Source organism: Pelobates fuscus, chromosome 10 (assembly GCF_036172605.1).
Source record: "Pelobates fuscus isolate aPelFus1 chromosome 10, aPelFus1.pri, whole genome shotgun sequence".
Classification (NCBI taxonomy): domain Eukaryota; kingdom Metazoa; phylum Chordata; class Amphibia; order Anura; family Pelobatidae; genus Pelobates; species Pelobates fuscus.
Window position 1 is genome coordinate 128,314,789 of NC_086326.1, and position 288,358 is coordinate 128,603,146.

At 43.0% G+C, this 288,358-nt stretch overlaps 3 protein-coding genes across 4 annotated transcripts in view; 1 reads left to right on the forward strand and 2 right to left on the reverse strand.

Moving 5' to 3' along the window:
* The first annotated feature begins 8,317 nt into the window (after positions 1-8,317).
* C10H10orf53 (chromosome 10 C10orf53 homolog) lies at positions 8,318-45,119 on the forward strand. Its single transcript, XM_063434646.1, has 3 exons — positions 8,318-8,438; positions 43,273-43,392; positions 44,940-45,119. The coding sequence occupies exons 1-3, from the start codon at positions 8,342-8,344 to the stop codon at positions 45,002-45,004; spliced, it is 282 nt and encodes a 93-aa protein (XP_063290716.1). The 5' UTR covers positions 8,318-8,341; the 3' UTR covers positions 45,005-45,119.
* A 9,493-nt stretch (positions 45,120-54,612) lies between these two features.
* OGDHL (oxoglutarate dehydrogenase L) lies at positions 54,613-233,583 on the reverse strand. 2 transcript variants are annotated; one of them, XM_063435251.1, is made up of 23 exons: positions 233,544-233,583; positions 187,027-187,262; positions 157,758-157,949; positions 155,029-155,131; positions 149,626-149,741; positions 145,926-146,080; positions 145,653-145,799; positions 136,911-137,001; positions 135,736-135,915; positions 135,519-135,647; positions 134,002-134,181; positions 133,016-133,168; positions 112,589-112,691; positions 112,357-112,485; positions 110,453-110,603; positions 90,797-90,924; positions 66,156-66,334; positions 64,489-64,560; positions 62,860-62,985; positions 62,692-62,764; positions 61,799-61,962; positions 56,619-56,773; positions 54,613-55,048 (listed from the first exon to the last, which is right to left on the reverse strand). In XM_063435251.1, the coding sequence occupies exons 2-23, from the start codon at positions 187,231-187,233 to the stop codon at positions 54,925-54,927; spliced, it is 3,057 nt and encodes a 1,018-aa protein (XP_063291321.1). In that variant the 5' UTR covers positions 187,234-187,262; positions 233,544-233,583; the 3' UTR covers positions 54,613-54,924. The 2 variants fall into 2 exon arrangements, with proteins under 2 accessions (XP_063291321.1, XP_063291320.1); XM_063435250.1 differs by lacking the exon at positions 233,544-233,583 and adding an exon at positions 198,685-198,774.
* A 38,481-nt stretch (positions 233,584-272,064) lies between these two features.
* The window catches only part of PARG (poly(ADP-ribose) glycohydrolase), a 119,005-nt gene continuing 102,711 nt past the window's right edge, over positions 272,065-288,358 (reverse strand). The window contains exons 17-18 of the mRNA XM_063435255.1: positions 274,026-274,154; positions 272,065-272,764 (exon numbers count right to left, since the gene is read on the reverse strand). Coding sequence (XP_063291325.1) covers positions 272,652-272,764; positions 274,026-274,154 — 242 coding nt within the window. The 3' untranslated portion in view covers positions 272,065-272,651. The remainder of the gene's footprint in view (positions 272,765-274,025; positions 274,155-288,358) is intronic.

Genomic DNA, 288,358 nt, shown 5'->3' on the forward strand with positions numbered 1-288,358 from the left:
TCCTTCCATTCTGCCTTCGGAGGCTTCTTCCCAAGGGGTACCGTCGGTTGATGTTCATGTTGCCAATTTAAGGAAGTTGTGGGACCAGACTCGACAAATTCTTCTGCACAATTCTATGCTGGTTAAAAAACACGCTGACAAACGTAGAAGGGCAGCACCGGTGTTTGTTCCAGGCGATAGAGTATGGTTAAGTACTAGAAACATTCGGTTAAAAGTGCCTTCCATGAAGTTCGCTCCTCGGTATATTGGACCTTACAGGGTGTTGACTCAAATTAACCCAGTTGCGTATCGTCTAGCTTTGCCTACTACCTTACGCATTCCTAACTCGTTTCATGTTTCGTTGCTGAAACCACTAATATGTAACAGATTCTCCTCCACGATCGCCCCTCCTCGCTCTGTTCAGGTGGAGGGTCAGGAGGAGTATGAGGTCAATTCCATCGTCGATTCTCGAATCTCCCGGGGGAAAGTACAATATCTGGTCGATTGGAGAGGATATGGTCCTGAGGAGAGAAGTTGGGTACCTCAGGAGGATGTTCATGCTCCCCGTCTCCGCAGGGCATTTCACTCTCGCTTCCCTTCTCGTCCTGGTTCCTTCCGCCCGGTGGGCGTATCGGAGAGGGGGGTACTGTCAGGGTACCTGAGGTCTCTACCTCCGAGAGAGGTAGAGACTTAGTCGTTCATCCATCCGGACGGCCTGTTTTCCCTCTTCCTCGCGGTCCATCCGGTCATGCAAAGCCGGCCGCGAGGGAGTGACTCCCTTTTATAGCATGACGCCCGGAAGTCGACGTCAGGACGTCAAACCGGAACGACCTGTCACTCAATTGGTTCAGGACCAATCAGGACTCGTCGGAGGTGTGTCTACTTATCTGAACAGGGCATTTAACAGTGCTTCTTTCGTTAGCTCATTGCCCTGTCGTGGTTCTAGCTTGTTCTAGTCACTCAGTGCTCGTGTTTTCTAGTTATCCCTTTTGGTTTTGACCCGGCTTGTTTGCTCTACTCTGCTTATCTCTGTTACCCTTGATTCGGCTTGTCTCTCGCTTACCTGTCTTCTGTTACCCTCGACCTCGGCTTGCCTTTGACCATTCTCTACTGTACTACTTACGTTAGTCCGGCCATTCTAAGGTCCAGTATACGTATCTGGCTACTGTTTGTACTCTGCGTGTTGGATCTCTGTCCCGATCCTGACAGGTAGTCAACCAAAGGCCAGATTTGCAATTACCCATGAGGTCACCAAAGTCATTGCCTTGTAGCAGTAGGCAGTAAGGGGCCGCACTGCTGGTAGAAAGTGTGTGGTCTGCACCACTGATGGGTGCAGATCACCTTAAAGCGGCACTGTCATGCCGAACTTACCTTTCCTCAATCTCTTCCTCTTCTCCCCCTCTCTCAGGATCTGTTCTCCATTTCTTCCTGTCTTCTTTAGTTTTCTTTAAAATCATAAGACAAATTAGGGACTCTTTGCCTTATGGAGGATTCCTCCGCTTGACCAGCTCTGACCAGCGGAGGAGCAAAGTGTGCTTCATTTCCGCTGGTCAGAGCAATTTTCCCATAATTCTTACCTTTCCTCCCTGTTCCCGCGATGCTTCCAGCCATTTTAGAAACTGCCGAATTGCGTTCTAATTGCGTTCTAACTGAATGAGAACAGTATGTTCGTTTATTTTAGAATGCAATTCGGCACTTTGTTCGGATCGCAATTTCATTCTAATGAATGAAACTCCGATCCTATTCATTGCCGCGGCTGCATCTTGCTGCCGCTTAGTAGATAACTCCCTAATTCCAACGATATCAGGGAGCTATTTACTAAAAGGCTGAAAGACCTAAATTGGTCTTTCAGCCACATTTACTAATACTAAGTAAAGTTTACTTAGTATTAGTAAATAATATGCCCCTACTAACTATACCGCGAGTAGGGGCATGGCTAGTAAGCAGTGAGCAGCCTGTGGCTGCTCACTGTAAAAAAACAAAAAAAACTAATAACCTCCCCCCCCCTGCGCGGCTGGTGGGGGCCCCAGGGGCGTATTAGCCGCGAGGCAAACAAGGCATTTGCCTTGGGCGGCATTTTCCAGGGGGCGGCAAAAAAAGCCGCCCCCAAATGCCCAAGGCAAACGTCTTGTTAGCCTTGCGGCTAACAGACATGCCGGCGGGTGCTAGGCTGGGCGGGCGGCATTGGCGGGCGGGCGGCTGGCGAGGAAGCACTTCCTCTGAGCTGTATGCTCAGCTCCCTCGTGCGCCGCAGAGTGAGGCTGGGAACCGGAATATGACGTCATATTCCGTTTCCCAGCCTCACTCTGCGACGCGTGAGGGAGCTGAGCATACAGCTCAGGGGAAGTGCTCCCTTGCCAGCCGCCCGCCTGCCCGCCCGCCAATGCCGCCTCTGGACCACCAGGGAGGAAGAGAACCCCCCCCCCAGCAGCCACTGGACCACCAGGGAGGAAGAGAACCCCCCCGCCCCAGCATTTCCAAAGGTAAGGAGGCTGGGGGGGTTACATTTAAAAAAACAAATATGTGTTAAATATGTGAGTGTGTGTGTATGTCTGTTAGTGTGTGTCTGTTAGTGTGTGTGTCTGTTAGTGTGTGTATGTCTGTTAGTGTGTGTCTGTTAGTGTGTGTGTCTGTTAGTGTGTGTGTATGTTAGTGTGTGTGTATGTCTGTTAGTGTGTGTGTGTGTGTGTGTCTGTTAGTGTGTGTGTGTGTGTCTGTTAGTTTGTGTGTCTGTTAGTGTGTGTATGTCTGTTAGTGTGTGTGTGTGTCTGTTAGTGTGTGTGTGTCTGCTAGTGTGTATGTATGTCTGTTAGTGTGTGTGTGTGTGTCTGTTAGTGTGTGTGTGTGTGTCTGTTAGTGTGTGTGTGTGTGTGTGTCTGTTAGTGTGTGTATGTATGTCTGTTAGTGTGTGTGTGTGTGTCAGTGTGTGTGTGTATGTTAGTGTGTATGTGTCTGTTAGTGTGTGTCTGTTAGTATGTATGTCTGTTACTGTGTGTGTGTGTGTGTGTGTGTGTGTGTGTGTGTGTGTCTGTTAGTGTGTGTGTGTGTGTGTGTCTGTTAGTGTGTGTGTGTGTGTTAGTGTGTGTGTGTCTGTTAGTGTGTGTGTGTGTGTGTGTCTGTTAGCGTGTGTGTTTCTGTTAGCTAGTGTATGCATATCTGTCAGCGAATGTGTGTGTGTGTGTATTTAGAAGGCGGGGGAAGGGTTGGGTGGGGGAGGCGCGGGTGGGAGGGGGGTGCCTGAGTTTTGTCCTGCCTAGGGCAGCACAAAACCAGGATACACCACTGGGGGGCCCCTAAATAACAATAAGGGGGGGGGACGAGCTACTGTCCTCCCCCCCTGGCCCCCACCCCTGAGCGGTGGGTGGGGGCCCTAAATAAAGATAGGGGGGACCTACTGTCCTCCCCCCAGCCCCCACCCCTGAGCGGTGGGTGGGGGCCCTAAAAAACATTAAGGGGGGACCTACTGTCCTCTCCCCCTGGCCCCCACCCAGGGCCGGCCTTAGGCATTTGGGCGCCCTGTGCGAAAAATCTTCACAGCGCCCCCCCTTCCCATCTCCCCCTCCCCCACTCCTTCCCCCTTCCCACACACCCTGTCACACACACACACAGGCAGACAGCCATACACACACACACACAAACACACTCAGGCAGTCATACACAGACAGCCACACACAAACACACACACAAACACAGACATAGAATGTGACGGCAGATAAGAACCATTCGGCCCATCTAGTCTGCCCAGACAGTAACACATAGGCAGTCACACACACAAACACACACACAGGCAGACAGCCACACACACACAAACACACACACACAGGCAGACAGCCACACACACAGGCTGGCAGTCACACACAGACAGCCACACACAAACACACAGAGGCAAACAGCCAAACACACAGAGGCAAACAGCCACATACACACACACACACACAGACACACAGACAGTCACACACACAGACAAACAGTCAAACACACAGACAAACAGTCAAACACACACTGGCAGACAGCCACACACACACACACACACGCAGACAGTCACACACACACACACATGCAGACAGTCACACACACACAGGCAGACAGCCACACACACACACACTCACTAACAGACACACACACTCACAGGCAAACACACTAACAGAAACACACTAACAGAAACACACTAACAGAAACACACTAACAGACACACACACTAACAGACACACACACTAACAGTCACAGACACACACTAACAGACACACACTAACAGTCACACACACTAACAGTCACAGACACACACTAACAGTCACAGACACACACTAACAGACACACACACTAACAGTCACAGACACACACTAACAGACACATACACTAACAGTCACAGACACACACTAACAGACACACACACTAACAGTCACAGACACACACTAACAGACACACACACACTCACCCACATTAACACATTTTTTTAATTTTATTTAAACACCCCCCCCCCCCCGCCCCAGCCTCCTTACCTTTGGGAATGCTGGGGGGGTCTCTTCCTCCCTGGTGGTCCAATGGCTGCTGGGCGAGCGGCACTGGCTGGCCGGCGGCTGGCGAGGGAGCACTTCCTCTGAGCTGTCTGCTCAGCTCCCTCGCGCGCCTCAGAGTGAGACTGGGAGCCGGAATATGACGTCATATTCCGGCTCCCAGTCTCACTCTGCGGCGCGCGAGGGAGCTGAGCGGACAGCTCAGAGGAAATGCTCCCTCGCCAGCCGCCCACCAGCGCCGCCCGACCGCCCAGCAGGTCTTGTTAGCCGCAAGGCTAACAAGACATTTGCCTTGGGCATTTGGGGGCGGCTTTTTTTGCCGCCCCCTGGAAAATGCCGCCCAAGGCAAATGCCTTGTTTGCCTCGCGGCTAAAATGTCCCTGCCGTGTGAGCTATGCGGCCGCAGGGCGCCCCCTGCTCCATGGCGCCCTGTGCGGCCGCACAGCTCGCACACCCCTAAGGCTGGCCCTGCCCCCACCCCTGAGCAGTGGGTGGGGGCCCTAAATAAAGATGGGGGGACCGTCTGTCCTCACCCCGGCCCTCACCCCTGAGCGGTGGGTGGGGGCCCTAAATAAAGAGGGGGGGAACCTCTGTTCATCAGGATAACTGGTCTGGCTTACTTACCTATGTCAAATTTCCTAGGAACTCCACTCAACATGTGTCATCTGAACATAGTCCCTTTCTAGTTATTTTATTTTAGGTTCGACGGGTATGATGGCTTTTTATTTGGCCTTTTTTGGGGCTGAAAAATAAAGATTTTAGAAAAAAGTAGACGTCAAATGGTAAGTTTAATATTTTTTTTTTACAGGTTAGTTATTTTATTCCCCCCTCACTATTTTTAGGGTGAGGGGGTTAGGTAGGGGATAGTTTGATTTGGGTGTGGGGGGCTAGGGGCTTGGGACCCCTAGTCACCTTGATTGGGGGGGGGGGATTTTCATTTAGGGCCCCCTAAATGATTTCTGACCTGGGGTCCAGCCGGTGCTGCTCCTTGACACCTCAGAATGCTACTAAAGTGCTCTGGTGTGGTCTTAGTGCCCTGACCCCACTCAGCACAGTGCGAGCACATCTAAGCCTGCACTTACATTGCAGATGGTGATGACATCGTTCTGGAGTCCCAAGATGTGGGACATCAGGGAACCAACCCAAAACATTTTTAACATGTTCTATTTAACATGTTTATAAATGATCTTGAAAAAAGCATTGAAAGTCATGTTTCAGTGTTTGCAGATGACACAAAACTATGTAAAGTCATAGAATGTGAGCAAGATATTACTTTGCTGCAGAGGGATTTAGATAGACTGGGGGACTGGGCACTCAAATTATTATTATTTATTATTTTTATTATTTATAAAATATTTTATAAATAATAAAATAGCAGATGAAATTTAATGTAGAAAAATGCAAAGCTATGCACTTCAGTGTAAAGAATGCAGAAGCAACTTATACCCTTAATGGAAGCGAATTAGGGATAACAATACACGAGAAGGACTTGGGAATTGTTATAGACAACAAACTATGCAACAATGTGCAATGTCAATCAGCAGTGGCTAAGGCCAGTAAGGTATTGTCATGCATGAAAAGGGTATTAATTCTCGGAATGAAAATATAATTTTGTCTCTTTATAAATCACTGGTAAGACCACATCTTGAATATGCCGTGCAATTTTGGGCACCTGTTCTCAAGAATGATATTATGACTCTAGAAAAAGTGCAGAGGCGGGCTACAAAATTAATAAAAGGAATGGAACATTTTAGCTATGAAGAAAGGTTAACAAATGTAAACTTCTTTAGTTTAGAAAAATGTCGCCTTAGAGGGGATATGATAACATTATACAAATATATCCGGGGCCAATACAAACCATTGTGTGGAAGTCTATTCACAAACAGGGCTATACATAGGACACGGGGTCATGCGTTTAGACTGGAAGAAAGAAGATTTAGTCTAAGGCAAAGGAAAGGTTTTTTTTAATGTCAGAACAATAAGGATATGGAATTATCTGCCTGAATCCAAAATGCCAGCAAGTTCAGCCTTGTTAGGCATCATCAGTGAGGTATAGCTGATATCTCTCAGGCACCGTGAGCAAGGGGTCCATGTCTGGATTATTCTTTAAACTAATAGAGAGCATCTCTTGCGTCCCGTTTTTTGCTCCCCATAAGTTAAAAGGGTAATCCAGACGTGGACCCCTTGCTCACGGTGCCTAGAGAGATATCAGCTATACCTCACTTATGATGCCTAACAAGGCTGAAACGATTGTCTGGGGTTGCTGTGTCTCTCTTGCAGAGGGTACTTGCTGGCATTTCGGATCTGGACTGCCGGTATGGGTGGGACCAGTCTGATATGCTTCAAATATGTTCTCTCTGTAATGGCATAAAATGAGCTAAAACCAGCTTGAAAACTGAGCGGTGACCCACCGAAGGGCAGGCTATTTCAGATTCTGCCTGTAACGGATCACCTGGCACCCCGACTGCTCCTAGCGCTTCCTGAGGACTCCAAGCACTGCAGCAGACACCACAACCACCGAACCGGAGAAGCATACGAATGCTCTCAAGCATATGAATGCTGTAAACAGCTGAACAGGAAAAGCATACAATCAGCTTACACTCCTGGCAATCAGCATACAATCCAATTCCCCCAATAACGAGACGACACTTCGTTTTGAGAGTCAAGCAGAACTGACTATACTGGCACATACATCCTCTTTTATTCACAAGCCACAAACATAGTACTGCCCACAGGATTTTGAAATACAACCAATCAATCCGTACAATACACACAGACACTCCCACACAAAATCCTCCCCTCTGCCTGTGATATGATTACTGAACACAATGGTTAATATAATTATCACAGGCAAAACATGCAATAACCCCATAAAAATCAGATCCGGGGGATCTGGGTGAACCACATATCCAAAATTCACCCCGATCCGTTCAGTAGTTTGGAAGATACGGTTTAATGCAGATTCCGCAGAACATATACAGACTATATGAAAAATAATTACTGTATAATGTGTCCCCTGTTGTATAGTTTAAAACTACTGCACGATGTCTTTGTGTGCCAAATACCGGCGAGATGGCACCGTGTAGAAAAGTCCAAACAGTGTCTGTGAGTTAAAATGGCCGCCATCCATTGTTCTCACCATGTGCCTCTGATACATGAAATGGTGGCCACCCAGTAACTCCACAGTATGTCCCCAGGTGGTTCTTAAAGGGCCAGCAGCCGCATAATACAATACAATATGCCCAAATCAGTTCCTAGAAGGGCAATACATCCCTGGGCCATAGTCGCAGGGCAGGAGGCTGGCAAACAGGCCCCTCCAAAAACCAGTGGCGAGGTCACTTTCGCCACACTGCCCATTCTCGGTATTCTCTTGAACCCCGTTTTTTGCTCTCGTTATTTATAAACATTTAATTTTGTTGCAGTCTGTGCAGTGGAAATTGTCCACATTACACAATAAATATAAGAAGTGAGCAACAAGCATGGCATATTATGCTTTGCACAATTATTACTGCTATTATTAATGATCAGCCCACACTCATCCATCTCAGTCATTCTGGTTATAAGGCAGCATTTAGTTCCCATATAGCTGGCTGTATCCTCCATTATGAATATCTCCGTGTCTGTCCCAGTTCACACCATATATTCCTGTATTCCGGCCATTTATCTTTATTTGGTGACGGTGCGCGGCCACGTGCTTGTAAACCATGATTTCTAACTGGTGGAGTGTGTGCTGCGCATGCGCGGTGCTGCCGGAGCATCACGTCACAGACCGACCCAGCACGGGTTGCCATGGTGACCGCGCTGCCCGGTTGCCATGGCGAGCAGGGTGTAAACACATTGCAGCCAGCATGCCGGAGAAGGCCCTGGTCACGGTGAGGTTCGGTCCGTACGCCAGCAGCTCGGGCGTGGTGGATCACCGGATATCCCGGCTGCAGGGGCTGCGAGGTAATGGGACCCTACTGTCTGAGCATGGCTGGCTGCAACTCCCATAGCTCTCGGGCAGGACCGGCTGAGTGTTGTGGGAGTTGCAGTCCCAGGCTCTGTAGATCCAGCATGGTTTGTGGGGAATCAGATCTCTGCAATGAGCTGGTGGACAATACCTGGAAACCAGCACTGTATAGAATTCACATCATCTGACCAAGAATTACGTCATTGATTCTTATTTAGAACTCACGGATTGTCTATGGGAGCATTTAATTCCCAAAGCTGAGAGATATATGGTGGAAGTGTTAGAATCCTATTGGTGCTGTGTGTGTCGTGCAGTGGTTATGGTGGCAGTATGACCCTGGCGCTCAGTACCTGCTGGTTGTGCCGCTTGCATTTCTGCTGCCATCAGGAAGTGTCAGAGAGAGCGGAGAAATATGTCATTGTTTTCCTTTATTATTGCAAGCAATCATTCATGTCATAGAGAGTTTCGCTTTATCAAGATTCATTCATCTGGGACATCACAAGTGAAGTGTGTGTATATCTGTGTGTCAGATACATATATACACACTGGCGCATACAAACACAGATATACACACCTTGACACACACCGCACATGCAAACACAGATACACACATCTTGACACACACATACACACAGATACACACTGTGTGTCAAGGTGTGTGTATCTGTGTGCCACGATCTGCCAGTGTGTGTATCAGATTCATACACACTGGCACATAGAACACAGATACACACACCTTGATACACAGACACATACAAACACAGACTTTGAAACATAGACGAACACACCTTGACACACAGATAGATGGTAGATACATACATACACACACACACACACAGATACACACTGTGTATCTGTGTCAGTGTGTGTATCTGTGTGCCACTATCTGCCAGTGTGTGTAACTGTGTGTCAGATATACAACTGGCACATACAAGCACAGATATACACACCTTGACACACACCGGCACATTTAAAAAAAAAAAAAAAAAAACAGCGCAATTGAATTATTTTTTTCCGAGGAGGGGGTTCCATGATGTTGATACACTATGTCAAAGGGTTCCACGGGAAAAATGAATTGGGAACCCCTTGCTTAGGATATTCGTTTATGTAAGGAGACAAGAGGGAGATACGAAAACTAAATTAAAATAACCATAAAGCGTTTCACCATATGTGGCTTCTTCCATTTGAAGAAGCCACATATGGTGAAACGCGTTATGGTTAGTTTAATTGTGTATTTTAAGCAATAAAAGTCTTTTGGTCACCCATGCTGTACCAATTTTCTTTTTATTGTATTTTAAATGCACTATTTTATTTTACTCTTCCTGGCATTTTTATCTGTTCCTGTACTCCAAGAAATCCGAGGTGGGGATCATTCCACCAACGCTTTATCAATAGAGCAGTGTTTCCTGCTCTAGACTTGTGAGTGTAATTTTATTTATTATATATCTTATTTTATCATATTGAGAGCACTATTGTTGTCCTTTTATCCTATTTTGGAGCCCTGGATACCCAGTCTGTATTGAAGGACGTAGCTCTCCTGCATATCCCATAAGCGGGGATTATACCGCTGCCCTCCACTCCTGAGCTGGTCATAGCTCTTGCAAATGTGAGTGCACTACTTACTTTTTCATTCAGTTTATCTCTGGATCTCAACATATTGCACTATTGCCTGTTTTCATATCTCCCTCTTGTCTCCTTACATATACGAGATCCGGAGCATGCCGTGGTAACCATGGCAACACTCCTTGCTCACGAGAGTAGGAGCTGCAGACTGAGCTCCCGGGTTCTCCCTCCCTCCCCTGCCGGCTCCCAGCACGGTGCCTTCTGACCGGGGAGGGAGATCTCTGATCTCCCATCCGGTCCTTGAAGGCACATTGCAGGGCTGGTGCTTGGACAGTGCCAGCCTTGCATTAGCCGGCATGGGAGAGCCTCGGAGGTGGGGGGGAGGAGGGCAATTGCCCCGTTGCCCCCTCCCCTGGATCCGCCAGTGGTCAGGTCAACATACTCCATGTAGATAAGTGATAGAGAACAGCTCTCACCATGAACATAACAAGAGGGTGTATACATGTAAGCGACTTTAAAGGGACTCTATAGTCACCATATAAAAGCAAGAAAGACAGGTTCCCCAGCCTTCCTTCTTGCTTTTATATGAACTTTCATTGATTAAAAAAAAAATTTTCGGTGTTTTTATATTAAAAACTTACCTCCGTTCCAGCGCCGAGCTCCCCGCTAGGCCGCGCCCCCTTTTTCGTCAAAATGACGAAATCGCGGGGCCCAATGGGACGGCTTCACGCTGGACCAATCGCGTTCTTCATAGAGCGGCATTGAATGCCGCCCTATGAAGAACCTGAGCGCTTTACCGCGCATGTGCGCGGAATGCGCGTTCGCGAGCTGAGCTGTCTGACTGACAGCTCAGCTCGCTTTCTAAAATTGTCAATAAGGGGGGGGGGGCTACTGTCCCCCCCCCGGCCCCCACCCCTGAGCGGCGGGTGGGGGCCCTACAATTATCAATAAGGGGGGGACCTACTGTCCCCCCCCCGGCCCCCACCCCTGAGCGGCGGGTGGGGGCCCTACAATTATCAATAAGGGGGGGACCTACTGTCCCCCCCCCGGCCCCCACCCCTGTGCGGCGGGTGGGGGCCCTAAAATTATCAATGAGGGGGGGACCTACTGTCCCCCCCCGGCCCCCACCCCTGAGCGGTGGGTGGGGGCCCTAAAATTATCGATAAGGGGGGGACCTACTGCCCCCCCCGGCCCCCACCCCTGAGCGGCGGGTGGGGGCCCTAAAATTATCAATGAGGAGGGGACCTACTGTCCCCCCCCCGGCCCCCACCCCTGAGCGGTGGGTGGGGGCCCTAAAATTATCGATAAGGGGGGGACCTACTGTCCCCCCCGGCCCCCACCCCTGTGCGGCGGGTGGGGGCCCTAAAATTATCAATAAGGGGGGGACCTACTGTCCCCCCCCGGCCCCCACCCCTGTGCGGCGGGTGGGGGCCCTAAAATGATCAATAAGGGGGGGACCTATTGTCCCCCCCCCGGCCCCCACCCCTGAGCGGTGGGTGGGGGCCCTAAAATTATCAATAAGGGGGGACCTACTGTCCCCCCCGGCCCCCACCCCTGAGCGGTGGGTGGGGGCCCTAAATACAAAGGGGGGGGGGACCCTAGTTAACCCTCCCCCCCCCCCAAAAAAAATAATTATCTCCCTACCTACCCCCCTCACCCTAAAAATAATGAGGGGGGACCATTAACTAAAAACCTGTAAAAAAGAAAAAATGAGATAAAATCAACTTACCATTCGATGTTTTCTTTCTTCTAAAATCTTCTTTCTTCAGCCCCAAAAAAGGCCAAATAAAAATCCATAATAACCGACGCAATTAAAAAAAAAAAAAAAAAAAAAACGAGCGCAAAAAAAAATAATCCATCTTCACCCATGGAGGGCTCCGCGCAGACTGAGCTCCGCAGGGCGGGGGAAGGCTTATAAAGCCTTGCCCCGCCCTGCAATTAGGCTAAGAACACTCTGATTGGTGGGTTTGAGCCAATCAGAGTGCTCTTTGTCATTTTACAAGCGTGGGAAAGTTCTTTGGAATTTTCCCACGCTTGTAAAATGACACAGAGCACTGTGATTGGATGGGTTGAAATCCATCCAATCACAGTGCTCTGTGTCATTTTACAAGCGTGGGAAAGTTCTTTGGAATTTTCCCACGCTTGTAAAATGACACAGAGCACTGTGATTGGATGGGTTTCAAGCCATCCAATCACAGTGCTCTGTGTCATTTTACAAGCGTGGGAAAGTTCTTTGGAATTTTCCCACGCTTGTAAAATGACACAGAGCACTGTGATTGGATGGGTTTCAAGCCATCCAATCACAGTGCTCTGTGTCATTTTACAAGCGTGGGAAAGTTCTTTGGAATTTTCCCACGCTTGTAAAATGACACAGAGCACTGTGATTGGATGGGTTTCAAGCCATCCAATCACAGTGCTCTGTGTCATTTTACAAGCGTGGGAAAATTCCAAAGAACTTTCCCACGCTTGTAAAATGACACAGAGCACTGTGATTGGATGGCTTGAAATCCATCCAATCACAGTGCTCTGTGTCATTTTACAAGCGTGGGAAAATTCCAAAGAACTTTCCCACGCTTGTAAAATGACAAAGAGCACTCTGATTGGTTTAAACCCACCAATCAGAGTGTTCTTAGCCTAATTGCAGGGCGGGGCAAGGCTTTATAAGCCTTCCCCACCCTGCGGAGCTCAGTCTGCGCGGAGCCCTCCATGGGTGAAGATGGATTATTTTTTTTGCGCTCGGTTTTTTTTTTTAATTGCGTCGGTTATTATGGATTTTTATTTGGCCTTTTTTGGGCTGAAGAAAGAAGATTTTAGAAGAAAGAAAACATCGAATGGTAAGTTTTTTTTATCTCTTTTTTTTTTTTTTACAGGTTTTTAGTTAATGTTCCCCCCTCATTATTTTTAGGGTGAGGGGGGTAGGTAGGGAGATAATTTTTTTTTTTTGGGGGGGGGGGAGGGTTAACTAGGGTCCCCCCCCCCCTTTGTATTTAGGGCCCCCACCCACCGCTCAGGGGTGGGGGCCGGGGGGGACAGTAGGTCCCCCCTTATTGATAATTTTAGGGCCCCCACCCACCGCTCAGGGGTGGGGGCCGGGGGGGGACAATAGGTCCCCCCCCTTATTGATCATTTTAGGGCCCCCACCCGCCGCACAGGGGTGGGGGCCGGGGGGGGGACAGTAGGTCCCCCCCTTATTGATAATTTTAGGGCCCCCACCCGCCGCACAGGGGTGGGGGCCGGGGGGGGACAGTAGGTCCCCCCCCTTATCGATAATTTTAGGGCCCCCACCCACCGCTCAGAGGTGGGGGCCGGGGGGGGACAATAGGTCCCCCCCTTATTGATAATTTTAGGGCCCCCACCCGCCGCACAGGGGTGGGGGCCGGGGGGGACAGTAGGTCCCCCCCCCCCTTTGTATTTAGGGCCCCCACCCGCCGCACAGGGGTGGGGGCCGGGGGGGGACAGTAGGTCCCCCACCTTATCGATAATTTTAGGGCCTCCACCCGCCGCACAGGGGTGGGGGCCGGGGGGGGGGACAGTAGGTCCCCCCCCTTATCGATAATTTTAGGGCCCCCACCCACCGCTCAGGGGTGGGGGCCGGGGGGGGACAATAGGTCCCCCCCTTATTGATAATTTTAGGGCCCCCACCCGCCGCACAGGGGTGGGGGCCGGGGGGGGACAGTAGGTCCCCCCCCTTATTGATAATTTTAGGGGCCCCACCCGCCGCACAGCGGTGGGGGCCGGGGGGGGGGGAGGAGAGTAGGTCTCCCCCCCCCCCCTTCAACCACTATTGTGGACCGTAAGCGTCCCTGTGGGTTCGGGCTTCAGCTGTCAGCTGAAGCTGAAGCTGTCAGCTGAAGCCACGCCCACAGCAGTGCTGACAGGCTATCAGCACACAAAGCGCGTTCACAGTGCTTTGTGTGCTGATAGCCCGTCTGATGCATTCACCCAGAATGCATCGGACGAGAGGCCTTTTTAGGGCCTCTGAACTCGGAAGTCCCTCTGGTGGCCGTCTGATTGACTGCAACAAGAGGTGTTCCAAGCTTCCAATGTAAACACTGCATTTTCTCAGAAAATACAGTGCTTACAAGAAAAAGGCTCCGGGTAGCTGTAGCACTCTCCTGAACAACCTCATTAAGCTGAAGTTGTTCAGGTGACTATAGTGTCCCTTTAAGCGACAACCGGGAAACTAAAAAAGGAAGACAGTTTAACACTCAACATAAATTGCAAATTCACTTTATTTTGCACTCACACGGCAGCAATATTTCAACCCTATAACAATGTCTTCATCAAGCTTGATAAAATTCCCGTCATAGGATTGAAAGATTGCTGCTTATTGAGTGCACAGTACGGAATTTAGAATTTATGCGAAGTGCTGGACAGCCTTCCTTTACTGTTCAACATACTCTGTCAGTGTTATTCACTGAAGTGAGAATGTCAGGGAATTCACAGTAAATTCCAAATTGAGAATAATAAAAGCCGAAATGAAAGCAGAGCTAACTGGGAGAATTTTTCTGGCTCAGCTATATATATATATATTTTTTTTACCTTAAATTAGAATTCACTGTGAATTATCTGACGTTCTCACTTTATTGAATAACCCTCTGTCACCGCTGCTGAAAAACTAATGATTTGCAAGAACCCAGGTACAGATTAGGAAAAAAAGATAAACTTTATTTCTGGATCTTTAAGCTGACATATCCTGAAAAATAAAGACAAACAGGTTGTGCCTAGTGGTTTACCAAGGAAATTATATATAAATATATATATATATATATATATATATATATATATATATATAAACAGTGGTCTGGAACTGCACTCACGGTCTTTTAAATTGAAAAAAGTTTCTTTATTTCATCAAATACAAAAATCAACGTTTCGGTCCACACAAGGACCTTCCTCAGGATAGACTGTCATCCTATTTGATGAAATAAAGAAACTTTTTTCAATTTAAAAGACCGTGAGTGCAGTTCCAGACCACTGTTTATACTATCATCCCCAGAAGACGGGCACCCGGCAAGTAATAGTCAAGTTTTGACTTTAAATTCTATTTGAGCTTGAGTGCAAGGAATTTTTGTATTTTTTTTATATATATATATATATATATATATATAATTCCAAATTAAATCTTGATGGTATCTAATATTTATAGAGTAGATGATTAAAATTGCAATCAAAGGTATGAAGATATGAAATGATAGTAAAGACAAAGAAAAACCCAATAGCGTAATATTGTATGACTAGGGGGAAAATTTAAGAAAGTTGAAAATACACTCACACGTGTGAAGCTATCTCCTAGCGCTCATGCATCAGTGTGTGACAATACAATCCTTGTTAAGGATATATAATGGATGATCTAGCAGGCCTCTTATTTAGGTGGGCGTACGGCCAGTGACAGCTTGATATGCGTGTCTCGCAGGTGGTATATAAAAAGAGACAAAAACAGGGGACACCAGTTGTATAATTCAATTGAGGCCAAAAATTCAATTTGAAAATAAATTAAATTTACACTAACAAACAAAAAGCTTCAAAATCAACTCTTAGTGATAGCTTTGAAGCAGTATAATCCCTGCTCAAGGATATAGCTGTAAATATTTCTTCTCGGAAATCCACACTGTGGTATATATAATGCAGATACAGAAATTGAGAAAATAATTTTAACCCCTTAAGGACACGACCTGTGTGACATGTCATGATTCCCTTTTATTCCAGAAGTTTGGTCCTTAAGGGGTTAATAAAAAGAATTAAAGAAATGTTCTAGGCAAATGCATGCTCTATAGCAGCGTTTCCCAATTTGTGTTCCTAGGGTTCCAAGAGAACAAAACTGGGGCTCTGACACAATTTGCCCATCGGTGGCCCATACACATAGGTCCACCCAATGGGTATCACTGAAAAGGGGCTCGGTCAGGCACCGTGGCCATTTAAGAGCATGACTGGGCCCCTGTAGTATAGAATGGTGGGAGAAGGTGACAACCGGTTGACCTCACAAACCAGCCTCAGCCAGCAGCACTCCAAGCAGGCCACCCTCCTACAGACAATAGGCATGCTAACAGGAGAGTGGCTGCAAATCTAAACATTATGACCTGTGTGTATCTGTCATTGTGTGTGTATGCGCCAGTGTGTACCTGTATGAGTGTGTATCAAGGTGTATATATGTGCCAGTGTGTGTTGTGCCAGTGTGTGTATGTACCACTGTGTGTATCTGTACATCAATGTCTGTTTCTGTGTGTGTGTGTGTGTGTGTGTGTGTCAGTCCCTTTAACCCCTTAGTGACCAGACCATTTTTCAATTTTCTTTCCGTTAAGGACCAGGGCTGTTTTTACATTTCTGCGGTGTTTGTGTTTAGCTGTAATTTTCCTCTTACTCATTTACTGTACCCACACATATTATATACTGTGTTTCTCTACATTAAATAGTCTTTCTAAAGATACCATTATTTTAATCATATCATATAATTTACTATAAAAAAGATAAAATATGATGAAAAAACACACTATTTCTGACTTTGACCCCCAAAATCTGTTACGCATCTACAACTGCCAAAACACACTCGTGCTAAATAGTTTCTAAATTTTGTCCTGAGTTTAGAAATACCCAATGTTAACATGTTCTTAGCTTTTTTTGTGTGCAAGTTATAGGGCAATAAGTACAAGTAGGACATTGCTGTTTCAAAATATATATTTTAAAAATGTATCAATGGTGACATTGTCACACTGTTATCTGTCATAATTCTCTGAATCACACTTTACATGTACATATATTTTTTAAAGTAGACAACCCAGGATATTCAATATGGGGTATGCCCAGTTTTTTTAAGTAGCCACTTAGTCACAAACACTGGCCAAAGTTAGCATTTATATTTATTTGTGTGCTAATATTGCAAAAAACAATTAACAGTGTTTGTCTCTTCCCTCCCTCAGTCCTCTGTGTGATCAGCCCCTCCATGTGTCTCATTATCTCCCATCCACTCCATGTGTCTCATTAACCACCCAAGTCCTCCATGCGTCTCATTACCCCAGCCCCTCCATGTGTCTGATTATTCCCCTAGCCCCTCCATGTGTCTAATTATCCCCCAGTCCCTCCATGTGTCTTATTACTCCCCTAGCCCCTCCATGTGTCTGATTACTCCCCTAGCCCCTCCATGTGTCTGATTACTTCCTTAGCCCCTCCATGTGCCTAATTGCCCCCTCAGCTCACCTCTATGTTGTAGCGTGTAGAAGGAAACAAGTTCTTCTACTGCAGTCCATGCTCGGCCATGCTACATACAGAGACTGGCCGAAGGGGAGAGCTGTGCTGTGCATCCCCTCCAGCTGGTCTCCCAGGCATTGCGACCGCTTGGCCGGTGAGCCCTAGACAGCCGCCTTGCCTTTGCTAAACTGTTTGCCCCCTTATCCCACCATGCTCTGTTGCTCCCGGGTGGGATAGTGACACCCTTCCAACCTCTACAGAAGCCACAACTGTTACATTCATTGGCTAAGAGTGTCAGCTGGCCACTACATTCTTTGCAATGAAAGTTGTATAGAATTGACATTAGACAGCCTGGTACTTAGAAGAGCTAAATAAACTCTGTATGTGCAGCGTTTTCATAGCTTAGGCCTTAGGGGAATCCTGAGATGGCCTCTGACTCAAGAATGATTCTATCTCAGCATGTTTAATAGGGTGTGTCTGGCAATTTTTTTTCCCATGTTTCCGACTGTGATATCTATAAAGTTGTACAATAGGTGAGTGGACAAGAAATACAAAGCGATATTGTCCTCTGTAGCCAGGTACAGGCTTTGTAAACAGAGGGAGTGAGACTGGGGGGGCAGAGGTTTTTCTTATAATTAGCAAAACTAATGAGGAAGAAATATATAAATAGATATAAAATCAAATGTGTTTTTGAGAAACATAAAAACGTTATAAAAGATATAGAGAAATCTGCAATGTGACTGTGGCAATTTCAGCACTTGGCTATAATTTATACAATTTTAAGTTGTCCTAAATGTCATTGTTTTTTAGTATTCCACATTACATTACTTTTAATAGATTTAGAGGACCACTATAGTAACCAGAACAACTACAGCTTATTGTATTTGTTCTGGTGAGTATAATCATTCCCTTCAGGCTTTTTGCAATAAACACTTTTTTTTTTTACAGAGAAAAGGCAGTGTTTACATTGCAGCCTAGGGATACCTCCACCGGCCGCTCCTCAGATGGCTACTAGAGGTGCTTCCTGGGGCAGTGCTTCACAGTGTGCAGCACTGACATTCAGTGTCTCCACTCTCTGCTTGGATCACTGAACTTTCTTCATAGAGATGCATTGATTTAATGCATTTCTATGAGGAGATACTAATTGGCCAGCGTGGCGTTTGGCTTGTGCTGGCTCTGCCTCTGATTTGCCTCCTTGACAAACTCAGCCAATCCAATGCTTTCCTATGGGGAAGCATTATGATTGGTTTTGAATAACACCTCTGATGATGTCAGCCAAGTAGGCAGATCAGGGGCAGAGCCAGCAGCAGACTGGAATAAAATAAGATTTTACTATATTTAGCGGACATTTTATTTATTTAGGGGACCAGGGGAGCTTGATGGTGTTTTATATGTTTGTGCTCCTGACCCAATAGAGTTCCTATAAGCACTGCATTTATCTAGTGTGTTTTCAGACTTTAATTCCACTAAATACATACATAACTTATATCCAATATAGACCCTGTTTGAGTGCAGGATGTGAATGCGTCGGTTCCACCTGTAATTGCAGGAGAAATCAGACACTGCAGGGATTTAATTACAAGCAGATAAGCTTCCCAGGGTATATCTCAAAGGGGATGTCCTAATTTTTATTTATTTATATAGTTGGAATCATAAATGGTAAACACTGATTCTTAGAAGGATCTCTTTATTGTTAATCACAATGAAACTGTAAGCAATGATTGAACTTTCACTGTAAAATACATAACATTAACTGGCACGTTGAGTATTCAATAATTTATTAGGTATAACTACATTTACATTCTGTTTGTTTCATAATTGGTTGAGAATGCAAAACAGATCATGTCAGTTTTTTTTTCGTTTTTTTTTTTTTACTTTTTCTTTTCCTTTTTCAACAATCATATTGGGGGAGATTTACAATAGTTTAGTTAGCAAAATGATATCTTGATCTTGCCAACAGGGCTGCTGTGCCCACTTTGGATAATTCACAATATCCAGTGTCAACTCAATGAAACTCCATCATCATTGAAAAATATTTGTCTGCACACTACACTTCCAGCTCTGCATAATTAGTGGAGGCCTGGTGCGACCGGTGGACCCCAGATCTTTTCTAAAACAGTTTGATTAATTACAATGGGGGCGGATGCACCAGGACACTTCTGGCACACTAACCACTATGGCCTACTGTAGTGGTTATGGTTCTTGGGCTGTTCCTTTAAGCTGATGCATTAAAAGTTTTACAGGCATTACCATTTGTGTTAAACACCTGAAGAAAGCCAGATAAGGAAAATATATATGCAAAGTTATAAACAATATTAAAGTGGCCCTGTCATTGGCCCATCACTCCAGCTTCACTTTTGTCGCAGACTGTTGAATACAGCCGCGTCAGCATCACTTGACTTGCAGACCTCTTTGGCTTGCCATTCCAGCATTGTTCGGACATCTTTATAGATGTTGGTCACATCATTTCTGGTACGCACTTATCCGCACCACTCTTTTTACATAAATCTTGCATTTTTTTGCATTTTAGGAATGACGCAGACCGATGAAACATTACCTAGGGCTAGATAATATCTCCGGTCTAGCCATGCTTTGCTCTGTTGTGGTTTCCATTGTAGTTAATCCGAGAGCGTTAATATTCTGAATGTTTCTCTGGTTATTGACTTTGGCTTGTTCATTACTACTCTTCCTTCCCTAATCTTTGACCATGGCTAGTATCACAGTTGCTGTTACCGTCGATACTCCTTGAATCCGGCCAGCTTTTGAGTGTTCTCTGTCCTGCTTTGCAGCACATTCCCGCTTTCACCTAGCTTTAAACCCAGCCGTTTCGAAAGACTAGTAATAAGCTTCTGCCTGTTCTATATCTCTGCCTTATTTAAAGCAGATCTGTCAATTTCGGGGGTGTTTGCATATTTCGATTCCCCTCCCAAAAAACAGACATATCCGTTATGTGTCTAGTGGCCGCGGTTGGCGGCTGCCACCATCTTCATGCTCCTGGTGCTTCAGGTGAGACTGCGGGATCCTACATAGCTACATCCTGAATCCCACAAAATTTGACGGCGATGCTCTGCCTATTGTCAGCTTTTGTCAACCTCAGGCTTTACTATAATACAACGTTGTCTTATGATTGCATTGGAATTTCAATGGAAACCAGCTCAGTCTTAATCAGTATTTCATAAAGATAATATCTTTATGAAATACTGAAAAGTCATAAATCCCCTGTAAGTTTTTCCTAAATTCTGCATGTTAGGGCACAGGACTCTACTACAATTATTATAAATGGTGGATATATATTGTTTTATTATTAATTTAAATAAATATTTTATTCAGATATTTTGTACCAACGTGGGGCTTACTTATGCTTTAAAGGGACACTCCAGTGCCAGGAAAACAAATCGGTTTCCTGGCACTGCAGGTCCCCTCTCCCTCACACCCCCCCATCTAGTAGACAGCCACTAGAGGTGGAGTTAACCCTGCAATGTAATTATTGCAGTTTATGAAAATTGCAATATTTACAGTTGCAGGGTTAAGGGTAGTGGGATTTGGCACCCAGACCACTCCAATGGGCAGAAGTGGTCTGGATGCCTAGAGTGTCCCTTTAATCTTTATGTGAATTCTTATGGCCCAGAACCAAACCTTGTAAAGCTTAGTTAGTCCATCATATATTTTTTATTAACAATACTTAAGATGCCTCTGAACAATATTTTTATGTGTTTCAGAGCATTTAGTAGAAATACAGATGATATATTTTACTTTTTTTAAAAGTAAGTAACATTTCAGCAACAATCTGCAGTTACATTCACACATATTTTTAATCTTGTTTTAAGCTTGACTTAACATATTTAGACATGTGAAATTGAAAACCATAAGGCCACAATTATGTTTTAATCTATTTGATTCACTTTCATATGTGATAACTAAATACACTCTACCTTTTCAGCAATTTTGTGTTTGTTTGTTTGTTTGTTTGTTTTTATCAAGCACAGCAGCACGATTAGTGTTTTACCTAATATATTTATTTTTATTTTTATCTGCTCTTTATGGGAGTAAATAAATGTGGTGATCTAATGGAACCGTGGCTATTGAAAGTGAATTTTGAACCCAAAGTAGCAAGCCATAAATGATGGTCACTTTGCTCAAGTTGACCCACAAGTTAAAGATTCTAAAAGGCTTTTTTTTCTGTCAGGACATTACATCAGTTTCTTTTTAACCTGTCAAACTTTTGTTAGAAACGTATGGCAAATTACCATTGTTAATTAGACAGCCCGCTGAGCCACGGTCTGCACTGTTTATCTCGGAAGTGACATTAAAATTCTGCAATCATATTTTTCACAGTTTGCAGTAGCTATGAAGAGATTATTAAGTGATGAGGAGTGGACACATGCCAATATTAGGAAGGGGCAATACGGGGGAACGTAATTAGGCAAATTAGAGAGGCATATTTTTGTAAGTTTCTAAACGGATACTGTTGTGATCATCAATACTAAATTCTGTAAACAGTACACATGTTCTCTTTTTGTACCTTTAGTAATTTGTTTAGTTCTTTTGGGTACATTTGTAAATCTTTATTTATTACAATATTTATAGTTTAATTATAATCAATGCAATGTAAGAATAATAATATATTATATTATCACCATTTAAGACCATATTTGCGTTGCATGAAAACATCATTAATCAGAGAATATTTTTGCCTTCTTGATACAGTATAGAAAGCAATCAGACCCATGATAAATAATTTGACCGAATTGTTGCTGAACACAATTGCAAAGAATAGATACATTTATTGTAGATTGTTTCTTTTATGGATTACCTGATCAACAATCATTATATATGAAGAGCAGTGTTTGTTAAAGGGACAGTTAATGTAGTGGTCTTGGTGCATGTTTTAAACCTGTATTGTAAAACTTTGCCACTCTGCAGGAATGGCCGTGTTAACATTGCAGGGTTAAAATGCCTCTAGGGCTATTACTCTGACAGCCACCAGAAGTGGGGACTCACAGGGACCATCTGATTGGCACAGCACGACATTTTACTGCAGACTCATACTAGCATCCCAGTGATTTCCAATGGAAAATATTGGATGGGCTGAGATCATTAATCTGGGCCATGGAGGCGGGACAAGCGGCAGAGAGGGCACAGCGGCATGGGTGTTTGGCTGCTGAAAGTTCACCGCAGGGTCTTATAAACCCTTACACTGCTATGGACTTATGCACTGACACATTTCTGCCTTCCTTGTCTCTGTGTAACATCAGCTGCTGGGAATATTCAAAGAAGTCACACCAGTTCAGATGGATTATCAATAAGCATTCAAAGGTGTAATGAGGTGAGGTCAAAGGTGTACATCGTATATATAAAATTACATTAGTCTATTGCGCATGTGTACATGAAAACAATGACTTACCTGAGAAAGTGTTATCTACAAGGTTAAAGCAAAAGTAACATTTCATGAATGTGCTGCAAAAATCTGCAGACAGAAGCAGGAGTAAATAATTTAGCTTTTAACCCCTGCAGACGTGGAAGGACCTAACTAGGGCAAAGGTTTTAACCCTTTATTTAATTTTTATCTATAACAATTCCCCTCTTCTGATGCCTCAGGTGAGAGTTCTAGGAAAGGTATATCCAGGTATACTAGTTATACCTGTGGGACTTTAATTAGATCTTCACTTCAATTCCCTTGCCATCTTACATCAAAGTCCAGATATCTGTGGGTTACAGGATAATATGAGTTATTAAATCTATGTCTCATTTTGCAATACATCCATAGGTTAAAATATGTATGTGTGTGTGTGTGTGTATATATATATATATATATCTATATTTATATTTTTATATATATATATATATATATATATATACACAGTATCTCACAAAAGTGAGTACACCCGTCACATTATTGTAAATATTTTATTGTATATTTTCATGTGACAACACTGAAGAAATGACACTCTGCTACAATGTAAAGTAGTAAGTGTACAGCCTGTATAACAGTGTAAATTTGCTTTCTCTTCAAAATAACTCACACAACCATTAATGTCTAAACCGTTGGCAACAAAAATGAGTACACCCCTAAGTGGAAATGTCCAAATTCTTCCCAAAGTGTCAATATTTTATAAGGCCACCATTATTATCCAGCACTGCCTTAACCCTCATGGGCATGTAGTTCACCAGAGCTTCACAGGTTGCCACTGGAGTTCTCTTCACTCCTCCGTGACAAAATCACGGAGCTGCTGGATGTTAGAGACCTTGCACTCCCCACCTTCCGTTTGAGGATTCTCCACAGATGCTCAATAGGGTTTAGGTCTGGAGACATGCTTGGCCAGTCCATCACCTTTACCTTCCGCTTCTGTAGCAAGGCTGTGGTTGTCTTGGAGGTGTGTTTGGAGTTGTTATTATTATTATTATTATTATTATTATTATTATTATGATATTTATAGAGCGCCGTCAAATTCCGCAGCGTCCAATGGGTGGACGAACAGACATGTAGTTGTAACCATACAAGTTGGACACACAGGAACAGAGGGGTTGAGGGCCCTGCTCAATGAGCTTACATGCTAGAGGGAGTGGGGTAAAATGACACAAAAAGATAAGGATAGTATTAAACTAGTGACAGTTGCAGAAGAGGAATCAGTTGGGAGCTATTTACAGTTTAATTGATACACTTTTATGAAGAAGTGGGTTTTTAACGATTTTTTTGAAGGAGTGGAGACTGGGTAAGCATCTAACGGAGGAGGGAAGCGAGTTCCATAGGAACACTGCAGCCCTCGAGAAATCTTGAAGGCGAGCATCAGAGGTGGGAGTATGGACAGAAGATAGACGTAAGTCTTCAGCAGATCGTAAGGGCCTGGACGGGACATACTTGTGTATAAGGTAGGATAGATAGGTGGGAGCAGCATTATGTAGAGATTTGAAAGCAAGAACCAGAATTTTAAATTGAGCTCTATATTATATAGGAAGCCAATGTAGGGACTGACAGAAGGGTGAGGCATGGGAGGTGCGGGCGGACAGGAAGATGAGCCTCGCTGCTGCAATTATTATGGACTGTAACGGCGCAAGTTGGGAGCACGTAAGACCACTGAGAAGCAGATTACAGTAGTCAAGGCGAGAAAGTACAGTGGAATGGACCAACACCTTAGTCGCATCTGGCGTTAAGTAGGGGCAGATGCGCGCAATGTTTTTGAGATGGAAATGACAGGATTTGGCGATATCATGTTGGAATACTGCCCTGCGGCCCAGTCTCTGCTTCAGTATGTCCCAGTACATGTTGGCATTTATTGTTCCCTCAAGGAAGTGTAGCTCCCCAGTGCCGGAGGCACTCATGCAGGCCCAGACCATGACACTCCCACCACCATGCTTGACTGTAGGCAAGACACACTTGTCTTTGTACTCCTCACCTGGTTGACGCCACAAATGCTTGACACCATCTAAACCAAATAAGTTTATTTTGGTCTCATCGGACCACAGGACATGGTTCCAATACTCCATGTCCTTAGTCTGCTTGTCTTCAGCAAACTGTTTGTGGGCTTTCTTGTGCATCATCTTTAGAAGAGGCTTCCTTCTGCGACGACAGCCATGCAGACCAATTTGATGCAGGGTGCGGCGTATGGTCTGAGCACTGACAGGCTGACCCTCCACCCCTTCAACCTCTGCAGCAATGCTGGCAGCAGTTATAAGTCTATTTCCCAAAGACAGCCTCTGGATATGACGCTGAGCACGTGCACTCCACTTCTTTGGTTGACCATGGCGAGGCCTGTTCTGAGGAACCTTTCCTGTAAAACCGCTGTATGGTCTTGCTGCAGCTCAGTTTCAGGGTCTTGGCAATCTTCTTATAGCATAGGCCATCTTTATGTAGAGCAACAATTCTTTTCATTCAGATCATCAGAGAGTTCTTTGCCATGAGGTACCATGTTGAACTTTCAGTGACCAGTATGAGAGAGTGTGAGACCGATAAACCAAATTTAACACACCTGCTCCCCATTCACACCTGAGACCTTGTAACACTAACGAGTCACATGACACCGGGGAGGGTAAATGACTAATTGGGCCCAATTTGGACATGTCCACTTAGGGCTGTACTCACTTTTGTTGCCAACGGTTTAGACATTAATGGCTGTACACTTATTACTTTACATTGTAGCAGAGTGTCATTTCTTCAGTGTTGTCACATCAAAAGATATAATAAAATATTTACAAAAATGTGAGGGGTGTACTCACTTTTGTGAGATACTGTATATAGGTCTGTATGTCTTGGGGAATATAATCACTAAGCATTGCATAGGTAAAACAATTCATTTTCCATCAATGGGAGAAAAGGTCCCTGAAGAAGTCTCTACAGACGAAACGCGTTGGACTGAGTATTTATACTACTTCATTTTATTTTATTATTGTATTTATATTTATTTGCTATTTGCTTCAGCACTTTATATGGTACGATCAGCGGATATACCATCTGCATCATTGATCCATCTTTCCACCTTGGTCCACTTGTCAGTGGAGATATGCTTGCTGATTGTTACCTGAATGTAAGTGCAATCAGTGAAATAAATTTTTGATAATTTTATACAGTACTACTCTATGTATATCTTTCTTTTCTGCCCATTTTGAGGATCTTACATTTGGAGAAAATGTATCGTTTATTCCACACATTGATTCGCTACAGGCACCCTTAAAGGGAGATAAGCGCAGAACGGCTATACCTTTTGTAAGTTCTCTACCTCCTGGATACTTTACTTCTTGTCCATTCATGCTTCACCATATTATTATATTTATGTTTTAGATCTGTTCAAAGATCCCGTCCTGTTTTAAGGTTGTATTCTTTATTGATGTGCTATCCCTCCCCTTTAGCTTATATTGCTTGTATAGCCATATCTGCTATTTTCTGCTTCAGTATTGGGAGAAAAGGTAAACTTGTATTATACTTCTGACAGTGGGCTCCAAACACCTAAACAATCATTAGAACACAATAGCATTAGGAATACACATTTGTATTCCTAACGCTATAGTGTTCCTTTAATGTCAGATCCCATGTAATATCCTGTCAATACATTACAACGCCTGTTACACAATATGCATAGGGGGAAAAAAGAGTATTCGGCAAATTCATATAAACTACATAGGATTTGTAATACTACAGATGAAGATCTAGTTGTTGCCAGTATAGGGCAGGAGTAACACTGTCAAGTGTTTTTAAAACATATTCAATTTAATATCCAAATGAGTTATATATATATATGTATTGGTTTTAAAAATCGCAGCAATTTTAGTTATTCACAAGTCGATGTAGGGATTATTTTAGCATACCTGTATTACTATAAGGTCCTATATTTATATTTACTATGTTTATAAACATAAGACAAAGTAGGGACTATTTTGTATGTCTGATGTATTTTTTTCTGCATTTGGCAATCTTGACAAAGTGTGGAGCTTAAAGTGTGCTTCATCCTTTGTTAGCTTTACAAAAGAAATGGAGCTTGCATTTAAAGTTGTGTCCCCCAATCCACCATCAGCTGTTGTGCCGTGGCCTCTGAGATTTGAAACACCTCTTCATTGGACATGAGGACTGCTGACTCCTCCTCCACTGCCCCCACCACTATTAGTAGTATCCAGCCTCAGGATTGTGGGATTAGCAGCTTATCCATTAAGTCCACCTCCCTGGAGGCAATTGCATATTTCTTAGCCTTTTGAGGCTGCGATAACTTCTGCTGCTGCTTCCACTGGAACAGCAGCTCATACTAGCACAGCTAGTTCAAGCATTACAGCTTCTTTGTTTTGGAGCAAGGGATCAGTGAAACCAATGTACTTGTTGCTATTGCCTGTGTTACCCCTGTTTCTTGTCTCCACAAAGCAATCAAGGTAGAGCACAACAGAGCTGTTTTATCAGTTCCACTCTTTACTGAAGAGCTAGAGCAGAGTACCCAAGTTGTGCCTGCAAAGCTTGGTCTTGGTGCTGGTGGCAAAGGCGTGCGCACGGGGTGTGCCGGGTGTGCCTGGGCACACCCTAATCACACCTCCGTGCTGCACTACCTTTGGGCAGACTAACATGTCGGGTCCTCGGTCTATGACCGAGGACCCGACACAGGAGGGGGCCGGCGGCGTGCACACAATGCCGCCGGGTGAGAGGCCCCTCCTGTCCGTCTGCCCTGATCCTCAGTCTGCAGCTCCGCCGGGAGTGAGCTGCAGACTGAAGTATCTCGCGATCTCCAGCCTGTCAGAGCGTTGCCACGGCAACGCTCTGCCTGGAGATCGCGAGAATCACCATGTGGTCTGCAGCTCACTCCCGGCGGAGCTGCAGACTGAAGAGAGAGGGCGCCCAGGGAAGGTATTTAAACCCCCCTCTGCCCCCTGTCACTCACTGCCCCCCCACCCTGCCTCTGCACCCATACCCCCCTAACCCCTGTCCCTAGCCCTCTAACCCCTGTCACTCACTGCCCCCCACCCCCCCTAACCCCTGTCCCTACCCCTCTAACCCCTGCCACTACCCCTCTAACCCCTGTCCCTAACCCCTGTCACTACCCCAACCCCTGTCACTATCCCCCTAACCCCTGTCACTACCCCCTCTAACCCCTGTCACTACCCCTCTAACCCCTTTCACTACCCCTAACCCCTTTCACTACCTCCCTAACCCCTGTCACTACCCCTCTACCTCCCTAACCCCTGTCACTACCCCCCTAACCCCTGTCACTACCCCTCTAACCCCCTAACCCCTGTCACTACCCCCTAACCCCTGTCACTAACCCCCTAACCCCTGTCACTACCCCCCTAACCCCTGTCACTACCCCCCTAACCCCCGTCACTACCCCCTAACCCCGTCACTACCCCCTCTAACCCCTGTCACTACCCCCCTTAACCCCTGTCACTACCCCCCTAACCCCTGTCACTACCCCCCCAACCCCTGTCACTACCCCTCTAACCCCCTTACCCCTGTCACTACCCCCTAACCCCTGTCACTACCCCCCTAACTCCTGTCACTACCCCCTAACTCCTGTCACTACCCCCTAACTCCTGTCACTACCCCCTAACTCCTGTCACTACCCCCAACTCCTGTCACTACCCCCTAACCCCTGTCACTTTCCCTCTACCCCCCTAACCCATGTCACTGCCTCTCCACCCCCAACCCCTGTCACTGCCCCTCTACCCCCCTAACTCCTGTCTCTACCCCCCAACCCCTGTCACTACCCCTCTACCCCAACCCCGTTCACTGCCCCTCTACCCCCTAACCCCTGTCACTACCCCAACCCCTGTCACTACCCCTCTACCCCCCAACCCCTGTCACACCACTCTACCCCCCTAACCCCGTCACTACCCCCTCTAACCCCTGTCACTACCCCCCTAACCCCTGTCACTACCCCCCAACCCCTGTCACTACCCCTCTAACCCCCTAACCCCTGTCACTACCCCCTAACCCCTGTCACTACCCCCCTAACTCCTGTCACTACCCCCTAACTCCTGTCACTACCCCCTAACTCCTGTCACTACCCCCTAACTCCTGTCACTACCCCCTAACTCCTGTCACTACCCCCTAACTCCTGTCACTATCCCCTAACTCCTGTCACTACCCCCTAACTCTTGTCACTACCCCCTAACTCCTGTCACTACCCCCTAACTCCTGTCACTATCCCCTAACTCCTGTCACTACCCCCTAACCCCTGTCACTTTCCCTCTACCCCCCTAACCCATGTCACTGCCTCTCCACCCCCAACCCCTGTCACTGCCCCTCTACCCCCCTAACTCCTGTCTCTACCCCCCCAACCCCTGTCACTACCCCTCTACCCCAACCCCGTTCACTGCCCCTCTACCCCCTAACCCCTGTCACTACCCCCAACCCCTGTCACTACCCCTCTACCCCCCAACCCCTGTCACACCACTCTACCCCCCTAACCCCTGTCACTGCCCCTTTACCCCCCTAACCCATGTCACTGCCTCTCCAACCCCCTTAACCCCTGTTACTGCCCATCCACTCCCCCACCCCCTGTCACTGCCCCTCTATCCCCAACCCCGTCATTACCCCTCTATCCCCAACCCCTGTCATTACCCCTCTATCCCCCTAACCCGTCACTACCCCTCTACCACCCCTAACCCCTGTTACTACCCCCTAACCCCTGTCACTAACCGTCTACCCCCGCTACCTCCTGTCACTGCCCCTCCACCCCCCCACCTCCTGTCCCTCTACCCCCCCAACCCCTGTTGCTGCCCCTCCACCCTCCTAACCCCTGTCGCCCACACAGTGCACCCCTCACAATCATACACACTGTACCCCACACACACTGAATCCCTCACAATTACACAAACTGTACCCCTTACAATTACATACACTGTACCCCTCACAATCACACACACTGCACCCTTCACAATTACACCACACTGTACCCCTCGCAATCACACACACTGCACCCCTTACTCGCTGCACCGCTCACAATCACACACACTGCACAGCTCAGCTCACAATCACACATACACTGCACCTACGTATACTTGTATTTGTGTGTGTGTATGTATATATATATATATATATATATATATATATATATATGTGTGTGTGTGTGTGTGTGTGTGTGTGTGTATAAAAATACATATACACGCGGCGTGTGTGTTTGTGCTTTAGGGTGCACATCCTAATGCAACAGGCTGCGCACGCCTATGGCTGGTGGTAAGAAATCTAGTGATGATGTTATCACACTTAACCCCCCCTCCCCACACTCACCATTTGTCTAATTCAGGGCTAGACAAATCCTGTCTGGTGGAGGCAAGGATGCTGCACGCGAGGGAGCAGTAATCTTACTGCAGTTCCTCTCTGCTCCCTCACATGCTGTTTAGTGATGCCGGGATCCACAATATGATGTCACTCTGGCCCCGGCATCATTACAGACAGACACATTTATTTTTTAATCCAGATATATAATAATCTAATAATGTCAGTTTGGCATTGCAAATAGTTGCTGTTTTGCCGGGCATTATTGTCATTGTTTTTGCATGTCAGTACTGTCATATTACCCTTTTTTCCCTGCTTTTCTGGCTGGCTAGATGGCCCTCCTCTTCATTAACAAATTTCAGCCGAAGCGAACAGCAAGATCAACTGTACTTTGTTGGCTAAAAAAAAGGAAAAATAAATTCTGAAATCAAAGTCTAAATTCATTTTCTAGTCCCTGCTACATAACAGAATCTTAGCTGAGGTCACCCAAGAGTAAAATTACACTTTAAGTTGTGAGTAAACAGTTGAGGAGACCTAGAAATTAATGTGAAGCAAATTAACATTTTATGGAGCCTATTCATGCCTTTTAAGAACGGCCATGGGTGGAATCAAGCTTTACATTATCATAACTCCAATTAGTTAAAGGAACACTATAGAGTCAGGAACACAAACATGTATTCCTGACCCTATAGGGCTAAACCCACCATTTAGGTGGCTTGCCCACCTTAGCCCCCTTAAAAGGTATTTAAACTTACCTTATTTCCTGCACCAAGTGGGTCTGCCGGTGCTGGCGCCGTCCCCTTGGTGACATCATCAGATATGCCGATTTGTAGCAATTCCAATGACTTATACTCGAGTTTTTAGGATCTAATTTTATTTAGAAATTTCCCACCCTAGTCTTATACTCGAGTCAATAAGTTTTCCCAGTTTTTTGGGGTAAAATTTGGGGCCTCGGCTTATATTCGGGTCGGCTTCTACTCGAGTATATACGGTATGTCAAAATTAGCAGCACCCTATAATGATGTTCATGTACCTCTTTAGATGATGAAGATTTTAACAAAAGTAAAGCCAAAATGGAGAAGCCATATGTGAATAACATACCTTATAACAAGTACACCTTGTGATTCAATATCTTGTAGAACCGCCTTCAGCAGCAATAACTTGAAGCAATTGTTTTATGTATGACTTTGTTAGTCTCTCACATCGTTGTGGAACATTGTGGAATTTTGGCCCACTCTTCTTTACAATGTTATTCAGTTCATTGAGGTTTGCTGGCATTTGTATATGCACAGCACATGGTCCCGCCATAGCATTTCAATCATTCTGAAGTCTGGAATTGACTGGACCGTTGCAACACCTTGATTATTTTACTCTTCACGAATACTGTTGTAGATTTGCTGATGTGCTTGAGCTCATTGTTCTGTCGCATGACCCAATTTTGGGCCAAGCTCTAACTGTCAGACAGATGGCCTTATATGTGCCTCTAGAATACATTAATATGCAGAGGAGTTCACGGTCATCTCAGTGACTGCAAGCTTCTCAGGTCATGTGGCTGCATAACAAGCCCAAATCATCACCCCTCCACCACCATGCTTGACAGTTGGTATGAGGTGTTTGTGCTGATATGCTGAGTTTGGTTTTCGCCAAACGTGTCTCTGTGCATTATGGCCAAACATCTCCATTTTGACCTTGTCTGTCTGAAGGACATTGTTCCTGAAGTCTTGTAGCTTATTCAGATGCAACTTTGCAAACCTAACCCATGCTGCAATGTTTTGATAAGAGACTTTCTCCTGGCAACCAAGCAGACTATACTTGTTCAGTCTTTTGTTTTTTTTAATTTCTCTGAGAATTGCACGGTCTGCCCTTGGGAGTGAATTTCCTGGGAATCCCACTCCTGGGAAAATTGGAACTGATTTGAATGTTTTCCACTTGTAGTAATCTTTCTCACTATAGTAAGAAAGATTATTCCCTTCCGAGTTTGATGGGCAGCAAAAATTGCTTCTCTGAGATCATTGCTGATGTCTTTCCTCCTTGGCATTGTGTTAACACAGACCTGAATGCTCCAGACAAGCAAATTGCTAAAACTTCGGGTTTCATACAGGTGGTCACACTTGTGTGGTTTAGGAGCGGGATAAAGTCAAGGGTGCGTGCAAAGTGTGCCCCCAATCTTGTTCTCACCGGGACCGCATGCACCTGCACCTTGGTTACATCAACCAAACTTGCTTATACATAAACACCGCAGAAGATTAATACACACAATATTCTGTGCGTTTTAGCAGTATTGCTGCCGTACCAGCAGATCGCAGTAAGGATCCCACACTGCCTGTAATGCCAGAACAATGAGGATTGCATCCTGAGATTTCTCAATAAATGCTGGACTAACGAAACAACTAGCAGATTATATTTAGCAGACAAAAAATGGGGCTATTGGTTCTAGGTGTTTACATATGACCATGAACAATGTTCTTTGAAGAAGGCTTTTACTCAAATCTGTCCATCACGAGGAAGTTGCAACTATGTCGCAAAATATAATGCTTCAGTAAATTTCTGTTTTCCACAATTGTACAACCTCGCCACCTGTAGGCGAAACTCGACATATTCCAGAAGCATCATTTCTATTAAATTCTCTGAGCACTTTGAGTCAGTAGCAGTCTTTCTTAAATACAGATCTGGATTGTAAGGACTATCGAGGGATTTTCTTTATTCAGTCTCATTATAAACCATAGGAATGGGTGACTCGGGTTCATAATATGATATAAGTAGAATAGTGGTACATTGTTTAATGTGATATGTTAGCACCTAGAACCAATAGCGAATTTTTTTCTGCTAAATACGATCTGCTAGTTGTTTCTTTATTTGATTGAGAAATCGCAGAATGCAAACGTCATTGTCCTGGCATTACTGGCAGCTTGCGGGATTCTTACTGTGATCAGCTGGTTCGGCAGCCACGGCAGCAATAGTAGTAAAACACATAGAATATTGTGTGTATTAATCCCCTACGGTGTGTATTTATAAGCAAGTTTGGTTGTTTTATTTTTTTCAGGCTGGGATCCACTGTGACCTGAGCATCTCAAATGCTATAGCAACTTATGTAACCGATGCACAGTATATATGTGTATTTGTGTGTGTGTGTGTGTGTACTTGTTCTATATTTGTTTCTCCTGATGAAAGTTTATATTTCACACTGAAACGTCAACATACTGGCTAATAAAAGTTGTGTTTTTATTCTTTACCCTTTATGAAAATTGTTCCGGAGGCTGACCATCTTTTAGAAAATGTGTATTTAACCTGCTGGTTACCAGCAGCGGTCGTTTACATGTCACTGATACTTGAGTGCATACCTAATGTGGAATAGGTAGGTAGATAGATATAGTGTAAATCAGGGAACCAAAAGGGGTGAGAGTAGAAAAATCACTGACTAATAATCACTCCTCCAAGCAGCTTTCATAGAAGCTGAGAATAGCAGATGGTACAACAAATCCACAGGAGCACTATTCAAGTTAAGAATCCATTTACATAAGCAGCAACAACAGATAAAATGAAGACCGCTACCCGCATCACTTTCAATCAGAATATGTTGATAGTCCATTCTCTATGTGAAGCAGGCAAAGAGCCAAATCGCTCACGCACCCTGTACTACTTCCTGGAGGCAGGGTTGTGACATCTTCCACGGATTTGCGATGATGCATTTCGCTGAAGTTCTGGTTTCTTCTTTTTCTAACAGGTCACCGCAATGTAGACTCCAGTCACTAAAGGTACTCTGTAGGAGGTCTCTCTAGGAAAGGTACCATGAACTACAGCTTCCGAGGAGGAGATAGGCTACATATTACCTCAGAATTGTCCCTATTTAATAGGGACAGCCCTATTTTGGGTCTAAATCCCTCTGTCCTTCCTTTTTCCTAACGTCCCTATTTTCTAAGATCTCCATATGGTTTGTTTTTGTGAGTGCATAACAGAACTCCACAGTAATAATACAATAATGTGTCTTTAAACTACAGTAAATTTGTTTAGAAATCATCCTGTGTAAATAAGATTGCTTTGTTCCTTTTAACTTACGTTTCAGTAGTATAAATTATTTGTAAGTCACCTAAAATTTATCATAGCAACCCCACCTCGTATCCCTAAAATTAAACTGTCCCTCCCCACCCCCCCCCCCCCCCCACAGGTCCGTTGCAGAGTACACCATTGAATTCCGTACCCTTGCTTCAGAGGTCGACTGGACTAACAGCGGTTTAATCACTGCCTTTTCCGAAGGTCTGTCTGATGCAGTACTTGATGAGACTGCTTCTAAAGAATTACCAGAAAAACTTAATGAGTACATCATTTACATGATGCATATTGATAACCGTCTAAGAGATAGACAGAACCAGAAATAGAACTAGCCGTTCCAACTTGTCTATTGCCCCCCTTTTCTCCACTCATATTTTACCAACTCCATCTCACCCACCTGATCCCATGTAATTAGGGGTGATGAGATTATCTGAGGCTAAAAAACTATATAGGAGAAACGAAGGACTTAGGTGTGATGTATATGTCCCCTGGTATGCCTCATAATAGGTTTAAGCTATACTGTTTTTGCTGCTTGTAGTGCCACTCAAAGAAAGAACCACACCTTTGGTTACCAACCTTTGATCACACAGGAAACCTTACCTCTTACCTTAACGGTAGGGTCTTTACACAAGGAACTTATCACCTTCCAAGTTATTTAATCTCCTTCTTGTCCCATAATACTTGGTTTTCCATGGCTTTTCAAGCACAATCTGCGTATTGATTGGGTTAAGGGTGAGATTATAGAATGGAATGGTGAATGTAGACTTAAGTGTATTCAACCCGTATCTAAGAGCTTGGGCATGGTTAATGTATCTACTACTGCTCCTCTTTCTACTGAGGTTCCTCTCCCCTATTTGGAGGTTAAAGAAGTGTTTAACAAAGTACACACTAAAGTTTTATCTCCACACAGGTCTTACGATCGCTCCATTGATTTGCTTCCTGGTAGTATACCTCCTAAGGGTGGTGTATATACCGTATTCCCTCAAGAAAGCAAAATCATACAGGAATACATGAACTAGTCCTTGTCTAAAGGTCACATACATAGATCTTCTTCTCCAGCCGGTGCTGGTTTCTTCTTTGCATCTAAAAAAGGAGATCTACGTCCCTGTATCGACTATATGGCATTAAATAAGATCACTGTGAAAAATGCCAATCCTATACCGCTCATTTCCAAATTATTTGCCAGACTCCAAGGTGCCAGAGTTTTCACCAAACTTGACCTTAGGAGTGCGTATAATTTGGTGAGGATAAAGGAGGGACATGAGTGGAAAACGGCTTTCGATACTAGAAATGGGCATTACGAGTATTTAGTCATGCCTTTTGTAATGCCCCAGCCGTATTTCAGGATCTTATAAACTATGTACTTAGAGAATTCATTCATACGTTTGTATTGGTGTATCTTGACAATATACTCCTATTCAGGGAGTGCAGAATTATTAGGCAAGTTGTATTTTTGAGGATTAATTTTATTATTGAACAACAACCATGTTCTCAATGAACCCAAAAAACTCATTAATATCAAAGCTGAATATTTTTGGAAGTAGTTTTTAGTTTGTTTTTAGTTTTAGCTATTTTAGGGGGATATCTGTGTGTGCAGGTGACTATTACTGTGCATTATTATTAGGCAACTTAACAAAAAAACAAATATATACCCATTTCAATTATTTATTTTTACCAGTGAAACCAATATAACATCTCAACATTCACAAATATACATTTCTGACATTCAAAAACAAAACAAAAACAAATCAGTGACCAATATAGCCACCTTTCTTTGCAAGGACACTCAAAAGCCTGCCATCCATGGATTCTGTCAGTGTTTTGATCTGTTCACCATCAACATTGCGTGCAGAAGCAACCACAGCCTCCCAGACACTGTTCAGAGAGGTGTACTGTTTTCCCTCCTTGTAAATCTCACATTTGATGATGGACCACAGGTTCTCAATGGGGTTCAGATCAGGTGAACAAGGAGGCCATGTCATTAGATTTTCTTCTTTTATACCCTTTCTTGCCAGCCACGCTGTGGAGTACTTGGACGCGTGTGATGGAGCATTGTCCTGCATGAAAATCCTGTTTTTCTTGAAGGATGCAGACTTCTTCCTGTACCACTGCTTGAAGAAGGTGTCTTCCAGAAACTGGCAGTAGGGCTGGGAGTTGAGCTTGACTCCATCCTCAACCCGAAAAGGCCCCACAAGCTCATCTTTGATGATACCAGCCCAAACCAGTACTCCACCTCCACCTTGCTGGCGTCTGAGTCGGACTGGAGCTCTCTGCCCTTTACCAATCCAGCCACGGGCCCATCCATCTGGCCCATCAAGACTCACTCTCATTTCATCAGTCCATAAAACCTTAGAAAAATCAGTCTTGAGATATTTTTTGGCCCAGTCTTGACGTTTCAGCTTGTGTGTCTTGTTCAGTGGTGGTCGTCTTTCAGCCTTTCTTACCTTGGCCATGTCTCTGAGTATTGCACACCTTGTGCTTTTGGGCACTCCAGTGATGTTGCAGCTCTGAAATATGGCCAAACTGGTGGCAAGTGGCATCTTGGCAGCTGCACGCTTGACTTTTCTCAGTTCATGGGCAGTTATTTTGCGCCTTTGTTTTTCCACACGCTTCTTGCGACCCTGTTGACTATTTTGAATGAAACGCTTGATTGTTCGATGATCACGCTTCAGAAGCTTTGCAATTTTAAGAGTGCTGCATCCCTCTGCAAGATATCTCACTATTTTTGACTTTTCTGAGCCTGTCAAGTCCTTCTTTTGACCCATTTTGCCAAAGGATAGGAAGTTGCCTAATAATTATGCACACCTGATATAGGGTGTTGATGTCATTAGACCACACCCCTTCTCATTACAGAGATGCACATCACCTAATATGCTTAATTGGTAGTAGGCTTTCGAGCCTATACAGCTTGGAGTAAGACAACATGCATAAAGAGGATGATGTGGTCAAAATACTCATTTGCCTAATAATTCTGCACTCCCTGTATTCTTCTGATCTCTCCACTCACCACGTGCATGTAAAACAAGTTTTACAAACACTACTTAAAAATGAATTATACTGTAAATGTGAAAAGTGCCTATTTTGTCAGACAGAGATTCAGTTCCTGTGTTATGTGATTTCTGTTTCTGGTTTCCAAATGGATCTGAAAGCTATTCAGCATTTTATAGGCTTTGCCAATTATTATTGTGGGTTCATAAAGGTGTCCTCTACAGTTATAGCCCCCATTACTAACCTAACTCGTAAGGGTGTAAACTGTCACATATTGTCACAGGAAGCTAAAGAAGCATTTGATTATCTCAAAACCTTGTTTGCTTCTGCTCCCATACTAGTGTACCCTGATACCTGTACACCTTTTATATACAGGGCACCCTTTTACACCCTTGTGGGTTTTTCTCCAGAAAACTATCACCAGCAGAAAGAAACCATGATATAGGCAACAGAGAACTGTTAGCCATTATCCTGGCCTTAAAAAAAATGGCAGCATCTTTTGGAGGGTTCTAAAGATCCACTTTTGAACATCACTGATCACAAGAATCTGGCTTACAGATTCTGGCTTTCTTCTCGACATATCAGGTTAAAGGTACACTCTATGAAGTTTGCACCCAGATACATAGGCCCTTTTCGTGTCCATCGCAAGATCAACCCTGTTTCTTACTCTCTTGCCCTTGCTGCTAATCTTCATATTCTGAATACCTTCCATGTCTCCTTGCTTAAAGCGGCACTGTCATGCCGAACTTACCTTTCCTCAATCTCTTCCTCTTCTCCCCCTCTCTCAGGATCTGTTCTCCGTTTCTTCCTGTCTGCTATAGTTTTCTTTAAAATCATAAGACAAAGTAGGGACTCTTTGCCTTATGGAGGTTTCCTCCGCTTGAGCAGCTCTGACCAGCGGAGGACCAAAGTGTGCTTAATTTCTGCTGGTCAGAGCAATTTTCCCGCAATTCTCACCTTTCCTCCCTGTTCCCACGATGCTTCCTGTCATTTTAGCCGAAACTGCCGAATTGCGTTCTAACTGAATGAGAACAGTATGTTCGTTTGTTTTAGAACGCAATTTGGGACTTTGTTGTGTCGGAATTTCATTCGAATGAATGAAACTCCGATCCTATTCGTGCCATGGCTGCATCTTGAAGCCGCTTAGTAGATAGGTAGGTAGACGGCGGGAGGGGGCCATAATGATAAAGAGTGGGGGGACCTACTGTCCTCCCCCTCTCCGGCCACCACCCCTCGGCGGCGGGTGGGGGCCATAAAGATAATGAGGGGGGACCTACTGTCCTCCTCCTCTCCGGCCCCCACCCCTCGGCGGCGGGTGAGGGCCATAATGATAATGGGGGGGACACCTACTGTCCTCCCCGGGCCCCACCTCTGGGCGGCGGGTGGGGGCCCTAAGTCAATTAACCCCCAACCTCCATCAAAGGTGACTAGGGATCCCCAAGACCCTAGTCACTCACCCCCCACCACCCAAATAAAAAAGCCCCTACCTACCCCCCTCACCCTAAAAAATAGTGAGGGGGGAATAAAATTACTACCCTGTAAAGTAAAATTAAACTTACCATTCAACGTCTTATTTTTTCTAAAATCTTCATTTTTCAGCCCCAAAAAAGGCCAAATAAAAATCCATTAAACCTGTCGAACTTAAAATAAAATAAAAAACCCAAACGCCAAAAAAAAAAACCTGACGAAAAAGAAAAAACATGAGCGCAAAAAAAATAATCCATCTTCACCCATGGAGGGCTCCGCGCAGACTGAGCTCTGCAGGGCGGGGAATGGCTTATAAAGCCTTGCCCCGCCCTGCAATTAGGCTAAGAACACTGATTGGTGGGAAAATTACAAAGAACTTTCCCACGCTGTGTAAGATGACACAGAGCACTGTGATTGGATGGCTTGAAATAAGGCTGCTCACTGTTTAGTAGACATGCCCCTACTCGCGGTATAGCGAGTAGGGGCATTCGGGAGATTTTAATCTCCCTTATGCTATTTTGGAGGTCAAATTGACACCCATAGAGTGACAGGGGGACCTGGGGGGGCTTATGAAGTGGCAGGGAGCACTGCTCCCTGCCGCTTCTATAGTTACATATTACAAGGAGAGAGCTGCAAGCCGGTAGCTCCCTCCTTGTAATAAACTGAACAAACAAACTAACACTGATACACAGTGTTAGTTTGTTCGTCTGATTTTTTTATTCATTCATTCGTCTGTGTGATGAATGAATGAATGAATAGATGGAATTCCCGTTCGCATGTCCAGGTGTTTCACTGGGCATGTGCGGGAATCTCACAGTCTGTCTAGTGTGGGCAGATGACGTGTCCCACAGGGACTTCACCTACCCACACAAAGATGGCGGCGCCCTGAATATAGATCGGGGCAGAAAATAAAGATTAATAAATAGGTAATATGGGGGGCTTAGGGGCATTTGGGGGTGACTAAGGGGTCAATTGGATGTAGTGGAGGCGGGAGGGGGGTTAAAAAAAAAGGGATTCGGCATGACAGTGCCGCTTTAAACCTTTGGTTTGTAATAAGTACACTACTCCTTCGGTTCCTCCTCCTCCTGTGGTTGTTGACGGTCAAGAGGAGTACGAAGTCAGTTCCGTTGTTGATTCCAGGTTGTCCCGTGGTTCTCTTCAATATTTGGTCGACTGGAGGTCCCGAAGAAAGGTCTTGGGTTACTGCGACTGAGGTTCATGCTGGTCATCTGCTCCGATCTTTCCATGCCAAGTTTCCTCTGAAACTTGGTTCAGCCCACCCGGTGGGCGGTCTTCGAGTGGGGGGTACTGTCACGGCACAGGGGGTCTGTATCGACGCGGTCGCGTCTGATCAGTGCGGCCGCGCTGATACTTCAGATAAAAGTAAGTCCCTGATCGGTGCGGCCACACATGAGCAGGGCGGTCGCATCGAAAAAAGGGAAAGCGTTACCTGGATCGCGGCAGCCGCCCGATCCTTCAAGAAGATGGGTCCTGGCTGGTGCCACGTTCTAAGGGACGCTGGCTCCTGTGGTCCCGTTCTTACTGTTAAAGGGGGCACTGCCCACATTAAAGATGATGCCGGCATGTGTGTGATGTCATGTTATCGATGCACACGCACGTTTTGCGGTCAAAACCCATGTACTAACCAATCACAGCACTGAGAGGCATATTTAAACCCTGTAATGTATTTTCTCACTGCCCTGTCGTGGTTTCCACTTGTTGGTTGTCAGAGAGCGCGTTCTTGGTATATTTTTCTGGTTATTGACTTTGGCTATTGTTTTTGACTTTCCCTACTTCTGGTATCCTGACCCTTGGCTAGTTATTCGTTATTTGTCTCATTCTGTATCCCCGACCCTGGCTTGTTATTTGACCATTCTCTTTTATGTTAAGTCCGGCCATTCTAAGGTCCGCTATACGTTGTTTGTGTTAATATAGTTTTGCGTGTTGGGTCACACAGTAATCGTGAAACTCTGTCCATAATTTCTGCTGTGCCCTTCTGTGGGATTCATTTTACTGATGGATTGTGGGTGAATTTTATTGGCAACTGAAACACAACCGAGCTTTAAGTTCTACCCATTGTCATCTTTTGTGAACTAGACTTTTGTAAATAAGGAAACTTGGCTCTTGATAAAAAAAAAAAAAAAAAAGATTCACACTCAGGGAGCTATATAGATGCAGATTAGATGAAGTTCATTTTTTGTGAAAGATTTGCTTTAAATATTTTTTGTATATACATTTGATAGCATGGTGTAGCTAACATCACTGCATATCTGACTTGACAGTCTACTTCCCTCAATTTGGGTTAAAAAGGGTTTTTTACTCTAAGAAATATTGTACATTTTTCACTGCCAGAGTGACCTGCAGTATAATGCACGGATAACGAAAATTTATGGAAATTTCAGATCTGTGTAGGATATGAGGAAACTAATCACAGGCAAATGTGGCACATAGAGGGCTCAAGTTTTTTATTATTATTTGATATCAGTGTTCTTGTAAGAAGTGTTCAAGATAAGATTACAACAAATGCATTTTAATTGGATGGTTTCTTGTATGACTTTTTGCAATGCAATCAGTATTCCCTATCATATAGATATCAGTTTGTGGCAGATCAAGGCATTTGCCATTCTTCACACTGTGTATAATTTTAGATCTGATGACATTATTAATTTAAAATGTCTAATTAAAAAAAAACGAAATATCAGAACTTTCGATTCCCCATTTTCCTTCTAATTTATATGCACATTTGTTTATTTTTCCCTGTTAATTAAGTTCCTCTGTGACCGAACACAAAATACATTAAAAACGAGTACAAAATACCTTGGTTAATTTAGCCTAATCTGAATTGTTTTCATTAGAAAGTCTTCATTACTCCTAAGGAAAGTTAATAAATGAATACTTGTGGAACAGTAGTTTCATACCATTTAAAAGTGCACACAATGAACAGTTACAGATGTACTTTCTGTAACCAGAAACATTTTAGGCCCAAAGTCTTTTATTGAAACCATCACTGTTTCCACAGCCCAGCCTCTCAGGAGTTATCAGAACACTCCAAGCACCATAGCCAAAGGTCCCAACATTGGAATCCTGTGATTCAAGAGGCTAGAGGCAGGGTTTAAAGGTGCCGGGTTAATCACGTGATTTGCGTCATTGGCACAACCCAAAGAGGGCATTGGGCCTATCCTGAATGGAGGACACTCCACCGAAATTAATGGCAGGTCAGCTTGGTATGAATGTATGCCAGGCCTCCTGCCAATGTATGCAGCAATGCTTCAGGGCTTTCCTGCATGGTCCTAGTTTCCTGAGTGTATCATTAGATGCTTTTTGGGACAATTAGGAGGCTGTCGTAACCACTACAGTGAGCTAGCTTGTTGGCTGAGGCTTAGGCAGAACTTCCAGCTCTTTGTCAGCTGCAGTGAACGAGGTGAGCAGCACTTGACTGATCCGATCGCAGTGTAGTGGTTATGGTGGTGGACACATTTTTTTTTAAATACTTATTTTTATCATTCTTTTTTTGTTGAAAATGTTTGATGGCATTTTAACAATCTGTGGGCCATAGTGTACGTTCCTTTCACAAAAGTGTCCTCTCTAGTCTTACAGTTATAGCCATTTTTCGGCCCACAGTGCTTATGAACAGAACATTTGCAAGTGGGGTTAAAAACAAATTCTGTTGTTACTCCCCAAGTAGCTAAATCACATTCAAGAGAGGTGGCTGTGGAGGAGATCTTTTTGAGTGAAGGAGCTCCCTTGGGGTCCTTCTCAAGGTTGCTTGGGTACCCAGGGAATGCCAAATGTGATTGAACCCTCTCCTTTATGTATCCTTTATTCCCAGAGGGAGTTGGGGGTTGTCGTGTTTTTGGAACCTATAAAGAAAAGGCTACAAAAACCAAAGTGTAAGTGTGTAATTAAACATGCTTATGTTGCCCAATATGAAACCTGTATTTTCTACTCATAAAAGAGCACTTTGTACATAGTGGGCATAGTGTTGCCTCTTTCTGTGACCATAGAGTTACCTCTTGAGGGTCCACCTCCATCACATAAAAAATAATGCACGTTACTTCACTGACCCAACATTTACTACCCTGTTCCTTACATGTCCATCTTGCATGCTTTTCATTGCTGGGGCATACAATGGATTACAGCATGGTACACTGTTCGACTAATAGTCATAACATCCTGGAGTAAAGCAGTGCACCAAGTGCTCTCATGAAGCTTGGTTTATGAATGGAAGTTTATTTAAATACACAGTCTGCTTTATATAGACACAGTTAAACTTATTTTTCAGAAACCAGATTAAAACCTGTATTAAATAGTAGTGGTAACTCGGATACAGGGTTATTACAAACCCTAGAAGCTCTGATGCCGTGGCTTTAAAAAAAAAATTACTGGTGGATATTAACAATTTTGAGTATTTCACATACAACTCCGAATGTACATTTTGAATTAAAGTTCTATCCGAGATGTGTCAGAGCATCATCTTCATAGTTTTCCAAAATGTTCTAAAGGGCTTAGTTTGGACAATGTAGCATTGACAGTGTGTCTTGGCTTACTAATCATTCAGTCTCCTGTGGAGGCAGAGAATGAGAAATCACTGCCATTGGAGGAACAGAAATTGCTGCCCTTTCCCTCTTAACCATTCAGTAATAAAGACCACATCTCCAGTCCACCTAAAGAACACCAACTGGTTAAGACTGTCTTGTGTTTGGTTTCGCTATTGCTAAAAAAAGGAAACATGGTCATATGAAAGTGTGTAATATCAAATAATTGAACTATAGAGCAAAGGTATGCCTTTCAAATATGCCATGTAACAATTTCTATAAGTGTATTATTTCTTGTTTACATTAAGAACAAATTTAAATTGGCTAATTTACATTTATGTTCCATTTTGTCAGCTGTGTTGGCTGCAGATGGACACCAAGTTGTCTTGGAAGAAGGACTGGATCGTGACATTGTAGAGCTTGTAGTAAATGGAGAAACCGTTTTTCAATGTAACATAAAAGATTTAGATTTTGGTAAGGATAAATACATTTTATATCAAGAATTCATTAATCATAATAATAATCATTCATGTTAATCATAATCAAAGTCTAAATTCTTCATCCTAAACCAAATACTAATCCCAAATCTAAACCAAATACTAATCCCAAATCTAAACCAAATACTAATCCCAAATCTGAACCTAACATTAATCCTAACCCATACACTAATTCTATGTCTAACCCTAATCGTAACATTAGTCCTAATCACAATCCTTACCCTATAAAAAGTGATACAAGGTTTCCATCTGCTTATGTCAGCAGACAATTCCCACTGCTGATTTTAGCAGGGGGATTCCCTTGCCGGTCCTGATCCTAATCCAGTCCCTAATCTGAAACCTATTTCCAATCCTGAAATTTATTTCTAAACCCATTTACAATGTAAACCCATTATTAAAGGACCAATATAGGCACCCAGACCACTTCAGCTTAATGAACTGGTCTGGGTGCCAGGCCCAGCTAGGATTAACCCTTTTTTCTATAAACATAGCAGTTTCAGAGAAACTGCTATGTTTATAATAGGGTTAATCCAGCCTCTAGTGGCTGTCTCAATGACAGCCGCTAGAGGAGCTTCCGCGCTTCTCACTGTGATTTTCACAGTGAGAAGACGTCAGTGTCTATAGGAAAGCATTGTGAATGCTTTCCTATGGACTGGCTGAATGCGCGTGTGCGGGGCTCGTGCCGCGCATGCGCATTCAGACGATGACGAGGAGAGGAGGAGGAGAGTCCCCCGCCCGGCGCTGGAAAAATAGGTAAATTTAACCCATTACAACCCCTAGAGCCTGAGGGTGGGGGCACCCTCAGGGCACTATAGTGCCAGGAAAACAAGTATGTTTTCCTGGCACTATAGTGGTCCTTTAAACCGAATCTTAATCCTTAATCTTTAACCATAATTTAATCCTAATCACAAAAGGTTTCCTTTTGTTAATATCAGTACTGATATTAACAAAGGGAATTTTAAGGCAAAGCAGAGTGGTATTTTCAGTATGACAGCTTTCTATCTTTTACAGTATTATGCCAAATGCATTGGAACCAGTGCTGGGCAATTGACAAAGAGATGAGAAACTAAACAGAAGGGTACCAGGGTGTGTGGAAGGATGGTAATTCTCCATGCATGAGAATATGTTCTCATAGAATTCTCTTAAGAATATTGTATATTCACCATAACATATTTAATTTTGGTAAGAACCCAGATCTAGGCTTCACCATGTGCAAGACTTGGAGTTCCTGACTTTCATTGTTTTCACAATAGCTCCACAGATCCTGCAAATTGGCTGGTGGGCTCCCTATGGAATTGGGCATGAAGCTCACAAACAGAGCACTTAGCACATATTAATCGCCTGTAGTTGTACTACAGTATATGTCAGCTGGCGGGCACCCATTGGTGCTTTTATGCGACCTATGTTGATGAAGCCTTCTGTGCCCGTGGGCCTAGCGTAGACCTGCACTGTGTTAACTGTATGTGATGTATTGGATATTTTTATATTGTTTTATTGACAGTTTTTTTTTTTTTTTTTTTTTAGGTGGTGATGGACAGCTAGACCCTCTTTGTGAAGAAGCCAGAAAAGCTGTACTCAGAAGTTACTAATCGGCATAAACATATTCCTTTATGTCCAACACTAATCATTTTAGATATTCAACATTACAGTGGCTGTTGTTTTCAGCTATATTTCTAAAGCTATGGATTTACAAACTGTTGTAAAATATATGCAATATATGCTAATACATGGCTAATAAATGCATAAAGAGTATATATGCAATTCTTTTCTGTGAGGTCTTGCTTATTTATCAATGTCTCACTACTTGGTAGGTGTAGTTTGCCTTGGGTAGTGGAACTTTTTATTGGCAAGTCAAATGTATTATTCTTTGGTATATGCAAATATAACCCTGTTTGTAATAGAAGGTTGTAATTTTAGCCACATTTTACAATTATATTTTATTATTTAGTAAGCAATATTGTCAGAAAAGTTTGATGTCACTGCTTATTTATGCCCAAATATTAATTCTGTAACCTTCATCCAATAGCTGAGTTCTATACGAAACAAGGAATCTTAAAGGACCACTCCACACCCCAAAAGTACTTCAGCTTGCTAGAGTGCATTATGGGTGAGGAGTACCCTAGTTTAACCGCAGTTTATAAAAGTGCTTTCTCTAACAAATCAGCACTTTTATAAATGAACTAGGGAACTCCCCCTTGGCTGTCAATCAAACAGCCAGGAAGGATTCCATTCTACTTCCAGGTAGTTATTGTCATGATCCAGCAGACCGGGAAAAAGATCAGGCGAGGAGCAGTAGATTTGGATATCATCTGCGCACATGTGATAATGGAAAAAATAAAAAATACAATAAAGAATATCAAGAGAGGCCATGTAAATAGACAGTAGTTTTGAGAGAATTTAAGAAGGGGAGGAAACTAAAGAAGGAAACATTGACGAAGCAGTCAGAGAGGTAGGAAGTGAACCAGGAAAGAGCAGCTTCACTGAGGCCAAGGGTGAGAAGGAGAAGCAGGTGGTCAACAGTGTCAAAAAAGCAGACAGAAAAGGAATAAGTAACGAATAGTAGCCCTTTTGATATGGCTGTCCCTAAGTGATTAGTAACTTCTGTCAGGGCGGTCTCAATGGAGTGTAGCACTCCGAGCGAGGAATTGGAGTAAGTTGAGTATGAACAAGTCTTTCACGTTTTTGTGTTTTTTTGGGTTTTTTATGTGATCACTACGTGTTTGAAGGGTGAGGGGAAAATGCTAGAAGAAAGAGAGAGCTTGAAGCTTTTAGTCACAGATGGGATTGTCGCAGATTTGAGAGAGTAAATTGTGAGGGCATTTTTAAAGATAGCATGTGGTAGGGTAGGAAGAAATGAGAAGTGCAGAAACATTCTCTTCAGAAACAGGAGTTAAGATATTAAGTTTAGTGGAGGAGGGCAGGCAAAGGGTTGGCCATTCTAGGGGAGAAGGGAGCAAGGCAATTTCTTTTCAAACAGCTAGACACCAGAACATAGAAGTAGACCAGTGCTAGAGAAACTGAGCAGAAAAAAGGGGATGGATCTGAGGGTAGGGGATTCCCTCCAAGACTCCTAACAGTTAAAAAATAAAAACAAAAAGGATACAGGGTATGCCAATGTGAATATATATTAGAACCAAGATTGTGAATATAACAGCAATGGAATAAAATTAAAACTTTAAAAAAATAATTTAGTATACTCTAACACCATGAACTAGCTCTGTAGTTGTTGACTACATCTGCCTTAATGCTCTTACAACCAAAATACTGGCAAAGCATCAAGATCGATATATCCACATCGTCTGTCGTGCGAAGGTTGCCTAACCTTGAACTAGATGCTCCCATCCATAAATGATTTTAGATACTCCTATTCTACACTAGGTCCTCAAATCCAGCAAATACTCCTTCCAATAAGATACTGCCACTTGAACTAGATATCCCTACCCACCTATAAAATACACCAAACTAGCACTACATACTATCAAACAGCACTAGATACACTCATCCTGCAGTTCTTTTCTCCCCTCTGGTAAGATATACTACCATCATGCACTGTATACTCCCATCCTACATTAGATATATACTCCCAAGCAGCTATTTTTCCCCTTAGGTAACAATGCTCCCAGACATCAAAAATATACTCCCACCCAACTTGATACTTTTATCCTACTTTCAGTATGTATTTCCACCCAGTAATAATATACCATCACACCTATAAAATAGTCCCACCGAACACTAGGTACGTCCATCCAGCCCTTCTATACTTTCTCTTAAACATTACATGTTTGAGAGATAATTGAGCTCCAATTAAGCTAATCCAATTATCTCTCAAAAAGGAAAAGTTTGGAAGTCTGGTTTCAGTATAAACTAACTCTCTCATTTGCCATATGTCTCGATTCCCCCTTAGATTAGGAGTCCTTTGATATGAACAAGTCTTGTGTTCCAATATCATAAGCCTTATTTTTATCATATTTAGAATGGGACAAGCACAATCTTCCAATCAAGCCTAAACAAGATTTGCAAACAAGGGGACCCCACAGAATCTGTTACATAAATAACTGTACAGAAGGGAACAATTCTATCCGAATGCAGGGAAACATTAGATGAAACAAAGTATAATTAAGGGAACACGAACAAGGAGTCCCATCTCCCGTGACACCAACCAACACAAATATACTCCCACCCATCTATAATAGATCTCCATGATGCGCCACATACTCCTAATCTATAAATATATATTCCCACACCCATAGCATTCTCCTACCCAGCAATAATTTTCTCACCGTGTACGAGATATTCCCAATTTATTATTAGGGACTAGATGCTCCCACCCAGTATAATATACTCCCATCTTGAATGAAATACTCCCACCCCTATAAAATACTTACAACCTGCAGTTCTACATTTAACTATTGTATACACTAGGAACTCCAACTATGTGAATATACACTATCCGAAAAATGTGCTACTTTCAATGAAATTACATTGTGTAAATATTAACTGGATTAACCAAAATGATCCGACTAATATGGATACACGTGTCTTGTCCATTTTATTACTTGTGGAGCTGAGGTTTTACACGGAACAGCTGCACCGGTACTTTCTCACGTCTGTCGATATTGTGCTTAGTTTCCTGCTGTGTTTTAATCCTTGAAGTCAAATGGTTAACTATGACAAGGGAAAATAGTGATTAATAGTGTGGTTTCAAAATCTATAAAGAAAAGTGTTCAATCTTGTATGTTTACAACTGGTAAGGGAATTTATTTATCCATTAAGGACAAACCAGCTCAACGCTCCAGTTTAAATGCATTAAAATAGCAAAAATTCACAGGATTTGCCTCTGGTACAACAAGCTGACCAAACTAGGAAGTAACTTTAATTATTTATGAGCAATTCAATCACTCCCATTATTTTCAATGGGAGACGTGAGCCCAGCAGTTGTTTAAGGAATATGTCGTTTAAAAACCCAGCAGCATTTTTATTAATAAAGGAAATGTATAGAGCTATTGGTAAGATTATAGCAGCCGGTTGACATGAGTAAAACCGCAGGCCAGGTTGATCGTAACTGTGACTCTAGGCGGCCATCTTACCAGTAGCTCCCTTCATGTTTTGTTTTTGGATGTGACTATACAAGCAGCTGTTGCAATGAAGGCATCTCTCAGAATAGGTGGGACTTTTTTTGTATGACGTACACACCATGTAACCAAAGCTGCAGTGATTTTTCACTGCCTCAGTTGAAAGAAACCTGAAATTAATATTTACAATTTAAATTAACAAAAGCATTACAAATTATGAATTTTTTTTAAAAAAAGGGTCTTTATTGTTCTCAATGATCTTTTGGCACTTCTTCACCTCACAAAGAATAAATTCCAGTTTATAGTCTAGATTGTAGACTATCGCACATGTCGTTGCAAATGTGGTTGATTAATTTGGCACACTGCGCAAAACATAACCATGTCTTATTAATAGATTATTAGACAGACAGATGTAGAAAAAAGGCAAGACACTCATTTGTATTCAGGCAACATACTTTTCCAATGTTTGGGTTGTTTTTTGATTTCTATTTTAGATGTCACTAAATCACATATAATTTAAAGCGTACTAAAATATTAGCAAAAGAAAACAAACATGCGGAAATCAATATCTCGAGACTGAAAGGCTGTAAATCTCAACTCTGAGAGAATGACATTAAAACTCAGACTTTTGTAGGCGCCATGACACACAGCTATGAATATGATCTTCTGTTCTTTGTATAAATCAAGTGGTGTAATGCTTGAAGCAAAGCCTTTGTTTTATATAGCGTTTCTGAGAAGATAATCTCATCATACTACATGAACCTTTATTTCAAGCAATAAAACGGTATTATTGTCTTTTTTAAGGACATTGACTCAGTTTCTCTATTCACAGTGCAAACGAAGAAAAGGAATTTGATCACTTAAGTTTTGAAAAAAAGAGAACAAACTTAAGTTTTGCAGACATTTCTCATTGAGAGCCCAGAACCACACGGTCAAAATGGGATAACTTATTTGTGATGTGTTAATTCTAAAGGGATTTTGTGGAACGGACGTCTATTCAGTTATGTTGATTATCCTTTACACATCCCCAAAAATGGTCTGTAAATTGAACATATGAGGGGGGAAAAAAACTCCCATAGTTCCATCACATTGAAGACTTTAAATATTCTAATACATAAGAAGAAATAACAAGCACAACAGTTATTCATACAGTTAATTTAAGGACTAATCAAAATTGTAGACGCGTTGTAATTTGTTTAGTTCCGAATGTAAATTTAGACGAATTTCCGAAGTACCGAACCAAATTGCTGAGGAACTGAATTGCCAAAGTTCGGAAGTGCCGAACCGAACCGAATTGACGAATTTCGGAAGTGCCTTGGATTTCTGAAAGGTGGCAATACAAGAGAGGGAGGGAAAATTACATGAACGATGACAGGAATGTGTGGTGGTTAGGGATAGCATTAGGGGTAGGGGTAAGGGTTAGGGAATTGCCGAAGTCCCGATTTTCAGAAGTGCCGAATTTCGGAAGTGCTGAACAGAAGAAGTGCCTAATTGCCGAAGTCCCGATTTTCGGAAGTGCCAAACTGGATCAAATTTTTTGCCCATGCACATCCCTACTAAATTGAGTTCCTTAATAGGAATATACAACAGACAAGAGGTCATCCATTGAGACTGGAAGAAAGGCATTTCCACTTACAGCGGAGGAAAGGGGTCTGTACAGTAAGAACAAAAGATGTGGAATTATCTACCCAAAGAGTTTATTTTTGTTATCAGACTGTAGATAATTTGTAAAAGGCATGAATGTTTTTTGGAGCAATAGAATATTCAAAGATATGATTAATAAGCAAGGGAACAAGTTAATGATCCAAGGAGAAATCTAATTTCTATATAGAGTCAAGAAGGATTTCCCTCCTGCCGTTCCTTGGATCAACAGCATAAAACAGTTAATGGTTGAACAAACTTGTCTTTTTTTGAGCCTAGATTAGTATGCACCATAATGATGAGTCAAACGTAGAGAAAGTGCTTTATACATCGTTGTTGCTAATACAAATAGTTCCAGAGACATAGCTATAATTTCCCCATCTTATGTGGTGAGGACAACCTTGACCTAATGAGACACTGTGTATATTTTATTTTATATATATTTATTTACCCTCTTTTCTCAAATAATATGTGGCTTTTTACTACAGACAGCTTCATCCTTGCATGCGGGAATTGTGGCGATATCTAATTTTGGATATATACTAAGAACTAAATAAAAGCCTGCCAGAACTGGACAGCTAGACGGGTAAATCAAAACAGCTTTGTCACCTCTAGACACTTTAAATATTTCCTGAAGATAAAAATAAAATGCTCATATTGACTGTGTATGATATTCATTGAAATTTCAAGGGAATCAAAAGATAGAAGACAAAGTCTATTGTACAACTAACTACAGCTTCACCCACTGACCGCTGCACACAAAGAGGGCATGTCATCTATGGGGCTTTGCAAAAGAAGATGATTTATACTTTGGTTAGAATATATAATACTGTAATGATAGGAAATTAATTCTGTTACTTAAGAAAAGGTTCAGCACTGGTCTTACACTTCAATGCAAGTGCTTGGCTGAAATCACGGATTGTAAGGTTGTAATTACTGCAGGACTAGTGGTTTCTGTCACTGGGAATGTACACATAACAACATATAAAATAAACCATAAATAAAATGAGATACAAATTACAGCCTCCGTGATAACACTGTCATGTAGTCTGTATCATTTAAAAAGACATCCAGGGTTATTCACTAAGGTGAGAATTCAAAGTGAATTTGAAACGTACGGTCAAAATAGCTCATCTAAAGTCAGCTGTACTCTCAGTTTGGCTACTCTGACCTGAAAGCGGAAATGTCAACATCGGGGGACTTTGCACAATTTGTTCTGATGGTGAAAATACCCCTGGTGGCCGGGGAGGGCAGACAATGGTTAATTTAACTTGTCCTGTCCCTCATGGGCGCTGCCATCCTTTTCTGAGCAGTCTTCTTCAGAAGCGCTAGGAGCGGACATCACTGATGGACTCTTGCGCATGTATGAGAGTACAGAATTGAAATCTATGGATGATCTAGCTCTCCATAGATAGAGCCAGTTCCCTGCAGCTGTCACTGGTGATGGTGGGGGGGTTGACACTTTTTCACAGCGGTAGCTTTGCCCAGTGTCCAGCAGTGTCAGGCACAGGACAAATATGGAGAGAAATTTGTCCCAACTTTGTCTCAGTTTATCTTTTTACAGGGTTATCTTTTTTAAGGAAAATTCCAACACAGTCATTATGAGTATTTCAAAAAGATTTTATCTTTATGAATTACTCATTTTGCAGAGGAAGGTGGGTGAAATTGAAATTCACTTTGAATTCTGTCTTTAGTGAATAGTCCCGATATAGTACAATCCCACTGACATTTCACCTGTTTGAATCTGTGAAGACCAGCTTCGGAGGAAAAGGGTTACTGCCTTATATGAACAGTTTTATTATAAAACACCTAACATTTTCCTTTTTTGGACAACAGACTCCTGGCTTTCAGTACAGATTGTGAACCTTTGCTGCCAAAACACACTTCAACTAATATTTATCTTAACATCTGTCAGAGTTATTCACTAAGGCATTGAAGCATTCAACGTGAAATTCAAATTGAAGTCTAAAATAGTAAAACTGGAACTATAGTTGACATAAAGAAGTTTTCCAGTTTGTTTTGACCTTACTTTTGACATTCACTTTGAATTATCACTTTTGTGAATAACCCTCTTTGCTTTATGACTTTGGTTTCAGACAGGACCACCATACATGTGTACGGGGCCCTGTCATTGCTGCAGAGAGCCTACCACTATTAGGAGATGCAAGAGCACCCAGCCGCTCCTCACACAGCCACAGATTTGGAAGGGGGAATGATCACCAGCATAGGTGCCCAGTCCCTTTTAATATGTATCAGCAAAGGAGATGGTCTTTACGTGTCTGGCCACGGAGGTCAGCTCCTTCACACTGAAATGTATGATGAAGCTACTGAGGGAGAGACATGTGAAATTACATTTTAAGCCCCTGCCTCAGGAAGGCTTTATCATGCATCAAACCGCATGGGAGCTGCACTATTCAGGAGTGAGTTGCCCTGTTCGTGAGGTGAACAAGAACGTGATTCTGGAGATAAAGCTCGGAGGAGAGAAGATGATGAAGCTATGGGGAAAAAGGAAAATGGAGCTTTGAGGTGATAGGCGAGGGGGAGATGAAACTGGGAAGAGAGAGATAAATGGGGAGTAGAGAGGGGGAACTGAAGCTGCAGAGTTGAGGCTGTTATGGTTCCTAATGTGAGTTGTGCATGAGTATAACAAAGCTTCATGAGTGTAACAAAGCTTCATGGCAATAAAACTCACATTAATGTGCAGTGTATTAATATATCACAGAGTTCCTAGAAATAAAACACTAAATATTGGACAGTATAAGAGAACTCCCTAGCAATAAATCGGACTGCAATGAGTGTATCATGGAGGCAGACAGCAGTAAAACACACTGTGCACTGTGTATAAATGTAAATGTATCACACAAGTGTTTGAACAATATATCATTTATCTGCAATACGGTCAGAAATGTTTCAGAAGTCCCCTCCCCACTCTTCATAGAAATTAATTGACTGCTCTCTCAAAGGTTAATGCACAGGATTGAGAAAACTCAATTGTGACAGTGGTCTTTTATAATTTCTCTTAATGGTAGCACCTTGATAACATTATCGCATCACAAATATGGACTTTTCACCAATTTTAAAAACAGCAGTGTGCTGTCTGATTATTCACTTTCCTTTTCCATTGCTTTAATCTGATGACATCCGATTTCTAAAAGCACTCCTGAGTCTGGGTCTTGGATCCACCTTTGTCCTCGCAAGACGTCATTGCTCAGAGAAAGATACGTGTGTATGAAGGTGAGAGAGGGGAACAGTCTGCAGACCCAGTGCCAGCCCAGGGAGGCTGCTGGTATGAGAAAGATGCAATGGGATTATAATGCAGTGAGTGTCTGAAAATATGTAGAGTGTGTGTGGGTGTGTGTGTGTGTGTGTGTGTGTGTGTGTGTGTGTGTCAGTGAAAAGGACAAAATGTAATGAAAAAATGCAAGTGTTACTTAATTTAGTGGATCTCTGAGAGAATTAAACAGATATACACAATTATATTTATATACACACATGTAAATATTAATATAACATGCATGTGTATATCAAGTATTAATTGTATAATATATACACAAATAATTTTTTACACTTGCATTAATATACATTCTACTGTCCCTATACATTCACTCTATCTCCTATACTCACACTCAATACATCCCAGCAGCCGCGAGAGGGACAGCACTGACAGCAGCTTTAAGTGCTTGCGAGATGGTGGTGGTATTGGGCCCTGTGGGCGATCTTGGGGCCAGCCATGTGGGCATAAATGGGGGCTTGCCCTAAGGATTCAAACTTCAAGCTTTGTATGGGGCCTCAACATTTCTAATGGCAGCCCTGATATCAGACACCAAACTCCTGCATTACATTTCACTTCCTGGGAACCTGTACTCATCTCGGGCCTTCTTGAAAGTGCTGATTTACAAGGTATTCTACTCTCTGCATCAGAGTTTAAACTCAGTATTATGCCAATCCATACAGTGTAAGTAAAATACATTTCCCTAAAGTGACTATTAAGGAAATTTGCAAAGACAGGGACATCACCGCTGGGTATCTTGACCTGCCGCAACCACTTCAGCTCCAGGTGCAGTACAGCACTAAGGTCTATGTCAATTCCCCGTAGACAGAACTTTTTTTCTCCTATAGCCATTGCTAGGGGAAATGACAAGCTTGACCAAAGGTAACCTCAGTTTGTAAAGAATATGAAAGATCCCAACGCAGTCAATGTGAGTATTTCATAGAGATTTTATCATATTGGAGGGAGGATGGGGGGGGGGGGGGGTGACAAAGTCGATGTAACATTATGGACTTAGCTAGAGATGACCTTTTACATTAAAACAAACTAGAAATGGCTCCGTTCCTATGTTTCACTAAATTGATCATTGCACTCACGGATATATTTTGTAATTACAACAACCCTGTTAAATGGAAGTAAAATAATGACACAATCTTTCAGTGGGTCATTAAGACATTTTCATTCCAATTTGATTTGCATTGCAAGATAAATTAAGTGGTTGTTGAGAAATTCTGTTTATTGATTGATGAGAGCTTGAGTAACTCTTTAAACTACCACATTTGCATGTAATTTCGGCTACGATAAAAAAAAAAACGTAAAGCTAGTTTAAATAACAAGAATGAGACACAGGAATGCAACGTACGTCTATCCATCGTAGGAAGTGAGATGGTTAATTGCAAATTGTAGAATGCATTGCCTGCAATCAGAATACAATCAATATACACAATGATTTATTTCCGGGTAATTCATATACCCTTAATGCAATGCTACATTATACTGCATATTATTTATGTAACTCGTGTTAGCATTAGAAAGTCTTTCCCTGAAAAGATTGCAAGCAGAAGGCGGTGTCTAAAAACCTTCTTAGCTCTACAAGGTGAGTATTCTTATTTCCCGTTGCAGGAGCCGCTGCTGGGTCTCGACCAACATACCTGGATAAAAAAAAACAGAAAAGAAAATTGAAATATACATATTGGTAAATAAATGATTTCTTAGAGATAAATCACCTATAGCTCATGCAATGTATCCTCACAATAAGAGCCGGACTGGGAAGAAAATTTGGCCCGGGCATTTTTTTGTTATAGCGGCCCCCTAAAAGGGGGGCGGGGCCAGATAGGGTATGTTTTGTCATCCCCAATGACAAGCATCTCAAAGTGAGCATTTTGGTTCAATGCTCTTCCAGGGCAGACCATGCGCAGATCTCTGCTAAAGAGCTCGAGCATGAGAAAAAGACCCTGTATTTGTTCTGCACAGCGCAAGCAGATTTAATAACATGATTGCACTGTGTTTGCTTGAAATGTGTGTCTGGTGTCTCCATAGATGGGAGACCAGGAGGCAAAAATGCCAGGAAAGAGTATTGTGCAGTGTGTGTGTGAGGGTGGGGTGTGTGTGTGAGTGATGGGTGCTGTGTTTGCGGGAGGGTATTATGTGGGTAAGGATGCTGTGTGTGTGAGGGATGCAGTGTGTGTGTATGCTTTGTGTGAGTGGTGGGTGCTGTGTTTGCGTGAGGGTGCTATGTGCGTGCGAGGAAGCAGTGTGTGCGCGTGTAGTGTGTTTGAGTGAGTGAGGGTGCTGTGAGTGTCAGGGGTGCAGTGTGTGTGAGTGAGGGTGCTGTGAGTGTGTGTGTGAGGGTGCGGTAAGTGTCAGGGAGTGCAGTGTGTGTGTGTGTGTGTGTGTGTGTGAGGGTGGGTGCTGTGAGTGTCAGGGGTGCTGTGTGTGTGTGTGTGAGAGGGTGCGGTAAGTGTCAGGGAGTGCAGTGTGTGTGTGTGTGTGTGTGAGGGTGGGTGCTGTGAGTGTCAGGGGTGCTGTGTGTGTGTGTGTGTGAGTGAGTGTGTCAGTGGTGCAGGGTGTGTGTGAGTGAGTGAGGGTGCTGTAAGTGATTATATCCCCCCTCCCTTCTTACCTTCAGCCTGGGAGGGGAGGGGGGATTGTGCGGCTGCCATCCCTGGTGGTCCTAGTGGTGAGTGAACGCTAGCCTGTGGCAATGCTCCGAATCTCGCGAGAGGAACCCGGCGGAGCTGCAAGTTAGAGCTCCTCCGGGTTCCTCTTTCTCTCCCCCACCGGCGGCCACAATATACTTCATGTGGGCCGTGGGGGAGATCTTTGATCTTCCCACTGGCCTGTCATGGAATGCAGCAGGGCCGGTGCTCGGATAGTGTTCGCCCTGCATAGACCGGCAGGGGAGATCCTGTGATCTCCCCTGCCAGCCTCGGCCCATGGCCACCGTGGCCCACCGGGCATTTGCCTGGTGTGCCCGATGGCCAGTCCGGGCGTGATCATAATCAAAGAATAGGGGGCAGAATAAAATCTTTCTCTCCAACATACAGAATGTGCTATTCCCATGCTGTGTATGTATATTACAAAACATAGGATGTATTTAAAAGCTCGAAAGATAAACTGGAATTGCAACTTTGATGGCAAAATAAATTTAACATGTCATGATGTTTTTTTCTAGGCGATATGTTTAAATATTCAATATGTTCACTTATATAATTTGTTTACCAGATAGGCCTTGAATGCTTTACAATGGTGAGAAAACGAGGTTTTATATAGTCATAATATCCCATATTTTTATGTTCCTCTTGACACCAGATCAATTCTGCTTTGGAATACTTCTCAATCTCAGCCTTAACCAGATCGAAAGGAAATGGAGATATCTGTAAGGAAAAGTACATGTGCCAAATTAATGTCATGTCCACCGTAGCCAAACCATCAATTGAGGACTCCCCCCATAAAAGCCAAAAGCATGATTTATCAATTCATATTTAGAAAACCAGTTTACTATGCCAAGAAAACTTAATTCCACCAAAAGACAAAAAGGTAAAATTCCGATAAACGAAATGCCAAGTCAAATGTAAGCCCATAATAATCAAACTGGAAGTATAGCGGATTTGTTGGAGGGAAACACACAACCAGAAGAAACACAGTTCAGCACAAATTGAAAATAATGTTGAAAAGGTAATGACTATCCATTAAAAGGGGAAGGTTAATTGCAGTATTGAAAATAAAGTATCTGACAGTATCTGGTGTAGGTGACCAGATGAGTTGGGTTCTGAAAATGAGCACTGCTGAATTTATGTTCCACATTATTAGTACTGTAAAATAAACTGATCTGGTTATATCTGGTAAACACCAAACAGAAGAACAAAAAATACATTTCTAATGCTAATGTTTATTGTAGCACAAAATACTAGACATTAAATGACATACAGCAGTTACATTTCTTTGTTCATGCTGCTTCGTTTAGGGGAAAGAGATAAGTTTTAGTATTCTACCCATATTTGCCAAAACTCCCAGACTCAGCAGGACTGTTTCGATTTAAAGCGGCACTGTCATGCCGAATCCCGTTTTTTTTTTAACCCCCCTCCCGCCTCCACTACATCCAATCGACCCCCTAGTCACCCCCAAATGCCCCTAAGCCCCCCACATTACCTCTTTTTAATTCTTTATCTTCTGCCCCGATCTTTATTCAGGGCGCCGCCATCTTTGTGTGGGTAGGTGAAGTCCCTGTGGGACACGTCATCTACCCACACTACACAGACTGTGAGATTCCCGCACATGCCCAGTGAAACACCTGGACATGCGAACGGGAATTTCATCTATTCATTCATTCATCAGACAGACGAATGAATGAATAGAAAAAAATCAGACGAACAAACTAACACTGTGTATCAGTGTTAGTTTGTTCGTTCAGTTTATTACAAGGAGGGAGCTACCGGCGTGCAGCTCCCTCCTTGTAATATGTAACTATAGAAGCGGCAGGGAGCAGTGCTCCTCGCCACTTCCTAAGCCCCCCATGTCCCCCCTCACTCTATGGGGGTCAATATGACCCCCATAATAGGACAAGGGAGATTAAAATCTCCCCAATGCCCCTACTCGCTATACCGCGAGTAGGGGCATGTCCACTAAACAGTGAGCAGCCTGTGGCTGCTCACTGTAAAAAAAAAAAAAAATGGTAATAAGGGGGGGACCTACTGTCCCCCCCCCGGCCCCCACCCCTGCGCGGTGGGTGGGGGCCCTAATAAAACAATAAGGGGGGGACCTATTGTCCTCCCCCCCTGGCCCCCACCCCTGCGCGGTGGGTGGGGGCCCTAATAAAACAATAAGGGGGGGGGACCTATTGTCCTCCCCCCCTGGCCCCCACCCCTGCGCGGTGGGTGGGGGCCCTAATAAAACAATAAGGGGGGGGGACCTACTGTCCTCCCCCCCGGCCCCCACCCCTGAGCGGTGGGTGGGGGCCCTAATAAAACAATAAGGGGGGGGACCTACTGTCCTCCCCCCCAGCCCCCACCCCTGAGCGGTGGGTGGGGGCCCTAATAAAACAATAAGGGGGGGGGACCTACTGTCCTCCCCCCCTGGCCCCCACCCCTGCGCGGTGGGTGGGGGCCCTAATAAAACAATAAGGGGGGGGACCTACTGTCCTTCCCCCTGGCCCCCACCCTTGCGCGGTGGGTGGGGGCCCTAAATGACCCCCCCCCCCATCAAGGTGACTAGGGGTCCCAAGCCCCTAGTCACCCCCCACCCAAAACATTCTATCCCCTACCTACCCCCCTCACCCTAAAAATAGTGAGGGGGGAATAAAATAACTAACCTGTAAAAAAAAAAAAATTAAACTTACCATTTGACGTCTTCTTTTTTCTAAATTCTTCTTACTTCAGCCCCCCAAAAGGCCAAATAAAAATCCATAAACCCGTCGCACTTTAAAAAAAAAAAAAAAAAAAAACCGAGCGCAAACAAAAATTAATCCATCTTCACCCATGGAGGGCACGCCGCATACTGAGCTCCGCAGGGCGGGTCAAGGCTTATAAAGCCTTGCCCCGCCCTGCAATTAGGCTTAGAACACAATGATTGGTTGGTTTAAACCAATCAGAGTGCTCTGTGTCATTTTACACAGCGTGGGAAAATTCAAAAGAACTTTCCCACGCTGTGTAAAATGACAGATCACTGTGATTGGATGGTTTTCAAGCCATCCAATCACAGTGCTCTGTGTCATTTTACAAGCGTGGGAAAATTCCAAAGAACTTTCCCATGCTTGTAAAATGACACAGAGCAGTGTGATTGGATGGATTTCAAGCCATCCAATCACAGTGCTCTGTGTCATTTTACACAGCGTGGGAAAATTGAACTTTCCCACGCTGTGTAAAATGACACAGAGCACTGTGATTGGATGGTTTGAAATCCATCCAATCACAGTGCTCTGTGTCATTTTACAAGCGTGGGAAAGTTCTTTGGAATTTTCCCACGCTTGTAAAATGACACAGAGCACTGTGATTGGATGGCTTGAAAACCATCCAATCACAGTGATCTGTCATTTTACACAGCGTGGGAAAGTTATTTTGAATTTTCCCACGCTGTGTAAAATGACACAGAGCACTCTGATTGGCTTAAACCAACCAATCATTGTGTTCTAAGCCTAATTGCAGGGCGGGGCAAGGCTTTATAAGCCTTGACCCGCCCTGCGGAGCTCAGTACGCGGCGTGCCCTCCATGGGTGAAGATGGATTAATTTTTGTTTGCGCTCGTTTTTTTTTTGTTTTTTTTTAAAGTGCGACGGGTTTATGGATTTTTATTTGGCCTTTTGGGGGGCTGAAGTAAGAAGAATTTAGAAAAGAGAAGACGTCAAATGGCAAGTTTAATTTTTTTTTTTTACAGGTTAGTTATTTTATTCCCCCCTCACTATTTTTAGGGTGAGGGGGGTAGGTAGGGGATAGAATGTTTTGGGTGGGGGGTGACTAGGGGCTTGGGACCCCTAGTCACCTTGATGGGGGGGGTTCATTTAGGGCCCCCACCCACCGCGCAGGGGTGGGGGCTAGGGGGGGAGGACAGTAGGTCCCCCCCCCCCTTATTGTTTTATTAGGGCCCCCACCCACCGCTCAGGGGTGGGGGCCGGGGGGGAGGACAGTAGGTCCCCCCCCCTTATTGTTTTTATTAGGGCCCCCACCCACCGCGCAGGGGTGGGGGCCGGGGGGGAGGACAGTAGGTCCCCCCCCCTTATTGTTTTATTAGGGCCCCCACCCACCGCGCAGGGGTGGGGGCCGGGGGGGAGGACAATAGGTCCCCCCCCTTATTGTTTTATTAGGGCCCCCACCCACCGCTCAGGGGTGGGGGCCGGGGGGGAGGACAGTAGGTCCCCCCCCTTATTGTTTTATTAGGGCCCCCACTCACCGCTCAGGGGTGGGGGCCGGGGGGGAGGACAGTAGGTCCCCCCCCTTATTGTTTTATTAGGGCCCCCACCCACCGCGCAGGGGTGGGGGCCGGGGGGGAGGACAGTAGGTCCCCCCCCCTTATTGTTTTATTAGGGCCCCCACCCACCGCTCAGGGGTGGGGGCCGGGGGGGAGGACAATAGGTCCCCCCCCTTATTGTTTTATTAGGGCCCCCACCCACCGCTCAGGGGTGGGGGCCGGGGGGGAGGACAGTAGGTCCCCCCCCCTTATTGTTTTATTAGGGCCCCCACCCACCGCGCAGGGGTGGGGGCCGGGGGGGGGGGCAGTAGGTCCCCCCCCCCCAATCTTTAACCCCCGCGCAGGGGAGGGGGGGTGTTTATTGTTTTTTTTGTTTTTTGTTTTTTACAGTGAGCAGCCACAGGCTGCTCACTGCTTACTAGACATGCCCCTACTCGCGGTATAGCGAGTAGGGGCATATTATTTACTAATACTAAGTAATCTTTACTTAGTATTAGTAAAGTTGGCTGAAAGACCAATTCAGGTCTTTCAGCCTTTTAGTAGATAGCTCCCTGATACCGTGGGAATTAGGGAGTTATCTACTAAGCGGCTGCAAGATGCAGCCGCGGCAATGAATAGGATCGGAGTTTCATTCATTAGAATGAAATTCCGATACAAAGTACCGAATTGCATCCTAACACCAATGGAGAATTCTGTTAGGATGCAATTCGGCAGTTTTGCCGGCGTTCTGTCTTAGTGACAGGACGTTCGGCAATACTGACAGGAAGCATTGTGGGAACAGGGAGGAAAGCTAGGGATCATGGGAAAATTGCTCTGACCAGCGGAAATGAAGCACACTTTGCTCCTCCGCTGGTCAGAGCTGGTCAAGCGGAGGAATCCCATAAGACAAAGAGTCCCTACTTTGTCTTATGGTTTTAAAGAAAACTAAAGGAGACAGGAAGAAAAGAAGAACAGATCCTGAGAGAGGGGTAGAAGAGGAAGAGATTGAGGAAAGGTAAGTTCGGCATGACAGTGCCGCTTTAAGTATCCCTGTCCTCCTGCCCCATGTTCTTCTGAGGACACCAGAAAAAGTGCAAGGAAGACCGGTTTAGTCTTTTTCGCACGGGATTGAGCAAGAATTCCAGGACATTTGAACCCAGAGCTAGACACTGCAATTGCCAACCCTGCCTCCTGGGTCAGCGAGTCTTCCTAGTATGTATACACTGCAGAGTGATGTGATATTTACAGACGGAAATAGAGCTGCTGGTCACTGGCATTCCCCTACACCAGCCCTATCCCTACCTACCTCTCATTCTTTTCCAGAGCTGGCAAGTATGGTTTACTGTTCTAATCAATTTGATATTTATATTAGCAATTTAATCAATACACCACAATGTGCTAAATGGCATTCTGAATCACATATTTTCTAAAGAGAATTAACAGACGTATCCGCATTTAAAGTTGTCCTTATTTCAGATTCATTCGATCATGTATAAGTGGATTAATTCATAAGTACTTTACCTGTTCTAGTCTGGTAATAGCTACGTGATTGTCCAAATCTTTACTGTGTCTCTCTTTGATGAGCTCATAATAGACTTTCCCGGTGCAGAAAATTACACGTTTAACCTCCTGGGGATTCTGAGAAGCAGGTCCATTTTCAGGAATCATGCGTTGAAAGTTTGTACCTTGAGGTTACAGAAATTGTATTATTTCCACTAGGTCTATTTGTTAAAGTTTCTAAAAAAGACACAGTTAAAAAAAAAAAAAAAAAAAAAGACGAAAAAAAACACGTAACCCCCTGACTAATAAGAGCTAAGTAGCAAAGAACAGCTCCCCCTGGAAAATACCCAGTTATGGGTGGATGGATTGGCAGATATAGACACTAAGAGTACCATTTATTATAACTTAATATGTTAATATGAAATACAATTGAAAAACCTGAACAAAAACCCTTTCAATGGGATGGATGGGATGGATGGGATGGATGGATGGATGGATGGATAGAGAGAGAGATCCCTTTAATATTTAGATATTTAGTTTTTTTTATGTGTTTGCATTATTTGAATTACTTTGCAAAACAGTTCTTTAGTACTGCTTTGAAATGACCACTGCAGTATGTAGCATCTTTGGGAGCTTTTCATGTTTTGCAAATCCAACGCAGGTAAAGAAGAAGTAAACGCACAGCAAGGCATTGATTTGAATATATTATACCATTCTCACACTCGCCCTGTCAACACAGGGACATGTTATACTTTTACTGACAATGAGTCCGTTTCGATCTTCTCCAGGCTTGTGGACAGGGAAAGAAGCAAAGCATACCATAAGATATAACAATTTACGTATTACATTTTCAATTGTAATAAATTCAAATAACACATAGTATTTAATGAAAATGAATTCTAATCTATACACACCTGTTTTCATGTCGTCAAAACTAGATTTGGCCTCTGGGTGCCTCAACAATGATTTTGGAGTAAAGATGATCAGCTACAAAAAAAAACCCCAAAACAAACGAAATTAAGATGCAAATTAGAACACGATTAATAGCGCGTTCTTCATTATGTTGTGTTGATTGCACTTACTGGTTTGCGGAACGGCAATAGAATTTGTCTACGAAGAACATGGAAGTAAGTTGCTGGAGTGGAGCAGTTTACCACGATCCAATTGCATTCAAAAAGCTGGCACACCTCGTAATCCTGTGTGAATTCCTGAGGGTAAAACGCAGGCTCGCCATTAATGCAAGCAAACCCATCATTACTTTGCAGAAAACTCCATGAAGCAACTAGATTCAGCAGAGCTGCCGTCTGAAATCATGCGGTCCAGAACAAATATTGGCAAATAAGAATGTGAATCATGGTATGCCATGACTAACAATCTGCTTCTATAATCGTGGCATAATATGGGATCACTGACTATAAACTCTAGTTAGGTGTCCAGATCCCCCTTAGATAGAGTAACGTACCTTCATTCCAGGGCTGCGCATGTCTGCCGGTGCTAGCCCCTGCTCCACCTCCTTGGCTGAGATCATCAGAATTGACAATCTCAGCCTTCCAATAGGAAAGCACTTTGAGGCTAATGTGCATGCACAGCAAAATGTCGTTCTGCATCAATTACTATTATTTTATTATTTATATAGGGCCAGCAAAATTCTGTAGCACTGTACAATGGGTGGACTAACAGACCCGTAACTGTAACCAGACAAATGGACGCACAGGAACAGAGAGTTTGAGGGCCCTGCTCAATGAGCTTACATACTAGAGGGAGCGGGGTATAGTGACACAAATGGTATAAGTAGGGGTAATGAAATAGGTTGCTAGAAAGGTATTCACTGGGAACTTAGGAGGTTATTTTTGACAGTTGCAGGAGAGAAGTCATGGTGGGGGGAATGAAAATCCGCTAAGAGTTTAAATGATATGCTTTCCTGAATTAGTGTGTCTTCAAAGATTTTTTGAAGGAGTGGAGACTGGGTGAAAGTCTAACGGAGAAGGGAAGGGAGTTCCACAGAAAATCAGCATCTATTCATAGAGATGAATTTAATCAATGCATCTTGATGGTAAAAGTTCTGCTCCTCCATGCAGAGCGTGGAGACGCTAAACGTCACTGACCCAGGAAGCACCTCTAGTGGCCGTCTGAGTGACTATATTATGGGCCTTAAAGTGTAAGCAATTTCAACTTTATTAAAGATTAGATAGCAATTCTAAACTACGCTACCCATAATTCAGTGCAGTATGTCTATAACAAAAAAACAGCCATTTCAAAGACAGTTTAATCAATTAAACCCAAATTAAACCCAAATTAAGTAAAATCACCGAAGGTCCTGCTTTTTGGCTGTGCACTGTGATTGGTCATTAATGGTTTTCATGGTTATAGGGTATATTTTCATCAGACTACAATTTGGCAATAATGGTAATGTATATGTAACGTACAAAATATAAAAAATGAAAAAATTAAAAAAAGATTTTTATCAGTGTTACCAGAGAGAATGGCCTCAATGTGCATATTACTTATTTACTTAGATTTTTCTTACTAAGAACATGTTCAAGCTGGCCTTAATACATAACCTTGATTTCATTATCTGCTTCCCAAAAGCCGAAGATAAAAATAATTAGCTAATGTCAGTTCACTAGTCCAATAGGTAGATAAAAAATAAAATTCCTCCACATATATAGTTAGAGAATGAGTACGAGAAGCAGAAGGGCAAATCAACTTACTGGATAAGCATCGGAGTCGTCATTGCTCATTTGCAGGAAGCGTTCAGGTCTTGCTGAAGAATGTTCAGGTCCCTGGTAATAACATTAGGCACAAGAGCAGTTTAGAAATGCTGGTCTCTGAATCCGATTACTGATGGCAATAGCAAAGAAAAGGCATTAAGGGTTTTGAAGAAGCAATTTATCCTGGTGCAATAAGAAGTCTCACTCCTAAAATATGAGCTAGTTACTGAAAACAGTGGCCAAGTATATAGCTCGTAAGAAAAAGAAACCCTATTCAAGTAGTAGCAGACTGCCAAGACATAGATGTGCACATTTCTGCGTGGAAAACGGTTTTCCCAATAAGATTTTCTTATATTTTTGTGTTTGTTTTTTTCTTTTCTTGTTCTAACAAACTTCATTTTATTTTATTGCCATTCATATGCTATAAACGTTACACAACTGGCCAGAAAAAAAAGTGTACCTCCCAATCCCCCCCCCAAAAAAAATGTAACATATAAAAGTGCCCTTTGTGCATGAAGATCCTACAGTGAGTACGCTAACTGAGATGGGTATCTCTCTACTGGTCCAAGGTTTGGGGTGTCTGTATGTACCGAAAAATTCTTCTACTCTTACTCTTTTTTGCATTTATACTTAAAAACTATTTGCTGCCCTTTATCTTGGTTTTGTAGTTACATTTGTGTTAACTTAAAAACAATACGTTAGCTGTTCAAATTTTTAAGAAAAAATAAAAACACCCAATCACAGCTGATCTGTTTGAGACAAGGTAATTCCCCTAACTGTTAATCGATGTAAATCACATTCCTATATTTCCATCGAAATTTTCTGTGTTCTTTACCAAAACAAAAGGAATCGTACTTGAGGGGTTCATAAAATGCATGTGGCACTGTGTACAAGTTTGGAATGATTTAAATGAGTTGTGACCGAAGGTAGATGTTAACTACGAGGACTATAAGTACAACGCGTATCAGCATTGACGCTAGCAAAGCGTCCTGAGAGCTGTAGGTATACAGCAGCTTGGGGATTTGCCTTTGACCACTTTAAAAAAAATTTGGATTCAAATTTTGAACATACGGATTCTTAAAGCTTGAGAGAATTCCCTTCAAATGACTTAGTATTCCTAACTTTGTAGCAGACAGTATGTGCAGGCCATTTCTTTATTATACACGCATACCTCTAGAACTCTCATGGTTAAACAACATTTTTTACAACCTGGGCATGTGGAGACAAACAAAAGTGACTGTGTGTAGACTAGTAACGGCATAAATAATAGAAGAGGTGTTGGCAACCTATTAACTGAAAATGTGCATTGAGAAAAACAGCATTTAAGGCATTTAAGTACAGCAGATTGGAGAATAGGAAAAGTATAATTATCAATGTAAGTGTTATAATGCAAACAAACAAAGGTAAATTACGAACTGCAGAGAAGGTCTCTGCTGGGACCCATAATGAACAACATCCTTGTTCACCACTCATATATCATATGACCTACTGAAAGCACAAACAGATTTTTGCCTGGATGAACACGGCTTTAATTGAATGAAGTATTCATGAGTCTCCTCTCCAGGGGCTATGTGGGACTTATTTAACCTTCTAATTATTTTTTTCTCTCAAAGGAGCAGATCCACTACTCCGTTGGATGAGCAGATGAGCTCCTAATATGGACTTACCATTCCTTCCATTCCATGTGGCAGCAGTAATACGATCCCATTGTGTCGGACCCACTTAGCCTGTCCTGAGCTCATAAACTGGTCGATAATACATTGGGCCGTGTTATGGAAATCCCCAAACTGAGCTTCCCACAATACCAACGCATTGGGACTCGCCATGGCAAAACCAAGTTCAAATCCTTTAAAAAGAAAAAATGTTTTAATTGTTTGTTATGTAACTTAATGCAAATTCATCTGTGATGTTGTGTGTCAGGGGTTGTACAGTAAAATATGCATTGACTTTTTTTCCATTTTCATGGTGTGTTCAGCTAGTTAACTATGATTCTCGGCATTACCATGATTACATTGATGTATAAACCATATATAACTAAACAGGATCTAATCAGAAAGAAATAATATGACAATGTAATATATCCTAAGAGTGTGGTTTGTCATTTACATTGTCAAAGCGGCTATTGTGTAAAGCAGGCTTCCCCAAACTCTGGCCCTCTAGATGTTGCTTAAAGGACCACTTTAGTGCCAGGAAAACATACTCGTTTTCCTGGCACTATAGTGCCCTGAGGGTGCCCCCACCCTCAGGGACCCCCTCCCGCCGGGCTCTGGGATGAGGAAAGGGTTAAAACTTACCTTTATTCCAGCGCCGGGCGGGGAGCTCTCCTCCTCCGATCCTCCCTTTCGGCTGAATGCGCATGCGCGGCAAGAGCTGCGCGCGCATTTAGCTGGTCTCATAGGAAAGCATTTACAATTTTCACAGTGAGAATCACGCAAGCGCCTCTAGCGGCTGTCAGTGAGACAGCCACTAGAGGATTTGGAGGCTGGATTAACCCTATTATAAACATAGCAGTTTCTCTGAAACTGCTATGTTTATAATAAAAAGGGTTAATCCTAGAGGGACCTGGCACCCAGACCACTTCATTAAGCTGAAGTCGTCTGGGTGCCTAGCGTGGTCCTTTAACTACAACTCCCATGATTCTATGAATGAAACAGATAGGCTGAGAATCATGGGAGTTGTTGTTCAGCAACATCTGGAGGGCCGAAGTTTGGGAAAGTCTGGTGTAAAGGGTTTAAAAACACTTTTTCTCTAAATTCACTTTCAGCTGGAGTTAATTAAGGGAGTGGTTAATTAAATATTACCCATGTGACTGCGTGCACCTGTATAACTCACAGTACCAACTCAGAGAGCTTGCTCACTAAGAGCGTATCTGATACTCTATCTTAAGGTAGGAGTTTGAACCCACAGGAGGTAAAGCACATATTTTAATTTAGCAGTTGTTATAGTATGAGTGTTAGCAAGATTGGAAACTTGACTCAGTGCACAGTCTGCTGTATGTGGGCATGCCTGGGAGAGTCATTCCAGTGTATATACCTCTGTGGCAAATGTAAGCGAGTGGCTTCTCTGAAAGCTCAGACTGGAGATCTGGAAAGCAATCTGCAAACCTGAGGTGGATTGACAACCTTGAAAAGGGCTTACTGCTCACTGAGCAGAGTTTAGTGGGGGGCAGCTAGTGGAGTGGGAGGAGATGAGCCAGTTGCAAACCAGGCAGGTAGCGGAGTGACAGTGAGGCTTGGTGGTCGGGGAGGGGTTATGAGGGAAGAGGAAGGGTCCTGATTTTGTACAGCCCAGCAGATCTGCTCTGATCGCATCAACCGGACAGTTTGTTGTCTTCCAGGAGTGAATAGCTTTTTAATAGAAACTGGGAATGTCCCAGCTCTCATGATCCATGTTGGTTCCAATGACAAAGATAGAGGAAGATGGAGGTCCCTAAAGAATGAGTTCATTGAATTAGGAAGCAAACGTAAAGTGACCGTCACCTCGAATTTGCCTTCTTTCTATTGTATCCTTTTATCTGCCTCTAAAAGTGTCAGGATCGGGACAGGGATCCAACACGCAGAGTACAAAGAGTGGAAAGGTACGTATACCGGGCCTTAGAATGGCCGGACTAACGTACCGAGAGTAAAGAATAGTCAGAGGCAAGCCGAGGTCGAGGGAACGAGAAGACAGATAAGCGAGAGACAAGCCGGGTCAAGGGAAAACAGAGAAACAGGGTAGTACAACGAGCCGAGTCAAAACCAATAGAGCAAACTAGAATACCAGAGCACTGAGTGACTAGACAAGCTAGAACCACGACAGGGCAATGAGCTGAAGTAAGGAGTAAGCTTAAATACCCTGGCTCTGGATGGAAATCACGCCTCTGACAAGTACCGATTGGATATCGGACACTTGAGTGACAGATTGCTCGTGCTAGCGTCATGACGTCACGTATTGAGCGTCCTGCTAGAAAAGGATGTGGATTCCTCGCGGCCGGTGTTTAAGTGACTGGATGAACCGCGAGGAACGGAGGAAACAGCTCGCCTGGACGGATACACCACCAAGTCTCTACCTCCCTTAGAGGTAGAGGCCTCAGGTACCCTGACAGTACCCCCCCTCTCAGATACGCCCACCGGGCGGAATGAACCGGGGCGAGATGGGAAGCGAAGGTGAAATGCTCTGCGAAGGCGAGAAGCATGGACGTCCTCCTGAGGTACCCAACTCCTCTCCTCAGGACCATAACCCTTCCAGTTGACCAGATATTGCAATTTTCCCCTTGAAATTCTGGAGTCAATGATGGAGTTGACCTCGTACTCCTCCCGACCCTCCACCTGAACAGGACGAGGCGAGGAGACCTTAGAGGAGAATTTGTTGCAAATGAGGGGTTTCAACAAGGAGACATGAAAAGAGTTAGGGATGCGTAAGGCAGGTGGCAGAGCAAGGCGATACGCAACCGGATTGATACGAGTGAGAACCCTGTAAGGGCCTATGTAACGAGGAGCAAATTTCATGGACGGAACTTTTAGGCGAATATTCTTAGTACTCAACCATACCCTATCCCCAGGAACAAAAACAGGAGCCGCTCTTCTATGTTTGTCAGCGTGTTTCTTGAACAGCGAGGAACTATGTAATAGAATTTGTCGAGTCTGGTCCCATAATTTCTTCAGGTTGGCGACATGATCATCAACCGACGGTATCCCCTGAGAAGAGGAAACCGAAGGAAAAATCGAAGGATGAAAGCCATAGTTCATGAAGAAAGGGCTAGAGCGAGTTGAATCGCAAACAAGGTTATTGTGTGCGAACTCCGCCCAAGGAATCAGACCGACCCAATCGTCCTGGTGTTCGGAAACAAAGCAACGCAGATACTGTTCGATCTTTTGATTAGTACGTTCAGCAGCTCCGTTAGACTGAGGGTGATAGGCAGAGGAAAAGTTCAATTTGATGCCCATTTGAGAACAAAAGGATCTCCAGAAACGTGAGACAAATTGAGAACCTCTATCAGAAACAATCTCTGAAGGGATCCCATGTAGACGAAAAACTTCTCTCGCAAAAATCTCCGCCAATTCAGGAGAAGTCGGAAGTTTGGGTAGTGGCACGAAATGGGCCATCTTGGTAAATCTATCCACCACCGTGAGGATAACAGTCTGTCTTTTGGAAGCAGGCAAATCAACGATAAAGTCAATGGACAAACAGGACCAAGGTTTCTCAGGAATGTCCAAGGGGTGTAACAGGCCACATGGGGATGCATGAGATAGTTTAGTCTTGGCACAAGTCTCACAAGCTGCAACGAACTCCTCAATATCCTTACGAAGTGAAGGCCACCAGAAATCCTTGGATATCAGAGAGTACGTCTTGCGAATACCAGGATGACCAGCTATTTTACTTTCATGAAAACATTGTAAGAGCTCCAGTTGAAGTTCAGGGGGAACAAAGTTTCTTCCCTCAGGAGTGTTTCCGGGAGCTAGATGTTGTGATTTCAAGATCTGGTCAAGTAGCGGGGAATGAATTTTGAGACTGGTATTAGCAATAATATTGCATTTGGGTACAATGGAAGACAAAAGTGGTTCAACTGAAGCAGAGGGTTCATATTGGCGAGATAGCGCATCGGCTTTAGAATTCTTTGACCCAGGTCTGTAAGTCAGAACGTAATTGAAATGGGTAAGAAACAACGACCAACGAGCCTGCCTGGAGGACAGACGCTTGGCCTCTCCGATATAGGACAAGTTTTTGTGGTCTGTCAGGATGGTAACAGGATGTAATGTACCTTCCAATAAATGTCTCCATTCTTTCAAAGCCTTGATAACCGCTAGTAATTCTCTGTCACCAATGTCATACCTGCTTTCAGTACCGGTCAATTTTTTAGAGAAAAATCCACATGGATGTAATGGTTTATCAACACCCAACCTTTGAGATAGGACAGCACCTAAACCAGTCTCTGATGCGTCTACCTCGAGCAAAAATGGCAGAGAAGTGTCAGGGTGAACTAAAATTGGAGCGGAAGCGAAAAGCTCCTTGAGAGTCTTGAACGCAAGGAGAGCTTCAGTAGTCCAATTCTTAGTGTCAGCCCCCTGTTTGGTCATGTTAGTGATGGGTGCAATAATGGAAGAATAGCCCTTAATAAAGCGCCTATAATAATTGGAAAAACCAATAAATCTCTGTATGGCTTTAAGACCTGTGGGTAAAGGCCACTCTAGAATGGATTGGAGCTTATCCGGATCCATCTTAAATCCCTCCCCAGAGATCACATAGCCGAGAAAAGTTACCTGGGTTTGATCAAAGCTACATTTCTCCAACTTGCAGTACAAGCCATGCTGGAGAAGCTTGTGCAAAACCCTCCTGACTTGATTGTGATGAATCTCAATGTCACTAGAATGAATGAGTATATCATCTAGGTATACAATGACGCACTCTTGCTGAAATTCCCTAAGAACCTCATTAATCAGATCTTGGAATACTGCTGGCGCGTTGCATAACCCAAAAGGCATGACAGTATATTCATAGTGGCCATATCGAGTATTGAATGCCGTCATCCACTCATGTCCCTGCTGGATTCTCACCAAGTTATATGCCCCTCTGAGGTCTAACTTGGTGAAAATTGTAGAGCCCTTCAAACGATCGAAGAGTTCGGTGATCAAGGGAATCGGGTAGGCATTTTTAATGGTTATCTTATTCAAGCCTCGATAATCAATACAAGGTCTCAAAGAACCATCTTTCTTTTTAACAAAAAAAAATCCAGCCCCGGCAGGAGAGGAGGACCTCCTGATGAATCCCTTGTCTAAATTTTCGTGAATATATTCCTCTAGGACTGAGTTCTCCTTTATAGATAATGGGTATACATGACCTCTGGGAGGCATGGTACCAGGGAGTAGGTTAATTTTGCAATCAAAGGACCTGTGTGGGGGTAAGGTATCGGCTTTCTTTTTGTCAAATACTGCCTTTAAATCTAGATACTGAGACGGAATTTGTGTCTCTGTAGGATTGTCAGAGGTATTCGATGTATTAGTTAATCCAAGAGGTAAGACCTTCCGCAAGCATTTTTCTTGACAATTCTCTCCCCACGAAACTATTTCCCCTGATTCCCAATTAATAATAGGGTTGTGTCTCCTCAGCCAGGAGTACCCCAGAACTATGGGAATAGACGGAGAAGAAATGAGCATCAAGGATATATCCTCTTTATGCAGGATGCCAACAGTCAAGTTAATCGGTATGGTTTCATGAAAAATAACAGGCTCAAGTAACGGTCTACCATCGATGGCCTCAACAGCCAGAGGTGTCTCTTTTAACTGGGATGGAATAGCATGCTTGGCAGCAAAACCCTGATCTATAAAGCTCTCAGCAGCTCCAGAATCGATTAGTGCCATAGTCTTAACTACTCCCTTCTCCCACTTTAAAGAAACGGGTAACACAAGCCTGAGCTCCTTGTAGTTGTGAATAGAGGACAAAGTAGAAACACCCAAGGCCTGTCCTCTAGAGGAACTTAGGTGCGAGCGTTTCCCGAACGATTGGGACAATTTAGGCGTAAATGACCCCTGACTCCACAATACATACATAAACCCTCCCTTCTCCTGTACTGTCTCTCCCTTTCAGTGAGATGAGTACTGCCTATCTGCATAGGTTCAGGAATACGTAAGTCTTCGAACTCAGAGATTTGAAAGGTAGGCGCTAGTTTAAAGGAGGGTCTACGGGTCCTATCTCGAGTGTTCTGCCTCTCTCTTAAGCGTTCATCAATACGAGATATAAAAGAAATTAAATCCTCCAAATTTTCAGGGAGTTCTCTAGTAGCGACCTCGTCAAGAATTACATCTGATAACCCATTCAGAAACACATCTATATAAGCCTGTTCGTTCCACTTAACTTCTGCCGCCAAGGATCTGAACTCTAGTGCATAATCCACAAGTGTTCGATTGTCCTGTTTAAGGCGCAACATTAATCTAGCTGCATTGACCTTTCTGCCAGGGGGGTCAAAAGTTCTTCTAAACGCAGCTACAAAGGCATTATAATTATAGACGAGTGGATTATCATTCTCCCATAAAGGATTGGCCCATCTCAAAGCTTTTTCAATGAGCAGAGTAATAATAAATCCAACCTTTGCTCTATCTGTAGGATAAGAGCGGGGTTGTAGTTCGAAATGGATGCTAATCTGGTTTAGAAAGCCACGACACTTCTCCGGTGACCCGCCATAACGTACTGGTGGGGTAATACGGGAAGAAGCACCTACAGTGGCTACCTCTAGACCTGAGACTGCAGGAGAGATAGAAGGAGTACGTGTCTCCTCAGGTGGATTACTAGCACGAGACAAAAGTGCCTGTAGTGCCAAAGCCATCTGATCCATCCTATGTTCCATGGCGTCAAACCTGGGATCCGAAGAACCAAGCTGACTGTTTGTACCTGCAGGATCCATTGGCCCTGTCGTAATGTCAGGATCGGGACAGGGATCCAACACGCAGAGTACAAAGAGTGGAAAGGTACGTATACCGGGCCTTAGAATGGCCGGACTAACGTACCGAGAGTAAAGAATAGTCAGAGGCAAGCCGAGGTCGAGGGAACGAGAAGACAGATAAGCGAGAGACAAGCCGGGTCAAGGGAAAACAGAGAAACAGGGTAGTACAACGAGCCGAGTCAAAACCAATAGAGCAAACTAGAATACCAGAGCACTGAGTGACTAGACAAGCTAGAACCACGACAGGGCAATGAGCTGAAGTAAGGAGTAAGCTTAAATACCCTGGCTCTGGATGGAAATCACGCCTCTGACAAGTACCGATTGGATATCGGACACTTGAGTGACAGATTGCTCGTGCTAGCGTCATGACGTCACGTATTGAGCGTCCTGCTAGAAAAGGATGTGGATTCCTCGCGGCCGGTGTTTAAGTGACTGGATGAACCGCGAGGAACGGAGGAAACAGCTCGCCTGGACGGATACACCACCAAGTCTCTACCTCCCTTAGAGGTAGAGGCCTCAGGTACCCTGACAAAAAGAATCTATTCTTCTTGCCATCATTTCTGATTTATTTAGCTAGAAAACACAAGACAAAGTAGGGACTACTTTGTGTTATATATTTTTCCAATGCCTGATAAATAATGACAAATTGCGGAGCTTAAGGCAAGACGAAGTGTGGCTTCAAGCCATGCCTCCAACCCCCCGAAGTATGAAAGCCAGGCCTAACAAACCATGACATCATGTGCACCTGCACAGTGCCATCATGGCTTTCCATAGAGAATCATTGTATGCAATGATCCACTATGTCAGAATCGCAGGCGCCAGCAGCACTGGATCGGCCAGTTAGCCTGAAGACCGTGGTTATGGTGTCCGGTGCGGTGCTTATGGTACTCAAGTATTACTAGGAAGCAGCGATTGGCGGAGCCACCCAGTCGGGGTGCCAGGCAGTCTGCCACACAGTCAATATGGGTTTTTCATAAAGATTCAATCTTTATGAAATACACATTTTTCAAGGGGGTGGGGGGGGGGGTGGGGGGGAGGGGGATGACATTGCCGCTTTAAGGAGCCAAGTGTGGAAATAAGTGTTTTTTAATCTTTCAGGAATTGTAACAGAGGAATGGAGGAAGGAATATGTGGTTACTTGATTCAAGAAAGGTAAAAAACCTTTAAGATAAGACTTTGGAGACCGGGAAAGTTTTTGAAGGGTTGTTAAGGGCTTTTAATGGGAATTCCATGCCACAGACTCTTAGAGAGGCTTCAAGGCTAGTCTCCTGCCCCAAAAAACGTTTTGTCTGCTGAACTAATTAATATTACTTGCAGCGCAAGTATAACAACTGGTGCAGGACTCCCTGGCATCTCCTCCCTGAAATGACTATAATCACCAAAGTTACCCCATCAAGTCCATGCCTCGCAGCTCAGCAGCCCTTTCCTTGGGCCCAGGAGTCACCCCAAGCCAGCCACTAGAGGGCTTCCTGGTTTGAAATGTACCTTTTGGTCTGATGCTGGACGTCCTGAATCTCTGCATGAGGACCTCCAGTGTGATTTTTTCATTGATTTAATGCTTTCCTATGGAAAGGTCTATTATGCGCGCGGCATTTGCCGTGCATGCGCATTAGAGCCTGCTCATTGCAGGACAAAGGAGGAGCTTTGACCCAGCATTAAAGGACATTGGCGTAAAACGTTTTTAACCCTTTATTCATGGGGAGGGGAGCGCGAGGGAGTGATAGTACCAGGAACACAGCGTTGTACACTATAGTATACCTTTAAGGAAATGCATTTCTTACACTGAATAAACTTATATAAATAGATTTGTGCTCAGCAACAAAGAAGCAAAGTAAAGAATTTAAAGGGGGAAGAGATGGGTGGGATGGCCAGAACGGTGCGGCCCAGTTAAGAGGAAGAAAAGGGGTTATATAAGCCGCTAAACCCCTCCCACAATTACAGGATTTTGGCTTTAAAAATTTGCGGATGGCAGCATAAAAGCCATGATGTTAAACTGGTAATGGTGTAAGTCAGTTGTGGTGTGCCGAAAGGGATGTTCGGGTAGGCCAGTAGATAAAATAGGGCAAAAGGTTGCAAAAGAAAACACACTTATTTACAAATAATCTTATAAAGCCAAATTCATGAAAGTGTTACTCAACTTTTTCTCAGGTTGAGGAATATATCCGTTATAAACTGAGGACTTCCAACATTCTAGCCTTTTAATGATGTGAACTGGGGTATCAACACTGGATGCTGCTGATGCTGCCCTGATTCTGAAGGAATGACCAGAGAAGGAAGCAGGGTTGAGACCTTAGGAAGAGAGACCCAACGTAAAATATAAATTTCGAGGTGGTGAGTGGACAGCCTTGCAGTGTGAGAAGAGGTGTATTGAGTGACTTATCTGTGATGGTTAGATGGTAGAGATCTAGGACAATTGTTCTCAATGGGATATTTCTAATAGTTGGCCGGATTTGGTTGCTCTTGGAATTTCTTAGAATAATTATGTAATGATCTGTGTTTTTTTTAATTTATTTTTTTAATAAATATACCTAGCTTGAAAAGCACCATCAGGCAAGAGTATAAAAAATTAGGTGGGATCAGGGTAATAATTTACTGTGAGCATTCTGATGCAAAAGCTGTAAGGAATAATAATGAAATATCCCAAGGACTTTGTGGTCAACCGATCATAATGGATACCATTTATGTCTTAATTGCTTCTATTATGTTTCATCTGCAAAATTCAGGACAAAACATCAAAACTAGAAAAAAAAAAAACTCTGTACCTGCTATATTCCTGTTAACGGTGAAATAACACAGACCATAAGCCATCTTTGATATTTGGTCCTAAAATTCCCAATTTAGCTATTTTTAAGTAAAATTTGGAATCATTATAGTTCAGATATTTAACTGGAGCACTAACCACTGAGCTATCTCACTGCAATGTTTTTCTAATTTTAACATCTGGCAAAGTACATTTATATTTCAGAAGTCATTGAGCTGGGTAATCCAGACCCTGAAACATCCTAGTAATTTATAAGACGCTTGTTCCTAGTTATATATTTCACAATTTATAATAAATTCAGTTACGATCTGTCCACAGTTATTCAGAGAATTAACTCATATTTCCTTTTGTAAACAGAAAGCAATATATAAATTGCTGGTTCCGTTTATTAAACAAAATTGCATAGAAAATTCCCTTCTTCTGAAAGTCCAGCTCCGAGATAATTACCATCTAATAAAGCAGCGATATCTTGCTGTGTAAGAAGATATTTAGCAATGGTCTTTTAATTAGTGTCTGCTTGTACAATGTACATTGCATACGATCTAGGCTGACAGACAGGGTCTCAGATTATTGTTATTCCGCTCACGCCGTTGGATGCCCAGAGAAGTCACCAGTAAGCTATCAATGGCATGTGTCATGTACCTGTCATTTCTACTATTACCAGGCAATATTCCCTTAGGGGAAAAATCCCATAAGGAGTCTGACTGCTAAATTGCACACGGTTTATTAAGCAATGGGGAGGGAAAATATATGGAAATGCCCAGGAATGATGTTAAGATATGGTTTCTAAAATGCACCATAAATAATTTTAAAAATTCAATGAAAACACAAAATGTTTATAGCCGTAAGATCCACGGGCTGTTTAGAAAGAGACCTTGCAGGATGTTTAATGCTTCATGAGAAAAACATCATTTGAGTATTTTTTTTTGTTTTTTTTAAACATTTAAAATGTTATCCCTATTGAAGTGTTCCCCAGTTTCAGATCTTATCCTAGGGATAGAACTCCTTAACTAAGAGGTTAATCGTTCAGACATAAGCATTGCAAACCATTACATTTTCATAAAACAATAAAAAAAATTACTTTCACCCAACCAACAGGTCTGGTAATAGGAAAAACGAGGCAAAGGGAAAATAGATGTTAACAGTATGCTCATAACTCATTTTGATCGCCTAGCTTGACAGAACTAGATATTTACAGAGGGATAGAACTATATATTATCAGTTCAACTTATCTGTTTCAGCATTCAATGTTTGATAAAACCTAGCTTAACCAAGTTAAGCTCTTGAACAAGAAAGGACATTAAGCAGGACTTTGATAAAAAACATTCCTTCCAATATGATGTTTGCATCTAGTCCTCCTATTTTAGGAGAATGCAGTCCCTGCTAATATAAAGGAGGTAAGGTATACTGGTCCCTAGAATGGCTGGGTAACAAAGCCTCTAAAAACAATGATTTTAAATGCAGTTATCATCACCTTTTCCCTTAGAGCAGCACTGTTACCATATGGGGACTTTGCAGAACTTGCAAAGACCCCCGATGGGGACATCTCCCCTGGGACTCTCGTGGCTGGTGTAAGGTGGGGTATTCCATTTTCATAAATTTTTACATGGGATCATATGACGTTCTGTCACTGGTCCATTAAAGATTAAAAAGAAGGATGAATGGGGGCGTGGCCTGACGCTGGAGCTGGTCGGACGCATGTAAGAGCAGCTCCGCCAAGACGAGACCAAAAGAGCTAAAAATAATCGGAATACTGAGCAACAACCTGCAAGCAAAACGAGAAAAGAGGCTACCATGTCCCAGAGACAAAAAAACAAAGCTGGGAAGACTGAACGAGCTTCTTTCTTCCTAACAAAAACCGCGGCCTCCAAACTAAGAGAGAGCCTGGAGCCAGCGCAAGATGGCGGCGACCAGGAGACGCGGGAAAACTCCCTCTCACCGCGGACAACATCTCCTCGCACGGCGGAGGACTTACCGCTGACACTAGGAGGAATCCGCGCACTAATGGCAGAAGTCACAGATAACATACAGCAAATCATGAAAAAACAGCTTCAAGAACTGGCATCGGAACTCCGTAAAGAGGTACAGGAGATAGGTACCCGCACAGCACAGATCGAAAACAAAATGGATGAATACGCCGTGGCACATAATAGCCTGGCAGACAAGATCCAGGAAATGGATGATATCCTGGGGGCGCAGAGACTAAAGTTGGCAGATATTGAGGACAGGTCTAGGAGAAATAACCTCAGATTCCGGGGAGTTCCAGAATCAATACAGAATACAGACCTTCACAACTACCTCTCCGAAATGTTCCAGGCCCTCACGCCTGAAATACACCCGGACCAATTGATCATCGACAGAGCACACAGACTACGCAGACCAAAGCATCTGCCACCAACAGCAACAAGAGATGTAATAGCCAGGATACACTTCTTTCACGCCAAGGAAAAAATCATGAGGGCTAGCAGAAATGCAGACATGCCAGAAGAATATAAAACAATTAAAATCTTTGCGGACCTGTCGGCGGAAACGCTCCATTTTAGGAAATCGCTAACACCCATCACCACCGCATTAAGAGAACAGAACATAAACTACAGATGGGGATACCCAGCCAAACTCCTGATCTCACACCAGGACTCAATACACTCAATCACAGAGATGGCGCAAGGATTACAAAAGTTGAAAGAATGGGGAATACCACTACCTACCACGCCATCTGTTCCATCCACCAAGGTTCCGAGAATGTCGCCGGAGTGGTCGGCCCAGTGAGCCAGCTTGGATATACGTAACTATGTACCATACACACCACAAATTTAGTACCAAAAGTTGCACACATGACTGAAAGCTAACACACTTTATACCGCAAGACGACGCCATATATGCCTAGATCCTACATGGCACCAATTATTGTGAACTGGCAATATAGCAGCAACTCATGCTGGTTAGACTCTGACTCTGCCCAATATCAATTAGAACACAACCCCGCAAATTGGTGTAGATGGCGACAATCTTTTCCATCATTGAGGTTTAAAATGTTTCAACTCTTAAAGTTGTGTGTGGCATGGACGAAAGTTATGTTTTGCTAATTTATGTTCTAAAGGTTTATGTATTTACAATTGTAATTGCTCTAAGGTTTCCAGGTGAATGACCGACATGTTAGGCATATTCACCTGCACCCCCCCCATTAACCGCGCCTACTTGATAGGCCGCGGGAAAAAGCCCCAGATTTGGGCGCCGAATTGGGCACACCACCCACAGTTAGTTTTGTTTCCCCTCCTCATCCCCACCCCATCCTCCTTCAGGCAAGCAAAAAACTGCCCGCAAACTCAAGTTACTAATCAGATACACAGCGCTTTGTTTATGGATAGTGGTAATAGCCATACATTCCTAACACAACTGGCCTTTGAGCACACAACCATGGCACACTGTGATAATCCGCATATAAAACATGAAAATTGTGACTTATAATGTTAAGGGGCTGAACACCCCGAACAAGAGAAGGCTACTACTGCAGGAACTCAAAAACAAAGGGTCAGACATAGCCTGTATACAGGAGACACATTTTAGTGACGCAAAAACCCCGGAACTGTACACGAAATTATTCCCAAACCAATACCATGCGATATCGACGAATAAAACCAAAGGGTCATCTATCCTGATCCACAAAAATGTGGCATTTGTAGAACAGGATAAATTTATAGACCCTCAGGGCAGATATATCATCCTGATAGGCCTTTTTAACAACACCCAATACACCTTGGTCTCCGCATATTTTCCTAACACAGGCGCAGAAACGTTTCTCAGACGCTTATTACAAAAGATTGAGCAACACAAACTAGGTGGCCTGATTCTCTGCGGAGACTTTAATTTCATCGCATCTCCCGAAGAAGACACGACAGCACAACACAGGGGGGCAAGAAAGAAACAGATGGTATCTGTATGTAAAACATTAACAAAAAGACTTATGCTCCATAACCTATATGACAGTTGGAGAACACTACACCCGGGGGAACGAGATTACTCCTTCCACTCCAAAGTACATAATACCTACACCCGCATAGACACATTCTACGTAGACCAACCAACACTAGCACAAGTTTCAACCTGCACCATAGGGGATATAACCTGGTCGGATCATAGCCCGGTGTACTTAGAACTATTCGACACATTTCAATTTAAAGGGAGAGGGACATGGAGGTTAAATGAATCGCTCTTACACGATCAGACTTTCCTACTCCAGACAAAAAAAGAACTGGCCGACTATTTTCAAAACAACTCCAATGGAGACGTATCTGAACAAACTGTGTGGTCAGCGCACAAAGCAGTTGTCCGAGGCCTCTTTATTAAACGGGCCTCCTACCTAAATAAGAATAGACAAATGACACAGTTAGAATGCCAGAAACAACTAGCTATAGCGACCACACAAAACAAACTGAACCCCTCACCAACATTGGCCCAACAGGTTCAGAATCGGACAAATCGACTAACAGAAATTAACGCCACCAAAACTGCCTACTACCTACACAGGCTCAAAGCAACAGCATACCACCATAGTGGGAAGGCCACTAAATACCTAGCAAACCGCTTAAGAGCGAGACAAGCATCAGCCAGAATAGCACACTTACATACCACAGATGGCAAAAAAATACAAAACCCTCTAGAAATCTCTCAGGAATTCGCGAAATACTATTCAAAACTATACAACCTACAAGACCAACCCAATGCCAAACCACCAAACGAAACCTTAATACGCGAATACCTAGAAAAAATTCCCCTCCCACAAATTCAAAAGTCCCAAATTACTGAACTCCTAGAACCGATCACCTTAGATGAGGTCCTACTCACCATAAAACAACTACCAGCAGGGAAATCCCCGGGAGCAGACGGGCTATCTAACCTGTATTATAAAAAATTTGCTGATATACTCGGCCCAAAGCTGGTACAGGTGTTTCACACAGCGACAGACTCAGGAAAACTCCCTCCAGAAATGCTCCTAGCCACAATTGTGACCTTACCCAAACCGGGAAAAACCCCAGACCAATGCAAAAACTTCAGACCCATATCGCTACTAAATTCAGATGCCAAGATATATGCTAAAATTTTAGCGACCAGAATAAGCAAAATCCTCCCGACTCTAATTCACGATGACCAGACCGGGTTTGTCCTGGGGAGGCAGGGGATGGATAATACCCGCAAGCTATCCCTAGTATTGGAGAAAATGAGAGGATCAGGCCCAGGCGGTCTCCTACTAGCACTAGATGCTGAAAAAGCCTTCGACCGCCTGGGCTGGCCTTTCCTCAACCAGGTGCTGGGGAAATTTGGGTTCCCACAGAAACTTGTCGAACAGATATTTGCCTTGTATGCCCAACCCACAGCTCAAGTACTACAAGCGGGGTTCCTGTCACAAACTTTCAAGATAACAAATGGCACGAGACAGGGGTGCCCCTTATCTCCTCTGCTATACGTGTTGGCCTTAGAACCACTACTTGTAGCGATTAGAGACCACCAAGACATAGATGGGATCAAATGGCACGGGAAACAAATAAAAATTAGCGCATTTGCAGATGATATACTACTATATATAACAAACCCAGAAAAATCCCTACCTAACATTATGAGCCTTATCACAGAATATGGGAAGATGTCCTACTACTCCCTTAACACAACGAAAGACACAAGCATTAGGACTCCGATTAGAGCCGCAAGCACTAACGCGACTACAACAAAAATATTCTTTTGAATGGCGTACTGGGAACTTAAAATACCTTGGTCTAACATTCACTAAAAACCCAAACGATATGTTCCCTTCTAACTACACTAGAGTATGGAATGAGTGTACGGAAATACTGAAGAGCTGGGGCCAACTATACTTGTCCTGGACAGAACGCATAATAGCGATAAAAATGTCCATTCTGCCGAAACTCCAGTATCTCTTTAGAAACCTCCCCCTGAGAACACCAAATTCGTACTTCAAAAGCATCCAAACGAAATTGCTACAATTCACTTGGGGTATGGGAAAAGCGAGGATCTCACAAAAGGTACTGATGGCCCCCGCGAGGAGCGGAGGGATGGCGTTCCCCCACGTCAAATCTTACTATCAAGCCGCAATACTGTCCTCCTTGCTAACGCACCTTTCAACGGTGAACAGACCCCAATGGTTAGATATGGAGAACCTAGCTATAACCCCCTTCCGGGTCCAAAACCTGTTGTGGCTACCAAAACACGCTAGACCAACAATCCCAAACATACCCGCACAGATTGGCCTGGCACTACAAACATGGGAAACTCATAGAACGCACTTTGAGTCTAATCACCCACTATCCATGGCAACTCCAATGGACGCTATCGTTCACGGCATCCACACATTCCATGCAACACCCTGGAAAACTATAGGCGTCACCCACCTAGCTCACATACATGCAGCAGGCACACTAATGTCCTTCCCGAAACTGTGCTCTCTCTATGACGCACCGCATAAATTGCAGTACTCACACATACAACTCCAATCCCTACTTAATAGCTATCACAAAGAACAGACAAACAAACCAGACTCAACAAGTGGATTGTCAACATGGGAAAAAATAGGGATCTCGGGAACGATCCCACTTAATTTTAAACCTCTATCTGATTGCTACAAAACCATACTCCCACACCAACCGTTCCACAGTTCCACACAAGCACAACAATGGGCCTTAGACCTTCACACTACCATCACGGAAGATCAATGGAAGCGTATGTTGGTCTCAGTAAAAAAACTAGTTAAATCAGCACAACTTATAGACCAATACCAAAAAACAGTATACAGGTGGTATATGGTACCTACCCGATTACATAAGATATTCCCCCAAACACCCTCGACATGCTGGAGATGCACAAAAGATATTGGGTCTGTGCTACACATTTGGTGGAGATGCCCAGAACTGAAGAGATTCTGGGAAAACGTACAACGAATGATAGCACATACCACAAAAACAACAGTAGACCTCGACCCCCGGATATTTCTATTATTAGACATACCCAATAGTGTTCCATCTGCTGCGAGGAAACTAATGTACCATATCCTGCTGACAGCACAAAAGTTAATAGCGAAATCCTGGAAGTCCACAACTATCCCGCCCATACACCACCTTGTTCAAGATGTAGATAGACAACTAATTTACGAAACGCAATACAGCTCACTGCATCCAAACTCCCAAAAATACAAGGAAACGTGGGATCTGTGGACCACCTGGCGGAGTAGCAAATCAGACCAACCAAGGGCACAAGACCCAGGATAGGCCGTAGAAGGGGTCACCACAAAGAAATAATTGGATTACGCCACCCATATACGGTGGACAATCACAACAGGCCAATACCGAACGCACCACAGCACTATTAATTAGATAGGGCCTCAACACCACTTATCCCACTGCAATGCTTGATGAATGTACGTAAAATGTATAAAAATTTGTATGGTAATTGCTTGCTTTGAACCCCCCCCCCCTCCTCCCTATCCCAATCCTTTTTTCTTCTGTACCCCTTCCCCCATCCAACCCTCATTTTATGTTACCAAAACTCAATAAACTTCAAATTTAAAAAAAAAAAGAAGGATGAATGTCGTCTATAAACTGGCGAAGGACAAGATTACGTTAATATCACATATAATCAGCTAAAGTTACGATTCTATAAACATAGAAGTAGTAGTACAATGGTTAACCATAACTCTCCAATGGTAAAAACCAAATACAAAGGAAAAAGACAGTAACATGCTTTAAACACATTATATAGCATTATTTATGAATGTTTTAGCATGCATGCATTGGACAGTGCCCACATTAATGATGGAGTCAGGAAGCCAGCACCATTAGAAGTACTATCTATTGCCACCGGTAGTTTCCCATGATCAGTACACTTCTGAGCCTGTCAGGGTCATTTTCTCATTTTCCTCCATAGTTAATCTTGATGGTCACTATGTCATCTCACATGTTAAATGAAGTTAAACAAAAATAGGCTTTTTATTTTTAATTTAACTTTTTTATTTTTTTTTAAACTAAAAATAGATGCTTTAGGCAAAAAAAATAAAAAAATAAATAAAAAAATCTGAAGAATCACTCATCATAGCCATGAAAAGGAAATACATTTATGATAAGGTTTATAGGCATATTGCAGAGATCAGATGTATGTTTTACATCTGTGGGTGCGTGTCCTTCAGGGCGTCATGAATGACATTAACTTCATTTATTTTTTTAAAAAGGTAATTGGCTCTAAACCTTGTATAGATGCTACTTCCACATATATACAGGTCATGATACCTGGCCTTTTCACCGCTGCAGGTCTAAAAGGAGCAAGAAAGTTAATTAATGGTGTAATTGAGATAAATTGGAGATCAGTCTTTTTTTATGAAACATGTGAGATTGATTGTCCGAGTAATTGTTGTGATTATATTTAATGATTTTAAGTAAGCAGAGCAAGCAATGAGGCCTATATACTTTGAAGAGAAGAGAATGCTTAAAGACTTGTCATACACAAACACACACACACACAATCATATCTGTAGTTTGTAGTTCTATGCCAAGTGCAGAAGTCAATGCAGCAATTAAAGTAACTTGTATTAATATAGGTGTTTGATATTGGGATCCCACAATGTATGTATAAAAATAACCACCACATTTACAAATGCAGCTTAAGACATATAATGATATATAATGATAAATCGTTGCCTATCACAAACCTCAGCTCACCATAAATTAGATGGTAATGTGATATTTTATGTTATAAGGGCCTATTGCGCCCTGTTATGTACGTTCACCCTACATTTTTTTCTTTTAATTAAAAAAACATAAGAAATAAAGCAATACATATTCTGGAATGCAGCACCAGCAAAGCTCCCCTCGCTGGATTCAACGCTCCATCTGAAGTCCTTGAAGCCCACTCGTGTTCCAATCAACCACGTGGACCGTTTAACCAGCTCATAGTGCATGCATGCCTAAAACAGAGTTCCAGGATGCCTAAGTCACTCGTGCCAGGGTGAAACTAAAAAGTGCAAACATCTCTGGATGTACAGCATTGAAAGCAAAAATGCTGCACATACAGACTCTTGCCAACACGACCAATTCTAAACGCATAAGTGGTCATGGTGGTGGCTGGCATGTCCATAAGGTGGCACAAGCTGTTGCGGTAGGTCGCACTGGCGGCCTGGAGAGCGCTAGATTAGAGTGACCGGAAGGAGGTGGGCGCATAGTGCTCCCTCCTGCCAGTCACTGTGTGTAGCGTTGCCGAACAGAGCAGTGCGCACCGCGGTACGGGAGCTTCTGTTTCCTGAACCTGGCCGGACTGAAAGGAAGTGCTCACTGTGGGATTGGGGGGTTGGAGGGAGGGGAAACACTATGGGACAAGGGAGGGGGAGGAAAGAAAACTATGGGACAGGGTAGGGAGGGAGAAAAGAACACTATGGGACAGGGGAGGGGGAGGGAAAAGAACACTATGGGACAGGGAGGAGGGGGGAAAAGAACACTAAAAAAGAGGGAGAGGACCACTAAGGGTACACGGTACAGGGGAGGGAAGGGAGAAGGAACACTGGGGTAGGGGAGCCACTAAAAGAGAAGGGAGAGGAACACTAAGAGGGGTGGGAGGAACATTAACCCCTTAAGGACACATGACATGTGTGACATGTCATGATTCCCTTTTATTCCAGAAATTTGGTCCTTAAGGGGTTAAGGGGAATGGGGGGGCACTAAGAGATAGATAAGGCGGGGGGAGAGAAACACTAAGGGACAGGGAGGGGAGAGGAACACTAAGGGACAGGGAAGGGAGGGGAGAGGAGAGGAACACTAATGGACAGGAAGGGGAGTGGAGGGGAACACTAATGGACAGGTAAGAGAGGGGAGAGGAACACTAATGGACAGGAAGGGGAGGGGAGAGGACTACTAATGGACAGGAAGGAGAGGGGAGGGGAGAGGACCACTAATGGACTTGGAGGGGAGGAGAGAGGAACACTAAGGGACATGGAGGGGAGAGTGGCACAGAAAAGGGCCTGAGTGGGGAGAAAGACACACCGAGGGACATAAGGAGGGAGAAAGACACACAGATGGGCCTGGGAGTGAGAACGTTCACACAGGGGCTGGGAATGAAAGCAACACACAGAAGGGCCTGGTGGTGGAAATACAAAGAGGGACTGGAGAAGAGGAAAAATAGACACAGAAGGGCTTGAGGGAGATAAACGGGCTGGTGGTGAAAGAGATACACACAAAGGAGCTGGTAAGAGTAAAAGATAAAGGGGCTGGGAGAGAAGGAGACACACAAAGGGGCTGGGGGGAGTAAGACATACAAAGGTGGGTTTGTAGGAGATACACAAGGGAGGTGAAAAATAGGGGATGATATACTAAAGGGGGTAAGACATTTTAAAAAAGGGGATAAGAAACAAAATGCGGGTAAAGAGGCACACAGGTGAAGATGCTTTTTGGGGTGCAGGGACGGTGCCAAAATCATCTTCGCCTGTGTACCCAAAAATCCTTGTATCGCCCATGTTAGAGTAACCCTTTAATGTGAATATAACATTGCTGCTTTTGCCTTCTACGACAAAACTAGGTGCATTTTAGATCCTATTTCTGCAAAGTGTCCACATATGCAAGCTTATGTTATATTTAAGGAATACATTAACTGAGATATTTAGCTGCTGGTGAGCAAAGGAGTAAATCTGATTGCATTTGTATTCTAATGTTTACACTATATCAGAGAACCACATGAAACGCACAATATTGCTGTCATTTTCCTCTTTCTATGTCTGTTCAGATTCCAAAATTAAACAGTTATTTGTTATCTGTTTGAAGCAGCAAAAATATTTATATATATATATATATATATATACCTAGCCATAATTTTACACAGAGTACACAGAGTCATCTCTCCCTTGGCAACTCTTAATTCAAGTCTAATTTTAACTTCCACATTACGATCCCATTTCTGCTGATTGGGAGACATGGCTGAGAAAATCTGCAATATGGCTAATTTGTTTAAGGCTTCGCTTCACATATCCTGCTCCTTATTTATATACCGAACATGATACAGGTTAACTTTCCTGGTATGCAATAGATTTTCGATATACCTTGCATCCTCTTCTATTTTCTAGCTGTAGAACACACATAATAGATCACATGTAACCATTTTACAATGCACACTTGGGAGTTTGGATGACACTTTCTTTGCAAATTACATGGCATAAGTATCCTGATACAAATATCATTTAAAATTTCAGGTCAACAGTACGAAAAAACATATTTATCATATGAATTCAACAAATCAATTTTGCAAGAACATTTGAATGGCTCATAAGGCACTTTATATTAGACTTTTAATTTGTTTCAAATTGAAATGCAATGTGGATTTTTTGTTTTGTTTATTTTCTATTTTTTTGTGTCCCTTTCTGGCCTGAAGTATTTCTCTAGTTTAGTATTGTTTTTTTCCTGGTCCTGGCTTTGTGTTAAGCCCAGCCACTCTAAGGTACAGTAATATTTCTATTCTGCCTTTCTTTGCCTTATCAGAATTGGTGTGTCTCAGTTTGCTGAGAGTCCTATGAACAATCCTGAGAAATACACAGTCATTTACTTTACCTATACTTTACCTAATTTATTGTAATAAGAAAGTCAAACTCGCCATCATCAATATCACATTCTAATTCCAAGCCAGAATTGAGAGAGGGTAGGGGAAGAGGTCCTGTTCCCCAATGCAGGACTAGACTGGCCCACCGGGATACCGGGAGATTTTCCGGTGGGCTGCGGCACCTGGGGGCTGGGCAGACAGCCCAAATCATCAGGCTCCTGTAGTTTAAGTATTTTTCCCCTCGGACTGTGCCAGCCTATGTCAGGGGGAATAAAGAGGGAGAATCTGGGGGCTGGTGCAGCCGCAGTTAGGCTCCCTGCACAATTTATATAAATTTGGGCTGCATGCCCAGCCCCCTCATGCAAGATAGAGAGAGCTTGTGTGTGTGTGTGTGTGTGTGTGCGCTAGTGAGAGCGTGTGTGTGTGTGTGTGTGTGTGTGTGTCTGCTAGTGAGTGAGCTTGCATATGTGTGTGTGTGCCTGCTAGTGTGGGTGTGTGGGTGTGTGCCTGCTAGTGAGTAAGCTTGTGTGTGTCTGTGTGGCTGTTAGTGGGTGAGCTTGTATGTGTGTGTCAGTGAGCTTGCCTGTTGGAAACATATGTGTGTCAGTGAGCTTTTCTGTGGTGAGCATGTGTGTGTCAGTGAGCTTTTCTGTGGTGAGCATGTGTGTGTCCGTGAGCTTGTTTGTGGTGAGCATGTGTGTGTCAGTGAGCTTTTCTGTGGTGAGCATGTGTGTGTCCGTGAGCTTGTTTGTGGTGAGCATGTGTGTCGGTGAGCTTGTCTGTAATGAACATGTGAGTGTCAGTAAGCTTTTCTGTAGGGAACATGTGTGTCAATGAGCTTTTCTTTAGTGAGCATGTTTGCCTTAGTGAGCTTTTCTGTAGGGAGCATGCGTTTGTCAACAAGCTTTTCTGTAGTGAGCGTGTGTGTATCAGTGAGCTTTTCTGTAGTGAGCGTGTGTGTGTGTGAAAGTGAGCTTGTCTGTAGTAAGCTTGTGCATGTCAGAGTTTGTCTGTACTACGTTTGTGTGTATACCAATAAGCTTGTCTGTGTGTGTCAGTGAGATTGTCTGTCAGTAAGACCATGAGTGTGCATCTGTGAGCTTTTGTTTTTATGTTAATGAGCTTATGTATATCAGTGAGATTGTTTGTCTATGAGGCTGTGTATCAATGAGCTTGTGTGTGTCAGTGAGATTGTCTGTGTCTGCATGGGACTATGCTTACTGTATAATTAAATGTTTTACTCTGAAAGGACCAATATTTTATATTAGAAAAATAAATAAATATTTATGTTGTACATATGATATATATGTTTATATGCCTTACATATTACATGTGACAATGCATGGGACTGGAATAGATTTTTTTTCAGGGCTGCTTTATATCCCCAGTCTGGACCATTAGCAGCAGTGCCATGACTATGGAAAGTTGAAACACCTTTTTCCTTGGTCATGTGACTTCTGCCTCCACCACCACCACTATTCGTAGCATTCAGCCTCAGGATTGTGGGATTAGCAGCATGTCTGCTACATCAAATTCTAAATTCCCAGAGTCAAATGTGTTTTCCATTCTGTAAACATTTGTAAGACATTCTGTAAACACCAAAGTAGTGTCCTCATTGTCTGGTGTTGGTGATGGTGACAGTGATGAATCCAGTGATGAGAGTTCTGTTTCTCCCCACCACTGCAATCAAAGCACATTTACCTCTGACCCAGGAACTACTCAACTATGAGTGTCATAAGCTAGAGGAGAGTCTGGAGAGAATAGTCACCAGCCCAGTATTTTCTCCAGCATCTAGTCTGCACTTGCCTCCTGCATCTTGTTTACCATCTCCAAGTCCATAAGTATCTGTTGTAAAATGGTCTCATCCAGTGGAGACAGTTGATACATCCACTGGTATAAGTAACTCACCCACTGTCAATGTAACCACCACCAGCAGCACCAGTACCACCATCATCAACATCACCAGTACCAGCAACATCAACATTCCATTAATCAACAAATGCTAGTGTAGAGGCTAGTGTAGCAACAGATATTGCGACAGCTGTAAATCTTTCAGCATCTTCAGCAGATGCAAGGCAAATGGTCAAGGGTGCTGTATTGGGTCAATGAAGCAATGTTTGGGATCACTCTCAGTGTCTCCAAGAATAATACATTGCAAACTGTATGGCAAACAAGTGGGTAGGGGGCGAGTGAAGGGTCATCTCACTCGTGTTGGTATGAAGAGTAAAAGCAGAACTAAGCAGTGGATATTCTAGGAACAAAACATGGGACAATGGCACTATGACACAAAAAATACCAAAGTGAAAACTGGGGGTGTTCTAACCATTTCCACCACTTACTCATGTTAGCGGTAGTTGCATGGGGGAGGGGGGAGATATAGAGGCTGAACGGGAGGTTTAGAAGAGCTTTAGTGGGTGCTTGGGAGGGATAGTGGCAGTTGAGGGTGCAGGAGATAATATGAACTGTAGAGAGTGCAGGTGGTGGTAGGCTGTAGTGGGTGCAGAGGCATAGATGGGGCAGTAGTGGGAGGGATAGGGTACATTATATACATATACAGTTTAATTGCAAAAAGTAACAATTTATTCCACCCTCCTTGAGCCTTACCTTTGGCCAGGGAAGAGAGAGTCATTAGAGAGTCATTATCTCTGGTGGGATAATATACTTGTCTGTACCCCTCCTTCCGGACGGGGAAGCTATCAATGCATTGCTGTAGTAGCACGTGGCAATACGGATCTTTTGCTCACTTTGATCTCTGCAAACAGAGCACATGTCAGTCCGGGGCCACTAATTCTGGCCCTAGATGATCAAAAGGACACCCAGGTATCAAAATATACCTGGGTTTCCTTGCGACTCTTACTATATGACGTCTATGAGTCACTGGCCATGAAAGCATCATGTGGCCCTTAAGTGGTTAAACATATTGGTGAATTCTTTATCTGTTTTTAATTATACCCTCGTACAGAGGTAGTTCATCTGTTTAGCACTCCAGAAGTTATGAACTATATGTAACGCAATTCTTTGCAAGTATTAAAGCTGCAACAGCATCTGGAATTCCGAAGGTTGCGGATGCCCTAGAGTTGGCATGAGTGACTCAATTTTATTTGAGTCACTGATATTTTCAGGATGGAATTTACATAGTACACGTGAAGGATCCACAATACGAAACTTTGGAATTAGACCCTACATAAACACAGGTTGCTCTTTCCTTTTGGGATATGACATAATACACAATCTAACCTTTTAATGATCAAAGATGACTTTTGCCATTATCACAGTATGGTTCCACTAAACTCTACACACAAAAAAACTTAGTGCTCCACTAATTTAGTTTTGGGCAACACTATACAGCTTTGCAGTAATTAACAAGTCCTTCCATTCTGGTATAGTTTACTTAAAGAACCAACAATTATGGTGGCAAAGACAGTTAATGGCTCCCAATGGGTTAGTATCTGGTGGTCAGATTATTTTTTCCTGTGTAAAAACATAGGTTAAACTTGACTTAAATATGACTTGTGACATAATATCAAACAAAATTACAGTGGTCTATAACTTACCTAATACACCATATTCAGATAGGGAACTGTTACACACAGTGTACGGAGCCTGATTTGGCCAAAGATGGTTCATTGGTACACAAGTATGGCGGTCTACATCCTGATCATGCAAGACATGGTGCCGATGACTGAAAGAAGAGATAGTTATGGAAATGTGGATGAGCCAGCATCAATTCACAGGTAAACATAAAATGTACAAAGGATCACCAAGGTCTGAAAAAGGAAAAAGTGTTTCACCAAGCAAGATTCAAATATGAAGATTCCATGCAGAAAAGTCAAAATAACACTACCGGAGAACCCTTATTTAACAAGTTTTTTAATATGATATTTATTAATCCCTATATTTAACAAATATGTCTAATAAATAAATTTAAATGTTAAATATTTACATCTGATGGGGAACTGGGCACATCAATCTTTGCTCCATGTCAATCATAGTTGTATTTTTTGCCCTTTCCACCTGGCTGTGAGCATAGAGAGGGGACGAGATTTGAAAGCAATGTTTCGATTTCTCCTTCTCAATGGAATGTGTGCCCTGGCTGTGTCAGGATTCAACTAGATTGCAAAGTCTATTGCTAAATCATTAATATACATTTAAAATAAGATGGGAACACACCATTTATTGCAAATAGGACTGCAATTTTCTATTAAAATTAAATTTTGTTTTTAATAAGATTGCAAGTTATTTATTACAAAAGTTAGTAAAGGATAAATGATAAGCATGTGAAGGTAGAAGTAGACAGAAAGCATTTGATAAATGAAATGAGCTTCCAGTGCACGTAATCAAAGACAACTTGGAAGATGGATCCTAGAACATTTTGGTTTTCCTAAAGTATAATTAAGAAAAAAAATTATAAATTCACTATACATATATATACATAGATATATATATATATGTGTAGCGGAATGGAGAACCCATATATACTTTTATTCCCTTTGTTCAGCTGTCCATATACCCCTGATCGTTTACCAAACCCCCTCTCTGTGTGGCCCCATGTTCTCATCTTTTAATCATCGACTGACCCTGGCTGTTAACCACAAATTGGTTAATAGTTCAAGTGTATAACCGAATGCAGCCATTTTGTCTCCCGAATGCGGGCAGCACAACATGCTCGTTAATAGTGTGGAACTGTTTTCGAATACACAAAACCGTGAACAACCGGTAAACTAGTACCAACTTTCCGAACAGTTAGGAGAACGACGTTCAGCAATCCAACTACCGAACAGGGGAGCATTCGTACCCTAACAGCCAGGGAATGGATTCATCAGTGTTCGTGCGAGAACCCCAGAAAGATGACCAGTCGTTGCCTTGTTTTCTAGGGAACGGTTTTGGAGCATCACCTCATTGCTGACAGGTCAAAATTTCATTTGAATGGCATTCCCAAACTAACTAAGGGATCGGAGTGATATTTCGGCAAAGTGTGCGCTCAGATTCAAGCTATTCGGTTATGTGACTTCCGTGGGATTTTGAATTTATTAAAGTGTATTTTTGGGGTGTTTTAAAGTATTGTTTATTTTTCTGTACCTGAAAGATTATTAAGTTATAGCTTTTTCTCACGCAATTATCTCTCAGGCACAGAGGATCCTGGAAAGAAAAGCCCTGTTTAAGATATTATATGACAGGCTTGTTTTCTGACATCATAGCCTATCTAAATAATTAATTTTTTGAAGTTTATGTGCTCATATTTTCTGCAAGCTATAAAATTACTGACCATATTTTTGTCGAGATGACCAATGAAAAAGGCTAGTGAATCTGGAGTATTTTAAAGATTTTTGCATTCTTTTAGCATGATTTCATCCTATTCTATGCTATATAGTACTATTTAAACAGTATACTGGTACTTTAGGGAAAAACACAACTAATGAAACATTACCACCGTGTGTGATCTTCATAAATCCCTTTATACTTATTGCCAGCTAACAGTTAATGAGGCAGACTTTTTAATTAAATGAATCATCACAATATTGTATAATTGTATTTATATTTAAACAGAGCCCTAGGTAGTTTAGTATAATATTCTGCTTAGTAGTAAATTCCAATTTTATTAAAATTCCAATGCCCTCAATTTACGCTTTGCATATCTAGCTGGATGAAAATTACACCTGGACTTAATTTAAACATCTTTAGCCAGCACCTGCTGCTTTCATGGGTATAAACATTTTGCTAATTTTTGATCCACTAGAGCAGCTCTTTGGGCAAATGCAGAGACTTGTAACACAATGGATTTGATATCTATGTCTACGTTCTACTGACCAGCTGTCATAAGAGGAACTAAGAGATATTCAATCAGTCTGATACTGTAGATTTTATAATCTCACAGATAGTGCTTTCCTTCCTAATAGGATTTAACGGGTTTTTACAAACTATCAGATTTAACTGAATTAGCAGTGGATTAATCATATATTTTAGATTTTGAAGGATTAAAAGGAACACTAAAGCTCCCGGGAAATTCTCCCTAGTAAATAATTCAATGCTTGGGGTCATACTGTGCATTCACAGGTGTTATGCTAATATAATGCTTTTCAAAGAGTTGGTGGTCACATGATATCTATGTGCCAGGGTGCATTTGTGTGATTATGCATGTATGAGTGGGTGGGATGGCCCAGCCACTGGTTGTACTGGTAATTTCTGATCAGGACAGAAGGAGTTGAAGTACATGGGGGTACCACAAACGCATGGCAACCATGAGGAAGAGGCAAGGAGGATAGCAACATCCAAGTACCTCCAAAGACAGGTCCTGAAGTCCCAGCTCAATGGCAAGAACAAGATCCAAGCCATCAACACATATGCCCTACCGGTCATCAGGTACCCAGCTGGAATAATAACCTGGCCAAGAGAAGAACTGGTCACCATGGATGTCAAGACCAGGAATCTATTCCCTATGAATGGAGGATTCCACCCGAAATCCAGCACCCAGAGCCTGTACACTTGCCGGAAGGAAGGAGGTCGGGCCTGATGAGTGTCAAGGCCACAGTCCTGGATGAAACACAGAGCATCCACAAGTTAATCACGAAGATGAACAGCTAAGGGAATGCCTGAGACTTCCACAGATCAAGGATGCAGAAAAAGAGGAGGTTCCTTGGCAAGACAAACCTCTCCATGGGGTGTACCACCGGCAGGTAGTGGATGTGGCTTACATATCAAAATCCTACCAGTGGTTGGGAAAGGCAGGACTGAAAGACAGCACTGAGGCACTAATCCTAGCAGCACAGGAACAGCCACTCAGCACCAGATCAATAGAAGCTGGAGTCTACCACACCAGGCAAGACCCAAAGTGAAGACTGTGCAAAGAAGCCTCTGAGACAGTCCAACACCTAGTAGCCGGATGCAAGATGTTACCAGGAACAGCATACATGGAGAGACACAACCAAGTTGCTGGGATTGTGTACCGAAACATCTGCACAGAATATGGATTGGACCTGCCTAAGTCCAGATGGGAGATACCACAAAGGGTAGTTGTGAATGACAGGGCTTAGATTCTGTGGGACTTCAAGATCCAGACAGACAAGCAAGTGCTGCACAACCAACCAGACATCGTGGTGGTAGACGAGGAACGAAAGACTGCAGTTGTGGTGGATGTGGCAATACACAGAGACTATAAAATCAGGAAGAAGGAACATGAGAAGGTGGACAAATACCAAGGACTGAAAGAAGAACTAGAAAGGATGTGGAAAGTGATGGCAGTAGTAGTCCCAGCTGTGATAGGAGTACTCAGGACTGTGACATCCAAGTTGGGGGAGTGGCTTCAACAGATTCCAGGTGGGACATCTGAGATCGCTGGCCAGAAGAGTGGCACACTTCCTTAATGATTCTCCAGCCTTGGTGCTACCAGCGTATAAGTGTATACAGAAAGTAGGAGAGCTGCACTCGAAGGGCTTTTTCAAAGATGACATTTATTTTCTTCGTATAACAAACTTAGTCCCGACATTTCAACCCCTAAGGGTCTTTTTCAAGGTAACAAGTACAACAAAAAACACAGTTTATTTATGATAAGTGATAACGCTTACCAAATCAGATGTGTGTAGTGCCGTCCCTTAAACCCGGAAGTGTACATGGCGGGACACGTGATCGCATGATCGTACGTATAGTACGTGATAATGTGCAGCCTGGTTGCTAGGCTGTAAATGTAAATAAACACCAAGTGATGGTGAACACGCCATGTAAAGTGCAAAAGAGAATATAGTTTAAAAACAATTGATAGAGGATCCATGGGCGAATTATTATAGTACTTGTTAGTAATTATGTCCTTGTCAGAGAGATGTACAGTAATGAAGTAATGTCATAAACTTCAAACTGACAAGGGCAGATTAATTAAATGGTGAGTTATATTAAACATATTAACCAGTGATCACAGAGTAGATGGAAATTTGCCAACGGTATACAACCTTACATCCCTTTATAATGAAAAGGTTTTTTTTTTTTTTTTAAGAAGTATAAAGATCCAATTAACCATAGGATGATATAAGGCTAAATGAACACATATCTAAGCCACGATTCTTAGTGACCTTTCAGGAAGAGTAATAAAATGAATAATAAGAAAAATAATAAGAAAAAGAAAAAATGAAAAAATGAAAAAGATTTTTATTTACAGAAACATGGAATACGATATGTATTCATTAAGTCCCTTTGGGACAACTGTATCCAGATGATATTTTCAAGTTATCATCCCCAAAGACTAAAGGAGTCACTACCTATATTGCAGTACCTGCGAGTACTACGGTACAACCATGATATTACCAATCAACAACAACAACGGATTTTTTCATTTTTTCTTTTTCTTATTATTCTTTTTATTACTCTTCCTGAATAGGTCACTAAGAATCGTGGCTTAGATATGTGTTCATTTAGCCTTATATCATCCTATGGTTAATTGGATCTTTATACTTCTTAAAAAAAAACTTTTTCATTGTATACCGTTGGCAAATTTCCATCTACTCTGTGATCACTGGTTTAATTAATCTGCCCTTGTCAGTTTGAAGTTTATGACATTACTTCATTACTGTACATCTCTCTGACAAGGACATAATTACTAACAAGTACTATAATAATTCGCCCATGGATCCTCTATCAATTGTTTTTAAACTATATTCTCTTTTGCACTTTACATGGCATGTTCACCATCACTTGGTGTTTATTTACATTTACAGCCTAGCAACCAGGCTGCACATTACCACGTACTATACATACGATCACGCGATCACGTGTCCTGCCATGTACACTTCCGGGTTTAAGGGACAGCCCTACACACATCTGATTTGGTAAGCGTTATCACTAGAGATGTCCCCAACAGTTCGCCGGGAACTGTTCGCCGGCGAACATCGCATGTTCGTGGCGAACGCAGTGGGCGAACATATGCGATGTTCGGTCTTCCCCCTATTCGTCATCATTGAGTAAACTTTGACCCTGTACCTCACAGTCAGCAGACACATTCCAGCCAATCAGCAGCAGACCCTCCCACCTCCATGATGAATAGGGGGCAGACTGAACATCGCATATGTTCGCCCGCCGCATTCGCCACGAACATGCGATGTTCGCCACGAACATGCGATGTTCGCCAGCGAACAGTTCCCAGCGAACTGTTCGGGGCATCTCTAGATATCACTTATCCTATTTAAACTGTGTTTTTTGTTGTACTTGTTACCTTGAAAAAGACCCTAAGGGGTTGAAACGTCGGGACTAAGTTTGTTATACTAACCTCTCCTACTTTCTGTATATATATATATTTATTTATTTATTTATTTATTTAGCCATTTAGTTAAAAACCACAGTACCATATGATGTTACAATATTCTGGGCATATTGCCCAGATTTCCAGAATCTTCCAAACAAAGTGCAGGTGTCTTTTCACATGACTCTGGCCAGCACTCTGGAGTGAGCTGATGCCTTGTAAGCTGCACTCTCCCATGTATACAAGTGCATGTCACTATGATTATAATAGCCATTTTGTGTTTAAAGTTTTGTCAGAAGTTTCACCTGTAATGTAATGTATTTACTCTTGGAAGAGTCTGACTGGAGTTTCCCAGCCTAAGATGTGCCTCAATGTTGATTTTTGTCATTACTCTGTGATATATGACTTAATTCTTTGTTATTCATCCACTCAATTGGTGTCATATCCTGTATTGTTGAACCTTATACATTTATAGCAATACAATGGATTTGTAAGGGGCCCCAAGTATTTGGATGGAAGCCCTGGCTGTTTAGCACAAGAATCTTGCATTCTGCCATGACACAGCTGTCAAATTGGATTCAATCACAAGTGGTGAGTTAAAACAATAGATTCATTAAGATATAAATTTGCTGACCCTTTGATGACCCTACAGCTTTGGTTAATGACAGCATTAAACAAGAAAAATACACCACAAGAGTCGTGAACGCACCCTACTTCAAGAGTGTGCATGACATAGTTGTGGTGGCGAAAGGGTTAAAACTCACTATTTGTCTGCACTAGGCCGTAAATAATGATAAAATCCCACTTAACACCACCCACACTTAACCATAATAATATAAATATTACTATTTTAATGCTAACACCACCAAGACAATTTGTAAATGGGGTGCTTTGGTCACCCAGGTAACTTAATAATAAAAACCCACCAAAAACAACTTAGCACAATATTTAAGCAATTGCAAAACATGCTTAATTATTAATCTGTGGGTAAGTATTCATGTTTCTTTTGGATATGATACTTAAATTTAAACCAGACTTCCAGGCTACTTATGTGTAACTTCTCACACCTTACAGAGTAGCTCTGTTGGGATCCCAGCTTCAAAGAGGAATTTAGTCTGTAAACCTTCTGCCCTCCCATATAATCAAATTAACCCCTTTTGGAATTGACAATACCACCTCTACCAAGAAGCTGCACCATCTATGCAGTACACAAATTACAATAAATGACAATATTCCATAGTGCAACAATGAATTATGCACCCTTGCTGTGACAACAAGAATCTGAGTATTTTGGGTGTCGTGGAAAGTAATGTTTGAATTTCTTTTTTGTTTCAATAGGCATAGATCATAGCACATTATTTAATGGAAACAAAAGAGAAAATATTGGTTGCACAGCTGACGTGTGAAGGGTTAATAATAGAAGTGGCAGGCAGCCTGGTTGCCCGCTATTATCTCCCTCCAAACCCTTGTGAAATGGGATGGAGGAATATTTAAGAATGGAATCTAGTACAGAGCTACCCTCAGGTCCCTCACTAATTGCTAAAAGGTAGCAGGATGCACCCTGTGCTGAGGGATGTAACCCTGTGCAGAGTGGAAGTTGCAGGATGCACCCTGTGCTGAGGGATGTAATGCTACTTTGTTTAATTTAAAGGGGCACTCTACCCCCTCCAAGTACAAATATACAAAACTAGGCCCCACTTAGACTCCCACTACTCCTGTGCAGCAGCAATGAGTACAGCCCTAACACATACAATAAAAATCTAATTTTATAACAAGACACGGAGGCTCATATTGCATATCCCTTTCTTTACTGTTGACAAATAGCAGCAAAGGAAACAAACAGAATGAAAAAAGAATGAACATGTGATAACATAGGCCCCTCCCCCTCAGGTCCCAGTATAACAGGCAGCACTTCCCTTCCATTTCCCTCTTTCTTTGCTGCTCTGACACAAAGATAAGTACATGCCATATTTTCTCCTCATATTCTCTTAATATACTGATTTGTTCATTGATAATTTTCTCTTATTTACTTGTATTTATTTATCCACTTATTTATTCGGTTATTTAGTCTTTTTATTTCTAAAGGTTAGTATTTGTCTCTTTGTACACTAGCCTCAGGGCCCAGACCTCCCCTGCTTATGTAGTCTTGTCTCCTGTCTGTTTCTTCTGCTCGAGCGCCTTTCTGCGCACTCCTTCTTGTTTGATAGTTTTACCACGTATCTCGCGGGTGCCGCGAATCCCGCAAGATTCCCGGCGGCCATTTTCTGACATCCTGTCCCTACCTCTTAGTGTGTCACTGGTCTGGGCCCTGGTGAGAGCGTTTTTTCCTTGCTTAGTTGTTTGGGTGACTAACCCATACGTCCTTTATTTTCCCTATTACCCTGCTAGTTTCCACATCATGCCTAAACCCAGACTATCTGCTGGGTCCGCTCACTCTGGGGAGTCGGATACCCCACTAATCAGAACTGAGGCCCCTGTCACCTCAGATATCTCGCCTTCTATGGCGGATGGAAATACCCACCCCGGTGGGCCACAGTTTCTAGCGCTACAGCGCTCAGTAACAGACGCCATTATGGCTGCTATGGGGTCTATGTCCTCCACCCTCTCCCACACCATTTCACAAGCCCTCTTGCCCCGTCCTTCAGACGAGCAACTCGCGGGCACCTTGACACCCCAGGGAGAAGTGTCTAAAGAGGATTTCAAAAAGGCTGCCCGTAAGTCCAAACATTCCTCTGCCTCCAGAAACACCATGACTGGCGTACCTTCGGTCGCCCCAGAAAGCGTGTCCCATCCACGCAAAAGAGCCTTTCCGCGCCAGGCAGAACGGGCGCGGCTATGGAAATGTGCCAGAGCACAGATTGAGAGCGACACCGACTCAGAAATCGGGTCAAATGAGGAGGCTATGAACGAGTCGGATACCGACTCTGATGCGGATTCCGCCGATGGCGCTCTTGACCTCCTTTCCTCTGCTCAGGCAGAGATGCCCGGAGGCGAGACAGGGACCAGGAACCCCGCGGCTGCGGGGCCCTCCCTCGTGGATCCTTCGGGGGTCCCACTCTTCGACCCGGATGACCTTCACCATCCGAGGTCGGCGGAGTGGCTCCCGGCCGACCACGTTGCCACATACCTAGAAAATTGGGTCAGAAAACCCTTAAGCAAGGCGGCCCGCAACAAATTGAGGGCGGAGTGTCCTAGGCCTCTGGTGCCCAACAAGGTGTGTGACACCCCAGAGGTTGACCCCAAAATGACTCAGTTCCTCACTAAACTGGGCTGGAATCCCCGTAAAAGACTGGAGTCCGCTTTGAAGTCCTGCCAGGACAAGCACCTGGACATATTCGGACCTTTGGCCAAACTATTTGACTTGGCGGAAGACGCCAGAGCGGAGAACCGCATGGTCGACCCTGAAGACCTTAGAGGTTGGGTCCAGAGAGCAATTTGTATTGCTGGGAGCGTAAATACCTCCCTATCTATAGAAAGGCGTAAAGCCATATTATTCAAAATTGAGCCCAAACTGGCCAACCTCGCCCTTACGGAAGCGGGCAAAGACGCCCAAGGACTCCTCTTCGGAGATTCCTTCATTAAAGATTTAGGGCGTTTTGTGGGAGCATTCACGGCTCTAGACAAGGCCCAGGCCTCCATGAGGCGAGTATTCCAGGGGCGGGTCTCTACCAGGGCCGGCAGACTCAGGAGCCGTCTGTCCGGCCGCAGCTACCCCCAATCCCGTGGCACGGGAAGAGGCTCCTTCCAACACTATAACCAGTACCAGGAGACCTCCCGCCCCATGTTTTTTTCCATCCCGCGGACGTCAATGGCGATCCAGAGGCCTTCGGGGTAACCCAAGCTCAAGACGACCATACGGTGAGTTGCCTCATACCACACATTTCTTCTCCGGGTTACATAGGGGGCAGACTCCAACATTTTTTCCCAGCCTGGTCACAAATCACTTCAGATCCCTGGGTACTGACCACTATTCGGGGTTTCAATATAGAACTCACCTGCCGCCCCACACACATTCCCCCTCCTCGACCGATCCGCTTTTCCCTCCAGGATCGCGGTCGGATCGACAAAGAACTTTCAACCCTCCGGTTCAAAGGGGCTATCGAACTAGCACCCCCCAACCCTGCGGGCGTAATAAGCAATATCTTCCTAGTGGAAAAGAAAGGCGGCCAATTGAGGCCAGTCATAAATTTGCGCCCCCTCAATGCCGTAGTCAGGTACCGCCATTTCAAGATGGAGGGTATTCACCTGCTAAGGGATCTCCTCCTCCACGGAGACTGGCTAGCGAAACTAGACCTAAAAGACGCGTACCTGACAGTGCCAATAGCGGAGGCCTCTCGGGACCTCCTACGCTTTTACTGGCGACACGAAACATGGCGGTTCACCTGTCTGCCCTTTGGCCTATCCTCAGCCCTGTGGTGTTTCACAAAGCTTCTACGGCCTGTTATGGCCTGGCTACACAGTCGAGGAGTTCGGCTAATCGTCTACCTAGACGATATTCTCCTCATGGCTCAGGAGCGTTCCACCCTCCTCACACATCTACGGCTAGCCATAAACCTCCTGTCACGCTTAGGTTTCATAATCAACTGGGAGAAGTCATGCCTGACCCCCGCCACCCGCTTGGAATTCCTAGGATTCCAAGTGGATTCGGGGGCAGCAACGCTGAGCCTCCCAATATCCAAGATTCGATCCATCCACAAAGAGTTACGCAGGGCCCTTATCCGGCCCCAGCTCACCTTACGCCAACTGGCACGCCTCATAGGCCTGCTGGCCTCTTCTATCCAGGCCGTGTTCCCAGGCCCACTCCATTACCGAGCGCTACAGCGCCTAAAGATCGCTCACCTAAGAGCCGGGGCATCCTACGCAGACCTGGTATCTCTGGACAACGAGACGAAAGACGAGTTGCAATGGTGGATTCTCAACCTGTCTGCATGGAATGGCAAAGCCATCTTCGGCTCAATGCCAGAATTCACGATCGACTCGGATGCGAGTCTACACGGTTGGGGAGCCCACTGCGAGGGAATCTCAACTGGGGGCCGGTGGTCGGAGTCCGAAGCCCGACTACACATCAATGCCCTGGAGCTTCTGACAGGCTCCTTCGCCATCCGCAGCTTCGCCAAGGACCGTGCCCTATCATGTATTCGGCTCCGCATGGACAATGTTTCGGCGGTGAGATATGTCAACCACCTGGGTGGTACACAGTCGGCGGTCCTGGCCAGATTGGCGAAAGACTTTTGGGAATTCTGCCTGGAACGGAACCTGATGGTCTACGCGGAGTACTTACCTGGTCTGCACAACGTCCAGGCGGACTGGGGTTCACGTTATCTTTCAGACACCAGCGACTGGAGATTAGCCAGGAAGGTGTTCTCCAATATATCATATCTCTGGGGACCATTTACCATAGACCTTTTCGCCTCCCGGCTCAATGCCCAACTCCCACGCTTCTTCAGCTGGAGGCCGGACCCAATGGCGGAGGCAGTGGATGCCTTCCTACAAGATTGGAAGGGAGGCCTCCTCTATGCCTTTCCCCCGTTTTCCATGATCCCTCGCTCACTCCTGCAGGCCCGCAAACACCGGGCGGAACTAGTCATGGTCACCCCATTCTGGGAAACGCAGTCTTGGTTTCCCCAAATGCTCGAGATGACGTTGGACGATCCTCGACTCCTGCCGGGGCACCACGACCTGCTGCAAGACCCGACGGGACGCTATCATCCCCTCCGGCTAGAGGGCTCTCTCCCACTTCTGGCATGGCGAATCTCCGGGGACCCTGGGAAATCCAAGGAGTTTCGGACGCAACTAGACACTTATTGGCAGCAGCATGGGCTCCCGGCACTAGACGGGCATATGGGTCAGCTTGGCGAGCTTGGGCTGGCTGGTGCATGGCTCGGAACGAGGATCCCGTTTCGGCCCCTGTAACAACGATCCTGCAATTCCTGACGTCTCTCTTCGAAGCCGGTAAGGCTTACAGGACTATTAACCTTTACCGTTCCGCTATCTCGGCGATTCACGAAGGTTTCGAGGGCCGCCCCGCGGGACAACACCCTCTAGTGTGCCGACTCGTCAAGGGTTCTAGATTTTCAAGGCCGCCCAGGCCCCGCTACTCCACGGCCTGGGATGTTTCCGTTGTATTGGCTTTCCTCTCATCCTGGCCCGCTAACGCGGGACTCTCCCTCAAACAGCTGTCCGCCAAATTGGTTTGCCTGCTCTGTCTCATCTCATGCAAGAGAGTCTCGGATGTCAGTGCACTGGACGTCGATGCCAAGTCATACACCCCGGACGGGGTAACTTTTAACATCAGCAGGCGCTCAAGGCGGTATCCTACCCTAGTTTCCCTGCCTCTCCTTCGCTATGCCCAGTGACCTGCCTTCGCGAATATGAATCTCGCACCGAACCACACCGCTCTACTGCCTCTCATCAGTTGTTCTTATCTTTCCGTCCTCCTTTTCATCCAGTTTCCAGCACTACCTTGTCACGCTGGGTGAAATGGCTGCTGGCCCAAGCGGGCATTGACACTACAGTATTTGGCGCCCATTCAGTACGGGGGGCATCAGCCTCTTCTATGATATCGGCGGGCGCCCGCCTAGAAGACATTATGAGAACAGCTGATTGGTCTCGGGAGTCTACCTTCCGAGAATTCTACTTTCGGCCGGCCCCACACACATTCGCTGTGGTAATGGATCAGCTTTAAACTTGCAATATGAGCCTCCGTGTCTTGTTATAAAATTGCATGATTTTGCTATTACATGACGAAAAGTCATGATTTTATTAAAGACACGGAGGCGAGTATTGTCCCACCCTGTTTTTGTTATTCTTACACGCTGGTAAGTATATATCTCCCCACCCAAATTACTCATACCACGACACGCCGCATAGTATGGTTTGATACGGTAAGTGGGGCCGTCCTTAGACTTTGTTGTTTTCAATAATACTGGATATATTAATATTAATTGTTTTGTGGGCCTGTACATACGGGGGTCTTTGTTCTCACTGGTGTAACCTTGTAACTAGTTGCAAGTATCGACTTTAACCTGTTGGCTCCTGTCCTTTATATCTTCACAGCTTAATCCGGCAAGACATCTAGCAATGGTCCGGTTTATTGGTCTCCTCCCGCTGTCCTCCATCGGTCCTATGGATTCTACGGTCACACTTCCCAGTTTTTGATGTTCTACCTTCTTCGGTTTTATGCTATTACCTTGGGACTTTATTCTCACACTACTCTAGTTATGGACATTGTTCTTTGGTCGCATCTGCAGAAAGAGGGAAATGGAAGGGAAGTGCTGCCTGTTATACTGGGACCTGAGGGGGAGGGGCCTATGTTATCACATGTTCATTCTTTTTTCATTCTGTTTGTTTCCTTTGCTGCTATTTGTCAACAGTAAAGAAAGGGATATGCAATACTCGCCTCCGTGTCTTTAATAAAATCATGACTTTTCGTCATGTAATAGCAAAATCATGCAATTAATACAATGGTCTTTAAATCTTGGAGAGGAGAGTTAACCAAGAGGAATTAACATGTCATTCTGCCCTAAATATTTATCGCTGTATATAAAGCTGGGTTTGCGGAGGTGATCAGTGGCTTTCCCTGTTTGGGGAGCAATAAGGTATAACAAGGGAAAGTCTCTAAATACTGTGTTTTAAGTCTATCCACCTTTTAACTACAAAAGTCTATCCACCTTTTAAGCATGTAATTGTTGTATTTGCACCAGCTGTGTGGCATGATGATAGTGAAGTAGGTAAGGTAATCAAAGCCCACCTGACTTTGTAGGAGTATGTAGAGATGATCGTTTTACCCTAGGTTTCTTCCCCGCCCATATAAAATGGTCCTACTTTGGATATGCTGAAATACTTTGATAGAGAGTGGTATCAGGAAACTCTGATATAAGAAAAAAAAAAACAATGTAAGGAGTGTGTTAATTTTACTGAAGCTATGTACCCAATGCAAGAAATGGATAGTTTATGCCTTGTTTCAATGTCTTTCGTTACCTGGTAACCTGGCAATGGAGGTAGTTTAACGTGTATGTTCGAGCTAGGCCTGTAGGTAGTTTGATTCTGAGATATTGTATATAGGAATTCTTAAACTTGAAGGTACCATTGAGTGGATTTGAAGATATTAATGTCAAAGTTTCAGCTTATCCGTATTTTCCTAACATCAAAATACTTGGAAGTGTGACTTGAATTGTGAAAAGAGTTCCGGGAGTGAGCCCAGAGGATCAATTAGAGTTATGAGGATAATGTCTGTATATGCCGCTATTTTATAGTCTTGATCTCAGATTTTAAACCCGGTAATGGAAGGATTGTCTCATACTAATTGCAAAAAGGGTTCAAATGAAAAGGCAAACAACAAAGGTGATAGGGGGCAACTATGTTGTGTTCCATTGCAGATTTGGATGGTTGGAGGTATAGTATGTGGGATGAGGAGTTTAATTGTTGGATTGCTATAGATGCAGGACAGAGGGTTAAGGAATTGGTTAGGAAACCCAAATTTGGTTTGCATAGTAAATAAAAATCCAGTATTTTTTGTGATCCCATCATGTCTACTACCTTGGTGGTTGCATACACTGCACCACCTGCATATAAATATTGCTTTAAAATGTAAAAACATTGTCATAATTATGCACTGGTATGCCATAATGGTAATGCACATATATAAATGTATCATATGTCTATCGTGCCAAGCTGTCTCACAGAATTTGTCATTTGTATAGACTGTAAACCTTTGTCAACTTTTAGATATTCATGCAATCCTTATGTTGATATCCAGGTGCAAAGGGACAGGGAAAGTGAGGGAGCAAAGAGAAAATGGAGAGGGGCCATAAAAGGAGAGAAAAATCACTGCCTCCATATTTTAGGAACCCCATCAACCACAGATTATTAGGAATAACAAAAGAGAAAATGTGGTACTTTCACCATGCTCTACTCCTAGATTGGCTGAATGTCTATGGGTATCCCTGGTCAATCCATCCCTGCAGCCCCAAACATCTCTGATGCCTTCATATGATCTGAGGAGACATATCCTCATTCTTCACTTAGAGAGAATCCACCATGCTTGTTGTGGAAATGTTCAGGGAGTGTCACTGGGTGAATTTCCAGATTTGGTTGATGGCAGCTTTCTCCTAAGATGCAGCCTGTTCCTAATCCTAGTCGAGGAAGGTTTGGATTTGGTTGCATAGTAAGGTGGATACAAAGGCCTTCGATCTGTTTGATATCAGAGTGTGTGTAGCTTTTTGTCTATGTGGACTAACAATTTGAATGCCTTGTTTGGTGATAGCCATTGTAACAGGGTGGAGTTCCATTTGCTTTAGAAGTGTGATCGGTGATGAGTCCTGATATAAAACCATGGTCACACTCCCAAACATTGGAGGGGAGATATGTCATTAGCTTTTCCTTAATGGAATAATAATTACATCTTGAGGACCGTGGTGTTGATTAAGAGTGAGTGCAGTGCCCTGTGTGCTTGACCAATGTATAACTCCTGTGAGGAGGCCTCTGTGAGGAGAGGCAACATAATTTCCCTTACTGTGGGAGGTAGAGATTTTAGTGTGGTAGCTTTCGGCAGTCCACTAATCCAGATATTTTTCCTGCGTGGTCAATTGTGTAAGTATTCTAAGCTGTCCTCTAGTGTGAGGATTTTATCAAGGTAAGTTGTTGGTTGTGATAGTTGACCACTTCAATGGTTTCCTCCATCTTGACCTCCATCTGATGTGTCCTCGTGGCCAGATCCTTGAGTTGTGATCATATTTCAGTAAGCTGGAGATATAACTTGGATCCTAGGTGATATCTTTAGTGGTGTCTTGTAGCATGAGTTGGAGATCAAATTTTGTAACTGGCAGGAAATTTTTGGGCTATCGAATAACTGCAGACTCCAAGTTGGATTCTACTGGGCCCTGAGATAGCCATCCCTCTGAGGGCAAAACAGGGAGGCCACCGATGAAGTGGATTCCTTGCATTTTCTTTACTCACCCATGCTGAAGTAACTGAAGGGTGATCTAGGGTAAGTTCCCCTCTGTGTTTTACTCTGCTGCAACTGTAATTTGCGCTGTTGTAGGCATTAGTAGTGTTCACAGGAGATGGAGCTCACATTTTAAGCATCTTAACTTGAGGTCAGACTTTGCCTTCCAGGTAGGGATATTTTTTTTATTGCTACATGGCACGGTGCTTGGGATCCATCTAGCCACCAGGGGAGGGGAGCATTTCTTTGGCCAAATCCTATTGGGTGGTGGACAATGACATGTCACGCCTTCATCTTATATCATTAATTTCACCCTCAATCCATAGCTTATGGGTGGGAGAGATGGAAAATAATGTGTCCACCCTCCCTTTGGTTTAATATGCTTATCTGAAGCCTATGAGTATGCTTATCTGAAGCCTATGAGCCTATGGCATTGGCATGTCCTCCCCTTCTTTACTATTCGTAACCACTTGTCATCCATGGGTGAGGCAGAGGAAAAGAGCTTTGTGTCCCCCTGGTTAAAGCCCCTACCAGCCGTTCATGGATGGTGAGTGAGATATTCCACAGTTATTAGAGAAAAGGCCACACCTGTGCTCACTTGCTAAATTTTTTTTTCCCCACTCTTTCTTTACTGAGCCTCCATTCACTGGCCATGTCTGGGAGTGCCTGTCCATCCCCATTATTGAATTTCAAGTCTGCATCAGATGCCCATGGGTACGGGCATGGGGTGACCAGTGACAGGTATTTTACAGTGCATTTTTATGTTTTAATAATAGAAAACAGATGCTGGCTGCTTACAGTCTTGTAGACATGCACTGCATGGTGGTGGGGGGATACAAGGGAAGTTTAAAACATATTGGCCCCATAGGCATATATATATATTATTTATATTAATATTTAATGTGGTGGCTGGCAAGCAAACTCTTGCCAGCCACCACAGAACTTAACCCTTGCACTGCCTCCAGGCAAATTGTTCACATTTTTAAAACCCAGGCCCCTGATTTTAAGCATCAGGGATGGCATTTTAACCTTCCTGATCTGGATTTCAGCTGTCCGTCTGCTTTTGATACAGCTAAAATCCAGACATCATTCAGGCTCATTCAGAGCTTGCTTAAACTGTGTGAACAATGTCCAGATGTTTGCTTATGTATTTCTACCTTGCAACCAATTAATAATAAAAAAAAAAGGTTTGAAATAAACTGGCATCTTAAAAGTTATTCATTCACTAAATATTGCTTTTGGATTGACATATTAAAAAGGGTATTCAGTAAAGATTGCCTTTTGATTTGCAATACGGCACCAATGGCAAGATCCCACTCACTAAACTACGTACCCCCGTCCAACAGTCCAGGTGACAGATGGAGGATGTGATGGGTGGCTTAGCTGCCTGATGCTTTCATTATTAACCCTTGATAGCCCCATACAAATATATACAGTGTCAATACAAACAGCTGTCTGTCAATCTGTTCATTCGCAGGATAAGACTTTAAGAATTGAATAATGGAAATCCCACCTACAGCAGAAGAAAGGGTTCTTTACAGTCAGGACAATAAGAATGTGGAATTATCTACCTAATGAGTTAACATTACCAGATTTTATAGAGATTTAAAAAAAAAAAAAGAAGGTCTGAACAACTTTTGATAACAAATAATTAATGTCAGGGGTAAAAGCATTTGGATTCAAGGAGATCTCCTCCAGATTGCCATTTTGGAATCAAGAAGGAAATTGTCCCAGTTTGTGGCACAAGTACAAAGGCTTCTTTTAGATCAACTGAAGAAACAGATGCGTGGAAGGTTGAACTTAATGGACTTAAAGGGAAACTATAGTGCCAGGAAAAGTTGGTTTCTCATGTCTAGTGTATGAACATGCTGATGTTTCAACTTGTAATTAATGGGCGCTGTCCTAGTTGCCTCACAGCGACCGCCGGGGTGGATCATTGCTGATTTTTCAACAATAGCAATTTTGAATTATCGAATGATGCTATAAATAAACAGAACATATTAGATTGTAATTTTGGGCCTTATAACCATATATTTCTGTTTATCACAAAATATCTGAATGCTTTGAAAAAAAATCCACAAAGACAAAATAAAAAATATAACAAAAAAAATAAAAAAAATAACATAACACTCCATAATTGATGCACCAACTTTATTAGCTGCACAAACAAAATAATTATTACCAAAACAAAAAAAAAAGAATTCCAGTGACGTTAATCAAGCAATTGTTCAATCAAAACAAAAACATTTGTAATTGCAGAAGAACAATTAGTAAAGTATGTTTTTATCCATTAACCAACAACCAAATACCTTAACAATATCGCACTTTGCCTTTTTGAGCGGACACACTCATTACACACGCCGAATACATCGGAAGTGCTGAGGGCCCACCCCTCCTCCTACGGTGCCCTGAGGTTTCATTAATCAGCATTAGAATGGGACACTGAGGCACATTATGAAAACAGAGATGACTTGAGGCAATTACTGTAATCCATTAACTCCCTGAGTAATGTGTGAGGCTAACTGACTGAATCACACCAATATGTTCGACTCTGTAAGCACCGAGGCTAAATTAACTATTACACTGATAATACCTATTATGTGTAATACTGACTACATAGCTACCAGTGTCTAACAGAATGAAAGCAATAGACTCTGCGCATCCTCCCACACGTTAATGTATGTCAGGGACAAATTGCTGCCTTTAATACATCCCGATTAATAGCATAATTAAGGGCAGGTGGAATGGCACAGGGTTAAGTAAATTAGAAGCAGAGTTCTCCCACCCTGACATTTCACAGACACAAACAAAAATTGATTTGTAATTTAGAACATTGATAAGAGAGTCTGTGGACACTGATGCCAATCTGGAATGCCAGTTCATGCCCAAATCGGTTTATTGTAGTAAGTGCGCAACTATAAACATGAATGTAAATGCGGTTACTCTTCTCATTATTACAGATGATGCAAAATTCATATTGCGGAGTTGTTTTTTTTGCCATGCCAAAATGAAGTCCCCCACCTTACACAAATCACCGACACAGGTGTCCTCACAAATATATACACTGTGGGAGTGTCTCTTGGAAATTTAGAAAAACTAGTCTGAGCAATGCAGCTATCATATTTATTTACCATGTTCAATTTAGGCTAGAACCCATTTATATCAGGATGCATAAACTTAGTGCTTAGCCATCCCGTGGATTAAAGTATGAAAAGTTATACATAACCCTAGGCTATCCTCATAGACCTGTGGCTGCCCCCAATATAAGCTGCACTAATAATGAAGAATTAACACTTCTGCATTTTCTATTACATTTTCATTCCAACTTGGAAGACATTGATTGGCTGAGAGCACAGTGTTAACCTGCTTCCACCACTGCAGTCAATATATGTTGTCCAAAGAAAAAAAAAAAAGTTACCTGCGCTCTTTCCACATCCCTATGTACTTTTAAACAAATGGAGTTTTTTAGTTACCTCCGATGGCCATGAAAGGATATGCCCACCTGCCACGTCAAGGCAGACCTCTTAGGTTGGTCCTAACTCTAACCATTCGCCTTGCTTCCTTAAGCTTCTGGCAAAAATATCTCTAATGGGAGTTTGAGCGCAGGACTAGTTTCTTTGTATTAATATATGTTATCCAGATTGGACAAAATTGACCTTGATAATACGGATGTGTTAATATTCAAGTCACCTGAGATGGGGCAGTAACTGGGTGTCAAGTAGAGCCCCCAACTTACACCAAACTGTTCCTAAACAGCAACATTGCACTCTAGTCAATGTACCCACAACTGTGAACTGTAGTTGTTACATTACTTAGCTTCCTTGAAAAATGTGAAACTCAATATATTGCAAGAGCTGAATCTTTCTTTCACTTCTCAATGATTGATCTGACCAGTTTGTAAAACAAACTTTCTACTTTTCGTATTGATATCCCAAAAAGGAAATGTAATACCCCAAAAAGGAAACGTATTCTGTACAGCAAAATGTAACAAGCAGAGCAAACTAAACTGAGAGAAGCAAACATATCAACATAAAAACTTACCTAAAAGTCCCCCTTTCCACATCCTGCCCACTTAACCGGACATGAATTCCGTCCTTTAGTAGAGAGCCAAATGCCATATACTCAGCCAATGCCCAGTCGACAATGCGGTTCTTTGTCATTTCCATCCTGCTTTTTAAAATCCTAGAAAGACCTACAACGGAACAAACTGGTTTAGTACAATAACAAACAAGGCCCAGTCTACAGAATGATATAAATTTCACAATTGTCTTGCCATTATTATCACAGTGCTTTTGACAAGAACAGAGAAAAAAAAAGGATATGCACATTCGAAGTTCATGCATTTTCTGCAAACAGCAGTCTTTTCTGCTTCTGCAGTGAGCTCCCCTCAAACCAAAATATGGCTTGTGGCCACTTTAATTTCTATAGTTCTACACCATTATCAGTGCTTTGTGTGTGCAACAATGGGATATGTGGTTCAGCAGTTGGATTTATACAGTATGAAGCCAACAACTGAACTACAACTCCCAGAAGCCTTACATCAATATTTTAGGACCAAAAAAGTAAACAATGTTGGCATGGTGAGGGAGAAGGTTACTTTTAAGAAGCGAAACAAACCTAAGTTACATTAATAAAGTAAAAAGTATATTACATTATAATATGTATAGGATGTTATTAACTAATAGAGCAAATTCCTACTGTATTCCGATTTATTCGAGAATAAGCATTAACTGATTTAATTAAGCGAAACATTGACTACCTCCAAATGTATTGGAAAAAAAATTTGAAGATAAGTTCAGCTATTATTGTTTAAAATCAAATGTTTGCTTAATAGCCTTTAATATGGAAGAGCCAAATGGGACTGATTTTTTTTTTTATTTCATTGTGAGATTCAATTATAAATCACAACCACTTTTTTTTTTGTTTAATCTTCACCAAAATGCTTTAAAATTAAAATTAAATTTCACCACTAGCAAAAGGCCACAGCTGTTTAAAGGTTTGCATGCCACAGTGGTTTTCTAATGTAAAATTGAAACATTTCCATTAATTAAACATGTGAAAAAAATAAAATCTAAGGATCTTTACTTAAAAGCCTGAGAGCATACTGAACTTCCTATTTAGTTCATTTTAAGTGAATATAAGAGGCTTTCCGGTAACATAAACTATTGCTATAGAAATGACAAAAAAAAATTGTATATCTTGCAACCGCTGCACAAAACAATTGACATAAAATCACCTCGTAACAAAAACATTTCAACTATGTATGTTGTGCTAGCAAAATTGCTACCAATGTTGTCGTTTTTAGTTACATTTTTATATGTAGTTAAATGATTTAAAGGGGCCATGGTGCTTGTAGTCTGTACACAGTGGCGTATATTTAGGGGTCACAGCTGCGACCGGGCCCATCACTCCAGGGGGCTCGGCCCGCTTTGCGGACCCCTGCGACCGGATACCAGCCGCCATGGTTTGCAGGTTGGGGCCGCACGTTCAAGGGGCCCATCGAGTGGCCCACTGTGGCATCACAGCTGGGAGGAAGTCACTCCGGAGGGGGGGGGCCCATGGATCAGTTTCGCACCGGGGCCCCATGGATTGTGTGTACGCCACTGTCTGTACATGCATGATTTCAGTAATTCCATCTACAGCAGCATCATTAGCCAACCCAGAATGTGTGTTCCTGGCTAGTTAATGTCCGTTTTGTGGATATTTGGTGTCTGCTGCCATCAAGCTATGGCGGTATAGCCACTGGAGACCGCTTCAGGGTTAAACCGTACGAAAACTGTTTAACCACTGAAGGTAAGACTACGCATGGAGATCTCCTGGCACTATAACAACGTAATTTAGATAAAATTGTTTTTTTGTCTGGAGTGTTCCTTTTATATAGAGTTACAAAAAGAAAAAAGACTCAAATATAATTTTGCAGCAATAATTTGTAAGAATCTGCTCACCTCCATGAATTTTAAAATCACTAACAGGTACTGTACTGGCTACAGCGCCAATGTGAGAAAGCATATCTTCTGGAATCCCAGTTGGGGGGCAGGTCATACTTTTGGGTTCCCCATCCAAAGTGAAAAAACCTGGAGAGGGAAAATCAAAACAAAAATAAAAGAAATAGACATTGGGATTCTCTTTCATACTTTAACATAAAGTAATTGAATCGATTCATGTGTTTCGTCTAACCTGGCCATGGGGAATCCAGCCAGTGCTTTATATTGAGAATTTTTTTATCTTTCGATTCAGTATAGGCTTCTTCACAGATTTTATCATACTGGGCAATTTCTTCCTGCAGAAGAAAAGATGCACAAACATTTAATACTAACAACTTTTCTTTATATATATATATATATTTATTTATTTTTTTATAGTCTTCTTTCATGATCTTTTCCTATGGAAATGTACGAGATGTACGGAAGTGATGAAACAGCATTTATGTTGGTTTATATGCATTCTCATAATGTGGTTTTTATTAGGGTTCCTATACTTGTCAGGTTTCTGACGTCTGTTCATTTCTATTTTTAGATATTTTCAAGCTTCAGTTAGATCAGGATCATTTTAGAACGCAAGCACATTGCAGCGCTAGAACGCAAACGTCGTGCTTGTACGAGCGATGAAGAGTCAAGGTGGAACACACACACATTACTTCCAGCTTTCGGTGTGTACCCAGAAGTGAGCATGAATTAACAAAATAAGAGAGAAGGATGATATTCAGCTGAGATGGAGGATTATTCAGGTGATGGGAGTCAAGCAAGGATATGCACACCACATTGAGGGCCATTGGAGCAGAGGAAGTGGGTATTTAAAGTGGGACTTGGTGGGGTATTGCTGCTGTTTTTACAATTTTTTTTTTTTTATATAAAATTTGATTTTGGTCCCTGAGGAAGTCCCTTGCAAAGGAAGAAACACGTAAGACGGGGTTTCTTTTTTTTTTTTTATTCTTTCTTTCTGAAAATGTGGGATGCTACAACAGTGTAATCTGGATGATCAAAGGCATTTACAGTTGCATAGGTCATGGCTTGTTTACACATTGAACATGTTAATAAACAGTAGAGATAACCAATAGGTAACAAGTGTAGTATTATTGTCCTGCTGCTAGGTTGAATGCTCTATGTCAGGAAGAAAGCATCATGTAATATTACAGTCGGGGATAAAGCAAGTCTGCCTGTGCTATGGGTGCCCATGGGTGGATCAGGGTTGTAATGAGTAAGGCAAGTGTGTGTAGGTTTTGTGTTCCTGCAGGTTGTTGGGTGTCACATCCCTCTGGTGATTGGTGGGGCCTAGAGTGGTAGGTAGGCTTTGTCGGTTTTCCCGTTAAGAGATGGCTTTCGTGACACTTTTGAGGCCTAGGGTCCTTGCTAGAGCATAAGCAGTGTGACAGGCGTGCAGTGCGTGGAATGGTGAGTAGTGTAGTGTCAACCCCTAACCTAAGGGGGTCATGTGGGGGATTTCGTCACGGCCCGTTTAAGGGCCCTTAGCAGCTAGTTAACGGGAAATAGTAGCCAAACTTGGAGTAAAGAGAACAGCAGGGTAAGCTTAGGGAGGAGAACATAAGAACATGGAAACAGATAGTATGCATTATGTGGTGTGTCCAGGTCACTGCCTCCTGCCTCCTATTGCTCCTGGGGATAGATGGAACTGTTCTTTCTGGATCCCATTCATGGGATGTTGATGGTATCCAGGGTTGGAGTGCTCAGTGATAGTCCCAATTTTTGGAGGAAGGCCAGGGCCTCTGACACAGTGGAGTGTTTCAGGACGTCGTCTCCTCGGATAACTGTCAAGGTTCTTGATAGTAGCCATCTGTACTCCACCTTCTGTCTCTCTGTAGCTGTGCAGTCATTTTTCCCAAGGAATTTCTCCAGAATTGAGGTGATGTCTTCGAAAAAGGAGAGTTGCGATGATTCAAAGTTTAATGGTGTCTTGCCCCTTACCGCTGCCAGGATGCTGCGTTTGTTGGACATGGAGGGCAGCAGACTATGACGTCTCTTGGTGCCATTGCGGGTGTCCATTTGGCCTTGATTATGTGGAAATGGCTGTCAAACTCAAGCTTCTTAGCCTGGGTGTGTGGCAGGAGTACTGCTGTGAGCTGTCTTAGGAACTGTGGCAATTCTGTTGGCCCAATTATGTCTGGGATTCACCAAATTTTGAAGTTTGTGTGTCTACTGCGGTCTTCCATGGTGTCTAGTGTGTTTTGAAAGACTGTGTGTGTCGCAGGGTGTCCCCCATGCCTTTCACTTCTTGTCTGAGGTCTAAAATATCCTATTCAGAGGCCTACTGTCACTGCTTGCATTTCTGTTCTTACCAGGTTTATGTCAGCATCAAACATCTGCTTCATTTCCTGCAGTAATTGCCGGATATCCTTTTTTGTGGCCTTTTGCTTGTGGGCTGCTGGGTGACTCGGATCGCCGCTCTGCTCTGTGTCCCTCTGACTGCTACTCCGAGCATGTGGAGCCAGTCTCAGTATCCTGTTCAGCCACCATATTGTGGCTTGCAGTGCGTTGCAGCAGGGTCCCTATATCTCGGGAATCCCTGGGTGTACCAGCTTGTGGCTTCTGTTTGCGTCTCCCCATGTTGGTGTCAGGGGGTCGCTGTAGGTCCGCCGGTTCTCTAGCTCAGTCTTCAAGACCCTGAAAGAACGCTGGCAAGTGTGGTACGTGAGGGAATGCTAGGTAGTCCCGGGATTTGCAGCGGGTTTTTTTGCCCGTTTGTGCATACAGGAAGGGCATCGGTGGGTAGCTCTCTGTGCCCTGTTGCCGTGACCTTAGATTTCACAGGTTGATGGCCCCCTGCACCTCAGATTTTTCACGGATTGTCCGTAAATTTTTGGGAGCCGTGGCGACCATTCGGCTCCGTGGTTAAGCTCCGCCCCCAGGACCTGTTGCTATATTTATTTTAAAATAAAGAAGATCTTCTACTATCCACCCTGCTGAAGTTCATGTGAACCTTGTTGTGTTCCACTGCTTTTCCTGTGGAGAAGTGGAGAGAGGGTCTACAATTCTCCCCAATTATTCAGAGGAGGCACAGTAGAAGCTGTTTGACAATCTCCATCTTGTGAGTTTTCACAATACGATTTTGTATGTTTTATTCTGATATAGATTTAGTTGGTTCCCCAGATTGTTTGTGATATATATTTATTATCAACAGTAGTAAAAAGGCTAGAAGAAGTCTATGGTGCAGAATATTTAAAAATAATAAAAAAAAAATAAAGATGTAAGCAATTAATATATATATATATATTTTTTTTTAAATGAGGTTGTGACCCAATAACAAAGTGCCTTGTCACAGAAACTCTGACAAGCTGATCTAAAAACACCTAGCTGTGAGATACCCTTCGGGCAGAGAGAGGGAACTGAACTGGATACGTACATGTAGATGTGATCTTGAAGCAGAGAGATGGAGGTGAACTACATTAAATAAAAAATAAATACTTTTAACCATAGGGATGCGATAAAGACATATTTAAAGACACACACACACACACAGGGTTGTAGCTGGCACATTGTTTTTAATGTCTTGTAATGCACTAAATATAAGAAAAACAGCAATGTATAGATTTATAAAAATATATTCACATCTGAAAATCCTGCATTTGCTGCAAATCTACATATTTTGCAGCGAGTGTTGCACATACCAGAAAGCGACTCATCCAGTTAAATGCTCATATGAATGCAGCAAGGGTTTCTGGGAGTTGTAATTTAGATAACAGCTGTATAAATAGAACAGCTGAAGTACTGTTCTCAGAAACCTCAGAAATCATTACATCAGGTCGGCAGATCATGCACTTATATATAAAAAAAAAAAAATGAAACATTTTTTAAAAAATATAGCAACCATAAAACATGCAATAAACAATTATGGCTATAGTGATTCATAAAACCAAAAATGACTGACACACTTCCACTGAAATAATCTCACTTACTGTCAGCATATGATGGAAAGTTTTTAATTAAGTTCTTTGTGTGTGTTTTTAGTAGCAAAATGTGACATCAGAGTGTAGTCCTACAAAAATCACAAAAATCTCTCTCTTCCTTTAAATCTCCCTATCACTCTTATTTTATAATCAATATGTCTAACCATCTAATAAAATATTATCTGTTTGTTTATTTTTTTTGTAGAAACTCCAGGGGCATGGCTTAGGTAAAAAAAAAAACACAAAAAAAAAACACCAGGGGCCCCAAAATAATGAGCTCTCCTTATATCTCCACCCCTTGCCCCTCCCCTTTACACACATACAGTTACTTACAGACACACACAGATACAGACAAACACAAGTTTGCAAACCTGTGTAAAGGTAAAAAGTACTAAATCGCTTATAGCAGATCAAAGTATTTTATATATGCAGGTGACACTTGCCATTTACAATGTGACAGGAATACTTGGATCCTTAGGGCTAATAGTAACAGTGACTCACAACTTTTCAAATGGACAAAGAGGGACACTTTAATTTTAGGGGTGTGACTGGGGTTGTGGCCAGGGGTGAAGGATTTTAGGAGACCTACTAATTGCAATTTATGAAACTAAAACGTAATTTAGAACAAGAACAATGTATCTTATTGACACACACTGATTTCTAAACACATTTATTGCAATTTAACCCCTTTAGGACCGGCCTGTTTTTGCGATGTTGTACGTTAAGGACCAGGGATCTTTTAACACTTTTGTGGTGTTTGTGTTTAGCTGTAATTTTCCTCTCTCGCATTTACTGTTCCCATACAAGTTATATATTGTTTTTTTCAGGACAAAACGGTCTTTTTATACATACCATTATTTGTATCATGTCATATAATTTACTTTTAGAAAAACTAATAAAATATGGTAACAATTGAAAATAAACATGTTTTTTGACTTTTGCTTGAAAAATCTTTTACTTACCCACGAAAGCTAATGAAAAAAACTGCTAAATAGATTAAAAAAATAGTCTCAGAGTTTACGTGCTTTTTTTTGCAAGTTATAGGGCTATACGTACAAATAGGAAATTGCTGTTTCAAAATCTATATTTTTAAAATGTATCAATAGTGAATCACACTGACTCACACCCCACATGTACATATTTTTTTACAATGGAAACAACCCAGGGTATTCAATATAGGGGTATGTCCAGCCTTTTTTAGTAGCCACTTAGTCACAAACACTGGCCAAAGTTAGCGTTCATATTTGTTTGTGTGTGAAAAAAGTAAAAAACTAAATTGAATGCTAATTTTGGCCAGTGTTTGTGACTAAGTGGCTACTAAAAAGACTGAACACCTTGGGTTGTCTTCTTTTGCAAATGGTATGCCATCATGGGGGTAATTCTTATTCCTGGGCTACCATAGGCTCTCAAAGGCAACGTAACCAACCTGGCCATTTTCAATGTAAATATATTTGACCCTGTAACTTTCAAAAACGGTATAAAACCTGTACATGGGGGGGTACTGTTATACTCAGGAGACTTTGCTGAACACAAATATTAGTGTTTCAAAACAGTAAAACGTATCCCAACAATTATATAATCAGTAAAAGTGCTGTTTGTGTGTGAAAAATGCAAAAAAGTCACTTTCACTGACAATATCATCACTGTGATATGTTTTACGGTTTTGAATCCCTAATATTTGTGTTCAGCGAAGTCTCCTGAGTAAAACAGAACCCCCCATGTACAGGTTTTAGGGTGTCATAGAAAGTTACAAGGTAAAATACACAGGGCCGGATTAACATAGGGGCTGATGGAGCTGCATAGGGGCTCTTAGGTTTGCCACCTGACTGGTATTTTACTGGCACAGCCAATATTTGAGGCTCCGTGCCGTGCCGGTATTGCAGTGATACCAGCAATACAAATGCAGGTATTTTTCTCAAAATAATTAGATTACTCTGCAATACCAGCACCGGCCAGTAGGGGTCACTGTGTGTGTGGAGAGAGGCAGGTATAGGAAGTTACAGCATTTTCCTGCCTGATTGGCATTCATGCCAGGCTGGCCTTCCAATTCTTTGGACAAACATGCTCCCTTTTTGGCAGGTCTGGTCACGTGATTCGCACCAGTGGCCCAACCCCTTTACCCCACCCATTGACTTCCTGCTTCACTGGACACTGCTGTTAGGGGTTATGGATTTACTTGAAAGATGAAAGCATAAATTAGAGAGAGATTAGCATAGAGTATGTGTTTTCTTATGGCTGCATCCTATGAGTTTCCCTCCAACACCATCTCCATCAGATACATGACGCTTGGGAGGTTTGACTGTTTTAGTGTTTTTGGTCGATAAGATTCTGTAATTAGGCCTATCATACTTGTCAGCACCAGGCCCAATGTGCTCTTAATTTGGCCCTGAAAATACAGTGCTAGCAAATAAAATTCTCTGGACTTTTGGCCTGGGTTGTCAGGCAGGTCCCTCAAATTGCAATCAATAAAATTACTTAAATACGCACATAGAATTTTAATATATATGCATATTAATATATTTGAAGTCTACGTGTATATTTATATAATTATTTATGTAATTTTGTATATGGACTTTATTTATATATACATACGTAGATATATACACAATTTCATTCTAAGTGTATTTTGATATAAATGTATATATATTAATATCAAAATACAGTTAGAATAAAATTTCATATAGATATAACTTTTTTTAATTTTTCTTATTTCATTTACTTGTTATTTGCATTTTATAATATATATATATATATATATATATATATATATATATATAAAATATCGGATGTCCCGCACTCAATTTTCCGGTCTTGTGCTTGCCTCGGTGCTGCCTCAGCCGTTAATATAAACAAATAGAAAGGAGTGCACTCGAGAGGACTTCTTAGAAAAAATCAATTCAGTTTATTTTGCAAACGTGCAAACATTCAAAAACGATCAAGTCGACGTTTCAGTCCTCGAGGGACTTTTATCAAGGTCTTGATAAAAGTCCTTCGAGGACTGAAACGTCGACTTGATTGTTATTGAATGTTTGCACGTTTGCAAAATAAACTGAATTGATTTTTTCTAAGAAGTCTTCTCGAGTGCACTCCTTTCTATTTGTTTATATATATATATATATATATATATATATATATATAGTTGGGGGCGTGGCTTGAGCTCTGACCAGGATGGACGCCCATTTATGGGGCGCCACCGACGCACCGATACCCCCTCAGACCCCGAGGGGTTCCCATTCGGGTCAAGCACACGGCCCAATGGATGGATTCCTCCAATCTCAGCCTGATACGAGTGGGGAAACCAGTGAATCCAATATGGCGCCGACGGCATCAACCCCCAGAGAACCGCATGGCGCAGCACTGGAAAGATTAGGGGACGAACTCCGCACTATAACTGCAGCGATGGCTACTAAAGCAGACCTGCTGGTCCTCACGACTACCATCCAAGATGCGCTTAGAGCAGAAATGGCAGGACTACGGACGGAGGTGACGGCACAGGCGGGCCGCATCCAGGAGATGGAGCGCACGCAAGAGGCCCACAGCACGAGACAACGAGTGACAGACACGGCCCTTGCACGCCAGGGTGAACTGTTGCTGCATATGAGAAGGTCAGTTGAGGATTTGGATAACAGGGGGCACAGGTGTAATATAAGGGTCCGTGGGGTCCCCGAAACTGAGGGTGGGGAAGAAGATGCGGCAGAGATTTTCACTGATTTATTCCACTTAATACTGGGTGAGGCCGCACCCCATACCCTGAAACTTGAGCGCGCACACAGAGCCCTGCGCCCCCGGTCCTTGGAAGATGGACCGCGGGACTTGATCTGCTGTCTGCATTCCTTTCAGGACAAGGACGCTATCATGAAGGCGGCCCATTCGCGCCCGACCTGGGATTTTAGAGGGGCAGCGATCTCTCTGTTTAGTGACCTCTCCCCCATTACCCTGGATGCCAGAAGGGCTCTGAAACCCATTACCACAGCCCTGCAAGAGCGGAACATTCCTTATCGCTGGGGTTTTCCTTTTGCTCTATTGGCCCGTAACCAGAATGGATGGGTCTCCGTCCGCTGGCCTGAGTAGATTCCGAGGTTCCTGGAGGAGATGAACCTACCTCCGATCCCTGTCTCAGACTGGATCTTGGGCCCGCTGGGGGAGAGATCCCGCCAGCAGAGAGCACCCCGGAGATGTGGCGACAATCCACCCGAGATCCCTATTATTGCTGCCAGAGGATTCCCCTACACAAGTCGGCATCAAGCGCGGTGGAACTTTGATGCCACGTTGCAACGATGACTTTTCCGCAGTCTTTTGCTACGGACAAAACAATACCACCCAGTATGCCCCACTGATCCCTTGTCCCCCCCGACACACATCCTCATGTATTGCTAAGGTCTATTGCACGCAATGTATTGTATTTACACTACACGTTCCACATAATTGTTACGCACGCCCTAGGATAGTGGGGGTAGGCCTCGACCCTGACAATACTGCCCCCCCCCCTTCCTAGACACACAGGGCAACGGGATACACTGACGCTCCTTAATTGGGATAATCTCCCAGGGGACCAGATGGGCTGGCGACCGGGGACACGACATTGCGGACAGGGGAGGAACGGAACACACTGGGCTGCTAACACTAGAGGACTGCCATCTGAGTAGGGGGGAGAGACGGGGGAGGGCTCAGATGGGGAGATACGACGTTCAACGTCCCTAGACACGCTTATATTTGACATAGGCTACCGGGCCACTCCTTTTCAGATGGGGGAATGGGGGGGAACTGTCATAAATGCCGTCCACTTATGGGAGACACCATGGGACCCCTGGGGGGGGATAGTCGGAGCCTTGAGCACTGAGTAGGGTTATACGTTAACTCCATACATATGGATCTCCATGTTATTATTGTTGTTTTTGCAATGCCCTGATGTTATACTGTTGATCTATCTATGTTGACCTGTGCCACTCATGTTGGATGGCGCCCTGACTTTTCGACATTTCCTATGGCACTTGGCTATGGTGCTGGTGGGGAGAGACTGACATTAACATCGCTCACAGTTTTCATACCCAGACTGGTGCGGAGCCGAGCCATTGTCTCCAACTATAGGTCGTGCAATCTCTCTGACAGCTGAGTTCTCGGAGGTCCACTTCCTGGTCTGGTTACTAGGGTGGCCCCCGACAACTCCGGCTGTCGCACGACTAATACCTCCCTACCCTAGGGAGGCACTGAGGTGGAATCTCTCTCCTCTTTCCTCTCTCTTCGGGGGACACCTCCACTTGGGGAATTGGTCTTACCTCCCCACTTTTGTATCCTACCTCTACCTACCTGCTATACCTAAAACTACCGATACTTCCCTGGAAGCCCCTCCGTGGCTCAGTCGCGAGCGCGCACTATAGACGCGGTACCCACCTTCCCCACACCAGCAACACCTCCCGCTGACCGCCAGACACATAGTGACTACTGTACGACCCGACAGGACCTATAGACATACGAAACCAGGGAAGGGTCCTTCCTATCCAAAACGAATTTTGCATTAGCGTCCCCAACTCTGCACTGAGGGAGCACGGGCTGGCCCTCCACTCCCACGACTGCATCTACCACTAGAGCCTAGTGCACTACACTAACGTAGAGGACCCTAACAAGACCCTACATCTGTCTGGGGTGACGGGATTATTGACGCCTAGCTTTCCGTGTGCCCTGTGCCTCCCGCGTGTCAGGATCGGGACAGGGATCCAACATGCAGAGTACAAACAGGTGGTAGGTACGTATACCGGACCTTAGAATGGCCGGACTAACGTAAGGAGTAAGCAAAGAATGGTCTAGAGACAAGCCGAGGTCGGGGGAACGAGAGAGCAGGTAAGCGAGAGACAAGCCGAGTCAAAGGGTAATAGAGATAAGCAGGGTAGAACAAACAAGCCGGGTCAGAACCAAAGGGACAAATAGAAAACAAGAGCACTGAGTGACTAGACAAGCTAGAACTACGACAGGGCAATGAACAAATGCAGAAAGCCCTACTTTATACCCTGGTTCTAGATAGGAATCACGCCCCCGACGAGTCCTGATTCGTGCTCGGGACTTGATTGACAGGTCGGAACGGATTGTCGTCATGACGTCGGCTACTGAGCGCCGCGTCATAAAAGGAAGCGGATCCCTCGCGGCCGGCGTGTAAACGGCCGAGAGAACTGCGAGGAACGAGTGAGTCAGCCCCTCTGAGAGGATGAACGTCCGAGGTAGAGACAACAGGTACCCTGACAGTACCCCCCTCTCAGAAACGCACCCGGGCGGAAGGAACCGGGGCGAGATGGAAAACGAGAGTGAAAAGCCCTGCGGAGGCGAGGAGCATGCACATCCTCCTGAGGTACCCAAGTCCTCTCCTCAGGACCATATCCTTTCCAGTCAACCAGATATCGTAACTTCCCCCGAGAGATTCGAGAATCGATGATGGAGTTGATCTCATACTCCTCCTGACCCTGAACCTGAACAGGGCGAGGAGAGGATACAGCGGAGGAGAACTTGTTACAGACTAGGGGTTTCAACAAGGAAACATGAAAGGAGTTAGGAATGCGTAAGGCAGGTGGAAGAGCCAGGCGATACGCAACTGGGTTAATTCGAGTCAGAACCCTGTAAGGACCAATGTAACGAGGAGCGAATTTCATAGAAGGAACCTTCAAGCGAATGTTTCTGGTACTCAACCATACCCTATCACCTGGTACAAAAACTGGAGCCGCCCTTCTGCGCTTATCAGCGTGTTTCTTGAACAACATGGAATTATGCAGGAGAATTTGTCGAGTTTGATCCCACAACTTCCTCAGATTGGCAACATGAACATCAACCGACGGTACCTCTTGGGAAGGAGAAACCGATGGAAGAACGGAAGGATGGAAGCCATAATTCATGAAAAAGGGGCTAGAACGAGTAGAATCACAAACGAGATTGTTGTGTGCAAACTCCGCCCAAGGAATCAAACCGACCCAATCGTCCTGGTGTTCGGAAACAAAACAACGCAAATATTGTTCAATCTTTTGGTTGGTGCGTTCAGCAGCTCCGTTAGACTGGGGATGATAGGCAGAAGAGAAATTCAATTTGATGCCCAGTTGAGAACAGAAGGATTTCCAAAAACAGGAAACAAATTGGGAACCTCTATCAGAAACAATTTCGGAAGGTATCCCATGTAAACGAAAAATCTCTCTCGCGAATATCTCAGCCAATTCGGGAGAAGATGGAAGTTTAGGTAAGGGCACGAAATGAGCCATCTTAGTAAACCTGTCAACCACCGTGAGAATAACAGTCTGTTTTTTAGAAACAGGCAAATCGACAATGAAGTCCATAGCCAAACAGGTCCACGGTTTCTCGGGAATTTCCAAAGGATGCAAAAACCCACATGGAAGCGTATGAGGTTGTTTAGTTTTCATACAGACCTCACATGCTTCGACGAAATCCCTAATATCTTTACGTAATGAAGGCCACCAGAAATCTTTAGAAATTAAGGAACACGTCTTGCGAATGCCAGGATGCCCAGCCACCTTACTGTTGTGAAAGCACTGTAACAGTTCCAGTTGGAGTTCAGGAGGAACAAAATACCATGCCCCAGGACCCTGTTTAGGAGCCAGGTGCTGTAACTTCATGATCTCGGCAAGCAACGGAGAATGAATCCTGAGACTCGTGTTGGCGATAATATTGCACTTGGGAACTATAGAAGACAAAACCGCCTCAGATATAGTAGAAGGTTCATGTTGGCGAGACAAAGCATCGACTTTAGAGTTCTTAGAACCAGATCTATAAGTGAGCACATAATTGAAATGAGTGAGGAACAAGGACCAACGAGCTTGCCTGGCGGACAAGCGCTTGGCCTCCCCAATATAGGACAAGTTCTTGTGATCCGTCAAAATAGTAACAGGATGCAAGGTCCCTTCCAATAGATGTCTCCACTCCTTTAAAGCCATGATAACCGCTAGTAGTTCCCTGTCACCAATGTCATATCTGCTTTCAGGCCCAGATAATTTCTTGGAAAAAAAACCACATGGATGTAAGGGTTTATCCACACCTAACCTTTGAGACAAGATAGCACCTATACCTGTCTCTGAGGCGTCTACCTCGAGTAGGAAAGGCAAAGTCGTATCAGGATGGACTAAGATCGGAGCAGAAGCAAAACGTTCTTTGAGTGTTTTGAAAGCCACGAGAGCTTCAGTAGACCAAGTCTTAGTGTCAACCCCCTGTCTGGTCATATTGGTAATAGGAGCAATAATAGAAGAGTATCCTTTAATGAAGCGCCTATAGTAATTGGAGAATCCAATAAACCTCTGAATGGCCTTGAGACCCCTAGGTAATGGCCAATCTAAAATAGACTGGAGTTTATCCGGATCCATCTTAAACCCGTCCCCAGAAATCACGTAACCAAGAAAGTTTATCTGAGATTGGTCAAAACTACATTTCTCCAATTTGCAGTACAACCCATGTTGTAGAAGTTTGCGCAATACCCTTCTGACTTGTCTGTGGTGAGTCTCAATTTCTCTAGAGTGTATTAGTATATCATCCAAATATACAATAACACAATCATGTTGAAATTCCCTAAGAACTTCATTGATCAGGTCCTGAAATACTGCCGGTGCATTACAGAGCCCAAAAGGCATTACCGTGTACTCATAGTGCCCATAACGGGTATTGAACGCTGTTTTCCACTCGTCTCCCTGCTGAATTCTCACTAAGTTATAGGCCCCTCTGAGATCTAACTTGGTGAAAATCTTGGAGCCTTTTAGACGATCAAAGAGCTCAGTAATCAAAGGAATCGGGTAGGCATTTCTAATAGTTATTTTATTCAAGCCTCGGTAATCAATGCAAGGCCTTAACGTGCCATCCTTCTTATTCACAAAAAAAAAACCCGGCCCCGGCAGGGGAGGAGGATCTTCTAATGAATCCTTTGTCTAGGTTCTCACGAATATACTCCTCTAAGACTAAGTTCTCCTTAGTGGATAAAGGATATACATTGCCCCTCGGAGGCATAGTACCAGGTAGGAGATTAATTTTACAATCAAAGGGCCTGTGTGGAGGTAAAGTATCAGCATTCTTCTTGTCAAAGACTGCCTTTAAATCCAGGTACAGAGGCGGTATTTGTACGTCTGTAGACTGGGTAGAATTAACCGGTGCGTTAACTACGCAAAGCGGTGAGACTCTCAGTAAGCACCTGTTCTGACAACCCTGACCCCATGAGGTTATCTCCCCTAGTTCCCAATCAATAATAGGGTTATGTTTCTTTAACCATGGATACCCCAGGACTATAGGAAAAGAAGGAGACGAAATAAGCATAAGAGATATACCCTCCTCGTGTAAGATACCAACAGTTAAGTTAACAGGTATGGTCTCACGAAAAATAACAGGTTCAGCTAATGGTCTACCATCAATGGCCTCAACGGCCAAGGGAGTGTCCCTTAGCTGGGATGGAATAGAGTGTTTAGTAACAAAAACTTGGTCGATAAAGCTCTCAGCAGCTCCGGAATCTATCAACGCCATAGTTTTTAGTACTCCCTTCTCCCAAGCTAAAGAAACAGGTAGCAGAAGCCTGTGATCTTTATAATTATGTATAGAGGACAAAATAGAAACACCCAAGGCCTGTCCTCTAGAGAAACTTAGGTGCGAGCGTTTCCCGGGCGATTAGGACAATTTAGGCGTAGGTGACCTCTTACTCCACAATACATACACAACCCCTCCCTTCTCCTCTACTGTCTCTCTTCTTCTGAGAGGCGAGTATTGCCTATCTGCATAGGTTCTGGAAAAACTGAGGTTGTGGACTCAGGACTTTGAAATGAGGGAGCTAGTTTAAAGGAAGGTCTACGGGTTCTATCTCTCTCTTAAACGTTCATCAATACGAGAGATAAAAGAAATGAAATCCTCCAAATTTTCAGGAAGCTCTCTTGTAGCAACTTCGTCTAGAATTTCATCTGATAATCCGTTTAAAAATACGCCTATATAAGCCTGTTCATTCCACTTAACTTCTGCCGCCAAGGACCTGAACTCTAGTGCATAATCCACAAGTGTTCGGTTATCTTGTCTAAGGCGCAACAGTAATCTAGCTGCATTGACCTTTCTACCTGGAGGGTCAAAAGTTCTTCTAAAAGCAGCGACAAAGGCATTATAATTATAGACGAACGGGTTATCATTCTCCCACAATGGATTGGCCCATCTCAGAGCTTTCTCAATGAGTAGTGTGATAATGAATCCAACCTTTGCCCTATCAGTAGGATAGGAGCAGGGTTGTAATTCGAAATGGATACCTATTTGGTTTAAAAAACCACGACACTTATCCGGAGAGCCACCATAACGTACAGGAGGAGTAATACGGGAAGAAGCACCTACTGTGGCTACCTCTAGACCTGAACTTACAGGGGAGATGGACGTTGTACGCATCTCTTCTGGTTGATTACTAGAACGAGATAATAAAGCCTGCAGCGCTAGAGCCATCTGATCCATTCTATGATCCATGGTGTCAAATCTAGAGTCGGAAGAACCAACCTGAGTGTTTGTACCTGCAGGATCCATTGGCCCTGTCGTAATGTCAGGATCTGGACAGGGATCCAACACGCAGAGTACAAACAGGTGGTAGGTACGTATACCGGACCTTAGAATGGCCGGACTAACGTAAGGAGTAAGCAAAGAATGGTCTAGAGACAAGCCGAGGTCGGGGGAACGAGAGAGCAGGTAAGCGAGAGACAAGCCGAGTCAAAGGGTAATAGAGATAAGCAGGGTAGAACAAACAAGCCGGGTCAGAACCAAAGGGAAAAATAGAAAACAAGAGCACTGAGTGACTAGACAAGCTAGAACCACGACAGGGCAATGAACAAATGCAGAAAGCCCTACTTTATACCCTGGTTCTAGATAGGAATCACGCCCCCGACGAGTCCTGATTCGTGCTCGGGACTTGATTGACAGGTCGGAATGGATTGTCGTCATGACGTCGGCTACTGAGCGCCGCGTCATAAAAGGAAGCGGATCCCTCGCGGCCGGCGTGTAAACGGCCGAGAGAACTGCAAGGAACGAATGAGTCAGCCCCTCTGAGAGGATGAACGTCTAAGTGTCTCAGACAGGTAGAGACAACAGGTACCCTGACACCGCGGGGATGGCCGCAGCCTACCACAGTGCTCCGCTGCGCGTCCTGACTCTTAACAGCAGGGGACTGAACGTTCCCGAACGCCACACCCATTTACTGCGTGACCTGAGGAGAACACAAACGTCCGTCGCTATGCTTCAAGAAACTCACTTCCTAGAGGGCTCCGCTCCTAAGCTACGGAACTGGTACTATCCCAACAACTTCTTCAACAACCATAACACGGCTCGTAAAGCTGGCGTCGCCATCATCCTGTCCGCAGACCTGGACTTCAGGGAACTAGACAAGATGACCGACACACAAGGGAGATTCCTCTTCCTGAAAGGCACCATTGCCGACCAACTCTACACGCTGGCATCAATTTATGTGCCCAACAAAAACCAGGCTAGATTTCTCAGGGGAACCTTGCGTAAGTTACGAGGCTTCTGGGAAGGTGCACTTATCATGGGAGGAGACTTTAATACACCATTGTACCCCCAGGAAGATACGTCGACAGGCCATAGTTGCCTACCACCATCCAGTATTCACTCGATCCGTAAATCCCTGAGCGAGGGGGGACTTGTGGATTGCTGGAGGGCGCTCCACCCGGATTCCAGGGACTACACCCACTACTCAGCGATGCACAACCGCTATTCGCGGATCGATTACATACTGCTCCCACAGGAGGGTCTGTCGCGACTTAGGGCAGCTAACATAGGCCCCGCCACCTGGTCGGACCATAGCCCGATGATAGTAGAACTGGAATCACCGTTATTTAAACCAGCCCGTTGGACCTGGCGGCTAAACGAGTCACTGTTCCAAGACCCTGAAGTGCTAGAAGAAGTCACTCGTGCATTGGAACAGTATTTCCAAGAAAACGACGTTGACGGTACTTCCCCAATTACAATTTGGGAAGCACATAAAAGTGTACTACGAGGCACGCTCATCAGAATCGCCTCCCGTAAGAGGAGGGTGGCAATGCGAGAGCTGGCGGAGGCCTACGAGACCATCGCAAAACTGGAACTATAACACAAACGGACCCAACTAGCCATTACACAGATCTGACGAATGCCCGGAGACAACTTAGGGACCTCATCGCACGCAGATATCACCGTTCCTTGCAATATTCCAAAAAATTCTTCTATATTCACGCCAACAAGGGTGGCAAATTCCTGGCACCCCTCCTGAAATGCGACAAGGGTGCACAAAATCCGCCTCCCTTCAGGGCCCATGTCCTCATTCCCGGAGGATATTGCGAACGAATTTCGCCAATACTATCACGCCCTGTATAACCTTCCCGCTCCAGACGAGACGACACAGGACCACGGCGCCCCCACGCCGACCCAAGTCTTTCTACGCGATAACGTACGCAGACGAGTGACATCTGACGCAACGACCATGCTGGACGAACTGATCAGCATTGAGGAGGTGGCCGCAGCACCGGGCCCGGACGGGTTCTCGACGGGATATTACAAACACTTCTCCTCTATAGTTAGCTGGTTAACGAAAGCATTCAATAACATCATGGAAGGAGGACGCTTTGGCTCTGAATCTTTGGCAGCCACAATCGCAGTCTTACTCAAACCAGGGAAGGATCCTGAACACTGCGGCAGCTACCGGCCAATTTCCTTACTGAACGTGGACACAAAACTCCTTACGAAAGTACTGGCAATAAGACTACAACTCGTCATACCGAGCATTATCCACGCAGATCAAACGAGACAGTACGCTAGGTCTCTTCTCCATACAACACCGAGCGCGGACCTCACAAGATCAATTCCTCCTATCCACGGATGCTGAAAAAGCCTTCAACCGGGTCAATTGGTCATACATGATGCACACATTGAGGACCATGGGTATGGGACAAAAGATGATGTCGTGGATATCTGCTCTATACGATAAGCCCAGCGCGACGGTAAGGGTGAACAGAGCACTAACATCCAGCTTTGAGATTAACAACGGGACCAGACAGGGATGCCCCCTCTCCCCCCTTCTATTTGCGATGTCACTGGAACCGCTTCTACAGGCAATCAGACAGAATTCTGACATCCACGGGTATTCCTGGAAGGGGTCAGAACATAAGGTAGCTGCTTGTGCGGACGACCTTCTCTTTTTCATCACCAACATCACGCTGCCCTGTCTACTTTTAGAATTTGACCACTTTGGCAAGATCGCAGGATTCAAACTCAATCGTACGAAATGTGAAACCCTCAACGTTACCCTCCCAGCAAGTGAATATACTGCACTGAGCACCGCTTTCCCATTCCGTTGGTGCGAAAAGAAGATGAAGTACCACGGCGTCCGGATAACTACTCACCTGCGCGATATTTACCGACACAATTTTGCCACGATATTACAAACCGTAACCTCAGACCTTGACCGCTGGGCATACCCACACATTACCTGGCATGGACGGATAGCGGTCCTCAAGATGAATGTGCTGCCACGGATCCTGTACCTGTTCCAAACCATCCCTATTGCGCTGCCGGCGACTTTCTTTTCAACACTGAAATCGGCAGTCATCCGATATGTGTGGAGAGGGGAAAAGATCCCGTCTCCGGCACGACACGCTGTGTCTACCCAGATCCAAGGGGGGCCTGTCACTCCCGGACTTCAAAAAGTACCCTCAATCCACCACACTGCAACGTATCCTAGAGTGGCACGCAGCCGAAAACCCGAAACAATGGGTGACCCTGGACAGGGAGGACTCAGGGATCAAACTTAAGGCCGCCGTGTGGCGAGAGGGGGAACCCGGTGGCACAAACGCTGAAGACGTTGGAACAGGTCTCCCCTACCCCCAGTCCTATGCTCCCGGTCACCCATAACCCCAATATTGGCGGAGGACTCCCGTATGGGACATGGGCATTCCTGGGGGAGAGGGACTATGTCCCGATATACAAGACCCCGGAAAGAGGGAACATCAGGTCACTCAACTCACTACTGGCTGGTCAACTACAGACACCCCTAATGACCCTCCACTACCTACAACTGGCACATTACTATGAATCCCTACCTCACAAAGCCCTTCTACACAGAGATCTTACCTGGTTCGAAGGCTTATGTTACAAGGGTGCCCCGCTCGAGATAGCGGTATCTATACTCTACCAGCACTTGCTTATAGGAGCCTTATCGGATAATAATATGCTTCAGCGGCGATGGGAAACACTATTGGAAATGCCAATCTCATCAACACAATGGGGCACAGCACTGTTTTGCCAACATAAGAGCTCCTCCAGTTCCTACTACCAGGAGGTCAATTATAAACTTATCTCCATGTGGTATAGGACCCCAGCTGCCCTCCAGAGGATTTACCCGGAGTCCTCCCCTATCTGCTGGAGATGCCAGGGGGCGAGAGGCACCTTATTGCACCTGTGGTGGGAATGCCAAGCCATCACGCCATACTGGGATCATATCTATTCAGAAATAAAGGCGATACTAGGAGATGACATTGAATGGTTTCGAGAACTGGCCCTGCTACATATCACCTCTCAATCTATTCCCAGATATAAGAGATCGATTCTACGCCCCACGGACGTTCCTACAACGGAGGAATGGCTTCATAGGGTTAGAGACATACAGGCGGTGGAGGCACTGCGGGCATCCCTGGTGGGACGATCGGCGAGACACGCGGAGACGTGGCAACCCTGGTTCTCCTACCAGGCGGGCAGATAGGGGGCACGTTACACACAAGCCTGACATCCCCGAACCCATTTCCCTTTTATTGGCCAGGATTCACTAATGGGATACACTACTGCGGGAAGAAACAAAACCCGGGGAAATATGCATTTAGATGCCTACTCGTACCCTGCTTAGGGCCCGTATGCACACGCACAATAGGTGACCGACGTTACGGCTTCACATAGCCCTGTCCGAGGCTTACACAACCGACCAACACATACCACAACTCCATCACGGTATGCGGGATACACCACACCTCACGGACAAACAAACGGGTGTCCTATATTTGGGGAGGAGGGCACGACACAACATATTAGTCCGATCCCAAAGGCCCTCAAATATGAAAGATAGTGGCAAAGACAGGACCCACATCACATCCCCCGGCACGCACGTCATGAACCACTGCTACAGAACCGGACAAACACCTAGACGTCACACTCCTGCGCACCGCTCGTTTCGCTCAAGCATGTGAGTGCGGACTCCTGGGAAGGACCCTTTAATCTATGCATACCCCTCTCTTACTTCACTTCTCTCTTTCTACTACTCCCACCCCCCTCCCTTTTACATTCCCCCTATAAGCTGAAAACATAAGCAACATGTATGATAACTGGAAGCGATACAAGTCTGTCTTTGTATAAATGATCGGACATGGGACAAGGAACGGCTGAAATCTGATCACTGTCACAACGCTAGAATGCGGTATCTACGCGAACGAATTTCACACCAGATGGGCTTTCTGCCGCAACGCTTACGTATTAATATCCAGTGGTAGATACCGTACAATGTATCATCATGACGAATTCCATATGTCATAACCGATTGCATTATTTCTCGAAGAGGCCTGCGAGCCTCATTATATGTTTCTTATCTTTCTTCCCACCAATAAAATAAGATTTGAAAAAAAAAAAGTATATATATATATATATATATATATATATAGTTATATATATTATATATATATATATATATACACACACACACACACGTTTGTAATTTAATTATAAGTGTATTTTTATATTAATATATGTATATATTAATATAAAATTACACTTAGTATGACATTATATATATGATATTTAGACATATATTATATAAATATAATATATGTCTATATATGATTTTATATATATAATTATATTTTTTGTTAAAAAAAAAATTTATTTTACACTTGCAGGGAGACTGCCTGTCAGCACATTGTGACCATGTGACCGCTCTGTTGAGCGATCACATGGCCCCCGGGGTCCTAATTCATTGGGGAGGGAAACTGCCTGGGCTGCAGGCAGTCTCCCCACACCGGGAGCACCGCCGATCGCCGCCGGGGGCACGACAGCGATCGGGTAAGTACATAATACCGTTGTGACGGTTCAGGACCGTCAGCGGTCCTCAACGGTAAAATACCGATGACGGTCCTGAACCGTCCGCGGTCACGAAGGGGTTAAAGACACATTATTATTGTGAGTATTATTGCTGTGGAGCTCTGTTATATACTCACACACCAACAATATGGAGCTCCTAGAAAAGAGGGACATTAGGAGAGCGAAGAGGGAAGAAGGATTTGGGAACAAAATATGGTGTGTCTGTCCTAAATAGAGAGGTATGGTGTGCACCGTTTAGACCTGGTGGTTTGGGGTGGTACACTCCAGACACCCCTGCATATATCTATGGAGGGAATCAGTATTATTCACAGAAAGATACATAAATAATAAGTCAATTTATAGATTGAGAGTTTTGTGTGGAGAACATTTACCTCATCATTTTCTACTACAGCAAATCACAATTATGCCAGTATAACAATTACATTGTGTTTTTGCATTGTCTTTCTGTTCCTAGCCTTTGAACTGAAACGTGTCTGAAAAATAGCAAAATAAACAAATTCTACAAAATAATGAGTTGTAAGAGTGACAAAGAATATTCATTACAGTAAGTCATCTTTGGTAGAGGAGCTCTAAACAACTGTGAATAGTACCTCAAACTCCTGAAGGGAAACAATTCCCTCGGCAATCAGCTTGTCGGCATACTTCTTCAAAACAGGAACCTGCTTGTGGATCTGTTTGTACATGAGTGGCTGTGTGAACATTGGCTCGTCCATTTCATTGTGTCCACTGCGACGGTAACAGACCTGAAATATATCATCAAGTCAAAGGCCCGGATTGGATTAGGCATCATGTCTGCACATTAACAACAATTTCTGACACGGAGTGAGATCAACAAACTGATAGACAGACAGACAGACAGGCAGGCAGGGTTACTTACGAAGGTCGATAATTCAAAGTGAATTTTACATTTTAGGTCAAAATAGCCAATCGGGAAAAATCTCTAAACCAGCTGTGCTTTCACTTTGGCTACTCTGGCCGGATATTTAACATTTAATTTGAGTTCTTACTTTTGTAAATTAGTGCTATTTACTAAAGTAATTCCACATAAAATAAAAAAAGTTTCACTTGAAAGTAGCCAAATTCGACGCCAAGCTGACTTGGATAACTTTTTCAAATTGGCTATTTTGGCCTTAAATTTGAAATTCACTTTGAATTCTCCCTGTTAGTAAATAAGCCTGTTAATGTGTATGAGGTGAGTTGTGGTTAATTAACCTGTAGGGCAAATTTGTAAAGTTTTTTTGTTTTTTTTTATAATGCCAAATGAAAAAAGAAAATGTTGTTTAAGGGTACAGGATAATAGAATGAGGAAGGAAGAAGGAAGACCATGAGCACCAAAAGATATTCAAGTTCAACGTTTAGTACTTTTCCCACTTACAATCCATTAATACATACTGACTGTAGATGCAGAAAACTAACAATCTAAAAAGCGCATTTGATTTCCCAACAGTTTGAGCATTTTTTTGTTGCTACTAGAATACTCTATGATTTTAGGATAATTCTAAATTTCCTTATACATGTATAGTATCACAGTTACTCTTTTTCATAAGTGTCATTCCAAGGCCAAGTGTTCTATTACCAAATCCACTACTACGTCCTTATTAAAGGTGTTCCTCCACTCGGCTGCCACACTGCAAACATACATAACAGCTTCAGGATCATCTGCGTTCACATGGAATATAGGAGCATTGACAACACGAGCAACATCGGTAGGGTATGGGGAAGACCGAGCCATCCGCGGATCTGTAGTGAAACCAATCTGGAGGCAAAAACTCAAATATTAGAATTGTATTCAAAGTTACACAAGGCAAACGATTTGCAAAGACGACTATGGCAGTATTTGAATTTACCCCCAGATATTAAATTAATCAGGGCATATTGCATGCAACCATTGCAATCAGCAAATAATGAATTTGTAAATGGTACATATAATCACATATTTGTACAAGAGATCCCTTTAACAAAGCAAATCTGAAGACAGTACCAGTAATGTGAGATAGAGTGGCAAGTTTTTGTTTTTTTTATTCATTGTACTCTTTTGTTTCTGATTTTCTGTTCTACCTCTCACTGTAATTTTGCTTGAACCTTCTAATTTTTAGTACCTATTCCTGTCTTTGTCAACACCCGCCCTCGCGTTGCACTCTATTCTCCACTACCAAGGCTGTATATCTTCTCGTCTGTAGATATCTCCTCATGCATTTTATTATTAAACATTTCTATTACTATTCCCTTTCCCCTATTTGTGTCCCTGTCTTTGTTTATTGACTTACATGTTTCGACCCCATGCAAATGTCCCTTGGACCTGTGCTATTGGTTCATGTCACAGTACCAGTCACCAGCTAGTATCAGCCATGGATACTTTTTCAGTATTTAACTTGGCTCCTTGGGGCCTTCTTTGGACCATGAAACTAGTGTCTGTTGTACCAGTAAGAGTTTCCTTCTAATAATGTACCCAAAAGAGTTTGTTTCTAGAGGTCAGCTTTGACCCAGGAGATGTGTGTCATTCCTAGGTACCACCTAATAATCCCCTGACCGTAGCATTTGTGACTCCAACAGCATTCCCTTGTCCCTTTCTAGTTCATCGTTGTCAATTTTAAACATTGGCCTACCTTTTTGGAATATGTCTACGCTCCTTTGCCTTTAGTGTATATATTCTACTTTTATCTGAGACTATCTGTCCATGTGTTGTGTCCCTTCTTTTGCCCTAGTGTTATTCTCTGAACCCTAATAGCTTGCCATGACGCCGCTACTGTTCTTTGACCGAGTCCCCTGCTATTGTAGCAAACAAATAAGACACAAAAAAAAAAAAAGATCTAGGACTGAACACACATCCGTATTGCAGTTCCAATAATAACATTATGTGGAGACCTTATTTTTTTTTTTTGGGGGGGGGGGGGGGGAAGCATCTTTTTAAAGAAATTATAAAATCAGAAGTAGTTTTTCCTTTGTGCCACATAACCCTGGGTTTTACAAGACTGGAGCACATGTGAGTATATGTTTGCTTTACCTGATTATTGTCAAATATTATATTATAATATGTAAATATTTATTGAAGTGAACTTGTGCTATTTTATTAACTTTTTCTTTGTTATTTACCTGATTATTCACAACAACATGGATGGTACCATTGGTGGTGTAGGAGGGAAGGTCACTGAGGTGGAAAGTCTCATACACAACACCTTGTCCAGCAAATGCAGCATCCCCATGAACCAATATGGACATAACCTAGTGGATAAAATGATAGCTTTACTTAAAAATAAAATTAAATAGCCGAATATTTAACCACTATGAAATCACTGAGAAAATTACTCACTTTTTTCCCTTCATTATCCCCTCGATAGAACTGTTCAGCTTTGGTTTTCCCCTGAACCACAGGGTCAACAGCCTCTAGGTGTGAAGGATTGGCAACCAGCGACAATGTGATTTTCTTATTAGTGGTACGATTAATGCGCTCGTGGTACATTCCCAAGTGGTATTTCACGTCTCCAGATCCCTGGAATGAAATAGGGTAACCTTTACAAAGGTTTGCCTTGGAAATGTGTGCGGCATCATATATATATACTTCTCTCCTTAAATTATTTGCTAAAATTACTCCATTTTGTTTTCCAAGAAAAAAAAGAAAACTTCTATATTGCGATGCTAGACAATCATCATAAATTATGTTTAAACACCAAAATTTTAAATATTTTAACCAGCAGACGGCAGTAAATAAAATGGAATTTCCAGTAGTTATCAAAATGTTTTACCGAAATCTGTAAAATGTTAAAATATTGTAAGGAGGCGCAAAATGTACAAAGGTATCCTCTATCTTACAGCCATTCTATTAGTGTTTAGGTAGCAAGGAAGACTACAATAATGTTCCAGGTCCAACGCACATCAGAGTTAGATTGTCTACCTGTGTGAAAATCCATACCCTCTAACCATTAATATGGTCTGCAGTCTGCTTATTGGAGGTTCGTTCTCCTTGTTAGGAGTTATTATTTGTTTGTGTGTGTGCTAGACACTTTTTATCCACACACCATGTGAAATACGGAATATACTCCACTTCACACAATGTTTAAAGGGTTATGCCCCAATATAATTGAAATTTGTATGGGATGAATAAAATGTTATTCTAGATAGCAGACCATATGAGGATATGGGAGGTGTAGTCCAGCTCTTAGCATATGAGGAAAAACTCCACTTGTCAATAAATGAGTGGAGAAAGCTTTGCCAGAGAAAGTGGGAACATGACCGTATGAATCAATTCTTGGAGTGTATAGAACTCAATACAGAAGTTACAAAGTCTCAAGATTTATATCAAATTCTTGAACTTTAAATTCAGTTTTCTTTTATTCTTAATGTATTGTTTTTGCATACAGTTTTGCAACACATTATCTTTAAAATACATTAAAATGGGTCATCTCTAGCCCGGAACAGTTAAAGTGCAGTAATTAATCTAATACATAATTGGAATGTTCCATCAGCAAATAATTCAGAGTCTATTACCTCATCCGAGGCTTCCAGCTTGGGGTCAAACTGACAAAATATCTGTTCTAAATCTTTACGTATAACATTGGCCAGCACGTTCAGCCTGCCTCTGTAAAGCAAGCACAGTGAGAAGATTATTGAACATTAAAAATATTTTTGAATACTAAACTATCTTTTTGAAAAACAACATTTTATACATAAAATGGCAACTTGTTTTTAAAAGCCTTCAAATACAGGTTAAGATGGTTTAAAGTTTTTATTTATTTTTATAATCTTTATTGTTTTTTTTTTTATCTTTATACAGAAAGGAACAATAACAAGACAAATACAAGAGTATATAGACAAAAAATAAAAATAAAAAAAACATTTTCTGAGGGATAACGACATGCATTTAAATCTTAATGTGTGGAGTTGAGACGAGTAGTGGGGAAAAAACAACTAAGAAAACTTTCAGACATCCCTATAAAGAGGATATTTCCTTAATCCATATATTAAAAATGGAGGTCCTGCATACATTTTAACCATTTTTCAGTGTCAATGCTTTTTGGTTTAAAGTTAAGGCAACTTATTTATTATAAGGCATTTCCAAACTGTGATATTTATTTGGGTGTAATGCTTTGTGAGCTCATTCAAGGATACTAAAAGACTCAATCCTTTTCTATTCTAGTGTACAGATCATGGCCAATAAGATCAGGAGACCCTGTCCTGTTCATGAGTGTTGATATCAGTGGAGGACCATTGAAGCACAGCATTAAAACAAGCACGAATAAATCATGCAGAAACACATCAAGCTTAGACCTCAATTTAATATTTTTGCATAAACTTTTCAAATCCTTTAATATTTTTGGATAAACTTTATACATTTTTTTTCTAAATATTTTTCTAAATATTAGACTTGCCTATTGAAGTTTATGGCGGTTCGCCCGTTCGCGAACATTTGCAGAAATTCGCGTTTCGCCGTTCGCGAACGGAAAATTTTATGTTCGCGACATCTCTAGCTGCTGTTTTTCCATGACATTCGAGAGGCAACAGAACTTCTCAGTTTATATGGCCTGAATGTGTTTGACGGGTGAGTTGAAAAAGACCTTGAAACGTTGCTGTCTATTTTGTTGCAATAAATCTGCCTGCGGCTTTCACATTTTGAGTGCCTGGGAATCTTTTTTTGCTGCCTTGACAGGTGAGTTGGTCTTTAACCTAGAACCATGGAAGCTGTCCATCTATTAATTTGAAATTTAATGGACCACTACAGGCACCCAGACCACTTCAGCTTAATGAAGTGGTCTGGGTGCCAGGTCCAGCTAGGTTTAACCCTTTTTGCAGTAAACATAGCAGTTTCAGAGAAACTGCTATGTTTACCTATGGGTTAATCCAGCCTCTCATTGACAGCCGCTAGAGTCGCTTCCATGCTTCTCACTGTGATTTTCACAGTGAGAAGATGCCAGCGTCCATAGGAAAGCATTGAGAATGCTTTCCTATGAGACTGGCTGAATGCGCGCGCGACTCTTTCCGCGCATGCGCATTCAGCCGATGACGGAAGAAGAGGGAGGAGAGTCCCAGGCCGAGGGAGCCCGGCGCTGGAAAAAAGGTAAGCGATTAACCCCTTCCTCCCCCTTCAGCACCACAGGAGTGGGACCTTGAGGGTGGGGGCACCCTCAGGGCACTATAGTGCCAGGAAAACGAGTATGTTTTCCTGGCACTATAGTGGTCCTTTAACTCTTTCAATAAAACTACACAATGCTAGAGATTTTGTCTAGTTCGGAGACGTGTTTGTTTATCAGCAATAAGTGTAAAGTTTCACTGGGGGAAATGGTTGCACCTCTCCCACTATACTCCATTCATCACTCAGTATGCAGCCTTGATGTTCAGATTAAGTATACAGGCAGAATCACTGTTGTGGAATATGGATCAACAGCCCAATAAGAGAAGGATTTGCCATTCTATATTTCTGTGCCAAAAACCAATACAAAATACACCTGCAATGCCACAAAAGCAGAAGCAGACACATGCCAGACATAGTAAAACAGAGCTATAGCATTCTACAATCAGCACAATTTTGTGAAATTCTAAGAATAATTAAGAGGTCAAAACATGTCTAAGCAATAAACTTGAGAGAAAAATTAATAATGCGCCAAACTAGTAAAATTCACCCATCCAATCACATACACTAATTGTTTGCAAAGATATATGCACTGGAGCAGGTCATATATGGAACAAGAAACACCACAAGGGGCAGAAAGGGTGGTGTCAAAAGTAACAAACATGAGAAACAAATGATTATGTGCAAGGAACCAGAAAAGAGACAGGAGGTAGTCACAATTTGGACAGGAGACAACAATAGAAAATTGGATTGAATGCACCATGACCACAGAAGACCAGAAGAAAATATCTGTAAGTAAATGCTACAAGTGGTGAGAGAGTAATACATTTCAGAAAACTATCAGTTTCTAGTATGGCATCAAATAAATAGAATATTTTGTCTCGATAGAAAAAACGGGATGATCACCTTCAAGCCACCCCAAACAGCGTCTCAAACAAAATAATAAACAATTTTATTAGAAAAATTTAGTAAAGCCAAAGAACAAAAAAGTTCTTTAACCCCTTAAGGACCAAGCTTCTGGAATAAAAGGGAATCATGACGTGTCACACATGTCATGTGTCCTTAAGGGGTTAAAGTAATTCTATAGATAAGGTCTGGTATCTCCAAAAGATGTGAAAATGCATACATGTATCAGTTTCTAAACAGTGTATCAAACTCACTCATAACAAAGTGAGAGATAGGATGCATGTAGCAATATACACTAAAAAGTATCAAAAACCAAGACCCACAGGGTTAATACTCTAATACAGAAATCGAAAGGATAGAGGAGGTTATAATGGGAGAAGTGAAAATAAAGTGGAGATAGCTTATCAACAATAAATAGGAAGGCTAACTCTAGCCACTAGTAACTCACTAGACCCAGCCACCCTCATAAATATCCAAGGCAGAAAAATGCACAAAGATGGGTATAACACCCTGTATCTAGAAGGATGGATCTACATCAACATACACAGCCCAACGCGCGTTTCGGCGGTCTATCCGCCTTTATCAAGGGCAAAAAAGTAAAGTGACCCACATACACTTCCCCCCCACAATCATTTAAATAGCTCCCCGTACCTCCCATCCAGTATGATTGGTTGTGGCTTGTCCATACACAAGTCCGTATCAATAGGGAGGGGTGGGGAGGAATGCGCATGTCAGAAAACTTCGCACATGCGCGTGCGATGAGCCACGAGCTCGCATAGATGCGCATGTCAGAAGGGCAGTAGATTAGTGCGCATGTCCGTGCCTCGCCGGCCGCGCATGCGCAAGGACTTACTGCACGTCTAACAGAAAGTACTGCGCATCACTGCGCATGTCATCAGGCACTTATATAGTGCGCATGTCCGCCGCTTAATAGCCGCGCATGCGCGGGAACTTCTAACTACGGTGGATATACAGAATGGGATAACCCACCGTTAATTCCCAAAAGCATTTAAGCAGCATTCAGTTCGCAAAAGGTCATATTGGGGGGGGGGGGGGGGGGGAGGAGTGAAGGGAAGAAATATTATAATGAAAAAAAGGGAAAATGGAAAGGTAAAGAAATAAATCCGCATTGAGGTTTAAACTAAAATTATTCTCTAACAAAACACACATGTATTTATTGATATAGAGACTAAAAGAGAGTGGTCAAGAGATATTCCATAAGAAGGCTGGGTAAATACAACAGTTCGAAAAAATGAGTGAAGGTGAAAAATGGCAATGCAGAAAAAATAGGGATCAGTATATCCCTGTGTACATCTATGTGTAAATATAATATTGTTTATTATTTTTGTTTGAGACGCTGTTTGGGGTGGCTTGAAGGTGATCATCCCGTTTTTTCTATCGGGTGATCATATCCTTTTTTTTATTCTTTTCTGTGCTTTATGCAGGGTTATGCCCTTTTGCCACCCCTTTAACCCTTTCTCCCGGGTACTCCCTATTTGGTTATCTACTTAGGAAGTACCCCTTTTCTATATTTATTCATTTGGTTTCAATACCTGGGTGTTATTGAGTGGTTCACACATCCTCATTATGGCTGTTTTTTTATCTAATAAAATCGAAAGTAGTGTTTGGTGTAGAAATGCAGAAAATGTGTTCTCTAACACCAAATTAGACTCCATTACAACGACTCCCAATATTAATAAATCATTTAATAAACTTCACGGTTTATACAAGAAACAGATTCGAACTTGTTGGGAAATTTCATCTCTTTAGAATTACATGAGTAAAGACATGATACCAAGGGGCCTCAGAGTGCGGAACATTCCTTCGTCATACTCCGATAATGCGGAGTTGATGAGGGAATGGGAGACAGCAGCTGGCTCTTGCTCCAAAACATTTATGCAGATTATTTGCAAATTTGAACACGAACAGCTGAAAACAGTAAATATAGACTTGGATGAAGAGTTAAAGGAAATTAAACAATTCCAAAATGACCCAAATTTTACATTTCTTGAATCCAGATTGAAACAAAATCTGGATAAATATCAGGAGTCAGTGAAATTTAGGAAACATGATAAATTCCTAAGAGATTCCAACGATTACCAATCTGGAAATGTCTACAAATTTTTCAATCGTAGAGTACGACGCACCTCTGATAATGGCCTGACCTCAGAGTATGATTCCTCGGATACTGACTCTGGAAGTCAGACCTCAAGTAATCCAGTGGAATCTCAGTTACATTCCTCTTCATCCACAGCTAACTCTAACCCTAAAGGGATTCTAAAAAAGGGAGTACATTTTTTAGCTCCAGGCTACCAGGAGGAGTTCCCGAGTCTACGGACAAGATACCAGACTCGCAATCCACGAGGGGGGGGGGAGAAGGAAGAGGTTCTAGTTGAAATTCAGACATTAAAACATAAGTCCCAGATTATCAACCTGTCTTCCCGAACACTCACATTGTACCAAGAAGCTGTTCTGGGGAGGGGGCTATCTTTTGTACCCACACCACCCTTTGACAAGTTTGGTTGGATCAGGGATCTCCATCTTTTTGTCAGGAAATTGGCCCTACACAAATTTCACTCTATGCAGAATGAAAGAAAAGCTAAAGATCTGGGTCTTGCTTTAAAGGATATCCAGTGTCTCACTAATTTACTTGCCCTGTTGGATGAGAACGATTCAAGCACTATACCGAATCGCACAGGTTTAAAAGCTAAGAGTCGTTTTACTCCCAACTTTGCAGGTTATAAGAACATTGAGCTCTTTTTAGAGGCAGCAAAGACTGAGATCGAAAAAATCAACCTTAAATCACTCCGCATCCGTTCATGAGATAATCTCCCGAGACGGGAACAACGGGCCTTAAAAACCCTACAGGATGACACTAATATCATCATTAAACCCGCCGATAAGGGGGGGAATATTGTAGTGATGGATGTGGATAACTATCTCAGAATGGCTGAACTAGTTCTTAGAGATACTGAGATGTATAGAATCCTCAAACAGGATCCCACTAATGATTTTCTATCTACATACAAGGAGATCCTGGACGAGGGTCGCAGTGGGGGGTTGCTATCGGGTGACGAGTTTGAGTTTATCTTTACTTGTCACCCCAAAATAGCAACCTTCTACTGCCTACCAAAGGTCCACAAGAATTTGGAGACACCCCCTGGACGTCCGATAGTCTCTGGGGTTGATAACCTCACACAGAATGGAAGCCTGTATATCGACAGGGTTCTAAGACCCATTGTGGAAACTCTACCCTCCTACATTAGGGACACCAAGCAGGCGCTGAATAGACTAGCCAACCTCAAATTTTCCCCTACTGCTCAATTATGTAGCCTGGATGTTGAATCTTTATATTCATCTATACCCCATGATAGAGGGATTGACCACATGGGTTTTTTCCTTGATCAAAGAACCCCTAGGGATGATTTATATACGGCCTTCCTGTTACGTCTTCTTAGGTTTGTTTTGTCACACAATTATTTTTTGTTTAACAACCATTTCTACCACCAGGTGAGGGGTACTGCTATGGGGACGGCTTGTGCCCCCTCATATGCAAACCTTCACCTGGGTTGGTGGGAACAACAGATACGCAGCACTGATGCACTAAGTGAATACCTACCTAAGGTTCTATGGTGGGGTCGATACATCGACGACATCTTGATTGTCTGGCAAGGTACCCCCCGAGAATTCTCAGACATGGTAACTCTTCTTAACCAAAACAACGAGAACCTTCATTTTACGTCTGAATTCGGGGGCCGATCTATACATTTCCTTGATGTCACTGTCAGTATTAGGGAAGACGGTACACTTCACTCTACGCTTTTTAGGAAGGCTACAGCAACTAACTCCCTTCTACACTGGACTAGCCACCACCCTCGACCTCTCAAGGAGGGTATACCGACTGGTCAATATCTCCGGCTTCGGAGGAATTGCAGTGACACCCAGGATTTTATAATACAAGCTAAACAACTTAGGCAATACTTCAAAGAGAAGGGCTACCCGAACCGCTGCTTAAAAAGAGCGTACAAAAGAGCACTCCAGACTGAGAGGAGTGATTTATTATGTGACGGTCCTAAGAAGGACACTAAGCAGGGTACAGGCATGATCCGCATGATTGCAACATTCGATGTGGGGTGGCCAGAAGTACGGAAGTCACTTGAAAGATTCTGGCCCATCCTTCTGAATGACGCACATCTTAGGGACACTCTAAGTCCACACGTCAATATTACAGCTAGACGTGGACGCAATATTAGAGACCTTTTGGTCCCCAGTCACTTTTCCACCAAACCACAACCACGTGCCACTTGGCTGGGTACTCCTCCAACAGGCACCTATAGCTGTGGTAGATGTGTAGCCTGTAAGTTCATCTTGAAAGGCTCCCAAACTGTGAATGATAGCAAAGGACAGGGTTCCTTTACGATTAAAAGCTTCTTCAACTGCAACACTAAAGGCCTTGTATACCTACTATCATGTACATGTGGACAGAAATATGTAGGGAAGACCTTCAGGGCTTTCAAAGACAGAATCATGGAGCATGTGAGATCTCCTAAAAACCGCCTCGAGACTCCTATCTCGAGACATTTGAGAGAACACCATCAGGGGAATTCCAATAACCTCAGGTTCTGTGGATTGGAGTTGGTCAAAAGAACCCCGAGACGTGGAGACTTTGACAAAATGTTAAGACAGAAGGAATCCAGATGGATTTATGAACTTAAGACACTTCAACCCTTAGGTTTGAATGAGGGGTTCTCTTTTGCCCCGTTCATTTAACCTTTTTCTGTATAAGTCTCTATCATTAGTCTTTTATATATGTATGTTTTCATACACATATGGGTCTCTATGCTTATGCTTTTACCTATATATGTATATATATGTATCTCATACATAGAGATGTATAGATATAGACATGATGTGTGTTAGCTTTATATATATATAGGGATCCATCTCTCTATTGCCCCCATGTTCGCTCTCTGTAATTTAACATGCCAATTTTGACTTTATATTTACACATAGATGTACACAGGGATATACTGATCCCTATTTTTTCTGCATTGCCATTTTTCACCTTCACTCATTTTTTCGAACTGTTGTATTTACCCAGCCTTCTTATGGAATATCTCTTGACCACTCTCTTTTAGTCTCTATATCAGTAAATACATGTGTGTTTTGTTAGTGAATAATTTTAGTTTAAACCTCAATGCGGATTTATTTCTTTACCTTTCCATTTTCCCTTTTTTTCATTATAATATTTCTTCCCTTCACTCCTCCCCTCTCTCCCCCCCCCCCCCCCCCCAGACGTGCAGTAAGTCCTTGCGCATGCGCGGCCGGCGAGGCACGGACATGCGCACTAATCTACTGCCCTTCTGACATGCGCATCTATGCGAGCTCGTGGCTCATCGCGCGCGCATGTGCGAAGTTTTCTGACATGCGCATTCCTCCCCACCCCTCCCTATTGATACGGACTTGTGTATGGACAAGCCACAACCAATCATACTGGATGGGAGGTACGGGGAGCTATTTAAATGATTGTGGGGGGAAGTGTATGTGGGTCACTTTACTTTTTTGCCCTTGATAAAGGCGGATAGACCGCCGAAACGCGCGTTGGGCTGTGTATGTTGATATAGATCCATCCTTCTAGATACAGGGTGTTATACCCATCTTTGTGCATTTTTCTGCCTTGGATATTTATGAGGGTGGCTGGGTCTAGTGAGTTACTAGTGGCTAGAGTTAGCCTTCCTATTTATTGTTGATAAGCTATCTCCACTTTATTTTCACTTCTCCCATTATAACCTCCTCTATCCTTTCGATTTCTGTATTAGAGTATTAACCCTGTGGGTCTTGGTGTTTGATACTTTTTAGTGTATATTGCTACATGCATCCTATCTCTCACTTTGTTATGAGTGAGTTTGATACACTGTTTAGAAACTGATACATGTATGCATTTTCACATATTTTGGAGATACCAGACCTTATCTATAGAATTACTTTAAAGAACTTTTTTGTTCTTTGGTTTTACTAAATTTTTCTAATAAAATTGTTTATTATTTTTGTTTGAGACGCTGTTTGGGGTGGCTTGAAGGTGATCATCCCGTTTTTTCTATCGGGTGATCATATCCTTCATTTTTTTTTATTCTTTTCTGTGCTTTATGCAGGGTTATGCCCTTTTGCCACCCCTTTAACCCTTTCTCCCGGGTACTCCCTATTTGGTTATCTACCTAGGAAGTACCCCTTTTCTATAGAATATTTTGTCTGCTTACCTGTGGGGCATGCCCAATATCACATACTCCAACCCCATGTCACTGGATTTATCGATTATTGCCTTTAAAGCTGGGATCATCACTTCACACCCTTCCAAACCAAACCTCTTTTCTGAAGACCATTTGCGTGCTAGGAAGTCCTCGAACCTTAGGAAGAATTTAGCTTGTTTTTTTTATCGAAGTCTCAAAAAGATTACATTTGTATTCAATGGCAACAAAAAACATTTTTAATAGCTAGTTAACAAAAATGTTTTTTACAAGATCATTGGATACCTGGTAGAACGTACTAATCTTGCTAGTAGATTTCGTTTCTCTTCATTCGTGAACTTCATGATACCTGGAGTCTCGAATTTTTGCCTGATCCACTGACACTGATCAACATCATTGATAAACATGAACTCCAGTCCAATGTGCTGACAATACGAATTCTGAAAGTAAAACCCCATGAAACGTGAAATATATTTCAGAAACATATCTAAATTCCTACGTACTCTTGTGTAGGATCACATAACCCCAATAAGTACAGATAAGTTTGTAAGCAAGGTAGAAGAGTAAGATTAACGCAATCACAAGTTTGTAGAGGGAATAAAATAAAACAAAACATTTAAAGGGTCACACTTATTCAGAGATGATGTATTCCTTTAAATAAGTTTTATAAACGCAAATCTGTCACCTTCTGGAATCTCCGCAATTTTTTAGCAGACCCCCGATGGTGACATTGCCACTTGGTATGCGGTTGCCCAGGGGTGCAGGAAAAAGTAAATTTTACTTACCTAAAGCTATCCCTCCATCCACAGCTATGTCAAGTTGGCAAATCCTCTTCAGCTCCTGTCGCGTCATTTGCCAAGAGCCTAAATGCTGTATCAACACTGATGTCTAAAGACGATCCTGCGAGATCACAGGGGCCTCCATAGACAATGTATTTTTCTTTACAGCCTTTATTAGTGATGGCTGGCAGAGTTGACAAACTTGACGGCAGTAGCACCAGTATTTGTTAAGTTTTGGTAAGAGCAGGAGAAATTTCAGTGAAATTCCCACAACATAAATGGGAGTATTACATTAAGATAACATATTTAATATGTATTTATTTATTAAATATTTTACCAGGAAGGATACATTGAGATTTCCCTTGTCATCAAGTATGTCCTGGGCCCACAAACAATGTATTTTGCGACAGAGCCACTTTAAAAATATGGCATAAAATACATGGTCCCCACGTGCACGGGACCGCTGCTTGTTCATTTCTGAAGCTGGTCTGAGGTCTGTTAGAGAGGAATGGTGCCTGACACTTCCATTAGCTCAGGGTAGCTAACATAAATAGGAAGGAATCCTCCCTGGCTTTTTGATTGACAGCCAGGGGGGAGTTCCCAAATTAATTTATAAAAGTGCTGATTTCTCGTAGAAATCTGCACTTTTATAAACTGGGGTTAAATGAGGATACTCCTCATCCATAAAGCACTTCAGGAAGCTGAAGTGCTTTTGGGGTGTGGAGCGGTCCTTTAACTGGACAAACTGACATAGCGTTCCACTTATATAGGCCCTTAGACCCCTCCTCATGGGAGGGCTCCCATCCCCTTTTCCCTATTTAAGCACAGACCACTGGTGTCTGTGCTCAGCTGTTTTGTTCCCCTGGAGTACAGAGCCAGATCCTGCATGAAGTAAGTTGATTACCAACATCTGTGGAATTCCCCTGAATCAACTCTCTGCTTGAAACCTGCCTTCGAGCTAGATTAACCCCTGCAACGCAGATTCAACCTTGGTTAACCCCTGCAACGCTGTCCCAGCTTTGATCTATCTCCTGCAATTCAACAATCAACTCTTTCTCCATTTGCCAAGTGCTGGAACTTTGGTAAAATACTTTATTTTTCCTTAGAGACTTTTATTTCATATGAAGGAATTGCTTTATTTACCGTTTATACTTGCATTGGGACTTTTGCATTATATTTATTTGTTTTCAAAATAAAACCTTTTAATTCAGTAACTGTGTCCGTATAAATCTCTGCATACCAAGCCCATTCACCCCAAACTCGTGATTTATCCAAGACAAAAAAAAACATTTATGTTAAATGTGTGTGTGGCACAATCATTAGACCTCTATGAATTCATATGAGGAAAAAAGAAATGTATATTTTAAGTATATTAACATTTTAAAATTTTAGAACACCTGGGTGAAAAGGAACAGGGATTTGTTCAGCCATGACTTCCTTTTTCACAGGGGTGTAAATATGAGGTAACCCATCTCACCAATCCCACAAAATGTTTGTTGAGCTTTACAAAATGGGAAGTGGCTATAATAAAATAGCATACAATAAATACTATAGGCACCTGGGTGCTAATTCTCTTGCTGGTATTCCCTCAAATACCAATATAAATAGTGACCACAAAGAGAAAGAGAATGCACACCAGAAATCACAATGAATAATAAACTAGGTTTAATAAAACCAATATCAGGTTGAAATACAATGCAAAAAATACAATTAAACAATAATATATAAAGTGATACAAAAATAGGCATAAAACATAAGCAATAAACAATAATAATATACCAAAATTCTCACGAGCCTAACTGGGCAGAAACTACCCCCCAACGTTTCGGCACCTCCTGGTTGCCTTTTATAACGCCCTTGATAAAGGCAACCAGGAGGTGCCGAAACGTTGGGGGGTTATTTTTGATTCCTGTTTCTGCCCAGTTAGGCTTGTGAGAATTTTGGTATATTTTTGGTGTGCATTCTCTTTCTCTTTGTGGTCACTATAATAAAAAAGCAAAAACATTGAGTATGCCCATTTCAACCATCAGGACAATTATTAACAAACTCCAGTCTACTGTAAATGTTTGGAATCAATCCGGAAGAGGATGTGTGTCTAATGTCTCAATGTACTATCAATAGGGTGGTTTGAGTGGCCAAAAAACTCCAAGGATCACAGCTGAAAAATTGCAGAAGTTAGTTGCGTCTTGGGTAAGAAAGTCTCCAAAACTACAATATAACATCACCTACATCACCACAAGTTGTTTGGAAGGGTTTAAAAAAAAAAAAAGACTCTACTCTCATCCAACAACAAACTTAACCATCTTTGATATGCCAGACACTACTGGAACACAAATGGGATCGGATTGCATGCTCAGATGAAACCAAAATAGAGTTTATTGGCAATACCAGAGCTGGGTTTGACGCATACAGTGAAGGAGCCTCATGGAAAATACCTCATGCCCACAGTTAAATATGGTGGTGGCTCTTTAATGTTTTGTGGCTGTTTGTCTGCCAGAGGGCCTGGACATTGTGTTAGAATACATGGCATCAACAGATATTAAATGCATACCAGATTGTCTTTGCCAGAAAGCTTAAAATTTGTCATGGTTGGATCTTAACTGGACAATGAACCAAAACATGCATACATCAAGATCAACATGAAATGGTTTATGAACAACAAAATCAAGGTACTAACATGGCCATCCCAGTCCTTTGACTTGAACCCCATAGAAAACCTGTGTGGTACACTGAAGACGAGAATCCACCAACGACGACCACGAAATTTGAAGGATCTGGTAAGACTCTGTATGGAAGAATGGTTTAAGATCCTTGTAGTCTCCAACCTCATCAGGCATTATAGGAGAAGACTCCGAGCTGTTATTTTAGCCAAGGAAGGTAGTATTGACTAAAACAGTGCCAATAATTGTGCCACACAAAAATGTAATTTTATTTTATTTTTATAAACCTGTGTTGTGTTTGCAGTTGTTTGATATACATTTTAAATTTTTTTTCCAAAAGGTTAAACAAACAAGACAATTTTCACTACCTTCTTTGCTCATATTTACCAAAGGTGCCAAGGGCATAGTAGGTTAAACTTATTAAGTTGAAAAAATTCTTATAAAGAAAAATAAAAAATAATAATGAAAACTAAGCCTAATTATAACTGAACCTATATGTATATCAAACCCAAAATTTACACAAGTACATATGTTTTATACACTTACCTCCAATCTTCTGATGATCTCTCGCAAAGACAGGGACGAATCCTTCCCTCCAATGTAAGTGGTTGTAGGCAAACGAAAAACCTTGTCCAGATCGGCCTCATGCAAGTCATAGAACCCTGTGAAGTTTGATAAATGGGCGCAGAAAAAAATAAATAAAACGAATGATGCCCAGTCAAGTTAGACATTATTAAAACACACACACACAAAGCATGCAAGTCTATCGGATTGATTTTAGTGGGGTATAAGATTTTGGTCACCATTCAGTGTCTTGGTACAAAATAAGAACGTAACAAAAAATTTCGAATTAAAATACAGTTTACTCAAAGAAATTTTAAAAGTTATAAAAAAATAACAGGTTTCGCACTTGGTCATTAAAATGTACATTCGTTGTCAGTCAGGACCGGTTTCAAGGATGAATATATATATTTCAGTCTGAACAAAAGTGTCTGTTTTTTTTAAATGTGCATGTATATATATGCTTTATGTATATGTATATACACAGACTGCGAGCAACAAACCATAACAACAAAACAAGGCAAAAACCGGATTGCACAATGCATCGTAACATGAATTAAACATTAGTGTGTATATTCATTTATCGGTTTCTGATTTAGATTAAACAGACTATTCCAAGTAAACTATGTATGCAGCAGACACAAGAGGTGAAATACAAAAAGGCATATGTCTTCACACCCACAGCTAGAATATTAACATTCAGCTGAAAAGGGTGATTAACAGATTTGGGGTGAGTACAAAAGAATTTTAAAATGCGCAAGAATAGATAAGCTATAAATCTCATAAAAATGGCAAAATCAAGGAAACACTCACTAAGGTCAACTTCTAATGGAAATGGACCGAATCTGACAGTTTAAATACACTATGAATTACGGTTCTCTTAAAACACAGCTCAAAAAGATCAATACTTGGATGACTAGTTGCAGTTTCTGTATTTAAAATAATGAAGATAATAAGCCGAGGTGACACCACACATATTCCATTAGGAGTGGAGGGCAAATATTCTCTAACAAAAAAAGGGCTTACAAGAATTCTTGTGGGCTTACAGAGGTGCAAAAAAATAAGAAAAAACACAACAGAATAAGGTCAACTGGCTATTTCTCTGTGAAATTAAACATTTCCAATGTCGACCCTGATGTTATGATGCAAACCTGAGCTTAGACAGTCTGCACTGTTTTGAGCTGTACATTTTCATTAATATTTAATAGACATTTGGTGTTTCGGTATCAAATAGGACATAGTAGACCAACGATGCAAAACTGTTGTACTTAAATTACCTTTCTAGACTGAGCGTCCGTGAACACTAAAGAAAATAGGGATGTCAGTATTTTAACCAATGTAGAAATTGAAATTGATTCCACCCCACCCGCGTCCATTCGTGGTTGAGAACGAATGGAATAAATGTCATGTTATATATCTCCAGGACCACTTATCAATCTAAGCAGCTGGAAACATAAAATCATATATCATCTGTTTAAGCTCAAAAAAGAAAGAACAAAAATCCCGTTGATAAAATGAAAAACAACAAAGCTTTTCAAACGCATGTAAGCAGCTGGAACTCATTAATCCATAGCTTTATTATGCGAGATCCTATTCAGCCGGTGAAGATCATACACCTCTTCATGACAGATGCAATACCTTAAAATCAGAAACACAGCCATCAATCACTCCAAGAGGCTTCTCAAACAGTCAAACGTAAGACAGTTCATAGCCCTGAGACATAACACAAGACTGAATTTCCAAAACATCCAGCAGTTGGAGAGACAGTCTGCTTTGCTATGAGAAATATATACACACACACACACACATATATATATATATATATATATACATATGCACATAGCTCTGGGGAAAAAAAAAATATATATATATATATATATATATATATATATCACAGCAGCAGTACTAGCTTCTTTGGTTTTACTATTTATAGGTATGAGTTTGAATAAAATATTTTTTTGTATTATTCTATAAACTACTAACAACAATTCTCCTAATTTACAAAAAAAAATATTGTAGCTTTCAAAATTGCAACTAGTCAAAATAACAAAAAAGATTCAGCGTTTTCAGACTTCGAATAATGTAAATAAAAGAGGTTTGCATTCATATTTTAAATAACACAATACTGCGGTGTTAACTTTGGAAAAGTTCAGAAATCAATATTTGGTGGAATAACCCCGATTTTAAATCACAGCTTTCATGTGTCTTGGCAGTCTTTTAGTTTGCGGTCAGGTGACTTTTTGCCACTCCTGGCGCAGAAATTCTGCTTGGCTTTGTTTGATAGCATGTGACCAACCATATCCCTTTTGATCACGTTCCAGAGGTGTTCAATGAGGTCCAGGTCTGGAGATTTGGAGATTTGGTTGGCCATGACAGGGTCTTGATCTGTGGACCTCCATCCATCCCTTAATTGACATGCATGTGTGGCATGGAGCAATGTCCTGGTGGAAAAATAAACACAAAAAAAAAGCCACAATCCTCAAAGTTGGTGAATATTGTCAGGGCAAAAAGAAGCAAGATATTTTCAGAGTACCTTGTATGTGGCTTGATTTATGTGTTCTTCACAATGATGAATCTTCAAAATTCCAGTTTTGCTGAAGCACCCCAGTTCATTACCAATTTCCACCAAGTTTCACATTGGGTGCAAGACACTGTGGCTTGTAGGCCTCTCCAAAGCTCTGTCTAACTATTAACCAACCAAATGTTTGTCATAGCTGAAAATTTAATTGAGTAGATTATCTTACTACAGTCCTCTACGATCCAATCCTTATGGTCTTTAGCAAACCTTAGCCTGGCTCTTCTTTCCTTCTTATAGATGAAGGGCTTTTCTTCTAACTTTGCACTATTTCAAACCAGCCCCTAGTAGCTAGCTTAAAACCATCTCACCATGCATTTAAACAGACATTTAAATTAGTTGGTGGCCATCCTGGTCAGTGAAGAGCTGTTTTCACCCTCTACCAGTTTGTAGCTTTGTTGTCCCCAATGTCTGCTGCTTGACCTTGTTCTTATGAACCACCGTCTTTGAAAGTTCAAAGATGGAAGCAACCAGATGCCCACTCTGCCAGCAAAGTCAGATTTTAAGCTCTCTTTTCCTCACTCAAAATCTTTCTTTCCAACTTTTGTTTACCACTGACCACTGGAGTTGGTTTTATACTTTTACGCATTAAATAAGATTTGGTTCAGGAGAATATAATAAATATATATTTACACTTTTACACACACACACACACAAAAAAAAAGATGAACACAATTACTCACCTCTAACATACTCATCAAACAATGAGCCACAGCTACAAAGCCTGGTAATAAAACACCTCACCTTATAAAATTCAACACTCACCCACCAAATGCACATCGCACAGTGTAACACACACTAGTTAAGTGCACTTATCCACTAGCTGCTCACTTATCCACTACAGTCATTCAGCAAATTCTCAGTGGGACCCACACATCTACAAGTTGCTCAGTAAGGAACATAGATTTACCAAATTCTAAGAGGAGGACACTCATCCACTAAATGCTCAGTGGTGTAAATCCATTCAATAAATGCTCTGTGGGGTATACCCACAGACCAGATGCAAAATGGGGTACACGTACCTGCCAAATATTCCATTTGGTACACGACCTGCCAAATATTCAGTTTGGTACACCACCTGCCAAATATTCAGTTTGGTACACCACCTGCCAAATATTCAGTTTGGTACACCACCTGCCAAATATTCAGTTTGGTACACCACCTGCCAAATATTCAGTTTGGTACACCACCTGCCAAATATTCAGTTTGGTACACCACCTGCCAAATATTCAGTTTGGTACACCACCTGCCAAATATTCAGTTTGGTACACCACCTGCCAAATATTCAGTTTGGTACACCACCTGCCAAATATTCAGTTTGGTATACGACCTGCCAAATATTCAGTTTGGTACACCACCTGCCAAATATTCAGTTTGGTACACCACCTGCCAAATATTCAGTTTGGTACACCACCTGCCAAATATTCAGTTTGGTATACGACCTGCCAAATATTCAGTTTGGTACACCACCTGCCAAATATTCAGTTTGGTACACCACCTGCCAAATATTCAGTTTGGTACACCACCTGCCAAATATTCAGTTTGGCACACCACCTGCCAAATATTCAGTTTGGTACACCACCTGCCAAATATTCAGTTTGGTACACCACTTGCCAAATGTTCAGTGGGACACACCCAGGAAACACTTATTGGGCAATGCCTATCCAAGAATTGCTCACTGGGTACAATCACCTGTCAAATGTTCAGTGGAGCACACCCATCCATCAAACACTCTGTGGGGCAGCACTGCCATGTTTCAAATGTTCAGTGTAAAAAATACAGCCACCGGCTGAATACTGGGATGCACCAATATTAACTTAACAGTGGATAGTAACCACCCATCAGCTGCAAATCAACATGCATTCAGCCACAGATTCATAGTACAGTTTGTTAAATTGATTGATCAGTAATTCTAAGAAACAGTGTAATAGTAGAGCTCAAATACAGTGGTTTGTTTTTTTCTAGAAAACCCTAATTATTATTCTCAATCACCAACGGTAAAACAAACATACTTATCCATGAGAACCAGCACTGCTTACTGTGATATGTGTCCAAACAAAGTTACTAGGTTTCACATGGCAGAACCATATTATATGCAATATAGAGGTCACATTTTTGTGTAAGTAATAATTCCAAACTAGAATCTCAATCGATAAAACGGTCACCTTTGCGTAAATAGATTAACTAATTGTAAATAAATTAACTCTTTTTAAAGTTGTTTTTGTTTTTTTTAACAAATTCAAATTCTATTGCAAAATAATGAGCTCTAGGACAGGTCCAGTTATTTATTTTAATAGTCTATTTAATTAAAATTGCACAAAATAATGAATTGTAGCCATCTAACAATAATCTAACAATAATGGTAGTACTGGATCAGGGACAAACCCCCCAATAAAATCAGGTGAAATTAGGTACATTTGTCAGCGAGTATTACAATTGCTACAAATGAACAGTCCACTTTCAGACAAACAGGATGAAGTAGCTAAAAGGAAAAAGTCATACCCCGACAGCCATCTACAAATACCTGCGAAAACAGACTAGAAGAACGAACGAAGGAGGAAGCAGCACAGAGATAAAGCAAAAAAGCACAGGCAATATTGCAACATTACAACATAAAAATGCTTACTACAAGATGGACAGAGTGAGAAGCACATTTTAGCGTAGAAAGGGGGAACAGCAACATCTGATCGGCCAAAGCTACCACCAATTAAAAATAATAAAGTTGTAAGCCAGGAGGTGAAGCACATACAACCAGCAACCAACTTCTACCTGCTGCCAGCATCAGGCACTTCATTATGGCCTTGTGTTCTCACCCAGTTTATCAATTGTGGTGATTAGGTCAGATGGGACAAATGAGTCCAAGTCTGCATCCAGGATTCCCAAGGGGTCCAACTGAGCCACATGATGCCCTCGGATCTGCTCGATTTGATAAGGTGAACAAGAGGAAACGAAAATCATGAATTCAATCAAAATAGAAGTTAAAAAAAAACTGCTCACCAATATTTGTGTGCCCAACTTCATCTCTGTTCAAGGAATCATCAAAAAAGACATCATTAATGCCTAGCGGATCGAGACGTGCAACGTGGTGTCCCCTGATCTGCAAGTAAATACAATGCTGCTTGCTCACTATCTTACAGTTCACATGCTTTGCCTATATTCCATGTAACTGTATTTTTGTATTGTCATGCTTAAAGCAACATTAGAAATTATTTCTCGGGATGCCAACATATCTCAGATTTAATGTGAATCTACTTTTCCCATAGACTATCAATGAAAAATGTACTTAAAATGTGCCCCCCTACATTCAGCACAAATGACTACTAGTGCATTACAGATAACTTTTTTTCACTTTTGTGGTTTAGTTGGATATCATATGTCTTCGATCCAAATGGCTGGGCTAGACAGAAGCTGTAAAACCTGCTATGAAGGTGATTACGTAGAATGGCATGTAGCAAACTGGACCTGTAAGTATTCTTAAACATCTTACTGAAGTTAAAAATAAAAGCAAAATAACAGACCAAAGATGGAATATCTGCATATCCCAACATACTCACATATGGCTATTCACAAAAGTGTGCCTTTTTTTTTTTTTCTTTTTTTAGTCATTCAAGGTGAATTTCAAATTTGAACAAAATGCAGTGAAACTTTAAACAGAACAGATTGAGATGTTTTTCAGATTTAGCTATTGTGGCCGAAAATGTTAAAATTCACTATAATTTCTGTACAATTTACACTTTAATGAATATTCGTCAGGTTTATTCACTACACTAGAAATTGATCAATTAATTTTTACAAAATTTAGGGTAAATAGCAAAGCTAAAACAATTATCTGTAACTGCAAATGCATCCATTTCAGCTATTATTAAATAAAACATATTCCTCGTTCATTCTCCAAAATTTCCTGCTTTATCAATTACCCTGTTTATGAGTTATTAAATTAATAGCATAACAATGTGGTTGGCAAATGCGGAACCTTTTGGCAGAACCTGTCGGCAAATGTGGATTAAGGAGAGTCAATAGCTTTTAAAAATTACAGGACCTGACCTATTCCCCTCGAGTCCAGAAATGGTCCACGTTAATAGCTTGCCCTTTATTTTACTTTTTTTGCATCACAGAAAATACAATATTTGTTGAGTAGGTTGCATTCGTAGCATCCACCCAATGCCCACGGGGGAGGAGGGGGGAGAGGAGACTTTGACCCCCTGTTATTTTACAGGCACATCCCCAGCCCATGGGTAGCAATGGCTAATCCATCACTAGTTTGAAATGTTTAGTAGATATGCATATGGAGGTACGTTACCTCCATTATAGTAATATTGGTGTCTTATTGATACTCAGAATTTTTATTTATTATTTTATTTATTTTTTAATGTGGCAGCTGGCAAGCCGCTACATAATTAACCCTTGCATTGTAAGGTGCATATATATATATATATATATATATATATATATATATATATAACACAATGTAAAATATCGTTGCTTTACCCCAAAAGGAGTTTGATTATTTAAAAGGTTAAAATCTCCAGAGCTGAGTTTTTCCATTATGTACTTAATGTTATCCTTAAAAAAAAATAAAAAATCACATAATATAAACGATACAAAAAATGACAAAGTGTATTTTAAAAAGGAACACTCCATGCACCATAACCATTATAGCATGCTGTAGTAGTTATGGTGCCAGGAGTGCCCTGGCAACCCCCAACTGTACGTAGTCAAATAGTCCTTTGAATAAACTGGAAACCCCACCCAGAAGTTGGTTCTCATATTATTACGGACCCTTTTTTAGTAAATCAGGCTCGTTATTACTTGTCCTTGACTCTCCTGTGAGAGCGACCAAAAGCTTCAGTCAGACAGGTGATGGGATCCATATAAAATGCAAAGTAATACATGTATGGGCGTGTGTGTGTATCCGACAGAGACACGGGCACGCATGCACATCTTTACCCCTCTCTATCTGGCCTTGTCTGGTGGGTAGTCCTATTTGGAAAAATATTGCCAACCCAGCAAAGGTGGACTGATATATCCATTGTCAGTAGCATAAATAACATCTTATGTTAATGGTGGGGTTCCACAATTAAAAGAAATACACAATAAAATTAAAGATATGAATTATGCTCAACTCTGCATTTTACACAAGATATTGGAACATACCATCTAATATCTGATATCTGATAAAACAGCACCACTTCACCGACATCGTTAAATCAGAAAACAAATTATTCTTTTATCTTTTTTAGGATTCGAATATATGCCAAGCATGGAATCGATCCACAAAAGTCAATATTTCACATATATTTTGAGATCATTGAGATGTATTATAGCAAATTTATACTGCCTCTTTATGTGCTTGTTAAACAGCAAACGCACTTTGCTATTAGTTCAACCATACAAGTTTGATTCATGAAAGCTTTTTTTTTCAGAAAAGGAAATCACTATAATATATAAAATCTTTATTTCTATCAATATTTTATTTTTTAGCACTGATGTCCTATCATACATGCATCTCAATCTCAACTGCATAGGACTGGTACAGATATACCTGGTATGCTCTGATCAAAGACTGCACGGCCAGATGGTCTGCCACGATCTTCTCTGCTTTGGCTGGAGCCATAGCAAGACCTTGGCTGCGAATCAATGGTGCTTTATTGTCTCCGTCAACCAAACTTGGCATATGATGTACATCACCGAGAGCAGCCTCTGCATCGGTATTACGGAAAAAAACATCCCAGGACTGAAAGAAGAAGAAGAAAAAAAAAAGGAAAATAATAGACATATTATATTCAGTTTCAAATTTAAATTAACATCCGGTGCTTAAATAGAAGTTATATGCAGTAACATGTAAGAGAACCGTACAGTAAGACTATTACAGCCACCAATCCACCACAAAACAATTATTCTGTGTTCCATTTAACAACAGCCACCAAATGCAAATTCAAAAGTTGCAAGTACACCCATGATGCTAAACATCCTGTACCTCTGCCATCATTCTGTATTACATTTTTAGAGAAGAGAATTTCTGCACCATCAACTCCCTCATCTAGCCAAATGTGAACACACTCCAAAGAATTAAATAGTATTATCAGTTAGTGTCAACAAAAACAGATTTGCCTGTAATCAAATCTCAAATAGCGGTTGTCTTGCAACTTCAAATATTCATTATTATTTTTTCTTTTCAATTTGTATTTTATTGGAGTTTGTTCTGTCACAATAAAACTTGTTAATTTTATCGATATAGTATAAAAGTATAACATTTAGACATCGAAATATAGGCATGCAGAAATCCCAAATCGCATTATACATTAAACAAGGCAATCTATAAATATGCATGACCGGTGTATAGTCGCCATATGGGCTGGCGGAACCTTGGACAAAAAACCCCCCACATACCTAACCCAATAACACACTGACACCTGGTATATGGGAAAATTTGTCCACAGCTTTATTAAATAATTTATATAATATATAACGATAATATTGCTTTAAATAAGTTAACATATAAACATGGGTCATTGCCCCCACCTTCCGCCCCTCTCATCCGTATCCTTCTTTTTAATAGAGGGCAATGACCCCCAACATAACAAATACAAATATATAACGACATTTTCCAACCTCGCCAACTTGAACCGAACAAGTGCCAACCATAAGTAACCATGGCAGGGGTATACCCGGATACCCCTGCCCCACCAGGTTCTGAGCCACCTCCAGGACTCGAAACCACCATTGACCATAATTCCAATTTTTTCCATGTTCCTCACGTTCCTCATAGGGAGCCTATGTCCTCTCTCTCAGCTCCCTATCCCGCCGCTGTGAAAAAACGGGAAACTCTTATCTAAACATAAATATATAGGGAGGGTGGGCGGGACAAACTAAACCGGGTAGGAAATTAGAAGTGAACCTCACAAAATGGCTCCTCCCTTAAATAGCCAATCCCACATATCCCATAACCCACCTGTCCTGTCTGTTCCTCCTGGGCCCGCCTCCTAACCCCTGTCAAGGCCCTGTTCCGCTTAAGCTGTGCTTTGGCTACATGGGGCTACATGACCGGTGTATAGTCGCCATATGGGCTGGCGGAACCTTGGACAAAAAAACCCCCACATACCTAACCCAATAACACACTGACACCTGGTATATGGGAAAATTTGTCCACAGCTTTATTAAATAATTTATATAATATATAACGATAATATTGCTTTAAATAAGTTAACATATAAACATGGGTCATTGCCCCCACCTTCCGCCCCTCTCATCCGTATCCTTCTTTTTAATAGAGGGCAATGACCCCCAACATAACAAATACAAATATATAACGACATTTTCCAACCTCGCCAACTTGAACCGAACAAGTGCCAACCATAAGTAACCATGGCAGGGGTATACCCGGATACCCCTGCCCCACCAGGTTCTGAGCCACCTCCAGGACTCGAAACCACCATTGACCATAATTCCAATTTTTTCCATGTTCCTCACGTTCCTCATAGGGAGCCTATGTCCTCTCTCTCAGCTCCCTATCCCGCCACAAGCTCAGACCTTGACCCCTTAAGCTGTCTGAGCTCCGCCACCCCGAAGAAGGAACGCCCTCTGCATCCCTTCCTGCAGACCCAAGTTCAGCAGGTCGTAACCCACTGCCGAAAGGTGTACACCGTCCGAGCGGTAATACCCATCCAACCCCTCCTCCAGTTCCTGGTGCCTTACCACCACTCCCCCCAGTTTCCTGACAAAACTCGCCATCAGGCTGTTCACCTTACCCCTGCATCTGTCAATGGCTACCGGGTCCCGGGCGTAACGCCACCGCCGCCTCGGAACAATCTCAGACCATACCAGCATCACCCCGGGAAGCAGATCAACCAACCGGTTAAGATCCTGCTTCATCCATTTTACCAGCCTCCGCTGCGGGGTGAGGCCCAGGTCATTACCGCCTGCATGTAAAACTAGCATATCCGGCCGCGCCCCGCCTGCGACCATACCAAATATTGCCCTGCAGACGTCCCCCCAGAAGAAGCCCCGATACCCCCACCAGCGCACTACGAGCTGGTCCTCCGGAAAGCCCAGCTGCTGGCCTTGAGCTCGAGCTGCAGCCCTCCGTCCAGCCCAGAAAATGAAGGAATGACCCACGATCCAAGCGACCCGGCCTGGGGAAGAAAGAAAACACAGGATAAAAACCACCCGTACCCCCCAGGCCGCCCCAATGCCCCTTAGTGTTCCAACAAACCCAAGCGTACATATGAGCGGAACCTAACAGATTCCCATCTCCCAATCCGCTTGACTACCTCATCCCCCAAACCTAGACGTGTGGCCTCCGTGGCCGCCCCAATACGAAAGGAGTGGGTACCGTATGTGCCGGCATCCAATCCCATCCGACCCAGACCCAGACTGAAAACTTTCTGAAATTGGAAGCGAGAGAGCGACGAGCCATCCGCGTGGACCAACAGGGACCCGCCAACCGCGGGCCTCTGATCCAAATACTCCGACACCGCAGCTACTGGGCACAGTGCCGAGCCCGGCAGGGCCCCCAGCGTAACGTCCCGGCCCTTACCTTCCACATCCGTCTTGGACCTAGCCAAGTGCACCACCAGCTTCCCATCCAGTATACGTACCCCGGACACCTGTAGGCCCCCCGTGGCCGCCCGGGTGTTGCTCACCAACTCCCCGACGCGGAACGCCCCAAAGAAAGCCAAAAGAAATGCCACACGGAATAGCGACACCTCAAATGCATTGAAACAAATGGTGGGCAGCGCCTGAACAAGCCCTTCCAGCACATGCACCGACACCGGGCGCCTAGCGTCGGGGGCCCTCCGAGCCCTCCGATACCCTTTGAGTGCTTGCCGGACAATAAACGCCTTGGTAAGGTCCGCTCCCCCATGGAGCTTGAACCAGAACGCCATTGCAGCCATGTTCCTGTCAATCACCGCCGGGGAGGCGCCCCCCGCCAGTAATTGAAAGGTAAACCACAAGAAGGCATCCAGAGGCGGCTCCCCTCGTACCCCTCGGCCCAGCCCGCCCCAGGAACGTTCCCATGAACTCCAGACCTTACTGTATGCGGCCCATGTGGCCGGTGCCAGCGAAGCCTTCACGAGTCCGCCAAGCAGGACGCTCCTAGCTGCCACATCTCGATCGGGCACGGCTGACCCCTGTCCTGGGCCTCCGGGGCCATCGTTCGAAACCGGGACCACTGAAAACGAGACAGAGCGTCAGCCACCTCGTTCAAGTACCCAGGCACATGGCGCGCGCAAAAGACCACATTCAGGGACATGCACAACAAAACAAAGCGACGCAGCAGAGTCACCACCGGCCTCGATGCTGCAGACTGATTATTAACCGCGTGCACCACGGACATGTTGTCCGAGAAGAAAACTACCTTCCTGTCCCTCAACCGGTCCCCCCACAGCGCCAACGCCACCACCAGTGGGAACAGCTCCAGAAACGCCAGGTTACGCATGAGGGGGCTCTGCCCCCATGCCTCCGGCCACTTTTCTGCACACCAGCTCCCACTGAAGTAGGCCCCAAAACCCACGCTACCCGACGCGTCGGTGTACAGCTCCAGCTCAGCTGTCGACACGCCCCCTTGCCGAAAGAACACCGTCCCGTTAAAGTCCCTGAGGAAGGTATCCCACACCCCCAAGTCCGCCCGCATGGACGAAGATACCCGTATGAAATGGTGAGGGGACCTAATCCCCGCGGTAGCCGCCGATAAGCTGCGGCTAAACACCCTACCCATGGGTATCACCCTACAGGCGAAATTGAGCATACCGACCAGTGACTGCAGTCGGCGCAGGGTCACCTTCCGTGCCCGACACACCTCTGCCACCACGCCGCGCAACCTTTCCAGCTTTGCCAGCGGCAGCCGACATTCCCCCCGCACTGAATCTATCTCCAGACCCAGGAAACTAAGGCACTCAGTCGGGCCCTCAGTTTTATCCGCCGCCAGCGGCACCCCAAAGCAGCCCGCCACCCATTGAATAGTACCTAACAAGTGCTGGCACGCGGGAGATCCGGCCGGCCCCACACACAGGAAATCATCCAGATAGTGCACCACCGCTTTATCTCCCGCTTCCGTCCGCACCACCCACTCGAGAAATGAACTAAACTTCTCAAAGTAAGAGCACGAAATGGAACACCCCATGGGAAGGCACAAATCCACAAAGTAGCCCCCTTCAAAGAAGCACCCTAACAGGTGGTGACACGCCGGGTGCACCGGAAGCAACCTAAAAGCAGCCTCGATATCCACCTTGGCCATCAACGCACCACGCCCGGCTCTCTTCACCAGCTCGACCGCCTGGTCAAATGATGCGTAAGAGACCGAGCATAGGTCCCTGTCAATGTCGTCGTTCACCGACTCCCCTTTAGGATAGGAAAGATGGTGAATGAGCCGAAACTTCCCTGTTTCTTTCTTGGGGACCACTCCGAGGGGAGAGACCCGAAGGCCCTCCAGTGGCGGGGCCAAGAAAGGCCCCGCCATCCTACCCAACCGCACCTCCTTGTCCAGCTTCTCCCGAACCACCTCTGGAAACTCCACCACTGACTTGAGATTATGAGGGCACGCAGTGCCACCCCTCTCCCGAAAAGGAATGACAAACCCTTGCCCAAACCCCGCCCTAAGCAGCTCCGCGTCTGCCCTGTTACCGTAGCGGTTTAGCCAGGGCTCCATCGCGTCTAGTTTCACTGGGGTTAGCCCCCGAGGTAGTGGGAGACCCTCCGCCGCCAACCGCGGCAGAGGCTCCCGTCCCCCCGGACTTTCCTTTCTTGAAACAACGTTGGAGCCCATGAGCCCCACCGCAGCCCGAGCACTCGTGCTTGAAGCGGCAAGCTGCGCCCCACTTGCACTGGCCCTCATTAAAGAGCCAGCATAAGCCCTTCTGCGAGGCGGCCGACGAGGAGGACTGACCCTTAGCGCCAGCCGCGTGCTGAAAGGGCTGCGCCTTCTGCGCCATCATGAGCTTCATCCAGAGAGGCAGGTCCATCTGGTCCCACCGCATGCCCGGATTCGCCGCCAGCCGCTGCCGGAACTGCTCATCATACCGCCACCATGCCAATCCGCCATAGGTGCGGTATGCCTCCCATATGCCGTCCAAGTAGCAAAACAGGGACGAGCAGGAGCCCGGCGATTTTTCCCCGATTACGCTGGCCAGGATACAGAATGCCCTTAGCCAGTTACCAAAAGACTTCGGTATCTTGCGATACCTCCGCCGTTTCTCCTCCTCCTCTTTCTTTTCGTCCTTCTTGTCCTCCTCCTTGAGGTCAAGAAAGTCCTCCAAGGGAAGAAGCGAGAAGATCTCGCAAAATTCCCCTTTCCAGATTTTATCTTTCACCTCCTGCTTGAGGTGCACCCCCAGCAGGGCCCGCGAAGGACACATACGCATGTTGCCTCGCCGCTTCCGTCACCCCACCCGTCAACTCCGCCCGTTCGCTTCCCGCCTCACCCGCGCTGGAAGCCGACACCGCTTCCCCGCCCGCAACTGCCGCCGGGGTCCCTAGACCGGACCCCGACTCACCTCCCCCCTGCGTCCATACCTGCCCTACGCTACCTTGTGTGCCACCCCCCGCCCCCAGTGAGTGGAGTAGTGACTGCAGTGTTTGTACTAGTGCACTGGACTGTAGCGATTCAGTAGACTCACCGGCCAAGCCCCTGGATCCGATGATACCCGGGGCTGCGCAGTCCGTCACTGCCCGTCCAGGATGAACGCCATCCGCCGATGACCCGCCAACCAGGGATCCCACCCGGTGCCTGGAAAACTCAGATGAGGAGCGACTCTGGGACCTGGAAAGAGGAGAAGAAGTCCTGGGCAAGGCGTACTGTTCCCCCACCACCTTCCCGCCCTTAACCGGGGAGCGCCTGCCAACCGCCAAAGCCTCCCGCCGGGAATCCTCCCGCCGTCGCGCCCCAAAGGCCCTGAGAGCCCTGCCACGTGGACTACGACTCCTACCGTCGCCTTTGGATGCCAACCCCCGTCGATGCAACCTGGGGGACCCGGACCCTGCCGAATTCCCTGACGTTGCGCGCCTGCGCCGGGGCCTCCGTCTGCGTGTCCTGGGGGCCCTAACCGGCGAGGGGCTAGCACTACCCGACTCCGAACTAGACCCGCCCTCCCCGCTTCCCGCCCCGCGCCCCAACCCCGCTGCAGCCCGACCTACCCCTGCTCCTACGGAACCCAGACCAGGGACACCTCCCTCGGGGCCCTCCACGGACGCGGACGGCGACACCCCGCTCCCCGCGACAGCTATCCCCGACCGACCGGACCTCGGAGCCTTTCCTTTCCCCTTACCCTCTACCACCCTCCTAACAACCACCGAACCCGCAGGCACTACCTTCCGCCCCGCAAGCGAACTACCGAGGGACCCCGCACCCTCCCCCACGGAAGCCCGCCCAGTCTGCACTCCGCGAGACCCCTTTGCGGCATCCCGCACCCCCCCAGGGGCCCTCCGCCCGACCCCTGCTCCCCTTGGGCCGCTCGCCTACCCGCCCCCCCGTCCGCCCGCTCCCTGGAATCGGGCCTCACTCCCCGCCTGCCCACCACGCCAAGGGGACCCCCGGAAGGGGCACCTGCACTTGCCTGCTGTACGTTGGGCCCGTCGTGGGCCGTCCCAGTCCGCGTGCTGCAGTCCACTGCCAAGGCCGATGGGGGTGCCCTCCTGGGCCGAGACCCCGCCCCGCCAGGCCCCGCACCAGGCCGTCCGGCCGCCATTTTGGATCCTGCTCCGCGCACGGCCCCATCCGTGTTAGGGGGTGGTGCAGCGATGTCCAGGGCAGCCGCCCGTCTCGACTCACCACGCCGAAGCCCCGGCCGCACACTGGGAGGCAGAGCCTCGACCAGGCAGCTCCTGGGCCTGCTGCGACTTCCACTGGCTGTCTCCTGCACACCCGTGCCACCGACCTCCGGTTCTCCTCCCGGGCTCAAACGCCTCGGGGGCCTCCTGGCCCTCGCCGGGCGCGAGTCTCCGGCCTCCTGTCCTGCCGCCGCAGCAAGGACCGGGCCCAGCTGGGCCTGCACCCAATCCGCTCCTTGTTGCCGCGCCGCTGTCCTGATCCCCTCCAGAAGCTTCTCCACGATATCCATGGCCCTGCAGAGGAGACAAAGAGAGAAACCCTACCCAGAAAGTATAGAGAGCACCGGGATGCACACAAACTAAACCGGGTAGGAAATTAGAAGTGAACCTCACAAAATGGCTCCTCCCTTAAATAGCCAATCCCACATATCCCATAACCCACCTGTCCTGTCTGTTCCTCCTGGGCCCGCCTCCTAACCCCTGTCAAGGCCCTGTTCCGCTTAAGCTGTGCTTTGGCTACATGGGGCTACAAGACCAAAATATCTAGCGTGGTTAAGCTATAGTTGCAACAAGTGGCCTCTAGGTAGTAAAGATATAATAAAAAGAACAAGAAAATGAAAAGAACGAGAAACAAAAAAATTCTAAAATGTAATTATGGAATGACTCTCAAACTGCACCTCGGTGTATATAATACAGTATGCAGATAAGGCTATGTGCACAACCATATGAAGCAGGGTTAGGCATCACCAAACTTCTACGGTGCTCAAAAAGGAATAAAGCGAGATATGATTTGAAAAAAAATAAAAAAAATCCACAACTATCCCATAAGATACATTACATCCAAGTTCCCAGATTTTGGACCCCCTCTGTTTGTACAGGCGTCAAGTTCAGTTTCTGCAGACATTTAGCTACATCTCCACATGAGGATAAATTCAGTGAGGTATCTCCTTGTGTGACCACAAATGAGCCATCGACTCCCTGGCGGTACTTGATCGCTGCTTTTCTCAGTTGTCTGGTGATCAGAGCCAGTTGTCTCCTCTTCATCAGTACAGCAAATGGAATGACCCTGTATATTGCTACTGAGCAGCCATCAAGGGAAGTATTTCTGATTTCTCTGGAGTGGGCAGGATGGCAGACTGAACCATGACATCCTTAGTCACCGCAAATATGTCTGTGGGTGCCCATATTTGAGCTGCTGTGGCTTTATGCACGCAAAAAGCAGAGAGTAGCAACATAGGATCAGTGCCTCATTTAACCCCTTAAGGACCAAACTTCTGAAATAAAAGGGAATCATGACGTGTCACACACGTCATGTGTCCTTAAGGGGTTAAGCTGCTCGATGAAAGATAGTAAGGTATCACCTCCAATCTTCTACAGTATTCCAACCTCCTAGAGACACAGATGGAACTATGGTTCCTCTGACAGAAAGTCAAGGCAGTGGAGTTCAGGGAGGGTGCCCTAGAGGAACAACTGCATAACACACAAAGATAGGTTGCCGGCCAACCCTACAGGTCCAGAAACAGGCCCAACAAAAAAGTATGGTGATAGCACTAGAAACCAAGCACAGACAGTGAAATATATGGACCTGTCATGCAAGCCAGTCAACCTATCTTTGTGTGTTATGCATTTGTTCCTCTTGGGCACCCTCCCTGAACTTCACTGCCTTAACTTTCTGTCAGAGGAACCCCAGTTCCAACTGTATCTAGGAGGTCGGCCTTCCAAAGCTTCTTCAGATCAAGAAAGAGGGTTTTTTGTTTTTTTTTTAAAGGTCTTTTTTCATGGTCAGTAATGAGTCGTAGATGGAGTCAGACTCCTGACAGACATCACTCACTCAGGGCAAAGTAAGCATTTCATCCTCATAGTGGGAGCTATACAGCAATAATACTCAAGTAATGTGTTTTTAAACTATAATAAATGTATTTAGAAGTCAGTCTGTGTAAATAAGATACATTGTTCTTGTTCTAAGTCACATTGTAGCTGCATAAATTGTTATTAGAAAGTCACCTAAAATTTCTACGTACAGCCCTGACTCTGGCCACAACCCCACTCACACCTCTAATATTAAAGTGTCGCTCTATACCTATGTGGAATGTTGGGAGGTATGAAAATAAGAGCATATAAACTCCTGCACGTGCAGTTCAATTATGCATGGACACGGGTTTGTAGATGCCTACATGTTCAATTTGCAGGTACAATGTGTCTATGCACAAAAGAGGACTTAATACATGTATTAATGGTGGTCCATATTGCTGCAAGGTCCAGTTGAATCATACATGACTGCAATATCTAATACATGGACATAGAAGTGATATATGCTGGGTCATGCTTAATCTACTATATAATAAGTGAATATATCCATGAGGTCCATTATTGTGACTAATTCACAAGGTCAAGAAGGACTGGCCTTTTGATAGTGCTTAAGGACTTTTGTTGTAAATTGAAAAAACCTTGAAAATTTAAAGAAACTCCATTACCACTACAACCCACTTCAGTAGAGTAAGTAGTAAAGCCATTTATGTCTGCTTTTTGAAATAACATTTTAGTGTAATATATTTAACTCTGTAATTGTTATATATTAGACTTGTCCAAAAATTATTTTGGAATGGCTTGACCTCACAAATTCCTTTAAATCCACACCCGAACAAAATCGATCCACCCAGTATTTACCAGTCTTATTCACTAATCATTAAGTTACATAGCTGAAAAGAGACTTGCGTCCAACAAGTTCAGCCTTTCTCACATATTGTTCAGGTATGGATTAAAAAGAATTTGAGTGGGGGCGGAGCCTGGCAGCCATCCTGTTCAGACACAATCTAAGCTTGCTCTCCCGAACCCAGATACAATCTGCAGAAAATCTCCCTCACCAGGCCCCATCTAACCTCGAAAAGCAATCAGCACTTACCAGCGACACATACCGCACCAATTAATGCCTTTTTTCCAGGCACACAAGCAGCCCAGGCAAAGGCGCAAACCTGCGGCCTACCGCGCAACGCCAGTCCAGGGCCTAGAGGCCTACCTCGGCGGAAGCTACCTGGAGCACTCCCCACCCAACTCGGACACTGATACAATTACCATGGGCCGCTGCTCACAATAACCCACAGCCGGCCCCAACACACAAGGCAGGGATATAGGGGAGATGCTGCTCCGGCCTGTACATCCACAGCCACCACACGCCACACACCTGCTCACCAGCAGCCCGGCCTCCGAACCGGACAGAGGTGAACCAGCCACAACAACGGCTCCTCCGGCGGAACACTCACTGCCGCCTGAATTCCAAGATGATTCAGCCCCCACCACTAAAAGGGACCTAAAAGCACTCCTAGTCAATATACAAAAGCTGCTGGCAGCTGATATCGCGATGGTCAAAGCAGACATACAAATGTAACAGACCAAGTCAGAACTGCGGAGGAAGACATTACTAACATCCAAGACACGGTATCCACCCTCAAAGACTCTGTCCAACTACTTCAAGCAGAGCAACATGTGTTAGCTGCCCAAATTAGAGGATAAACAACGCTGGACACACATCAAAATCCAGGGTGTCCCCACCACAGTCTCGACTGAGGAATTGCCACACTACACGCAGCGGCTGCTCTCAACAATACTACCCCAGGCAACCACCAAGAAAATCGCCCTAGACGGGATCTTCTGGGTGACAGGTTCAGTTCGTATTTTGCCCAGCACACCCAGAGATGTCATTCTGTGCTGCATAACGGTACATGACAAAATACAAATAATGACAGCCATTAAAGGTAAAACGCCACTGGCCTTTGAAGGCGCCCAGCTTTTAGTCTTCCTGGACCTTACTAGAGCCACATTGCTGAGGCGTAAGACCTTTGGACCAGTAACAGCATCACTACATAAAGCTGGCATAGCCTACAGGTGGGGGAACACTGGCTCACTGCTTGTCCATCATAACGGGACTGCACATAACCTCAACATCTCTATCTGGAGCACCCGCTTATCTAAATGCAATAGCCCTCGCAACTTCCCTCCACACCTGCAAGTCACCCAGAGAACTGGGTCCCAGATGACTGCTCCACTCCTGCCCATCCGACACTATACCCACAGACTCTAAACACCTGACCACCTGACTGAGCGTAAAATATAATACCCCTGACACAGTTATAGCTGCCAAATTGATGAGTAAGACCTTTTACGCTGTGTGGTTGTGAGCTCATGAATTACCTACACCCGTGTTTATTTTTACTCATGCAATTTTTTCTCCTTGTGTTTTATTTTTTGTGTTCTTTTATATTTTTTTATAAATACTGCAACTACTTACGGGGGGGCCCCACACTCACAACAGAGGCAGACAGACCCCTGTGACCGATAAAACAATGGCACCTATCCTAGTTACAACCCCTTAGGGGTAACAGATAAGATGCCACATAATGTACAATGTATATTGGAGTAACACACACACATGGCACTCCAACATACCTAGAACTTATACTCGCTCCGTAGACACGTACATTCAGGCATCCGAACCCATACGCCTGAACCAGCTTGTAACACACATACGCATGCTCTTACACACACTGCTCTATCGTAGCTTGAACTAATGAGCATTCCCATACCCTCACACTTGGAGTATCCCAGGGGAATAGCACACACCCTACCATACCTGCTACAAATATACCAACCCTGGGTTTGTTATGAGAAAATGTGCTTAAAACCCTCTTGTTAATGCTATTTTTACACGTTAACTACAATGTAACGCAAGAAAACACGCCTTACCATTGTTCCTTTATGTTTACATGATAAACCAAGCACGAAAAAATAAAAAAAAAGAAGAATTTGAGTCAGACACACGGTGCAAACGGATACATGGCAAAAATTATAGAATATATGCATTCCCAATATACCAAAGTGTGAAAACGTTGTACATGTAATATGTGACAATACAAATAAAAATCCAGAGTCTTATAATTAGTTTTAGCCTGTAAACATCTTTAATCTATTTTAAAGTATTCTCTAGGGTAATATTGTCTACAACCTGTAACAGGCAAAATATTCTATTTAAATTTTATTTGTATATTCATTTTTTATTTATTTGTACCTATATTTTATTTTATAAATTTCATATTTCTCTCATTCACCTCATTTCTTCCTGCTTTTTTCCTCACAATATATTTTCCTTTACATATTTTTGTTTTTTATTTTAAGGACACATCCTTAAGTAATGTCTCTATATAGCATTACGTACAATTATGCATTATAACCTTGAATAATTATATATATATATATATATATATATATATATATACACACACACACATACACCATTACTCATATTTATATGCTGTATCTATACATAATGTTTCATATAAATAATGCGTGTTCTATATGTCTGTGGGTCTTTTAGGATCAAGCAGGGCGTAGAAAACTTGTAGTCCATGTTTTATTGATTTATTTAGTAGATTAGCGGATTTGATTTATGAAACACGCTATGTTCATAAAGAACATGCCGCCTTCCAGAGATTGAATAGGAGAAACAGGAAATTGTGGCTGGATGAAGTGGATGTGCGTTCCACAATGGAACGCACAAAGTAAATGGTATCCGGTACCAACTGAAAACGGCCATGATTGCTGAGGGCACACTTTGATTAAGTACACCATACACAAAAAATGATCCCCCTCCATAGCGGACATATCCATTAAGAAATATTATACCTTGCTGAAATGTGTTGGGATTTTCCAATTTTGTTTTTTCCAATTTTTTTTTGTCAATCTTTACTGATGTAGTACTTTGAGGTACAAACAAAACAAACAAACATTCTCGTATTGCCACAACAGCAGGCACAAGCGCATGGGACAATACTGGATAAACAGTGTCATGGCATGTAATACAGTACAATTTTTAGTTAATAAATGCAGGTTAGGTAGAGTTGTCTAAAACAATGACTCAAACTAGGTGGGCATATGCATGAATAGTGATGGTAGAATGGTTATTGTAGAGTAAACATGTTAAAGACATTTTAGGGGATTAAGTAAGATATAAACATTCTGAGTTTCGGTGTTGAAAAATACCCTACTGTCAGGGTACCTGAGGTCTCTACCTCCGAGAGAGGTAGAGACTTAGACGTTTATCCGTCCGGACGCCATGTTTCTCCTGTTCCTCGCGGTCGACCCGTTCACATAGACGCCGGCCGCGAGGGAGTTACTTCCTTATGTAGCATGGTGCCCGGAGACCGACGTCATGACGCCAATCCGGAACGACCTGTCACTCAATCCGTTGGAGACCAATCAGGACTCGTCGGAGGCGTGTCTATCCTCTCTAGCCAGGGTATTTCAACATACTTCGCCCTGTTGCTCATTGCCCTGTCGTGGTTCTAGCCTGTCTAGTCACACAGTGCTTTGGTGTTTTTCAGTTATCCTTTTGGTTACGACCCGGCTTGTTTGACTTACTCGGTTTACCTCTGTTATCCTTGACCCGGCTTGTTACTCGCTTACCTGTCCTCTCGTTCCCTCGACTTCGGCTTGTCTCTGACCATTCTCTATACTCTCTGTACGTTAGTCCGGCCATTCTAAGGTCCGGTATACGTACCCTGTACCTGTTTGTACTTTGCGTGTTGGATCCCTGACCCGATCCTGACACCTACGTGGCACAACAACGAAAACAGGCACATAAAGTGACATTAGGAATAGGTCATTTGCATATACATTAAGGAAAATACACTGGGGGTGTACAAGTACAATGAGACTGCACCCTTGTATGTTAGATTGGGTAAGAGAGTATGCTGATATGAACTACCCATTGCTATGGGACCTAGGAAGGTGTAAGCTGAGGTTCCCAGTGAGCTGCAGATAGCCGGCACCCAAGTGTATGAGGTGCTAACTTAATCTATAATAATGCTGGTTAGTCACTTGGCTAGAGAGCTGGAAACAGTGCCAGCGCTAAGCAAGTGCAGCGGTAGTTTTAAAGTTAGGTACTTTGAGCGGTCATAGGTAATAAGCTCTAAGCCAGCGGGGCATAGAATATAACGCTTAGCTGCATTAGAGGTTTGTGAGGTAGTGGGGGACCGTGACTACATGATCTCCTCCCTCTCTTAAAGTGTGTGCATGAGTGGGCTATGCATAAAACAGATAACAATTTAGATGCAGGATCGTGTCTGTAAACTGTGTAGTTGTCAGGCATCATATCTCCGTTCTCAAATCCAAGTTTGTTTGCTCCTCTCACACCAGTAGTCCAAGTATAGGTAAATTGGTAGCGCAGTGGAAAATAATTCTCGTACAGTTCAGGTGTAGTCCCCAAATTATTGAGAAGCTCTTCTGTGGGAGTGCTAGTTAGTGGGGTCGGCAGATCAGAGCGTCTACATTCAACCAATGCCCTTACTCGTTTGGGGGCCCTTTGAGCCGTGGGTGTCCACTGGGGGACAGTACGTTGCGGGTGTAGGAGGACCGCCCTCCGGCCCCAGGCTATAAGGAAGACCAGCACCTTTAGTCCACAGACTTGGTACCTTCGGTAAGCCGGTTCTTCCCTTTGTCGGGCGCCATGGTAGGCCCAGATGTTCTGCTGCCACCAGTGGCGGTTAGGCTTCTGGCGATGTGGTCGATGTTGTGGAGTTTGTCTCAGGTCGGCATTTAAGATGATTAGTGGCAGCGGTTCTGCACAGTTAGTCCGAGGTAGGCCCCTTCCACCTCCGCTCCCTCACCAGTCCCAGCTCTTCTGGGTCAAGTTGTGCCCGCCTGATGCGGTGCTCTAGGCACTCTCAGAATCTGTTAAAGATATTGACCAGTTGCACAAGATGGTGTGCCATTGGCTCTTGGACCTGGCCACCAGGCTGTGGTCGTCTAGGTGAAGTTCACTGCATCCGCCATCTTGTGTGGCTTGCTTTCCCCAACACTTTGGCAAGGTTATGCAGCCGGGACCAGCTTTACTGTCTGCCGTAGGTTGAGGGGGAACATGCTGACCCCCCCCCCCAGCCCATACAGGGGGAACAGGAACCCAAGGTGTAAGTTGCTGCGTGCCATGGCAGAGTGAGAGCGGCCGTCTCTCCCGTGATATCCATGTGCGTTGCACTTCAGGCTAGGCCACAAGGCCTATCTGTGGATCTGTTGGGGTAAAGTTCAAGATTCAAGTACCGTTGTGTGCCCACTCAGACGCAGACTAGCCCTCTGGTCACAGAAAGTTGCTTTCGGCTGGGCAATTTTCAGTGAAGGTGAAGTTTATGTTGAATGATCCCGGTGCTGTGATCAAGCATATCCGGCCATCTTAGCTGTCAGGCCCCGCCCCCTTTCCAATTAATTTTATTCTACACATTTTCTATTTTAATTAGCTTTGGCTTCCCCTACTGTGGCTATTGTAGGTACTGTCCATATAACCAGCTCAGAGACATTGCCCAACTTCACCAATATGGGCAACACTGTGATATCCATATAAATAAATAAATACATAAAATTTAAATATTCTCACTTTTCCTTCCTTTTTTTCCCTAGTCTATTCATACTAATTGAGAAATTTAGGTATGCAGAGGTATGTGTGTGTGTTAATGCCCCATACTCTATTTTATGGTGTTGAATGTACATGAATCAAATGGAAGTCGAACAAATGATGCCAACAGAAAGTTTCATTAAATCAAAAAAGTTACTTTCAAAAGCATAAAAATGTATATTCTCCTTTAAAAAGAAAACAAACTTTGTGGGTGCACACAATGAAAAATAAGGGAATTAAAGGGGGATTGTCAAATGTGCTCTTGTCCTTGTAATAAGCAGGTTAAGGTATTAAAAAGCTGAGAGAGTATTTAATGCTTCATGACAACAAAATCTATTAAGACGATTTTGTAAACAGAGAGTTCTTCAAGTACTATTCAAGTACTTCACGTGAATTATTATTGCCAGGGGATGCTATTTTTATGTTGTGCCTTGTGGATTACTTATGACAGAATGCACATTTGTATGCTACAGGTCATCTCCGTATCTCAACAGTCCATGACGAATTTAGGATTCATCAACCAAGCTGTCATATTAAAGGGGAGAAATGATTAGTTCAATGGCTGATGCACTTGGTAGTATTGATTACTTCATGTATTGGATACCCCATCAGTGATAAAATATCCCTTGATGAAGTATGGACAGAAACAAAAAAAAAGGAAAAGAAAAAACAACTGATGAAAGAGAAATAAGACATCCATAGTAATTTGTATCTTCTTTTTATATTACAACACTCATAAATGTACACTGAAAATATGGTTCTGCTGTAGGAGAAATCAAATAGCTCAAAGAAAGGTGATGCCAAAATAAACAAACATATTAAGCATTTGCCTTAAAAGTATATAGCCTAGACACTTCCCATTCCCCTTAACCATTTAAGGTACACTCCATGACATAAGGTACAAGGTTACATCCATGTTTAAAAAAAAAAAAAAAAAAAAATTATTTATGTCATAATGCCCAGATACATGTTCTTGCACGAAAATCACTTTCAATTTAGCCTCATCACGTTTTTGTCTTTCTAGTTCCTTCAGATACCATTGGAGTTTTAAAAACACAAAAAGTGTAAGGAACGGATAAGCGCTAATGGTTCTAGAGCAGGTCAACCACAGGCAATAAATATTGAACTCAGGTATCCCTCTGTTACCCAAAACAAGGTTGCACCTATTAAACAAAGAATAAATACTAACAGTAGTAAAATAAAGTCCAGAAATGTTCTTCATACTGCCTTAATTCCTATGCATATTGGGTCTTCCAAGGAGACCAATTGTGTGATATGTTCAAAAAATAGTCAATACACCACAACAGTGTGTATAGGTGCCCACTCACATGATATAAAGCATCATACATGCCAGAAAGTATGAGCTTTAGATAAATGCTCCTATTTTGGGAATGTATTTCCAATTATTTCTGCACGTTGTCCACTTTATATTACGTTATTACAATATTGGAGTTTCCTTTGTTTCTCTTGTTTTTTATATTTTGTGCTGATAGTATTGTCTAAGAGACTACAGTGATTGATATCAGCTGGTGGACATTATTCCGCTACATGAGGTCACTACCATAGCTTGTATGAAACTCTGTTTCACATGAGTAGGCATCTATACACTGTGCATTCACTATTTTTGGAACATATCACACTATTGGTCTCCTCTCTTGGAGTACGTGGGGTGTTTAATTTTTAAGAGGAATTAAAAATAGTTTTAGGTCTGAGTGCGGGGGTTTGAAGGGTTAAGTGAAAAGTGCTCACCCTCTTCTGTAGAGCAGTCAGCCTCCTAAAGAGTTGTACTTTGTGCATCACCGAGAACTTCCCTTGCAACGCATTTCCTTTGTGAGAGGTTATTAGTAGGCACATGGTAAATTATCCCTTCCTCACACACAGACACTGGAGGAGCTAAGACTGCGTTTTACATCCCCTAAATCTGTTACTACAATTCTTCTATTAAGGCCGACTAGACTACAGTGGACATTGTCAAAGGGTCCTGGTTCCCATCTTAACCGACCAGCCTATTTAAGTTAAAAAAAGTCACATTATAAATGCTAAAAAATAAAAATAAAATAAAAGGCACCCTCTAGTGGTCAGGTGGCTGTAAGCTGGTGCCCACTGTGCCTAATAGAAAAATCATCCCTGAGTGAATGAGGTTAATAATGGATTTAAACAGCGCCCAAAGAACATTATTGTGGACTTTTTTTCATAGCCTCTTTTCCTTCATGATGTTTCACCATGGTCTCATGCGACCTTCATACACCAAGCAGCCTTCAAATACTATACTTTTCTAACATCCATCCTCTTTTTAACATGGCACTAACTACCTTCATGGCTAGAACTGCATTGTAACTACTGCCATAAGAGAAGAAAATGAGCAGGTGAATTTCCAATGAGAATTTTTATCCAAGGCACTGTAACAACAATCACATGTATGTAGAGCAATAAATGCAATAATGAGTTAACGATCACTATACAAATGTCGGGACTGGAGATACCCCAACACACAAATCTAAAGGAAAATATAGGAACACATATCAGTGCTTACAATGGCCGGGATAGTATCTAGATAGATAAATAAAATGTCTGCAAGCAGACAAAGTAAATAAGAGAGAGGTCAAGGTGTAGGATAATAGAGATGCTCAGAATCGATACTCAAGCCAAGGTGAGGAGAACAGAGCAAGAATGGTCAAACAAGCCAAGGTCAGAAAACCATTATTCAATACACAGTAAAAATTCACTTTTAGGTAACAAGAGCCACGATGGGGCAAGGAAACAAAGACAACCAGGAAGTACATATATCCTATTCTGGGCTGTGATTGGTTACAGAGGACACAAGTGTGTATACAGCATCAAAAAGGACTATATAGACTGGCATTAAATAAATGGAATGAGGCACCAGGAAGCTAGGGATGAGTGGGTGTGTATCAGGAAATAGAAGAGACATCAGTTCTGTAATCAAACAGCTGTGTGAGGGACAGGTATATCAATGTTTTAATTATACATGCCATAATCAGTTATTGACTTAAAACACAGTATTCAGTAACACACCAAACTATAGATTGACAGTTACATTAGCAGAAACAAGTGTTCCAATCGATAAAATATCCTTGCTCAACATCCAGGGTACTTGGTGTTATTTTGTGTTACAGAGACCAATATTTTCACATTGTTAAAGGTTACAGTAGCAGGTTTCCTGAAAATATGGCTTGAATGGCATGGAAGAGGGCAACGTAGCTTCGAAGTTCTGCTCTCTGGCTTTCCTATAGCATTTTTACAATACTTAATCCTTAATCCATTCAACTTTAATGAACTCACCATGTTTTAATAATATGGCACATACAACAGAAGATTAGTTTATCCACTAAGATTTTATCAATAAAAGTCATTGAGAACCTACAAAACATTGGCTTCTTCTCACTCCCCTTCCAAGTCCTCCACTCTTTACCTTTGAAGCTGGAAAAACTGTACCAAGTTCTGCTACCTAAAGCTGGATCTTCACTCCAATGCCTGCCGTGAGTGAAGTGTCCACCTACTGTATAATAGTATATATTTTAATGCTTCAGGTCTTTGTTACACCCAGCAGGTGGTGCTTCTCTGGTGGCCAATCTCTAGAAACCTCACCCAGAGGAAGAACTTCAGCCGAGACTTGTATTAAAGGATGGTAGAAACCTAGTCTGAGTTCCCTCAAATCTCTACCATCCTTTAATAGGATAATCCCCAGTTGCCGAACTCTTAAAACAGCACCTTGGGGACAAATTGTCCTGTGCCTGAAATGTTATGACTTTGTCCAGAGCGAAGATGACTGGAGAAAAGCTCAACTTAGCTAGGTCCCAGGCTTTAAGCACACCTTCCCATCCATGTCTTCAAGTCCCCCCTTCCATGGCCCAGTATTTAACCCCTTAAGGACCAAACTTCTTGAATAAAATGGAATCATGACATGTCACACATGTCATGTGTCTTTAAGGGGCACCTGCTGCAATCCTGGCTGCCATCTGCCAGGTCATGTTGTCCCACTAGCGGATGGGGCTGAGTTATAGTCTTTTAACTGTTAGCTTCCACCCAGGCTTAAGCTTTCTCTTCCATGCCTAAGTTTTAGTCCCTTGACCGGCTTTAAGGCTTCTCTCACCTGCACTGCCACGCTCAAGTCCTCTGTCCTTTCCAGGCATTAGTCCCCCCACTCCCTCAGCCCAGACTTTAGGCTCCAACCTCCATGGGTCTTGGAGGTGACAATGCCAAGGACATGGGCCCCAGGGGCATTGCAGCACTATTTCAATCCTGGTGCTGCCAATAGCCATGTACATTATATATTCACACACATTATGTATGTACATATATATCCAAAATGAGCAAGCCAGATCGTGCGGTTTATCAGCTTTACAGTATGTTCATGTAATGTTTTACAAGATTTCATCAAATATGTATATTTAAACATCACAGAAGGTAGGACCATAGTCTCAGTAGTGTAGCGGAGCCCCAATACCTAGAATAGTTATCTCCGCTATTCCTTCCTCGTAGCTGACAGGACAACATATTGACATTAAAAAAATGCCCATCGTAAAGTAACCATTTGCAACATTGAAAGTATTGGCACCCATCAAGGAGTAACTCAATTTATAGAGGTAAACTTGTATCAGCATAAAATTACAACATCATTCCACTATATAAAAAAGTGTGAACAATACTAAAGAATGGGCAGCTATCCTCCATCCATTTTACATTCAATATTACTATGATGTCTTGTAAAAAGTAAAATCATATTCTATGAGAAATTCTTAATTATGCATAAAGGCAGTATAATTAAATTTACTGTTTAATCCATTTGGCTCAGTGGTCATTAGTTTAAAAATCCATCTGTATTCAGTTTGAAGTAAAGATAAATTATTGGCTATCCTTGGTGATAATTTCAATTTAGAACTTTAGGTGTTTGATTTTCCTATTGTGGTGTCTTCGCACATGTCTGGAGACCAGTATTTTAATATTGGAATTAGTAATTGAATGGCTGGTGTACCCTACTTTTGAATTTTTCATAGGCCTTACCAACATCATACAGTCCACAAATGCATGTGCTATGGCATAGCACGTTTTATATTTGAAATTATTGAAAAAAATAGTATGGAAAACCTACTGTACTCTGGAATGGTTTAGAAGGAAAGAAACTATCATGCAGAACAATTATTGCATCTACAAATTCTTTTTGTTTGGATAAGCCATGACTCTTTCTGGACCAAGATGACTATTAACAAAAAGTTTTCTAAAAGGAACATTATATAGTGTTAGGAAAACACATTTGTATTCCCATTCCTAGTGCTATAGTGATAATTTTAGAAAACTAACTTCATAGTCATCTTGGTGTCATGGTTTAGTTGATCGCTCCCTTCCCATGTAAGGACTTAAATAGAAGTTAATTTACCTTTTATTCTACGCATCACTGCGCACTCTGTAGCTGGGCGATTATCAATTTATCCTCAATGATATCATAGGAAAGAATGGTTAGGGCTGTGCTCTCAAGACTGAGGCTTTTTCCTTAAAATCCTATAAAGTGGAACAGTTTCCCCAAAACTCTTAGGTATTGTCCTACTGGAATACTTTTTTTTTTGTTGTTTTTTTTGTTTTTTTATGTTGGCCAATAGCTGATCATCTTTAGGACATTGTTAGTAGCGGTGTTTTTTTTATTTTTTTATACAAGGTGGTTTGCAGATGTTCGATTGGTCTATGGAGATGGTACAGTCCCCAAAATTTAAAGAGGACTTTCCAATTTCCATGGTAAGTCTAAGGTTCAAATTGTTGATATTCAGTAGTTTTACAAATTAATCCAAGGTTTCCAATGTACCTTTTGAGACAATAAACACGTTGTTGATATCTCTCTTACGTGTGTGGATAATTCTGTTTAGATGAACGTACTTCTCTGAAAAGACTGTTGTCCTCTACCACCACCTCAGGTGCAGGTTGGCATACGAGGGAGCACAATATGTCCCCATTGCACTTCCCTACACCTGTTCGTAGAACATGTTGTTAAATAGGAAATAATTATGTGTGAATACATGAAAGAAAACATTTCAATTATAAAATCAGTGTGTGCTCTATGAGCTTCACCTCTTGATTCCAACATCTAATCACTTCCCTCGAGTTTTAGATTGGTATGTAGGAGCCTTGTGGTTCTGATTAATCTTATATTTAGGGATGCTTACCAATGCAATTCAGAAAAGTTTTATTTAAGCAATAAGTTGGTATGTAGGAGCTTTTTTTGTAATCAGAGTCTTTAACTTTAGCTAACAATCCTTTGCTACATTGAAGGTCATACAAAAGGGACCTTAACTGCAATATGGTTTCTGTATACTTTTGCCTCTTGTATGGTGGTGTCTTAGGTTACAACTATTAGTCAGAATTGGTAACTTTTTATTCATTCCACTCGTGGATACGAAGTATATCCAGTCTAGCTGTTAACCTAGTGCACTCCAATATACTGAATGAATTGGCAATAGTGACTGGGGGTGGAGGGAGTAAGACGCACAAGGGGCTGATGAGGGTTGGTCAGGGCAGTCTGTAACGTGGGGCAAACAAGGCAGCTGCCCCAGGCCCAGTTACTCCTGGGGGGCCCAAGGCAGCTGCCCTGTGGGCCCCCTGCCCGTAAACAAACCCGATGTGATGCGGCACTCTGCCCTTTACCCTTTAAGATTGCTCTGGACCGGGCCCCTGTCATGTTGCCTGCTGGGAGGTGAGATCATTACCTCCCAAGTAACATAGAGCCGCTGGGGAGGAGGAGGAGGCACACACAGAAGAAGGAGAGGGACTGAGGAAGCCTGGTTCCTTAGACTCCCATCAGCCTTCGCCACCCAGCGCCCACTGGACCCCAAAGAAGCACCCTTCTGTACCCAAAAGGTGTGTGTGTGTGTGTGTGTATCTTGCTGTTTGTGAGTGTATGTGTGTCCGTATGAACCTGGTTGTGTGAGTGCGCGTGTGCGCGTGTATCTGGCTGTGGGCATGTGTATTTGGGTGTGTGTATCTGGCTGTGACGGTTTATGTGTGTGTATCTGGCTGTGGGAGTGTATCTGTGTGTATCTGGCTGCGGGGGTGTATCTGTGTGTGTGTGTGTGTGTATATGTGTACTTGGCTGTGTGTGAGTGTCAGTGTGTATGTGTGTCTGTGTGTGTGTAAATGTGTGCCAGTATGCATCTGTGTGAATGTAAACCTGTGTGTCAGTGTACGTGTACATATACACACACAATATATATACATATACACACATGGCAGCATTTTCCAATGGTTGATGAAAGCTGCACGTTGCTGTGTTCTAAAATTGTCATTTTATGTTTTCTTTTCCTTCACTGTTATGCCTATCTCAACTTAGGGTATGCGTGGATTTTTTTATCCAAAAATGAATAACTTTGTATTTATCATGCACTTACTCATCCATTTCCCTAATCTATCCAAATCCCTTTATAGGGAAGGTTTATGTGATTTCTTGGTAGTCTGTTTTCCCAACCCCTTTATAAATATTATTATTCTATTATTAGTACATGTATGAATCCCCATATGATTTGGTTATATGTATTGGATAGTGTGTGTCACCATAAGTTTAATGGAATGCCGATAGGGGCTAGTCCTGAGTGTAAATAAAGTCTTGTGTGTTAGTTCCATTGGGAACGATGTGTCCTGTCTGGTTATTCAGAGATTCCAGTAACAAGGTCTTCAGACCTGCTTGCTGGCTGCACTAGCACCTGATGCTGGGGGCATATTAGGAAAGAGCTAGGCCTGAGAGTCGCAAGTACCCTTGTAAAGGCAGTAGTTGAAAGCAGGACAGGCAGAGGGGTTTAAAACCTTCCTGGGAGATGGAGTACAGGAAGTGCAGTCGATACCTGCCGGAAGCCAGCCTAGCTGTGGTAGCTGTAGCTGCTGGCTTGATCCCTGATCTCGGTAACAGTCTTCGCAGGTCCATCTCTGGCGGCATTTTATTAAAATTATTATTTTAGCTGGATGGGATTTTCTAAAAAGTTCAAAGGTCTTCATGAACTCTTTCCTGAAACATGAACATCACTAAACATTAACAGACTAACAGGGTTATTCACTAAACCAGGAATTTATGAAGAATTGCAAGGGAATGGAAAATTATTAAAAAAAAAAAAAATGTGTAGAGAACTTGTGCAGTACAAAAGATAACTGAAGATGCTGCAAAAGGACAACGCAATGCATTTCACATCCAAATAATAATGTTTAGTCATAGCACATCAATATGTATCAACTGTGACGGACCGCCTGGCACCCTGACTGGATACCTCCATCAGTTGTGGCTCTCCAAGCACTCCACCCAACGCCATCAACACCGCAGTCCGCAGTGATTATAATCCCAGGGGAGTATAGGGATATAGCAACCCCCAGGGTAGATACAGCCGTTTCCCCCCACACATGAGATGAGACTATGTTGAGGGTAAGCAGGAACAGAATTTTAATGAAAGCACACTGGCCTTTTATGCAAGCTTCCCAACAAGGGTGACACCCAGGTGGCCCTTGTTGGGCACAGGGACACAAAGTGAATAAACCAATAAAAACAGAGTCATACAATGAGACACTCCCATACACAAAAAATAAATCCCTCCTCTGTGCTTGGGAGATAATTCAATCAGGAACTACTAATCTAACCCAATTATTTCCAAGCACAGAAAAACACACTTTTATAAAAAAAAACAAAAAGTACCTTAAAAACACATAAAAACACCAGAAAAGCTACATCCCCTAATAGACCCAATCTGGCTGAACAACATATCCAAAAATCACCCAGATCGGTTCAGGGTTTCAGGAATTTCCTGGAAGTCATAGTTTTGACCGACCGTGCACATAATACTATGCCCAAAACAGTTCCAGGGAAATCAGTGCTAATAGCCAGTCAAGTTCGGTAGTCTTTTACAGGTTTCCCTGCAGGGCCCATAGTCTGTGGGCAGGAGGCTGGCAAGCAGGCCCCTCCAAGTACAAGTGGCGAGGTTACTTTCGCCACATATCTTCCCTCCCAAGGGGAGACTAACCAGGTACCTGACCTCCTGTCGGTCGGTGCCTGAGTTAGTCGAGTAACCCACCCACAACAAACAATTACTGGACCTGGTGACTCCTGTAGTCTGTCTCGACCCCAAGGGTTACGTGGACCTCTGGTACTCCCAGTTCCTTTGTTGCTCTCTGGCTTGGTGGTGTAGTCACTCGGTGGGCATACACCAGCGGTGCTCAGTCCTGTAGCCAGCATTGCAGCTGGGTAGCGGGGTGAATTGCTAGTTCCTGGATCAAGGACCAGGGGAGGGCAGAGGCTAACTGTACTCTGTCCGGTTGCCAGCACTTCTGCTGGGGAGACGGGTACATAGTTCTGCCCTGTAACAAGGGGGCAGGTAGGGCAGATGCTAGCAGGGCTCTGCCTGGTTGCCAGCGCTTCTGCTGAGGGGACTATTACATAGTCCTGCCCTGTAACCAGGGGCAGGTAGGGCAGAGGCCAGCGGCGTTCTGCCCTGATGCCAGCTCTTCTGCTGGGATGGGGTCAGCGAATACTACCCCCAAGACCTGGTTGAGGATCTGCTGGGGAGAAGAGGGATCGCCTACTTCATCCTCCTGGCATTCCAGGACGGATATGGACCGGCCGTCCAGCATCCCTGTAGGTCTGGTGCAGAGACCACGGTCGCATCTGCACCATTGGGGTCAGGAGTGCTGACCCACTGTGGCTGGGGAGAGGGATCAGTTGTCTCCTCTTCCGGTATATCCGGCTGCCACTGGGGAGAGAGACCAGTTGTCTCATCTCCTGGTAAGGTAAGCTGCCGCAGGGGAGTAGGACCGACTGTCCCTACTTATGGTACCTCTGGCTGTGGTTGGGGATCTGGGCCAGCTGCCCAGCATCCCTGTAAATCTGGTACAGAGACTACGGTCCCATCTGCACCATTGTAGTCAGGGTTGCTGTCACCCTGTAATGGGGATGAAGGACCAGCTGTCTCCCCTTCTGGCATGTTCGACTGCCACTGGGGAAAGAGACTGATTGTCTCCTCTCCCTGTAAGGTAAGCTGCCGCTGGGGAGGAAGGATGGCACCTTCTGTTCCCTGTACTGAACACTGCTGCTGGGGAGTGAGACCGATTGTCTCCACTCCATGCAGGATACACTGCCGCTGGGGAGAGAGACCGGCTGTCTCCTCTCCCTGCAAGGTAAACTGCCACTGGGGAGAGAGACCGGTTGTCTCCTCTAAATGTGAGATAAGCTGCCGCTGGTGAGGAAGAACGACACCTGCTCCCTGTACTGCATACTGCCACTGGGGAGGGAGACCGACCGTCTCCACACCCGGTAACTCCGGCTGTAGCTGGGGATCTGGGCCGCCTTCCCAGAATCCCTGTAGGGCCGGTAGAGAGACCTCGGTTCCATCTCCACTTGCCATCTGTGGGTCTGCCTGCAGGGTATATTGGGGACGAATTGAGTGGAGTAGGTGTTGGTAGTCCTGCTCCAGCTCCCACTCCATTGTTACCAGGTGGGTCAGGTCTTGTCTCATTTCGCTGGCGTCAGCCCAAACATGCATGCCCTCTCTGTAATCATAAATGTCCCAGAATCATGACTCTTCAGTACTCCCAAACTCTGGTTCTGCAAAGGCCTCCCATAACCATCGTAATCCTCCACCTCAGGCCTGTCGTGCTCAGGCATCCAGTGGGTATGCCGACCCGTATACCACCATAGGGCCTGGTAGGCGTCATCTAGCCAGAGCTCCTTCCATACCAGGTCCTCGAGTTCTGTCACCCACACCTCCAGTGGCTGGTCTCCCAGGAGAGGCATTTGTATCGCCACACGCTTCTGTAGCCGCTGCTACTCACTGGGGAGCCTCTTGCCCCACCGATGCTGTATGCCCTCCAGGGTCTCATACCCGGCATTTTTAGGGAATGCATCCCTTCAGTCCACGTCATTCTCCTCCTCGTAAATGAACACTGTTCGGGAACTAGCTGGTTCCATACTGTTGTAGCCAGCGGCACAGTACGGGTACTAGCGTTGCCCTCAATATAAATAAACAAACGGTGTCTCCGAGCTGCTTCTCCTCGCACTAGGCAGCCATCCCACCGCTGCCAGTAGATGTGACTGACTGCCTGCACCCCGACTGGCTACCTCCATCAGTCCTTGATCCAGGAGCTAGCAACTCACCCCACTACCCAGCTGCAATGCTGGCTACAGGACAGAGCACCGCTGGTGTATGCCCATCAAGTAACTACACCCCCAAGCCAGAGAGCAACAGAGGAACTGTGAGTACCAGAGGCCCACGTAGCCCTTGAGGTCGAGACAGACTACAGGAGTCACCAAGTCCAGTAATTGTTTGTTGTGGGTGGGTTACTCGACTAACTCAGGCACCGACTGACAGAAGGTCAGGTACCTGGTTAGTCTCCCCTTGGGAGGGAAGATATGTGGCGAAAGTAACCTCGCCACTTGCACTTGGAGGGGCCTGCTTGCTAGCCTCATGCCCACATCAACATTACACTTACTTCCAAAAATTGTCAAACTGGGAAATCTGCAGCAATTTTTTAGTTCAGCTACTTTCACCTAAAATTAAAAAAAATTCAATGTAGTAAATAATAATATTGTGGTCATATAACTGTCATACTTACTCGTTCCGGAGCTCCTCGATCCAGCGGCGGGTCAGATGAAGCACGCTTTGTGTGCGCGTCTATTTGTACGAAGCCACGCAGACGTCATAATGGAGCGACTCTAAGTGCCGAACCTATCAGTTTGCACGAACAGAGACTCCCGAGTTCGACTGAACTTGGTCTTTACGCGCTCTAATTTGATGCTGACTAATAGTATTGGTTCCCTGGTTTTATAAGCCAGGGCTTTTCAGTAGCAAGTTGCCCTGTTGTGGGTTCTTCTATCTAGCCATAACAATAACATAACATAACTATTCAACAATCAATTGAATATGCAGGAAACTATAACAAATTGCATTGGGAAAAAAACAAAACACAATTTACAGTCCCTGATTAAATTTTAGGAGATGTGTTATGCAGTCATTAGCCTTCCTGGCACTAAGAACTCTTCACCAATCCTGTCAATCATGAATTATCTAGCCTTTACTAAAGGATTTTGCACAGAACCAGATTATTAAGCAGCAATATGCCAAACAATAGATGAGATTTTCACTGATCACTACACTTTATAACAAATCTATTCACAATCACCCCAAGTACCAAATTGTTTAACTTGACATCACTGTGAATGATCAGCAGTCCTTGTACAAAAACAAGGTGCTGTTCACCATGACCTATGACAGCTCAAGGAGATTGAGGAGAGCATAGTGATTGCCATGTATGTGCTGTAGACCCCCAATGATTCTCTATAAGAAACTTTGGACTATAAAGAGATCATTATAAATGATGAAGAGGAGCAGTTCCCTCTAGGGAGGCTGTCCTAGTGCCTGATTACAGGAACGTTTAACAGCATTTTGTTTTCTTCTCATTTTATAAAGATAAAGGCCCATAATCTAAATGTATTAAATGAACAATACCTATATTTATTTTACGCTTAAGAGTGTTCGTTGAGTGTTTAAAATTACAGAAAGTATTATAGCAATGCTCTGAAGGAGAAGCAGAGAACTTGGCCTGTACCCAAAGCAGGCTTAGGTCAAGTTCTCCCTCCTACCCCAAACATCAAAGCAGCCTGGCAGGTGAGTGAGATCTTTGATATCCCCACCGACTGTGGAGTCAACTGGGCAGGCGCTGGAGTAGTATTTTGGCATGATCTCACACAGATGAAGTGAAGTTACACCAATCAATTAGAATATAGTATAGAATAGAATACGGACATTCTACATTTCTATTGCATCAAGCAAGTAATTCTTACTTTCTCCCAAAGTCAATGGTTGCAATGAAACAGCAATGAAGTTTTACCTACAAAGGTTGCTGTAGGAAATGGCAGAGGGAGAGGGTTTCCATTTACAATGATGCAAAGATGAAGAAAAACAAAGGAAGCCCTGACTGAGAATACTAGCAATGAGGCAAAGTAAGTGGTTATTTAAATGTAACCTGTATATAAATGTTGCTGGGAAGGAATAAGTTAAAATATATTTAATGTGGCTATGTGAATATATCAGAATGGAGAACCGAAATGCATTACATGAATCAGAAAACAAACACAATGCACTTCCGTTACACAAATATGCATTCCCTTTATTAAACAGAGTTAATGGAATGTTTTGCCACGAGGCCAAGAAATACATAAAACCTAAAACAGGCTTTTAGTTCAATAATGGGGAGAGAAAGAAACTAGCAGAACAAAACACTGACCTCAATACAAATATCCTAGCACAGTGAGAAGCGGTTTCTTTTCCCATAGGTCAGATAGCGACATTTCTTAAAATAAGGCTTCCATTCACATGCAATAGCTAGGCATTCCATTCCATAAACAGAAAAAAGTATCACAAAAATCCAGTGAAAAGTGAAAGACTTTGTAGTTATTCCAAAAATTCTCAAAATTATTTCTTAACCTCATGAAGAACTCTAACCAAAAGTAAGTAGTAAATAGATTTTCCTCTTTTAGCTACGTTTAAACAATATCTACAATCTCATTACTTAAAAAAACCCAAATAAAAACGTTAGTCTCGTTTACACAGAAAACTATTTCCACTCCGTTTACCTTGTGGACACTTTTTGGATTCTCCAGCCATGCATAATACATTTCTTCCACGTAACTAGAATTGGTACCACTTAAGATTGGCTCTTTGCTCCCAGAAGAATGTATGCAACATCTCGGTAGTGTAGGCCTTGGGGCTGTAGCTTTCATCGCCAGCAAAGAAATACCATATGGCTTTAATTTGGCAGTGAAGGCCCTGAGGTGACTCATTTTTTTAGCACTTAGAAGTCAATGATTACCTATGAAACAAAACACAATATTTTCATCAGTACAGCGTGTTTGATTGTAACAGTAAAATCTTACAAAACATTTTACAGTCACAGAACAGCTAGTGCAAACAAAAACAATTATCTCTGCTTTCCATTCTCACAACATTATCACAATGAATTTATTTTGGAGTCTGGAATCTATGGTTATCTTCGATGGTTTAGCACATGTTGGGTCCCTGGACCTCCGTCTTCTCTGTCTTGGGTGCCTGTGAGTAACAGTATGTTAGAGATATGTGACACCTTCAGTCCATCACTAGCAAGCAAGGCAATGTTTTTTTGCAGGAAGGTCAAACAGAGGAAAGGGGAGGTAACATGAATGGGTACCCAGGGACGCAACTTTGGTGGTAAACCATTCAGAAACACCTTAACGTAAGATGATGCCTACGGACTCAGGTTATTTTGAGGGTGGAGATATTCAAGGGATACTCTAGGTAGGATTTGACCCCCCATTTATACAGACAATGTATTATCTTTACAGGATTTCCATTTTGTGTAAAAGCAGTACATTGACTTATTCTTATACAGTAATATTGTTGTCAAAGCTGAAATAAAGACTAAAGTCCATCAAGTTCGACCGTGAAGCCCATCTTTTATGCTGTTGATCAAGAAGGCGGCAAAAACAAACAACTGAAGCCATTCCCAATTATGCCACTAAAAGGGAAATAAATCATTCTTGCTGCCATAATGGCAATCAGATTTCTCCTTAGATATACATATCAATTATATCCTTGAATATTATGTTTATACAAAAAAGCATCCAAGCTTTTTTTAAATGTATTCATAGAATCTGATAACACAACCTGTATAGGCAGAGAACTCTATTGTACAAAAATGGAAATTAAATATACAAAATAAAAAAAAGAACAGTTATGGGAGATGAGAAAATTTAAGTTATTTAAATAGTCCAGTAGGAGGATGAAATAAAGAGAAGGGTTGAGGGTGAAAGCTACTGCACAATTCTAAAAATGGTTTAACTACTGACAATGGTATAAAAAAAATGGTATAACACAACAGTCAGTGGTAGTAGTCATGGGGCTTGGAGTGTTCCTTTAAAGGGACAATCTGTTTTCCTGGCACTGCAGGTCCCCTCTCCCTCCCACCACCCATCCCCCTTCAGTGACTTACCTGAGACCCGCATCGATGTCCCTCGGCGGTGGTTTCGGGTCGCCGCCGCTCCTCCCCTTCATTACGTCAGCCGGCGGGGGAGACTGATCCCGCCCACCGGTTGAGGAGACCTTATGCGCATTAGAGCTCTCCATGCTTTTCAATGCTTTCCTATGGGGAATTGAGCGACGCTGGAGGTCCTCACACAGCGTGAGGACGTCCAGCGACGCTCTAGCACATAAAACCTTTGCTATGAAGCAGGACGTGCCCTCTAGTGGCTGTCTTGTAGACCGCTACTAGGGGAGGACTTAACCCTGCAAGGTAATTATTGCAGTTTATGAAAATTGCAATATTTACAGTTGCAGGGTTAAGGGTAGTGGGAGTTGGCACCCAGACCACTCCAATTGGCAGAAGTGGTCTGGGTGCCTGGAGTGTCCCTTTAACCCCTTAAGGACACATGACATGTCTGACACGTCATAATTCCATTTTATTCCAGAAGTTTGGTCCTTAAGGGGTTAAGCTATACAAGTTATATTCTAGTGCTTTCCAATCTACTTTATTTGCCCATGTCCAAAAACATGTATACTAAATGTACTGAAATGTGATGTTATGCTATGCCAGCTGTGATTACAATGCGAGTTCTACTTGCTGCCTTAGCCTGTGAGGTACTAAAAAGAAACTCTCTCAACACACTGTAGTGGTTATGGTGCCAGGAGTACCCTTGTACCCCTATAGTGAGAAGTTAAGCCACTTTAGATTTGCACCATTGCCAATTAAGAATGGTACCATTGCCCACCTCTGCACCGTTTTGGTTCCCGGGAGTAGCTCCGTACCTGCGAGCAGCAGCGGATTTCTCTCAGACAACGAGCCAAGTCCTGCATCACCAGTTTTAGCTCAGACAGGGAGCAGTATGTAGCAGAAACAGGGAGCAGACCACAGTTAAAGGAACACTTTAGGCACCAAACAACTCCATCAACATGAAGTTGTTTTGGGACAGGAGGACCATGGAGGCACTCTTACCACAAGGGTTTAAACCGTTCATGAACGGTTTAACCCTTAAAGAGAAACTATAGTACCAGCTCCCTATAGTTTACCCATCCCCTCCCCCCCCACCAATCCATTACTTGATTCTAGCTCTGATGTCGTCCGGCCCTGTTCAGGCTCCACCTTTGTCTCTGATGTCAGCCGGTGGGAAGTACCTAATGCGCGGCAAACGGCGCATTCGCATTAGGACTTTCTCAATAGGAAAGCATTATACAATGAATTCCTATGGGGTTTCGGGTGCTGAATGTCCTCATGCATAGCTTGAGGATGCCCGGTGTCAATTACAGCCACTAGAGATGGAGTTAACCCTTAAAAAGTAATTATTGTAGTTTATTAAAAACTGCAATATTTACCGTTGTAGGGTTAAGAACCTTGGACACTGCACCCAGACCACTTCAATGAGTTGAAGTGGTCTAGGTGCCTATAGTGTTCCTTAAGTTGCCTCAAGCGCTGGTCTCCTCTCCTCCTTTGGCGGCATCTTGCTTCAGAATTTTTACCTTCAGGAAGCGCAGAGTGCCTGGAGTGTCCTTTTAGGACAATGTACTTGTTATAGTGCTTGTAGAGAGTTCTAAATGTATATAAAGATTTACATACCTTTTTAGCTCATGTGTCTGGCCTTTTGATCCTTTTTTATTGATGGTCGGTAACCTTTAAGATTTAAATAGCATGTATATTTTCCTATGGTATGTACAAAGATGTTACTTCTGTTAGCTTGACTTTTTATGTTTACACCTAGCTGAGGCCGGATATAAATTTTGGGATTCAAAGGATTTAGGCCCGAAAGAAGAACGTTTGGGTGGTATGGAGTAAGTCATTTCAGAATCCCACTGTTTGCACTATTTGACCAAATACTATACAAATAGACACAAAGCCATTGTTAAAATCATGCCTTCATTGTACCCTGTGAATAAATGGATTGATACTGCAGCCTCTAACACCGGAGAAAATATAGGACCACTTTTAAACTAATCCATCGAGCACTAATTAAAATACTTACTTTTAAAATGTATGTTCCTAGCATAGCACAGCCGAACTATCAGTTTTCATATTTTGTGTTCATTAAGTAAAAATGAAAAGAAAAAAAAATAATAATAAATGCTGGCAACATTTTCACTTTCCGGGCAGTAATAAAATTAAACACATCCATTATAATAATAAAAAAAAATGCATTAGTATAAAAATATCTAATGTAGATTAATTAACAAAATATGGCAAGTCATGGATACGGTATGAAGTGTGACTTTTCTTTTCCTCTAGGACAAAATGTCATTACACAAACGATTCTTGCTTCCAAAACCATAAAGATCTGACGGGAAAAATGTATAATTCCAAGGACATCTTGTGTTCACTTAATACATGGCATATGACCAAATCAATTCATTAAAAGATTTCGGAGTCTGTACAGGTTGGTACGGAAAAAAAATATTCAGATTCACTCTGTGAATTTTAATTGAAAACTTATTTTTATTGTTGAAAAAGACCTAGAATAAGATTTATTTAATGTGATTTTCAAATCTGATATACATCTTTCTCCCCCATTTTCCAAGTCACTGCGTCAATCTGATTTGTGACATTCGCTTCATCTAAGCCAGGTGTCTCCAGACCGGGAGTGACAGCTCACATTACCAATACTTAATAGCATTGTATCCAGCGGTATCCATCATGTTTCTAAATTTCAATCAAAATCTCACAACCAATGGTGCTCATCATTTACAAGCAAGATTTTTTATGTCAAAATATGACGTTTTTGCTGTTTTTAGACCAATTTAAAAATAACCACATTAATTTAAAAAAAATAATAATAATGTAAAAACTCTAATTTAAAAATAAATCTTATGAACTCAGAAAGAAGCAAAACCTTCCCTGCCTTACTTTTCTAATTTGCAGGAGGTGATGGGTTAATAGAGTGGAATTACAGGCAATTCATTCACAGGTTAGGGCTAGGGAAGACTCGGTTGCATTTGGTGCCAAGGAGAGCAGGCTCTGTATTTTGGGCGCCGGTGTGTTATTATTATTATAGGCTAGGGACATGGTGACCACATGGTTCATTAGTTAATTATAAGCCAAGGGGACCCGGAAGCCCAGGGGATTCTGGAATTCACCTCTGACCAACTATACACAGCGATAATGAGGAAGTAACGTGAGCTAGCTGTCCTGGCACAGATTATCCTTTAAAAAAAAAAAAAAAAAAAACTGTATTACGCAGCCCACATGTTAGGGAAAAGGGCAGTGTGAGATGAGTGAACTCCACAGAATATAATTTAGATCTGCACAGGTATAGGTATTATATGGCCATTGCATTGAGAAACCACCATTAATTTTATAAATTAAGAACATGATAGCGGCTGGAAAGAGGCCAACCCCAGCTGGGGCACGAGTGGAGCTGTATTTAGCTCCATTTATTGTTAGTCCCCAAGCCTCCTGAAAATCTGCAAATGGAGGTGTTATTTGTATCTATATGACCGTTTGTGATATTGAGAGAGAAGTAAAACAAACTGCAGCTCTTCCAATAACTATTTCTACAAAACCTCTAGTTTATCCAATTTCAAATTATATCATGATATAACAACAATCATGGTTTTGAAAAGGAAAGAAATATATCATGTGGGGACTGGGGCACATTTTACTCTTGTGCTGAAGTTCCTGGTATTTTTGCCAGCTAGTAACTTCCCTGAGTAAAAGCATTATTAACCTGAATATCTCATATGACTCCTCCAATGAGGCCACTAGCTACGAATAGGACTGGCCACCCCATATTATATGCAAGGTTTCCCACAATGCACAGAGCCCACGTCATTTGGGGCAGATGGCTGTGAATGCAGTTCCTGACATCAAGCTTTTCTGTTGCCGAGAGGGTTAACATAGAGAGGAGTCCAACAGAAACACAAAGTAAGAAGCATTTATGTAGGAATTTGGCCAAGGTAAAAAAAAATAAAAAAATAGGCACAGTACTACAAAAACAGGATTTAGTAATCTTTAACCCAACAGATTTGTTATAACTATGTACAGAGGGTAAAACAATAGCTGAGGCGGCTGAGCTGTTTATAGGCTCATTTTTGTGGCCTCCCATACCTGTCCATTCTCCTAGACTTTAATTGTGATTTCTATAAATAAATCAGTTGAAATGTTTGTGATCACACGAAAAGCTTACACAAAAATAATAAAATCGAGGCCATTATTTGGAAATGTATTGATTTTCTATTATTTGAAAAAAAAAAAAAAGCTACTCTGACCTCAGAAACAGGATGATGGTGGAGTAAAAAAATAAAATAAAAATCAAGCCATTTTCTACTTCACTCATTATCATATTTAGCTTTCTGTGTTCAGCTACTGGTCTTTGTGGCTAGGTAGATATATACCTGTGTTTTCCACTCTCAGAGGGTAACACTGTAAAAGTATCGATTTGCCTCCTTTACTCAGTGATTTTTTCTTTCATAACTTAAATTAACTTGTTACTGTATACACACCTGCTTATACTACTGTTTTGAGTGCTTACTCCCCCTCCCCCCCTCTTCCTTTTTCTATAAAGGGTTACTTCATCCCCGATTAAACCCCGCTCAATTTATATTATATATGCTCTATGGCAATGAACGCCAACCTTTTAGTAGAACTGTGACAAAGTACGATTTTGAAGTCTCTTGGCGTGTCGTTCCTATTTTTCAATTGAAGTGTGTATTCTTGTTTATGGGTGCTGAAGTTGCTTTGTAGCGTTGTAGTTGTGCATTTGTGGGCTGTTATATTGTATAGCATACATTCATGAGTAGTTTGTGGTAGTGTGTATGATAGATATGAATGTGGACTGTCTATGGAATTATGTGTGGATGATAGGTCACATTGAGTGTATGTGTGGAGCTACTTGGGGTATTGCATGTGGGGCTGCTTGTGGGGTTGTGTGCATGTATGTGCATTGTCAGTGGCGTTGTGGTTGTGGGGACTGTGTTAGTGTGTAGGTTGTTTCTATTACAATGTAATTGTATGAGTGAAGGCTCTCAAGGGTCCAGTGGTAACTAGGCTGGCCAGGTACAATTTGCTCTACTCCAGTGTGGATTCCTGTTCACAAGTGTTGGGATGAAATGATCTGAGATTACTTTCTCTAAGTGCGGCGCAATGCGTAAATTGAGGATTGCTCCTCACCACCAGTGTGTAGTAAAGACTCCTCAGAGGTCAAAGCTTGTTTGGCTCTGGCAGTCTTGAGTGCAGTGCGAAGAATGTCATTCATGGCACACATAGGTTGCTGAACCCTGCCCTACTGGACATTAATTTTGCAGCTCTATCATAACATCACCTTGCACCACCATGGTTCAATCACAGGTTTCTCATGGAGAAGGTGGGGAAAGGGAAAGAGGCGGGAGGGAAGATTGCTCCCATTTATTCAACAAAAGGAGGTGGAAGGGAGCACCCACAGTGCTGTCGGCAGAATTTTGGGCTTCCCAAGTCACGTGTGCTGGGGGTGCAAATCAACCCCAGCATAAAATTGAAAATCTCTCTCAAGGTGCAGTGTTTCAAACTGAGACAATCCACATCCAGAATCCTACCACCATGACAATTAGAGTGGTTGAATTGGAAAATTATAATTGATAGCCAAAGAGAGTAAAACCAACCCCCAAAAAATGTTTTTGTTCCAATTTGTATTTTATTGGCTTTTATGTATCCAAAATACAACTAGATTAGTGTATGAAAGTATATGAAAGGTGTTACAATATCACAACAAATTATGGGTATAAAGCAACAAGCATAGAACAACAGTTAGAAAAATGTTAAGAGAGTCTTCAAGTGAGTATGGTAGAAAATCCACCTTAAACAGGGTTTCAACTGTCAACCTACATACGCCTAATCTGTAATAGCTATTGTACACTAAGAGACTGGAAAAAGAGCCAATGACCCCCTGGCGGTACTTGATCGTGGCCTCTCGTAGTAGCCTGCTGCCTTCTCTCCAGCAATACAGTAAGGAGGTCCCCACAGATTGCCATCGTGCAGCCCTCGAAGTGGATATTTCCAAGCTCTCCGGGGCAGGATATGATGGCAGAGCGCAACGTGACATACCTGGTCAGTGCTACAATGTCACGGGGTGCTTCTGATTAAGATAGGACAGAGCTCTGCAAGAACATGTATATGCAGTTCCACAACCAGTCACACCCCCCTTAATGTTTAAATACATTATATGAATTAAACTATAAAAATAAAACAATTTTGAAAAAAAAAGTGTGTTGTCTATGTTAAATGGACATCTCCACAGCAAAATAAACTTTTACCCCAAAGAAGACATGTATGTATTTAATTCTGCATGTTTTTTTGAGGGGTATAGGAAAACACAATTCTTGAAAACTGCAGATTGCTACCTGCAGCTTTTGCAAGCCCTCCTCCCCCTTCTTGTTGAGAAGCTTCTGTGCTGGAGCCAACAACGTGCACGCAAACGTGGCTTTACATGGCTTTCCAGTACAGCTCTATGAGAAGTGGGGACAGGAAAGACCTTTTGCACCCAGTAATAAAAGTACCAGATTTTATAATATATATATATATATATATATATATATATATATATATCTCAGAAGGTTAGATGATATAGTTGAATTAATCGCTGTTAATGCACCAGGAGTATTAATCTCTGAGGATCTGATTGCAGCTGTTGCTGTGACCACATAAACCATTATTGGTTTTTAATGGGTTAAAGGGACATTCTAATAACCAAAACCACTACATCTTAATGCAGTGGTTTGGGGGCTTAAATGCTGTCCCTCTTCTCTTGCAATAAAAAAAAGTAAAGAAGTAAAGTGTTACTCCAAGCACTATTATTATTTATTATTATTGCAATTTATATAGCGCCAACAGATTCCGTAGTGAGAGGGGGGTTTAACTATAAATAGGACAATTACAAGAAAACTTACAAGAACGATAGGTTGAAGAGGACTCTGCTCAAACAAGCTTACAGTCTATAGGAGGTGGGGTGTAAAACAGGAATTTGCAATCAAATAAGGTGGGAGTGAGGCAGAGCTGGAGGAGAAAGAGTGCTGCACTTTAGGAGAGAGCAAGGGACAGGTATGTGAGGTAGAGGTTACTCTGGGAGGCCATAAGCTTTCCTAAAGAGATGGGTTTTAAGGCACTTCTTAAAAGATGCAAGACTAGGGGAGAGTCTGATAGCAGTAGGCAGGATATTCCATAGGAAGGGAGCTACCCGCAAGAAGTCCTGCAAACGTGAGTTGGCCCTACGGGTGCGAACAACGGACAGGAGAAGGTCACGGGCAGAGCAGAGAGACCGAGAAAAGACATACCTATGGATCTGTGGAGAGATATAAGATGGGCTAGAATTGTTCAGTGCTTTATAGGTGTGAATTAGTACCTTGAATTGACTCCTAAAGGATACAGGAAGCCAATGTAAGGACTGGCAGAGGGGAGAGGTGTGAGAGAACCGACTAGAGAGGAAAATCAGTCTGGCGGCAGCATTCATTACGGACTGTAGCGGAGCAGTAGGGTTTTTGGGAAGACCAGGAGAGGGTTACAATAATCCATGCGGGAAATTACTAGAGCATGGACAAGCTCCTTGATAGCATCTTGTTTAAGAAAGGGGACGGATGCAGGCTATGTTTTGATGGAATCTACAGGATTTGGCAACATACTGAATGTGAGGCTTAAAGGTGAGGCCAGAATCAAGTATGACGCCAAGACAGTGCGCTTGCAAGGATGGACTTATGTGAAAACCACTAACTTGAAGGGAGAGCGAAAGAGGATGATCAGTGTTAGGAGGATGAAAGACAAGGAGCTCAGTTTTAGAGTGTAACGAAAATATACCCCAACACGCAGGAGACAACACAGAGGGGAGATACGTCTTCCGGACCTTAGAGTGGCCGGACTCAACGTATATAGGAGAAGTACAGAGTCAGGATCGATCCGAGGTCAAGGGCACAAAGAGACAGCGTAAACTAGGACTAGCCGGGGTCTGGTACACAGTAAACAGCAAGCCGGCAAACAGAGCAGATAAGGATAAAGAGATAACTTAGTCATAAAACAAAGCCAAGGTCAAGTACGAAGGAACACAACTGAATACAACAAGCGCTAAAGGGAACTGAAACAGAAACCACGATAGGGCAAGGAACTAAGGGAAAGAGGTGAGTATATATATCTTAACATCTATTTTGATTGGTCCCTGTCACATCCACGCCCCCAAAAGGTAAGTGTATGGGGAGTGTGGCATGACAGGGACCAATGGGAGGCCTTTGCCAATTTAGGCTCCCACTGTCCCTTTAAGAGCGTGCCCGAGACCCGTGGCGCGCTCTTAGAATCAGGCGGAACACGTGACCGCTTCTCGCGGTCACTGCCCGCCTTCCTGTTGTAGCCGTCGGATGAGCCATGCTCCTCTCGTGCAGCAGCAGGACCGCGCGTGGCTTGAACAGAGGACCCCGGACGGCCCCTGGAAAGGGTAAGTACCGCTACATGGAGAGATTGAGTTTCAGAAAGTGGGAGGACATCCAGTCAGAGATGGAAGAAAGGCAAGCAGTGACACGTTGCAGGACGGCAGGGTAGAGGCCCTGGGAGGAGAGATATATACGGGTGTCATCAGCGTACAGGTGGTAGTGGAATCCAAATGGGGTAATTAGTTTGCCAAGAGAAGCAGTATAAAGAGAAAATAGAAGGGGACCAATGACATACCCTTGGGGGACTCCAACCGAGACAGGACGAGGGGAGGAGGTATCATTAGAAAAGGAGACACTGAATGAGTGTTGGGAGAGATAAGAGGAAAACCACAAGAGGACAAAGTCACAGAGACTGAGTGACTGAAGAGTTTGAAGAAGGAGAGCATGCTCAACGGTGTCAAAGGCAGCAGAGAGGTCAAGAAGAATTAGTATGGAGTACCAATACAGTGATTTGAAGTGGGCATGGTGCTTGAAGTCAGTATGTGCATAAGTCGCAATGAAACATTGCACATACATTGCACCTCCTGCAGAGTCACTGGTGCGTTAACAAGCACCGAAAAAAGAGCTTTGGGCTGGTTAATGCCAAGTCTGTGCTGCGAATATTTCTATACACAGAGGGGCATTCATTGGCTGAAAATGATCAGCTGACACTTTCAACCAATAAATGGCCACTGAGATTGGCATCTAGCAGTTCTACAGAACCCACATGTCGTTCAACCAGCAGGATAGGACCCTCTGCGCCGTGCGGAACTAGAGGGTAAACTGTTGTAGAACGATATACCCCAATACCGGAGAACGGAGCCATGGTACTCCAGCAGGCAACAGTGGCTATGATGCATGGAGTAACTCTCTTAATTATATTATTAGTAATCATACAAATTACTCAGGGCATTAACCCCTTAAGGATCAAACTTCTGGAATAAAAGGGAATCTTGACATGTCACACATGTCATGTGTCCTTAAGGGGAGGACTGTCTGTACGGTGTACCCAAAATCAGAGGATAACATCTCCAGTGCTCACAGTTTAATTATACCAGCTATATGAAAAGTGAGAAATATATGTAACTGATGTTAAATACACAATCTTATCGGTTTCTAAATGATACTGCTCCTTATATAAAACGTGTAAGTTTATCCTTGCATATGTAGCAATGCCTATGTGTATATGTAAATGTATATGTGCTAGCCACATTAATAATCCATGTAACCTGCCTCACCAAGTATATACAGAAGATACATGTTATCAGATATCCCTGTTTATATGAGTGAAGCTCTGCCTTGCACCTTTGCAGATTAATCCACCCACCGACATGAGATAAATCAAGCTGGGGGTTGCTTTAAAAACATGCCGGAGAGCACAAGGTAAAGCAGATCAAATTGCTGCTTCTAATTCCTGGCTCCCAGCTGAGTCCAAAACTCCCAGGATAACACAGCAAAGCAGGGCACCGTGTAATCTGCGAGCTGCTAACAGCACAACTTGCATGTCTGTGAATATGACCTGTCCTTACTCTGACCAGGAATACCCAGACATGTACAGAGACATGTACCCAGGTATGTACCCAGGCAAGTACAGAGACATGTACCCAGGCATGTACCCAGGCAAGTACATAGACATGTACCCAGGTATGTACCCAGGGATGTACAGAGACATGTACACAGGTATGTACCCAGGGATGTACCGAGACATGTACCCAGGGATGTACAGAGACATGTACCCAGGCATGTAGGTGTGAGGAGGCAGCTGATAAAGCCTCTGTTCCTCCAGCTGACCCATTATGTATGGGCTGTATTAGGGACGTGGGACCCCTGACAGCACTGCAGTGTAAGAGCTTTACCTGAGTCTTGCGCTAATGTAACCATGGACCCAGTAGAACGTTGTGTTCGCAGCTTCTGTGACGTCACAAAGCCGAACGTTCTGCGTGAAGTCGAGGAGGCAGGGGTGTGCTTGGAGGCGTGGCTATGATTTCTAACTAGCTAAAGGCAGGAGGGGGTGGGGGAGAGGTGCTGCTGTCCTTGGTACTGAAACACAGAGCGCTGGATAGAGAGTGGATTAGACTCAGCGAAGGGCATCATGGGCGGATTCCATGACCTGGTTAGCATTGTAAACATTTTATAAATGGTTGGGATTTGGGCTTTTATCTCCAGCTCATTTCCTGAACTCTATTTCGCAATGGTTATACAAATAGCAGAGCTGCATTGATCTGTAGTAATGAAATTCTGCCCAGATATGTCTGGAATTATTCCAGTATCTACTGTATTAAAGGAACACTAAAACCTAAATAAAGACATGTATTCCTAACACTTTAGAATCCATGCCATATAAAATAATAAAAATAACTAACTTTGAAAATAATATATTAAATAACCTATCTTTTTCCAGCTCCCAGGCTCCCACAGCACAGGTTACCTCTCCGCCTCCCATGATGTCACAGAGCAGGCATGGCCTCCCTCGCCAGTGTCCAATCCTGTGCTCCTCATGTGGGCATGTGCTGCTGTTTACCCATAGACAAGCATTGAGTCATTGCTTCATTATGGAGGCTTCCACGTCACAGGAACGGGTTTTATTTAGTTTGTGCTGCAAAAGTACCACCATTGGCTCTCAGCATGACAGCCACCGGAAGAGGATTTAAACCTGCAATGTAGTGTTTCTTAAAAAACTGCAATGTTTTATAGTGCATGGTTACAAGGACAGGACCACTGCAACCTGATCACTGCATTGAGATGAAGTGGCTGTCAGGATTGGCCTGACCCTAACTCTAAGGAAGATATGTGTCCTTAGAGTGCTCAGGGTAACACTAAACTTATAGTCAGAAAGTCTGCAAGCAGACACAAATAAACTTTAACAAGCCAAGGTCAGGCGTTACAGAGGTACACAGAAAGGAGAAACAAGCCAAGGTGAGGGTTACATAGATCAAGAACGGTCAAACAAGTTAAGGTCATAAAATGGAATAACAAGTAATATATAATGCACTCGCGGGTAAACAGAAACCACGACAAGGCAAGAAACAAAGACAACCAGTAAGGATACATGTACCCTGTACTGGGTTGTGATTGGTTACAGATGGCCATGATGTTGCAAGTGTTTACACAACATTAAAAAACACCACAAAGACTGACATTATAAAAGGAGACCAATGAAGGGTTCCATGACACATATGATGTCATAATGAGACTCCAGGAAGCTAGGGATGAGTAGGTGTGCATCAGAACACAGAAGAGACATACCTCCCATGATCACACAGCGAGGGACAGGGATTGTGACAGTGGCCTAGGTGACTTGATTGGTTCTTTAACATATATACGATATAGGTGCAGGTTGTACCTTGTGAGATGTGCTAAATTAAAGAAGGGTAAAAAATCTAGATTCTATACATATTATAGGCAATGGGTCAAAATGTAACAATGGGTAAAGCAAGCATGACTTTTACAATGCACCCCCTTATTGTGCCATCTGAAACAATCTATAGAATTATTCACTAAAGTGTGAATTGTGGAGAATTTAAAGTAAATTCAACTGAATATTAAATTTAAGGCCAAAATAACAAAAGTGGAAAGTTTCTTCAAGTGAATTTGAAATTCACTTTGAATTCCCAACGTCTCATGTTTTAGGGGTTTAATCACTAAATACAGATGAACCAGCTATGGCTCCTATTGGTATTAATGGGAATGTCAGTGGAAGATGGAGTGGAAAGGTAGCAGGGGATTACGAAGCTGAATGAATGACTGACGTCCTTGTGTAGGAAGGAGGGTCTGGGCATTTTAGAGCATTGAGATTATTTTGCACCTGGGTACAACCTTTATAGCTGTGATGGATTACATCTGAATGGAAGACACTCGACTATGCTGGGGACATAGATGGCTAGGTGGCTGGAGAAGACCTTAAACCAGGAATTGGGGAGGGACATAGAATTCGCAAATTTTAGATACAATATAAAGGTCATACAGTTACATAAAATCGGGGGTTGGAATATAGGAGAGAAGTTAGATCAACACCGAGGAGATATAGGATAAAAAATAAATTAAATTCAGTGCTAGAGGCTGATGGTAACATTAAATGTCTGCTTGTTAATTCAAGGAACCTAAGTAATAAAATGGGGACTTAAGTCATTGGCATATGATAAACAGTATACCATAAAATGTTTTATTAAAACATAGTAGGATAAAATGGATTACAAGGCAGTTAATTTAAATGGGTATGAATTGTTTAGGAAGGACTCAAAAGGGGGGGGGGGGGGGTAGGGGTATTTTTTTTCAAACCTAAATTAAAACCTTAACAAACAAGAGGTGAAAGGTTGGAACAAAACCCAAAGAACACCAAATGAGGGCGCTAAAAAATTGAGATATAGTGACTACAATATAGTTAAATAGAGACTTCAAAGATATCATGAAACTTTATATTTGGTTCAATAAAACATCTCATTTTGAGGAAAAAAGGGTCCATTTCAATAGATTAAGGCAATTTTATAACTAATTGGCTGTCGGAAATTTTCCTCTGAGAAAACATGGCAAAGCACATTTCACAGCATATATCATTAGGTAATAAAAAAAGAAAAGATTGCATTTGGAAGCATTTAAGTTAGATGGGACAGAAGCACTGTATATAAAATGTAAGGATGCCAACAAGGCTTATATAATACCAGTTAGATGGGCTAAACTAGAAAATACAACATCATCAATAGCCAGAGATAGCAAGCCCCAAAAAAGTCAAGAATCACCTAAATAGTTACACTGGATACCGTGTTATGAATCTCTTTCTTCTATTTTTTAAATGTCTATCTTTTTTCTTATAACTGCTATTTGGAGAATTTGCACCTCTCATGTTATTTAAGAAGTGAGTCTCGTGCTTCATTTCTCTATTGCGTGTACTTTAACAATGAATTTATTCAATAAAAATGTTTCCAAATCAAAAGCCAAAAATGAAAGAGCGCCTTCACAGACAAGTGAAATTTACATGTGATTTGGGAGATTAATTGAAGAGTTATTAAGGGTTAATATTCATCACCTAATTGTGAACAACCATTGCATTAGTAGTAATCAACATTTTTGAAAAATAGATCACATTAAGCCCATTCTATAAAGAAGTCCGTAGAAGTATAACGGGTGCTGTAGTATGTAGTGGATGTGATTTGCTAAGACATTTAATACTTTTCTTTCTACTACACTAGTTGAACAAATAGCTTTCTGGTTACCATTAATAGGACTGTACAAATAAGTGGTCACCTAATTAGACTTGAATAGGAGATGTCTACTACAGTAGGAGTTTGTTATAGTATGAACAATAAAGTTGGGGGATTCTCAGCCTAAATAGGTTGTTTTATCACATTCTGGCAGATTCATCAGAACAATATCAGGATGCTTGAAAAAATAGTAAACTGAATACACAAGGATATAGTAGCTAATATGTGTGGTAAGAGCTTGTTGATCCAAGGAGATGTTTGACTGCGATTTTTTTTTTTTTTTTAAATTCTTTATTTATTCCAGTGCAAAACATCACAAGCAATACATGCACAGTAATACAGAAATTCCAAACATAAAGCAAGTATATTGATACCGTTACATGAAATACCAACAAGAGGAGTGAACTAGCATGAATTTCCAGGTCACCCTGTTGACTGCGATTTTGAAGTCTAGAAGAAAGGTTTTCACGTTTTGTGGCCGCCATGGACCCAGGGTTGCAGGTTAGGCTTTCCTCTTGCTTGGGTGGTAATTTTAGAAGGTGCATTCATTTTTTCAGGTTGTTTAAATTATAGGGCCAAAATGGAGGTGAGTATTTGTTTGTGGAGCTAAGGGTTGTTTTCAGCAAGAAAAACAAAAATTGTGTTATGGGAAGAGGACTTGATGTGGAACTATATGTACTGTTAATTACCCTATTGTGTGCAAATTCCCTTTTTGGATATAAATACCATTGCACAGCAGCAATACAGTCCGCTCTGTTTAACCCCTGTATGTATGCTTGAAAAAGACCCAATTGTGGGTCGAAACATTGCACGGTACCTTCAGTTCTAATATATTCGCCTGAAGCTGTTGGAGTGCCTGAACCTCTTTTGCATTTCGGTAACCCCTACATGTAGTCTCGACTCATGGTGTGGGATAAAGACTATAATCACTGCTATAATCACTCTGAATGTTGCTCATATTATTTTGTGATACACATCTGAGTGCTCCTAATGGCACCAAATACTTAAACTCAGCAAGGTAATATCGGATAGTCCGAAAATAGCCTCGGAAGCCGAGAAGTAACGAAGGTACTCAGCCAGAGTACCTTAAGACTCTTACAGTGTAAAAATTGTAAATTGATTCTTTATATATAGATTAAGGCTGACTACTATAAATATATTGGTCAGTGACATCTTTCTTAATCGCTTTCTACCAAAGAAAAAACCCTCTGTCACGTAAAATTGACCATAACATACATTACACTCCATGATACTTGATTAAATTATCAGCTTGTTGTAATATGCTCCCCTCAAAATAAAAATAAAAATAATAAGAATTAATTTTTAAAGAGTAATAATAAAAAACACACATGCAGAAAAAGATACATTTTAAGAAATGCAAAAAATAATGTGCCTTGTACAATATTAAATTAATTAATGTTGCTCTGAATCATAAGCCTTATTATGTAGGAGTATGTAAATCACTTCAAAATCTAATTCCCACCAAATTACACCCTATTGACTGCAATGTTTTTTTTTTTTTTTCTGGAGACAGTTAAACATGCTACTGCTCTAAGGAAACAGGGGCAAAGTGTTATGTGTGGTCAGTGGTGAATCCGAGAACAATTTAGGAATATAAGACACCACAATCAAAATGTGGGAGACACTAACAATTTCTTCCACTAAATCATACCACTTAAAAAACTAAATGGGGGGGCGGAGCCTGGCTACAGAGCTGTACAGACGTGTACTGCTTGAGCTCCTGTAGCTGGTACACTAAACTTGATGAATACCGAGCCAAATAATTACCGGGCTGCAAAGCAACACCAAACCTGTTCCTGACATGTCAGCGGTTCCGGGGATACCTCTTGCGGGTCTCTCCTCCACTGGCAAATCCACCTCGAGGCTTTGCAGCCTACTAGTGACCGGACTGAGGAGAGGCGGCCGCTCTCCTACGGCTTCAACTGGCGGTAAAAATCGACTACTGCTGTCCCCCCCCACCCCCTATGGACCGGTGGGGGTTATCCCGGTCCATCCTGGCATGAACGACTCCACCGGGCAGCCGGCACCTGCTACGTACTACCGGCAACCACGAGCCCCAGGGGCGCCTAAGATGGAGGACAAACGCAGCTCAATCACCACAATGTACTCCACGGAGGGGACACTCCAACAACTGGACGAGCTGTTTGCCCGATTCTGGGCTAAGCTAAACAAGCGGGTGACAAGCACACAGCGACAGCCTCAAAGAGGAGCCCAGCGGGGCGCTGGCCAAGGAATGAAAGGCCCACAAATAGGTGCAAAACGTACCCGACGCTGCCAAATCCAAGCCCAACTCGCACAGACCGGGGGCCTCGAGAGTACTCACCCGGCAACTATCACCACACAGACGGAGAATAAATCACCGCAGATGGCAACCAAGGACCAGGACCCTCCACCGCACATGCAGCAGACAGGACTTAGACTCATCGGGCCACCAGGCTCATGGCTCAGAGATACTGGTCCTCAAGTCGGCCCGAGGCCAAAAAGGTGAAGGACGCTACCCCCATCGCTCTGCAACCCTAGGGATGCCATCAGCCCTCAGCGAGCACATACCTAGGGTGGGTGTCAGCTAAAACCGCACTGACCATCTGAAGTGAGCGGCCGCTGGCCACCGAGAGCCGCTGTAACGCTCAATTGTTGATAAGATGGAAACAACTGCAGATTTCTGAGTTTGATAATGTTTATTACTTTAAATAAAAAAAGATAATCAATTTGAACTGTCTCTTTAATTCCTGGCAGGTTATAACCAGCAGCGGTGTTTGAAGTTGTTTTAGGATAAGGTAATTTTAACACAACCAGCGAGAAGTTCCAAATTAGGATGCAGATAATTAATAAGTAGGTGTTGGAAACAAGATTATGAGTTGATGTGGAGCAGATAGCGAACCACTTAGATTTAGGATGGTTATATATTAAGTTTGAGCCAATCTGGTTTACTTAACTTATGAAGGAGTGATAATCCAAATTGGTGATAGAGATTCCACAGAGAATCGAGGTTGCAGCAGGCAAGAGAATATCCAAAAACAGTCCGAGGTCGTAGGAGAGGAGAAGGCGGGTAAATGATTAAACAGTCCGGGTCCGATACACAGTAGAAGTAAATATTCAGTTTGAAGTTCGCGGGAGCTTTCGAGTTGATCCAGCACTGTGGTGTTGACGCGGACTCTCTATGAACCCTGGGAACGACCACGTCATAGGAGGGGGAGTGGCCGCGCTCCGAGAACCCGGAAGTCCACGGTTAGCGAATGCCGGAAGGTCTGACAGAACCCCCCTCATAAGAAGCAGCCACCGGATGCTGTCAACGAGGTCTGGATGGGTAGCGAGCATGGTACGCGTTGATAAGTCGACGAGCATGCACCGCGGAGGACGACACCCATGAGTCTTCGTCAACTCCGTAGCCCTTCCACCGGACAAGATATTGTAAGGAACCACGATGGATTCGTGAGTCGAGAATCCTCTGAACCTCGTATTCCTCTTCACCTTGTACCAGAATGGGATCAGGAGTGGTAAGAACATCCCTCATGAAAGGGTCGGAGTGGTGTGGTTTAAGCAATGACACATGGAAGACTGGATGTAGTTTCATGGTAGGTGGAAGTTTCAATCTAACCACGTTTTCGTTGATGAGTGACAATATACGAAAAGGGCCAAGGAAGAGTGAACTTAGTTTCTTTGAGGGACGGTTGGTAACAATGTTTTTTGAAGAGAGCCATACTAGATCACCAACCTTGTAAGTAGGGGAAGGTCGTCTACCAGTATCGAAAAACTTTTTCTGAGCAGATGATGCATTTTTAAGGTTATCACGTAACCTGAGGAAGAGGGCAGACATGAACGAGTTATGGTTGGAGACGTATGGATTAGAAGAAGGAAGTCCTTGATCGGGGAATGAAGAAGGATGGAATCCAAAATTTGAGAAGAATGGAGTCATTTTGCTACTAGTGTGTACCGAGTTGTTGTATGAGAACTCTGCCATTGGTAACCACGTGATCCAATCATCTTGTAAATGAGAGCAATAACACCGCAAGTATTGTTCAAGACATTGGTTAACTCTCTCTGTTTGTCCGTTGGTTTGAGGATGATAGGCTGAAGATAATTTACGTTGAATGTTGAGGGAGGAACACATCTCATTCCAGAATTTGGAGGTGAATTGTGTTCCTCTGTCTGATATGATTTCTTCAGGAAGACCATGGAGTTTCACGATGTTGTTGATGAATACTTTTGCAAGTTCAGATGAAGAGGGTAATTTCTTTAAAGGAATAAAATGGGACATCTTGGTGAAACGGTCTACCACTACCAGAATGGTGGTATGATGTTGCGAAGGAGGGAGTTCTACCAAGAAATCCATTGAGATGGACTGCCAAGGTCTTTCTGGAACAGGTAGGCTCAGTAATTGACCGAATGGTGGATGATGGTCAGATTTTGATCTCAGACAGGTTGGGCAGTTTTTTACATAAGATTCTATGGTTCTGTCCTGGCGAGGCCACCAGTAATATCTTTTAGACAGCTCCAGTGTTTTTCTTGTACCAGGATGACCAGCCAGAGGGGAATCATGAATCAAGGAGAGTATTTTATTCCTAAGCAAGGGAGGAATGTATAACCTGTCTTTGAAGTAGTACAAACCGTCCTTTTTTGATAGATTGCCTTGTTTGGGAAGTTCAAGATCTTCTTCTTTAAGATGTTTAATATCATCAGTTAATGACGAAATAATACCTATGATTTTAGGAGGTTGAGTTTCGTTTACAGGAAGATCTTGGTGAATTCTGGACAGGGCATCTGCCTTTTTATTTCTGGATCCAGGTCTGTAGATGATTTGAAAATTGAAACGGGAAAAGAAAAGATTCCAGCGTACTTGTCTGGCAGAGAGTGTTTTGTTGGAATGAAGATATTCAAGGTTCCTGTGGTCGGTATAAACAATTACAGGAGTGCGTGTGTCTTCAAGTATGTGACGCCAGTTTTCGAATGCAGCTTTAATACTTAATAATTCTTTTTCTCCTACAGGATAATTTCGTTCAGCAGGAGACAAAGATCGTGAAAAAAAAGCTACTGGATGGAGAGGATCTTGAGGTGTTTGGTGTTGAGAGAGGACAGCCCCGATAGCTGTATCAGAAGCATCCGTTTCCATGACGTAGAGAAAAGCAGGATTAGGTAGTTGAAGAATGGGAGCACTTGTGAATCTCCGTTTTAATTCATCAAAGGCTGCTTGAGCCTCTTCGTTCCAAGCAAAGGACCGTTTACTGCTATTGAGCAGGTTGAGGGGATGAGCAACCTTGGAGTAATTTTTAATGAACTTCCTATAGAAGTTGGCAAATCCCAGAAAACGTTGTAAGTCTTTAGTATTAGTAGGAGTAGACCAGTTGACAATGCAATCTATTTTGGAGGTATCCATACTTATTGAATGAGGGGAGATAACATATCCCAAAAAAGTGATTTCATTGACTTCAAATATACATTTTTCTGGTTTTGCGTATAATTTGTGTGTTCTTAATCTGGATAATACCCATCTCACGTGTTTTCTGTGTTCTTCAAGGTTGTTGGAGTAGATGAGAATATCATCTAAGTAAATGATGACACAAACGTCTAGGAGATCTCGGAAGATATCGTTAATGAAATGCTGAAAGGTTGCAGGGGCATTACATAGCCCGAAGGGCATGACAAGATATTCGTAAAGACCATATCGGGTTCTGAACGCCGTTTTCCATTCATCATTGGCCTTGATTCTAACAAGGTTATATGCCCCACGAAGGTCAAGTTTAGTGTAGATGGTAGCTGTTCTTAATCTTTCAATCAACTCATTGATCAGGGGAAGAGGGTAACGATTCTTGATAGTTATTTTATTTAAAGACCTGTAATCGATGATTGGCCGAATAGTCTGGTCCTTGTTTCTTACAAAAAACATGCTGGAAGCGGCTGGTGAACAGGAAGGTCTAATGAACCCCTTCCGAAGGTTTTCATCTAGGTATTCCTTGAGGGTTTTTAGCTCTGATTCAGAGAGGGGATAAATATGTCCAAAAGGGATAGGAGCACCAGGAACAAGGTCAATCGGACAATCATAGGGTCGATGAGGAGGAAGTGTCTCTGCTTCCTTTTTACTGAACACATCAGCGAACTCTGAATAGCTGGAAGGTATAGTGGATTCCCTAGTAACATGCAAAATGGGGATGTGTTGTAGACATGTTCTCTGGCAATATGCAGAGTTAAACGTGAGAGAGAAAGGAGCCCAGGTAATAAGTGGGTTGTGAGTCCGTAACCAGTCTATCCCTAATATTATAGGATAAAGAGGAGAATTTATGACATCAAAAACAAGAAATTCAGAATGGACATAATTAGTAGTAGTCCTTAAAGGGACAGTTTCAAGGCGAATGGGCCCCGAGGAGATTAAGGAGCCATCAATAACTCTGACAGAGACGGAATTACGTTTTTGAACACAAGGAATTTTATTTTTTGTAACAAAGGATGAGTCCAGGAACACCCCATTAGCACCGGAATCAATAATGGCCTTAGTCGTAATTCTTTCTTTGTCCCACTGTAATATGAGAGAGACAGAGGAGAAATGAGAGGTTGGTTTAGAAGGAAGTACACTCATTACAGTCGTGGTAGAACCATGCTTACCGCCTCTTGGACGTTTCAATAGGGGACAGTCTGGGACCACATGTTCTTGCGAAGCACAGTACATGCAGAGGTTCAGTTGTCTTCTTCTGGTTCTCTCTTCTGGAGTAAGAGGACTTCTCACAACCCCTATTTCCATAGGTTCAGCGGGAGTTATAGGTTTCTCCGGTGCCTTTGAAGAGGTGAAGGGTTTTTTCCATAGAGAGCTAGTGAGTGATTTCTCAGCTTTTCTTTCCCTAAGTCTTCTGTCGATACTGATTGACAGTTGAATAAGTGTATTTAGTGTAGTAGGTAGTTCAGTTCTGGAGAGCTCATCTTTGACAGCTTCAGATAACCCAATACGGAACTGGTTACGTAGAGTTATGTCATTCCACTGAGTTTCAGGTGCCCATCGTTTGAATTCAGCAATGTAATCTTCAACAGGCCGGTTTCTTTGCTGCAGTGTTCTAATGGTTAAATCTGCAGTCGCTTGTTTGTTTGGGTCTTCGTAAAGGAGAGACATGGCTTCAAAGAATTCATCCAGAGAATCCAATATGGGATCATCATTCTCAAGAAAGGAATGAGCCCAGGCCATGGGTTCACCTCTCAAAAATGAAATAACAGAACAAACTTTAGATCTTTCAGTGGGATATGATCGGGGTTTTAATGCAATCAACAACTTGCAAGAATTGATGAACTCTCGGTATTGGGACCTGTCTCCAGAGAATTTTTCGGGGTTGGAGACAGCAGGGTCACTAGCCGAGTGTGTAACTGTGTGAGGAGTATGGGTTTGCAAGTCCCTTACATAAGTAAGGATTCTTTCATTGGTGATCTGTAGATCTTGCATGCCTTGAGTGAGAGTATCCACTCTTTGGTTTAATCTGGTGATTTCAGAAGAGAGATCTGCTGTATCCATTAATTAGGCTGGATCAATCTGTAACGCTCAATTGTTGATAAGATGGAAACAACTGCAGATTTCTGAGTTTGATAATGTTTATTACTTTAAATAAAAAAAGATAATCAATTTGAACTGTCTCTTTAATTCCTGGCAGGTTATAACCAGCAGCGGTGTTTGAAGTTGTTTTAGGATAAGGTAATTTTAACACAACCAGCGAGAAGTTCCAAATTAGGATGCAGATAATTAATAAGTAGGTGTTGGAAACAAGATTATGAGTTGATGTGGAGCAGATAGCGAACCACTTAGATTTAGGATGGTTATATATTAAGTTTGAGCCAATCTGGTTTACTTAACTTATGAAGGAGTGATAATCCAAATTGGTGATAGAGATTCCACAGAGAATCGAGGTTGCAGCAGGCAAGAGAATATCCAAAAACAGTCCGAGGTCGTAGGAGAGGAGAAGGCGGGTAAATGATTAAACAGTCCGGGTCCGATACACAGTAGAAGTAAATATTCAGTTTGAAGTTCGCGGGAGCTTTCGAGTTGATCCAGCACTGTGGTGTTGACGCGGACTCTCTATGAACCCTGGGAACGACCACGTCATAGGAGGGGGAGTGGCCGCGCTCCGAGAACCCGGAAGTCCACGGTTAGCGAATGCCGGAAGGTCTGACAGCCGCGAAACATGCCCAGGATTAAGTGTTCTCTCCTCTGAGTGACTCTAATGTGTTGTGCACTACTCTAAGAACCCATTAATGTTTGTTTGTCCTATGTCTTACATGAATAGCTAGCCACATTGCAACCATAGGCCTTTCCCCTCAAACCCACACTCTTTCAGATTATCATCTCAGATCCAAAATTTAACACATTACATGAGAAGTGGAGAGGAAAGAGGGGCAAGACCCAAACATAGAAACATACTACTGATCAGCCAAGCATGTGCATGTCACACAAACATTTACCATCGCACACATAATACACAGGACCAGCCAGAGGTGAGAGTCATCAATCTGCTTCTCAAGCACGTCTCTCCTAGTTAACATACATGTATAGCCAGTCAGTATAGCTTGACTTCTAATAACATATTGTGCCATCACTGACTAGCACTCTGTTTTTCCTTGACAACCTTGTAAAACAAAAATGTGCAAATGGGGGGCGGAGCCTGAACGCCGAGGTGATCAGTTGCAAGACAGAGCAGCTCCGTACCCTAAACGACGACAAAGCGACATTAAATAGCCCCCCCTTCACCCTGACCAACAGAAACTACCCCGAGACCTTATGGGGAAAAAGGGGAAGAAACGACCCTGCACAAGCCCACCCCAGGGCTCACGATAGGAGAGATGTGGAGGCAAACACGTGGCGACAGTGAATCTAACATGGAAGCGCTGCACGGCGGGTGCTCGGACTTATCCGAGGAACTCACCGATGATGTAGGAGAAGATTATATGCCTACCCCGCACCGCAAACCGGGAGGGCCTGTAACCACAGCGGTCCTTAAAACCCTATTAGCGGACCTACAGAGGCACATCCATGACGATGTCACCGGGCTCCGCGCGGACATACAAGGCCTGACAGGCCGCATCACCACTCTAGAAGGAACCACACAAGCCCAGGCCCAGGACTTATCCGGATTACAAAAATCCATACTGGACCTACAAAGGCAGAACCAGCAACATGAACGCCGCCTTGCGGCACAGGAAGACTCCAGGCGGCAAAATAATATTAAGATTAGAGGGGTCCCTGAGGAAATCCCGGATACAGATTTGCCGAAAGTAATGGGGCGCCTACTGCCAGCAATCCTGATACACAGGCAAGCCGAAATGCCGACCCCAGAAGGAGTTTTCAGAGTCCCCAAACTGGCCAACGCTCCAACAACAGCCACGAGGGATGTAATCCTCATCCTCCGCAGCGGCAAAGAAAAAGCGGCGATCCTCTCTGCCCTAAGGGGAAGAAACCCCCTTCGCTTTGAAAACATGGAACTACAGTTCTACTCGGACCTGTCCGGAGGCACCCTAGCATGGCGCAGGTCGCTTAAGCCTTTCACCGCAGCGCTACGGCTCCAAAGCATTGAATACCGATGGCGATCCTCCAGGGCACTGACGGTGGCACAAGGGACGACCACGCACACCATCCAGGACATACGGGAAGCCCAGGCCCTGATGCGGACTCTGGGTCTACATCATGATCCTACCATCCAGGGCGGTCCAGCTAATAACACCCCAGCTGCCCATGCCTGGACACCGGACAAGTCTGCGACATTCATTCCCCGGGGCTCCACGCCTGTCTCCTTTGCGACAGTCACCTCCTAAGGACGAGACCTCACTAACCCCAAGGTAAATCTGATATAATACAAGGCACTGGGAGGACATCTACACACAGTAGCCACAACCGCATACGATACCACATTTTTACCCGCCCAAAAGCCAAGACAACTCCAACCGCCACATCGGACCCCAAACCACAGCCGGCTGCAAGGCCCTCATACAGACTGCCGAAGTTAACCCTGACATACAGAACGCTGCAAGTCTGTGCTCACAGAGGCCTTTAAATCACTGTACCTCCGGCAGGAGCCAGATGATCGGGACAATTGTCACTACATCTGAGATCAGCACCCAACATCTCCCACTGTTTTTCTCTGTGACTGCTTTTCTTTTTGCCACACAGCTTGAAGTGAAATACAGTCTCTAATACTAACCCAGCGGGCGACATGCCATTAATAACATGTTCACTGGTTTTTTGTATAAATGGCGTGAAAAATGAGGCAAACCCATCTAATGTTTTGTATTTTTCCCTAACACGCAAGCTATAATTTGTTTACTATACGTTCACTGTATTGTTATCATACTCATTTCGACCAGCAAGCCAATTTAGGAAACCGGGAGCTGGCCGGTCTCACTAACTAGAATATATACACTAACATAAGCGGAGATGTAAACAGACAGACAAACACTACTCAGAACAGAAATAGGTGGTTAAGGAAGCAAACCGAATGATACCCTTGTGACCACACATGTTAGTACTACTAACCCAGCGGGCGACATGCCGTAAATAGCTTATTCACTGTTTTTTTTTTGTTTGTTTGTTTTTTGTATAAATTTCGTGAAAAATGAGGCAAACGCATCTTAAATACTAATGTTTTGTATTTTTCCCTATCATGCAAGCTATAATTTGTTTACTATACGTTCACTGTATTGTTATCATACTCATTTAAAAATGTATGCATACTCAATCAGCCACAACTGTTATAATATGTATATGAATAACAAGCCTGCGAATGTTGTTGGGGCGAAACAGGCACTGTTGTACCTACCTGCATACCAAAAATAAAGAATTAAAAAAAAATGTGCAAATGTTCCCTAAAAAAAACTAAATAAATATATAAAAGTATAGAATAGATAACACTTAGCTTTCAATGTATATCAAACTAAAATCAACATGACAATCAAAATATAAAACAAATAGACAATAGATATTTATAAAATGATATAATACATATATATAAAATAGCAACAGAAATGTATAATCAGTAGCTTATAGAAGTACTAGCCTATCAAGTTACAAATAGCAAGAAAGTAATAAATTAATGTAATTCATCCCAATGTTACATCTGTTGGATAGGTAGCATAGGAAAGAATGAATCCTCATAAGTTCTATCTTTTCTATACTCTGTGTTCTTTTTTTAGTTAATTAACATTTTTTTTGTTATGGTAGTAATCGTTACATTTCGCTTGGGTTATACCCCCATGTTTATTTTGTTAATTTCCTAAAGATTCAAATGTATTAGCTCTTTTTTCTCCCTTCTAAATATATAAATAAATATACACACAAACATATTCAGAGGTGGCAAGTGCCAAATCTATAGTTAACAAATCAGAGTAAAAAAGGTACCATGGGGCTTATTCAAACAACAACAGCTAAAATCTCCATCGTTGCAACAGTGACAAATGTAATCAGTGAAGCTTCTTCTGTTTCTGTTTGGATTTCTCTTTTGTTAAAGTTTGTTGCCTCTGCACCAGTGTAACCAATTAGTATGGGTTCGTTATGCACAATAACAACTGGAATCTCATTGTGCACGGAATGCACAGCTCCCTGCCTCTCCATGATGATGCTATTGCTGGGGTGGCATCACATCCCATCTCCTGGTATCAGAACATGGTGCATGAGGAAGCTGTGTAAAGTCAGATTAGTTCTGACATTAATACATACACACAAACCACGTAAAACAGACACACACAAACTACCTAATACATACATACATGCACACTGCCTAATTTATAGACACACATACTGTCTAATACATGCACACACGTCCTCACGCTTTGCATGAGGATGCCCAGCATCATAAAAATCCCATAGGAAAGCATTGAGGTAATGCTTTCCTGTGGGGAATGCCCAATATGCGTACGGCACTTGCCACAAATCCGCATTAAGTTCCCCCATCGGCTGACATCAGAGGAGGCGGAGCTTGACCCAGGACCGAGGGACATCAGCGCTGGAATTGGGTAAGTGAATAGAGGGTTATGTAACGCTTTACAATGCCAGCAGGGGTGGGGCAAGAAACATGTCAGTGTTAAGAATATATCTATATATCTTTGCTTCCCTAACACGAAATAGTTCCTTTAACTGTATGAGTGAGTTTGTTCATATTTAAAGGGACTCTCCAGTGCCAGGAAAACATATCCGTTTTCCTGGCACTGCAGACCCTGCAGTGCCCCTCTCCCTCCCACCCCCATCCCATGTTGCTGAAAGGGTTAAAACCCATTCAGTCACTTACTTGAATCCAGCACTGATGTCCGTCGGCACAGGGTCAGGTTCTGCCCACGCTCCTCCCCACTAATGTAAGCCGGCGGGGGAGACCTAATGCATGTGTGCAGCAAAGGCTGCGCACGCGCTTTAGACTTACTCGTAGGAAAGCATTATTCAATGCTTTCCTATGGGGATTCCGGCAATGCTGGAGGTCCTCATGCATAGCGTGAGGACGTCCAGCGTCGTTTAAAACACTTTTCATGTTTTAAGAACCCAGAAGTCCCTCTAGTGGCTGTCTGATAGACAGCTACTAGAAGAGGACCTAACCCTGCAAGGCTGTTATTGCAGTTTATAAAAACTTCAATAATTACAATTGCAGGGTTAAGGGAGTTGGCACCCAGACCACTCCAATGGGCAGAAGTGGTCTGGGTGCCTGGAGTGTCCCTTTAAGGTAATACACAGGAGCTATTACTCAGCTATTAGTTTATTTATATTTTGTATCTTTTCAACTTCGACATTTATTTTTTTTTAAATTTGCATTTTAGGCTTTTCAGTAATACATGAACTTTGAGCTGAGTGCAAAGTGCAATTTGTAGCCACATTCTGCAGACTTTTTTTTAACAAAGTTTCCAAAACTCATTGAAAACTCACTTTATATTGAATACATCCCTCTAACAATTTAATTGCCAAAATAATGTGAAACATTGCCAAACAGGTAAAGAAACAATTTCAAATAAACATGCACAGATATGTTCCGATTCAATCCAACCAGCTATTTACTTTATTTGATAAATGAGTATTTTTCAAGTGCCCTTTGGGGGGCTTTATTAGTGATGCTCTTGAAGTCCTTTTGGTGTCTGATTAAAATTACCTTTATGCTCAGGATTCTATGAACTAATCAACATCCTGCCGTGATTAAAAGCTTTAATTCTCTCTAAGGGAATCCCCCTCACTGTGTTGTCTACAACGGTACTACACTTGTTTATTTTTCTTTATATTTATTTTCCTAAAGTCTTTTCCTAATAAATTTATTTCCCCCCCCCCCAAGGTGCAGTGAAAATGTATGAAATATTATTAGGTTCAATGTTTCTAGAATATAAAATGAAAATAAAAAGAGTTACCTGCGCACTAATATCATGGATTGGGGTATGGAGAATAAACTAGTAAATGACAAGTTTGAAGAAAATTCTTTTTCACAAATGACATGTCTATTTAGAATTAAGAAACCATATAGACCCTGTTTTCATATCTACAAATGTCTACTAATGTTATTCATTTATTGATTTTGAAACCATTAATTAAAGATGAAGAGAGACCTGTATTAATACTATTACATCACTCTCATTGCTTGGTCTATGCTTAAAATCCTGTAACATCACTGGTTTTCATGATATTTAACCCAAGCACCATGACCATTTTATTGATTTGCATGGAGGTGTAACTCGACTGTCATCAGCCAGCCTGGAAAAATTGTTCCTGGTGGCAAAAGTGAATTCTGGGCAAAATGTTACATGTATGCTGGCACTACGTTCGTTACAGACAGCCAGTGGCAGAGTGGGCTCCCCTAACCTGCCACCCATCCTCCCCTCAGTCGTCCTCCCTGACATCTCTCCTACTCCACCAAGGGTAATGGTGTCAGTAGAGAAAGATCAGAGAACTTGGCTTCAGTGATGGAAAGCAGTTACATTTTAGCTGTTATTTATGTAATTGGAGGAGGGGAGGAACCTAAATTGGAAAGGTTACTCTGATCCAGGCCCAGCTGGCCATCAGGCATACCGGGCAAATACCCAGTGAGCCAAGATGGCTATGTGCTAAGGCCGGCAGGGGAGATCACAGGATCACCCCTGACGGCCCATGCAGAGCAGGCGCTATCTGAGCGCCGGCCGCCGGCCCTACTGTGTGCCTTCATGGGCCGGTGGGGAGATCAAAGATCTCCTTCAACGGCTCTCAGGCACTGACATGCGGCCGCCGGCTGGGGAGGAAGGGAATCAGGAGAGGACCCGGGGAGGTCTACCCAGAAGCTCCGCCGGGTTCCTCTCGTGAGGTTGGAGTGTTGCCGCGGTTACCACGGCAACGCTCAGATCTCGCAAGAGTGAACTCTAGCCCTACAGGCTAGAGTTCACTCACAACTAAAACCACCAGGGGTGGCAGCACAGTCCCCCCTCAATGGCTAAAGGTAAGCAGGGAGGGGGGGGGATATAACGTTTTTTTTTTGGTTTTTTTATTAAAAAAAAATACATATTTAAATTTAAATAAACATATTCACTCACACAGTACACTCACACTAACAGCACCCTCACACACACACAGCACACTCATACTAACAGCTCCCTCAGACACACACACAGCACCCTCACACACACAGCACACTCACACACACAGAACTCTCTCATAGGGCCCAGTTGTCATGGGCCCGGCAGTCCTGGGGGGCCTGGACTACTCTGGCAGTTTGAGCCCCACATTCCATATGTGCACATATATATAGGGATTTTCGCTATATATATATCTGCACTGAGGGCCCCCTGCTACCTGTACATTGCAGAGGGGGGCCCAGCAGCACACTCTGTCCTCCTTTCCAGATGCTCTCTGTCTAACTTTCCTGCGCCCTGCGGCTGCCAGAGCGTTGCCACGGGTTATCATGGCAAGTGCTCCGCACAGCACGCAGGCCGGTCTCGCGAGAGTTAGTCAGAGAGTAGCTGGAAAGGAAGAGGGTGTGTGCTGCTGGGCCCCCTCTGCAATTTACATTGGCTGGCTCCCTCCACAATGTGATCTCCCCCCTCCCTGGCACGGTAAGAAGCGGGGGGGAATAAAATTTAAATATACACAGATAAATTTTTTTTAAAAAATACTCCCCTCCCCCCTATTTTACACACACACTGCATCCTTACAAGCACACACTCTGCACTACACACACACACACACACACACACACACACACACACAATCTGCACTACACACACATACTACATTCACTACAAACACACTACATGCACTATACACACTACATCCACTACAAAAACACACACTCTCCATTCACTGTACACACACTACATTCACTACACAAACTTATACTCTGCATTCACTATACACACCTACATTCCCTACACACACACACACTGCATCTAATGCATGCATAAAAACATTACATACATTACACAAAACGTACAATCTGCATCCACTATACACACTGCATCCATGACACACATTCTACATCAACTACACACACACACACTTCATCCTTGTGGGCAGACTCGGGGCTGACCCCGGGGGCCCGGATCTTAAGCTGTGTCAGGGGCCCTAAAATTTCTGATGGCAGCTCTGCTCTCTCATATACACACAGCACACACACACACACACAGCACACTCGCAGTGCCTTTACAAACAGTACATGCACACTAACACTAACAGCACCCTCACAAACACACAGCACCCACACACACACACACACAGCACCATCAGACACACACAGCACCCACACACACACACAGCACACTCTCACACACACAGCACACACACACTCACACTAACACTAGCAGCACCCTCACACATATACAGCACACATACACACTCACATATATATATATATATATATATATATTTGTAGTCGGGAAAATTAAGCCGTATCTGGAGTAGTAGGTGATGATTGCTAGTCAGTTGTGGTGTGCCTGAACCGACGATCGGGTAGCCCTGAAATAATGAGGGCCCACCTAAATAGTATTTGCTAAGGGGTGTTGATGGGTGGGGAGTCTGGGGCAATCTCGGCTCTGATAGGTCTTGGTATAAATAGGCCGGTTAACCCTTCCCACAACTACAGGCTCCGCCTTAACATTTATAGTCGGGATATTAAGCCGTATCTGGAGTAGTAGGTGATGATTGCTAGTCGGTTGTGATGTGCCTGAACCGACGATCGGTTAGGCCTGAAATAATGAGGGCAAAAAGTTGGAAACCATTGTCGATGGAAAAGGTGTTGGTGATGTGGTGTTCGGAAGTGAACCTGGAGAAAATAGTAAGTGCTCTATCGCAGGACTTCTTTGTGTTGTCTGACAGAGCAGATTTTGCCAACGTTAGTGCGTGTTGTTTCAGCCGTATCAGTCCATTATCAGGTCCTGAAATGTGGGGGTAGGCTCGGGTTTGATGTCCGCCATGGGTTGTTGTTCGAAAAAGGCCTGAAAGTTGGAGCGAGAGAGAGCGTCAGCTGCAATATTTTTCCGACCCGGTATGTGCATGCAAACCAAGTGGAAGTTTTGAGTTCCTGCCAGCCAAGTGAGTCTCCTCATGAGTCTCATGATGACTAGGGATGCAGATCTGCCTTTGATTATGATCTCGCATGTGGCTTCATTGTCGGAGAGGCATTTAACAGCTTTACCCTCCCACAATGAACCCCAAGTGTGTGAGGCTGCCACTATTGGGTACATATCGAAAAGCGAGGATGTGGTATTAAATGCCTGTAATGTTGAGGTTTCTGATGGCCATGAGTCATGGAACCACTGGTTGTTGTATATGACCGCAAACCCTGTGTGGGCTGCTGCGTCGGTCCATATGACCGGGGAATCTACATCGAGTGGGGGTATGAACATTGACCTCCCATTCTAGGAGGAAAGAAATCTGCCCCACGTTAGTACGTCTGATTTGGCATTATCATCAATGTGAATGTGAGTATTGTCGTGGGGGGTCTCCGTTAGGAGGTGTAGCAAGCGTGAAATTAATGCCTGACCCTGTGGTATAATGCGGATCGCAAAGTTTAGTGAGCCCAGGAGAGACTGTAGCTCTTTGCGGGAGCATTTGTTTTTTCTCATGAACCATGTGATTTCGTTAGTGATGCAGTTAACCTTCTCGTCTGGTAGACTCACCACCATAGATGTGGAATCGAGATGGATCCCTAAGAAGGGTGGGGCTGTAGAGGGACCTATCGTCTTTTCCCTTGATAGAGGGACTCCTAGTGTGGAGAAAAGTGCAGCAGTTTTATCAATGCTGTGGGGAGTATAGTTAGGTTCCTCTACCGTGAGGAAGTCATCCAGGTAGTGTATTGCTACTGGGCAGCCACGCACATTTGGTAGTAGCCAGCACAGTGTTTCGGCGAACGTGTCGAACAGTTTGGGACTGCTTTTGGCCCCAAACGTCAAACGCGTGGCGAAGTAGTACTGGCCCTTCCATTTAACTCTGTGTAAATACCACAGGGATGGATGTATGGGTAGCAACTTGAAAGTGTTAGTGATATCGGTTTTACCTAACCAGGCACCTTTACCTGTTTCAAGATTGCCCCCATTCCGTTATCCACTGTGGCATACTGTAGTGAAAATTTACTGGATGGTATTAACGAATTAATGCTAGGAACCACAGACGAATGAGGCACTGATAGGTCAATGATCATACGTTTTTTATTGTTAAATTTCCCAGTTGCAATGCCAATTGGGTTAGTTCTGAAATTAGCGTATGGGGGGGGTGTAAATGGGCCTATCATGAACCCGTGGTTAATCTCTGCTGTGAGCAGCATGTCGGTGGTGACAGGGTCTAGCATGGCTGATTGCAGGTTCCTGCATTCTAGTTTGCCCCCCGGGGTTGCCACTAGCCCAGTGTGGAATCCTACCATGAACCCTGTGATAAGGAACTCGACCAAGTGAGGGGAGGGGTGGATGAAGAGGTATTAGGTGAGGTTGCTAACATTAATTTCAGTGAGTCATTGTCTAGGGAAAAGCCAATTAGGGCACATGGTCTTTGCGTGTGCCCTAAAGCAAAGGGAACAGACATGCAACAAACGACAAGCGCTGAAGCTACAGCCTCCCGCATTGAAGTTATTGCATATCTGTGCTTTACCGAGGAAGACGATGGGTCTGCCCAGTTTGTCCTTGATCACCCTGTCTGATTTGGGAGTGGGGTCTGTGTGGCTAGTGGAGGGTTGGCTCCATTCAGAGGGGTACAGATTGGTGGAATGTGCGGTTGATGGGCAAATGGCACAAGACGGAGGCTTGAGGCCGGCGAAGTGGTGGCAGAACAGTTCCGTATCTAGTTGGCTCCAGTCTGATCGTATGTTAAACTGGATCAGCGCTTCCACCGCCTTCGCCGAGAATGACCTATGATAATCATAGAAAGAGTAGCCTCTGTACTTGTTGCCTAGGTCGACCAATTTGTGGAGGTAAAGGTCCAGCTCTTCTCTTCGTTGAGGGAAGACAGAACAGATGACGTCCCTGTATAACCAAAAAGCTATCACAAAATCAGGGATGGCCAGCTTCTTGTTAAGCCTGGGGTCCCTAGCCTTGAGTACAACAGATACCTCCCCATAGCAGTAAGCCTTGTTTTCTACCAAGTCTTGGAACGCTATGAGGAGTGATACCAGGTTGACATCTTTCCCTTCTAAAATGTCTTTCTTAATAGCCTAGGGTACTAAGTGGGCTGGAGTGATGATGTGTGTGTGTGGGTGTAGGTGCTGGGTTGGAAATTGTGTTGTTACCCGGGTTAAGCAAAGTCTGTGGTAGCGTGGAGGGGATAGCTGCTGGGGTGATTATGGCCACTTGATTTTCAAGTTTCTCCAGTCTCTCGTTGATGAGGTTAACCCTCCTTTCAGCGTAAGGCAGCCTTTGGGCCGGTTATACATGCATGCAGGGCCCAGAAAATTTAGATAGCATATAAAAAAAAAACTATGCTTCGAGTAGGCAAAGACAAAGTGAAAGCATATATTAAAATGAACACATTTAAAATAAGCTCTGATAGGAGATATACAGATGACTTTGCTGTCCGTTTCTAAGGGATGACAGAAGGAGGCAAGAGAAAGGACAGAGAGTCCCAGTGAGTCCATTCACAATTCCCACCCTAACCAATGCCCACAGAGGGCAGGAGACAGTCCGGCATGGTATGTGGGTACCGGGAGCTGCTTGGGTTCGTTGCTGTCACATTGTTGTCCTGTCGTCTCAGTCGGGGTGCTGTGTGCGGTGTTCTGTGTATTGTATCTTCCCTCCGCTTCTCCCGAAGGGCATGTTGCTCAGCAGCCATGTGGCCTGGGGTTTTCCTCCTCAGGTATGTTTCTGGTGCCTGCAGGGCCCTAGCGGGGGTCCTCTGACTGCTTCTCAGGTGTCCGCATGCCCAGCTGCCCCCAAGGGGTTGTGCTGAAGCGTGGGTTCGTTTTTGGAGTCTGCGCTTCCGCCTCTGTGGGGGCTGCTTTGGGCGGCAGGTCCCACTGGCATGTTGCCTGGATTGGCTGGGCTTGTGTGGCTTAGGTGCTTGGTGGGCGAGTGCGCCCGGCAGGGCCTCCCGCAATCCCTCTTGTGTGTGCCTCTGATTGCCCCTCTGACCCCCTTCAACTGCATTCGCACATACCTCAAACTTCTGCCATAGCTTGGCAAAGAACTCGTCTAGGTGTTGCAGCATGAGGTCTACCGCAGCACACCCGTCTTGCTCACCGCGTGGGTATCGTGCGTCCGCCATTTTGAGTGATATGGTCGCTTCTGTGGTTTCAGCAGCCCGTTGTCAGTAGGGTCAGTGAGGGTATTGTGTGTGGACCGGGATGACCCCCGCCGGTCCTGGGGGGGGGGGGGGAAGGTGTTTTGCCGATGTCCCAGACTCCGCTTCTGTGCCTGGAGAGCGGCCGTCTCTCCGTGGCTGAAACTCGAGTAGGCCGCAAGCCTCAGTATGTCCGGACGGTTGTGCAGGGGCTCGAGAGAGGAACCGTTCACTGCAGCAGCCTCTCCCGGTTGCGGGTATTGCGGTTAGCGGCTTGTGAGTGGTTATGGCTGGGCATATTACCCCGTTTAGTATCCCCAGACGTGGGAGCTCGTGCTGAGCACGTCTGGGCTGCTTGGCTGCTTGGCTCCGCCCCGGAAATAAAGTCTTTTAAAGTCTGGTCCATAGTCCAAAGGCAACAGGTGGGCAACCAGGCTCCTCCAATGCAATGTGGCGAGATTGGTCTCGTCACAGCAGATAATTATGAGAAATGGCTTCCTTAATATTAACAAAGGGTTTATTGCTGATAGACAGGAAGGGCAGCACACAGAGTTACATCATTAACTTACAGGGAGATGTACAGCGTTTGGATGGGATAATACAACCGTGGATGGGAGAGGTGGAACATGTAGCAGCTGTAAATTACATCTGGATGGTTCTCAACTTGTTGAAAAGTGCACGAGGAAAAGCACAACCTTAGTTTGGAAATAGAGGAATGTAGTGATGAAGATAAACGAACAACACAGTATGGGAAATACAGGATTTGATTTAACTCAGATTTTTTTATTTAATCACTAGTCAGTAAGACTCAATTTAAATCCTGATTTTTAAATGTACAGACTGATATGATTATATTTTGCAAATGAATAAAGGACCAATAGAAACATGATTGTTACATGACATTAACATGATTGTACGTAGGACAAGATTTGGGTAAATAGACTTCGGCTATAGCAGTGGACTTTGTGTCTCACAGCGAGAACAATAAGGATCTTAAACTCTCTTTTAAACTAGTTTAATTTTTTTTCTGCAGAATTATCATTCAATTAGTGCCCTTTTGTTTCCCTGCAAATAATTCATTAGCAACTTTTTTATAAACTTTAATGTCTGATTATTTTTTCCCTGCAACTGTAACGTCACAATGCAATCTCTGGAATTATATAGTTAATTAAATATTGTGCGCTAATGAAATGGGAATCTGCATATCAATCAAATATTTCACAGAACTGACTGTGCATCAGCATCAAATCCATTAAAGCATTACATTGATTGGATTTAAGAATCATTTATGGTGACATGCTCAATAAATCACCACCTTCCACTTCCTACGCACTTACATTTTATCTTACCAAGCTTATTTTAATATACGAGAGAAGGCATGGGTCCCTGCTCAGTAAGCCAATTCACTAGCGAGGCACTTATGGGACAGACTGTAACCAGTTATAGCCTACTAATTATGACTAGACATGAACTAGCAGAGCCTTTGTCTTTACAGCACATGGAATACTTTGCACTAAACAGTGGATATACATTGATACTTGCAGTCATTTAAAATACAAAAGTATAGAAATTATATTTAAGACAGCCTATTTCATTATATAGTTTAGGACTGTCTATAAGCACTGAGGACAGTTGACATTTTGACATTGCTTAGTGCAAAAAACAAGGTGCAAGAGAGTACCGAGAACGGACAAAAGATCAAATAGCCTGCCCTTCGGTGGGTTCCCGCTCAAATCTCAAGCTGGTTTTAGCTCATCTTGTGCCATTATAAAAAGAACAATTTGGCCATTTGCATATCAGACTGATCCCATCTAAAATGGCGGTCCAGATCCAAAATGCGGGCCGTCTCTCTCTGCACAAAAGATACAGCAACCCCAGACAATTGTTTCAGCCTTGTTGGGCATCGTCAGTGAGGTATAGCCGATATCCCTCTAGACACCATGAGCAAGGAGTCCACGCCTGGATTACCCTTTTAACTTATGGAAAGGAAAAAAACAATGTGCAAGAGAGTACTGAGCACGGACAACAGCTCAAATAGTCTGCCCTTTGGTGGGTCCCTGTCCAGATCTCAAACTGGTTTTAGCTCATCTTGTGCCATTATAAAAGGAACCAGGTCCATTTGCATATAAGACTAATCCCACCCAAAAAAGCTGTCCAGATCCGGAATGCAGGTTGTCTCTCTCTGCATAAGAGATACAGCAACCCCATATGATCGTTTCAGCCCTGTTAGGCATCGTCAGTGATGTATAGCTGATATCCCTCGAGGTACTGTTTTGACATTGTTTAGTCGCGTTGAGGGGCGATCACAGAAACCCGGTCCATTTTAACAGCTCAATATATTGCACAGCCTCTGCAAATGAAGGAATTCTAGGGTGAGTTTTAGAATTGTGCACAAAACCTGTTCAGCTCTGCTGAGCCACTCAAGTGCCTGTTAATTGCTCTACTCACTCGTACCAGAAAAATAACCTATTCTGTTCACCCAGTGTTTAACAGGCATTTGATTAATTAATTGGAGCTGAACAAGATTTGTGCACAAGTCTCGTGTGTTCCAATGCTTAGACACCTACTGGCATATACACACACGATCATCTGTTCGTCCACCCATTGTAAAGCGCTGCGGAATTTGATGGCGCTATATAAATATCATAATAATAAAAATAATAATAATAAAGGGAGAATTGACATGAATTTGAAGTGAATTTGAACAGAATTTCACATTTAAGGCCAACATAGCCTAATTTGAAGCACAGGTAAGTTGTAGATTTTTTCCAGTTAGATTATTTTAGCCTTATATTTGAAATTTACTTTAATTTCATTTTTAATTCCTGGTACAGAGTCAAAAAGTGAGTATTCAACGTAGATTTTAAATTTGAGAACAAAATAGCTAAACCTACAAAAAAAATCTCTAGGTCTGTTATGATTCCAGTTTAGCTACTTTTACCTTAAATTTGATATTTTTTTATAAATCGCTATGAATTCTCACTTTACTGATTAACCCTAACAAAGAAGGAGGCAATGAAGATATTGGCCAAAAACATGTCCGGGAGTTAATGGTTACTATTTTTATTGTGTTTAGACGAGTTAGTGAAATTATATATTAGCACAGGCAAAGGCAACCTTTGGCACTCCAGATGGTTTGGACTACGACTCCCATGATGCTTTGTCAGCATTATGGGTGTAAGAGCATTATGGGGGATGTCCACAACATCTGGAGTGCCGACGGTTGCCTATCCCTGTACTAGCATTTGGGGAGACATTTTTATAATATTTCTTATAAGTGCATCCATTAAGGCAGTTTACACTCTGCTACCCATTAAACCATTTCAGCAAACTGAAGTGGTGTATAGATTCGGAGTGTGCCTTTACTGCCTGGAAACTAGAAGTAACTGAAGTTTTATGTACTCACTTGTACCAGAAAAATAACCTACTTTGTTTCTAAAATGAAATATGGGAGTACTCTCCCATAGCAGCAGAGCAAAACAAGATTGGTCCTAAATAATTGGAAAAAGAAAGAAAGGGCAGAGTGGGAGGTTATGTCCTGTACATTATATTTGGGTATTGCACCCAGAGAAAATATAATATAAACTGTACATTCACATACATTTTAAATGATAAAAAATGAGGTACAATTGCACTTCTCTGCTTTTATGTACAGGTATTATTATTATTATTATTGCCATTTATATAGCGCCAACAGATTCCGTAGCTTATATACATTGACATAAAAAAGGGCTAACAGGATTATTCACCAGAGACAAAATGTTGCCGTAAATATCAAAATATGGTGAAATAAGACCGATTTTCAACTGCAATGGAAAGACTCACATTTACTAAAGCCAAATACAGTTGGATTTCGTTCGGCCCAAGCTGTTGCCCACATGCATTCGGTGTCCAGAGTCAAATTGGTGCTTTTGCACCTTAACCTTTAATTTGTACTCACAAGGCACTGGTTTTACTAAAATTCTGAACCAAATACATCTGGCCAGGGCCGTCTTTAAATTTGATTGGACCCTGGGCAAGAATTTACTTGGGCCCCCTGACTACATATAGATACACACAAATACACTACTTGACACACATGCAGATACACACTGACCGCATATAGATACACACAAGAACATACAGATACACACAGACACACACACACACAAACACTGACACACATGCAGATACAAAGGTACACACACTGACTACATATAGATACACTGACACACACACTGACACACATACAGACACACAAATACACACAAATACACTACCTGACACACATGCAGATACACACTGACCGCATATAGATACACACAAGAACATACAGATAAACACAGACACACACACACAAACAGATACAAAGACATACATGCAGATACAAAGGTACACACACTGACTACATATAGATACACTGACACACATACAGACACACAGATACACAACCTGACACATGCAGATATACAGATACAAACACTGACACATACAGATATACAGATACAGAGACACATTCTGACAGACGTACTGACACAGACAGCCATACTGAAACACACATACACACATACATACTGAATCACACAGACACTGACAGTTTTTTGGGGTGGATAATCAATTCTGAAAATATTGCCTATTTCAAAATCTAAACATAATGCGTTCTACCATTAATTCTGACAAAGTTACGCATCAGAATTAAAAATCATCAAAACTTATAACTGTGTTTAATGTTTATCATTGTCCAAATGAGTTCTTTGGTGGCTTTTTGATAACATCACAGGTTAATGGTTATCAGCAACGAATCAGATAATCTATCATCACGTACTGCAAAACTTTTAAATTAGTTCATTTTCAGATATAAGTTAATTTGTTGAAAAGAGTATCAGTGAGTTATCAACTGATTTTTGACAGTTGAATTTTAGAGAGAAATATGTCAATAAATCTTTTCCAAAATTATTGAGATTAAGCTTGTTTGCGTAACGCAAAATATAGGATCTGTAAGATCTTTCTTTAATTTTTGTGAAACTACAAATGCAAAAAGTGTTAAAAAAACAAACAAACACTTGGACGTGTGCGATTGTGATTTTGTTGACTATGTTAATAATTCATCAGCAACCATAAACATGCAATTGAGTCTGATGCCTCTGTAATATTTGTTATATATTTGGCAATACTGTGATTGGCACCTGTCATAAGCAAGAGAACATGAACGCATTACAAACACACACAGACATACTGACACACTGACAGACATTCTGGCACACATACACACAGACAGACAGATATACTGAAACACACATACACACAGACACTGACAGACTCACACACACACAGACATACTGGCACACTAACAGACATACACACATACATATGTACTGACACACTCAGACACTCATGCAAAATTTGCTAACCACCCTCCAGTTTCTTACCTTTTCCTGGAGGGTGGCTTCCCTGGGGTCCAGTGGGCTGGCTGGGGTGGCTGGGAGTTGAGATCTCGCTCTCTCCCGGCCTGGCCCCCTCCGGAACAGCTGATCCTCCTTCCTCCGCGCGGCTCCTTTTTCTGTGGGAGGAAGTGACGTGCGGCTGTCACTTCCTCCCAGCCGGCTGCCAAAAAGCAAGGGGCCGGTCGCGCTGTTAAAGCGCCACAGCGCCCGACCGGGCCCCTGCTGACACAGGCCCACCGGGTGGCCCTAAGTGCATGGGCCACCCGGTGGGCCCCCATAGTTTGCGGGCAGAGGGCAAACGGAGCAGCTGTCTTGGGCCCCCCAGCAGGGACAGGGCCCGGGGCAGCTGCCCCGTTTGCCCCGCGTTAAAGACGGCCCTGCATCTGGCAGGATGCACATTCACAAATTATCGTTCACCTGCTTATTTGCAAGTGAATGATCATTTTTAGTACTATTTGTCTGCTGGCAGCTCTAGCAGGTAGCAGGCAAACAGTTAAAAACCCTTGGCAGTGCGAGGATTAATTATGTGGTTGCTGACCAGTACTTGGATGGGCTGAAGAAAGGAAGAGTTAGAATAATTAAGACTTTTGATGGTAAGTATAATTTTATCAATTCACAGGTAAAAGTTTAATTGTCCCCTCACTGTTATTAGAGTGAGGGACGGTAGGTAGAGTTTTTTAATTTTATAAGGGGTATTTAGGAGATTGAGCTACCAAGCCAATCAGTAGGGAATTTGGTATACTTGCCACTATTTGGAGTTGTTAAACAATAGCAGGCCCACATTGTGTAATTATTTATACTCTCCACCTACTGCCTAGGGGGGCTTTATGGGACACTAGGTCTTCTCTCTCTGAATTTTATGATTAGGGTCTCCACCGGCCAAATGGGCCGGAAAAAGAGGGAGGAAAATATGTCCCCTTAATATTATTACCCATAGGTGGTGGCTTGGGGAAAACACTAGGTCCAATGGGTGGGGATTGGGGGGGGGAACTAGAGTTCCACCACTTAGAATAGCCCCCACCTACTGACCATGTTATTATGGTAAGTGATCTTCCCCCCAAATGATTTATTTTACTGTTCTCCAACCAATGCATGCTGGTGGGGGCACTAATGGGACTGATGTCCCCTAGTTATTTCAGAGTACCCATATCTATTTTCCCAGTTGGTAGTTTTAAATATTCAGCTGATATGACCCCACCTGCCGAATGGCTGGTTGCACTGCCAGTGTGCAAGTAGTTTGTATTATTTAAATCTGGGCCTAAACTTGGAGACTAAGGTCAGGATTTCAGCAGTTCAGCAGTATTTACTCTGGCTAAAATACAAACCTAAGTGCCCTTATAGACCTAGAAAGAAGATACTATTAATCAAGGCAGCTGAGCAATCGTGATCATCCATTGTAATTCTGTGTCTGTCCCCAGAGAGAGGGAGACCCTCATGGTCTGAAAGGATTCTGGACAGGTCTCTCAGCATGCAACACTGCTGACAATGATGGGTGCTGGGCTTGTATATATGGGTGCACCTAAACAGGCAGAAATATTGGTAGAATAAATGCATATCAAAAGTGATGAAGAGGCCTTGATTTCAAATGCTTTGCATCTCAAAGAGCTTTGTTCCTCAAGGGGCTAAAGGGACACTATAGTCACCAGAACAACTACAGCTCAATGTAGTTGTTCTGGTGAGTATTGTCAGACCCTGCAGGCATTTTTTAATGCAAACACTGCTTCCTGGTGCAGCACTGCCATTCAGTGTCTCAACCCTCTGCACGGAGACGATGAACTTTCCTCGGGGGCGGGGTCAGAGCAGGCGGACCAGTGCAGCACTGAAAAAAAGTTTTAAGCCTTTCTAGGGGAGCTAAGTGGGGGGGGGGGGGAGGGAGGAGGGGCAAACAATCTAAATGTTGGTTTTAACACTATAGGGTCAGGAATACATGTTTGTATTCCTGACCCTATAGTGTTCCTTTATTTCTGTTCTTCCAGTTTAATTAAAACTGCAGATAATATTGTGCTTTCTGGTCACAGGGCAACAGCAGATTCTCCTGTTCAGTGGAATAAAGATGTAGATTGGCCTGTGAATCTCTGCTGACTTTACATGCCCTTTCTTAACAGTCAGTAACTGTCACAGAGGGTTTGTTAACTAAACTGCTCAAAAAAATATAGGCAACACTTAAACAACACAATGTAACTCCAAGTCAATCACACTTATGTGAAATCAAACTGTCCACTTAGGAAGCAACACAGAGTGACAATCAATTTCACAGGCTGTTGTGCAAATGGGATAGACAACAGGTGGAAATTATAGGCAATTAGCAAGTGGCTCAGGTAGTGCAGCTCATCCAGGATGGCACATCAATGCGAGCTGTGGCAAGAAGCTTTGCTGTGTCTGTCATCGTAGTGTTATGGAGGCGCTACCAGTAGACAGGCCAGTACATCAGGAGACGTGGAGGAGGCCGTAGGAGGGCAACAACCCAGCAGCAGGACCGCTACCTCTGCCTTTGTGCATGGAGGAACTGGAGGAGCACTGCCAGAGCCCTGCAAAATGATCTCCAGCAGGCCACAAATGTGCATGTGTCTGCTCAAACGGTCAGAAACAGACTCCATGAGGGTGGTATGAGGGCCCGACGTCCACAGGTGAGGGTTGTGCTTACAGCCCAACACCATGCAGGACGTTTGACATTTTCCAGAGAACACCAAGATTGGCAAATTCAACACTGGCGCCCTGTGCTCTCCACAGATGAAAGCAGGTTCACACTGAGCATGTGTGACAGACGTGACAGAGTCTAGAGACGCCGTGGAGAACGTTCTGCTGCCTGCAACATCCTCCAGCATGACCGGTTTGGCAGTGGGTCAGTAATGGTGTGGGGTGGCATTTCTTTGGGGGGCCGCACAGCCCTGCATGTGCTCGCCAGATGTAGCCTGACTGCCATTAGGTACCGAGATGAGATCCTCAGACCCCTTTTGAGACCATATGCTGGTGCTGTTGGCCCTGGGTTCCTCCTAATGCAAGACAATGCTAGACCTCATGTGGCTGGAGTGTGTCAGCAGTTCCTGCAAGACGAAGGCATTGATGCTATGGACTGGCCCGCCCGTTCCCCAGACCTGAATCCAATTGAGCACATCTGGGACATCATGTCTTGCTCCATCCACCAATGTCACGTTGCACCACAGACTGTCCAGGAGTTGGCAGATGCTTTAGTCCAGGTCTGGGAGGAGATCCCTCAGGAGACCATCCGCCACCTCATCAGGAGCATGCACAGGCATTGTAAAAGATTATACAGGCATGTGGAGGCCACACACACTACTGAGCCTCATTTTGACTTGTTTTAAGGACATTACATCAAAGTTGGATCAGCCTGTAGTGTGTTTTTCAACTTTTTTTTTATTTTTGTGTGATTTTGTTGTCAGCACATTCAACTATGTAAAGAACAAAGTATTTCAGAAGAATATTTAATTAATTCAGATCTAGGATGTGTTATTTTTGTGTTCCCTTTTTTTTTGAGCAGTGTATAATACATTTCTAAGATGGCTGCCTCCACCCTGAAACACTGGCAGCTAAATGTACTGAAGCCTGGTGAGATAAATATAAATAAAGAACAAAATGAATCTGTTTGCATTATTTTTAAACGTGTATAATAAATTACATTGTCAGGTAACAGTGCCACATTTACTCCAATCAAAAAAGATAAAATATGTAGACTTCTATTTATAACCAAATATAGAAAACGAAAAAATTCCCCTTAGCCCTAGATCGACAAGGTTCAATCTGTGGTTAGGGAAATGGGTCAGAGTGGGTGGTACCAGCTCCACCTAATGGGCATGAACCCTTAATTGTAGATATAATGAAAGCGCACTGTATGCTGTGGTAGTGCCCCTTAAGAAAGAGGGAGACTACCCAGCAAGCTGGTAAAATGACAGATGATTATTGGTATGAGCCTAATCTATCTTTAGATTAGGAGTCCAGTGGATAGGGGTAAGCTAGGGGAATAAAAATATATATAGGAGAAAGCAGCAATAGATGGTGCTGGAAGTAATGGATACAGTGTAAGAGAAAGTATCTCTTCATCAACAGTGTTACAATGAAACTTTATTGACTGCTTATAGGGAGAGATACACTTGCCACTGTGTGTCCATACATACTTCTGTAACCTATAAATGAATGGAAAGTCTGTCCCTGGTATGCAAAATGAATACTTTGTTCAGAGTGCTATTACCAGGGAAGTAAACGACAATCAACCCCTAGGCCGTGTGGTCTCTTAAAAATATAGGTCGTATCTAAAGATAGATTAGGCTCATACCAATAATCATCTGTCATTTTACCAGCTTGCTGGGTAGTCTCCCTCTTTCTTAAGGGGCACTACCACAGCATACAGTGCGCTTTCATGACTTCTATTTATACTTTTTTTTTTTTTACCATATAATAAGGTGATTGTACATGGTATTCATTTGACCTCCCACAAGTGGTTGTTGCTGCTTTATCCATGCAAACAAGCTTCAAAGTTCCTAAATGTTGCTAAAGCAGGCAGTTAAACTATCCCTGCCAAATACTTTAATCAGATGGCATATTGTTAGAAATAATTGGTTGTAATTTCATAGGTTCATTTTTCATTCCCTTTAAAATTGTCATAGCAGAGTCACTGATAGGAAACCCAATACCAAGTCAACACCAAGTATAATATTGCTCGTCCTGTGTGTGTAATATGTTTTAAATGAAAACTGTAGGCATTGTAACTGCTTCACCTCATTGAAGTGGTTATTGTGACTGGAGTCCTGAGGCACCGTTCTTACATGCAATGTCAAACCGCTTTTAATGTTTTAATGCTAAATGAGGGTCCTCATAGCCCATCCGATCTGTGCTAATTTGGCTAATGAGGAAGATGAGATTGGCTGAGTATCAACTGATCGCTTTCAGCCTCTCAGCTGCAATTGCGTATACTAATTGGTTTTACTAGGAAGTGTGTAATCGCTGCCTTAGCCATATCTCCAGTGAGGTCTGGGGGTGGCCAGGGACCCTCATTCAGTGTGAAACTGTCAGGTCCCCTGCCCCTGCACTGCTCGCGGCGACCTTGCTTACCCAGTCACCGCGAGCAGCGCCATCTGGTCCCTGTCTGGGGCGTGCAGCTGTCCCCACCACCACGTTCCAGACTGGCAGTGTGTCTGGTGCAGCACGCTCCAGAGCAGCTTCCTTATACATGTGCCGGACCCAGTCATGTGACTCGGCACAAAGTGATGACCTCAGAGACCACAAGGGAAGGAAGAAACTCCTCCCACGTGTTGTGGTTGACACTAATTGGAGATTAGCCAATCAGACACACCCTGTGTGTATATAAGCTGACCTCCTCCCCCCCTTGCCTCAGTGCCCTGTTGTGGTCTGTGTTTAGCCCAATAGCACATTATACTCTGTCTGCTTATTTGGTTACTGAACTTTGGCTTGTTTTACATTTACTCTGTCTCTGTTTCCCTTTGACCTTGGCTTGTACTTTGACTATCCCTTTTTGCATAGCCCGGCCATTCTAAGGACCGGTATTCCAATTCTATGTGTAGTGTCCCGTCTGCAGGCTTAGGTTCCCCTGGTGATCATGACAGAAACTTCTTGAAATGTTTTAACAGTGCCGGGGGACTCCAGGAACTATATCTGATTCAATAAGATGAAATGGTTAAAGTGCCTAGAATGTCCCTTTAAGTTACGTTTTATTTTTTACCTATTTTACAGAGGGACCGAAGAAAATAGCAATGCATTTTTCTTGTCTAAGCTCAGATTCTTTTAGAAAACCGAAGTGAAACCATTTATTTATTGTTCAATGTACCTAAAAAATATCAAATTAATGCTCATTATAATTAACAATGCAATTGGTTTAAGTCAACCAGTTTATGTATATTTTTTTTTATTATTATTATTATTATTATAAATATATATTTTTTTTCTAATGGTTTATGGCATTACGAGTTATAATTTCCCTTTATTATAACTTCTTTAAAAGTGGAACAAAAGTTTGCGAGCAAGCTGATTACCCTCGGAGTGGTGCAGGTCAAGCAATTATGAAAGAAAATGTCATTTTGTTTGTGTGACTCCTGTTTTATGACAGAGATGAAGTTATGAACCTCGTGTTTCTGGCATAGAATTAATTCTATTCTTTTTTTGAAGTGCCCTCGGGCGAGTGCAGGAGAAATGGCACATAACTCTAACAGAATAATTACCTTAGTGCATAACCAGTTACCCGATAAACAAAACTCTGTTTCTTGTAATGGAATTTGTTTGGGTTTTTTTTTTGCCCTCTGAAAATAGCATGTGGGTTGTATGATTACACTAATTTATTTAAATGACATTTCACTTATGCCCAATCAATAACTATCACAGCGAATACTATTGGTACAATTCCCAGGCAGATTTCTTATATTTATGAGAAAAAAAACCCACAAAAAAACACTTACTACTTAACTGTTTTGATGCATGTTAAGCAGGAATCGGAGCTTCTACAGAAGAAAAGAGGTTAAGATGCTGAACGTCAACACTTAATGAATAACCTAATGAAGTCATACATTATGTTGATTAAAGTGAACCTGTCACCGTCCCATGGTGCCTCAGGTGCATGGTGACACGCTCAGGCATCTAGTGGAGGAATGCAATACATGAACCATGCTGAGAGTTAACTAATTTACATATTTTTCGTACAATAAAATAATATAAATTATGAAATATTTTCAAATACATTTAACGCAGCCTATGCACGGCCAAATTTAACCTCCTCACTGCCCGAAAGCCAGTTTCCCCAATGCACTCGCCTCTATATATTGCACATGCATATATGTAAAAGTTTGGGGTATACATTTGAATGCGTAAATGCGAGGTTTGTTGAGATGAGGTTGCGTGCAGAGGTGGCTCTCTAATTAGGTGGTTTAGGCGGTTGCCTAATGCCTTGTGGCCACCTTTGCCTTGGGGCAGACTGTGTCAGGTCCTCGGTCAGTGAATGAGGACCCGACACCAGGAGGTTGCCTGGTGGCTTGCTCAGAATGCCGCCGGGTGCAAGGCCCCTCCATGCTGTCTGACCAGGAGGAGAGCGCCCGTGGCCAATGATCTGCAGCTCCACAATGTGCAGAACTGCGGACCATGTGTCTCACGAGATCTGGGCAATCAGAGCATTGCTGCAGGTTACCACGGCAACGCTCTGACTGGGGCTCGCGAGATACATGGTCTGCAGCTCTGCACAACACTGCAGAGCTGCAGACCGGATATCACCACCGGACCACCAGGGAGTCCCACTCACCATCACCCCTCTCTCTCACACCATCACTCCACCTCCCTCTCACCATCAGCCCACCTTCCTCAAACCATCACCCCCATCCCTCACACCATTACCCCCATCCCTCACACCATCACCTCCCTTTCTCACACCATCACCCACCTTCCTCACAGTATTACCCTCTCCCTCACACCATTACGTCCCTCCCCTCACACCATCACCCCACTGTCCCACACAGTATCACCCTCCTCCTATACAGAATCACCCCCCACACAGACACAGTATCATCCCCCTCCCATACAAAATCACCCCGCTCAAACACAGGATCACCCCGCTCACACACACATAATGTTACCCTCAGGGCCGGTGCAAGGATTTTTGCCACCCTAGGCAAAAGAAAAAAAAAAAAAGATTTGCCGCACCCCCCCAACCCCCCCGTGACATCACAATGCCCCACCCATATGATCTGTCATATGAACTAACGCCAGTGCTGCACACAGTGTGTGTTTACAATTAAAAAGCCTGCAGGGACAAACTATAGACACCAGAACCACTTCATTAAGCTGCAGTGGATCTGGGGACTATAGTGTCCCTTTAATGTGAGGTAAACTAGAGATTAGTGTCACTAATAATATACTAGATTGCCTACTTACAACTAGATGAGGATAGGGATGGGCTCTGGCTGCAGTCTGGCTCCACTGGTCTGGTGTAGAACAGGATCTCTGGAGGCTCTTTGTAACTGTGGTCACAAAATTCAATGTTCTGGGAGAACGGGAAGCAGCTCTATTTTTTGGGGCGCCTTACACAGCTCAAGGTCTGGGCCCCAGGACATGACAGTGAGTATGCCCAAAAGGCCCACCCATACGTCCACCTATATGTTTGCTCACAGGGAGTGGAGTGTGTAGGGGATGTGTTATGGTAGAGGATCTAATGTGTGTGCTTATGGAATGTAGTGGATAGGGATACCAATTTGTGTAGGTGATTCAGTGTGTTTGTGTATAGTGGAAGCAGTGTGTTTTTGTGTAAGGGATAGAAAGCAGTGTGTGTTTGTGTATAAGGGATGTATTGTGTGTTTCTCATTGTGTGTAAGGGATGCATTGTGTGAATCTGTGTTTGTATGTAGTGGACAGTTCCCGGCGAAATTAGCTTGTTCGCGTTCGCCGCGGCGGGCGGACACATGCGCAGTTCGATCCGCCCCCTATTCGTCATCATTGGGCAAACTTTGACCCTGTGCCTCTCGGTCAGCAGACACATTACAGCCAATCAGCAGCACTCCCTCCCTTCCACACCCTCCAACCTCCCTCCCAGCATCCATTTTCGATTCATTCGGAAGATGCATGCTTAGTGAGAGGAGGGAAAGTTTAGCTGCTGCTGATTACATAGGGAAATTGATAGCTAGGCTAGGGTATTCAGTGTCCACTACAATCCTGAAGGACTCATCTGATCTCTGCTGTAAGGACAGCACCCCAAAAAGCCCTTTTTAGGGCTAGAACATCAGGCTGCTTTTTTTTTTTTTTTCCTGTGTAATGTAATTGCAGGTGCCTGCCTGCCAGCCTGTGTGTCAGGCTCACAGCATATACTGTGCCCACTTGCCCAGTGCCACCACTCATATCTGTTTTAACAATCAGTTAAGCTTTAGATTTAAAATAAATAATTATTTTTCACTGTAATAGAAGAGCAGTTAGTTGTCTGCAAGCATCTGGGTGTCAGGCCTACTTCAGCGTGTGCCCTGCACAACCCTGCCAGCGTGCTTTGACAGTTGCCAATCATATCTGCTGTCTCTTTAGCGTGCTTTTACAAAGAAAAAAGGTTTCCAGTGTAAGCTAATAGCAGCCAGTCAGTGTCCTTCAAGCGGCTCTGTCAGGCCTTCCTTCAGCGTGTGCCCTGCACAACCCTGCCAGCGTACTTTGACAGTTGCCACTCATATCTGGTGTCTCTATAGCGTGCTTTTAAAACCAAAACTTTGTTTCCACTGTAATAGAAGAGCAGTTGCCTGCCTGCCAGCTTCTGTGTGAGTTTCACAGTGGATACTGTGCCCTCTTGCCCAGTGCCACCACTCATATCTGTTTTTACAATAGCTTAAGCTTTAGATTTAAAATAAATAATTTTTTTCACTGTAATAGGAGAGCAGTTAGTTGTCTGCAAGCGTCTGGGTGTCAGGCCTACTTCAGCGTGTGCTCTGCAGACCTGTGCCAGCGTGCTTTGACAGTTGCCAATCATATCTGGTGTCTCTTTAGCGTGCTTTTACAAAGAAAAAAGGTTTCCAGTGTAAGCTAATAGCAGCCAGTCAGTGTCCTTCAAGCGGCTCTGTCAGGCCTTCCTTCAGCGTGTGCCCTGCACAACCCTGCCAGCGTGCTTTGACAGTTGCCAATCATATCTGGTGTCTCTTTAGCGTGCTTTTACAAAGAAAAAAGGTTTCCAGTGTAAGCTAATAGCAGCCAGTCAGTGTCCTTCAAGTGGCTCTGTCAGGCCTTCCTTCAGCGTGTGCCCTGCACAACCCTGCCAGCGTGCTTTGACAGTTGCCAATCATATCTGCTGTCTCTTTAGCGTGCTTTTACAAAGAAAAAAGGTTTCCAGTGTAAGCTAATAGCAGACAGTCAGTGTCCTTCAAGCGGCTCTGTCAGGCCTTCCTTCAGCGTGTGCCCTGCACAACACTGCCAGCGTGCTTTGACAGTTGCCAATCATATCTGGTGTCTCTTTAGCGTGCTTTTACAAAGAAAAAAGGTTTCCAGTGTAAGCTAATAGCAGCCAGTCAGTGTCCTTCAAGCGGCTCTGTCAGGCCTTCCTTCAGCGTGTGCCCTGCACAACCCTGCCAGCGTGCTTTGACAGTTGCCAATCATATCTGGTGTCTCTTTAGCGTGCTTTTACAAAGAAAAAAGGTTTCCAGTGTAAGCTAATAGCAGCCAGTCAGTGTCCTTCAAGCGGCTCTGTCAGGCCTTCCATCAGCGTGTGCCCTGCACAACCCTGCCAGCGTGCTTTGACAGTTGCCAATCATATCTGGTGTCTCTTTAGCGTGCTTTTACAAAGAAAAAAGGTTTCCAGTGTAAGCTAATAGCAGCCAGTCAGTGTCCTTCAAGCGGCTCTGTCAGGCCTTCCTTCAGCGTGTGCCCTGCACAACCCTGCCAGCGTACTTTGACAGTTGCCACTCATATCTGGTGTCTCTATAGCGTGCTTTTAAAACCAAAACTTTTTTTGCACTGTAATAGAAGAGCAGTTGCCTGCCTGCCAGCTTCTGTGTGAGTTTCACAGTGGATACTGTGCCCTCTTGCCCAGTGCCACCACTCATATCTGTTTTTACAATAGCTTAAGCTTTAGATTTAAAATAAATAATTTTTTTCACTGTAATAGAAGAGCAGTTAGTTGTCTGCAAGCGTCTGGGTGTCAGGCCTACTTCAGCGTGTGCTCTGCAGACCTGTGCCAGTGTGCTTTGACAGTTGCCACTCATATCTTGTGTCTCTATAGCGTGCTTTTACAACCAAAATTTGTTTTTCACTGTTATAGATTGAATAGCAGTTACTTGTCTTCAAGCGGGTGTCTCAGGCCTACTTCAGCGTGTGCTCTGCAGCACTGTTCCAGTGCACATTGCCAATCATATCTGGTGTCTCTATAGCGTGCTTTTAAAAACAAAATTAGTTTTTCACTGTTATAGATTGAATAGCAGTTACTTGTCTTCAAGCGGGTGTCTCAGGCCTACTTCAGCGTGTGCTCTGCAGACCTGTGCCAGTGTGCTTTGACAGTTGCCACTCATATCTTGTGTCTCTATAGCGTGCTTTTACAACCAAAATTAGTTTTTCACTGTTATAGATTGAATTACTTACTTCAAGCGGGTGTCTCAGGCCTACAGTGTGTGCTCTGCAGAACTGTTACAGTTCACATTGCCAATCATATCTGGTCTCACAGTAGCTTGCACGCATAGTACCACTAATCCCCAAAAAAATGACAGGTAGAGGCAGGCCACCCCGCAGGGGCCGTCGTGGTCGTGGTGCTGTGATTCCCTTTTGCCCTAGAATAATGCCCAGTTTTCAGAAGCCACGTACCCTGAACTTGAAAAGTTCTGAGGACATAGTTGACTGGCTAACACAGGACACCCAATCTTGTACAGCCTCCGCTCGGAACCTTGACGCACCATCCTCCTCCAGCTTAGCTTCAGGCACCTCTCAAGATAGCACTCACCCGCCTGCCGCCACCACCAAAACTAGCACCACAGCCGCTTTACTTGGTATGTCAGAGGAGTTATTCACACACCCGTTTGAAGAAATGAGTGATGCGCAACCATTATTGCTAGAGGATGTAGATAACAGGGATATGTCTCAGGCAGGCAGCATTAAACACATGGAGGTACGGTGTGATGATGATGATGTTGTACCCGCTGCTGCTTCCTTTTCTGAATTGTCAGATACAAGCGAAGCGGTTGATGATGACGATGCGTCCATGGATGTCACGTGGGTGCCCGCTAGAAGAGAAGAAGAACAGGGCGAAAGTTCAGATGGGGAGACAGAGAGGAGGACGAGGAGACCAGTTGGAAGCAGGGGGGGGTCGTCGCAAGGAGCTAGTGGCACAGTCAGACAGCATGCACCGGCACCCGGGGTCAGCCCGACAGCACGCCAATCACCGCATGCTGTGTCCACCACCAGAATGCCGTCATTGCAGAGCTCAGCAGTGTGGCATTTTTTTTGTGTGTCTGCCTCGGACAACAGCGATGCCATTTGCAACCTGTGCCCAAGGAAACTGAGTCGTGGGAGGTCCAACACCCACCTAGGTACAACTGCTTTGCGTAGGCACATGATCTCACATCACAAACGCCTATGGGATCAACACATGAGTACAAGCAGCACGCCTACTCTAAGCCGCCATCCTCCTCCTGGTCCAGCATCTTCAGCCACGTCAACCACTGCTGTCCTTCTTGCCCCCTCTCAACCATCCGCCACTCCGTCTCCCGCCTTGAGCAGTTCCCGCTCATCTGCCCACAGTCATGTGTCTGTCAAGGAGATGTTTGAGCGTAAGAAGCCAATGTCACCAAGTCACCCCCTTGCCCAGCGTCTGACAGCTGGCTTGTCCGAACTATTAGCCCGCCAGCTTTTACCATACAATCTGGTTGAGTCTGAGGCGTTCAAAAAAATTGTAGCTATTGGGACACCGCAGTGGAAGGTACCCGGACGGAATTTCTTTTCACAAAAGGCAATCCCCAACTTGTACTCGATTGTGCAAAAGGAAGTCATGGCATGTCTGGCACACAGTGTTGGGGCAAGGGTCCATCTGACCACTGATACCTGGTCTGCAAAGCAAGGTCAGGGCAGGTATATCACCTACACTGCGCATTGGGTAAACCTGCTGACGGCTGACAAGCAAGGAATGCGTGGCATTGCAGAGGAGTTGGTGACACCGCCACGAATTGCAGGCAGTCCTGCTGCCACCTGCTCTACTGCTCCTACTCCATCCTCTTCCATAACCTCCTCGGCTGAGTCCTCTTGTGCCGCTGCTTCTTGCTCCACATCAACGGCACCCCCCCAGCTCCCCAGGTACTATTCCACATCCCGGATACGGCAGTGTCACGCCGTCTTGGGTTTGACTTGCTTGAAAGCAGAGAGTCACACCGGACAAGCACTCCTGTCCGCCCTGAACGCACAGGTGGAAAAGTGGCTGACTCCGCAGCAACTGGATATCGGCAAAGTGGTGTGTGACAACGGAAAAAATTTGATAGCGGCATTGAAGTTGGGCAAGTTGACACATGTGCCGTGCATGGCACATGTGTGTAATCTGATCGTACAACGCTTTGTGCATAAGTACACAGGCTTACAGGATGTCCTGAAGCAGGCCAGGAAGGTGTGTGGCCATTTCAGGCGTTCCTACACGGCCATGGCTCACTTTGCCGATATCCAGCGGCGAAACAACATGCCAGTGAGGCGCTTGATTTGCGACAGCCCTACACGTTGGAATTCCACATTCCTAATGTTCGACCGCCTGCTCCAACAAGAAAAAGCTGTTAATGAATATTTGTATGACCGGGGTGCTAGGACAGCCTCTGGGGAGCTGGGAATTTTTTTGCCACGTTACTGGACGCTCATGCGCAATGCCTGTAGGCTCATGCGTCCTTTTGAGGAGGTGACAAACCTAGTCAGTCGCACCGAAGGCACCATCAGCGACATCATACCATTTGTTTTCTTCATGGAGCGTGCCCTGCGAAGAGTGCTGGATCAGGCTGTAGATGAGCGTGAAGAGGAAGAGGAAGAGTTGTGGTCACCATCACCACCAGAAACAGCCTTATCAGCATCGCTTGCTGGACCTGCGGCAACGCTGGAAGAGGATTGTGAGGAAGAGGAGTCAGAGGAGGATTGTAGCTTTGAGGAGGAGGAGGAGGAGCAAGACCAAACACAACAGGCATCCCAGGGTGCTCGTTGTCACCTATCTGGTACCCGTGGTGTTGTACGTGGCTGGGGGGAAGAACATACCTTCAATGACATCAGTGAGGAGGAGGAACGGGAAATGAGTAGCTCGGCATCCAACCTTGTGCAAATGGGGTCTTTCATGCTGTCCTGCCTGTTGAGGGACCCTCGTATAAAAAGGCTGAAGGAGAACGACCTGTACTGGGTGTCCACGCTACTAGACCCCCGGTATAAGCAGAAAGTGGCGGAAATGTTACCCAATTACAACAAGTCGGAAAGGATGCAGCATTTGCAAAATAAATTAAAAAGTATGCTTTACACAGCGTATAAGGGTGATGTCACAGCACAACGGGAATCTAACAGGGGGAGAGGTGGAAGTCATCCTCCTCCTCCTCCTCCCACGACCACGCCGGCAAGGACAGGACGCTTTAAAGACGTGTTGTTGATGGAGGATATGCGGACCTTTTTAAGTCCTATGCATCGCCACAGCCCTTCGGGATCCACCCTCAGAGAGCGACTCGACCGACAGGTAGCAGACTACCTCGCCTTAACTGCAGATATCGACACTCTGAGGAGCGATGAACCACTTGACTACTGGGTGTGCAGGCTTGACCTGTGGCCTGAGCTATCCCAATTTGCGATAGAACTTCTGGCCTGCCCCGCTTCAAGTGTCCTGTCAGAAAGGACCTTCAGTGCAGCAGGAGGTATTGTCACTGAGAAGAGAAGTCGCCTAGGTCAAAAAAGTCTAGATTACCTCACCTTTATTAAGATGAATGAGGGATGGATCCCGAAGGGACTGACACTGGGCGATACATTCGATTAAAAAAGGCCTCATGAGATGAGCTGCCTTGGGCTAAAAATTGTCCACACGCTGCTGTATTTTAGCTCTGAATGACGTTTGACTTGCGTGACTTATCCGCCACCAACTAGGGTTCAAGCCGCCATGTTTTAGGGCACTTTCTGCCTGTGAAACAAACATCATTTTTTCTGGACGCTGCTACAGCAGCGGCTGCAACAATACCAAATTTTTCAGGCATGTGTACATGCCTAATTTTTAGGCCCACTGGTGCAAGTGGACTGATTACAATTACAGGGCCTCTAAAGAGTCCTGTATTGTTATTTGTCGTCACTACCTTCCCGCGTCGGGAGTGGGTCATTTGCGCCCCTGCTGCCTTCCTTGCATGTGGTAGCTGTTTGTCAGGGATTTGTCAATCCATATCTGCCAAGTGACCCTATGTAGGGGGAACAGTCCCTATTCTGCTCTGTGTCAGTGTGTATCATGGTCTCTGTGGACAAGGAACAGTCTCTATTCTGCTCTGTGTCAGTGTGTATCAGGGGTTTTGAGGACAGGTGTCAATCCATATCTGCCAAGTGACCCTATGTAGGGGGAACAGTCTCTATTCTGCTCTGTGTCAGTGTGTACCAGGGCTGGGCTTTGAGGACAGGTGTCAATGTTAGGTGATGTCTGCCCTTTATGGATTAAAAGCAGACTCTGCATCAACTGTGCAATTTTCCATGGGAGTTTTGCCATGGATCCCCCTCTGGCATGCCACAGTCCAGGTGTTAGTCCCCTTGAAACAACTTTTCCATCACTATTGTGGCCAGAAAGAGTCCCTGTTGTTTTTAAAATTCGCCTGCCCATTGAAGTCAATGGCGGTTCGCGCGGTTCGCGCGGTTCGCCAACATTTGTGGAAGTTCGCGTTTGCGAACCGAAAATTCCGGGTTCGCGACAACACTATTTGTATGCATAAGGGATGCACAGAGTGTTTCTGTGTATGTAAGGGATGCAGTGTGTGTCTGTAAGGGGTGCGTTAAGTGTGTTTAAGAGATGCATTGTGTTTCTGTGTGTGTGTAAGAGAAGCAGTGCGTGTTTGCATGTGTGTGTAAGGGATGCATTGTGTGTTTCTGTGTATGTGTGCAAATGATGCATTGTCTTTATGTGTAAGGGTTGCATTGTGTGTGTGAGTGTGTGTGTGTGTAATGGATGCATTGTGTTTTTCTCTGTGTGTAAGGGAAGCATGTTGTGTTTCTGTGTGTGTAGGGATGCATTGTGTGTTTCTGAATATGTATAGGGATGCATTGTGTGTGTGTGCGTAGTGTGAAAGAGCTCCCTGTCCTGCCCCATGTCCTATATAGGTCTCCCTTCTATCCCTTAGAGATCTCCCCTGCCCCTTAGTGGTCTCTCCTCTCCTTCCCTGTCCATTAGTGGTCTTTACTTTCTCCCCCCCCCCCCACCCACCTCCTTACTGGTCTCCTTTTCTCCCTGACTTTTCATTAGTGGTCTCTCCTCTCCCCCCACCCTCCCTAGTTGTCTATCCTCCACCCCCTCCCTCAGTGGTCTCTGCTCTCCCCCCACCCTCCCTTAGCGGTCTCTCCTCACCCCCCTCCCCTAGTGGTCTCTCCCTCCCCCACGTTCTCCTCAACCCCCCCCCCCCTGTGTTCTCACCCCCCCCCTGTTCTCCTCTTCTTCTACCCTCTGGGTTCTCCTATTCTCCCCCCCCCTCCCTGTGTTCTCCACTTCTTCCCCCTCCCTGTGTTCTCCTCTTTTCCCCCCTCGTTGTCCTCTTCTCCCCCAATGTTTTCCTCTTCTTCTCCCCCCATTTTCTCCCCTTTTCCTCTTGTTCTCCTCTTCCCCCGCCTGTAATCTTCTCTTCTCCCCTCCCTGTAATATTCTCTTCTTCTCCCCCCTCCCTGTAATCTCTTCTTCTCCCCCTCCCTCCCTGCAATCTTCTCTTCTTCCCCCCCCGTAATCGTATCTTCTTCTCCCCCCTTCCCCCCTTGTAATCTTCTCTTCCCCTCCCCCCCTGTAATATTCTCTTCTTTTCCTCACCTCCCCTTCCCTGTAGCGTGGTCGAGCTCCTTTCCGGTCCACAGTACAGGAGTTTCTGTTTCCTGTACCCGGCCAGACTGACAGGAAGCGCACACTGAGTGTGCACTCCCTATCAGTCCAGCTGGGTCGCGGACCGGAGAGGAGTTCAGCCACGCTACAGGAAGCGGAAGGGGGGAAAGACAGGCAGTGCTGCAGCCGCCTGAGCGCTCTCTATAGAGCGTTCAGGTGGGTGCAGCATTTAAAGGGCCGGCGATGGGGGCAGCTGCCTAGTTCGCCTTATAGGAAGCGCCGGCCCTGGTCACCCCCTCCAACACACACTATCCGTCACACACACATAATCACCCCCCTCGCACACAATGTCACCCCCTCAAACTGTCTGTGGGCTGTGTAAAATGGATACAGATTGCACATTTGTATAATGGATGTAGTTTTGTGTGTTATAGATAAAGCATTTTACTATAGAAAGACAATAAGATCCAGCCTTAGATATACACATTTCTGCTTACTTTCTGCATCGTGTCATATTCAATTAGGACAAATGGTTTACAGGGAATTGATGGCATTGAAGTAATTGAGCTATCAGACAGAGATGCTTCGGGTCTGACTTCTAGGTCACACTCACTTAACCATTGATATATGAACATAAAGTACGTGTCTGAAAATGGGAGCATAAATAAGCAGCTTGCAGCGAGATGCCTTTACGGCATTTCTAGAGCAATAAGTCACCTGCTCCAGATGTGCTACATTTTACCATCCGTGAGAGAATAGTACCGTATTTATCGGCGTATAACACGCACCGGCGTATAACACGCACCTCATTTTTAGAAAGAAATTCCAGGAAATTTCCCCTCCTCCCATAGTATTCCCCCCCCCCCTCATCCCATAGTGTCCCCCCCCTCCCATAGTATTCTCCCCCCCCTCCCCTCCCATAGTATTCTCCCCCCCCTCCCCTCCCATAGTATTCTCCCCCCCCTCCCCTCCCATAGTATTCTCCCCCCCCTCCCCTCCCATAGTATTCTCCCCCCCCTCCACTCCCATAGTATTCTCCCCCCCCCTCCCCTCCCATAGTATTCTCCCCCCCCTCCACTCCCATAGTATTCTCCCCCCCCCTCCCCTCCCATAGTATTCTCCCCCCCCTCCCCTCCCATAGTATTCTCCCCCCCTCCCCTCCCATAGTATTCTCCCCCCCTCCCCTCCCATAGTATTCTCCCCCCCTCCCATAGTATTCTCCCCCCTCCCCTCCCATAGTATTCTCCCCCCCTCCCATAGTATTCTCCCCCCCTCCCCTCCCATAGTATTCTCCCCCCCTCCCCTCCCATAGTGTTCTCCCCCCCTCCCCTCCCATAGTGTTCTCCCCCCCCTCCCCTCCCATAGTGTACTTCCCCCCCCCCCTCCCATAGTGTACTTCCCCCCCCCTCCCATAGTGTACTTCCCCCCCCTCCCATAGTGTACTTCCCCCCCCTCCCATAGTGTACTTCCCCCCCCTCCCATAGTGTACTTCCCCCCCCTCCCATAGTGTACTCCCCCCCCCTCCCATAGTGTACTCCCCCCCCTCCCATAGTGTACTCCCCCCCCTCCCATAGTGTACTCCCCCCCCCTCCCATAGTGTACTCCCCCCCCCTCCCATAGTGTACTTCCCCCCCCTCCCATAGTGTACTTCCCCCCCCTCCCATAGTGTACTTCCCCCCCCCCCTCCCATAGTGTACTTCCCCCCCCCTCCCATAATTACTTACCTGTCCTGAAGCGTGGGCCGGCTTCACAGCTTGCACCGCGGTACAGGAACTTTAATTTCATGTTCCGCTTTCCGGCGGGACTGAAAGGAAGTGTGCACACTATTGTGCACACTTCCTTTCAGTCCCGCCGGAAAGCGGAACATGAAATTAAAGTTCCTGTACCGCGGTGCAAGCTGTGAAGCCGGCCCACGCTTCAGGACAGGTAAGTAATTATGGGATATCGGCGTATAACACGCACCCACGATTTTTCCCCTATTTTCAGGGGAAAAAAGTGCGTGTTATACGCCGATAAATACGGTATTTTGTATCAAAATATGCACGTACTTCTTTTATTTAGTACATTACGCTATAGAATGTGGTATTCACATACATAGTGTTACTGTTAAAAAGGAAATAAGATGAATGTTTATATACCTACAATAAGCGCGCTGTCTGTTATTAGGCAGCATGTGGAGTATAATATAAGGGTTTCTTCAAACCCCATATGTGAGACTCTTTAGCTCCAAATCTCTGCAGTCGGTTTATGGGGCATGGGAATATTAGATTCATTCTTCATTTTAATTTTACATTAGACAGCTGCTTCTCAAAGCACCCGCCTGTTATAAAAACAAAAATTTGTAGTTTAGTGCCCCTGAGGTGACTGTCAGGTGCTGGGGAACAGAACTATGCTCTACCCCCCTTATTAGTTCGGTAGCGTGTGGGGATCACATTTAATACCTGATTGTACAGCATGAGCTATGCTCTCATTGAGATCCCGGAGAGCATATGCAGAACGCTAAGTGTCATAACATAGAGGCAGGTAATATCATTAGTTATCCCCTCCTTTCTGTTATTGTAGGAGTCATCAAGTTGTCCTTTGGGCTCAAGTCCCTGATATGTATGGAGACTAGAGTCCCCCCCCCCCTTACAGTAGGGACTGTCACCTCCAAATTCCCACCTCCACTATCTCATCCATAGAGCCAGAATCTCTCTGTGTGAGTCTAGCTCTGCAACCTCATTGGCTGAAAGAGATTAGCTGATGTTCTCAGCCAATGAGCTAGCCCTGCACCAGCCCTCCGGAGAGCTAACAGAAGACATTGTAAAATGTTTTGACTCCTTCCAATGAGGAGACATAAGGACACTCCTGGCACCATAACCAGTACAGCAAGTTGTAGAAGTTATGGTACTTGTAGTGTTCCTTTAAAGGAACACTATGGTGTTAGGAAAACAAACATGTATTCCTTACACTATAGTGCTGGACTACCTATTTAGGAGTCCGGCCCTCCTCCGAATTGATTTAAAAGCTATTTTACTTACTTTTATTCCATTGCGGTGCTGTACTGCCATGGCCGGCACTGCCTCCGTGGCTAAGATAATCAATCTTCATGAGCTTAGCCAATCCAATGCTTTCGCATGGGCGTTTACAACACTTTATTTACTTACATGATCCCAGCGCCGATGTCCCTCGGCACTGGGTCAAAACTCCGTCCTTCCTCCGTGCCGCGCGCGCATTAGACCTTCCCATAGGAAAGCACTGAATAATTTCCAATAGGGAAAAAATCGGACGCTGGAGGTCCTCATGCAGAGCGTGTGGATGTCCAGCGTCAGATAACAGACCAAATGTCCTTTACAATTCCAGAAGCCACTGTGGAATGTTTAAGATTGCAGCACTAGGTGCAAAAGGGACACAGCACCCAATGAGCTGAAGTGGTCTGGGTGACTACAGTGTCCCTTTAAACTTGACTGTGCTGGGTTTGACCTTTCCCTACAGCTCATAGCACATTCAGGTCTGACTCTAGGGCCATTTTAATAATGAGAGAAGAAAAGGTTGAGCCGAGTGTAAAAAGCAGGGGAAACTCTTGATTTACGAAAGCTATTTTTTAATAATTTTCTCCCTGACAGGTGGGACCAAAATAAAAGCTCAAACCACAACATAAACAAACAAAATATGGCAATTAAAAAGCACAGACATGCAGACAGGACTGCTGGAAAACCTGATAAAGTTTGTTAATTCACCATCTCCTCAGGCTCTCTGTGTTGATTCCTTGTGAGTACATAGCTCTTTCTGACTTCTGGATGAAGATTCTCAATTTATTTCCATGCAAGTTGTATAGATTTCAATAAAATCTGCATGCTTTATTATGCCGTCACCTTCGTTTCTGTATTTCCATTTGATTACATTAGCATAGGATTATTTACTACCAGTTAATAAAAAAAAAATATATTGTTAGGATATTTGTGGATAGACTGTGAAGATATGACATAACTAAATATAAATGATCATGTGTCTAAATAAATCGCCTGTTCCAAATTATAGTCTAATACATCACGCCATGCTGGGACAGCCATAGAGAACAGAATTCGTTGCAGGAACTTTACAATTTACAAGGTGTGGAAATACGCCAACAAAAAACTTGTTTTCTACACATTGGGAACTCCAAGTTTTTTGTGACTCCCTCTCAGTTGTTAAAAACACTCAACACATTTTCCATTTTGACTAGCATTTTGGAATAAACAAAGGACAAAGATTAAATGTCTACTTCGCAAATCCCGGACATCGGAATTTTTTTCCAATGGTGTATCTCTTGAAACAGCATTGAAACTGACAATTGGAACAAGTTATATGAGAGTTACCCTTCAACTATATTATGAAAAGACTTGACTCAGCCTTCTCTGACATGAGCAGAGATGTATTGGTAAATATGCATGATTATATAAGGTTTGATATGTTCCTCACAAATTCTATAAAAAAAAATCAAAATGCATTTAAGGTGATTGAAGAAAATATTAGTATGCAATAAGTGTAGATGGTACTTAAGGTAGGGTATTCATAAGCGGAAAAGGGTTAATTGTTTAATGTATATTGATGAAATTATTATATGAATGATCATGTTTTGACCCCTCTTGAAGCAAAAATAATAAATAAAATGAACATATTATATATACCTATATATTATTTCATTGATAAATAATAATGTGCATTATATCAATACTAGCCCTTACAAGTTACAGCTATTAATGGTATAGAAATAAGGATTTCTAAAAAGTGGCAAAACAGGAGAGAAAGGAAAAATTAGGGGAATGATGATAGGAATCTACCCCTAACCCTACCCTAATAGGGTTAGGGTTGGGGTTAGGTTAGGGGTAGGTGTAGGGTTAGGGAATTGCTGAAGTCCTGAAGTCTCAGAGTAACGAATTGCCGAAGTCCCGAATTTTGGAAGTGCCGAACCGAACCAAATTTTTTGTTCATGCACATCCCTACTGGATACATAGATAGAAAATAATGCCCAATGGAGCTGCAGTGAAACTACCCTCTAGTCACCTATGCCTAGAATACTGTTATAAGCAAACTGTCAGTTTACTCAGCCGGACCAATCTTAGGTTCTTTTTAAACTACATACTAGATTTATTTGTCTGATTCATTATATAGCATCACCACTTCGCTCTTAGTAACTAATTTCATGTCTATATATGTTTCCCGGTTGATATACACCTTTTGTCCAGTGAAGTATTTAGACATATTGCTTAGCCTGTTTAACAAAAAATAAAAATTTGCAACTTGTTCGTACGCCATGGCAAAGTTAATTGATAGCTTGATAATGCTGTTGTGGCGTTACAAGCCTGTCTGTTCTCTTCTGCACAGTAAAAAATAAAGAATAAATAATAAAAGAAAATAAAAAGAAATAGTCTGCTAGACTTAACCTCTCCTCTTCTATTTCCTCCTCATTCATAAAGCTTTACATTTTTTTCACCCTTGTCATCTTCTGCTTTTCTTCATAAAAATGTGTATGACTTATTTTATCTTCTTTATTGTTAAAAGATTGTTGATAATTGCATTTCAGATACTATGGATACTATATATATTTGTGATCAGGGACAATAAGCTGAGTAGTGGTGGTGTAAGTTGGTTGTGGTGTGCAGAAAAATAAAGAGAGCCCACCAAAATTGAAAGGCTTGATAAAGGGAGTGATGGGTGGACTGAACCAGGCAGTAACCCCTCCCAATACTACAGGATCAACCTACAGGTTCAGCCTTCCTCTTTGGAATCAGGAACAATAAGTTGAGTTATAGTAGTGGTGGTGTAAGTCCAATGTTCAGGTAGGTCTGTAAAAAGAGGGCAAAAAGTTTAACAATTTAATATGTGTTGACATGATATAACCAAGACTTTAAATGTCTCCCGCAATTCCATCTCCAGTTGAGGGATGCATCTGGTATATGCAGATGATCTCCCCCATGCCAGCCATCGATGACGTGTACTGGGATATTGCACTACAAACTGCAGAAGCAGCACCTATCCTAAAAGAATAATCTGAAAATGTTGAATCCAAGTAGCTTTAACCCCTTAAGGACACATGACATGTGTGACACGTCATGATTCCCTTTTATTCCAGATGTTTGGTCCTTAAGGGGTTAAGGTATTGCGAGCTAATTTAAGGTTGAGGTGGTAAAAAGATGTGAATGTCACCCTGGTATCGATTGAGTACGGATTAACGATTAGAAATTCTGAAGCGAAGATATTGAGAATGGTCAGAGCTCTAGTATATATACTGCTATAATTTTCATCATTGTATGTTATGTCATAGCTAGCTACTTATTTCTATCAGAACATTTGAAATAGATGTTGAACCACAAAAAAAAAGATAATTTTTAATTTGCCTTCTTGTGTAAATGTTGAATGTAGATGAAGGAGGCATCACTGGTAGGATGATGAAACTGATTTTCTCACTCCCCAAAGTATGGATTTGTGTTTTGTTTGTCATTGTTCTTGGTCACCCATCTGGAGCTCAACTGGTTAAACATCATTATTATTTTTTCTTCCTCCCCCATTCGAGTCCTATAAAAATTCCCAAAGCACCTTAGAGGTAATGAATGATTGTCTAAAAGGTCCCTCGGCTTGCACTTAAGACATTACATATATTTACAATTAATTACGCACTCTTGGTTTTTCTATATAGGGATGCACCATGAATATATGCAGTCACATTACCCAAGGGAAACATATACTAAACCATGATGATTCTTAAAATCCAGCAATTTACTGGGAATGTCTATTGTTTTATTCATTTATATTCTTTTTGTATTTGGGAGGTTTGATCATATTTCATTTACTCCTACTATTTACAATTTCCAAAGAGTTACTCCAATGACAAGGCTTGATTTGGGGATATCATTTGATTAGCAGTTAAGTCAGTCTGTTACAAATGTACATAGAATTGGAAAAGTGTAAGCCAACCTCTTTTGATTTTTTTAATGACTTGTAAAATATTACATGAACTCCTTTCATTGCCAGAAAGGTACATACACAAACATATACTTATGATACAGCTGCACAGAATTATTATTTTTATTTTCTCTTAAAACTCATAATCACTTCTGCACTTCTCTGAGCTCTGAGATTTGCTGGACGAAAAACAAGATTCTCTCCTACCTCTTCCCCCCCTCCCCGCCGGCTCCCTGGCTGCACACTGATGGTTAAAATTTAGTCTCCTGGGGGTGGAGGGGGTAATCCCCTTCATGAGCATAGTACAAATACATGCACAATTTAGGCTTTAGCTATAACCTCATGCCTACGTAAGGGACACTAGTTAATTACTGCTTTTGGCTATATTGATGCTTATATACTTCACATTCAGTATGACAAAAATAAAGAATTAAAAAAATGTAAAAAAAAAAATGTAAAAAATCACAAGCACTTCTACAGTTAACAAGTTACATAGTCACGGATGGAAGTAAATAATGTAGATGTGCAGGTGTGCTGACAAATTATACACAACGCTAAAGATATATGTATATTGACCAAATGACATTTATTATTTTGCTGTTTTGCTGGAATTTTATATGTGTATATCTTTGTACTGATTATTGGTAATTAACATATTTCTATAGTGTGTACATATATATATATATATATATATATATATATATATATATATATATAAACAGAAAAAATAGTCTTGCACTCCAACTTACTGGAGTCTTTGCCTGGTGCTTATCAGCATAATAGAACCATGTAGCATAGAGATAGGACTCCCAGGACTCCGAATGTATTTAAAGATAAAACTTAACTTTTATTTTCTTCAATTAAGAGATCAACGTTTCAGTTTGTCCTGATGAAAGTTTGGGTGACAAACTGAAATGTTTATCTCTTAATTGAAGAAAATAAAAGTTAAGTTTTATTTTTAAATACATTCGGAGTCCTGGGAGTCCTATCTCTATGCTACATGGTTATATATATATATATATACAGTATATATATATATATATATATTAAAACAATTTTTCCATTTTATCCTGTATAGGAGATTATTTTTCGGCCCCATTTTAGGAATTTGTATCCAATTCTTATAAATTAATTTTAGAACTTTTATAATATTATTTTTATCCTAGATACCAGCTCCTGGAAAACTACAGAGTATTAACTTTGCATTTTTGTATTTGACCAAATTACACAGTTAATTAAAAGAAACCAGGAATTTCCCAGGATTTTTAATATTATGTTTACTTATACCTATATTTTTATATCTGAAAAATTTAATTAAATTTAAAAATACACACCTCAATAACTTGCAACTAATCTCCTCTATCTTAAGTCCATGGTAATCATTGTTGGAAGCTCTCTCCTTTCCACCTGACAGTAGGCACTGAGAGAGGTTACAGAGAAGATGAGACATGAAATATTGTTTCTATTTACCCTCCTCATTTACAATGCATACCCTGTTTTGAGGTTTTGACCTGTCAATATTTTATTGACTGTTGTAATTTCCAGAAAAGTAATAGACCGCAGTTAAAAAAAAAAAAGAACAAATTATACAGTTGAAGATACATATATTAAATATAGACTAACCAAATTATACAGCTTTATTCTGCTAGGTAGGATGCATGCTTGCTGACCAAACTATACAGCTGGTCTATATATTTTGTTCAAGAGAAATCGAGAAATCATGACAAAATTAAGTAAGTGTGAGACAGACTTCCGTAAATGAGAGAGACGTTTTAATTCCAGCCTTAAGACGCCATCGTTTCCAAATTGCCTTCACATGCTTTCTCATACTCTAAAAATCCTGCTAGTATGTACACGACTTTGTACTTCACATGCCCTGATTAAGGGCAGATGAGGAGTCTACCTGCTTCGGGCAATAATAAATATTGGAACTTGGTATTATTATTAGTTTGTGGGTGCAGAGAAGGATTAAGATCCCACAGGGCCATAGGAAGGTCACATATTTGGACCCCATTCATGCTTCGCATAGGAATGGTGAATGGGTCCAACCAAATTTATGGTTGCGGGGCACTGTGTAATTTGTGGCCTCTAGCTGGCTGCTTTAGGTTACCTTATCATTAATCCTACTCTGTGTGGATGAACACGTTTTTGAAATTTATTGCACAGCATGTAGCACAGCATAGACACATACCTAAAAATTCTTAACATGTATAGAAAATATAAAGTAAAACGAAATCAGGTCAATTCTGCTTTTGCAATTTAGTATTAGTATTAGTATTCAGACCAAAGTGAAATGTATTCCTGATATATATATAGCATTTAATGAATGAATTGATCGTGTTTTATGACCTGTTATTGTATATTGACAGCAACTATTGAATAAAATTGACTTACTGCAACATTTCTCCTCTGTGTAACAAACCACGATAGACTGGAAGTGATTTTACTAAATCGTGGACAGCTGGTTATTAGTGAGGACCTTGAACTATACACTGTTGATTAAATGTGGAAATACATGAATAATCAAAAGATATAATAAATGAGAAGACTGACAAAGGCTTTAACCAATGAATCAAAAAACCCTTAAGCTTATATTCGAACCTACACCCTCAAATCTCATTACAAAATATTACTGATGGACAGGACTGCAGGAAATCGATGCAGTTGGAGGCAGTCACTGAAGATGTAATGCAGTGAAGAAATTACCCTGTCACATTTTTAATTAGGCTATGCCTACACATGATTAATTTTAAGTACTACAACAGTAAAACATCAAATTTGTATTAAATTCCATGTTGGATATGAAAAAACATGACATGGTTTTGTGAAATGTCTCTCCAATATGGCAATTCGACGGACAGTAAAAGTTGACATCTTGTAAAACAAGGGTTAATATATATATATAAAAAACAAAAACAAAAAAACAAAAAACAAACCCATGATGTATAGGATTTAATTTCACCAAAAATAAACTTGGCTGAGTGAACCTTTTTTGCTGAATCCAATCAAAGAGACCAAATCCTAGTACGTTCTATTCATAAAAATATGCCTGAGATCAACTATTTGGAAGCTGAACCTATTGCTCAGTTTATGGATACTCTACATGAATTTGGGAGTGAATTTATTTGCATCTAAACGTGGGAGTGTGGGAGTGTCAGTCATTGTTACATTGTTTCTATTGGTCAGTACAATTTGTGTCCTGGTGCCCCATGTCTTTGTATGTATATACACAATAGTATGATTCATTATTTATCTATTTTTGCGATCACAGTCCTTTACATGTAGTAATAGTGGTGTAGATATGTATCAGCATGTTACTATTTAAAAGATTATATATTTATCTGGTAGGCTGAGGGCATTGATACTTTGTATTTGCAGACACTATGGGTGAAATCCTACTTCCGAGCGAGGGGTGGCTGCAGTGAGTGTGGATGTACCTATTGCGCATGTGCTCGACGTCTCCATGGAGATGGAGGACGCGGGCAATCAGGAAGTAACCTGAGCGCGCGAACGGAGAGATGCACGCCTCCTGTACCCGCCCAGACGCGCGTTTGGAAGGATGATCAGCCTCCTGCACATCTGAACCGTGAGTTTTTCTGATTACCTTCCTTATTTAAACAATGTTTATTTTTATCTGTGTGTATTCTGTCCTGATGAAAGTTCCCGAGCGGAACTGAAACGTTGACCGTTGGAATAAAGACTGATGTTCATTTTTGATATAAATCCTGGGAGTGCTGATTTTTTCTGGCTATATCTATTTAGTGCAATCGAGCACCGGGTCTGCAACTGAGTAAGTTGGAGTGCAAGGTTTCTTTTTCTTTTATATATTTATTTATTTTATTTTAGAATATTTGTACCTTAGATTAAATTTACATACATCGAGAGGGTGGAGCTTGAATGAACAGGGAAAATAAAAGGCCAGATTATGGTAGATTACACAACAAGTAAATTGATTGTCCCTGAAGAAGTCTATAAAAATAGAGGAAATGCATAGGACAGATTTTATTGCAGTTTCATTTGGTGGTGCATTTACATATGCATGGCTCAGACTATGGATCAGCCCTTCCTTAGATTGTGTGAACACTGTACATAGCAGTCTGGGGGGGAGTAAGATCATGTCTACAGTAAGACCTGTGATATGCATATATTTTTATATTTGTAAGTGCATTTACTGTTAACGATTGTTGTCAAATTACTCTTCCACATATACTTTACCAGTTTCAGAGAATTTACATAAACAACATTGCAAGAAAATGCTGCCATCAGTGTATATGGAGAGATGGCGAAATACCTTTAAATATCTTTTCTTTGGGGAGTGTAATTTTACAAGCAGATAGTGTCTGAGTACTTATTACCCTATGAGATATTTATATTTTTTTGCAGTAACTCCCCTTGTTCTTGAGTATTTAGAGAAGTCTTTAGGGATACAGAATTCTGGATCAGTATATTTTCACTAGTTGTAATTTTGTGTTTCACTTTAGTTTGTTTTTACACATTGTATTTGGTGTTAATTACAATTATGCATTCATATTTAGCTTTTGGGGGTTCTAACTGGTTCAAAAGGTATTATTATATAAAATTAAAACTGTCAAGTTGCTTACACTACTATACAACATTCAGAATTTATTTTGCTATAATTCCGAGTGACACAGATTAGTCATAAAAAGGTCAGAGAGATGGAGATGAAGACATCACAGAGATCACCTCCTGAAGACATGCTGTGGCACCAGACAACACCACTGTGATCACCAGTATCTTCTGCTTTGGAGTGAACTGATCACAAAGACCTCACACAGAAACTAATTAGTCATGCCTAGCAGGATATGTTACACTGAATGGCCAAGAAAGTGTTTGTCAATATCAACATCAAACAGAAATATGAAATATGTCATAATATGAAATTAATATTAACAACTTGGTCAATGAGACCAAGATAAACACAACATTGCTACAATAAGCCATGCAACAATTAAAGTCAAGAGTTTAGAAATTGTTAGAAGAGCATAAGCTGAATATCACAAGTTTTAGGTGAGTACCTTTCACTCAAGAGAGGTTTAAAGATTTGTTGAACACTGAATAATTTTTTCCTTTTTTGGACATCAATGGGGGCATTCAAAAATAATTTCAAACTGACTTAACAACTAGGTAATGTCATCACAAATAAGGTAGCCAATAATAGACCAGTACATCGGTATTTAAGGTGCTTAATAGAAAAAGGCATCCAGTCAATGTCGTATGATGCCATGTTTGAAGGATGTCTTGAGCAGACTAAGAGGGGCTAGTGCTAGACTCTTATATTAGTGAGGAGTCCTGCAGCAACTGAATGGAAAACAGTATCCAGTGGCAGAAGCTTGCCATGAGTCTATTAACATTAAAGACAGTCCTAAAGTGCAAATGAAACTAATTAGTAAATCAACCTGAAAATAGGTAACTGCACAGACAAATTTAAACTTATCTACCATAAAATGAAAACCACTGACAGGTGACGTGAATAACAGATCGTTTCAATGGAGCCTGCCAATGGGTGGGATATATTAGACAGCAAGTGAACAGTCAGTTCTTGCATTTCATGTGTTGGAAGCAGGAAAAATGAGCAAGCAAAAAGATCTTGACATTGACAAGGGCCAAATAGTGACCGATGGACAACTGGGTCAGAACATCTCCAAAACGGCAAGCCTTTAGGGTGTTTCTGGTATGCAGTGGTATGTACCTACCAAAATTGGTGAAAGGAAGGACAACTTACCTTTCACCTGATCTCAGGACACATTCAGAGATCTTGAGGAGTATGTGCCTTAACGCATCAGAGCTGTTTTGGCAGCAAAAGGGGACCTACATGACATTAGGCAGGTGGGTTTTTTAGCTGATTAGTCTATGCTGCTTTTTAATACCAGTAACATACTTTGCAACAATCAAACACCGGCAGGTACTATTAAATTCACACTATTCACCATAACCACACCATATTGTAGTAGTTATGGTACAATAAGTCTTTGCGTACTGTCTCCTGGGTTTCTGTCACATGACTTTTGAGCAGTTTGGAGTTACCCACGCTGTTCTCAATTTCCAACTTTAGAGCCTCTACATCTACTAGTTTAGGGGTAAACAACCTTTGGCACAATCAGTGGAGATCCAGTTCACAGGTCCTAAAGTGTTGAAGATTATCTACCACTATCGTAGATAGTCTTCAGTGCTGGACTGAGGAAATGGGGATCCTTCTGGAGCGGAGCAGTCCCAAGAGTGTGGAGGTAGCAGCTACTTGTCTTTGTATTCATAGAGAGTGCTGTGAGGATTTCATATGACCTCAGATCCTCTCAATGAATAGGCAGTGTGTAAGCTGCAGCTGCTGACTAGACCAGCCACCCTCCTTCCCAAAGAAGAGGGTAAATGGAGGGTGGCTACGATTTTAGATCTCTGTCTTCTAATGTATAACATCTGACTGAGATCATGGGTAGTCTATTCGTCTAACTCATCAAATTGCATTAATCCTCAGAGCTTTTGATACCTAAGACTGTCAGTAGTATTACCACCACCATGAGAACATTTCATCTCTATGTCCAGTGGTTGAGCTGGCAGAGGGGTAAGAGCAGTAGGTGTGCTGTGAGAGCTGCTGCAGACAGTCTCTCTGTTCCATCACCATCGGAATCTTCACTTCGCATCACAATGGTGGGAAGCAGCATGTGCTCAGAAACGGTCTGCTTCATCACTAACCAGTGTCCGTTAAGAGGGCAGTCAGAAAGTTATGGGAATACCAGTAAAATTTAGCTTTAGTGCTTTGATTTGAATTAGAGTCTGTTTTCTGAAGAAACGGATGTAAGATGTCCCAGTCTCCTGGAGATATGCTGCTGTAGCAGAGAGCACCACTGCAATCACCTGTACCTTCAGCTTTGGGGGCGACTGGTTATAGAGACTCTTTCATGACTTCACACAAACTAATTATTCATGGAAAGCAGAATAACTGAATGGCCAAGGAAGTATAAGCAAAAAGCATCAAGCAAAAAAGCCATGATATGAAATATTAATAACAAGGTCAATGAGGAAGAACTAAACAACTAGTTGCTAGAATAAACCATAAAGCGATAACCTATGGAGCTTGCTTACAAAACCTGAATAAATATCTTCAATTTAATTATGAGCTTTATGTTTAATTCAACAAGCATGCACCCTATTATGATGTCAAAATACATAGCAAATGGTAAAATATTGATTGTCGTGCATGTGCAGTAGGCCCCTAATGCTTCTATGATCTCAGTCAGAGGCGGAACAGCTGAGGCGAGACTGATAAAAGGTAAGTTGTAAACATCTAAACAATTGGAAGAAACTAACAACTGGAAATACACATAGCACCATAAGACTCATGGAGTCAGGGGCAATACTCTCCAGGTGCCCCTCCACCCCCTGTATAACCAGAGAGTGAGGACAGTTGATCCATAGCGGACAGGCAGCCCGGGGGCTCCAGCGGCCAGTTAGCAGACCCTCAGGTACAGGAGCATCACATTGCAGCCCCAATTGTCCTTTCAGGTAGAAACATAGAATGTGACTGCAGATAAGAACCATTCGGCCCATCTAGTCTGCCCAATTTTTTAAAAAACTTTCATTAGTCCCTGGCCTTACCTTATAGTTAGGATAGCCTTATGCATATCCCACGCATGCTTAAACTCCTTTACTGTGTTAACCTCTACCACTTCAGCTGGAAGGCTATTCCATGCATCCACTACCCTCTCAGTAAAGTAATACTTCTGGATAATATTTTTAAACCTTTGCCCCTCTAATTTAAGACTATGTCCTCTTGTTGTGGTAGTTTTTCTTCTTTTAAATACAGTCTCCTCCTTTACTGTGTTGATTCCCTTTATGTATTTAAATGTTTCTATCATATCCCCCCTGTCTCGTCGTTCCTTTAACCTTTCCTTGTAAGTTTTCTCCTGCAATCCATGAACCAGTTTAGTAGCCCTTCTCTGAACTTTTTCAAAAGTATCAATATCCTTCTGGAGATACGGTCTCCAATATTGCGTACAATACTCCAAGTGAGGTCTCACCAGTGTTCTGTACAATGGCATGAGCACTTCCCTCTTTCTACTGCCAATACCTCTCTCTATACAACCAAGCACTCTGCTAGCATTTCCTGCTCTATTACATTGCCTGCCTACCTTTAAGTCATCAGAAATAATCACCACTAAATCCCTTTCCTCAGATGTTGAGGTTCGGACTCTCTCAAATATTCAGTACTCTGCCCTTGGGTTTTTACGTCCAAGATGCATAATCTTGCACTTATCCACATTAAATGTCAGTTGCCACAACTCTGACCATTTTTTAGTTTACCTAAATCATTTGCCATTTGGCTTATCCCTCCTGGAACATCAACCCTGTTACATATATTAGTATCATCAGCAAAAAGACATACCTTACCATCAAGACCTTCTGCAATATCACTAATAAAAGCATTAAAGAGAATGGGCCCTAGTACATATCCCTGAGGTACCCCACTGGTGACAAGCCCATGCTTCAAATATACTCCACTGACTACAACCCTCTGTTCTACAATGTCTACTGCACCACCCTGCTCTATTATTTTATTTACCCAATCAAAAAAATGGTTCCATTACTTTCCCCACTACTGAAGTAAGGCTTACTGGCCTATAGTTGCCCGACTCCTCCCTACTACCTTTCTTGTGAATGGGCACAACATTCACTAACTTCCAATCGTCTGGGACTACTCCTGTTAACAATGATTGGTTAAATAAATCTGTTAATGGTTTTGCTAGTACACCACTAAGCTCTTTTAAAAACTTTGGGTGTATTCCATCAGGTTCCATTGACTTATTTGTCTTTACTTTTGACAGTTGAAATAGTATCTCTTCCTCTGTAAACTCACATGTAACAAATTACTAATTTGTCCTTTTTCCTAACTGAGGCCCCTTTCCTTCATTTTCATCTGTAAATACTGAACAAAAATATTCATTGAGGCAGTCAGCTAGACCTTTATCCTCTTCTACATACCTTCCTTCTTTTGTTTTTAATTTAACTCATCCTTGTTTTACTTTCCTTTTCTCATTTATGTATCTAAAAATGTTTTGTCCCCACTTTTTTTTTTTTTTTACTGACACTGCTATTTTCTCTTCTGTGTGTGATTTGGAAGCTCTTATAACTTGCTTAGCCTCTTTCTGCCTAATCTTATAGATCATTCTGTCTTCCTAACTCTGGGTTTTTTATAATTACTAAATGCTAACCTTTTTTTTTTTTTTTTTTTACTATTTTGGCCACATCTGCGGAGTACCACAGTGGTTTCTTGATTTTTTTAAATTTACTGACAAGCCTAATGCAATTTTCTGTTGCCTTCAGCAGTGCAACTTTTAAATAATCCCATTTCTCTTGGACTCCATTTAAATTGCTCCAGTCTGATAATGACTCCTTTACACATATTCTAATTTTAGAAAAATCTTTTTTTCTAAAGTCTTAAAGTTTTGTTTTTGTGTGATGTGACTCAGTCACTGATCTCATGGGCATCTGCAGGGGGGGGGGGGGGGGAGTGTGTAACGGATCGACGGTTAAAGGATGCTCCTAGCGCTTCCTGAGGACTCCAAGCACTGCAGCAGACACAACAATCACCAAACCGTAGAAGCATATGAATGCTCTCAAGCATATGGATGCTGTAAACAGCTGAACAGGAAAAGCATACAATCAGCTTACACTCCTGGCAATCAGCATACAATCCAATTCCCCCAAGAACGAGATGACACTTCGTTTTGAGGTCAAGCAGAACTAACTGTACTGGCACATACAGCCTCTTTTATTCCCAATCCACAAACATAGTACTGCCCACAGGGTTTTACAGAACAACCAATCAATACGTACAATACACACAGACACTCCCACACAAAATCCTCCCCTCTGCCTGTGATATGATTACTGAACACAATGGGAAATATAATTATCACAGACAGAGAAATACAGTTTTATAAAACATATCACAGGGACCCCAAAACATGCAATAACCCCATATAAAGTATATCCTCAAAACCGGGGGATCTGGGTGAACCACACCAAAATTCACCCAGATCCGTTCAGTAGTTTGGAAGATACAGTTTAATGCAGATTCCGCAGAACATATACAGATTATATAAAAAATAATTACTGTATAATTTGTCCCCTGTTGTATAGTTTAAAACTACTGCACGAGGTCTTTGTGCACCAAATACCGGCGAGATGGCACCGTGTAGAAAAGTCACAACAGTGTCTGTGAGCTAAAATGGCCGCCATCCATTGTTCTCACCATGTGCCTCCGATACATGAAATGGTGGCCACCCAGTAACTCCACAGTATGTCCCCAGATGGTTCTTAAAGGGTCAGTAGCAGCATAATACAATACAACATGATCAAACCCTGTATTTAAAGGGTCAAATCTCCCAGGGGCCATAGTCAGCAGGCAGGCAAACAGGCTTCTCCAATGCCCAGTGGGGAGGTTGGTTCCGCCACAAGGGGGTAAGGTTGTTCAGCTTTTTTTCGTGTACGATTGAAAATACACTGCAATACCGGCCCGGCCAGTAGGTGGCGCTGTGTGTGGAGAGAGACAGGGCTAGGAAGCTACATATTATCCTTCCTTCTCTCTCCTGACTGAATCCGCAGAGGAACAGCACTTGCAGCAGAGACAGCCTACAGATCAGGTAAGTGAGGCATGGGGGGGGGGGGGGGGGGGGCAGAGAGAGCATATAGATTAGGGATGTGAGGCGGGGGACAGAGAGAGCCTATAGATCAGGGAAGTGAGGCTTGGGAGGGACAGAGAGATCCTATAGATCAGGGAAGTGAGAGATAGGGGGGTCACCTACAGGTCAGGTAAGTGAGGGATGGGGGGGAGGAGACAGCCTATAGAGCAGGTAAGTGAGGGATGGGGGGAGGCAGCCTACAGGAAGGGTCAGCAAGGAGCAGAAAGGTAAAGTAAGAGAAGGAGCAGAAAGGAGAAGGAACAGAAATGAGCAGGATGGGACATCATAGAGCAGAAAGGGTTAGCAAGGAGAAAGATGGGTCAGCAAGGAGCAAGAAGGGGCAGCCAGGAGAAGAAAGGGTCAGCAAGGAGCTGGAAAGGGCAGCTCAAAAGGTAAAGTAGGAGAAGGAGCACAAAAGAACAGAAATGAGCAGCAAGGAGCAGGAAGGGGCAAAGAGGGTCAGCAAGGAGCAGGAAGGGTCAGCAAGGAGCTGGAAAGGGCAGCACAAAAGGTAAAGTAAGAGAAGGAGCACAAAGGAACAGAAATGAGCAGCAAGAAGCAGCAAGGAGCTGGAAAGGGCAGCAAGGAGCAGGAAGGGTCGGCAAGGAGCAGGAAGGGTCAGCAAGGAGCAGGAAGGGGCAGAAAGGAGAAGAAAGGGTCAGCAAGGAGCTGGAAAGGGCAGCTCAAAAGGTAAAGTAGGAGAAGGAGCACAAAAGAACAGCAAGGAGCAGGAAGGATCTGCAAGGAGCAGGAAGGGGCAAAGAGGGTCAGCAAGGAGCAGGAAGGGTCAGCACAAAAGGTAAAGTAAGAGAAGGAGCACAAAGGAACAGAAATGAGCAGCAAGAAGCAGCAAGGAGCTGGAAAGGGCAGCAAGGAGCAGGAAGGGTCGGCAAGGAGCAGGAAGGGTCAGCAAGGAGCAGGAAGGGGCAGAAAGGGTCAGCAAGGAGCTGGAAAGGGCAGCTCAAAACATAAAGTAGGAGAAGGAGCACAAAAGAACAGAAATGAGCAGCAAGGAGCAGGAATGATCTGCAAGGAGCAGGAAGGGGCAAAGAGGGTCAGCAAGGAGCTGAAAAGGGCAGCAAGGAGCAGAAAGGGTCAGCAAGGAGCTGGAAAGGGCAGCACAAAAGGTAAAGTAGGAGAAGGAGCACAAAGGAACAGAAATGAGCAGCAAGAAGCCACAAGGAGCTGGAAAGGGCAGCAAGGAGCAGGAAGGGTCAGCAAGGAGCAGGAAGGGGCAGAAAGGGTCAGCAAGGAGCTGGAAAGGGCAGCTCAAAAAGGTAAAGTAGGAGAAGGAGCACAAAAGAACAGAAATGAGCAGCAAGGAGCAGGAAGGATCTGCAAGGAAGGGGCAAATAGGGTCAGCAAGGAGCTGAAAAGGGCAGCAAGGAGCAGGAAGGGACAAAAGGAGCACAAAGGTAAAGAAGGAGAAGGAACAGAAATGAGCAGGAAGGGTCTGTAAGGAGCAGGAAGGGTCTGCAAGAAGAAGGCAGGGTCTGCAAGGAGCAGAAAGGGACAGAATGAGCACAAAGGTAAAGGAGCAGAAATAATCAGATAGAGCACAAAGGTAAAGTAGGAGAAGGAGCAGAAAAGGTCTGCACTCTTTCAATCCCCCAACAGCTCTTATCCATAGATGGGAGAAAAATAGTACAAAGTGTTGTAATGTACTCCACAATTTTATTAGCCTCAACTGATTCTGGCACAAATCTGAAAGAAGAAAAAAATAAAAAGAGAGAATGAAAAGGGAGGTAGATTGGTTATGCGTATGGAAATAGTATATCTAATATCGCTAAATAATTGTAGTAGGGAAAAGTATTTAGTATAAAATAATAACAATAAGTTTATATTATTAAGTACACTTGTTCCGACTGAGATACAGGATAGCTCCCCGGCATCTGTTTTTGGAGGGAGATCTGCCCGACACGTTCCATAATGGGATTTAAACTGGAGCATGCCTATTGGCACTATCCAGCCTATCCCCAGGTAAACTCTCATATTCGAGAGTTACTGTACATTTTTTGTTTGTTTTTTTATGTTTTTTGTGTTGGTTTCTTTTTTGTGGTGTATATATCTAGTATGAAAAGTACCATAAAAAGGTTAATTATAATTATAAGAATATTCCCTACAATAGAATAAGATGAGTAACTACTTATCGTGTTTATCGTTAAATGTTAATGGCCTTAATAGTCCAATAAAAAGACAATTAGTTAAACAAGAACTAATTAAATCAAAGGCATCAATAATATGTCTTCAAGAAACTCATTTACAAAGACAGAATCCGCAAAATTTTGAGTTGTCTAGATACCCTCAAATTTTTCATGCATTTTCACCCCATAAATCTACAGGAGTTGCAATCTTATTCCATTCAGATTGGCTCTTTCAATTAGATAAAATTTATAGGGACGATATGGGAAGACTTTTGATTGTTGTGGGATTGTTGAATGGGATACAAATTACAATAGCCTCGGTCTATGCCCCAAATAAAGATCAATATGCATTTTTGGCAAAAACTTTTGCATTAATTAATAAGTATCAGAGGGGTCATATAATGGTCTGTGGAGATTACAATTCTACATTAGATACAAAATTAGGTATTAATAGGGCACATGGCAAAAAAAACACTCTCTTTAAGCAAAAAGTTTGCCTCATTATTATTTAAATACGACTTATATGATACTTGGCGTAACTTATACCCGACCGGTAAAAATTATTATATAATATTATTATTATATTATACTTATTTCTCGCATGTTCATCATACATACTCACGTATAGATATGTGTATAGTTGATAAGGGAGTAACATTTGAGGTAGAGATAGGGAGTAACATTTGTTCAGACCATGCCCCTGTAATTGCTAAGTTTAGGACTTTATATTCTGTAAGAGGCAGGAGTACATGGCGCTTAAATGAAGCTCTTCTGTGTGAAGAATCTTTGTTAAATTTGTTTAGGAAAAGGATCAAGCATTTTATGATGAACATGTTCAGGATAAATCCCATATCACTATTAAGTGGCTGGCTTTTAAGGCAGTAATGAGGGGATTGTGTATACAGGTGGGTTCAAGAAAAAAGAAGCAAGAGTATGGAGATAAAGAATGACTTTTAGAAGAGCTTAAGGGGTTGGAGGAAGAAAATAAACGGAACCCATCAAAAATAATATCTTCTCAACTCAGTAAGGTTGAAACTAAAATTCAGGAATTGAATTTGAAACTTTTGGAAAGCCACATGAGAAAACTAAAATTGACTCAGTATACGCAGAGCAATAAAGTTGGGAAAAAGCTAGCTAGGATATTAAAAAATATAAAGTCCAACAATCAAAAATGCCATTTCTGTTAGTGGCAAATGAAGCAAAACTGTTTAACCCTCAAGATATTGTGGAAGAACTCTCCGCTTATTATAAAAAGTTATATAATTTAAAAAATGAGCATGATACAGATCAGCCCACAAAGGAAGAAATTAGGTCTTTTTTTTTTTTTTTAAAGCAGATAGAGATCTGCCTTCCCTATCAGAATTACAAAGCCAGTCATTATTAAAACCTTTTGAGTAGGAGGAAGTATTGAAAGTGATTAATGATCTTCAGAAAAACAAGGCCCCAGGCCCAGATGGGTTTTCAAATCTCTTTTATATAAGTTTAGCAAATTTATTTATTTCTCATCTTACGGCGTATTTAATTTTAAAAAAAAATTGAGGGACTATGCCGGCTGAAATGCAATTGGCCCATGTAATTACTTTGCCCAAACCAGGGAAGTCACCTACTGAAAGTGTAAATTTAAGACCAATTTCACTTTTAAATGTTTACACAAAAATTTATGCAAAACTATTAGCAGTAAGAATAAAACCATTTTTGATTAAGTTGGTTTCTCACGAACAAGCAGGTTTCGTTCCTTCAAGGCAATTAGGGGATAATACCCGTCATTGTTTGAATATATTGAACTGGGCCGATATTAATAAGCAACAATTATTAATTCTAGCTTTAGATGTCGAGAAGGCATTTGATCGCCTAAATTGGCAATATATGAAAGAAGTTTTGGTAAAGATGGCTTCCCCTCAGCTTTTTTAGAGAGCATTTTTGCCCTTTATACTTATCCATCAGCGAGAATACATAATCCGGGGTTTTTCTCAACGATGTTTCAGATCACAAATGGTACAAGGCAGAGATGTCCTCTCCCCCCTTGTTATTTATATTAAGTTTAGAACCACTAATAAGACACATTAAAAAACAAAACAATATTCGGGGTATTTGCACGCCTGCAGGAGAATTTAAAATAGAGCTGTTTGCGGATGATGATTTATTATTCTTAACAGATCCGTCAACATCACTTTTAAACTTTTTTTTTTTTTTTTTAATTCTTTATTTTTGTGTGCATAGATTATACAGATAAAATTTTTCTGGCCATGCCACAATAGCTATCGCCAGGAATTTAGTTGACAGGTAAATACAATGTAATGGCATGAGTAACTGTGCACATTTTTTTAAGGTGTAATACCAAACATCAAACGGATAGTACTAGTAGAGTGTTATTTGTCAGTAGTTGAGAAAATCTCCATAGCTTAGCAGGTTATCTATACTGACGTGTGTGCCCTGGGCACTGAGTGATTGGCTCTAGTTTGATCGTGTTAGCAGATTATTGGAATGCCTCAAATTCAATGTTTTATACGTTTGTACATTAGGGTTAAGTGTGGTGACGCTTGTCATGAGTCAAAGTGGGTGCCTGAGCCCTAATGTTTGCTAGTGTGGCATTCTAGATTGTTTTCCTCGCTTAATATAGTGTGTAAAGCATGCTGTATGGGTGGAATGCAGTGTGTCTGGCTGAGCACAGTTGGAGTTAGTAATACTATGGGTGAGCATAGTTCAATGTCCCTGGGTTTGAGCAAAGTTGCATGAGTCCATTTAAGTTGAGCAGGGTTTGTGGGGTCGTCTGTGCTTGCGTCGGCACCGAGGCTGGCCAGCGGGAGGGTCTCCTGTGGCTCTTGCTGTTCTGCGTTTGCCTGCTGAGTGCTGCTTGTGACCTGGTGGTGCAGTTGTTAATTGTCCTGCGCTGTTCGTTGGCTTGTAGCGGTAGTCGTGGTTTCGTGGGACGGGGTTGGTAGGATGTATCATGTCTAGATGGATGCAGGGTGGGTGTCTCACTGTTCCCTCTGACTTGTCTTGTCAGGTTTGGCAGTGCTACGGTCTAGTGACCTCTGTGGATCTGCTGTATAGGGGCGGTTAAATAGGGTCCCGTTTTGTGGATTCCCCTTAATACTTGCTTACAGCCTGTACCTTAGTCTTGCCAGCTTTGTTCTGCAGCAGAGGTCTGGGTCAAGCCATCCTGGTGGTCTGATGATGGTGTCCCCCCACTCAGCTTGATCGGTCCAGCAGCTCTCGCACATGGCTGGTGTGCGGCGGCCATTTTGTTGATTGTCAGCGATGAACATTTCTCGCCAGGGCGGGTGTTTAGGCCCCGAGGTGACCCACTGCTCGATGCCCTTGCAGACCGGGATGACCCCCCCGGTCCAGAGGGGGGGGGGGGGGAAGCACGACCCCGGCCGGAGACCCGAGAGAGCGGCCGTCTCAACCCGGCTCAAGCTCCATCCAGCTCCGGGCCCCAGTCGGGTTACTGTCGGCACCTGGGTAGTCAGTTTCCCCATTCGCCCCAGCTCCTGGGGGCCAGTGCGGATTTGGCGTGGCTTGGTGGTCCCGGTTTACCTCCAATTTGCACCGTCTGTTGGGCCCTGGAGCGGGAGCTCAGACGAGGCGCGTCTGATCCCGCCGGCGGTCAGGCCCCGCCCCCAACATCACTTTTAAACTTGATGCAATTATTGAATAGTTATGGACAAGTGTCTTATTATAAGAATAATCCAAAAAAAATCCCAAACTATGCCAATTCATCTCCCAAAACAGTTAGTGTGGCGGAACCAACCTCGCCACTGAGAACTGGAGAAGCCTGGTTGCTAGCCTCCTGCCCAGTGATTATGGTCCCTGGGAGATATTGCCCTTTAAGGGACTGAATTGGGGCTTATGGACTGCTACCATAATGTACTGACCCTTTAAGAACTACTTTTGGGCATGTGGATTGTAGAAGACTGTCCCTAGCCCTTTAAATACTTTGGGGAAAGATTGGTACTTTTGTATATGGCACTTCGGACACAGTCAAAGCAGTCGAAGCTGCCAGCATCGGACAAAGGACCACGTGGCGGCGGCCATTTTAACTTCGAACACCGCCGACCCTTACCATCCCCTCCACTTCGACACTTCGACTAAAGTCGAAATACAGGCACACTTCGAATGGGCCATTTTTATGCCAGTAATTGACCGACCGCACAGCCCAAATCCATGGAACTGTTTTGGGCAGGAAAATGTGCTTGCGGTCGGTCATAAAGGGACCTCCAGCTAACTATTGATCTACTGGAGGGATTGGGATGATTTTTGAGAGTATTACTAATTGAAGTATACTGAGTAAGAAAATGTATGTTTTATGTTTGTGACATGTATATTTTAGAAGTTATAGATATTGTGTAAAAGTTATGTTTAAACTGTATGAATAATGGGATTATGTGTCACACTAAGGGGAGGGGATGTGTGGGTTGCACCCGTGATACTATGTATGTGTACTCTTGTAATAAAAGCCAGGCTGGATGTGCCAGTCCAGAGTTCCTGTTTTACCCTCAAAGTGAAGTGTCGTCTCATTATTAGGGGAAGGATTTATTGCATGCTGTTCCAGTTGACTGCTAGGAGTGTAAGCCTATTCGTATGGTTCCTATTCAACGGTCTACAGTATTCCTATGCTTGAGAAGATTCATATGCTGAATCGGTTCGGTGATTGTGGTGTCTGCCAGAGTGCTTGGAGTCCTCAGGAAGCGCTAGGAGCATCCATTAACGGAGGTACCCAGTCGGGGTGCCAGGCGATCCGTTACAGTTAGTAAAAGAACTGCAAGAACTTTACCCATTTGACTGGCGCTTTTCATCAATAAACTACTTAGGGGTTAAATTATCCAGCAATTCAGCCCAGTTAATAAAAGATAGCATCCCATTGATACATAAACTGAATAAACAAATTAAAGTATGGGAGGGGAGAGAGATATCCTGGCTTGGTCGTATTAACACTATAAAAATGATGATCCTGCCCCTTATTTTATATTTATTTAGAACTTTACCAATTGTGTTAAAGGCTCTTCTAAAAAAGTTCCAAACAACTATTAATGCACACATTTGGAAAAGGAAACCACCACGTATTGCACAGAATTGGCTTTGGAAACCATATATGAAAGGTGGTCCTTACATACCAAATATTTCCTTTTATTATAAAGCAGTTTTTCTTGCACAGGGCATGTCTATTCTTGAGCAGGGTATAGCCCCACTTTGGTTGTGGTTAGAGATTGCTTGTATTTAGGAGGGCACAGTGGAACAGTTTCTCTGGCTTGGCCCAGGGAAACAAGAAAAATTATGCAATATGTTGCCTTCTACGAAAGCATTGACAAAAATTTGGGGACAAGCTATTTCAAAGCTAAGAATATCTAAGGCGTTGGCATTGGAAGCTCCTTTCAAAATGAGGACATTCTTGAGCCCTGATCTATTTTTAGATACATGGATGGAGCGAGGGGTAAGACAGATAGGTGATTTATATAATGCAAGTGGAATAAAACCATTCCCGGAGCTTCAGAAGCAATATGTTCTGCCGTCAATTGAATTATTTACTTATTTACGTATTAAACATATTTTGAATAAGATGTACTTTAAAAGATAGGATAAATAGCTCCCCTTTTTATGTAAATGCGCAGGGAAAATTCCAAACAAAAAAGCTCTCTCATTTTGCTATAACCTTTTAGTATCTACAGATGTGGATACTATAGGTTATATGCAAAAATGGGAAAGAGATTTAGATAATCAAATACCGCAGGAAAGTTGGTATAAGGCCTTAAAAATTACGAAACATGCTTCTAGAAGCTTATCACATTGGGAGGCATTCAGCAAATTAAATATGAGATGGTATATGGTACCCTCCAGATTAGCTCAACTATATCCGGGAACATCTACAGCTTGTTGGAGATGCCACAGGAGTATAGGCAACTTGTTGCATATTTTTTGGGAGTGCCCGTTGATAATACCACTTTGGCAGGAAGTGGAATCCTTTTTTAAAATGGGATTAAAGGTAGATGCTAAGTGGCAACCAGAAAGCTATCTGTTTAACATGTTCCAGACAACACCTCAGGAGGAAATATTAACAATAATGATACACTGTTTATTAGCAACTAAAATAGCTATAGCTTATAGGTGTAAAAACAAATTCAGCCACCTTTGTTCAAAGAGGTTATGGTACGCTTAGACTCTTCAAGTTGCTATGAGAGAATGGCAAGTCGTTTGGCAGGAGGGGAAGGAAAATTTAATATTTTTTGGCAAAAATGGTTTAATGTTAGGAATATGTATATATAGGAGTTAGGTTATGGTTAAGAAGTTGGTAGAGAAATTAAATTAATTTAATTTAAATAAAATAATTTATTAGTTAGAGGCGATATAAAAGGGTCTTATGCTTTCAAATAAGCTTTATATATTGGTTTATGCAATTTATAAAAGTATACATTAGAGTAGGAGAGTACTAGATAAGCGTAAAAAATGTAAAATATGATAGCATTTTTTTTTTTTTTGCAAGTATGGTTTATGGATATAATAGAGATTAGGTTTATTAGGTTTATACATCACCAAATAATGTTGGTTAGTGATGTGATTTTATGTTTTGTTTTGTCCTTTGTGTTTTTTTTTTTTACTGGTTTTTGTCTATGTAAATGTTGAAGTATGTATATATACTGAAATAGAAATAAAAAAAAATAATAATAATTAAAAGGTCTGCAAAGATCAGAAAGAGAAAGGAGCAGAAGGGGGAGCACGATAAGCAGAAAGGTAAAGGAGCAGAAGGAGCCAAGGAGGAGAGAAGACAGTGTCAGAAGAAAAAGAAGACTGTGTCAAATGAAGGAGAAGAAAAGGAGATTGGAGCAGGAAGGACAAGTGAAGGGAACCCTCCACTTTATTCTGGACACCACATCATAAGGCTTTGGTACCTGGGCCTGGCAGGGAAACTTTGAACCTCATCTCCCCAGGTAAAAAAAAAAAATCTCAGTGTTAATGTGTTCACTTTTATTTACTGAGTGTCAGGAAGCACAGAGTGCCGCTGGGTAAGGGTGTCACTGATTGGCTAGAGCGATCAGCTGGAACTCTAAGCCAATCCATAGCTCCCCATTCATAAAAAAGCAAAACATTTTTATGAACCGAGAACTAGCGATTGGCTTACAGCGTCAATTGACCACTCTAGCCAATCTGCAGCACCCATGCCTGACGTTAATCTGCACTTCCTGACACTCCGTTTCAGAAGCCGAATACCACTAAGCGACCTGGAGCTGGAGGAAGCCTTTGCGGTTAAACTATTTGAGAGCGGTTTAACCCCTAAAGTAAAGAGAGCATCCAGGGGCTTCCTGGCATCATAGCATTTTCATTTAGATGAAGTTGTTATGGTGACCAGAATGTTCCTTTAATTTGCTTAAAAGAACACTATAGTGTCAGGAATACAAACATGTATTTCTGACACCATGGTTGTGAAAACGCTATTCACCCTGGCTTTATGTGATAAAGACTATGCCCCTTCCCTTTCATGACACTGTCAAAAAAGGACCAAGCATGGATGTCATTACAATTAAATCCCCCCTCTCCCCCCCTGGAAAAACTCCTGCGGACGTCCATGACTGTTCTTATATTAAACCACACTGACTGATGATCACTGGATCCTAAATGTTCACCTACAGTAATATCTGACACCAAATCTCCATGTGTAAACACTAAATCTAGTATGGCCTCCTTACGAGTTGGCTCCTCAACGACTTGTTTTAGAGACAATCCCAGTAGGGAGTTTAGAATATGTGTGCTCCTGGCACAAGCAGCTATTTTGGTTTTCCAATTCACATCAGGAAGATTAAAGTCACCCATGATGATAACTTTCCCCCTTTATTTTTTGGTATGCCATTTTGTTTTTTTCGTTGCAGCCACCAGGCATTCCCAGGTAGTGAATATCCAGTGAGTGGGAGCCACCATCTTCAGTGGTCTCTCATAGTGCGACCAGGACCACAAACCAAAAGCCATTGCCTTCTGGCACTGGTATTTGCCAAATGCTTGTCTGTACTGGAGAGCCTCATGGCGTAAGGAGTAGATATGCTAGTTTGTTCAGGCCAAAAGTGCCACCGACTGCAAACCAGCATCAACTGAGAGTTAGTAGGGTCCCCAACAAGGAGTGAGTGGTGTCAAGAGCTTAAGCAAGCGTAGTGACCCCAAAATTAGCTGTTTGGTGGGACTCGAGACCAGAGCTGAAGAAGATGGCTGCTGCTCAGCTCGACGGCCCAGCCCCGCCCCACTTCCAGATACATTTTAACTGAATAACTGGCCCATCAGGATGACTTGAACAGAAGATCCTCTGATTCACTTCTACTGACATGTACACAGGATTTTCTAATCTATGGACGATGGGTATTATAGCTTGGAATAAATACAAATTCTAACTGAATAAATAATAGTAATGTTTATTTGCCTGTTGTACAAACAACAATGTTTTAAATGTTCGGGGAGGGGACATTTACATTGGACAGAACAAATAGAAATAAGATCATCATTTGCAATGGCTGCTGGGGTTTGACGAGAGATGACAACTATGCTCTACCTTCTGTCAACGGCAGGCATGCCCCTAAGACAAAGTAGTCCCTGCTTAGTCTTTGTGTTGATAGTTTTGGATTGCATTGAATTTTCAGTGACACACACATAATCCCCCTTGAGCCTGGTTTAACAACCGTAGCGTTTATAGTAACAGATTTCTATAACCACCAATGTAGATGGAGAATAAAAAAAAAAAAAAACATTGTATACATTACAGAAGCAGTTTCTTTTATTATTATTATGATGATGATGATGCAGAACAGTTAAATGGTGCATTTTTTATTTTCCTTTAACACCATACATGTGCAAATCCGGCCAGATGTTTTATCGCAGAAGAAAAGCACCGCCATCTCCTCTGCAATAAATGCAGCCAAGAGTATTGAACCGCTGGTTATATTTTGTTTTATAAAACAGTAGTAACTCCAAACATAACAATATGGATATACAGAAGTAGGTGTGGCACATATGATTTGTCCCTGTAAATCTAATAAAATAATTATTAACTCTGCAATAAACCAGGAAAAAATATGAAAAAATACTTTTGTCAAGAGGACAGAATAAAAAAAAAAAATAAAATAAAAAAAAAAATAATAATAATAATAATAATACAAACAGTCCTAAAAATTATAAAATGTTACCTTTGATTCTGGGACTAAAATCACTGCTTATAAACAGCTTCTAGTTACCCAATTGTTATACATCAAAATTTAAACAGATCTTTGCGGTGGAGAGAAGCAAATATAATTGTCTTTTGCTTTCATGTCAGTAGAAGAATCTTCCCAAAATGCTTTAAGCTTTTAAGGCTTTATATATAAAGTCGTAAAGTTTTATATCTGGTTTTTGAGTAGAACAGTTCTTGCATACTTCAGAGGAATAACGCATTAGTAGATGGAATATATCGCCTAAAAAAAAAAAAAAAGGGAAAAACGCATTATTGGGATTCATAAAAATATTATGATCATATATTTACTTAAGTCTGGCAAATGCAGCAAACTAAAGACAGACTGGAAACAAAATCAATTGTGAGAGGTTTACCCAAATGTTTACAATTTAGATTTGGAATGAAAGACAAAAACAATGGTTAATATTAGAAAATAGATTGTGTTTGCTAGATTATTATTATTATTTTGGGCATTTACATAGCACAACATTATTAAATATAAATATTATAAAAGGGGGATATTTAACAATAAATGAGACAAAATGTTACAGGAACAGTAGGTTGATGAGGACCCTTCTCCAACAAGCTTACAGTCTAGAGGAGATGGAGTAAAAACACAATAGGCATCGAGAGGGATAGCAACCAAATGACAAGATGGGAAAGTAGCAGAACTGGAGGTGAGAGTGGACTGTGGCCATTCAGGAGAGAGAAAGAGACAGGTATGTGAAATAGAAGTTAGTCTGGGAGGACATAGTTTTTTTTTTTTTTTTTAAGAGCTGGGTTTTGAAGGACTTCTTAAATTATTGAAGACTAGGGTAGAGTCGAGACGGATAGGTAGGCTGTTCCAAAGGAGAGGAGCTGCATGAAAGACGTCTTGCAAATACGAGTTAGCATTATGGTGCGAGCAGCGGACAGGAGAAGGTCACTGGCAGAGGGGAGAGACCGAGAAGGGGTATATCTACAAATTAGTGAATAAATAGAATAGGGGCTAGAGTGGTTTAGAGCGTTATAGGAAAGGGTTACTATTTTGAATTGACAGCAGGTATTATGTGTATAAATGTGTTCGGGTTAGTGGAATGAACCACAAGGGTCTCTAAAAAGAGGAGTTAGAAGTTAGAATTGGATAATGCGGAGATCCAGAGAGTTAGAGCTCACATGGCATTGAAACCCAGCAGTATGGGACAACTTGAAAAATGTACAGTAAATAAGCGATAGACGGTGTCCTTACATTAACATGCACATTAATACATTTAACGGGTTATTCCAAGCATCATGACCCCTTCAGTATGTATACTCAATGTTTTGCTATGAAATGCTGCACATGCAGAGATTAACCAATTTGCTGATGGACATGTAACTACACTTCGGGTGGGAATAATCAGTTAGCCTGGACCTAGTGTTCTAGTGTTGTGAGTGAACGTCAATTCTAACATCAACTAGATTTCTGCATGACTTAAGACACATTATGTATGATACTTAATCTACACTCAAGTGATACTCACCAACTGTTTTGTTTTCTGTTGTAAGGAAGTTATACATTTTGTAAATGTCCCTCATAAGCACCTGGTCTGCAAAAGTGAAGTACACCAAGTCTCGTCCTGCTTCAGCGGCTGCCAGGAGCTGTATTAAGGCTGTGTTTGGAACAAGAAAAAAGTTATAAATCAGATTTATAGACATGAGCCATTAAAGCCATCCAAGGTACAAAGTGTTTAATTACCAAATTGTTCTACTCTTATTACAGACTCTAGTAATTGTGAACTAGATTAACATAATTCTACAGTTATAATATATAAACTAATTCTTAACAGCCCGACTTTCTGCCAGTCATTTATTCTTAAGATCATCAAAATACATTTAACAGTGAATGGAGACAAGTGCAATAGCTACTACACAAAGAGAATTCTGAGCACGAAAACTAGTCCTACGCAGACTTTATTAAGGAACTGGGATCATTACACATTAATTTGGCCCCAGGAGCACCCCGTTATGCATGTTCAGGTGAGTGCAGCCTTTCCCCCCTGTTTTATTTATATGTGTGTATACATATATACACATACATACACACACACATACATATACACACTGTCTGGCAAAAAAAACCAAAACCTGGATTTAACTAAGCAAATAGGTAAGAGCCTCCTATTGGATAGTTACTGCATGGGCGATTATTTTTCAGCTGGCAACAAGTTATTTAACCATACTTATTTAATGAATAGCTTCGCATTTCTAAAACAACCACTATGCATAGAATGAGGTAGAGGCACTATCTGCCTACACAGTTTTGGTACAAAAAAAAAAAAAAAAGTAATACAAACGGAGCTCCAGAGTCTCCTATTGTAGTTCTAACAGTAGATCAGCAAATGTAGAAATAAATGAAGTTCTGCAAATCCAGTTTGGTTGTGCACACCCAGGTGCTACTGCCATTTGAGGACACAGGATAAACAGACGTTTCGGACACAAGCCCTTTTTCCCCCCCAAAGACAATTGCATTGAAAAAGGGCTTGTGCCCGAAACGTCTGTTTATCCGGTGTCCTCAAAGGTCAGTAGCACCTGGGTGTGCACAACCAAACTGGAGGCGCAGAACTCCATTTCTTAAACAACCATGTTGAAAGACACATCCCGTGGTCATGGAAAAGATGTTAGTCTGTTTGAGAAGGGTCAAATCATTGGCATCTATTAAGCAGAGAAAACCCTAAGGAGATTGCAGAAACTACTAAAATTGGGTTAAGAACTGTCCAACACATTATTCAAAACTGGAAGGATAGTGGGGAACCATAGTCTTCGAGGAAGAAATGTGGTCAGAAAAAATCCTGATTGATCGTGTTCGGCGATCACTTAAACGTTTGGTGTAATCAAATGTGGTCAAATCGTACAAAAACAACAGTAGAACTCAGGGCTATGTTTAATAGTGAAAGTAAGAGAGCATTTCCACATGCACAATGCGAAGGGAACTCGAGGGATTGAGACTGAACAGCTGTGTAGCCATAAGAAAACCACTAACCAGTGAGGCTAATCAGAAAAAAAGGCTTCAATTTGCTAGGGAGCATAAAGATTGGACTCTGGAGCTATGAAAGAAGGTCATGTGGTCTGATGAGTCCAGATTTACCCTGTTCCAGAGTCATAGGTGCATCAGGGTAAGAAGAGAGGCAGATGAAGTGATGCACCCATCATGCCTAGTGCCTACTGAACAAGCCTTTGGGGGCAGTGCTATGATCTGGGGTTGCTGCAGTTGGTCAGGTCTAGGTTCAGCAACATTATGTGCCAAAAGAATGAGGTCAGCTGACTACCTGAATATACTGAATGAGCAGGTTATTCCATCAATGGATTTTTCCTTCCCTGATGGCACGGGCATATTCCAAGATGACAATGCCAGGATTCATTGGGCTCAGATTGTGAAAGAGTGGTTCAGGGAGCATGAGACATTATTTTCACACATGGATTGGCCACCACAGAGTCCAGACCTTGAGAACCCCATTGAGAATTTTTGGGATGTGCTGGAGAAGGCTTTGTGAAAAATTAATGCAACACTGTACGGAAATAAATCTTGTGACATTGCAGAAGCTTATCGAAACAATGCTACAGTGAATGCGTGCCGTAGTCATAGTGGTCCAATGAAATATTCGAGTGCGGGACCTTTTTTTTTGGTAGCAAATATTTTTTGGCCAGGCAGTGTATATATATATATATCTATCTTTGCATGGCCAAATATATGACAATGGCATGAGATCAATCAAGCAGGAAGCCAATCTGGAAAACTTATACAACTCAAGCCAAATAAAATGTCTGTGTTTTTCGGCAGTCTATGAAAAAGAAAGAAGAGAACCATGTCCTTAACTCACCAAACCATCTGCTAACGGATGCTCTGAAGAAGTATTTTAGTGGCATTGATAATATGGATTGCAAGCAATTATTAAAGGGACACTAGTCACCCAGACCACTTCAGCTCAATGAAGTGGTCTGGGTGCCAGGTCTTCCAGGTTTTAACCCTTCAGGTGTAAACATATCAGTTTCAGAGAAACTGCTATGTTTACATTGAGGGTTAATCCAGCCTCTAGTGGCTGTCTTCCTGACAGCCGCTAGAGGCGCTTCTGCGACACTGGATGCGAAAATCGCATCCAACGTGCAGAACGTCCATAGGAAAGCATTGAGGGAGCCCGGCGCTGGATTAAAGTAAGTAACTGAAGGGGTTTTAAGAGCGGCAAGGGAGGGGGACCCTGAAGGTGTGGTGGTCCTAAGGATGATATAGTGTCAGGAAAACAAGTTTGTTTTCCTGACACTATAGTGATCCTATAAAATACATTCCAAGAACCAATTCACAATTTACTTAAAATGGCACTGCCACTTATTAATACTTTTGTCCTCAAGTCAAGGGATTTTTCCTTTAGCCCTCCAAATTTCTTTGGCCCCATGATCAATGCAACTTATTCAATGTGCACGTCCAACAAGGACTCTTTTACGGTGCCACCATTATAATGTCTGAAGATGGCAAAGCCCGGAAAAAACTGTCCTCTGCCCATCCCTGGGTATGCAAGTGAAATCACAGGCATGCCCAGTACACCGCAAGCCTGTTTGGGAGACTTCCATAGACCTCAATTGACTCTAATGATTGCGTGAGAGTCAACAATGAGTATCTGTGACGTGCCACTGTCAGATGTAAAGCAATACGAAGCGAGGTCGTTGAAAAAGGGCATGGAGCTGTACTGAAGGTTCACACGTTGATCAGCAAATTCAGCCATTTCCTTAAAATTTTTATTCATAATGGAACTTAGAATTATTACTATGCATTTTAGAACAGAATTGGTTCGTATCCAAGTATAATCATTTTGGTTTCCAAACTATTTATACATATATAAAAATATCAAAAGCAGACTCATTTTACAAGGTAAAGAATTAAGCCTTTGAAAATAAAATATTAAATTGCATATGAATCATGCAAAAGTCTGATTCAACTGCAAGCACTTTTACTTTTATAATGTATTCAACACATAACGAATATAACCGAATATATATATATATATCAATCTATCTTTGGTTCAAATAAAAAGTGGGAACAGGATTCCTATTATACGTAACTGGAATTCTATTGAAATTATTCTTGTGGAGATTTCCAGGAGGAAGCTATTTTATTTTTTTATTTCTAATCACACTTCTTCATATTTTTCCAGCTCCGGTTACATTTTCATTGATGTCTGGGTTTCCCATTTTAATCTGGCTACAACTGCCAGCGGATAGCTTGTAGAACAACTTTTACCCTGAAGGACAAATCAATCACCGGGATGCATCCCAAGAACAATGTGATTTACAACTTTGCTCAGATATGGCTTTACAAGAAAACACGAGCATCCTAAATTCCGCTCATGTGCCAGTATGAGACACGTAGATTTACAGTCAGCAAACCGTGATCATTTTTTTTTTTTTTGTCACACACGTTTCTGACAACAAGACATAGAAATTCAGAAAACTCCATTAAATGCGAGCAGTGCCGTGTTGTCAGAAATCCATTACAAATAACCCCATGGTAAAAGGTAATTCTTGAATTAACAGCCACAAAGGCAGGCAGGCCTTTTTACAGGTTAGGAATTCAGATACTCTGTTATGTCAAATGACTCACCTGTATGTGCAAGGTTATCATGACATAACAGACATACCTCCTTATTCGTCCTTCCATTTACAGAGCAGATTCTACAGTCTGTTCTCAATCACCATTTAATTATCACATATCTATAGCGAACTGCTCCCAAATCTTAAAGTTACCCAGTCTCCCTCACAGCACATAAACACAGGCCTAATGTACTAAATGTTATAGTCTCTGGATTGCAGCTGTAGCGGATTGTATTTAGCCTGTCCTGTTTAATTCATGTAAAACGGCATTCGTTTAATTGTATTCCTATGTATTGTCGTATGAGGGTTCGGTAGTTTTCATACGAATGAAACTACCGAACCCCCCCCCCCAGTGAGAAGTGTGTGCCTCGTCGTTAGGCGTTCACACTTCTCAAAACCGCAGGTTAATTGATGTGGGTTAAGTGCCTGGGTGGCCGCTGTTCGGTATACGAACCACGCGCGGCGGCCATCTTAGGCACAGAAATCTCAGCGGTGTTTGGTCGTCGAGTGTCTGGAACTCAAATCGGACACTCAAACAACCGAACACCGCTGAGACCTCCAGAGTGCCATAACTCCCGAACGGAGGGACTAGACAGCCCCCCGTTCGGTTAAAACAAAGTACCGAACAAGGGAATCAAGGTGAAGGCATTAATATGTATGGCTGGCAAGGATTTTCATGCAAACTAACTACCGAACGGAGACCGACCGCAGGGCCAAAACGCATGGAACCTTTTTCGGATGCCACCTCGTGTGCGGTCGGTCAAACTTCACCCTCCATCTAACTACCAAACCCCTGGTCCGATCTGGGTGAATTTTGGATATGTTAGTCACCCAGATCAGGGCTACCAGGCGGTACCCTAAATATTAGGCTGCTTATTCTAGGGTACATCCAGGTTTGGGGTAAATGTACCATACAGTTAAGGGGATTATGAGTCACTCTGAGGGGAGGAGATGTGTGGGAGTTAACTATTGCTGTATTGGTTAATGTCTAAATGATTGCAAATCCCTCCCTTGCCTGGGAGAATGTCTTAAAAGGAAGCTGTGGGAATAAACGTCAGTTCTGCTCCTGATGCTGTGGGTCGTCCAGTCATTGGGATTGCTGTTGGGATATTGTTGGATTATTTTGCCTGCTGGAATTACTACTTTATGGATTTATAATACTTGTTCCTGAGCCTCACTGGGATCTTCAGTGGAGATTAGCTGTGGAATATCAGCTCTCCGCTACAGCAGCTATGTGGTGGGCACAGTGGGGTTAATTTAAACCCATTGCAAGCATCTGTTATAGGGATCAACGTAACGAAGAGAGACCAACGTAAATATAAATGGTGAAATGGCGATTTCCCTAGCACAAAGTATAGGTTAAATTAGTACATCGTGGGGGGCGGGGCCTGACCGCGGAGCAACGAGGACGCTTGCCTCAACAGCTCCGGCTGAAGGGACCAAAATAAGCGACATTAATCGGGAAAAAACGGCAAAAAGCAAAATACAAAGGTCACCCGGAGAAAGGGTACATCGGGGAGCACACACAGATACCTGTCAAGCGACACTGTGAGACACACACCTGACACCCTGGAACGGCCTCCTAACATGGCTCACGCGGGAGAGACGGCCGCTCTCCTGCCGCCAAAAACAACAGGACATTCGACCGGGAGCCCTCGTTCCCCCCCCTATGGCCCGGTGGGGGTTATCCCGGGCCGTCCCCACTTGAACACTTGGTCAGGCTATCCTCAAGAGGAACAGACGCGAGGTCCGGGGAAAGCCTCTAAGGCCAACAAAATGGCGGATGCCTCATGCACCACAGCCACATGCGACGCCTATACAGAAACGGAGCTCCGACTAAATCATATCTTCGGCTCATTCTGGGAAAAACTGGAAGCACTTTTGAGGCCCCCGGCACCGGTGACACAGCCCAAAAGCACAATACAGGGCCGGACACGAGAGATCGAGGAGAGGGGCATGGAGGTCCCCCTGGACTCAACTCCCAAGATGGGCAGGCAACAGAGAGGGGCCGCCCCGAAAGCCATAACACGGAGGCATACTGGAGGCAAATACAGCCTGGGGATACCCACCGAAAACAAGGGGACGCCTGCCGGCATCCATCATAGGCCACATCGCCTACTAGCAATAATACAACAAAAGCCCTGGAGAGGCACAGCTCACAGCGACCGTTTGAGAAAGCCGAATAAGGCAGCAGCCCTGGAGCACTCGCAGCGGATCCACAGCCGCCCACAAGCACCCGGGCGGCAGGGTCACGTATCACAATGCCACTCACAGGCACAAAGAAGCCACAAGGGACCTGCTTTGGCCTGCAGACCGGGAAATGGGCCCAGCCAAAACCACACACTACCACCCCTGGCTCCGACCTCCACAACTCCACAAGAAGGCGGGCCTGACGGCGGAGACACCATGGGGCACTCGGATGCAGCACAGCCTCACACTCTTACCAACGGGGCAAATCTACAGGACTTACCGAAGGTGCTAAGGAGAACCCCAGAGAAATCTCCTACCTGCCGATCCACCGCAGGATGGGTCAGCCTGCTGTATATTACATGGCCACGGAACTCTGTGCACCAGCAGGCGGGCACTGGCTAAGCTATCCCCACTGCGATGACCCCAAGGCCACCCACTATATCCAAGGGACTTGGCATGTAACTATGCAGCAATGAACGTTATCTTACCTATACCCACTTGTTATTTCTTATTGTTTATATGTTGCGGTTACACAACTTTCCTTTGTCCGTATTTAGGAGAACCAGGTCCTCCTTATCCAAAAAGATATTCAATATGAGTACACTAGCTAAGATTAAACAACTTATAGCAAATTTGGCTTTGCGCCATGATTATAAGCAGCTGCATAGCGGATAGGCCCTAAGCGTAATATATGCTCCTGTACCCACACATATGGCTAGAGCACCATAAGATCAGCTAGGTATGTGCCCTACACTGTACCTCAGCAAACGTCTGATCCGGCTTAATATTTACTTACTCACACAAGATCAGCCCAGACTTCTGCCAATGTTATACTTTAGATGTTTTAGTTTTGCACAATGTTTTTATGCTACTGCTTAGTGCATAGGCCCCGAGCGATACATAAGCACCGACACCCACAACTACTGCCGAAATACAATACTGTATACAGCACATAAAAGCGTAAACCAACATGCAACCTAGCTACTTACACACCTTTGCTCACACATGTGTTGAACAGTACACCGCTTAAGATTGTCTTCCCTGTTCACTAAGTTACAAAAACGTACTAAGTTAACGTATGCCATGTAAATGTTTTACTATGTTATACATGAATGCGTCTGTTACGACTGATATGACTGCACAGACACAGTTGATCACGTTTCGTTCTACATCTTGCTTTGCCTCACACGAACCAACAACTTGTTGACAACGTAACCGTTTAGCTAAGCATGATGCTCATCATATAATAAAAAATGTGCAATTTCTCTGCCACTGCATCACAACTGTAACCTTGCAATACGCTACTGTGGCGTCTGTTAATTATCTGTAACCACCTGCACAACCAAAATAAAGAATTTAAAAAAAAAAAAAAAAATTAGTACATCGTGCTTAACCTGACCTTGGCATCAAAAAAAAAAAAAAGATATATGATATAAAAAGATATACGACAAATTATGGACTACTTTGTCTTATCAAGTTTAGTGAGCTACCTTTAGTTAAGCGCGGTCAATCCCAAAGTCGTCACTAGTGGGAAAGAAAATGCTCTTTCTATGGAGATTTCCACAGGATCCTCCACAGACATTATTGTTGTACTCTTGCAAATGCCAAAATGCAAGTAGAGCAGTCACCATCTGGGGTCTTTGTAAAATACGCAAATATGCAAATATCCAGAAGGTAATGACGCTCTTTAAGGGACTCATGGCGATTCTATTTTAAAGAGGAATGGTCCCTTCTCCATCATTTACACCACTAAATAAAATATTTAAAGTTACCTATAAAAAATTTCTGTTTTTTCAAGAGATCCTCAGTTTTCTTTTAGATTTATATTAAAGATATACTAGAAGCACAAAACAACAATCACAGCTAGGGGAGGTGTGGCTAGGGCTGCATAAACAGAAACAAAAGTGATTTAAAGGAACACTACAGTGTTAGGAATACATAACTGTATACCTAATATAGTGTCCCGCTGCTGTTTTCCTGACTCTAGTGTTAAAAACACTATCTAGCCCCAGTCTGTTGGCTCTGTCCCTGATCTGCCTCTATAGCGGACATCATCAAAAGTGATGATCTCAGCCAATCACAACGCTTTCCATTAGAAAAACAATGGATTGGCTGAGACTGTCAAGGAGGCAGATCAGGGGCAGAGCCAGCACAAGCTAAACACAGCCCTGGCCAATCAGCATCTCCTCATAGAGATGCATTGAATCAACTAATCTCTATGAGAAAAGTTCAGTGTCTCCATTCAGTGTGTGCGTAGTGTGGCTGAATGTCAATCACACTGTGCAGCACTGCCCCAGGAAGCACCTCTAGCAGCCATCTGAGGCGTGTCCAGTGGAAGTGTCCATAGGCTGTAATGTAAACACTGCATTTTCTTTGAAAACACAATGTTTACATTAAAAAGCCAGCAGTGGCTGACAATACTCACCAGAACAAATACAATAAGCTGTAGTTGTTCTGACGACTATAGTGTCCTTTTAAATATTTAGCATATTACATAATAATCCACCTCAGCCAGGGCAAAAAGAGAGGAGGAGGAGAAATAGAAACATTGGTGAACTTTGTTTATGCTGACTGGCAGGGGCAAGGACAGAGCTTTTAACAATGATTGACAGAAAGGTACGACAGAGCTGGCCATTTCCAGGATAAAGAGGTGTGAGTTTCTAGGTTTAATTGTTAACAATTCATAAATACATATTTATTTGATATGAAAATTAGTAATCATAGTATTAACAATACTGGGAAGTGACAGTTCCTCTTTAAAGACAACTCATTTAGAAAGTTCCCAGATAAACAAGTTTAAATACACTGAATCCCCAACATGCTGCTTGCCAGTAATAAATACATAGTTCATCCCTCGGGTGGTGAAATATTATACCTGGCCCAAAATAAGTGACATCCTTCAAACCTAATAAGCATGTTAAGCATCTATTGGGCACCCACTTTGACAAACATATTGCTCCCCAGGGAGGAATACAAGTAAAGTATTGCAAGGCGACATGACAGCTTTTACAAACAACCCGGTGTCCGTAATAACATTAATTACATTTCTTCACCCACAAAAGTCACATGTAGTAAAATATTTGAACTGTAATACGAACCAAGCTATTTAGTTTGCACTACTTCATTGCTTTCATTTATCTGCCAAATCATAATTAACGTCATCTGCATAGGCATTAATGTATAATGGTAATTAATCTTCTTCATTGTATAGGTCTACTCTGTAATAATTAAACAACTAACTAAAATCAAGATCAATGGCCCTAAAGTCTCCTATCTTGTATGATCTGAGCTCAGTCAATGGATCACCCGCCATGGAGCTCAGCAGGATTGCAGCTTACATGAAGGTTGATGAGTTTGCTTAAAGGGACACTATAGTCCCCTGAACAACTTTAGCTTAATGAAGCAGTTTTGGTGTATAGAACATGCCCCATGCAGCCTCACTGCTCAATCCTCTGCCATTTAAGAGTTAAATCCCTTTGTTTATGAACCCTAGTCACACCTCCCTGCATGTGACTTGCACAGCCTTCCATAAACACTTCCTGTAAAGAGAGCCCTATTTAGGCTTTCTTTATTGCAAATTCTGTTTAATTAAGATTTTCTTATCCCCTGCTATGTTAATAGCTTGCTAGACCCTGCAAGAGCCTCCTGTATGTGATTAAAGTGCAATTTAGAGATTGAGATACAATTATTTAAGGTAAATTACATCTGTTTGAAAGTGAAACCAGTTTTTTTTTCATGCAGGCTCTGTCAATCATAGCCAGGGTAGGTGTGGCTAGGGCTGCATAAACAGAAACAAAGTGATTTAACTCCTAAATGACAGTGAATTGAGCAGTGAAATTGCAGGGGAATGATCTATACACTAAAACTGCTTTATTTAGCTAAAGTAATTAAGGTGACTATAGTGTTCCTTTAAGGAAACACTATAAGCACCCAGATCACGTCATCTCAATGTAGTGGTCTACGTGCCATGTGCCCAATCCCCAATCCTGCAGCTGAAAACATTGCAGCTCTGTAGGCAGAGAGGTGGTGCCTCACACAGTAGACTGGCTCAGAAAGGGCTGAAAGGTAAGTAAATCACTTTTAAAAAAAAAACACACAAAAAAAAAAACTGGACCCGATGGCCGGCCACTGAAATAGTGACATGGATACCTAGCACATCTGGATTCCGAACACTAGAGTGTTCTGTTAAAGGAATGCTCTAAGCACCGTCAGAGCTCCAGAAAGCAGAGTAGTGCCTATGAAATGGTTTACCTCTCTGAATCTCCTTTCCCCTACTGTTGACCTTCATAGCTAATGGGATGACAATAAGTGTGTGTGGCCTGCTCTCTCTGCTCGACCAGGAGCTCTGTCTGCCAACCACTGCCCAAAGTGAATGCGTTTTTACTAACAGAAAATATACTAGATCCTCAGCGCTCACAAATGTCATGTCTTTTGATGGAGCAATCTGCCAAGGTGGGGTACCCTTCTCTTTATACTAAATCGATGTTATGGGCTCTCTTGGTATTCTAGCTATGTGTCAAAAATCTGCTACGATGGCATGTGTACTGGATGTAAGAGCTACAGAAAATGTCAAATAGGTCAACAAGTAGACATTTTTTTCCCTTCTAGCTGCATCAGCAGGGTGGAAATGCATGCCACCTTCTGACAGTGAAGTTAGCTGCTACATCCTACATTGGGGGGGTTAATCACTAAGGCACCGCTTTTGCACTCTGGATGTCTGCTCCATATGACATGGACTGAAGGACTAACATACACAAAAACAGCAACACACACACACACACATTATTTCTCTCTCTCTCAAAAAAAAAAGTAAGTAAGTTACGAATCCCTTCCATACCGCAGCTACTATTACAACCAACCAGTATGACCACAACACACAACGACCCATTCTAAAACCACCCCCATCATATCACACACACCTCTCATTTTCTAGATCAGGGTTAGACAACCTTTAGTACCCCAGATGTTGTGGGCGACGTCTCCCATAATGCTCTTACAGCCTTAATGCTGGCATTGACAAGCTTGTAAAATCCATTTTTTTCTGGATTGCTGGCGAATTATGCTGTAATTATTAGTTGTCATTGCATTCAAACAATAGAAATAGTTATTAAACCACTTGCCAACAGTTTCACGAGGTATAGAAGTGCACTGGCAGTCACTTTCTCTATGTGTGCAGTATTAGTAGTACACTAGAAAAAGTGACGGGTACTTTTGAGAGGCCCTGCTGATAGGCTAAGAAGAACTCCTGCTTCAATTTGCTCGTCATAGCCAAGCCCTGCTGTGCAGAGCTAGCACATTGGCTGAGAGCATCACATGATCTCTCACCTAATAAGCTAAGCCAGGCACCAGGCTTCAATCAGATACATAAAGAGTGGAACAGATCGTGACGGATTGCCAAGCAGAACCACGTAAGCCGTTACCGTTAGCAAGCTGTTTAACTATGAACACTAACTCCACTATTTACATCTAGGGTGCGTCAGGGCACCATAAGCATGTACTTTTTTTTGGAGGGGTTTCTTCACTGTAGATCACAAGTCAATTAGGAAAACCCTTATGTAGGATACCTAAATGAGCAGCCTGTTAGTAGATATAGATATAACAGATAGTGCATTCTAATTTGATATCCCACATAAGGGTGCCATATTAGGGAGCTATCTCCTAAACAGTGGAAAGGCTGAAATAAAAATGTCTTCATTTAGATTTTAATAATTTTAATAATAATTTATAAATATTAACCTTGTGAAGGTTAACACACATTGTTTATTATACATTAACCTTGTGTACGATTGCCATTAGGATTATTAATACCAAATTAGGAAACGATATTCCTCACAGGTCCCTCCCAAATGCGGTAACCATAAGGCTCCCAAATTAGAGATACAGATATCTAAATATTTTCTCTAATCTGTTATGTAGGACAAACCTAAAATATCTGCCAGCATTCAGGGTATTTCATTCGTCTGAAAGGAATTACCGAACTGGAAAAAAAAGTCCTAATTTCAGATGAACCAATTGGCTGTTCAGATAAAATTATTTTGTCCAACAAAATTTTATTTATATTTTTTAAGACACAGGTAACCATGGAAAATTTCTGTTCGTATAAATACATTTGGATGAACAGGCATTTTCCACAGTGCTCATGTCTAATAATTATTTTCCAATAAAAAAAAAAAAAAAAAAAAATTGGTTTGTTATTAGGCTTGCGCACAAATCAAATGCCTGTTAATCTATGGACAAATGAATCTATTTGTTTGGATTTGCCCATAAAATCAATTTGATCGTCCATAGACAAACAGGCATTCAATTAGATTTATAACAAACCTGCCACCTAGTGGCATAAATTATTCTATTCTCATTCAGTCTGCCATGACAAACATTTACATTGAAAGTAAAAGAGCCAAAGAACCAAGTACTCCGTTGCTTCTGAATGATATATATTAATCTTTCTTTTAGAATACACATGAAAAACGGTTTCAAATGTAAACTTGCTTATTAAGTCCAGGCCAATGTGTTATGTCAGTAAATATGGCAAATTATAGCATTGACCTTCTGAGCAAAGTAGAGGTTTTTCATTTTTGACAACGGTAAGAATAGATCAACTATTAGCTGCTACGCAGTCCTTGAGAAGTCTTCATCCATTTTGATTTTTCAGTCCTCCCCTGGGATATCTCATTTACTGCTTCCTTTATAAAGTGCGGTCGCATCATCTTATTGGCAAAGTTAAAGTATGATCTCTAACCTAAATCTCCCATAAATATACTTTTGATTTTAAAAACACCTCTACACTCTTAAAAATGATCAGAAATCGGTTTTGATGAGATTTATATTGTAACGTGTCCCTGTCATTTTGCACACAGCTGTGTTTTATTTGAAAGAGGAGATTTTTTTTTTAAGAAAAAAAAAGCAAACAAATACCATATAAAGATAAAACCCTGAACCTGTTAAATCTCGGTATTGCCTGGTATTGCCTCCAATGCCGAGAACATAGTAAAAGGGGAGAGGCACACTCTTATACATGGTACCCCTGCTTTCTGTCACAACTATTGTGCAGTTTCTATGGTCATGCCTTTAGTGAGCATATCTTGTGGATGCTTTAAATTAAGCCAACATGGTGGTGTCATGGGGAGGTCCACGTGTGTAGGAGGGGAAGGTGAGGCGTATGCTGGAATGCAGACTAAGAGGTGAGATAAGTGTAACAGTGCCACCATCATGCAGGTCATGTGGATGTCATATTTTGACAAATTGTTTGAGGGGAAAATGCTATGATTATTTAGAAAATATAAAGGAGCTCTTCTGTGGAACAAACGTTTAATATGCAGTTTTACTATGCAGGAAAATTGTATTTATGCTACATTTAGGATCATTTTTGATCTGCATGAAACAATGTACCGGTTTGTTCCTTCAAGGTCTGAGAAACTTACAAAAATGCTATTGATCTGGGAATGGTTTTCATTAAAATATGTAGTGATTTCACTTTGGTATAAAACCCCAATTCTTTCACCTCAATGAGAAGCAACATTTTTATATACATAGCTCTTACTTCAGACAATTTATCCCTAATGTCAGTAAATCCTATCTTTCAAATTGTAACGGTAAGAGGTAAAAAAAATAGAAAAATAAAATGATACAGACAAGGCAGAAGAAAGAAAACTACCAAATTCATTACACAATCTTCATGATACAGATTGTAAGTGGCTATAAATAAACAAGTCTATTTATTAAAATTTGCATTGACACTATTACCTTATTTCCATTGCTAAACTTGTTTTAAATAATATAAGGGGATGGGAGAGCCACTAATTCAACACCCATAAGAATGTTACACATCTATTCCTGTCTTACCATTTATTTTCTTGCAACCTTTGAGTCCACCCAATGCCTCTTTACCGGACTCATATTTTAAAGACTGTCAGACACTCTTTGTAACCGACAACCATCACTAGAACAGTGGTAACTATTGAAATATAAGCAAAATTATCCAGTATTCTTGGCTACTTTATTTCCTCCTAAACCGATTAGATCACTTCCTAATGGTTACTAACAA

What these genes read in the sequence shown, in the direction of transcription:
- C10H10orf53 (XM_063434646.1), top strand. Translation starts at nt 8,342, where the DNA reads ATGCCGGAGAAGGCCCTGGTCACGGTGAGGTTCGGTCCGTACGCCAGC. An exon ending in CCGGCTGCAGGGGCTGCGAG is followed by an intron (nt 8,439 to 43,272) that starts GTAATGGGACCC and finishes CCATTTTGTCAG; the next exon opens with CTGTGTTGGCTGCAGATGGA. An exon ending in CATAAAAGATTTAGATTTTG is followed by an intron (nt 43,393 to 44,939) that starts GTAAGGATAAAT and finishes TTTTTTTTTTAG; the next exon opens with GTGGTGATGGACAGCTAGAC.
- OGDHL (XM_063435251.1), bottom strand. Translation starts at nt 187,233, where the DNA reads ATGAGTCACCTCAGGGCCTTCACTGCCAAATTAAAGCCATATGGTATT. An exon ending in TTTCCCTTCAGGAGTTTGAG is followed by an intron (nt 112,692 to 133,015) that starts GTACTATTCACA and finishes TTTCTTCTGCAG; the next exon opens with GAAGAAATTGCCCAGTATGA. An exon ending in TATTGCCGTTCCGCAAACCA is followed by an intron (nt 62,765 to 62,859) that starts GTAAGTGCAATC and finishes TTTTTTTTGTAG; the next exon opens with CTGATCATCTTTACTCCAAA.